The sequence below is a fragment of the Eublepharis macularius genome, chromosome 15 (genome assembly GCF_028583425.1).
Source record: "Eublepharis macularius isolate TG4126 chromosome 15, MPM_Emac_v1.0, whole genome shotgun sequence".
Lineage (NCBI taxonomy): Eukaryota > Metazoa > Chordata > Lepidosauria > Squamata > Eublepharidae > Eublepharis > Eublepharis macularius.
In genome coordinates, this window is record NC_072804.1 from 21,867,688 (window position 1) to 22,156,045 (window position 288,358).

The 288,358-nt window shown below is 44.7% G+C and overlaps 3 protein-coding genes across 4 annotated transcripts; 1 reads left to right on the top strand and 2 right to left on the bottom strand.

Moving 5' to 3' along the window:
- The first annotated feature begins 37,959 nt into the window (after nt 1-37,959).
- Nucleotides 37,960-154,709, top strand: SLC2A9 (solute carrier family 2 member 9). Of its 2 annotated transcripts, XM_054999401.1 has the most exons (13): nt 37,960-38,130; nt 61,564-61,649; nt 85,049-85,147; nt 92,396-92,556; nt 94,842-94,966; nt 96,374-96,519; nt 99,275-99,407; nt 113,106-113,293; nt 120,553-120,663; nt 125,596-125,697; nt 126,899-126,974; nt 142,193-142,320; nt 153,070-154,709. In XM_054999401.1, exons 2-13 carry the CDS (start codon nt 61,572-61,574, stop codon nt 153,322-153,324), a joined length of 1,602 nt encoding a protein of 533 aa, XP_054855376.1. In that variant the 5' UTR covers nt 37,960-38,130; nt 61,564-61,571; the 3' UTR covers nt 153,325-154,709. The 2 variants fall into 2 exon arrangements, with proteins under 2 accessions (XP_054855376.1, XP_054855377.1); XM_054999402.1 differs by lacking the exons at nt 37,960-38,130; nt 61,564-61,649 and adding an exon at nt 74,877-75,111.
- A 45,398-nt stretch (nt 154,710-200,107) lies between these two features.
- DRD5 (dopamine receptor D5) lies at nt 200,108-201,484 on the bottom strand. Its single transcript, XM_054998861.1, has one exon. The coding sequence runs from the start codon at nt 201,482-201,484 to the stop codon at nt 200,108-200,110; it is 1,377 nt and encodes a 458-aa protein (XP_054854836.1).
- Nucleotides 201,485-211,645: 10,161 nt separating this feature from the next.
- Nucleotides 211,646-236,553, bottom strand: OTOP1 (otopetrin 1). The gene is made up of 6 exons (XM_054999637.1): nt 236,070-236,553; nt 232,883-233,019; nt 228,682-228,740; nt 226,932-227,062; nt 216,142-217,085; nt 211,646-212,410 (listed from the first exon to the last, which is right to left on the bottom strand). Exons 1-6 carry the CDS (start codon nt 236,473-236,475, stop codon nt 212,240-212,242), a joined length of 1,848 nt encoding a protein of 615 aa, XP_054855612.1. The 5' UTR covers nt 236,476-236,553; the 3' UTR covers nt 211,646-212,239.
- Between the last annotated feature and the right edge of the window lie 51,805 nt (nt 236,554-288,358).

Here is a 288,358-nt window from a genome sequence, read left to right on the forward strand (position 1 = left end):
TAACTTTTCCGGCTCTCCTCTCCTGCTGCATGGAATACGGCAGGGACGCACAGAAAAAGTATGAGAGAGAAGCTGGAGTTTGCTGCCGATGGGGGAATTTGAACCCCCCCCTTCCACTTGTAGAAAGTCTCCACTAGATCCAACCAATTTTTCAGTGGCAACCCCCTCCTGCATAGGTAGCTGATAGGCTTGCCAACCTCCAGGTGGAAAGACAAAGGAGAGGCTCCCCCAGTAGCCATAGAAGAACGAAGAGTGGATTAACCACTCCCCAAATCCCACTGTCTCCAGGATACACCCCCCAAATCACCAGGAATTTCTAACCCAGAATTGGCAGCTGAGCCCATTCATTCCCTCTGTTCCCAGCTTATTCTACAGGCTGTGCCGATCCATCCTCAGTTCCCATGAGACAATGGTGAGGCCTAAAAGATCAGATTAGCCTCCCTCAACCCCATCTCCGCGCCCTAAAATGCTCCCACTCCATAGAATATTCTGTATGCGCTGAGTTTTATAGGACTTCTAAATGAGATTCTAAATTTGCTGTGGTTCCTCGGCAGACATTTTAATATGAAAAAGGTTTCCTAAAGGGAGTCTGAAAAAACTCACAGATACAGAATTTAATCTGTTGCTAAAACCTTAGTAGGACAGGCAGCTTAGGGAGAGGAAACCGGAGAATAAATTCTGGCTGCCATCCTGGAGAAAGAAAGAAAATAATTACCCCAAAGCCTTTTGAATGCCAGAAAGAAAAAAAAAAGAGAGGATCAATTAGGATATGACTATTTCCATCATTGCCTTAAATTCTATTAGCAAGACTCATGTGATCAAGTACTATAAGAGACTCAGCTTCCCAGGCAGTAGCAAGCAACTACTCCCCAAGACTCACTTGACTTGCCTTTTCATCTCCTGGCCTTGTAAGGTAGGAAGGATTCATTTTTCAAAAGATCTATGAATGCAGTAATAAAACAGACCTTATACTGCTAGGAAAAGTAAGACTCAGACTGAATAAGAAGCAACTCCTGTAAGACTGACTTGGAATCAAATCCCTTTGAACTCCGGTAGGCTTACTTCAAAGTAGTGTGGATAGAGCTGGGCTTCCTGTGAGTTTCAGGAGCTATACCGGAAAAAAGAGTTTTGTGATGGGGAATTTATAAAAAAATTACTTTATAAATGTGTTCCCTTAAATTTCTAAATTAATGGAATAACAAGCGTAATTTACCTTTGTACTCTTTCAGTTATAATGTTTTTAAATATAATTTGCAACGCCCAGGGAATAACGGCAAATAAATTAAGTCAGTAAACGGTTTAATGTCTCAATAGCCAGTCCATTTTAGTTACAGTTTCTGTCACTATTACAGACAGCGAAGGAGTCTCCATGGCTGTTCTGGTTGGTTTATGTTTTGTAACTGCTCTCTTTGGTGAAAAGCTGCAAACGTAATGAATGGGATCAGATCTTCTTGCTGCATCTATTGAGCCATCTTGTCTATTGAGTATGACCTTGCAGGAGAAATTGACGGTGTGTGTGTGTGTGGGGGGGGGGGGCTAGTTCAAGATTTTGCAATTTAAAGGGCCAGGGAATTAAATCTTTAAGTTAATTGACTAATCATTGCAGCCACATTAGTCCATTTGATTTTTTAAAAAAAGACATTGATAAGATAATCCCTTTTTAGTGACCAAAAAGTTACGAAATAATTAGCAAACGTAGTATTTTCCGGCTTGGTGTTATCATTAAACAAAAGTTGCAAACGCAGGGAGGATATGTTCGACTCTTTACTTATGTATTGCCCTCCCGATGCAACTGCCAAAGTATTTTTATCATTTGGCAGTACCAAAGTTCAGAAGAGCTTTTACTCTGTCAAGAATGAATGCTCTTCCCTCAGCAGTTTTGGAGGGTAGATACAAGAGAGTACCACACGCCAACAGAACATGCAGATGCCAAGATGATAAAACTGAAACCGTTGAACATATGATTATCGAGTGTCCCATATTTAATGAGTTGAGGGCTAGCTGACGACGCATTGAAAGTTTTAACTTTATTGTAGCATAAGCTTTCGAGAACCACAACTCTATGAAGCATCTGACGGAGAGAGCTGTGACTCTCAAAAGCTTATGCTACAATAAAGTTGGTTAGCCTTAAAGGTTCTACTGGACTCTTTGCTATAGTGGAATGAAAGAAATGTCTATCTACAGTACACCATGGCCAACAATAGCAGGAATTTTAAAGACCCAGTGATGAGGCTTTGCAGGCCCGAATTCCTGCTATATTGGGGCCTGAAGTTCAACTGTAATTAGAACTGATTTCTAGACTACAGGCACCAGTTCCTGTGGAGAAACTGGCCACTTCGGAGGGTGGACTGCCTGTTGCGTTGCCATCACTGGGATGGGAAATTCCTGAAGATTTGGGGTGTGTGTGTGTGTGTGAAGAGCCTGGGAAGGATGAGGTTTGGAAAGGGAAGGGACCTCAGAAGGATACAATGCCGTAGAGCCCACCCTTCAAAGCAGCCATTTTCTCCAGGGAACTGACTTTTGTAGTGTGAAGATCCGTTGTAATTTCAGAAGATCTTTAGGCCCCACCTGGAGGTTGGCAACTCTAACTCTAGGCGATCATTTCCTCCCTCCTCTCCCCCCACCCCCGCTGAGCTCTAGGTCCTACTTAGTGGGCTGATTGGGGGGGAGGGGGAGGAGTTCAGGAGCTTAAGGTTGTCAGGTCCACTGGGGGCCAAACTGGGGGATGGGGTTGTGCGGGGGGGGGGGGGATGCTTGTATGAGGTAAGTTCCCCATGCACAAACTTCACGGGCATGCACACCAGAGAACTTCCTTGTCATGCTAAGAATGATGTAATTCCCAGCACGACAAGGAAGTGAAGGCCCCCAAGCAGGTGGTTTTGTTAACTAGTATTGGGGGCCGGTTTTTATCAAATCAACCCCACTCAGGGGCCTTCACTTCCTTGTCATGCCAGGAATGATGTTTGGCCTCCTGCCAAGGGGGAAAGACTTGCCTGCCCTGACTGTCTTCATCTAGTAGCTGGCCACCCTGCCCCACGGATCTGTTTTAATATTTGGTGGATGTGCAATATGGGCATGACTGTCTTATGTAGATTTTATTGAACTGACTGAAATGTTTTAACTTATGCTACCTTGTTTTTACCATCTGTAATCCGCTCTGAGACTAAACCCACTTGCAAGGACAGCAGAATATAAACTGAATAAATTAAAATAAGTTCCCCGTATGACAGGGAAGTCTTCTGGAGTGTGCTGGAGTGCACTCTGGAGCTCCCAGGCCCATTTCTCATGCCTCCCACCCCCGCCAGCCAGGTAAGCAGTGGTAGAGGGCAAAGGCTGGGTACGGGAGATCTCCCACCCCCACTGGGGAAATACGGCCCCTACAGGAGCCATGAGAGCATGCAGTAAAATGGCACATGCATGCTCTGGAGCCCCCATGATGTCATTTCCTGTTGAAATCTGGAAGCGATGGGACCTCAGCAGGGCCAAATAGGCCCCAAACATAGTGAAAATGCTATGCTTGGGGCCAATTTGGGCCTGGCTGAGATCCCATAGCTCCCAGATTTCAACCGGAAATGACATCATTGGGGGCTCCAGAGCATGCACACAAATGAGGAAGAAAAATTGCCCCCCTGCCTGCCTAATGACCCCCCTCCCCACTTTAACAGTAAGAGGGGCTGGGAACCATCCCTTTTCTCTCTGAACTCCCTCCTCTCCCCAGGTTCTGCCTTCATTTCTCCAGGAATTTCCCAACCCAGAGCTCTCTATAACTAGCTCTCTGTGACCTGGTCTCCCATCCCGCCCCACTCCCAACTGCTCCTGAAAGTCAGGGGACCCTCCAGAGCTTTTTTTTTTGCCTAAAAAACGTCTCAGCTGTCTGGAGCAGCCTTCCTGTTGTGCTAGTGTCTGCAGCCAGACGATCCTTGTGCCCAAGCAAACTATCGCCTATTTCTGGGCCAGACTGGGGAAGGGGGCTGGCTGCTTCTTCATCTCCCTCGTACATAGTGCTGTCTTTGTGCCATAAAGCATGTCACATTGTTGTATTACTAACATAAAAGAGGTGTATTATATTTCCTTGCAATTTTTTGTGAATCTGCAATGCTTTGACTTGGATCCTACAGAGGAGTTCCATAGGCAAAGGACGGGGTGGGTAAAATTTTCATTGATTTTTATGCAGACTTCCAATTTCCACTTGGTGATGTTCCTGGGGGTTCCCTATCTCCCTCAGGAGCAGCAAGAGATGGGGTGTGATATACAGTTGCCAGGTCCCTATAACCTCCTAGCAGGTGGGGAGGACCTGGCACTTATCTCCTGCCTTGTGGGTGCTTGTTTTTGGTGCTTGTGTGATGACGTCACTTCCAGGAAGTGATGTCATCGCACCCCATTAGGAGTGCACCTGGTACTGACTTTCCTGGTTTGCCTGCCGGTGATGGGCAATCTCCAAAGGGCTTACCACCTCCTGCTTATCACCAGAGATTGGTGGGCAATGAGGCAAATCCCCAGGAGATTTCCTGCCACTAGCAGGCAACTGGGAAGCCTATTTGCGGAAGTTGTGCTCCATGAATGGAAATCTCTTCTGTCTGCAGAAATTTCCAGTCGACCCAGGTCATACAGGGGAGTTGCAGTGCATTTTTCCTCTGCTAGGGCTTCTTCTTCCCAATCGGCAAGACAAATAATCAACAAATCATGCACCAACCTATTTAATTATCTTTTGCTTTCACCATGTTATAGGTGGGCTTTCTGCCATGTCTGTTTTTTATTCAGTTTTTCAAAATATGACATAACATATTTCATAGTCCTAACTACAGAAAGAAACAAAGAGGCACTAGAGTAACTCCAAATGCATAAGGAAATACTTCCTCTCTTTGTTTTTCCAAAAACATTATAAATGATTCCTAACAGTCAATAAATTTACCTGAATGCTGAACAGGCCTCTGAATAGGAGGCATAGAAATTTCCTAAATAAATAAGCAGAAAATTATTTCTCCAGGTCTTTGGAAATACCTTAATATAGTTAGTAATGCAGCAGTCCTCACAGGGTATAACTATTCAACCTCTAAACTGTATATGACCTGCGGAGTGGGGTGCAGGCACATATGAGTGCTTGATTTATTTGCCGTTAGTTGAATGTGTGTGTATCAAGTTTTCTCTGCCTAATCCAGAATCCAAGTTTCCCAACTGCCTAGAGAATGCCTTTCTGCATACAGTTTCAATGCAAAAGTTCATCCACCGTGTGTAGTCAGAGGATCTTGTTCCTGCCCTTTGCCATCCCAAAGTACTACGTATACAGAGTTTTGACTAATAAACTCTAAATGCAGAACAAGCTTACAGAAAAGCATTTGACTTTTTGGAAAATCAATAGGAAGGGATATTTTTGTCAGCGTTCTTTAAAGCTGTTACAGAATTGTCTGGTCATATCCAATTACAACCTTGCAGTGGATCAAAACACATCTATATCAATCAACAAAGGGATAGAATTAACCACTGATCAAATAAACATACCCATGTAAGTGTATTATGTTCTTTCTTTTGCCAGCTGGGTCAATTTCCAGTACAAAGCAGACCATATTTATAGGCTCTGAGCTTGGTAGGAGACATTTATCATAATTAGTCTCTCTAATTCTTCATATTTCAAGGAAGACTTAAGGTTTCGCCAAAAATAAAATTGTGAACAAGCACTGAAAATATTGTTGTCTGCTGGCTGTCTTCTAAATGACCAGTGATTCAGTTTTAGTGATTTAAAGATATATGGATTTCTTCTCTCTAATAATAACAGCAACAACAATTGTACCTACGTACCACTGTTCTAGACAGGTAAGTGCCCCACTCAGAATAGTAAACACTCAATGTTATTATTATCCCCACAATACAACTGAGGAGCTAGGGCTGAGAGGAATGGCTTACCCAAGGCCACCTACTGAGCTCATGGCAGTAGTACAGAGCCAGATTGAGGGGGGGCAGGGGGGTAGTCTGCCCCCGGTGCCGCCAGGGAGGGGGTGCTGGGAGCAGCTGCCAGAGTGCGCAGACGGCAGCACGGGCAGCCTCGCAGCCCCCTGCGCTGCCTTTCGCCTACCCCGCAGGACAGGGGGCGGTCAGCTTGCCGCCCGCTCCCTGTCCTGCAGGGCAGGCAAAAGGTAGCGTGCCCCCCCACGCCAATCGCCTGTCCTGCAGGACTGGGGGCAGCCGGCTGCCCCCGGTCCTGCAGGGCAGGCGAATGGTGCGGGCGGCCTCGCAGCCCCCCGCGCTGCCTTTCGCCTGTCCTGCGGGACAGGAGGCGGCCGGCTTGCCGCGCACCCCCTGTCATGCTCCGTCCTGCATGATGATGTCATCGAAATGACATCATCACGCAGCACCGGGAGCGTGCACGCGCAAAGGGTCACACTAGCCCCGGGCGCCGGCAACCCTAGATCCAGCCCTGCAGTAGTGAGACTCAATATCTCCCCTTAACAAATATTAAGAAGGATACCTGGTACCACCAACCCATATCCCTTCCTAATAAAGTCTAGGAAAGAAAATGTGTTCCATAACATCCTGAGGTTCAGAGTTTGTCCCTTCACTCCAATTGATTCGTTTCCAGTTAGGGATGTGCTGAAAAACTAGCCCTCACTTGCTTCTCCGTCTAAACCTTACCAGAAAAGGATGGAGACAGGGCAGCTAAGGTCTTGCTGTAGGCAGTCTTTCAGGAGTTCTACTGGGAAAATTAATCTTGTGCTTAAATGTGTAATGTCCCAACTAGGACTAAATACCTATTCTGTGGCAAATTTGTTTTGTGATCCCACCCCCCCTACATTTTGTGAAAAGAACTTTTTACAATTAGTTCAGTTTTTTCATAGCTGAGTATTTTTGTCTAAAGGAAAACTAAGCCACAAAATTAAGAGAGCAATCCTAAATACGTCGACTCAGAATCCAACTTAAGCCTGTCCAATGTGCCTTACTCCCAGGAAAGTGTCCTTAGGATTGCATTGAAAGAAAAGCAGGGGCTCCCACATGGGGGAAGGATACACTTTACAGGGGCCCAGCCCAGACTGCTATTCCTATTACCATGAGGAAAAAATTAAGGATAGACTGTAGAATATTTATAGAAACTCAGGGCTTTTTTTCAGCTGGAACGCAGTGGAACAGAGTTCCGGCACCTCTTGAAAATGTTCACATGGCTGGTGGCCCCACCCCCTGATCTCCAGACAGAGGGGAGTTTAGATTACCCTCCACACCATTCCAGTGGCCCGGAGGGCAATCTCAATTCCCTTCTGTCTGGAGATCAGGGGGCAGGGCCACTGGCCATGTGACCATTTTTGCCAAGGGTGATTTAAACTTTAAAAAACTCCCCCCTTGTTCCAGTGGACCCAAAGTGACATCATTGTGCGGTCCTGGGAGCGTGCACGCACTTTGCATGTGCACATGTGGTATCAGGGGCACCCCCTCCTGCCAGGAGTTGCCCCCTGTGCTGGCAACCCACTGAGTTCCACCACCTCTTTTCCCAGAAAAAAAAGCCCTGTAGAAACTTATTTCCTTGTACCTGAACTTCTATTATACAGATCTTGTGAAATTTGCTAGAGTCGATCAGAAGCAATATTAGAGCAGCAACCATGAGCAAAATTCGGAACTGCTGGGCCCCCTGGGTCTGTCATCTCAAGAACTCCCAGTCCCAGAGTTCATTTTGCACAGGAAGGAGGGAAGGCCACCTGGCAGGAAAGGCAAAGCAGTTCCCCATGAGACAGCGGGAGCAAACGCTGCTGCTGCTTCTGGTAGAATTTGCATACCCAACATATATGTAAATGTCTGATTCACTCAAAGTGACAAACACACACTATGCTGTCATGTCTGGTAGGGGCAATGAATACACATTAGGCAATCATAAATGTAAGGAGGTAAAAGAAAGGGAACAAAGGGAAGCTAAAGGAAACCAATCTGTCACCCAGTTTTTCAAATCAAACAAGTCCTTTCTGCGGTCAGACAACAATAAAGAAGGAAGCAGATTAACAAAATCGAGATGAAAATGATTCCTGCACACTAGGGACTGAGTCTGTGGCAACTAATTTTCAGTGCACTGTGCATCCCTAAAGATACGTCACACACTGCCAGTGACTGCGGAAGAAGCAGAGCAAAGTTTGAGCAAGCTAGAACCGCACGTTCCTTCAATGGGGCAATAACGATTAAGCTACCTCGCCATCTTGTCTATTGAGTGTGACCTTGCAGGAGAAAGTGACTGGGGGGATGTGGGGGGGGGGGGCTAGTTCAAGATTTTGCAATTAAAAGGGCCAGGGAATTAAAGCTTTAAGTTAATTGACTAATCATTGCAGCCACATTAGTCCATTAGATTTTTTTTAAAAGACATTGACAAGATAATCCCTTTTCAGTGACCAAAAAGTTACGAAATAATTAGCAAACTTGTAGGATTCTCAGGCTCAGTGTTATCATTAAACAAAAGTTGCAAACGCAGGGAGGATATGTTCGACTCTTTACTTATGTATTGCCCTCCCGATGCAACTGCCAAAGTATTTTTATCATTTGGCAGCTCCAAAGCTCAGAAGAGCTTTTCCTCTGGCAAGAATGAATGCTCTTCCTTCAGAGGTTTTGAAGGGTAGATACAAGAATTTCCATATGCTAACAGAACATGCAGATGCCCATATGATAAAATTGAAACCGTTGAACATATGATTATCGAGTGTCCCATATTTAATGAGTTGAGGGCTAGCTTAATCATCCCTCTGCTTAAAATATGATACTACCCAGGGCTTTTTTTCTGGGAAAAGAGGTGGTGGAACTCAGTGGGTTGCCCTCAGAGAAAATGGTCACATGGCTGGTGGCCCCGCCCCCTGATCTCCAGACAGAGGGGAGTTGAGATTGCCCTCCGGGATGCTGCAGCCACATGTACAGGGGATGCTTTCTTGTAAACTCCCTGGTAATATTGAGCATTCACTGGAATTGTTTTTGTGGACTGTAACAGAAGGAAAGAGAAGGGAAGAAAAGAGAAATGGCCCCCACCCTTCCCTCCCTCCTGCTCTTGCTAAGCAAAAACAGAATACAAAACACACATGCACACAGCCGGTAGTGCTGGCCACCAGTCAACAGAGGATGAATAGACCCATGTTCTAAATGCACCCCCCCCCCTTATGCACCACTCCTTGAATTACCCGCCTGAGCTACTCAACATGTGGTTATTTATTTATTTCAGATTTCTATTCCGCCCTTAAAAATCCATGTACATTAAAAACAACATATTTAAAACAGGATGGTGAACAGCCTTCACAGGGAGGGTTAAGATTTATACACCCTTTTTTTTTCAGGCCGGTGGAGGCCCAGCCTCAGCCATATGCCTGGTGGAACAACTCTGTCTTGTAGGCCCGGCAAAAGGATAGTAGGTCCTGCTGGGCCCTAATTTCAGCCAACAGAGCGTTCCACCAGGTGGGAGCCAGGACTGAAAAGGCCCTGGCTCTAGTCAAGGCTAGGCGGGCCTCCTTGGGGCCAGGGACCACCAACAGCTGTTTGTCCCCTGATTGGAGTGTCCTCCGGGGAATATATAGGGATAGACTGTCCCATAGATATGCTGGTCCCAGTCCGCACAGGGCTTTAAAGGCTGCTGCATTTTGTACGTGCTGTAATCTCCAGGTCAGGCTCAAGGGCAGCCCTGCGTAGAGCAAGTTACAGTAATCTAGCCTAGAGATAACCATTGCTTGGATCACTGTAGTTAAGTCACGGGTTGACAGGTAAGGGACAAGTTGCCTGGTCTGCCACAAATTACACAAAGATGTGACAGAGTCTAACTCTGGGCAACAAAAATGTTCGGAGGAGGTACTGAGATGTCAGAGACTGTAAGGAAATGAAGGGTGATTTGGATGAGAAGCCCATATGGCTGGGAATGCAAACACTCAAAGAAAAAACAAAACCTAAGCTATTTAAATGGTACCCAGCCTGGCCTCATATCTTCTCAGAGGGTTGGAGCTCTGGTTCCTCACCCGGCCAGACGATCCCTGTGTGGGAAACGCTCACAGGATTTCCTGTCTTCTGGGATTTTAAACAAGGTGGCCAAACTCCCACCCTTCACTTGAGATTGGGGTTGGCATTTTGATAGGCATTTGCCAATTCCCATTTCTGGGGGAGCAGCCAAGTGTCAGTGGGTGATCTGACATCTCACAAACAAAGGACTTCCAGCTCCATTACCTGGATGTTTGTTTCTGGGAGCAAGGAGTCATTGAGAAGGAGTTGGGCATCTCTGAAAAGCTGACTAATGAAAGAAAAAACTCCACACAGAATGAGGCACATCTGCAAAAAGTAAACAAAACCACTTGGAGCAAAATGGGAGCATCCTGAAACTCCTCTGTTAATCCAAGACCATAGGGAACTGGTCCAGGACCGACCCACAGTGGCGAAGGTCTACACAGCAGGAAAGTTCACTAGCTAACTCACACAAGCTCTATACGCATACTAAACATGTAGTCATATATGAACCATCCAAAAAATTCAAAACGTATAAATGTAATCATGCAGCCAGTAGTCTTAAGGGTCAGCAGGTCATAAATCTTCACATGTTCCATAAAACAAAGCATCCACTTGAACTAGATACTCTAAAATCTAAAATTTCTTTTGGCCCTCCATGCATCTGACGAAGAGAACTGTGATTCTCGAAAGCTTATGCTACAATAAAATTGGTTAGTCTTAAAGGTGCTACTGGACTCTTTTTGATTTTGCTACTACAGACTAACACGGCTAACTCCTCTGGATCTAAAATCACAAGGGATGCACAAATCCAGTGGCAAGGAGTTCTGTAGACGTCAAAGATCACATCCACCTCCTGGAATGTTTAGTGACAAAACCATAAAGGCCGCCTGTGATTACAAACTAAATATGCAAATCATGTTATCGAGGTATATCACAGATATAAACAAGCATTTTTATAGGCATAAAGGTTAGCAATACAAAGAATATAGGCAGTAAAAAGGACCTTCCTGAGCAGAAATACCATACGCAGTCACTTGACCCACCGTGTAATCTTTAGACAATTCTTTTGCCAGTCTTTTCTTACCTAAAAGAAAAGGAAAATAAAGACCAAATTAACCTCTTGTAAAACACAAATGTGCAGAATGTAGATAACAGCAAGGACAGCCTAGCTAGAACTAACATTTTAAAAGTTCATCATATCAGGTGTACCTGGGAAAGAAGCAGGAAGTGAACGTTTCAGAAGTATTTAATGGGGAGGGGAGTTCGAGGTCTGCCGTGGGAAGTTGGGTGGTGGGACTCCATCAGTGAGTGGAAAATTCCATTCGTAGATCCAACTCTTCATACTGTACTTCTTCATACCTGGACGCTTGCTGCTATTGTCAAACCCTGCGTATTGTGACAAGCTCCTGCTTGATGTATTTTCTCCATTGAAACATCACAAACAGTGTAATCCCAAGTACACTTTCCTGGGAGTAAGACCCATTGAACAGATATGAGTAGGATTCCAAGTAGACTTGCTTAGGATGGCACGGTTTATGTTTAAAAAAGATTCCGTTCTGATTCTTACACAATACTTGCATATAATACACCAGGAACAGGGCAGTTCTGGAGAACTTGGAACCACCAGCTTCCACCAAAAGCAAAACTGAGCTCACGTTGGAGCAAAACAATCGGAGAAATTCCATGAAAAGCTAAAAGAACTGACTTAGTAGCGTAGCATCTGATTGTAATTAGTGTATATTTTATGAGTGAATTCTCTTTTAAATCTATTTATGGCTTTAATTGTATAAATTAATTCTAATATGTTTTTAAACTGTTGTAATCTGCCCTGAGCCCTTCGTAGGAAGGGCAGAATAAAAATCCTAAGTAAGTGAATGAATGAATGAATGAAATTATTGAGGAGAGTTCACAAATGGTTACATTGGTGCAGAATTCCAACTCAAGCTGAATTCAAGGCAAATTTAGCACTTCCTGATTAAGCAAAACATCAAGAATTTTGAGTTCAAGGCACGTTGATAAGACTGGTAACATTTCTTAAGGTAGGGTAGAGCCAGTTTGGTGTAGTGGTTAAGAGCACGGGACTCTAATCTGGAGAGCCGGGTTTGATTCCCCACTCAACCACGAAGCCAGCTGGGTGACCTTGGGCGAGTCACAGTTCTCTGGAGCTCTCTCAGCCCCACCCACCTCACAGGGTGTTTTGCTGTGGGGATAATAACAACACTTTGTAAACCGCTCTGAGTGGGCATTAAGTTGTCCTGAAGGGCGGTATATAAATCGAATGTTATTATTAATGTTATTATTATTATATTTGAACACTCTAAACTAGTTTCAGCACAGTATTTACCAATGTGCTTCCCATCCCCTGTACAAATACTGGCTTTGCCATGATAAATAGTACTACCTGAAAATAGGGTTGCCAGCTGCCTGGGGAAAAAATGACCTGTCTCTTTAATAGAGATTTACTGGGATGTAGTTTATCTGGTAGTGCTGTTGACTTCCACACCATGAAAAGCTTCACCTGTCCCATTTCCACGCATGAAACCTCTTTTAAAGGGACAGGCCATTTTCCTCTAGGCCACTTGACAAGCCTATCTGGAAATGAACAATCAGACATAGGATGAACCCCTCAAGTGCTGACCTGTGTTGTGCTATGCCTGGCTCAGAACCCACACAGTACTCTACGCTTAAGTCAGCATTCAGTAAAAAAACCCCAGTAATTTACTGTTTGCTATTCAAATACTAGGGACACAAATATTCCCAAAAGCAAACAGTTTCCTGTCCTTTCCTGTGAACTAGCAACAGAATGAAATGTAATAATAATATTATTTTATATCATCATCATCATCAATAACAACAACAACAACAACAACAACAACAATACGGCAAAGCCTTCCAATATGTTGTGTGGGGAAAATGACATTAGCTACACAATTAAATATAATAAAATTACAGTCGTGTGCTGCCTTTAATGCATCTTCTAAGGAGATCAAGTCACTTATAATTAGGGCTGGCTTCTTCCACAACACAAAACTTGTCAAAGCACATAAAGCATGTTCTAAACCCTGAACTCCGTTGCTTTAGGTCCTTTATTAATGATCTTGCTGCTTTTAATGGCTTGTTTGCCTTTGATATGCAATCATCATGTTTCTACATGGAAAACCTTTTAATATACGAGATAGTTTGGCATCTGCTCCATGCTTCTTTATGCTACAGACTTGCATTAACTGGAGTTCCATGGTGCATGCTCCGTGTGTGTGTTTCTTTCTCTCTTTCTCCCCAAGATCCTCATGAATCTTTATGTTTCCAATGGAGACAGTTTTAGCTGTGTTTCTTGAACTTTGATCTTGGGGCAAGACTCAACCAGATTGCATATAATGGGGCTGTTCCATTTATCTTCCTTCTAACATTTTTGAGGGAAACCTACTGTGCAAAACTGAGACTGTAAGAGCTTCTCTAAATGAGATGAATTACGCGAGGACGCTCAAGTGAAGTGAGGCGCAATGTTAGCCGGGAAGCTGAGTTCTAAAAAGTCAGATTGGAAGGCTTTGTCAATCTCCCTCTCTACAGAGCCTGCAAAGATTGCTCCTCAGGGGGGTTTGTTTTCTCTTTGGCTCCCAGAAGGGGAGGTGAAACTGACGGAGCCTTGGGGGAGGCAAAGAGGAAATAAACACCCTGAGCAGTGATATTTGCAGGCTCTATAGAGAGGGAAACTGACAGCGCCTTCCAATATGTCTTTTTAGAACTCGGTTTCCTGGCTAACATTGAGCCTCCCTTCACTTGAGCATCCTCGGGTAATTCATCTCATTTAGAGAGACTCTAAGTTGTGCGTGTGTGAGGAAGAAAGAGTGAAAATCTATAAATTGCTCTCTCTCTTCCAGTGGTTTCTCCACTCAAAATCCCCCTTCCTAAACTGCTTATCTGTGTTTCATAAATAAGTTGCCTGCATTTGTAAGAATCTGGCCTGAGGAGGAGAAATATAATAATAATAATAATAATAATAATAATAATAATAATAATAATAATAATAATCGATTTATATACCGCCATTCAGGACAACTTAATGCCCACTCAGAGCAGTTTACAAAGTATGTCATTATTATCCCCACAACAAAACACCCTGCAAGGTGGGTGGGGCTGAGAGAGCTCCAGAATGCTGTGACTAGCCCAAGGTCACCCAGCTGGCTTCAGGCGGAGGAGTGGGGAATCAAACCTGGCTCTCCAGATTAGAGTCCTGTGCTCTTAATCACTACACCAAACTGGTCCACATATGTTCCCCACATCTATTTTCCCCATAGATAAGAAATAGGATTGCTAAGAGGCCTATAGAAAACATCCTGCTTCTTGAATAAAGGCTTAATGTGTGAGAATGGAGCAAGTGAAGCTTTACAGGGTATGGAGAAAAATAACACCATTTTCAGCCTCTATTCAATTGAGAGGCAGTTGAGGATTCCAGTGAGAAAACTGCTCCAGAAGTATAATTTTGAGCTGCAAATATGACCATATGGGGAAGCAGCCTGTCTCTACCGCCTCTTTCTCCAGTCAAATGCACAGCCTGCCCGAGCTGCATTTAAAAAACACAAAGGAGAGAATTGCACATCTCTGTGTTATGTTTTGCCCCCTGCTCGTAGCTTAAATCTCAGACTAATTGAGATGAAGTGTTTTATTCTAAACTGAAGGTCCCCTGATCCATGGAGTTCTGCTGCCAAAGCTGTAGGACCTGAGACTTGTGATGAGCATCCCTGTACTGACCTGAGAAGTCCACCCATGGCATGGCTGATCATCTCTGCATTTGGCAGTAAGGGTGTGCAAAATGAAACCAACGAGCCAGAAATACACCCAGAATTGGCGGTTTTATTTCATCAAAGTGGCCTCTAGAACAGTGAACCAAATCTGGGAAACCAAGTTATAATGGTACTCTCCCACCGAAAAGTTCATGTGTTTCATTTTGGTTCTTATCCTGTACAGCAGCAGCACAGGCAGGCAGACTGGCTGGCAGTAGTGGGCCAGCAACATCCTGTTTTCCTTAATGGCAAGTCTACTAACCAATCAGATTCCAAGGGAAGAGACCGAGCCTCCTGCGTTATGCCAATTAACTCTGTTGGCAAGAAGGGGAATGGACACGGTGTGCATGAGTGCATTTTTTGTTCCACACTTCCTAGGAAATGGCATTGTGTCCCTGGGACTTAGGAGACCACTGCCTCTCCTTCTTGCTCATCAGCTTTGGAAACATTTGTTCAACTCGGTTGGAGAAGAGGGGAGAAGGTGCTCGCCCCTGCCCAACCACACAGCAAAACAAATGGTTATTGAAAAACAGAGGTTTGTTTGCAGGGTAGGGGTGATGCCACCTGCCTGCTTGCCTGCACTTGGGCAACCGAGGAGATTGGTGGTGATTAAGGCGTGACCCATTTCCAATGAAACAGAAGAATTTATCATCAGCCACACCTCATAGTGGGTCCGAGAACAAAACTGGAAAGAAGTACAAGGAAACCTGGCAGCAAGCAACATGCAAGGACCCGAAGGTAAGAATAATTTACTGGCACTATCATCATTGGCTTCTGACATGCACTTTCTTCAGGGATCCGTGGTTGTGTATGTCTGTAGTCTACTTGAGGAAAAACATGGTGGCTTGACGGTTTAGAGGAAAGACTGTCTTCTGTGCAATTTTGGTGCTATTAAGTGCAGAAACAGCTGCCCCAGGGCCTCATTTCCCCAAGAATAGCGTGGATGTGTTCATGCACAGCCAACACTCGCCTTGCATGCTTACAATGGGCTGAAACTCATGAAAACAGGAAAAAATGGGTTAAATCTGCACTGGCAATGGCCCACCTGGAACAAACCAATAATGGAATGGTGTTCATTCGGAAGCCCCAAGTTCAAAACTGAAACAAATTTTCTCAGTGTATACCTCTATTTGAATGGAGCATACTTGTAAAGAACAAAGGATTTTCACAATTTTACTCAATGCAGTACCAAGCAGAGTCACAGTCTTCTAGGCCAATTGAAATAACTAGGCTTAGAAAGGCATAACTCTTCTTAGGATTGCACCACGGGTGGTTGAGTAGTGGCTGCATCCTATGGGCTGTTAGTTTTCCTAGGAGCCTGGAAACATCAAGCCAATCTATAGCCATAAAGTTTGGACTGGGATCATGAGACCTTGAGCCAGATATCTCGGTCTGCTTTGTCCATCACAAGACGTTGCATCAGGCCTAGGTAGCCATGTTGGTCCACAGCAAAATCCAAAAACCAAAGCAATGGAATGTTTAAAGGATGCATCCAGTTGTGCAGCTGCAAAGAGACAATGAACAGAAAGTGATTTTACACTTTACAATATAAGTTAGAGCCAAAACACACGAGAAGAAATACCTAGGTTCAGCACGTGTTCTCTTACCTCAAGGTTTGCCAGGATCTGTAGGCGTCCTGGAAGCTTAAAGTTTAGCATTTACAGAGCAGCAGGAAGGGAAATACAGGCGCCTGAATTTCCCTTCCCCTTCCTGCTGCTCTGTAAATGCTAAACTTGTTCTCTTACCTCAAGGTTTGTTGGGAAGTGTAGGTGTCTTGGCAGCTTAAAGTTTAGCAGCAGGAAGGGGAAGGGAAATACAGGCGCCTGTATTTCCCTTCCTGCTGCTCTGTAAATGCTAAACTTTAAGCTTCCAGGACGCCTACAGATCCCGGCAAACCTTGAGGTAAGAGAACACGTGCTGAACCTGGGTATTTCTTCTCGCGTGTTTTGGCTCTTAGTGTGTGTGTGCCTCAACTCAATAGAGAAAATTTAGATCTAAGGCCAGAGGTGGAATGACCTGGCTGTACAGAACAAGCAGCTTATATACTTTGATGAACGTTAACAACAGCTGTCAGTCAAGGTGACCTGATCCAGAGCTTGCCTTGCACGTAAGCAAGTGAATTGAGCAAGGTAAATTAGCCTGGCCCTCACATTCACGTCCAAGTTTGCAGCATGCCTGTATTCTGCCCCTGTTAATGGCATACTGAACAGGATCAGAATTTCTGCCACATCGACTTCAAGTGCTCTCTCTTATCTGGGAAGTCAATATTTGAGTGATACAACTGACAATTTAGAAATACTTATCATTACTCTTTCAACAGTGTTCATGGCTAAGTTTTCAGTCTGTGCTAAATCTTAAGTCTGTGCACTCTACGACGATGTTTCACATATAGGGAAAAGGAAAACATTTATTTAAAATTACTTTTAAAATGTTGCATAAAAATCATTGCTTACACATGCTAAGTTAACAACTTAGGAGGTTAAAGTCCTTTTTTTAATCTACTCTTCCCTAGATAACTTTCTCCTCTCTCTTACGAACAGATCTAGAACCGGCTGCCATAAAGATTCACACCTTGTATTCTTGGTGCATCAGCCAGTGGGCGTTCCCCACATTATGGTTTAACGGCACAGGAGTAATGGTATAAGCCAGTCCCATCTCTGAAAACACAATAGAATGGAAAGAATGAAATAGCACAAGTGCATTAGAGAAAAATGCAGGCATCGCTAAGCCATCACATGCTGCCCCCTACTTCCCTGCTTCTGCAATCCACATCATATTCCTTGTCCTGTTTTGCTTATGTGTTAATATTGCACGAGAGTTGGTGCCTAATAAAGTAGGCACTAACCTTTTTGCAATGTCCTTTTGTACTATCAATCACTGTTAGCACAAACAATACATTGTTCTTTTACTCCAGGTGTCTCCTTCAATAAGCTGATTAGAACTGGGGCAGAGGGCATAGCCCATTGCGCCCCTTTGCACACAGAAGCCCTAGAATTAGTCCCTGACATCACCAGTCAAAACAATCTCTGGTATTCTGGCTGGGAATGACGTCTACTTGAGACCTTGGAGGGTCACTGCCGCTCTAAGTGTTGCACTCATCATATCAAACAAGTCATGTGAAAGCCAGGCTCTGAGATGGGATTGAAATGAGAGGCCAGAGTAGATGTTGTGCTGGTGCACTAATGTCACATGCATTGTGGGATTTTGCGTGTTACAGACCTATTTTAGTGAAATACTGAGTATGCACAATATTCTTCAGGTGAGCTTTTCTTGTGCATCAGGATCACAATAATAATAATAGTAACAATAATAACAACAACATTCAATTTATATACTGTCCTTCAGGACAACTTAATGTCCACTCAGAGCCGTTTACAAAGTATGTCATTATTATCCTCACAACAATCACCCTGCGAGGTGGGTGGGGCTGAGAGAGCTCTGAAAGAGCTGTGACTGACCGAAGGTCGCCCAGCTGGCTTCAAGCAGAGGAGTGGGGAATCAAACCCGGTTCTCCAGATTAGAGTCCTGCTGCTCTTAACCACTACACCAATGAAATTGGACTTGACTGCTAGGGATTCTTTCTGATGCTTTCCCCGAGGGCAGAGAAAGCTCTGAGCTATTCAAATCTCTGGTGTCAGTTTTTATTATTGCTTATTTTGACTTTCCTTTAGCACTTTAGAATCATAGAATTATCGGGTTGGAAGGCACCTCCAGGGACATCTAGTTCAGGCCCCTGCACAATGTAGGAAATTCACAACTACCTCCCCTCCTACTACTTAACTGCCCCTGCTTCTCCATCTTTCGCTTGTGACAATTAGCTGCAAAGAAAACAGAAGAAGACAGAAGAAGCCCTCTTGGCAGAGATTTGCCCCCAGATATCTTGCCTGCCTGGGAAATTCTTTAGAATTCCTAGCTCGTAGAAAAGGTGGTGGTGGTTACAGCTAACTTATGGCTTTTTAAGGAAAGAGACATTCATTAGAGGTTTGCCATTACCTGTCTCTGTGTAGTGACTTCCTTGGAGGTCTCCCATCCAAGTACTAACTGTAGCTGATCCTGCTTAGTTTCCAAAATATGATGAGATTGGGCTAGCCTGGGCCATCCAAGTCAAAAGAGATGGTAGGAGGAACAAATCCAGTTGAGGCTGTTGTGGCATTGGGGGTGTTTGTTTTTTACCCTCCCCTTCCCATGCTGTTTTCCCTATATAAATCCCTTCTCCAAACTTATAGTAATAACAACATTTGATTTATATACTGCCCTTCAGGACAACTTAACGCCCACTCAGAACAGTTTACAAAGTGTGTTATTATTATTATTATTATCACCCTGTGAGGTGGGTGGGGCTAAGAGAGTTCTGAAAGAGCCATGACTATCCCAAGGTCACTCAGCTGGCTTCAAGCAGAGGAGTAGGGAATCAGACCTGCCTCTCCAGACTACAGTCCTGCCGCTCTTAACCACTACACCAAACTGACTCCATATAAAAGCTATGGAGGGGGCTTTCCAGACACCACTTTACCTGTTCCCTGGGAACAAGAGCATAGATAACAGGGCATTACAGATGACAGCCAAAACCTTTAATTAAGTCCAAAAGCTTACTGGCAGTCAGTGTAATTGATGTGTTAGTGGCATTATACACTCCACCATGCTCTGAGCATGAAGCAGGCTGCTGTGTTGCATCTGCTGCAGTTTCTGAACTATCTTCGAGGGCATACACATCTCTTAACCGCTACATCAAACTGGCTCTCCTTGCAAAAAAGTATACAGATACTAGATAGAAAGAAGCAGCACCAGTATGTGTGTGTGTGTGTGTGTGTGTGTGTGTGTGCTGTGATATAGATCAGGAAAAGGTGCAGGAGCAAAGGGTTAATACTTCCCTTCCCAGAACAGATTAGTGTTTCCCCATGGCTTCTTTTATTTAAGAAATGTATCTTGTCGTCCTCTCTAGTTTGGCCCTCAGAGAGGGGCTTACTTGGGGTTACCTCTGATGAGATGAATGTACCTTGTAATTGTTTCTGTGATTCATCCGTGCAAGTCACTATGCAGAATGCTTCCTTCGTGATTTAATAAACCTTAAAAAGAGTTATGTGCCCCCCATCAACATCTTTTTAAAATGTCTGCATGCTCAGCCATGTAGGTGTGTGGCTCTGAATGTATTTGTGCCTATATGTGGGCTTCTAAGTACCTACTTCTGTCCATTAAAAATAGTTGGAAAGGCTACCAGACACTTACTGGACAATAATTAATCAAAGCATCTAACAGGGGGCAAATTAAGAAATGCTTACATTCCAGAGATGCTGTGAAATGTTTCTGAAATCACCGTGGAGTTGCTTCACATTTCCTGTTGACTATATGCCATCCTTAAACCGGGCACGATGCATGCTTTAATCTTTAAATAATGTTGTGTGACTAATTAGATACAAGGAAAGAGGTAGTAATTATTTTAAGTTTCATCACCAAACCAAAATGGTCAGTGTAAACCTGATTTCACCTTGTTTAAAGACTGAGTATTAGAAGAGGGAAAACCAGTTGGGATAGGCTTGGTAGAATCCTGTGGCGTCTGACTTAACTGTACCACAGTGGGAAATGCCAATTATGAATGATTTCTTTGTATTAAAAATACTTTGTCAGTACAAAACTGGCACCCCAGGGAACAAGTTCCAGGCTGGATTGCTTCTCACATATTCTACCAGCAAGGAGCTTTTCATAGAAGGAACATTTTAAAAAATTGCCACCTCACCTGGTCTGAAGTCGTACAATTCATCCTACCACCTCACGATGTCTAATGTCTCATTCTACTGTAAATGTAGGCCAGCGCATATCAGTTTATTAAATTTAAAAATCTCTCTGAGAGCTAAGCTACAAGGGACGAATTACACGAGGAGGAGCACGTGAAGGGAGTCGCAATGTTAGCCGGGAAGCTGAGTTTTAAAAGAGTTCAGAAGGCTTTGTCAATTTCCCCTCTCTACAGAGCCAGGGAGATCCCTGCTCAGAGGGTTTGTTAATTTCCTCTTTGCCTCCAGAAGTCTCTGTCAGTTTCACCTCCCCTTCTAAGAGGTGAAAAGGAAATTAACAACCCCTCTGAGGAGTGCTCTTTGCTGGCTCTGTACAGAGGGGAAATTGACAAAGCCTTCCGATCTCTTTTAAAACTCAGCTTCCCAGCTAGCATTGCGATTCCCTTCATGTGCTCCTCCTTGTGTAATTCGTCTCTTGTAGCTTAGCTCTGAGACACATCTCTTTATTTTCAATAGGTTTGAGCACAGAGCTACCAGAAACATGAGGAAGCATGTTATTTGCACTTGATCAGTGTGTATGTAGTATTTGCATTGCTCATTCTTCCACAGTGGCACAGGCTTAGCCAACGTTAAGAAATTGAAGGATGCCAGAAGAACCAGTGTGGTAGGAATGGTGGTCAGTTTCAGGCCTCAGCCTATCATTAGCTATTCTCTATCTGAAGTGTTGATAGCCCTTTGGTCAGAAGACCTCAGAATTTTGGTAGGTGATTGTTCAAGAGCAGCATCAACTTTGCGAGATGTTTGTATTCTGATAAGCTGTTCCGTGCAAAGAGGTCCTTCAGTAGAAAAAAAAAGTTGTACGCATTTTTCACTTTATTTATTGAAGTACACTCTTTTCCTTTTAAAATTCTCTTCAATAAATGTTACATTTTGAAATTCACTTAATCAGTTTTAGGCATCAATATGCTCCATTTTTTTCAAACACCTTTGTGAAGTTCGGGTACTATGCTATTATACTACAAAACCAACTCAAAAAAACTCCACAAGCCAAAAAATGTTACGTACCCATAAGTATTATAATGGGATTTAAACTAGTGAAATATGGGCATCGAGCTTGTGTGTGTGTGTGTGTGTGTGAGAGAGAGAGAGAGAGAGAGAGAGAGAGAGAGAGAGAGAGAGAGAGAGAAGTGGTGCTACTGAATGAACTGTGTTTTCTGCATTCAGACCACAAAGAACAGTTGAATCAAACCACAGTTAACATGTTAGGTCCAAACCATAGTTTTGAGCCTGTGCTTAGCACCCAGGTTTATAGAGCCTGCATTCAGACATTATACTAAGCCAGTGTTTAATCATATCATTTCTTATAAATGGTGGTTTATTATGGTGACTGAAAGTTGCGCTGGCACCTCATCGGTCGCTTTGTTTGCAAAATGGCAGCCAACAAAAACCATAGTGTGCCACCTGTGACTGACATTTCAGTTATAAACAGTTAATTAATATACATATGCAGGGCTGGCGCCTCCATTGAGGCAGGTCCGGCAACTGCCTCCAGTGCTGAGGTGCTGGAGGGGGCGCCAGGGGCGAGGGCGCATGCCGCAGAGCTGGCGGCAGCAGTGCGCGGGCGGCTGAGCAGGAGAGATGGGAAACCACCCGCACTCTGCCCCAGCCGCCTTCCACGCCTGGCCCACAGCTACTGCAGTCTCCCAGCCCTCCCACGCTGCTGACGATGATGACACGTGCCCCAGGCCAGAAGCAGCAGCCACAGGCCAGTCGCAGCAGGTGTCCGGGGTGGCACATGGAGCAATGGAGCAAGAGGGCTGGGGAGATGCATGCGCACCTCCCCAGCCACCCGCTGTGTCTGGCTGGGAGCACAAGCCAGCGGCGGCAGCACGGGGTAGTCTGAGTGGGCAGCCCTCCCACCCAGCCACCCGCTGCCCTGCAGTCCAGGTTCACATGCTCACAAAGCGCACGTGAGGGGGGCAGGAGCAGACCTGAAGCTGCCCCTGGTCTCAGGGCCAGAAACCCTGGCACTGGCCCTGTACATATGAATAACAAAAAAAGAGATAAGTAGAAGGAAAGAGGCCCATTAATCTGGTTAATGCAATTAATCAAGTACAGTAATATTGTTCCAGGAATATTTTATACACTGGACTGGGAGGTGGGAAAACCAGTTTTTACAAAAAATATTTTCCAGGAAGATCAGGTTTTCTACTTTGCCAAATGTGAACAAATTTGAAGTGAAACCTGCAACATGAGACCCACTTTTGAATCATTTTTTTTCTTTATATGCTTTCCTTTTTCCTTTTTCTTGGGTAACCAGATTAAAGGCTGGGAACTTGGGCAGATGCAACTTGTCATATGAGGCTGTCCTGGTTGAAATTCCTTTCCCAGTTATGCAGTCATTAGAAGAAAAGTTGCTCCATCATGCTTTGCCTGAGATCACCCTTCTCTGTCTCTCAAGCTGTTTTTTTAATCTGTTTCTTTGAAGAAAAATGTGGATTTAATCTACTTTTGATCTGCTCCAAGCCAGCGGATACCTTTTGAAGGCAGGGGGAGTACAACCAAGATGGCTACAGAATTTCTACAGGCATCGTTTCATTGATCTTCCTCACAGTAGCTAAATTGCTCAATAGCACTTGTCCAATCTTATTGAGGCAAATGTTTCAGCCAAATCTGTTTTTTCCCCATGACCCTTTATGGGGGCCCATTATGTCCATACCCTTAGCAGGCCAAGAGAGAGAACATTTGGTATTGTGCTGAAGAACAGGAGGCAAGATACTAAATCCTCATCTCCCTCAATGTTTAATTTCAGGTATAGTGGGAACGCCAGTCACACTCAAGGTTAAGCATCTAGTTCAGGCAGTATTTAGAGATCAATTTGCACTGCTTCAAAGTTTCTGTGTTACTTCTGCATTACTCAGGAGGTGGTAATTAAATCAGCAACAACAGTCATGGGAGACGTGTAATAAGTAACTAATTTGGACCACGCAATTTTGGGGAAAAGCAAAAGACATTGCTAGACATTGCTGCTTTTAGTTTATATTTCTTTGGGAATGTATTTCCTGGTGCCATTTTTGCTGGAAAATCTATTGGAACAGTTAGTTACAATTGGTCTTGAGAAAATATTTGAGATGGAGGCTGCTTCCAGAAGCTTGCAAGAATGTGCCCCTGCAACGGTGGCAGCAGCAGCAGCTGGTGGTGTAGGAACGAGTACAGATAGTGGCCGTTTCCACACTACTCACCTACATTCGGAACGCCATGAAAAAATGTGGAAGATAGCATTTTTTCGCTCGCGTTTTGCACCATGTCGCACAAAACTCGCGCGAGAAAATGCTGTCCTCCATGGCTTTTTTGCAACATTCCGCAGCGTTCTGAATGAAGGTGAGTAGTGTGGAAACGGCCAGTGTCTACGCACACCCACACAATTTGCGGCTGCTGCCCTGCCCTCTCCTCCTCCCTGTTTGGATGGTTTTTGCATCAGGACCCCTATCCAGAAACACAGAAGGATCTTTGGCCAGTTGTGTGCTCTCTCTGTTTCTGTCTCTCTCTCTCACACACACTTTCTCTGTGCATCACAGGGCTATTAAAAGAATAAAGGCATGTTATGCTGTGGCTTCTTTAAGGGAGTGGTGGACAAAAATGTGCAGGGTTGCTCCTTGCTTACGGGAGCTTCCATGCACACAGCCAGTGCAGGTGTGTCTCTAAATGAGCAACCCCTCGCTCACATTGCACAGCTTATCTGTTGTGTAAACAGTACCTACTTCTGTCTGCCTTGAACTTATTGCCTATCAGTTAAATAGAGTAGCCCTGACTCCTAGTATTATGGAAAAGGGAGAAAAGTCCTCCCCTCTCCCCATGCCTAATTTTGTAGACATCTGTCATGTTTTTGGGACATGCTCTTTTTTCTTTACAGTATGCAGGGCTTTTTTTCTGGGGAAAGAGGTGGCGGAACTCAGTGGGTTACCCTCGGAGAAAATGGTCACATGGCTGGTGGCCCCGCCCCCTGATCTCCAGACAGAGGGGAGTTCAGATTGCCCTCGCAATCTAAACTCCCCTCTGTCTGGAGATCAGGGGGCGGGGCCACCAGCCATGTGACCATTTTCAAGAGGTTCCGGAACTCCGTTCCCCTGCGTTCCCCCTGAAAAAAAGCCCTGACAGTATGAATGTTGACATTACCGATTTATGATCTGATCTTTTAAAATGGTTCAATAGCTATGTGATATTTTCCCCTTTTCTGAAACATGCACTATTAAAAGAGTCAAGTGTAATAATCGCTCAGAGGAATTTACCTCGGGTGCTTTGACCTGTTTAAGTGAGGCAGGTCTAATGGTATGCAAAATGAGCTGGTCATAGACCCAAACCAAGAAGTTCTTCCCACCCACCCCAACCCCCGTGCACACATTAGTTTGTGGCTAATTTGGGGTCTAAACCCACATTTCTAATTAATTAATCCACTATTGCACAATTCTGCTCTACATTATGCTTGTATTTGGCATTTGGGAATATTACAAATCTGACTCTACAAATCCATTCTATTTTATTTCATTAAAAAAAAATTCCTAGCATGTATTTTGACATTAGGCACAAACGAAACCTTTATCAGGGAGTTTAATGCTATTTAAGTGATTGGCCGTACAATGCAAACAGAGTCATGCCCTTCTAAGTCCATTGCTTAGGATAGTAAAGAATCCAATAGCACCTTTTAGACTAACCAACTTTATTATAGCATAAGCTGTTGAGAACCACAGCTCTCTTCGTCAGATGCATCTGACGAAGAGAGCTGTGGTTCTCGAAAGCTTATGCTACAATAAAGTTGGTTAATCTAAAAGGTGCTACTGCACTCTTTACTATTTTGCGACACATGGCCAACTCCTCTGATTGCTTAGGATGGCACTATGAATGACACTTTTGCTGTTCCTAATTTTCTGAAAGTTGTGGTGTTTGTTTTGCGTCATTGCTATAAATGCCCATTGTGAGAAGCGGTACCTCCTTTTGTCTGCTTCAAGACAAACAGCTGGGAGGCACGGTCTCATATTTTAAACAAAATAACAAATGTGTCAATAAAATAGAAGAGCTGGCTTATGCCCAAGGTTATTATACCAGGAATTATTATTTGGCTCAGTGCACAGGCTTAAGTCCAGCTTCCTTTCTTCCTTCTATATCTTTAACCAAAGCAAGGGAACAGAAAGGATGAAGTTAAAATGCATAGGTAGTCGCACGTTTTAAAAGAGCTGACAAAGAAGTTTGCAATAAGGAAAACACGCATTTTGCAATGCAATAGAATGCAAAGTCATAACCTATTTTAGGATACAGTAACAGATTAATCAGGGGTGCAGGTGACGGGAAGTTATTTTTTTTGTAGAAAAGAATGAAGTTCCTTGTTTCATTTCTTGGTATTTATGGTTCCACCTAGGTATGCTTGGATGATGAAAGTATATGAGTCATACATTGCTAGGAAATTATTTTGCTTTGAAAAGTACGGCAAACTGTATGTGCTGACCACAGGAACTTCATAGGTTAGTTTCGGGGAGGGGGTTGATGTGAAATTACATATTCGGCTTGTTGAAGAGTGGAAAGAGTTTTCTCTCCTCATTTGCTGTTTGTGCGGTTGCCCACTGTGGGTTGTGAAATTCTGGGGACGGATCCTGAGGTTGATGGGGTCTGAGGAAGGAAGGGATCTCAGTGGGATAGAGTGCCGCAGAGCCCTTCCTTGGAAGCTGCCATTTTCTCCAGAGGAATGGATCTCTGTAACTTGGAGACTGGTTGTAAGATCTCCAGGCCCCATCTGGAGGTTGGCTACCCTAACTGCTTGTGAGAATGAGTGTCTGATGGTTCTGGCCCAGACAGAATAAATATAGACTGTATCCATCCAAGACCAGTTTGCAGCCTGAACTTGTATCCTGTTAGGGAGTAAAGAAAATGTGACTCCTTGTCAGAATTATGAACACAACGTAACAAGATGTCCTACCATGTAACATTTGTCCTCAAATTTACGCACTGATTGATGGACTGAGAAGGATCAGAATAACTTTCCTTATCTCCATTCGATGCAGTGATATTTTTTTAAAAATCTCTCTGGAATTGAGATGATTTGCCTTCCCTCGAGGTCAGCCATTGCCGGAAGAATCTTTCTGGAATTTCTAGTTGACATCAGCTGTGTGACTGCACGGAGGATTTGACGAAGAAATTGTTGCTCCTATCTTAGTTTACAACTTTGGTTTAAAGTAAATTCTGCTGCTAGTTCCTTCCACTATCATATGCAATGTTATAATAACAAATAATAGTATTTATAATGGAATGTTGAGCCTAGGGTTGCCAGCTCCAGCTTGGGAAATTCCTGGAGAATTTGGAGGTGGAGCCTAAAGAGGACAGAGTTTGGGGAGGGGAATGACCTCAGCATAGATTTGCCAGGTCCAGGTTGGGAAATTCCTGGTGATTTTGGAGGGTGAGCCTGGGTGGTATTGGGGAGGGGAATAATTCCAGTGGGGTATCATTCTATAGAGTTCATCCTTCAAAGCAGACATTTTCTCCAGGGGAACTGATCTCTGTTGCCTGGAGATCAGTTGTAATTCTGGCCTTCACTTTAGCCAGGTGTTCCATTCTTCCTTCTGCCATACTTGAAGGCAAGTATAAGAATATCCCCTATATTAAAAGACTTCGTACTTGCCAGTCAAGGGAAGTAGAGACTGTGGAACACATCTTTGTTCATGCTTACATTATAAGGTGGCAAGCAGCAAGTTAATCACCTTCTTGTTTGGAATAAACCTGCATCTCAGGAACTGAGGCACCGCATATGCAGAAACGGAGAGCCATTGGGGTTTGATGGTATCTTCCTGTAAGTAAAGCTGTCGGCATTGTTTGAAAGCGCAGGGGGGTAAATGATTTTCTGAGATTTTGGGATGTGATATTCGCTAAATAAGGAGATCTAACATGATCTCTTTTGATCAGTTTAAATCAAGGGGAAGATCTGGACTGGGAAATTGTAAGACTGTCCAAAAGAGCGTCACATCTGTAGACCCAATTTCGTAAGTTGGAGCCATTATTTAAGACCCCCAACAAATCATCTGGAATGGTATAACGAACAAGAATGTTATTGGTTGTTGTGGGTTTTCCGGGCTGTATTGCCGTGGTCTTGGCATTGTAGTTCCTGACGTTTCGCCAGCAGCTGTGGCTGGCATCTTCAGAGGTGTAGCACCAAAAGACAGAGATCTCTCTTTTGGTGCTACACCTCTGAAGATGCCAGCCACAGCTGCTGGCGAAACGTCAGGAACTACAATGCCAAGACCACGGCAATACAGCCCGGAAAACCCACAACAACCAACGTTCTCCGGCCGTGAAAGCCTTCGACAATACAAGAATGTTATTGTAGCAAGCTGCCCAGGGTGAGTCACTGTGTGTCATCAGCTGAAAGCATTGCTTGCTGAAAGTGTTGGTAATAACAGTATTGCCCTTGCTCCAGAATTTAAGTATGGCCAAATGAACCCTAGCTGTAACTGAAGGCAGACCGAGTTCCGCCCTCATTAGGGCTGCAGGGGTCCCCCTGGGTAGTGCAAGCAATCGCCTAATGAAAAGATTTTGAATCGATTCCAGACGGGTTATGATATGTTCTTTCCAACCCCAGACCTCTATACCATAAAGGAGGTGGGGGATTGCCTTACATACATACAGTTTTATTGCAGGGTCTACAAGAGATCCACCCTTGGTATAATAAAATCTCAGAACTGCCCCTGTTATTTTTAAAGTGGAGGATTTGGCAATATCCAGATGTATATTCCAACTTAGGGTCTCGCTAAAGGTCACTCCCAAATACTTAAAGGAGCTGCACTGTTCAATGGGAATTCCATGAATACTCAAGGTGGTCCTTCTGGGCCGCCTTCTAAACACCGTGACCTTGGTCTTGTCATAATTTATTTTGAGGGCCTCCTCTTTGCAGTATTCACCTAGTTGGTGCAGTAACCTTTTTAGTCCAGTTTGGGTAAGGGAGAGCAGGACCATGTCATCAGCATATAAAAGAATCGAAATTTTCTGATGGCCAAATGAGGGGGCAACAAACTCGGGATTCTATCTATAGAATCAAATGCAGCAGCAAGATCTACAAATGCTACAAAAAGGGCTTTAGTGGGGCCTTTTATGCCTGATAGGGCTAATTGATAAAGATTTTGACAGTGCTCAACTGTACTTTGGCCCTTTCTAAAGCCAGCCTGATTGGGGTGGATTACATGATTAGAAATTTCCCAGTCCTCCAATTTATGCAGAAGATATTTACTATAAAGTTTTGCTGTAATATTCAACAAGCTTATGGGACGGTAGCTTTTTGGATCTGCTTTATCACCTTTCTTATGAATAGGAGCTACAATACTCAGTTTCCATCTTGATGGGAAAACGCCAGTTTCATTAATCTGCATAAAGACTCTGGCAAGTATTGGCGACCACCAGTCAGGAAAGGACTTTAGTAGTTCCGGAGGAATAAAATCCTCTCCTGGAGCTTTTCCTGAGGCTAAAGAGTTGATAAGATCTCTAATCTCAGGTTCAGTAACTGGGAGCCAATTAGGAGATACAGAGAATTCGGAGTGGGAAATTTGCCTCTGTATGCCATCAATCAAGGATGGGAACGAAGGCGCTCCAAAAATTTTGCTGAAATGTGTATGCCAGTCTTTCCCTGAGATTTGAGCTTCAAGCTGAAAAGGAGGCTTGCCAAGCCCAAAAGAAACAAGTTCCCCAAAACGCGACTCTTTTCTTTGTGACTTCCAAACCTAATTTGTGCCATAGGTGTTTTGCATGATCAAGTTTTTTTCTTTTAAGCAGATTTTTATAATTGGATCTAAGGAGTAAGAGTTGGGTTACAGATGCTTCATCTTTGCGGTAACGAATCAAACATGTACAGTTACTTAACTCTTTCTTAGCCATTTTACACTCCCAGTCAAACCATCCACTGCCATGAGGTTTTTTTAGATTTTAATGGTCTCTTGTTAGAAATCATGGGTTTTAAGGAGCTAACAATCTCATCAAAAAGTTTGATGGTGTTACTACCAGGTTGCAATAAAGTCTGACGCTGGGACAATAGTGCATCATTTGTCAATACCTGCACCAGGTCTGTGAGCAACTGGCCAGACCACTTAATTCTTCTAGCCCCGGGAAGAATCTCATCTGGAGGATCTAAAGTAGGGCTTAGATAAATACCCTGCTTAAAGTTAAGAAGTCTCAAAGGGCAAAGGGCAGTGATCACTCTCAACTCTATTATCTATCTGAAAGCAATCCACATGGTATAATAAGGAGGGAGAGATGGCCAGGTAATCAATTATACTGGCCCAATGTGAGGACAGGTAAGTAAATGTACCACCAGAGATTTCACATTTGGAACCATTCAGAATACACAGATTGTGAATAGAGAGCAACTCCAGTAGGTGTAAGCCAGGCTTGTTAATGACCAGATCTTGAGAGGATCGGTCGAGCAAGGTGGCTTGTTCAGCAATCAAGGTTTTGGCGCCGGCCACCACTGAGGATCTTCTACATTACACCTTATTTTGTCCCACGTATGCAGAGGTTAGAGCTAAATTTCTTGCCAATTTATTAGTGGGGCGTAACTTTACTTCTGATATTGACAAATTAGTTTTTTTGTTATCTGATACTGATTCTTTTGTCACTAGCAGAGTATCCCTGTTTGCCTTAGCTGCAAAAAAAGATTAGGGCCAAGACTGTCTCCTTAGAAACCTAATTTTCCCATAACTGTCTGGTATTTATTAAGGTCCCATTTTAATCGTGTTCTATTTTTATTATTTTAATAACTGTATTTTATGCTTGTAAGATAGATTTCTATTTTTACTGTTTTTAACTTTGTATGTGACGGCCTTTGGCCATATACAATTAAACCTTCACCAACCTGCATCTCTCCGAAAAACTTAAACTTGAGTTTCTTTTAGCAGACAAAGATCACTTATCAAGTAGCCAATTTCTGTATGGTGATTCTCGGGTTAAATTTTCTTTATGATACTTAAATGTTATATCAATTTTTTAAAAAATCCAAATTGTGAAATTTCTTAAATTTTATTTCTCCTATATGTCTGGTCTAAGGACCGCAATAATAAAATCTAATCTAATTCCAGGAGATCTCCAGCTATCACCTGGAGGCTGGCAACCCTACCTCAGCAGGGTATAATGCCAATGGAGTCCATCCTCCAAAGCAGCTGTTTTCTCCAGAGGAACTGATCTCTATGGCCTGGAGATAATTCTGGGAGATCTCCAGCCACCCCCTGGAGGCTGGCAACCCTAGCTGGACCAAAAAACCAAAAACTGCATCAGGAATAATCCAATGATCCTAAAACACAAAGATCCTATAACCTTTCATTGCAATGGGTTGATTTTCAGAGAAGATGGGAATATGACCTTCTGGCTCTATACATATTCCATTAAATCTGTTTGATTTGTTTCCATGTAATATGTTTGGGATGGGAGTGCAAGGATGCTAATGAAAAAGATTCTTCATTGTAACAATGGACCAGGGAAAGAGAGGAAGAATCAGTCATGTGCTGTTATATGTTTATTTGATTTTTAAGAATAGACTCATGGTTTTGCTGGATTAGACCAACAGTGTGAAAAGGAGGTCCTTTTATAACCTCACTAGGCAATTGCTGGCCTAGTAAAGAAGACACAGGCTTCACACTTAAGTGAAATAGAAGAAGCAGTTTATTGGGAGAAAGAATAAAAGACTACATGCAAGCAGGGCTTAGTTCGAGGAAGAACGCGCAGGAACACAGTTCCAGCAGTTCACATGTCAGGTGGCCCCGCCCACCTGACTCTCGGCCATTTTGGGCCCGTTTCAGCCTGGATTGGGGCCGAAATGGCCTGGATCTGGCCTCTGACAGGTGGTGGATCACTCTCCCACTCAGCAGCAGCCCAATCCTGACCATTTTGGGCCCCTTTTCAGCCATTATCAGCCCCCTTTTGCCATTTTGGGCCCAATTTCGGCCCTGAATGGCCAGGATTGGATCCAAAACAGCCAGGATAGGTGATGTCAGGGGGTGTGGCATATGCAAAACAGTTATGCTAATGACACACTTCCGGTGATTTCAAGGGGCACGGCATATGCTAATGAATTACGCTAATGAGTTCCTCCAGCTCTTTTTCTACAAAATGACTCCTGCATGGAAGCATAAAAAGAAGTTAGGGAAGGAATAAAAGTACACATTTATGTGGAAATACAGCTGCACTAGGTTGGCATAGTGCTAAACTGACAGATTGATAGCATCTTCCTGCTGCGATTTCTAACATCATCACGCCACAAGAGCGGAATCATGGCACAATGGCATCAGAAATCGTGCCAGGAATCGGGCAAAATTCCCAGATAACAGTGTCTTCCTGGTGCGATCTCGTACGAGAAGATGGTGTCTTCTGGGTCTTTTGTGCAATGTTCCTCAGGCAGGTAAGACGTGTGGAAACGGCCAGAGTTGGGTGTCATCTGCATATTGATGGCATCCAGTTCCATATCTATGTTGTTCAAAGCCTTCTACAACAGCAGTTATCCTGACATCGCGTGGCAGTGAATGTCTCCATTTTATTACCTGTTGAATGAAATACTTCCTTTTGTTCCATTCTGAATCTGTTGCCCTTCAACTTCCTTGAGGGTCTGCAAGGTCTAGCATTATGGATGAGGAAGGGAAGGAAAAGTCTCTTTCCAGTTTTGCCGCCTCGTGCATTATTTTATAAACTTCTATTGTACCCCTCCAGGTATCTCTTTTGTAAATGAAAAATCCCCAAGCTCCTTAGCTTTTCCTCACAGGGAAATCGCTAAAACCCCTTGACCAGTTTAGCTGTTATTTTCTATGCCCTTTCCAGCACTACAATATCCTTTTTGTGATATGAAGTCTAACGCTATACACAGTATTCCAAATGGGGCGGCTTCACAAAGTTACACACATTCATTGCCATACTGGGCCATTGTCCTTAATCGTTCACTTTTGAATAAGTTTTCTACCAAGTTACCCACAACAGTCATTAAACTAACTGACCAGAAATTTCCTGACTCTCCAATGAATCCCATTTTTAAAACTGGCATAACGTTTGTTACTCTCCAGGCCTCAAGAAGAAAGGCCAGTTTTAGCAACAAGTTTTCATCTCTTTGTTAGGAGATTACAACAATGTTTGCATTTTCCAGTTCTTTCATTAATTTAATTTAATTCATTTTAATTTATTAGATTTATATTCTGCCCTCCCCTCACCAGCAGACTCAGGGCGGATTACATTACATTTTAAATACATCTAACAATTCAACAGTTTAAAATTATAAATATATAAACATCCTAACATTTAAAATACATACATACATACATATATATGTATACACATATATACACATACACGTATACTCAGCAGCATTATAAAATGCACCATATGCATACACAAGGCACCTCCCTTTCACCTTCACCAGAGCATTTACAGTGGAGCTCAACAGACAGGGCCGGCGCACCCATTGAGGCCAGGTAGGCAGTGGCCTCAGGGTGCAAGGGCACCGGAGAGGCGCTGGAGGGGGCATCGGGGGTGGAGGGGCACACTGTGGAGGTGGCGTGGCTGGGACGCAGCTGCTGCAGCCAGCGAGCCCCGTGCTGCCGCCACCACCACCACATGCCCCCAGCCAAGCGCAGCAGCCACGAGCCGCTGCCGGGGCGGTGTGTGGAGCGTGGAGCAGCCTCCGCCCACCACCCCAGCCATCTGCTGGCCAACGCCCCGGCTTGCACTGTGTGATGACATCATCGCATGTCGATGTCATCACGCTGTCTGTGGCATACACCTGGGGGAGTTGCCGCAAGCACCAGAAACCGTGGCGCCAGCAGTGTCAACAGATGGAGCATGTCGCTAGTGGGGAGGGCACAGACCATGCTCAACTGAATGGGGGGACTCTGCCTGGCATCAACCATACGCCTGGTGGAACAGCTTTGTCTTACAGGCCTGGTAAAAAAACAATAAATCCTGCCAGGCCCTGGTCTCATTAGACAGAGCATTCCACAAGGCTGGGGCCAGGACCGAAAAGGTCCTGGCCCTGGTCGACTTTCAGCAAGTGTTTGCCGTTAGAGCGAAGAGTCCTCTGAGGCTCATATGGGGAGAACCATCTAGTGTAGAACCATCTAGTGTAGGCAATACCTGGGCTGCTGCCACATACGTTGGATGTGGCACTTTCAATGCTGTTTAGTGATCATTTGGAACTGGGTTTTCATGTGTGAAACAAAAAATCCACTTCCAAAGGATTGCTAAAGTGCATTGAACGTGCGTTATTCAACATGTGCGGAAACGGCCCTCGTAACCGTTCATCAGAACTTTCGCTCCCATCATGCCATTTTAACGCGGTTCGTCAAAAACTCTTTCCTGAAAATGGCTTTCCTGGCCCAATAACTGCTCCATTTACTTATGGAAAGACCACGGACGCGTAATATCCCCAGCCATTGATGTTGCCACGAGTGACTGTTAGATTGCTGGCAGTTGTCAGGTGTTGGTACACAACTCTTGCAGGAAATTCAGAGGAGTAGTTACATGAATTCGTTGCAGCAAAAAAAGAGTACCACGACTCCTTTAAAGAGTAACAGATGTACTGTGGCACAAGCTTTCGTGAACCAGAGTCCACTTCATTGGATGTATGAAGCAATACTTTCAGTTGGTAGTTAGGTATATCCAACAGAAGACGTGCGGGAAGGAAGAGGGAAGCTGTAATTATGACATGAGATGGTCAAGCAGTCCCACACATGGGAATGTGTCATTACATATGAAAATAAGATTCAGTCCAAAGAGTAAACAAACCCATCACAAGTGGGCGTGGGACACTCCTACCTGGTGGTAAATGAAGTTGACAAGTGCACAGAAACCGCTAACACGAGACAAGTTTCCTTCTGTAATAATCACTTCCAGTATCTACCGTAGCTAGTGTCAAATCTGCATATGAATACTAACTCTGCGGCTTCCTGTCAGCACCTTGGAGGGAGCTTTAATTCATGTGTAATAATGTCTCACCTATATTCAGACTTGTAGTGTTGCCGTAAATGTTTCTTGATCGCTTTTTCCAAATTCAGTGTCCTTTGTGTATAAACAAACTTTGGATGCAGCCGTTGAATGAAACTTTGATTTAATAGCTTAAGAATGTACTTAGTCGTGTGTCGTAACTATTGGTACATTCTGTTTTAAGGATCCAATGCATGATATGCTTTTGGGACTGATTTATGTGGAGTTACACCCTTCTGCAAGAACCACAGAGAGAGTGACTGGGAAGAATCATAGAATCATAGGGTTGGAAGGGACCTCTAGGGTCATCTAGTCCAACCCCCTGCACAACGCAGGAAATTCACAACTGTCCCAGTGACCCCTGCTCCATGCCCAGAAGACAGGAAGGTTCTACTTTACCATAAAGATCATAGAGTATAGCTAAATGGCCAGCAGTTATGAATAGAGTTGCCAGGTATCTGGTTTCGCCTAGACACCCCAGCATTTAGGGTGTTTGGAGGAAATGTTCCCCAAATACCAGATACCTGGCTCCTCCCCTCCCCCTGCTTCCAGAGGCAGCTCCATTGCTCAGCCCGGGCACCTGGCCTTATGCATGGCACCGGCGGGTATAGGCTGCCCAGCCGGCCTCCTATGGCTGCACGACTCTAGTGGGAGTGGCCAGCCAGCCCAGGCACCTGGCCAGCTCCTGTGGCTGTGCAGCACCACCCAGGGTTGGCCAGCCAGACCAGGTGCCCAGAAGTGGGGTTGGGGCAACAACATCACTTCCAGTAGTGATGTCATTGCACTGGGACAGGAGGGTCTGCATGTGCTTTACACAGGCGAATATTTTAAAAAAGTGAGTGCCGCCATACTTTCCTCTCCCTGTGGTCTGGTATTATTCCAGACCCCATCTGGCAACCCTAGTTATGAAGATAAGGGGAGGGGGCAGGGATTGTATGTTCTGACCCAAAGCAAAACTACGTCCTATATTTCCTATATATATAAAACTTGTGCACACACACACAAATATGGTAAAAATAGGGCTTTTATCGAACTATTCACTGTTACTGAGTACTGGTACCTTTTGAGGGGGGGCTTTCTCAAGTCCAGAGGGGGGAATTGGTGGAAATTACTGCAACTTTATACATGAGTACTGGCCTTTCTTTCTTTCCCTTTCCCTTTCCCCTTCCCCTAAAAAAGTACTTGGTAAAAAGTGTTTTGCCTGTTACACTTTGAGATTGAAGGTGGACCTCAATTCACAATTAATTGGAGATTAGTAATCCAATCCGCTTGTGATGTGATCTTGACAGCCCTCTAGTGGAGAGAGTGGTCCACAATTCTTTCATGGTTGCCTATTTGTGCCAAGAATGCTACAATCACTGGGGATGAAGGGAAGGTTTATTAAAAATGACCACCTTCTCTTCCTTTATAACTGTGTTCTGAAAAGACCTCATAGACAGGACTTTTTTTCTAGGAAAAGAGGTGGTGGAACTCAGTGGGTTGCCAGCACAGGGGGCTACTCTCGGCGGGAGGTGGTGCCCCTGGTACCACATGTACACATTCAAAGTGTGTGCATGCTCCCAGGACCAATGACATCACTTTGGGTCAGCTGGAACAAGGGGGGAATTTTTAAAAATTTAAATCACCCTCAACGAAAATGGTCACATGGCTGGTGGCCCCGCCCCTTGATCTCCAGAAAGAGGGGAGTTTAGATTGCCCACCACGCCAGTGCAGAGGGCAGTCTAAGCTCCCCTCTGTCTGGAGATCAGGGGGCGGGGCCACCAGCCATGTGAACATTTTCAAAAGGTTCTGGAACTCCGTTCCACCGTGTTCCAGCTGAAAAAAAGCCCTGCTCATAGAGCTTGATGTGCCCCGGAATATACAGGAATGATATTGAGACTGGACTAGCTAAAGGTTTGAAGGCTGCAGAAATGGAACTTCTTTCAGTCGCACTTTAGATAAGAGATCTGATAAAGCACGCCAGAATCTGGCATAGATTGCACATAGTCCAAGGCCAGGAGTGCAGAGTTGTAATATAATATAAAACTTCAATATTGTCTTGCCTGCTTGTCATTTTAATACGCAGATGCTTCTAGGATTTTACTGACACATCGATCCTGTCAACAGTTGAACGTGTTTGTATATACTGGGCTTACAGTGAGGCTCCTTCTCATCCAGAAGTCCTGATAACATACACATTACACTCCTAAGCACACACACCAGACCTACTGTGATAGAAAGCTAGTGATTATTTATTTATTTATTTATTTATTTATTTATTTATTTACTTATTGTCCACCTTTCTCACTGAGATCCAAGGCAGATTACACAGTGCAAGTGAAAATACAATCTAAGCAAGGCAGATTACACATTGCATGTGAAAATACAATATAAGCAACTGCTAGGACATTCATTGAGCAAAGTACAATTATGAGCAGCAGTTTCAACATCCAGAGAAAGAGATACAATAGGGAATGGAAGCAGAAAAGTTTGGAGAGGGGAGCATGAAGCTGTGCATAGAGATGAAATCTTCCTAAAACAAAGCATAACTAGTTTATGTGGCATGATTAGCAATGTGGAAACTGCCTAGTAGAAGCATGTCTACACCAGTAGATAGTGCCCAGCAGAGTAGCGTATAGTTCCCGTCCCTACCAATACATCTCTCTGAGCTACTTTTTACGACTCAGCCCTATAATCTGGGTAGAAGGTCCTTCTGGATAATTCAGTTTTGCATAGATTGTGGGAAACCAGGAGAGCAGAAGCTTTCCTGAACTCCTCAGGCAGGCCATTGCATAAGGTGGGGGCTAACGCAGAGAAAGCAAATCTGCAGGCAGCTGTTGATTTTGCCCATCTGCAGGGTGGTATCTGCAGAAGGCTCTATCCAGACAAGTGAAGCGACCATGCGGAACATAGGGAGAGAGGTGGCCCCACAGAGCTATAATAGGAGAGCTATATTGTAGGGATAGGGTCTCAGATGCTTTGCTGATGAGTTAGGGACCATAGACTTCATCATTATATTGCCTTACGTATTATCTGTCAGGGTTTGCTGCAGCCACCGCTGGGCGGGGCGCCGGCATGCCTGGCCCTGATGTCAAAGGGGTGTCAGGGATACTGCAGGACCCTGCTCTGTGGAAGGAGGAGCAGTATACATCACCCAGGCTCCCTCTCAGTCCACTCGCTGGCCTGCTCAACCTGCCCCAGCCCTTCCCCCGTGATCCTCTCCTTCCTCCACCTTTCTCACTCTATCACTCCTACTCAACCCACCACACCCTGTTGGAGGGCTTCCCTTTTATCCCCTCAGCCTTGCCATGCTCCACCTGCCAACCACGCCCTCCTGCTGCCTTCTAACCATGGCCCTAGCTGGCTTAGGCAGCTGCACCTGTGCTCATTTGGCTGGAAGCACTGGGCTGGGCCACCTGTGCCTCATTGGCTGGCTATCCAGCCTCTCTGGCTGGGTTGACGGCTGAAGGCAGGTCCAGCTGAGCCTCCTTGACTGGCTGCCCATCTTCTCCCCCAGATTGCCTCAGGCAGCTCTACCTGGTGTTGCTTTGCTCCTGGCATCCCTTGGGCTAGGTTATTGCTTTCAAGCTGGGCTGCAGGCTGGGGCATGGCTCTGGGTTGCTGAGGCTGCTTCTCCTCCCTGGCTGGTAAGACTTCAGTTTGCCCAGCTGCTGGTTGTCTGTCCCCACTGAGTTGCTGAGGTTGCTTCTCCTCCCTGGCTGGTAAGACTTCAGTTTGCCCGGTTGTTGGTTTCCTGTCCCCACTGCCTTTGCCCTCCCCCTCCCTGCCTGGCACCCTGGACTCCCACTAGAGGGTGGACTAGCTGGCCTCCACCTGCCCCTTCTAATCCTCTGAGGCTTGGGTGTTATTTTCTGTCCCTCCTGTGCAGGTAGGTTCTGGCCGAGGGTGCCTGCTGGGGTGACTGGGCAGCTGTCTCCCGGCCGGCTCCCGGCCTCTCCTCCCAGTAAGTCTAGGGGATCTGCTGCTTTAAATATGTACTCCTGTGTACCACCTGTGCTCCATGTTGTCTAATGTCAGCCCTAGAATTATGTTCTGCTTCAGTATTTTTTCTGCTCTGTATTGGATTCTTGCTAATACTCTGTCTTTTAAACTTGTATCTATTTACCCTATGGCATTGTTTATGGAAATGTCCTTGATACTATATTGAAATGTACTTGATACTGATTGTACTAATCTCATACTGTGTAACACACCTTGAGTCTCAGTGAGAAAGGTGGAATATAAATGATGTAAACAAACAAACAAACAAACAAATATGAGGAGTTTAGGCTATGAAGGGCTTTGAATGTGATAATCCCAAGGAGTGTGCACTAAGGAAACTTCCATTTCCGTTTCGGTTCTAGGGCATGGTGTTCCAGAACTATTCCATTCCACTACAATTTGTTCTGGTTGGGGCAGTGCTGGGTCAAAACTGGTGCATTTTCTTTTTTCATTGTCATGCGTTTCAGTCTGTTGTGTGCGCGTTGGCTGCGAATACATGAATACACACAGTTTTTTCCAAGGGGGGAGGTGGGGAAATGAGGCTCTGGAGCAGCTGCTTTCGGACACAACAGCACCAAAATCGCACAGAACACAGTCTTCCCTTGAAACCATCAACCCACCAGTTTGAGCACATGTAACAATGGGACTCTGTCTTTATGGACCCTGCGGAATGCTTGAGGAAGGTGCCCATCAAGGCAAGTGTTGTGCAACCTGCGAAGTGCACAACTATGCACACACTGTTCTTTTCAGGGCTTTTTTTCTGGGAAAAGAGGTGGTGGAACTCAGTGGGTTGCCAGCACAGGGGGCAACTCTTGGCGGGAGGTGGTGCCCCTGGTACTACATGTGTGCGCGCAAAGTGCACGCATGCTCCCAGGGCCAATGACCGCTCCAGTGACGCAGAGGGCAATCTCAACTCCCCTCTGTCTGGAGATCAGGGGGTGGGGCCACCAGCCATGTGACCATTTCCAAGAGGTTCCGGAACTCCATTCCACCGCATTCCAGCTGAAAAAAAAGCCCTGGTTCTTTTCAAAGGGGAGAGTTGGCGGAATGAAGCTGTATTTCAGTCTAGCAAAAACCCACATCATGCCCAAACCCATCAATCCAATGAGTTTCGCCTCAAGCACGTGAAAACTCACCCAACCATGGACTCCCCCAAAGGCAAGTGTTGACAGCTGGACACATACAGTGGTGAGAAACGTACTGGCAAAGTGGTGCCAGCTGGACACATCAGCACAACGTGCAGGCAGGAAAGTTCTCCACTGACAACCAGTACAGTGCAGTGAATTTTTTTTTGAAAAATTGCTTCTTTATAATAGTGACAACACCAATTAATCATTGCATTTGAGTCCTGATGTTTTCCCCTGTGCCTTGTAGTTTAATTTCCGTGATAGGGGTGTGTGAATCCTCCTCATATGAATCAGCTTTGCAGCATTCTGGGACTCCTTTTGAAACTGCTGTCTGCCAACCTGTCCTTGCGCTATGCGCAGAGCACACAGAAAGGGAGGGCTAGATGTTGGTTTTTCCTTCACGGAAAGGGAAGTAGAGGGAGGACTTCTTCTTTTCCTCCTATTTTTTTTTTACTAATAGAAGAGGGAGACTGGGCAGGTTGCTGGCCACCTGTCTCCCTTTTGGTTTAAAACCATTAACCCAGAGTTGCATGAAAAGGAAGAAGAAACAATGGCGAGAACAGCTGAAAATGAAAAATCTGGCCAGACCAGTCTTGGGCAGGCATGTGCGAGCGTCCAAAGCCCACACCTGCTACCTCACTTGTCATTTCACGCTGGATTAACAGTTTTGATCCGAAAAGCACCAAAGGCTAGAAAGCTTTCTGAGCAAGATGAAGTTTCTCCTGGTGCTGCTCAGCCCATTATATTTGGAGGACTTCTTAAGTCACAGGGGTGGCTCTGGCACCGTGGCACCTAAGCGAAAGGCAGCAGCAGCAGAAGGCCACTCAGTGGGCACCAACCAGCTCCAGATGTCTGGGTCTTCTTCAGTGTGGCTCTCCTTTAATAATTGCCCTTTTTCTTTTCAATTGTCACCCTAATCTGCGTAACATGAACTTTTCCAGCAGCCGGGGGCTCAGAGGCTGAAGGAGACCCCTCCCTCCTCAACCCCACATACACACGCCCACGTTGGTGTTGCTAGCCTTTCCTTGCATTGTGCATAAAAGCACACAGAAAGAGATGGCCATGGTGTCGTTGGCACGAATGGCACCATGCCATCTGCTGCTCCTCTCCCCAGGGCAAAGCAAACCTTTTGTGACTTGATCCCGATGAGCCACTCAATGCCCATGCCATTGCCAAGGAAGTGCTGAAGAAAAAATGCACGCACACACGCTGCGCACATCCCCATTCCACCAATGGAGTTAACTCTAAGGGCTCGTGATGGATCCAGCTGGTCGCATGAGGCATGCAGACAGTCTTGCCATTAAGGAAAACAAGATGCTGCCGAATGGCGCGCCCCACTGCCTGGCCTGACTGCACAGCCTTCGCACAGTAAGAACCAAAACAACACACAAACCTTTTTCAGTCGGGGTAGGGGCTGGAGAGTGGGGAGCTCATTGCAGCCTCTTTTCTTGACTTTGTTCCGCCATTCCGGAAGTCACTTTAATGAGCCAAATCAGGGATTCCTTTGTGTATTTTTGGCTTTCTTTCATTATGCACACCCTTAGTCATGATGTTGAAATGAGCCTGGTATCTGATGGGAAGCCAGTTGAGTCACTGCAGAATGGGAGTGATATGCATGCTCCGTCTACTTCCTGAGAGTAAGCAAGCTGTGTTCTGCACCAGTTGGGGTCTCCTAGTCAACTCTGAGGGAAGACCGTTGTAGAGTGTATTGCAGTAGTCTATAGGGTTGCCAGGCCCCTCAAGCGCCCAGCAGGGGATCGGGGCCTGGCTCTTACCTCTGTCCTGCCTGGGGGGTGCACTTCCAGGAAGTGATGTAATTACGCTGCGTACACCCCCCCCAGCGCGCCCACGCTCCACAGGGGCTTGTGTTGGGGGCTGCTGTGGAGTGCAGGAATGCTCCTGCACTCCATAGCGGCCCAAAACGCACCTGCAGATCGGGCCTGTTTTGAGGCACTGCAGAGCGCAGGAACGCTCCTGCGCTCCACAGCGCCTCAAAACGGCCCTGTTTTGGCCTGGATTGGGCCCATTTTGAGCCGCTGTGGAGCACCTGTGCGCCGCAGCATCTCAAAGTGGGCCCGATCAATGCCAAAATGGGCCCAATCTGTGGGAGCGCGCAGCTCCGCAGAGGAGCGCACATGGAGGGTGTGCACCCCCCACTGGCCAGGTAAGTGGGGCAGGGTGTGGAGGGCGAGGGCGGGGGATCCCCCGCCCCCACCAGGGGTCTGGCACCCCTAGTAGTCTATGTCTTGATTGTACCGTGCTGTGAATCCAGGTGGCCAGATCAGCCATGTCAAGGTAGGGGGCCGTCTTCCAGGCTAGTCTGAGTTGTGAGAAGGCCTTTCTTGAAGCTTCATTTATTTGCTTCTCTAGCAGCAGTGCTGGAAGAAGTATAACCCCTACGCTCTTAACTGAGTCAGCCAGGGCCAACTGAATCCCATTAAGGACCAGAAGCACAATGTCCTTCAAGTTCTCTGCTTTTCCAACCAGCATCACTTCTGTCATTGTCTGGGTTTCATTTCAATTTGTTTGCTTTCAGCCAGTTGAGAACAGCTGTCAAGCAGTGATGACTAAGTAAATGTGTATGTTCTGAGTATATTTTACATTAAAAAAAAACTATAAGGGCATTTTGGATGCTGACTCTAAAATCATTTAAGAATAATGATTAACTGAACATAAAATTCCACAGTGAGACAGGCAACTTATATATTTCATTAGCTCATCTTACAGAGGGATAAATAGATATAAATATGTACCTAGTACAATTGTGAGTCACTTTGCAAAAAATGGTATGCAAAAAAAAATGTAAATCGCAATTAAACAAATAGAATAAACAGATCCTTTTTTAAGATGAAGTTTCCCCAGTCCAATTATGTCTCATCTATTGCTTCATAAAGTTTAGGTTAGGCAGCCATGTTAATCTGTAGTAGTAGAAGAAACGCTCTCAAAAAGTGAGTTTTGTGCAAATCCGTATCTCCACTTATAGTAAGTTCTGATTTAAATTGTTAGATGTTAGTTGGCATATTCTGGCCTTTTAGTAGCATTGCATTAGTATGTTTTAGTCTTTGATTGGTCCTGATGGATTTCTTTTAATTTTGCAAGTTAGTGTTTGTTATGAAATTATGTATCCACATATAGTCTTGTTACACTCTTGCTGTATTTTTTATATGCTATATTCTGGTCATTTTTATCTCATTCCTTTCTGGTCGCTGACTGTAACAAAGAATAAAGAAAGAAAGACTCTCAAAAAGCTTATACCCTGGAAAATATTGTTGGTTTTTAAGTTGCTACTGGACTTTATTTTTGTTCCATTGCTTCACAGATACCTTTGCTTAGATGATTTTTTTTAAAGAAACACATTTGAATAGAAATAACTCCTTTCTCTCTTATAAAAATACCAACATTCCAGTACCAATGGAAGCAGTGTGATTTTTTTTTAAAAAAACGGATCCTGTATCACTTTAAATGTTTTATTCACATTTGAGGGGGGTATTCCATCATAGTTGTCTAATGAGTTTATCTGTACGATGCATATCTCCAAATCTGTGCTTGTTGTAGTCATTACAGGTTAAAACTCTTCTTAAAAAATCTTAGGTGCAAACCTGATAAAAGTAATGTCTGACCTGTTCCTTAGATACACCCATATTCACAATTGAATTTACTTTCCCTTCACTTCCCCTAAATTACTCTATTATTTATTATTTATACATTACAGAATAAATATTTTAACCCTTAATGATTACAATAACTATTTCAGTACATAATGACTTGATTTGGTTTTTCCTCATTGTGTTGTACTGAACAATCCATCTCTGACAATCTTGATTAGTTAATGAGTCCATATCAGAGGCTTTAATTAATTTCTCCACAGTTGTCGGGTTGGAGCTGCTTTCTGTTTTGACCCCAATTCACAATATCACAACAGCTTAGCCATTGGTAAGGTAGAGTTGGCAGGCAACCAAAAAAAGCCATTTTAAACTAAGTATAGATCTAATGCAGCTAAAGTTGAATATCTAATTTTGATTTGCTCCAGTAAAGCAAAACCCTCCCTGAAAATTTGAAAATTCAATATTCATTAGATTAGGAATTTCAGACTCTGTGGAATTTTGAGAAAGAGTTTTGGATTTTTTTTTCTATGCTGGCAGAAGGAATCTGTTAGAATTTAGATTTGTGAGATGGGTTTTGGATTTTTAAAGGCCCCCTCCTTCTTGCATATTTTAAAATAGGATTCCAAAAAAATGAAATGTTTGGAAAAGGGTATGGAAGATTTCACTTTTTGTAGAGGATACAGAAAGGAAAAAAACCCTTTCTCATAATAGTGTAATTTCCCAAGCTTACTAACATTTATCTCGTCATAATGCGTTGTGCTGGGTTCCGGGAAGTGGTGTCACTTCCGGAAGTGACATCATCACGCATTTCCAGGAGCGCGGGCGCACTTCGGGTGCACACATGTGATAATAGAGAGTTCCACCTCTTCTTTTCCCAGAAAAAAAAGCCCTGGTTACCTTGTTAGGGCCGCGTATTGCTGAAAGGTTAAGGTTAGTTTTGAGTTTATCTTAAAAGTCAGGACGACAAAAATATGGAATTGAATTATGAATTTCTCCCTGGGAACTGCCTCCTATATTCTTCCACCAATAGTTGGAGGAGGGTGGTCAGAAAGGGCAATATTGCTATTGAGAAATATGAGTCTATTCTATTTTTATTGCTTTGTCCCTCAAAGGTGTAGCAAATATAGGCATCAGTCCCATTTTAGCCTTATTTATTTTAAACTTTTATATGCCTCCTTTCCACCCAAACAGGATTTCCAAGGCAGTGTACATCAAGGCTTTAAAACCTTAAAATATCCTTTAAAATGTATAAATGTTTAACTATGCATTACAAACCTACAGACATACACACAAACACAATCGGAGAAAAGGGCCAGTACGAGTTCCACAAAGGGAAAACAGAAAGCTTGAGAGGAGTGGAGGAATTTTGGTATGACCACTTTTTTACCCCAGGCTTCCTCAATGAACTCAGGCCAAAGGTAAATTGTTTTCACCTCTTCCAGTTTCTCATCACAATGATCCTCTGAGATAGTTTAGGATGAAGGAGAATGACCATCCAGAGGTCACCTAATTTGTTTCATGGCTAAATTGGGACTTGAACTTGCATCTCAGTTTGGCACCTAATGACTATATCACACTGGTTCTGTGGTGTAGTGGTTATGAAAATAGCCAGCAGAGAAAGGGTTAAGAAGAACACCCTTCCTACTCGCTCTTCTGCTTCCAATTGCAGCTATGGGCCCTGTTACCCAGTGGGTCTCCTTGCAAGTTTTGTGGGGTAATTAGTAGCAAGGAGAGGCTAAGCAAGAGGAGGGCTGACTGCAGGATCTTTTGACCGATGTATACGAGGATTGCTTCCTCTGGAGAACACTTTAGTAAACAAACAGATGGCCAACAGGTGTGGTTTTTATTAAAGAAGCATTAAAAGAGCAATGGCACAGAACGTCCATAGCACTCACACACAGATCTAGCTAGAAAACAGTAAGAAAAGTGGGAAATCAGTGCCAAAGAAGACTCATAGGGCCAAGCTACACATGATGAATGACACTTGAACGGCAAGTGGATTGAGTGGAGGGCAAGTGAACAGGGAGAAATACACTTGCTGTTCAAGTGTCATTCGTCATGTGTAGCTTGGCCCATAGTTACCAATCTAGAAGAGGAGAAGGCAGGACATCCTATGGAGCAGCAACCTTGAACAACCAGCAGTTCATGGCAGGGAGAAGGAGGGGACTCAGACAGAAGTCTGAAGGGGCAGGGGAAAAGATCCTAGAACACACCAGGCTGCTAGAAAGCTGCCCTTTTTATAGGAAAATTCACCCTTTGGGGCAGGATGGAGCCTTTTGCCCATCACAATAATTCAACAAGCTGTCTCTGGAATTGTAAGGCAATAAAACCAGAGGCGGTTTGATCAGGCACATCTTTTGATACCAAAAGGTTGATTTAAGGCTCGCTGAGGGTGGGACAGGAAAAGCCCTCAGATTCCTGAGTGCCTGCAATTAGGGAGGAGGTGAGGGGGAAGATCAGAGGGGTTGGAATCAGGAACTCTGGCATGGTCACTTCTTTGATCTGCAGATTGTGCACACCTCCGGGGGGGTTGTGGGGCTGTTAGCTCACCTTTCCCATGATCCCCACAATTCAGTACTTTTCCAATCTTCTGGTCAGGAGATGGCAACTGTATTCCTGCATTGCCAGGCAGCATGTGTTGAAGTGTAGGCCTGTTAGGGTGGCTTACAACCCAGTGCTTCAACTCACATTGTGCTCAACAGTTACAAGCAGGGAGATTATTTTTTTTCTTAAGCCTTTTGTGAGCAGCTCCTGCCTGTTCAGCGGGTTACTGCCTGTGTATTCTATCTATATTGTTCTATAATCTATATTGTTCTGACTTTGTTATATTAAGTTTAATCATTCATGTTTCTGTTTATACACTCTGCTATTTGTGATTTGTAATGGCCTATGGCTAAATACAATAAATTTACTTACTACTACTGCCTGTGTATTCAAACAGTACAGTATGAAGGGCTTTTTTTCAGGGGGAACGTGGGGGAACGGAGTTCCGGAACCTCTTGCAAATGGTCACATGGCAGGTGGCCCCGCCCCCTGATCTCCAGACAGAGGGGAGTTGAGATTGCCCAGAGGCAATCTAAACTCCCCTCTGTCTGAAGATCAGGGGGTGGGGCCACCAGCCATGTGACCATTTTCTCCGAGGGCAACCCACTGAGTTTCACCACCTCTTTTCCCAGGAAAAAAGCCCTGACAGTATGGTTCAATATTTCCCATGCCTGATGACAGTCCTTGTCTGCCCCTTCCCACACCTATAATTGCTACATAACCTCTGCAGCCAATCATTATAATAAAAAATGAGCAAACTAACCAGTCAGCCAATGATTATAAACTTTCTCCCTTTCTTTTTATATAGATAGGAATTGTGGTCTGTTTATGTGATCTTTTTCTTGCTGGTCATTTGACTGTACTAAATTTGAATTTGAAAATTTGATTATAAACTTTTAAAAATAAAAATACCTTTGATGTTCATTTAAGTATCTGTTATCAAGCTCTCTTGTGCATATGCATTTTTTGCACAATCTTATACTGCCCCTACCCCCAAATCATTAATTGTCTGACTTTCAGCTAAACATTAGGAAGAACTTCCTGACAGTCAGAGCAGTCCCTTAGTGGAACGGGCTTCCTCAGGAGATGGTGGGCTGTCCTTCTTTGGAGGTTTTTAAGCAGAGGCTAGATGGCCATCTGACAGCAATGCTGATTCTGTGAACCTGGGCAGAGCATGAGAGAGAGGGCAGGAAGGCTTACATCAGTGCTTAGTTGTCATGGCCCTTCTTACATGCCCAGGGTAAGGCCAATTACAACCTTGGGGTCAGGTAGCAAATTTCCCCAGGCCAGTTTGCCTAGGGACCCTGATTGAGTATTGCCATCTTCTGGGCATAGAATAAGAGTCACTGTGTGTGAGGTGGAGGAAGGGCTTTTTTTCAGCTGGAACGCAGTGGAACAGAGTTCCGGCACCTCTTGAAAATGGTCACATGGCTGGTGTCCCCGCCCCCTGATCTCCAGACAGAGGGGAGTTTAGATTGCCCTCTGTGCCAGCACGGAGAGCAATCTAAACTCCTCTCTGTCTGGAGATCAGGGGGTGGGGCCACCAGCCATGTGACCATTTTTGCTGAGGGTGATTTAAACTTTAAAAAACTGCTCCCTTGTTCCAGCTGACCCAAAGTGACATCATTGTGCGATCCTGAGTTCCACCACTGGGTTCCACCACCTCTTTTCCCAGAAAAAAAGCCCTGGGGGGAGGTATTTGGGAAATTCCTGCATTTTGCAGGGGGTGCACTAGATGACCCTAAAGGTTCCTTCCAATCCTGTGATTCTATGCTTCTATGACCCAACCATTCATCATGATCCTGGGGGAGAGCCAATTTCATGTCCCATACAGATGTGAAAGCATCTGCAAGGCAGAAGGAAACAAAACTGAAAAGCCATGGCTACTTCACAGCTGCAAAACTGTTCGGCAGTTGTTCAGGTCTGCTGGCAATGAGGGGAGCAGAGTCGAGGCTTAGTTTACGAGTGAGCACTGCTGTCAAAACTAGAATATTTACCTGCTGTACATGTTCACCAGAGTGTTTGTGGCATCCCTTATTGCAACACTGTATGGGTGCAGGTCTTTTTTTTAAAAAATAGAAACTGGGGAAAGTACAAATGCAAAGAACTCCGTTCCATGCACAGCTGAAGTCTGACATTGCAATTCTCATTGTAAATAAACCTCAGCAACAGTTTTGAAAATGTATTTGTATTCTTGACCGCATCTCAAGACCAAACATTTGCTAGTCTGTTTGAATGATGATGATTTGCTTTTTTAAAAACTTTGTTTCACTTTATTCTACTACATTTTTTAAAAAAAAATTCTCAGTGCCGTTTCAAACTCCGTAGCCTTCATATTCCTGTCTAATCCTTGAGATTAGCATCTTGTCTAATGTAGCCAAATTTGTCATTTTACTGAATGCAGGAAGTAAAGACTTTATGAGAAAGGTAAAGTCAAAGAGAAGACTGGGGCCAAAGCAAACAACTGGGGTTGTGAATAGCCTTGTTGCAAGATTTATGGAATGGACAGTCGAAATTTTTTTCTTGTGTTTTGTTTCCTCATATATTGATGAAGCAGATTTACGCCCCCCCCCCCCAAAACCTTGGCTGATCTTTCAGGAGATAAAGCTGAGGTTAATGATTCACCATTTGGGAGAGGTTATAAAAGAGAAAAGTTCCAGGTGGGTACAGGTGGGTTTAATGATTGATTAGTCATTTTTAAATCATCCTTCTCTAGGTGGCTTATATCAGTGCTCTTTAGACTGTGACTTGATTTCAAGTTGTTGCAAACGGCATAAAGACCTTTTGAGAAATGTGAGTATCCAGGAGGGTTCAATCGTGTGTTCTTTGTTCATAGGTTTTTAATTCTGAGCAAAGCACGGATGGGTCTTGATTAGGAATGTCATTAATGTGCAAATGCTACTTCTGTTTCTTCTACTAACATCTTTTTGAGAATCTTTAAGTGTATTGATATGTATCTTGTCTTATGATTGTCCCTCTTCAAGATGGTTAAACTTAACACTATATATTATGGGTTTTAGAGAATATGTAGAGAATCTGTAGTACGCTGGTAGAAAATAATCTTACTTTCTGGAAGCTAAGTGTATGGTTCTAGAGTGCTGTAACTATATCTTTCAAGTGTTAAGAGCACAACTTCTGCTGCCAAAACTACTGAAACACGTTTTCTCCGGTATAAAAGCAGCAAACTTGTTCCTATTAATTTCTTTCTTTTCCTTTCCTTTTTGGTCTAATAGGCACCTGATCATTATTAACATCTGTGCTACAACTGGAACAGTGCTGTCTATAGTAACTATTTCTAGAGCATCTGATTTTCTGAATTTCTACATTTACCTTATGCAGTTGCACAATTTTGATGGTGTAGAACTATCAATACAAAACAACTAACAACACAAAACAAAAACCACTTCCCCCAATGCATAAAGCAATAAATATGTATTACTCTCTTTCAATAAAATTACTTAAAAAAAAAGGATACTCTCATTTGAAATCAAGGCATCTGGACAATATTAGTAATTGCAAATGGGTTACATGAACAAATGCAATTTAGCCAAAGTTCATTCCTTGTCAGTCTTATTGATTTCCGTGACACAGAACCAACTTCTTGCTTTCAAGGTAAAACCAGATGTAATGGGAGTAATGAGAACAGCTCACCTTTTTTGGAGGTATTTCTTTTCACCCAGGACAGCAAACTACCATGCAGTGAGCTCGCATTGCTTTGGAAAGTGTTTTGTCTGTCTTCATCCTTATTTGCTTAACCCCTCCTTTGAAATCAATGGGACTTAATAGTATTTAAATATGGCTTCACTGAATTCAATGGGTTTTTTTGTTTGTGTGTAACACATTTGTAGTTATGTAACATTTCAGAACTTCCTCCAGTATTGACTGTGATAATACAATTTGACAATTATCAGACAAAAGTGGAGCCAAAATAATATACAAGAAAAGAAAGAGCCACAGGGAAGCATTTTCCAATTTTTATGCCTCAGTTTTGCGATTTAACTAGCAGCCTAAATAGCCCAGTTTAGCCCAAGCGTCAGGCTCTGGATGACAGGATATGGCAGACAGATCCCTGGATCATTATAGCAAGACACACGTCCTTGGTTAAATGACTTTTATTCAGAAATCAGATCTTTTCCATATTTAGGTCCAAAGGTCTACTTAGGAGTAAGGCAAGCATCTAAGTAGCTCGAGTAGAAGTTTGACAAGAATGGGAACATGGGAAAAATACATCTTTTTTCTACCCTGCTTTTCTTCCCCCTCCCAATTCCCAAACAATACCGGCTTTTTTGGTGTGAGAACATTTTTCATATTTGTGCTATCATGTTGTGCTACTAAGAAGACAGACATATCATAGTCGGGGGGTGGGGGGAGTCCAAGGTCGTAAATAGTCGAGCTCAACAGATAACCACTTGTGAAAGCCTGAGAAACTGTTAGTATACTAGGTAACAGGAAATTGAGTTACTCCAGGATCATGGTTACAATAACTGGCATTAGAACATAAGCATTAGAACTAACATTGGCATGGATGAATGGGCACAGTCATACATGACACCAAGCTTGTCAGAACGTGGGAGCTAAGCAGGATGGGCCTTTTCTGCCCTGGCCCTGGCCTGGTGGAATGCTCTCCCAAAGGAGATCTGGGCCCTACAGGACCTTTTACAGTTCCGCAGGGCCTACAAGATGGAGATGTTCTGCCATAAAAATGGGATCACTGCTCACTCTGCAGAAGAAGGCAATGGCAAACCACTTCTGCTCTTCTCTTGTCTGAAATGCCCCACGGTGGGGGTCGCCATGAGTCAGTTGTCTCAACAGCACCTCCACCACCACCGCCTTTTCCATCTCCTTGCAATTAACCAGGCAGTCTAAATCTGTAGAAAACTGCAATGGAAGAAAACTGTTTGTAATCAGGAGTTACAAAGTGAGCATTGCCTTTCTGAAACCAAACAAACGAGTAATTGGGATTAGAGATGGGCACGAACCAAAAAAAAACCTGAACCATGTGGTTCGTGGTTCGTCAAATTTCACAAACCACGGACCATGAACTTTCACGAACCTGCCCCTAGTTCGCGAATGGGTTCATTTGTTTCATGAAAATGGCACATCCAGGTCAGAAAATAATCACTTCCGGGCCAGCAGAAGGTCACTTCCAGGCCAGCAGAAGGTCACTTCCAGGCCAGCAGAAGGTCACTTCTGGGTTAGCAGAAGGTCTGCAGGAAGTCCATCCCCTGTTGCCTAGGAAACTGATTGATTGGCACCAGGCTTTCTGCAGTGACGAACCAAAAAACAAACCAAATGAACCAGCCTAAAAGTTCGTGGTCGTTCGTCAGAAATGGGATCTGACGAACCACGGTTCACAAACCACGAACTGGCCTGGTTCGTACTTAATTTTCGTTCGTATTTCGGTTCGTGCCCATCTCTAGTTGGGATCCATGTTTGCATCACATTCATACAAACATGACTGAATGAATGAGAATTTGTTGTCAATCTTAGCTATGTTGGAGGGTGGTGCAGTGGTAGAACATCTGCTTTTTATACAGAAGGTCACACATTCTATCCCTCGTGTCTCCAGTTAAAAAGCTCAGGTGATGTGGAAAACTTCTATTCCAAGATGTGGAGCAGAAGAGTTTTTAGATTTAGATTTGTTTTTTAAAAAAGAATTATGTGCTGGAATGGTTTCCATTTCTAAAGATTCATTGCTTCATAAAATAACAAGGATGTCATTGTCAATAACATATTAGGCAAGGCAGGGCAATTTCAAGGTTATAAATATTGTTATTGAGGTGATTAGCTGTAGGAATCATGTGAGAGAATATGTATGTGTTATTGATTTGTCAGTGGGGGAATAAAACCACAAATACAAGTAATAATCCAAATAAAAATCAAGTTATGAATTTATTTATTTATTTCATTTATAATCTGCCTTACTCACTGAGACTCAAGGCAGATTACAGTGTGAGATTAGAACAATCAGTATCAAGGATATTTCCATACAGTCTCAAGGACATTTCCATAAACAATGCCATAAGGTAAATAAATACAAGTTTACAAAGCTATCGCATTAGCAAGGATCCAACACAGAGTGGAAGAATTGCTGAAACAGAACATAATCAGTTCTAGGACTGATATTAGACAACATAAAGCAACAGGTAGTATATAGGAGTACATATTTAAAGCAACAGATAATATGTAAGGCAACATGGTAGTGAAGTCTATGGTCCCTAACTCATTAGCGAAGCATCTGAGACCCCCTCCCTACAGTACCACCCTCCTATCTGAGTAAAAAGCCTTTTTGAATAATTCAGTTTTGCATTCACCTGAGTGTCCCTGCAGGTCACATCAAAACCAAAGCAAAAATTCTTATTTACATCTCTCCTTCGTACATAGTAGAAGGGATGTTGTAGTTCACCAGTATGATATGAAATTAATACAAGTGATATTATGGAGAGCCAGAGAAGTTAGCTATGTTAGTCTGTAGCTGCAAAATAGTAAAGAGTCCAGTAGCATCTTTAAGACTAACCAACTTTGTTGTAGCATAAGCTTTCAAGAACCACTGCTCTCTTCATCAGATGCCTCTGACGAAGAGAGCAGTGGTTCTTGAAAGCTTATGCTACAACAAAGTTGGTTAGTCTTAAAGATGCTACTGGACTCTTTACTATGGAGAGTGACAGTGAAATGGAGGTGCCTCACAATGTCACCTTAAGCAGAGTTACACCCGTCTAAGACCATTGACATCAATGAATAGCGCTGAAAATTGTGGACAACCACAACCATGCCATATCATACACAGTTGTGCTAAAATTAAAGTGTGGTTGTGTTTTTATCATCAATTGAACCAATAGAAGTGTATTATCTTTAATTTTTTTGCAAATATTATTTCAATAAAAATAAATTCCACATAAAGCTTGGAATTTAATATAATGTTTAAATCTCGCTAGATTATTTTTTTCCCTAAACAGGTATCTCAGTTCATGTATTTCTTGCAATGGGGACATAAAATTAACACGAGGAATTTTTTAACATCTTGTTACTAAATAGAAGTTGAAATAAATACAGTCGATTAGACCATGTTTTGTATAGGGCATTGGAAAATGTTCTGATTCAATATTTTTGTGTCATTAATTTTAGTAACCTATACAAACTGTGATAAGGGATTTAATTGTTTATTGGTCGATGCTTGGCGAATTGTGATGCCCTATGGCTATAGACAATAAACTCTTTTTTTAAAAAAAAAATTATTTCAATTATTAACAAAACTGTTTACAATATGAAATACAACATGGATAAATCGTTGAAAACTACATAACAGGGAAAGGTAAAACATGGAAAGACAAATTCAAGTGGAATGATCTGATATATTTTGGATTATAGATTCAGGATTGTTTGGACAATAAACTCTTTTGATTTGATTTGATTAATATTCTTTGTTCAAAACCCACATCAGTGCCTCTGCCAGTCAGAGCAGACAATCTTGACCATGCTAGACTAACCATCTAACTCAGAGCCAAGCTACAACCTTACACAGGTTGGACACTTGTCAGCTTCCCTCAAGTTTTGATGGGAAATGTAGGCGTCCTGGTTTTACAGCTTGGCTCTCCATTACAGCTGCAAGACCAGGATGCCTACATTTCCCATTAAAACTTGAGGGAAGCTGACAAGTGTCCAACCTGTGTCAGGCATCACTTGTAGCTTGGCTCTCAGTAGACAGAAGCTGCATGTGTCCTCTGTTACCCTCTAAGCCCATCAAATAGCTTTGTAAACCACGATCTCCACCAGCATGCGTCTCACTGAAATGATAGCACCTGCTTTATGAGGTATTTTAAAACAAAACCTCCAATTTTTATGGATTGTTTATATTATTCTGGTAATTAAACATTAACCAGCCATTCAAACGCAGCACCTGAAAATTGGATTAGGTGCCAGTGAGAAGACTGCAAATTCATGGAGCCATTTGGTGTCAGCTCGTCAGTAACAAAGTTACGCCCCCCCCCCCGAAGGCGTAACCAAATATCTCAATGGTACATAAATACTCTTACATATAAATATTATTATATATATTTTTTAAAAAATTAAATATATTTATTTTAGAAGAAAGTGCAATGTGCTAAAAGTGCGCAGGATAATAAATGCAATAATCCATAAGTAATCAATATCATAACACCGGTTTGGTATAATCCTGACAGTGATGGATTGCCTGTCGTATTGATTTATGAGCCTTTGATAAAGTGGAGTATGAAACGGGAATTTATATGCTGGCTGCACCTGTCAGGCTGCTTCCAGCAATGCTCTGATTTCAGCATGAGCTTCTGAAGTGACTTCAAAGAATCTTCTTCTTTCAACACAAGAAAGAGAACAAGAATAGAGTATTTAATTACTTATCTTGCGGATTCTTGTTATTTCTCTTCAGCGGCTGGATTTGTGGCCATTGTGCCTGTAAGGAATTGTTTGCTGTATATGTCTGAATATTTATTGATGGTTAGGATTTAAAATATTTAGCTTTGTATATAGTTATTGTATTTATTATCTTGAGCACTTTTAGCACATTGCACTTCCTTCTAAGACAAATATATTTTAAAAATTTTCTTAAAAAATATAATATTTGTATGTAAGAGTATTTATGTACCATTGAGATATTTGGTTACACCTCCGGGGGGAGGGGGGGGTCCCATCTTTGTTAGTGCCGTTTCAGATTCCGGAAGAGCCCTTCTTTGTTATTCTATATTTGGCTTTCTTCAGCTCAGCAGAACCATGTTGACTGCTTGAAAAAAAGGCTGTGGTGTCATGATAGGAACCTAAGCCAGTCCAAGTTCTTCATTTGAAGAAATCATGAAAATCTAAAAGATGACCCACTTCCAAGTACCATTGTAATTTCAGTGGAAGACTTAAAAAAACAGTTTATTGAAATTACCAATATAATTGTAATGATTTCAAGTAAATGGGTGCATGTGTCTTTAAATGCTTGGTGTGAGCTAGGTGAAGAGTGGGGGTGAAAGAGAGGGATGCGTGAGCGATATGATTGGTTGGTGACTGAGAGGCCGTTTCCACATGCTGTTAAAGAGACGGTCTACTTACTGAAGGGTGGCGTTTTTTCCCACAGATTCCAGATGCCTCCGATTTCAGAGCGGAAGCAGGCCGTTTGTCTTGCGTCTGATCAGCGTCCTTGACCCGGCACAGGAAAGAGCGGGAAATCCTGGTCTCAGAAAAGACGCTGATCAGACGCAAGACAAACGGCCTGCTTCTGCTTTGAAATCGGAGGCATCTGGAATCTGTGGGAAAAAACGCCACCCTTCAGTAAGTAGCCCGTCTCTTTAACAGCATGTGGAAACGGCCAGAGTGTGGGCGGAGTGAATGCAGTTTAGACTGAGGGAGAGAGAGAAAGGTTTCAGTCAGAGGAAAGCAGGCTAGCTGTGTGCTGCCTGAGTATATGTGGAAGTGTTCATGAGAGAAATATAACCTGTGTGGAACCTGAACTGAGCATGTTTGTGAAAGGACACTCAGTCAGGGAAAGGGAGGCCGGCTGTGGGCTGCCTGAGCAGGTTTCATATTTCTGTGAATAGGAGTCAGAGGAAAGCAGGCTAGCTGTGTGCTGCCTGAGGAGTTTAAGCATTTCTGTGAGAGAACTACTGAGTTAGAGAAAGAGGCTAACTGAGTGTGAAGCCTTAGAAGACATCGGTATGATTGAGTTTAAATGAAGTAACTTTAAGAACCGAGAACTATGTTTATGAAACCGATATGCTTCTTGACTAAATAAAAGTCTATTTTGTTATATCCCAGAGTGGCTGTCATTGCTATATCCCATTCCTATCCTCAGGGCCACATAGAACCACGAAGGAGCCTGACACTTAGGAACGTTGCCAAAGGCAAAACTTAATTAAAACATATTGGAATATAATATTCTTGGTGGCAGCTAACTACCCAGAGGGTGTAAGGGGAAGATTAAAAGAAAAATATACCCCAAAGAAAGTAAAGGTCATAACAATAATGATCTGCTGTAGGGCCATATTATTCATAAGGCTGACTAGGCCGAAGCCTAGGGGCCCCACATGGACTAGGAATCCATCAAATTTTTTTGCTGAGGCATACCCCCACATAAATTACAATTGATTCTCTTATATAACCTCTATTAATAAGATAATTAACTGCTTCCTTATTGAAGTGAAATAAATTATCTCTTATATTAAAACAATTATCCATAAATTATATATTTTTAATAAATAATAAAAATTGTATTCACTTCAAAATATTATAGTATTGAACAATTATACCCCCAAAATGTGCTTTCCTGAGGAGTTTTACTAGCACAATAAAAATATTTTTAAAATTGTGGATAGGATTCTTCAGAAGACCCTCAAAACGGATATAGGGCTACATACTGCAGTCTAGTACCTACCGTGCCGGGCTCAGGCTGTCAGCAGTAGTGGGGTGAAAGACTGAAGTTCCAGACGGGGCCCCAAATACCTGAAAGCCTAGGGGCCCGGCCAGGGGATTAATACAGCCCTGATCTGCTGCAACTTAGAGCCAAAACACACGAGAAGAAATACCCAGGTTCAGCACGTGTTCTCTTACCTCAAGGTTTGTTGCGAAGTGTAGGCGTCCTGGAAGCTTAAAGTTTAGCATTTACAGAGCAGCAGGAAGGGGAAGGGAAATACAGGCGCCTGTATTTCCCTCCCGGCTGCTCTGTAAATGCTAAACTTTAAGCTTCCAGGACGCCTACAGATCCTGGCAAACCTTGAGGTAAGAGAACATGTGCTGAACCTAGGTATTTCTTAACGTGTGTTTTGGCTCTTAGATGCCAAGGTTGGTTTGATTCAGTCAATGGATGCTATTGGAGGGCGGCCTTTTCCTGGCCGTGGGAGCAACTTTCAGTTGGTAAGGACTTAAAATGAACAAGACAAGTGTGATTTATCATGTCTTGATTCTTACTCTTTGTGGTTGATAGCATTGTGCCAAGTTGGGGTAGTCGATTGGGTAATTGTCCAGGACAATATGTGACATCAGGCCTTGTCCACACTGCCCAGGTCATCACTGCAGCCACATCACTATGGCACAAGTTAGTGGCAGGCAGGACTTCCAGCCAGACTTCTGCTATCCAGGAGCCAGTTGGGATATAACTCTGAAGCATGATGGTGTCCTGGTGGAGGCTTCATCTGAGAATCTCCCCAACCTGGAGAGGGAGGGAAAACTCTTGTGAGACAAGCCTATATTATGGGACCAGAAGGTGAAGGAGAGAGACTTGCAAGGTTGTGAGGAGTTAAGCTAAGCTCCCACAACTGGGGTCTGAGGAATCGGACATTGAGGCTGCTCTTCTCCCGAGGGCAGCAGCCAGAAAGAGAGAACGAACCCACCTCCACACAGTAATAAAGCATCTCTGGGAGAGGGTATAGTTCTGACTGCTTTGAAAGAGACAGTAATGAGTAGACATGGGCACAAACATGAAAAAAAACCAAACAACGAACGCTGACGAACATGATGCTGTCATGAACACGTTTGTTGTTCATGGGGGCCTGCAGCTCCCCCCCCCACGTAGCCTTCCCTCCCTTCTAATCCACTTACCTGGCCCTTTAAAGATCCCTTTAAACTAACAGCTGGCAGGCAGCAGGGAGGATTCCTGCTGGACGTCTTGCTCCCAGGGAGCTGCTCTGGAGAAAGCCGACATGTCAGTGAAGCTGAGCAGGACGCCCAGGGAGAAAGTTGCAGCTGCCCGCCCCCAAAGATCGTTGAGAGCAGGCTTGTGACTGGAGGAACGATTTGCAAAAGCTGCTGCTGCTGCCGGCTTTCTCTGGCTCTTCAGGCAGCGATTCTAACAGAGAGGGGAAGGACATTGGGACTTCAGTTCCCAGAAAAACTTGCGAAAACGATCAAGTATTCTCCACATGAAAAAAGTCACGTAGTTTGGCTCTCACGTGTATTCCTCCCTGTTCACTTGCCATCCACTTGCTCTCCACTTGATCAAGTGGAGCACAAGTGAATGGCAAGTGAACAGGGAGGAATACACGTATGGGCCAAGCTACAAGTGACGAATGACACTTGAACGGCAAGTGTATTTCTCCCTGTTCACTTGCCCTCCTCTCAATCCACTTGCCGTTCAAGTGTCATTTGTCACTTGTAGCTTGGCCCTGAGTCTGTTCACTTGCCAGGCAAGTGTCATTCACCACTTGTAGCTTGGCTCTGAGAGATGTGGTTTGATAAGTGTGAGGATGCGAAGCATTTTAAAGGAATGAACCAGCACTTAAACTGGGCCTGGTAGCCAGTGCAGTTGCCACAGCACTAGAGTTCCAAGCAGCTGAACCCCAGAAAGAAATCTTGCTGCTGTACCAAGTGGAGCTTCCAGGATGCCTTAAAGGCAGCCCTACATAAAGCATCTTACAGTGGTACATCCACACTGGAGGTTACGGTAGTACAAATCAATGTAGCCGGGTTAGCAGAGTTTAGATAAGGGGCCAGCTTATGAGCTAGATGTAACTGAAAGAAAGTGCTCTTAGAAACATCACCGACCTGCTTATCCATTAGCAAGACTGGGTTCAGGAGCGCCCTCAAGCTCTGAACTTCAATCTTGATGGACAAGTTAACCCTATCTAGTTTGGTAGATCAGCTCTGGCCAAACATTCTGCCTTTCAAATCAGCATCTTCTCTGGGATAACGCTTCAGCCACTTGACCCCAGCCTCAAAACTCTGAGGGTCAAGCTACAAGTGACGAATGACACAGGTTGGACACTTGTCAGCTTCCCTCAAGTTTTGATGGGAAATATAGGCGACCTGGTCTTGCAGCTTGTCTCTCCGTCTGCTGTCCAATGAACTTTTCAACTGCCACTTGTCCAACATTCCACCAAGCTGCCTACATTTCCCATCAAAACTTGAGGGAAGCTGACAAGTGTCCAACCTGTGTCATTCGTCACTTGTAATTTGGCCCTCAGTGTCATCATCATATTGGTGTGAATGGAACCCAATTCAAAGCTCCTGATGATCTTGGCCAATAGTCTTACATAGAGGTTAAAGAGCTTTGGGGTTTAAATGGACCCTTTGGGCACTCCACACATCAGGTGCCCTCTAGCCAAATCTCCCTCTCCTAGGGTAACTTTCTTAGCAACAAGAAAAGAACAGAACCTTGGTCACAAGGCTGTACAAGTTATGAGGAAGTGACAGAGTCTTCATTCCTTTGAAGTTTCACCTGGAAAGGTGACAGCTCCACCTAGTGAGGAAGGCTGGCTACAACCTTGGGCCTCTATGAGACTGTGCCGAAGTTTGGAGGTAGGTTGTAGAAGGAAAAATGGAAATACATTTAGCCAAAGTAAGAACCATTCATTTCAATAGGACAAATTTCAGTACACACGTAATTGTGATCATACGCTTTTTTTTGCTGGAGCGTTGCCTTGTAGAATTTTGTGAACTACAAGTGGGGACCCATGAGAATCACGTGGGGATGGGGTGTGGATTCCGTACCCCCACATACACACTGTGGCAGGGACCAGCAAAACGCCCCGCAACTTCTCCAGAAGCGTCTCACCTGTTGATTTAGGGATGAATTTCAGTTATGACTGCTTGAAGATGCTGGCAGGGGGACTGGAGGGCTGTGACCCATCTTCACATCTAGCCAAAGGGGAGTGGCTGGTATGGGCTGAGTGAGAAGAGTAAACGTGTTGCCGAAGTAAAAGGTGGTTCTGGTGACCTTGAAGATGTGGCTGTACGGCCATTTCCGTAGAAATGCTCTGTTAGATCCTGAAGATTTTAACCATTATTGGTCGGTCGCAATCTACCCTTTGGGAGGCAAAATGCTTGAGAGGGTGGCAAATGCTCAACTCCAGATATTCCTTGGCAAAAGGTCCATTTCCATCTGGCTTCTGACCCAGTTATGCTTTGCTTGTCCTATTGGACAGGGACCGGAGCATCCAGTCCTCTTTATTCTCCTGCATTTCTCAGTTACTTTTGATAAAACGAATCATGTCTTCCTTTTGAATCAGCTGTCTGAGATAAGAAGTGTGAGTGTAGGGAGGGGGAATACTACATTGCAGCGTGTTCAGCAGGCTGGTTCCACATTGCGGTGCTCGGGAACCTGTGGTGTTTATGCAAGTTTCACAAGATGGCTTCCCGGAGGTTGCACAAGTTGGCTTCCCAGAGGTTGCAGAAGTTGGCTTCCTGTCTTCTCTCCCATACTGTTAAACTTCTGCATGAAGCTGCTAGTGGTGGTGATGGTGGGGGGGTGTATGAGCAAAGCGCTATCATGATGACTGTCAGTTTTGTTTCTCCTTTTCGTGAATTCACAAGACTGTAGATATTATGAACAGGTGGGCTGGTGATGGCCAGTGGAACAGTCCAGATAAGATCAAGAGTATTGTTGGTTGGTGAGAGAGCTTACCAGGGAGTGAGAATTTTCCCTCTTCTGAATGGGTTTGCACTCCTTCTCGCAGATTGGGGCTCAGAGCTTCAGGATGCTGGAAATACCAGCCCTGCAGATAGATGCTCACCCTCTTTCACATGCCATGATGACTCTTTCAGCAAGTTCTGCTGCTGTCCCACCTCTGGCCGTTGCGGAAACCTGTGGTCTGGCCACTGCTAACCAAGCCCTGCTAACATCCAGGGTAGATTAGGTCTAAGAAATAACACGGATGACTCTGTTTTTGATGATGCTGTATACAAAGATATTGCTATTTATTCTGAGTAATAAATTCTGAGTGCTGATTATTAGTACAGGAGTGAATGGCGAGTGTTGTTTGCACACCCATAATTGGTGTGCCCTGATTGAACTGGGCAGGGAAATCCAGTTGCAAATAATTGCTAAAGTGTGTTGAAAGTGGTGGGCAAATTGCGGCCCGAGGGCCACATACGGCCCGCTACAGAGTTTTTTGTGGCCCACCAAGACAGTCAGAAAAAATTAAATGTGCTTGCAGCTATAGATGATATGAAATTAGCACAATAAATAAATTGAATAAAACTACCACTATTTAATTTATATTTATTGATTTTTATGATACAATTTATACCTTTTCTGAAATGCAAAGTTAACTAATGAATGCAATCATTTTAAAAGGTGTGGCCCTCCGCTAACCTCCGCTCCCACAAAGTGGCCCCCGAGCCAAAACAATTGCCCACCCCTGATCTAACGGGTGTGAAAACATCCAACGTATCACAGAAGCAATTCTCCTTTTAGGACTTCAGTCAAGCCTATGTACCTTCTGAAACATAGCATTATACGTTCTCTGATTTTTTTCCCCTGTTGCTTTACAGAATGCAGCCCCCAACACTGCAGTTCCCGGGTAGAATGTGGCATGGAGTGGCTGTGAAATTAAAATGTTTCACTCCTTGCTCCATTTTCTCGCTGCCAATACCCTCCCCCCTCCAAAAAGCTGTCTTCACACCCACTGGGTGAATCTGTGCATTTTCCCAAGTAGAAGTGAAAACAGTTTGAGAGTTATGTATTTCAGTGAGAAACTGTCAAACCACTCAGAGGCCCCCGCCTCTCCCATGCCAGATCCCCCCTCCACAGCCTGAAGTCGGTGGAAGACGTGGTTTTGCAAATGGTTTTATATGTACTGGTTGCAGATTGTAACAATAAACTTGAACTTGAACCTCCCTGTCCACTTGCCCTCCACTTGCTCTCCACTTGATCAAGGCTGTGCAATCCAGTGGTTAGACATCACTCTGGTTTATATGGCTTTGCCTTTAAAATGTTATCAATAAACTTTCAGAAATATTTTTTTTCTAAAATAAGATCCCAGTGTTGCTGTGTTCTGATTGTATGATGCCACACAGACCTCACTGCAGAGGCGTGTGACGTTTTGCTTGCTTCTGTAAGTGCTCTTCAGTGGGTTTGCAGAAGTAAAATTCTGCCAGACAGTTAGTTATCAGAGGATTCACTGCAAACATCTTTCTGTATCCCCAACAGATCTCAAAATGAAAAACAACTGCACAGAGACTAAAGAGAAAAGCAACGGCGAAGTTCAAGATAATTCTGTAGTGAAAAAAAAAGTTGTAAGTGGTACTTTATTTTTTTTCCATTTTAAAAATAATTTAACACGCAAACAAGAGTTTTGATTTGGCAGTCCAGTGATGCTCTGATTGTTAATGATCAATCTATGTGAAGTCACAGACCTCAACTACTTAGCAATGGAATCAAGGGGCTATCGTTTTCAGGGTGTGTGGATCCAAGTTATTGTTTTTGCTTCTATTATTTTAATTACATGTTGCAGATTCACTTTTAAAGGGTTTTCACATTTTATGGTTTGATGTTATGGTATTTATGCAGTGCTCGTAAACTGCTTTGGGTATTTTTGCGACAGAAGGGGAAATGAGTGTATATGTCAAAAAACAATGGCAATAAACAGAACTTCCAAAATTCTTTCTGGTATTAGACAAGAAACTTGCAACCTTGGAAAACAGTATGAGATTACTTTGCAAGTGGGTCCCACTTTAGACCTGATTTGTTCCTAGGTGGTTCACCGACACCTTGGGGCATAACTTCAGAGGGCTCTGCAAGGGGGACAGAGAAATCAGAAAGCTTTCGTCTTGCGTTTAAACTAAGTAGCATCCCATCCACCATGACCATTGCCAAGGCTGTTTCAGGGCTTTCCCACACACTCAGCTTATTCCTGACTTTCTTAGCAGTCAATCCCCAAGCATTAGAATGGGTTTGGGTACTGTTCTTCTCCACACCTACCCTCCCTTCACACGTGTACAGTTTTGGAGTCAGCTTATTTTGGCTATTTCTCGCACGGGCGATTTTTGCCACTTTCAGCCTCATACCTCTTCAGGTTTTCTTCCAAATTCCAGATGCTTAGCTTCCCCTTCAAACTTCAATGTGGCATTTCAAGGGTACTCTTCCAAATTTTCTGTCTGTGCAGCATTGCCTTAAATCATCAGGATTTTCAAGTGAGAGTGCTATGGGGGCATCATCAATGACGTCGGAGTGCACATACCCCTTTTAAAGTTTTTGAAGATGCTTATTTTGCTATATCCATATAAGGGCTGCATTTTTTTAAAAAAAGATTGAAAATGAACAGATGGGGAAGTCTTTGTATGGGGAAGCCTAAAAGGTGACCAGCTCCAACACACGTACCTAAGCTCTCCCCCTGCAGTCCAAACTGGAGAGCCTGCCTAGACTGACCCACAGCCAGAAGGTTGAGGCCAGCACCAGCAGGGCAAACCAACCTGTGATGGGACAGATCCTGGAGCAGCAGTGGCTATGCACTTTTCAAACAGTGCTGCTTTTTCTGGTGCCACCCTCTTTCCCTAGGCCACCAGGGCTTTTGCAATTTTTAAGTCATTTTCATATTGCTGTATCAACCTACCACTGTAATAACAGATGCAGCAGATTCTCTGAATTCCCAGCTTTCACTTTTAAAATAAGTACATCTCTAGTCCCTTCCCTTGCAGAGATATAAGGGGAAAGGTGTATCTCTGCAAGGGAAAGGACTAGAGACATGTTTTTAAAAATAATAGATGAAGAATCTGCTGCATCTATTATTACAACAGTAATATGAAAATGATGATTTAAAAAAGATAGAAAATGAAACCAGGAGGGGGAAGGAAAGGGGGGGGGAGTGTTTCAATAATGGTGAACGTCCAGTCATCAAAAAGTAGGTAGGAGGAGGGTGGGAGTGGGCAGGATAAACGAAACTGAGAGAAACATTATGTACAAGGGAAAAATCAACTCAAAATTGGCTTCCAGGAAAAGATAGGGGAAATAGTAGTCTCGAACTGGGAAAAAGTGAGGAAAAACCGAAAAACCTGCAGTGAAAACTAAAGGCAAAAAAAAAATGTGTGTGGAAATCAGGGGATAAATTGAAGCAATATGTGGCCAGAACTGATGGGGAAAAAATCATGTGGAAAGCCCCATCGTTCTCCAGAATCTATAAAACGTCTGGGCCCCATGCACCCTACAACTGGTTTTACCAGAGCATTTTTGCGAGTACTCATTTCTTTGTGCTGACACCGGGAAGTGGGGAAGACATCTCAGTGCAGCATGGAGTTGAGATATAACTACTCGACGTTCAGTGTCCTTTGGTAGACTCTTGATCTTGGCCAATATGACCCTACTTAATGAATAGCAGTCATGGTAATGACTGTTTCCTATTTTTGAGGCCTTGCACAGTGGTAGGGGTACTAGGCTATGCCTGGCATCTGGCAGGAGCTTGGGGGCACAGGGACATGGGGGGGGGGGACACCTGTGGCATTGTTCATGCCATGACATCTCTTCCAGGGAAAACCTGGAAATGAAAGCTGCTCACTCTGGCCAGGGTCTTCCATCTGAGCAGTTCATCTCTCTGGCGTAGATGGAGCTTGCTTCAGCAGGCGCAGCCTTTCTTGGTAGTGTTGCCAATTGGGTTGCTATCCCCCAGCCCGGGGCGGGGGATGCCCTGATCCCACCCTTCCCACCCCGCTCCCATTTACCCACCTGGCAGGGGGTGCGCTCCTTGGGGCGCTCCCTTCCTGGGGGGTGCATCACACCCTTGGGTGGGGGGGCGCGTTCCCGCACCATGAGAGCAGGCGACAGCAGTGGTGAAAGCAGGCCATTCTCAATGTTGCCACTGCTGCCAGCGACGCCTGCTTATGCTACCGCCGCTTGCTCTCGTGGTGCGGGAGCCACAGCGCTGACAAAAGCGGCTTACAGTGGTAAGAGCTAGTGGTGGCAGTGGCAGCAAGAGCAGCTCGCTGTCACCAGTGCCTCCCGCTGCCACCGCTGCTTGCTTTTGCCACTGCAGGCCGCTTTCACCAGCGCAGCGGCAGTGGCAGTGGCAGTGGGTGGTGCTGGCAACAGTGAGCCACTCTTGCTGCCGCCGCTGCTGCTTCTGCCACCGTGAGCAAGCTCCAGCGGTGGTGGCCAGGAGAAAGGAGACACAAGCACCCTTTCTCCTGCATGCGCGGCGATGCCAGTCCCAGAAGTGTCATCATCACGCATGCCGAGAAGTTGAAAAAGGAAAAGAAAAGGTAGGGTGGGTGCCAGGAACCCAATCCCCTGCCGGGGGACATGAGAGACCTGGCAACCCTAGTTGCCAACCTCAGGTGGGGCCTGGAGATCTCCCAGAATTCCAACTGCTCTCCATGCTACAGAGATCAGTTCCCCTGGAGAGGAAATGGCATCTCTACTGCATGACACCCCTGCTGTGCTCCCTCCACTCACCGAGCCCCACTCTCCCAGGCTCCACCCCCAAATCTCCAGGCATTTCCCAAGCTGGAACTGGCAACCCAATTTCTTGGCCTGTTTGTTGCAAAAGGCTGCAAATCGTTTTATTTACATAAATCCTTTGTGGAAACCATTGAAGTCCTTTCCCAAAGGCAAAATCTCCAACAAATCAGACCTAAAAAGTGGGAAAAAATACAACAGACTCTAGAAAGGGGGGGGGCAGGCGGGCATTCCCTTCTTCTCCGTCACTGATCCCGGCTGGATGAAGAGCGGGGGGCAGGCATGACCACGGCCTCTGTACCTGATCCTGGCTGGGTGAAGGGGAGACGGGCATTGAACAGGGGACGGGCATTGCCTCCTACTCTGTGCCTGACCTAGGCTGGGTGAAGGGGAGATGGGCATTGCCTCATGCTCCGCTCCTGATCCCGGCCAGGTGAATGGGGTGGGCATTGTCACCTTCTCCTTGTCTGATCCCAGCTGGATGAAGGGATGGGCACTCCCTCCTGATCCCAGCCGGGTGAAGGCGGAGGGTGGATATTGCCACTGCTCCAATACTGATCCCAGCTGGGTGAGGCAGGGGGCAGGCATTGCCACCTGCTTCGCCACTGATACCAGCTGGGTGAAGGCAGAGGGCGGGCATTGCCTCCTCTCTGCTCCTGATCCCAGCTGGGTGAAGATGGGCATTGCCACCTATTCCCTTACTAATCCCACCTGGGTGAAGGGCAGGCGGGCATTGCCACCTGATCCCCTCCTGATCCCAGCTGGATGAAGGCAGGGGATGGGCATTGCCTCCTCTCTGCTCCTGATCCCAGCTGGGTGAAGACGAGGAGCACCTGCTTCGCTCCTGATCCCAGCTGGGTGAAGGCAGGGGGCAGGCATTGCTCCCTGCTCTGTACCTGATCCCGGCTGGGTGAAAGTGGAGGGCGAGCCTTGCCACCTTCTCCACTCCTGATCCCAGCTGGGTGGAGGCAAGGGCAGGCATTGCTGCCTTCTCTGTACCTGATTTTGTCCTGGGCTTCCCACCACAGCATGCTCTCTTGAGGTCTGGCTGCCTCATCTGGGCTTCTCTCCACAGCTGCGCCCTCTGGTGGCGCACCAGGGTAGGAAGTGAGGTGTCTTGAATACACTTAGCCTTTTATATAGTGGGATACCTCTCTGTAACCAAAATCTTCCATAGCATTTCTCAAATAAAATAGTCATATGAAGGCACACGTTGTGTATGAATGAAAAACAGTGTGTTGCAAAATCAAATTATATGGTATTGTTATAAGTAATTTTCTCATGAATATTAAACCTCCATAAACCAGAAAATGAATTAAAGTGATGGACATAAAATATTTTAAAGCACAGACGGTGGCTCTCAAGTGTTGTCCAAGCAACTAAATCACACTTCTGCAACAGACTTTAGTATGATAGGTTTAAAAATTCAGGAGATGGCGTATCTTTCCCTATTGCACCCATATATTGGTAGTGGTACTAAAGTTTCAGATTCCTAAAACAAAGACTGCTAGATATTGATAGGCAGACCCTCAGCTCTCTGGCACAGCAGACCTGCTCCCCACTGGAGTTTGGAATCATCCCTGCCCCTTATTTCTCGTTGCTGTCTTTCCCTCACCTACGCCGAGCTTTTATGCTTGCATGTTTTAACATTTTACCCTCTGAAATTCTGTTTGGGAGATTTACAAGCACACCCTACCCCAATAGATTATGTCCTTGTGAAAGGATGCAACCCGAATCCATACTTCATGTTTTATTTTATTGTGACTTTTATGTTCCCGTGTGGGACTCCTTGGGCCAAGCTACAAGTGACGAATGACACTTGAACGGCAAGTGTATTTCTCCCTGTTCACTTGCCCTCCACTCAATCCACTTGCCGTTCAAGTGTCATTCGTCACTTGTAGCTTGGCCCCTTGATTAGCCCCCTGCTGATCAATCGTCAGGGTCAATCTGACAGAGGATTCACTTCTTTCCGACTATCAGATCATTCAGCCCACACTACACATACGGTTGCTTTGTATTTCTCAATTGCCATGTGGATTAGGGAGTATATGGTAAATTCTATCGATTGATTTTGCTGTTCTTTTGGTTCCTGCCCTGCTCGTCGTAAATTGTTTTATTGTTTTATTGAATGCCAATAAAAGGTTGCTGATCTAGTAGTGCCTCATTTGAGGATGCTGCAAACTCTGCTAAAATAAAATTCTGTGACAAGGTAATACGAATTCCGTGAGAAGAAAAACAGTGCTAAGCAATTTGTATGAATGATGAAAACCTGGCTAAAACCTATCATGCTGCACAATTCATTCTGGCCCTGAGGGCTGTATAGAGCATCCCCTAGCCTTATTCAGATCTGCCTCGGCTTCTAAGATCTCAGCAGGAATTAACTCTAGAACTTCCACATTTATCTTGCAAACCAACATACCAGAAACTGCTTTTTTAGGTGGGGAAGGAGATAAAGGAAGTTGAGTTTCAGTGCCTTATACCACATTCTGTACTTTTTCTGTATTTCCATTGTGGCGTAATAATAATTAGCATGTTATTTCAGAACTCCTATTAATTCTCACAACTCACAGACGCTAGACTAGTATTATTATCATTCCTGTACTGAGGATGGAAAGTCTAGTTGAGAGGCTGTGGTTCATCTAAGGCGGCAGAAGAAGGATTTGAACCAGAGATCTCCCAGGTCACAGCTCACTTTTTTGGGATACACCCCCACACTGACAGTTCTTTACGTTGCTTTCATTGCCACTGCCAACTGTCTTGCTGCTTCTCCTCCTCATTCCTTTCTGACAAAATTCCCTGCACTTTTTCACTTATAGCTCTACAACAAAAAGAGCTAGCAATTTACCTTTAAAAAAAAGGTAGCTGGCAATTCAGAGGAACTATGAGACTATGGTAATAAATCATTATAATATTAATGCACTGTAGCACAATAGCATTTGCTATTTTTTTAAAGCTCCCATAAAGCTCTCTTGTGTTGGGATGTTTGAAAATGCACACCTTCCCATCCAGGTGGTGTGAAAACATGCTTGGACTGCATCCTTTCCTTAAAGATTGTGGCAAAGCAGGTTTGGGAAATATTGGAGCCAAGCAGGGGGAAACCTGGAAAGTGGCTAGTTAGGAGATGGTAATCATGTGGCTGCTGCAAAAAAGTGCTCCGTGTTGTTGTTGTTGTTGTTGTTAAATCATCATCATCATCATATGTTGCCCTTTGGGACAACTTAACACCCACTCAGAGCAGTTTACAAAGTGTGTTGTTATCCCCACAACAATCACCCTGTGAGGTGGGTGGGGCTGAGAGAGCTCTGGAAGAGCTGTGATGGACCCAATACCACCCAGCTGGCTTCAAGTGGAGGAGTGGGGAATCAAACCCGGCTCTCCAGATTAGAGTCCTGCGCTCTTAACCACTACACCAAACTGGCTCCATGTGGAAGCAGCCTTAGGTCCCCTCCTACACTAGGTCCCTATGTGCAACAGGCCTCTAAGTCTCCTCTGAAGAATCTACCCAGATGTGCCCTAACCTGGCATCATCTGCCGAAAGCGAGCTGGAGACCCACACCATCTAGTAGATTCATCTTGGAAATGCCATCTAGTACTCTGAGGTTTTGATAGCTATTGTGTTTGTGGCAAAGGGCAGTCTGCTTATCTTTCTCTGTGGCTGTGACTAACTGGAAGAACAGCCCCCCAAAGTCCAGTCTGTTTGCATAAATAGTTCAAATTCAGAGAAAATGAGAGGAAGACAGAGTTGATTCAGAAGGCGGGTTGAATCTGTGGTTTAATTTCCAAATAGAATCCATGCAGCAGGATAGCCCTGGGGAAACCATGATAAATGCTGGCATTGTCTCCATAGGAAGACACAATCCTTCTGATGAAGTTGAAGCTTATGCCATGCGAAACGTGCTGGCATTTGAGGGTGCCACAAGGCTCCTCGTCATTTTGCTACAACAGACTTAACATGGCTCGCCCTCTGGAGTTTGACTTGATCTGCTTTCCCCCTCAGCTAGTAAGGAATAATGTAACTTAGACGCCAAATCCTTCAATGGCTTTCTACCTGCATAATATGCAAGGAGAGGAGAATGGGAGGGGGCTGCAGGGAGGCATGTTGTTTTGTCACTCAAGAATGCTGCCGTTGTTGCTGCTGAGTGTATTTTGTTCTTGGAAATGGAGATGAGAGAACTTAACACAGTGCGTAAAGGGGACTAAGAGAAGGTCTAAAATGGAAATTCCTGCCGATTTTATATCTTTGTGGCACATCACTAATTTTTCTTATGTAAACTCGTCATGGTTTTATAATTGGCCTATTAAGGTTAGGAAACTTAAAAGGCAGGGATTACCTTTTGCACACAACATGCCTCAGTATCATCAGTTATAAAACTCTCCAGGGGTGTGTCAAGCTACTTTGCCCCCGGGACTGGGATAGTGCTTAATTGTAGCTTCTTTAACTGCTTCCGCACCTTTTAAAAATGTTTATTGCATTTACAATGAAATGGAAAAGAGGAACTTCGGTGTGGCTGGGTGAAAAAAAAAGGCTCATCTTCGCTGAGATAAAATGCACATTGGTGTATAGATCTTGCAAAATGGTAAGAGTTGGGTGTGTCCGGGCCTTCCTTCACATGGTAGTGGACGCAACCCGGTTCCTTGGAAAATGTTGGCAACGGCAGAAAAGCACCTTGTTTGCTCTGCCAAACCTCTAGGGAAAACTACGGAATTGGGAATGACTCTAGAGTCTACTCCAGGCATGCGACAACATGACTAGGCCTCTCTGCACATGCTCGGAGGTCTCTGGCGTGATATGATGGTGAATGCTGAGAATGCCTAAATGGTCAGCATTCACTCATATGTGTTTTAATGCTGGGGCTATCGATGCCTGGTGAGAGCTGCTGTGGTCTTCCTCATGAGGAGGTGGGCTGCCACACCTGCTGAAGCTTCTGGCCAGCCAGGAAGGGCAAGCCCCAAGCAGTGTGTTGCATTAGTCCAACCTTGAGTTTGTAGAAGGATTTAGACTGCAGTCCTAAGCAAAGTTCATCTCTTCTAAATCCACAGAAGCCCATGGGGTTAGCGTGCATAGATCTGCACTGCTAGAAAGCAACCCTATCCTGATCATATGTGAGACTTCTCATGAGATGGGATTTGAGTAAGGTACATTGAACCACAGGTTCACCAAAGGCATCCCATTCCCAGTGTGGACTGAGAGCTAAACTACAAGAGACAAATGACACGAGGAGGCGCATGTAAAGGGAGTTGTGATGTTAGCCAGGAAGCTGAGTTTTAAACGAGATCAGAAGGCTTTGTCAATTTCTCCTCTCTACAGAGCCAGCAAAGATCCCTCCTCAGAGTGTTAATTTCCTTTTTGCCTCCTAGAAGGGGAGGTGAAACTGACAGAGCCTTTGGGAGGCGAAGAGGAAATTAACAAACCCTCTGAGCAGAGAACTTTTCTGGCTCTGTAGAGAGGGGAAATTGACAAAGCCTTCCGATCTCTTTTAAAACTCAGCTTCCCGGCTAACATTGCGCGACTCCTATCACATGTGCGTCCTCGTGTCATACGTCTCTTGTAGCTTAGCTCTGACTAGGCAGCTAGAAAGGCCTGACCCCCTTGATGTTTATGCATGTGCAGCTTCCAAAAAGGACCCCCAAAATAAAAGCAGCTATATTAGCTGCGGGGCTTTTTCACCCACAAGGCCTACAGTCCATGGGCCCTAGAAGATCTGGGTGCTGCTGGCTGTTCTCAAATGCGGCCCTTTTTCTTAAGCTGATCTCTCCCTTAGCACCATGTGCTGTGTTGCTTTAAGGCTCCGTTGTGCTTTCAAGAAGCTGTAAACCTGCAAAATAAATGGGGCCTAAACCAGCTATTGTGAGTATCCCAAACCCCATCAAAATGCCAGACCTGCCAACCCTCATTACCTAGCAAAGCTTGTGGTGTCTGGGATCTCCAGACGAATCTTACCAGGAGTGCCAGTTGGGTAGCTGTCAAACATAAACGCATTTGCATAGAGGAGGTGCCTTTTGAATTGATAGACTCTGCCTGACCTGGGTTTGTTTTAACTTGCCTTGAGTGTTCTGCCAATGCACAAGCCATGCTTTGCCCTGCCACTCTGCTATTACCTGGCATGCCAGGACAATGCCAGCATTAAGGAGAGGGCTCCTGGGAATTATCACATCCATTATCCAAGTCTGTCCTCTCTCCCAAACTTTGACTAGAGCCCCTTCTGCACCGGGGACATAACTGCTCACTATCCCTGAAGTCAAGCCGAAAGGCATAGAATCGGCTTGTAGGTGGCCATTCCCACTTCTCATGTTTGATCTGTGCGGCCCCGTTTTTTGGGTGATGGGTTGCCATATGTGGGCAGCTCTGTTCTGGCTGGTTCTCAGGATGAGAACTGGGGGAGGGGCACAGATGATGACAAACTGCCCGCCCTCAAAAAGGTGGCAGCATTTTAAAAAATGTTCTAATCGCAACACCTGTGGGTGGAAATGGGATGAAATTGACTAACCTCCTCTACTTAGGGAGGAGGTGAAATTGACAGAGGTCGGTCAATTTCAGCTGTAAGGTCTCTCTGCAAAAAGAATGAAAGGAGAACTTCCCCCTCTCTGCTTCCAAACCAGTGATTCATCAATCCTGTGTTGGGCTTAACATTAAAAAAAAAAAGAGGTGAGGATGGGAGATGGAAAGGAGAGTGGCTGGATAGATGAGTAGTGTCATGTCTGAGCCACGTCCATGCCATTATTGATGCTGTTGTCAGCAATGCTAATGCTAATGCAGACCTGTTGTCCTGAACCAATGCTTCATGCTGTTACTTGCTGTAACTCGCTATCATATTGCCAAGGCCTCTCACAGGCTTAGTACAGGTGCTTATCTAATGGACTGCAGAATCTTTCAGTGTTCATGACCTTGTATAATACTCACTCCCATGTATTGCTATGTATTGCTATCTCTGTGACTCAGTTTGGTAGTACAAAGATGTGAGACGTTCTCACGCCAAGTTCGCGCCAAAAGCCCTGTTTATTGTTGGGAGGGGGGAAGGAGCAAACATGTGTGTTAAGAGGAAGGATTTTTCCACATATCACTATTCCTGTCAATCTTGCTCTTACTGCTTAGACACTTACCTTGCTTCTGAGTAATCCTATGGACATCTATAAGGAAATGATTTGATTTCTGAATAAAACCATTTAACCAAGAGCCTGGACTTCTTGTTGCAACGGTACAGGGGTCTGTCTACCATATCCTGTCATCCATAGCCTGATAAGTAGTTAATCACAATGAAGTGGGCTGGCATGGGAACTGGAGAGAGGGGAAGAGGGGGGAACACCCCAAAACAGGATGAAGTGTGTGTACAGAGAAACAGCAGACCACAAAGTGGATTTAAAAAAAAAAGTCATGATATAAGCACTCCTAGGAAAGCCGGGGAAAAGCTGCATAAGGACTGAAGTGACTACTAATGGCAGCAAATCTGGTGCAAATGGTCAGGAAAAAAGCACAATATGGGAACTGAACCAGCGAAATAGACTCGTGCAGAAGGGGTTGAGGTCTCAGGCAGACGTGCCAGTGGTGCTGGCTGAGAGCAGTGCAAAGACTGGAAAACCATCCACATGGATATGATCATCAACAGCCATCGTACCGCTTGGCTATGGAGACTGCCACACGGTTGGCACAACAGCCCAGAAGTCCTGAGTCCCACGGATCAAGACTGTGGAAGCTGAAGTCCTCCAGCACCAAAGGACGAGAACATTTCGATACCCGTGTCTGCTCCGTCAAGGAATCTGTGGGGAAGGAAGCAGGGTGCCCGCGCCCTCTTTTTCTCCGCAGCCCAGCACTAACTACAAGCATTGGTGACAGGGAGTCACTGTGCTGCGGGATGCAGGGATGGGTATTGACCCTGCATGTCACTGCACACCTGGCCATTCAGGCTACAGCACAGGTAGATGGAGCCTGGGATCAGGAAGGGCCAGGAGGCTACAAACTGTATTTCCCAATGCTCTTTAAAGGTTGCATTGTGGTATCCTAAATTAGAAGTTAGCAAGGCATGAATAATTTTATTATTTACGTATTATTTTTATTATTATTCAAATTTCACACAACACGACCAATAATACATAAAGATCGTCTGTTATCATTGATTGGTCTTGCTGAGCGGTTACGAGTTTCCGCCGGAGACCTAAGTATCAGCCAGGTATCGGTGCAATAAGTATGCCGTTCCAAGTAACGTCGTCCTTTGCAGTTCTGTAGGTGTTCTGTCAGAAAACTGCAGTTTTTCCATATAAATTGCAAAGCTTTTCAAAGCAGTTCCCAGTGCCCTGATGACAATGGGGAGTACTCTTGTGTTCTTCATCCATAGTCGGGTGGTTTCTATTGCCAGATCTCTATATGTAATCATTTTTTCTTGTTCTTTTTCTTTGACTCTGACATCCCCCAGAATTGCAGTGTCTATCATCATCATCATCTATAGCTTGCGTTTCTCCCCAGTGGGGAACCAAAGCAGGTGGCATCATTCTTCTCACCTCTATTTTATCCTCACAACAACCCTGTGAGGTAGTTTCAGGAGGGTATCCATGTTGGTCTGCAGTAGAAGTGTGTGTGTACATGCCTTCAAGTGGCCATCGACTTCTGGCAACCCCTGCAAGGGGCTCTCAAAGCAAGTAAGGTGGCTTGCCATTGCCCTCCTCTGCAGTCTTCCACGGTGGTCACTCATCCAAGTACTGGCCCTGCTTAGCTTCCGAGATCTGGTGAAATCAGGCTATTTCACCTCCACTTTCCCTGCTGCAGTAGAAGAGAGAGATTCAAATCTAGTAATATCTTAAAGGCCTTGATCTGGATAGCCCTGGTGAGTCTGGTCTCGTCAGATCTCAAAAGCTAAGCAGGGTTGGCCTTGGTTAGTAGTTGGATGGGAGACCTCCAATGAACACCAGGGTTGCAGAGGAAGGCAATGACAAGCCACCTCTCTATTAGTCTCTTGCCATGAAAACCTCACCAGGGGGCGCCATAAATCAGCTATGACTTGAGGGCACTCTCCACCACCAACACCTTAAAGACCCACCAGACGTCCAGGAGCGCTTGGGAGCTCGACTCTTCAGCGTTTAGACCCTGAAGACGTTGTGAGTCTTTAAGGTGTTACTGGACTCAAATCATGTTTAGGTAAGTTAGGCCAAGAGTGTGACTGGCCTAAAGCCGCCCAGTGCGTTTCCGGGGCAGAGTGGGGATTTGAACCTGAACCCAGATCCTAGCCTGGTCACTACACCCCATTGAGTCTCATTAATAGAACAACAGAAGCACGGTCTTGAGCCCGGAGATGGATCATAGGGTTGCCAAACTCCAGGTGGGACCTGGAAACCTCCTGCGATCTCCAAACTAGAGATCAGTAGAAAAGAGCAAGAGTCCAGTAGCACCTATAAGACTAACACGTTTGGGGGGGGGGGGTAGGGTATGAGCTTACCTGAGTCACAGCTTAACAAAAGCTCACACCCTATCACAAATTTTGTTAGTCTTACAGGCGCTACTGGACTCTTGCTCTTTTCTACTGCTACAGGCAAACTAACACGAGTAAACCCCTCTTGAGACTAGAGATCAGTTTTCCTGGGGGAAATGCCGGCTTTATGACTTTTTACGACATTATGACTTTCTACTCCCCTCCCCCACAGAGTTTCCCCCTCCCCTCCTCCCCCCAAATCTTCAGGAATTCCCCGACCCAGAGTTGGCAACCCTTCAATCGGGCCGATCCGCGCGTGTGAATCTGGCCCTCGAGCAGATCCTTCGCTCCTCCAAACCTCCTGCCCCGAGCAGGACTCCCCAAAGCGAAGCCTCCCGCCGCCCGGCGGCTCGCGTTGCATAAGGCGCTGCCTTCCGCCATGTGCTGGCGAACAAGCGGCGCCGCCTTGGTGCGGCGGCAGGCAGGCAGGGAAGGCGGCCAAGAGCGAGAGCGGAGCCGACCGCGCCGGGCGGCGGGAGGGAGGCAGGGGGAGGGGGATCCCCACCAGCCAAACCGGCTTTCCGCCCCAGCCGGAGCGGGAGCGGGCCGTGGGGGGCGTGCCGGGCCCGCTCGCTCCGCCTCGGCGCAAAGCGCAGCAGCCGCCGCAGCAGCCGCCGCCGGGCCCCCCCTGGCCGCGCGTCCTTGGCGACACCCGGCCCGGCTCCGCCTCGGGGCTGCCTCCGGGCTCGGCCTCTGCACCTGGGACGCCCCGCCCGGGGGAGCGGCCGGCAGGGCAGAGCGCACTGGCTGCGCCGCCGCCCCGGGCGCCGCGGTGTGCGGGAGGCGGAGGCGGCCGCCCGGCATGGCCAACCTGGTCCCGCTGCTGCAGAGCGGCCGCAAGGCAGGGAAGCCCGTAAGTGGCTCGCCGGGGGGCGGGCGGCAGGGAGGGGGAGCGCCGGGAGGAGCAGGACGCGGCTGCAGGGAGCGAAGCGGGGGCTCCGCGGCGGGCAGCGCCGCTCGCCGGGCTGCGGGCGCTGGAGGCTGCCCGGGGCTGCGCTTTGCACCTGCTCAGGAGCCCCGGGCTCGCTTCGGCCCTTGCTCCGGAGCCGCGCCGGTTGCGCTGCCCTTTCCTGGCCCCGAGGCTGAAATGCGCGTGGAGCGCACAAATGCAATGGGGCGGGGGCGGGGGGCGCTGGCGATGCAGCCTGCGGCGGAGGCGAACTCGGGAGCGGCGGTTCCTGTCCGCCGGCGCGGGCCACGTTCCCGCTGGGCTGGGCACAGGAAACCTTCCGGCTGTTCTTTGGCAACTGCAACGCCTGAGCTTGCCTTATCTCTTTCCGTCGTCCTTGCTCCCGTGCCAACCTCGAGCCCTTGGGAGGTGCGGGTGCCTTTGCCTTTCCAAGACCTTTGGCGCGGCAGCTGCTCAGTTGGAGGGCTAAAAATACGGGTTGCTAAAGGGAGAGAGAGGAGCCCGGTTATTATTAGCCCAGGGGCACCGAAAAGTTTGCTGTTTGCCTCCCGTTTCTGGATTTTCACTCTCGGTAGCTTCCCTGTGGGCTCAAGTCAAACCGCACAATACACGGATGGTGCGTGACCGGAGCTCTGGAAGTCCGACCAGATCCAGTGGGGCTCTGGATCCGCCTTCCTTCTGCCTGCAGTTCTGGCTGCCCTGTCTCAAAAATAGATCACTATGCGTAGCCGTGTTAGGCTGTCTGTAGCAGTAGAAAAGAGTAAGAGTCCAGTTGTCCCTATAAGACTAACAGAATTTGTGGTAGAGGGTATGAGCTTCCGTGAGCCGCAGCTCACAAGTATCTAAAGAAGTGAACTGTGGCTCATGAAAGCTCCGACCCTGCCACAAATTCTGTTACTCTTACTCTTTTCTACTGTCTCAAAAATGAAAATGCAGAGCTGGGGAAAGCGCAGGAGAGGGCAGGTGAAATTATTAAAGGGCCAGAGTGCTTTTCCTGTGCCCCATTTTACCAAGGGGCAACACGACCAAAATTTATCAAAATTATGCATGGGGAAGTGAAAAGCGGGTAGAGAGAGTTTTTTTCCTTCTTTCCCACAATCCTAGTACTCCTGGGCCACCCAGTTATGTTAATTGGCAAATGGCACCAGGATGGGCGAAAGGAACTCCTTCTTTACTCTAGGAGTGATTGAATTCTGCAGTGGTAGCGATGGCCACGAGGATTAGACAGAGGTGTGGAGTTTAGGTCTGTCCGTGGCTATTAGCCACGGTGACTAAAAAAAATGCTCAGCGTCAGAGACAATGCAGTGGAAGTCAGTGGCCGCTATGCCGTGTTTTTTGGCTCTCAGAACTTTTGTTGCTTGGGAGCAGAGAGAGGCACAAAACAGAACACGAACCAAAAAGAACCACGAACCAGCCCAGTTCATGGTTCCCGAACCAGCGGTTTGTGGAAGCTCATTTCCACGAACTGCCAAAGTGGTCTGCTGGTTTGTTTGGTTTGTTTTAAATGCCCCTTTCCCTGTGCTGCTGCAAAGTGGCATGGAAAGGGGCATTTAAACCTGCCAATCAGCTGCTTTTCGGGGAGATCCCTGACAAGCAGCTGATCATTTAAACAGTGGGGCTTGGCTGCCCGGCCGGGAGTTCCCGTCCGGCCAGCCAAGCCCCACCTACAGTTTAAATGGCCATTTCCCCACCACTCCAAGCCATTTAAACTTCAGGTGGGACTTGGCTGGCTGGCTGAGAACTCCCGGCTGGCCAGCCAAGCCCTGCTGTTTAAATGATCAGCTGCTTGTCGGGGATCTCCCTGACAAGCAGCTAATCTGCGAGTTTAAATGCCCCTTTCTGTGCTGCTGCCCACCTCTACTTGGGAGCAGTTTAGATCAGGAAAACTAAATGGGGGAAATTGTTAACATTATCCCCCCCCCCCGTTCCTTTGACAAAATTCAGTGTCTTCCCCTTTTGAATTGGGGAAAAAAGGAAAACCAGATATGTTGTGTCATTTGTGGCTGTGCCCTTGCCTGTTCTATTGTAGCTGGGGTGAAGGCCAACGGAACTTACAATTTACCCTGAGCGCCCGGAAGGGAGTCCCACCAAGTTCAGCGAGGCTTCTTTCCAAGTGTCTGTGGGTAGGGCTGCTGCTTTGATCATACGAATCCTTTGCTTATGTTTGCTCCTCTCCGTTTTTGCATCTCCTCAGGTTAAAATTCTACATTTTTCTTTGCAGAGATCTTTTCTTGGGGCGGGGGGGGGGGTGCAGTAGTAATTCTAAAGTCCTGCATACATCAAAAGTATTGCACAAGTTGGCAATAATGAAATCATCACCATGAACAAGAACGGTGTCAGAAGTCTTCCCCCCAAAGTCTTTCATTGAATAGAAAGAGAGCATAAAGGCTGAAAATGTGAACAAGGCATCCTCCATTGTTTAAATCTGACCAGGGCTTTGGAATAACTAACAGCGAGTCCTAAACAGAGTTAAGATCCTTCGAAGCCCATTGCTGGCAACTGACTTACAAGGATGTAGCTTTGCTTAGGATTACACTGTGTATAACTTTAGACTTCTACACCCCCAGATCTACAATTAGGGCCATAGCTGTGGGGCAGAGGGGGAGGACTGGCTATTTGAGGGACATTCACGGTTACCAATCTGGACCTGGATTTCTCCCAGAGTTGCAATTGATCTTTGGACTCCAGAAATCTTTCCCGCTGGAAGAAATCTAAACCTAATTGAGAGACAACCTCATTAACAGAACAGCCTATGCCAAGAAGGGGAACTATCCCACCAAGTCACAGTACAATACTCATATATATAAATATTTGGTCATTTGTGTTGGATTTTGAATAAATAAGTTATCAAGTGCTCTCGTGCTATAATCTTCCCCTGGAAGAAATGGCAGCTTTGGAGGTCAAACTCTGTGGCCTCACATCCCTGCAGAGTCTCTTCCAAGACTTTCTCAAGCCAGGGCTGGCGATCCTCTTCAGACCCCTTCCCAGACCCCTTCTAGCCTTTTCATTTGTGGAGATGCAAGTGGAAATATGCCCACAATATTGTGTTGAATTGTTCAGTGATTAACAAGAGCCCTTTCCAATCCTTTTGTTTGGTGCTCTTACCACATGCGCTAGGAAGAGAGCATTTTGATATGCACGATTGTGACTTTGTGGGAATAGCACAATGCACATATTTTTAAGCTTTGGTACCTGTGAACATATACAACAAACAGATTTCTGATCATGTACCAAAGGAAGAAAACTGGCGTGTTGCCTTAATGGCAATTGTACATGGTGAGAAGATTGAACACAATGTGCTCTCTTGGTATGGGTGGTATGAGCATCAAAAAAACTAGGAAGGGTGTAGGCTCTTCCGTCTTCCAGTGTTCTGTTCAATGAATGCAAAAGCACTGGGCACATTTTAAATTAAACTAGATTTTATTAACATTTATAACTAAGCTATTAAAACACATTGAACTGTCTGTATTTAGATACGGAATGTTCTGTGCAGCTTTGCCCCACTGGCTGCAGTTATTTCCTCCGGTCGCCTTACTACAACATTTCTAGATATGGGCCGTCCATATATGCAAGTAGTAATCCAGACCTACCTTACAGAAACGTTGTGATGGTGATTCAAAAAGTGTATGTGAAAAGCTTTGTATACTGTTGAAATCAATGTGTCAAATTTTCAATATGGCAGGATCTAGGGATACTTAAATTCAGAGACTGGAGCCATGAGCAGACAAGACAGATCTTTCTACAAAATTGAATTTTTTTTTAAACACCCTGAAATCTAATATAAACACATACAATATGGGGTGAAACCCCTTAAATGATAGAAGCCGTACCTGCAGCTTTAAGAAATGAATGCCCTCAGTGGCTGTTGCTGGGCAACCAGAACCATATTGTCAGCATTCAAGCCCTGGCTTCAGTCAATAAAAGGCAAGGAGAGGAGGCAGGGCTGCTTTGGCCTGTGAGGGAAAACTCATTGGAGCCAAGTCCAGCAGCGTTCATTGGGCAACTTGATACCATGTTACTTACGTGGGTCACCCAGCCCCAGCGGCTCACTACTGTTCAATAGCAGTCACCTCAAAAAGCCAGTATGGTGTAGTGCTCTAGGATCAGGAATATTCAGGTTTGAATCCCCACTCTGCCATGGAAGCTCACTAGGTGGCTTTGGGCCAATTACACGTTCTCAGCCTAACCTCCCTCACCGTGGAGGGAGAGCAGGGCCGGCGTGCCCATGGAGGCCAGGTAGGCAGTGGCCTCAGGCGCGAGGGAGCTGGAGGTGCGCCGGAGAGGGTGTCGGGGGCTGAGGCGCGCGCAGCAAAGCTGGCATGACTGGGCTGCAGCTACTGCTGTAGCCAGCCAGCCAGCCCCGTGCTTCCGCCACCACCACTGCCGCACGCCCCAGCTGGGCGCAGCCTCCGTGCACCGCCCCAGCAGCAGCTCGCGGCTTCTGCGCCCAGCTGGGGTGCATGGCAGCAGCGGCATGGGGCTGGCTTGCGTGCTCCTCCGCTCCCACACGCCCCGGCTGGGCGCAGAAGCCGTGAGCTGCTGCTGGGCGGCGTGCGGAGCAGCCTCCATGCGCCGCCCCAGCAGCGGCTCGGGGCTTCTGCGTCCAGATGGGGCACATGGCAACGGCAGCGGCATGGGGCTGGCTGGCTGCAGCTAGTGCTGCAGCCAGCCATGCCAGCTCTGCTGTGCGCTCCTCCACCCCCACATGCCCCAGCTGGGTGCAGAAGCTGCGAGCAGCTGCTGGGGCGGCGTGCGGAGCACAGAGAAGCTTCCATGCACTGCCCCATCCATCTCACACAGTCAGAGGTGTGCGTGCGCGCTCGTGGCCGCAGGCGCCAGAAACTCTGGCGCTGGCCCTGAGGGAGAGAGTGATGTAAGCTACTTTGGGCTCACATTGTGGAGAAAGGTGGGGTGTAAATGAACTAAAATAGTACATCTAGCTGAAAATGGGGGGGGGGTGCAGTTAAAAGGTGGGTGGGTGGGAAAGAGAAAAGGAAGCAGGGAAAAGTGAGGATATGGGGGTTGCCAGGTGTAGGACAAAAGGGAATAGTGTGGGGAAGACGATTCAGGAAAAAGTCTTCCCCTAAGTCCTTGTCGGTGCTCTACCATGCAACTGGGCTTAGTCCAGCAGCCACTACTGGACCAAGTTTTCCCAGGATGAGTCTGCCAGGTGTGTGTATGGGGGGGCAGAAATCTGAACAGACGAAGGCAGACGAAGGCAGGCAGGCCAGTGCGTGGAAAGGGAAGAAGGAAACAGGAAAAGGGGAGAGTCCATGGGGGCTCGCAGGGAATGGAAAGAGTGCAAGAGGAATGAATGAAATGCCCCCCCCCCCACAACAGGTCCTTGCAGGTCCCCTGCTTGTGCTGTCGAAATTGTAAGCAGCACAAAGCAAGGTGTAATCCAAGTATTGCAGATATTCCGAAAAGGAACATCTTTGCCTTTTTCAGTGGCAGAGCTCTCCTCTGATGAAAACAAAAGCTTAGTCATCCAAGCATTGTGGGGCAGTGCTGTAAGGTGCTCTTACATGGGGGCACAAACAGGTGCCCCCATGGCAGAAACAGCAGCAGTGGGCAGGGATGGTTGTCCTTGCTCCCACCGCCCCTGCATCTCTGTGGCATCTCCCCGCACCTCATTCCCCACAGACTGGCAAGCCTCCTTCTCAGCTGACCTCCAGTTAAAGCTTCACTGCAGGTCAGCTGGGAACAGAAGAAAAATGCCTCCAGGGCTAATGGTGGCGGTGGAGACGCTGCTTTGCTCTGTCCCCTGTCCAGTTTGGCTGTGGGTGGAGCATCCACATGTGAATGAAGTTCCGAGCATGAAACTCCCCTCGTGCATGCATCTGGTCAACAGGGACAGGTTAGACGTGGGAGAGACACGAGAGTAAGGTACGGTTAGATCCTCAGTCTCTGCAAGAGGATGGTAAAAATGCTCATCTGCCTTCTAGGTGGTTGCTAAGGATGATTCAGAAGATATATATTTATCACCTAATATATGGAAGGAGCTTTGAACCTGATAAAATACCATAATGTTATTATCATGGTCAATGTACGGACTTTATGCTCAGATAATGTTTGATTGAGTTCATGTTTACCTGCCATCAGATAAGCTCAGGGCTTTTTTTCTAGGAAAAGAGGTGGTGGAACTCAATGGTGGAACTCGGGCCACACAATGACGTCACCTTGGGTCAGCTGGAACAAGGGGGGAGTTTTTAAAAGTTTAAATCGCCCTTGGCGAAAATGGTCGCATGGCTGGTGGCCCTGCCCCCTGATCTCCAGACAGAGGGGAGTTTAGAAGGCAATCTAAACTCCCTTCTGTCTGGAGATCAGGGGGCAGGGCCACCGGCCATGTGACCTTTTTCAAGAGGTGCCAGAACTCCGTTACACCGCAGTTCCGCTGAAAAAAAGCCCTGCTGTCTATGCACTTTTTAGAACTCTTTGTCCTGTTCTGACTGTTACCATTTCAAAGAGGTTCGTTATCATAATGGCAGGCATAAATCAACCACAATGTTCTGGTACGGGAACCCGGGAAGGGGGCTAATGTTAAGTTGTTATGTGACCAAAATGAAAGCAACGCCCATGAGGGTCAGAGAAAAAATGGTCCCAGCTTGGGTCGCTTGCCAAGAGTTGCTCATATCTTTACTTAAACCTTTTAAAGGAATTCCCTCTTGGGAAATTCAGATGTTGCAATTATTATCACAGGGACTTGGTGTGTGATGACTCAATGGTAGAACAACCACCTTGCACGCAAAAAAAGTCCCAGGTTCAGTGCAAGGTTTAAAGGATTGGGTTAAAGTTGATGGGAAATACCTGAAACCCGGGAAAGCAACTATCAGGGTGGCCAGTATTAGCCTTGATGGAGCCATTGGTTTGATTCAGTAGAAGTCAGCTTCTACTGAGCATTAATGGGTGGAAAGTTGTACTTGAAAAAGTCAAAATCTTATGACACAACCCATCTGAAACTCTACAGCACAGTCACCTGAAATTCTGCACAACTGATTAGAGTAAGCAGATGAGGGCAGATAGATTTCTAGGCGCCTTTGGCTGGCTGGTAGACTGGCTTGCTATCCAAAGAAAGTTCTGCATGCAATATGTTAAGTGTGGTGACTATTGTTTCAGCAGAAGCAGCCTGGGAGCTTTTGAGCAATTTCTGGCAAACAGAAATTTCCCGTTTGGCATTCCAAGCCTTTTATGGCTTTAGAAAAATTCCAAGCACATTGCAACAACAACAAAAATCCCCAATACGTGCTTGGGCAAATAGTATCAGTACTGTCTGTAAGTATTTATTGGTAGATTAATTTACTAGAGTTTTACCATTAAATAAGGATGCAATTTCTCTGAAAGCGAAGAGTGCACTTGTTTAATTTCGAAGCTGTTTTGGACCTGGGGTGTTTCAGCCCACGATTAGGTTTGATGCAAGCCATCTCTAGAACCATAAAGTTGGAAATGGCCATACAGCGATCTGCTCCAGGGTAGAATCACAGAATCATAAGGTTGGAAGGAATCTCTAGGGTCATCTAGTCCAACCCCCTGCAGGAAATTCACAAATACTCCCCCCCCCCCCACACACACACAAAGTGACCCTTACTCCGTGCCCAGAAGATGGCAAAACACTGCCAGGATCCCTAGCCAAACTGGCCTGGGGAAAATTGGTACCTGACCCCAAGCTGGCGATCGGCCTCACCCTGGGCAAGTAAGAAGGAGCAAGGGTAAAGCTAGGACATCCCGGACTAGATGCTTGAAAACCTCCAGTGAGGCAGAGCTCGCCCCTGTGCCTGGAAATTGGTCCCAGTGTCAAACTGCTCCCACTGTAAGGAGATTTCTGCGAATAGTTGACCGAAGTCTCCCCTCCTGTACATTAAGCACCTTAGCCCCAGAGTTGCCCTCTGGAATGCAGAGAATGGTGCTTTGCCTATATCACATCTTCTGGTGATTTTAAAGTTTAAGGAAAGCTGAGGGGGAGAGGTAGTTTCCTTCTCTACTAATCCCAGGATCAAAAATGCCCCCTTCCTCCAAGCCACTGTACATGTTTTCACCTACTAGGCAAATAGCAGCTTAGAGGGGATGTGCGGTTTTGGAGACATTACAGACCTTAATGGTCCTTAATGGGAAGTGAAAAATAAAATACTGAATGATGGCTCTTCTTTTTAGCAAGGTTTGGAACTTCGGTCAATTAAGTTGTTATGCCCTGTGTGTATTTCCTTACACGTTAGAAAACTGTTGGATGTCACATGCAAATTAAACATTCAATTAGTTGATTACTCAATTAAAGGACTGATCATTAGTCAACCGTTTTCATAATTAGTTACCAGCTGTAAATAATATGCCTGTGCAAACATCTCCTAAGAAAACTCTTTAGCTCCACAAGACAAGGAACCCCGCTGAGGGCTTGGAACTGCAGCCTAGTGGACTTGCATAGGTTCAAGCCAAGGACCCTGAAGAGTTTCTGCTAATGGAAAGATGCTACAGTTTCAGATGGCTTTAGGCTTTGTGTGTGTGTTATAAACAAGTCACCTCCAACCTATGGCGACCCTATGAAGGAAAGACCTCCAAAACATCCTATCATTAACCGACTTGCTCAGATCCTGCAAACTGGAGGATGTGGCTTCTTTTATGGAGTCCAGCCATCTCGTTTTAGGTCGTCGTCCTTTCCTACTGCCTTCCACTTTTCTCAGCATTATTGAATTTTCCAGAGAATCTTGTCTTCTCATGATGTGACCAAAGTACGATAGCCTCAGTTTTGTCATTTTTGCTTCTAGGGAGAATTCAGGCTTGATTTGATCGAATACCCACTTATTTAATTTTTTGGCCGCCCATGGCACCCACAAAACTCTCCTCCACATTTCAAATAAATCAATTTTCTTCCTGTCAGCTTTCTTCACTGCCCAACTTTCACATCCGGCGAGATGTCCTCTCGCTGGCCATACCACCGAAGACCGTCCATCACCCATGCAGGAGCTCATAAGTGTGGCGCAGGGCATGATGTAAGAGCCAAGCCCTGTGCCTAAAATGCTGTATTTTAATATTTATTCTGCCAATCGAGAAATGCTATTGTATATGGAATAGTGTTTTAATGTTTATTTATAATATTTTTATTGTTTTTAAACTATGTTGCAAATTGTATGCTGTTATACCGCCCTGAGCCTGTCTGATGGGGAGGGCGGTCTCGAAATGCAATAAAATAAATAAATAAATCAAAAATCCATTCATAGTAATGGGGAATACTGTAGTTTGGTTATCTTGATCTTGGTTCCCAGAGAGACATCTTTCTCTTTAGATTACCAAACGTGTAAAGTGCCAGTTTCCTGTTTTAATACAATCACGTTATGTTGGTGTATTGTAGTAATTTTTACCTCTCTATTATGCGACTTTTTCAGAATTTTATTTACTTACTTATTTACTTCATTTAGACCCCGCCTTTCCCCCAATGCCCTCTAAAGCAGCTTAACTCGTCCTCCCCTTCTCCATTTTATCCTTACAACAACCCTGTGATGTGGGTTAGCAGAGAGATTGTGATGGGCTCAAGGACACCCAACAAGCTTCCATGGCAGAAGGAATCTGAACGTGGGCCTCTGGTTTTCCAGTCTGCCTTTCTGCAGTCAGCATTCAAGATGTGCCAGGGAGCATGATGTTGATACCAAAGCAGGCTTTTTTTTCTTTTTAAAAGGTCTCTTGCTGTAATAACTAGCAATATTTTGATTTTTTCATTCAAGGCAGACCGTTGTGATCGGGTATTTGATTTTGTTGTTGTTAAATTATTTGTTAAAATAAAAAAAAAGTCAAAATAAAAAGTTTTTACAAAACGTGTGGTTTATGATTTCTTCAAATCTGGTCTGTTTTTCCCCCTTTGATTAATAATGTTTCTATATCAATTCCATTTCAGGAGTGGTCTGCTAAACTCATTGTTGCTGCGTTGGCTGGAGCATTTGGATCCTCCTTTCTGTATGGCTACAATCTGTCCGTGGTGAATGCGCCAACAGTGGTGAGTGAATAAATGTTTTAACATCTAAGCTCAGCAGAGGGCACTGTTGCCACAGAGTTGCGCACAGTTCAAAAGCAATTTCCACTGCAAATAAATCAATGTATGGGTATGTTCCAGACAGCCTTAATGTGTTGGTTTCGTTACCCTTCAGTGCCCACTTTTTCATTGTTGTGTACAACTTCCTTAACATTCCCTTGCTGTCCCAACTTTTCTGTTTTTCCTCCCTGCTCGTTCTCAAACCTGTTTTCCCTTGATCTTTTCCTCCCAGAAACGGCTTGATATTGTTTTTTCCCCTGTCTGTAATAGCTGTGGTTTCTCTTTGTTCTACCCACTTTGCCATTTTTGCCAGATCTGTACCTTGAAATATATAAAGGTAGAAATAACTGCAGAAATCAAGGGACAGGTTTTGCACATCTCTAAGTGGTGAAAAAAATCATGGTCTTTGGAAACAAGCAGATAGCGGAGATTCCTTTTCCCTAGGAAGACACAGGGACAAGCTACAAGTGACGAATGACACTTGAACGGCAAGTGAACAGACTCACGTGTAGTCCTCCCTGTTCACTTGTGCTCCACTCGATCACATAGGGCCAAACTACAAGCGACGAATGGCACTTGAACAGCAAGTGTATTCCTCCCTGTTCACTTGCCCTCCGCTGGTTCTCCACTCAATCCACTTGCCGTTCAAGTGTCATTCGTAGTGTGGCTGTTAGTCTGTTCACTTGCCGTTCAAGTGTCATTCATCACTTGTATCTTGGCTCTCAGTTGCTGTAACATGGCAATTAAAGTGAAGAAACTCTTCTCGAAAGGGAAGCTGCAAAAGAGACCTACAAGGCTCTGGTTGATGGTCACCCATAATGAGGTTGTGAAATGCTAGAATTAGTCACGGTCAAGTGGAATTTATTGTGCAACTTTGATCTTTACTATTTGCTCTTTGCTCCTTGGTTAAATCCATTACAGGCTTGAACAATTTATCCAGCGAGAGAGTTGACAGTGCCTACGGGTGAAGTCTCCTCCTTCAAAGCGAAGGCCTATGCAGTCCTTTCATTTTGCCCCTTGAGGGCATAAAACCAGGAAACAGTATTATCGTAGGTTTTGAGCACTTTTTGAATGGGTAGCAAAGATTTAATGTTAGAGCCTCATTGTCCACAGAATTGTTGTGGGGTGAAAGCGAGGAGAGGAGGAAGATGTAAGCCACACGGAGCCCCCAACTGGGGAGGAAGGGGAGGTATAAAGTAAATAAATTTAGGTGAACAACCTGTTGCTGGTGGGTGGGGCAAAGAGTGTGTTTATAGGGAGCAGGGGGGAGGGAGGCATTGCTTAATCCTGTTCCTTTGGGAAGAGGGACTGTGGCCTGAGGAGAGAATTTCAGCTAAACACAAATTTAAAAGCCTCTTTTAAACAGCAACAACTAATACCTTCTAGGAAGGACTCTTTGTTTCCTTTCTTATTTAAAATCTTTCTTGGCTGCCTTTCCACCTAGCTTAGGGTCTGCAAAGTGGCAAGCAATCGAAAGCATTAAAACAAGGCTTCAAAAATATGCATTGTAAAGCAAATGAAAAACGACAAATAAAACCACATAAACAGAAAGGAGGGTCCTTTAGGCAATGCCATATGAAACAGATAAGTCATCTTCAGCTTTTGGCAGAAGGGAATGATAGAAGGGGGATAGAAAAATGTCTTTGGGGATGGAATGGCGTTTTAAGTTCTTCTTGATGAGAGAGAAAGATATGCCAGTATTTTAGAGTCTCTCCACAGGAGACACCTTACACGAGAATGCTCAAGTGTAGGGAGATGCAATGTTAGCCAGGAAACGTAGTTTAAAAAGACAGACCTTGCAGAAATTGCTTCTCAGAGGGTTTGTTAATTTCATCTTCTCTTCCTCAAGGCTCTGCCAATTTCACTTCCCCTCAGGGGAGGCAAAGGTGAAATTAACAAACCCGCTTTGGAGCATTCTCTGTCTGCTCTGACTTTTTAAACTAGCCTGGTGTAGAGAGGTGAAATTGACAGAGCCTTCATTGCCATGTTGACAATTAAATATATTGATAAGCATTTCCTTATTTTCATCTTTGAAAGGTTGGAAGGTGTGGGGTGGATCTTACCCCTATCCTACCTTTCCACTGAGCAACATTTTTGTCGGTTTATTAAAATAGTCCTTTTGACTCAAATTTGAAGTCTTCTTCAAAATCTGAGGAAATTTCTGCCAAAATAGTGTAGGAAGAGCCTCTTTAAGTTGGAGGAAGGCTCCTTCGACTGGTGGATAGCTGAATCGACCCCAGGGACTCCAGTATGTAGGTTAACGTAAGAACACAGGAGCAGCCATGTTGGCTCAGACCAAAGGCACATCTTCTCCAGCGTCATGTTTCCTGTGGCTGGTTGGGTAGGAAGACCAAGAGTAGACCCAGCTGACAGCAGCCCTTCCCTGCTGCCTTCTCCCCAGCAGCTGACAAGCTGAGTCATTCTGCCTCTGAATCTGAAGGTCCTATTTGACTATCACGGCTCATAACCAGTGATAGACCTGTCCTCCATAAATTTGTTCACCCCCTTTTTAGATGCATCTGAGCCATTGGCCACCAACACCTCTCATGGCAAGGAACTCCACAAGTCCAGTACATGTTCTATGAAGCAGTACTTCCTTTTTTCTGAATATGGTACCAATCAGTTTCATAGGGCTCTGACATGGATAGCCCGGGTGAGCCCGATCTTGTGAGATCTCAGAAGCTAAGCAGGGTCAGCCTTGGTTAGTAACTGAATGGGAGACCTCCAGGGCTCATTTTGAGGGGGAACGCACAGGGACACAGTTCCAGCAGTACCCAAAAGAGGTCACATGACAGGTGGCCCTGCCCATCTGACTCTTGGCCATTTTGGGACCGTTTCAGCCTGGATTGGGGCTGAAACGACCCGGATTGGGCCTCTGACAGGTGGTGGATCACTCTCCCACTCAGCAGCAGCCCAATCCTGACTATTTTGGGCCACTTTTCGGCCATTTTCAGCCCCTTTTTGCCATTTTGGGCCCAATTTCGGCCCTGAATGTCCAGGATTGGGTCCAAAACAGCCAGGATAGGTGATGTCAGGGGGTGTGACATATGCAAATCAGTTATGCTAATGAGTTATGTTATTGAGTTCCTCCAGCTCTTTTTCTACGAAATGACCTCTGGAGACCTCCAATGGAGACCTCCAATGGAGACCAGGGTTGTAGAGGCAAGCAATGGCAAACCATCTCTGTTAGTCTATTGCCATGAAAACCCCACCAGGGGTGGTCAGCTATGGCTTGAGAGCACTCTCCACCTTCTGTTTCATAGAGTGACCCCATAGTTCAAGTTTTATGGATGAGGGAGAAAAGTTTCTCTCTGTCCACTTACGGTCCGCCGTGCATCACTTGTAAACCTCTAACATGTCATCCTCCGGTCACCATTTTTCTAAACTAAACAGAATCATTTACTGTGCCTCAGGCATTCCGGAGGGCAGGCATTCCAGCCTCACAGTCGTGGTTACACTTTTCTGCACTTTTCTTCACTATTCTTTTTGAGACGCAGCAGCCAGAGATGATGCAACCGGGTTGCACTCAGCGTTGTAACTGAGGCTGTGTTTGTGAAATGCTCGTCGATCTCAATCCAGTCCTGACAGTTCTACAGTCATAACTGTACTGTTGTGAGCCTCTTCTTTTTTCTGCAATATGAGTTTCTTATTTTTATTGTTTTTTAAAATCATTGAAAGGCCCTTTGGAATCCATCTGGAATTCTGAATGTTAGAAATGCCAGGGTTTTGTTGTTGTTGTTGTTGTTGTTGCTTATATTAACTTGTAGTCAGGGCTTTTTTCTGGGAAAAGAGGTGGTGGAACTCAGTGGTGGAACTCAAGACTGCACACTTTGGGTCAGCTGGAACAAGCGAGTTTTTTAAAGTTTAAATTGCCCTTGATGAATGGGGGGAAATAATAAGAGTAATAAGTGAGATTTTACAATTTCAAGTTAATAAGAACCCAGAACTCCTGCTACTGAACTTGGGAATGGAAGACATCCCAGCACAACACAGGACATTGCTATTTTATATGACAGCAGTGGCCAGACTTTTGTACGCGCAAAAGTGGAAAGTACAAGAAGTGCCAACTATTGAGGACTGGATTTACAAATTGCTGTACATGGCGGAGATGGACAAAATGACAAGAAAATTGAGAGACCTTGATCCAGGGCAGTTTAACATGGATTGGGAGAAGCTGAAACAGTACTTGGTGAAAAAATGGGAGGTGGGAGGAGAACTGTGGCAGTTTGAAAATTACTGAAACACAACAAAAGAAGAGAGAAGTGACTATACCGGGGGGGGGGGAGAGAGTTAACTGAAAATTTCTAAGCAATTATTTTATTCGACTACTATGCATAGTATTAAGTAATAGTGGTGTTATTATAAGATTTATAAGGACAGAAACTAATTAATCTCATTGCTGGCTGATAATGGTATAATGGTATAATAGAGAATCTATATAATTAAAATGAATGAATATAAGAAAGGAGGGGAAAACATACAGTAGCATACAGAATAGGGGTCAAATTGATTGACTCATGCCGAATGTGTATATATGGGTCAAAGTGACTGACTATCTATGATAGAGTTGCATAATGGAGATATTAGATAATTAAAACAGTATGAAAATAAGATATATAGAAGGAAGCAAAGAGTAATACATGGTGTAGAGGTTAAATTGATTTATATTGAAGGTATGAAATGTTAATAATGTACTTAACGCTATGTATAACAAGGGACAAATTGTTTGTCCCATATAGATGAGACCAGAATGAGTAAGATAGAGTATAGGCTACTAAAATGATTATTGAAGAATATATGCCAGAAATGTATTATTTAGTTGTTAAGTCAAATGGGAAGGGAAACAGAGATAGCACTGTGATATAATAGATAAGCTTAGAAGAGAGTGAAAGTATATGTTTAATAGGTAAAATAAGTTTGGAACAGGTAGGGGAAAATAGACAAGGGGTTGGAAAATTGTTGGAAGTCATCAAAAGGGGGGGAAAGGGAGGGGGTTAGAATTGGAATATTTAAAAGGAATTGATTGTAATGGACATAAAATATTTCTAATCCAATAAAATTTTTTTTAAAATAAATAAATAAATTGCCCTTGATGAAAATGGTCACATGGCTGGTGGCCCCGCCCCCTGATCTCCAGACAGAGGGGAGTTTAGATTGCCCTCTGCGCCGCTCAGCAATCTAAACTCCCCTCTGTCTGGAGATCAGGGGGCGGGGCCACCAGCCATGTGACCATTTTAAAGAGGAGGCAGAACTCCATTCCACCGCGTTCCCGCTGAAAAAAAGCCCTGCTTGTAGTAAACATTTTAAAATACAGCTTTTTAGCTGTGAAAATGGCACCATTGAAGGAGCTGTAAACGCTGTCTGCTCTTGGCATTTGATTATTTTTTAGTGACAAGCTCAGAGGATGACATAAAACGTCTCCGATAATAAATTGCTTCTGGTTTTACGATCTTCCAAATGTTGCCAGTAGGGTTCGCTGTTGGCTTTTGAATATCCTGTTCCTGGCTATGATAGAACTTACAACTCCAAAAGGAGCTCCTTGAATGTAACAAAGATGAGCCTTCAAAAACTTGGGAGTGTCAGGCCTGAACCCCACATGAGGGAGACTGAGGCGATGAGATGGTCCCGTGAGGGGTCCTGCTTCCGAAGTCAAGTACAGGACCCCCGCTTTGGATGCTTTTTGCATAAACTCTCTGCCAGGTAGAAGACACTACAGCAGGGAGAAAGGCCCTGCCTTTGCTCTTTGCTGGCTGTGTTGGTTTTCTAGTTGCAGGGATTTTTTTTAAACATAGGAAGCAATCAACAATATGATCCTCTATGCTCTTAAAACCTGCAGCCTGAATTGGTACAGTCCATTTTGCCACTGCATGGCTCTGCTACTTCACATGCCCCTCAGTCTTTCTGCACATGTGAATCAGGCCTCCACCTTGTATGAGGAAGTGGCAGGAGGGAGTCTGGCTCCATTCCCTTCAGTGGGTGGCTGTCCTAACTTTGAATGAGTCAGGAATATAAGGAAGTTCTTTCCCCTTGCTGAATAGAGATCCTAGAATGAAAAGCAGCCCAAGTTGTCGGTTCAGGGCTGTTCTTGCACAGGGAAGGAGGCAGTTCCAAGTAGGCACACGACACACAAGGCAGGGTCTGGGGCTCTGGGGTACAGCACTGTAATAAAACAGCAATTAAAAGAGGAACAGGCAGGAGGGTCAGTAAAGAACACCAAACAAAACAAAAGAGGCATCACCAGAGGGCAGAAGACCATAAGAGATGTGGACAGATGAATTTCCCTCAGGAACGTTTGATTCCCTGCTCCTCTGCTTGAAGCCAGCTGGTGACCTTGTGCTAGCTCTCTCAGAGCTCTCTCAGCCCCACCCACCTCGCATGGTGATTGTTGTGGGGATAATAATGACATACTTTGTAAACCGCTCTGAGTGGGTGTTATGTTGTCCTGAAGGGCAGTATCAAAATTGAATGTTGTTGTTGTTGTTATAGGAGCATTAAGACAGCCAGGAGCAAGCTGAGCCAAGGAAATATGGGCCATAGCCACAAATATGTATGCAAGTTAAGAGCGCACTGGTGGGCACTGTACCGCCAGGTTCCCCTCTCTGATCCAGTAGTTCATAAAAAGCAAACATCTGGATGATTGTCTGTTTGGGAAGGAGAAAGGGGCTGGATTCAGTAATCCACTGTCCCCGTTCCTTGTCAAATACTTCATTGTTGACAGTTGTATTTCCATGGCTAGTAGACATTAATGGACGTGTTCAACATCCTGGCTTTAAAAGACAGATTCATGGAGGAGAGGCCCGCTGATGACTGCTAGCTATGGTGACTAAAGGGAACTTCCACAGCCAGAGGCAGTAAACCTCTGAATATCAGTGCCAGGAGGCTTCTGTGTCCTGTTTGTTGGTCCTCTGGGGTAGGGTGAGGGTTGAGATGGACACCGCATGAGACAAGATGCTAGAATAGATGGTCTACTTCAACCATCTATTCAGCTTCTTAAGTCCTAGCTTTTAAATCAAGGAATCTGCTTGTTGTCCGCCACTCAGCACGAACTTTATCGGGTTGGGGAGTTTTAATATGCTTGTTTTGTTATAAATGCATTATCCATTGAAAACCAGAATAATTATTAAAAATGAAAAGCTTTCAATTAAAAAAGTGGTTTGAATGGTTTTAAAATTTAATTTTTACCCCGTATTTGTTGTTGTGCTTTTCTCATAGTTTATCAAGACATTTTATAATGAAACTTGGGAAAGAAGATATAACGAAACCATCACCGAGGATACAGTGACCCTGCTATGGACTGTATCTGTTTCTATTTTTGCCATTGGTGGACTTGTGGGTGCTTTGATTGTGACACCAGCTGTCAAATATTTTGGGCGGTAAGCAAAACACAAACATTTCTATGTTGCATAGGTTTGTTCGCTTGCTGCTCGTGCACTGTATGACTATATTATATAACAACATGCCTTCCTTCATAGGCTAAGTATTGCTCAAAACACAGTTATGGTTATAATAAGCATCAAGATGGGAGACTGCCAAGGAAGATCAGGGTCACTGTTAGGCTTGCCATTCCCCCTCTGGGGGCGGGAGATCCCCTGCTCCCACCGCCCACCCCCCTCCCCCACTTACTGGGCCAGCAAGGGGGCATGCCCCCCAGGGCACCCCCCCAACAGCACAGCACACCCCCGGGGCACGCGGCGTACTCCTGTGCCCTGCAGTGAGCCCTTTTTGGGCTGAATCAGGCCCCGTGAGAGGGCAATTCAGCCCTTTGTGACCGCAGGAGCACTTCCAGGTCACCCTTTGACTCACATGATGACGTCACTTCCCAGAAGTGACATCATCACACCAGCTGGGATCACGCACAAAATGCATACAAGGAGAAGGAGGGGAGGTAAGAGCCAGTGTCCCAATCTCCCGCCAGGGGAGTGAAGGGACCTGGCAACCCTCGTCACTATGCACAGACAGGCAATGGCAAACCGCCTCTGTTAATCTCTTGCCTTGAAAACCACAGCACTGGTTGCCATAACTCAGCTGTGAGTTAATGGCACTTTTTGCACAGAGATGCAGGCATCACTTGCGCGCGCACATATGGAAATGGCCAGTGTCAATCCCACCTGTGCAATTAGTTCTGTATATCCAAGGATGCTTCGAATCTGGTGCGTGTTTCTCATTCCAAATGTCTGTGAACAACAGAGAATGTCGGATGTTATTATATGACATTGCCGGGGGAATCAGCTGTTCAGAATAATAGAAATCAGAATTTCCCTTGGAAATCCTTAAAGTAAATACTTCACATTCCAGCTAGTATGTGAGGGAGATCAGTGGAAGTGAGGATTTCTACAGCTGTGGCTAAGCTTTTCACCTGGTTGGTATACCTGGTTCACCTGCTAGGTTTTTCAGCTCCTTCAGTGTGGAAGAGTTCCAGAATTGACCTTTCCCAGGTGTAACTGTCTTGCTTTTATGTTTCAGAGCTGTATGCCTGTAGGCAGAACTACATGCAACCAAAAACATGGGGGCTCAATGAAATGCTGAGTCCTCCTGCCCTACTGTGCTGTGTAATACAGCTTCTGCTGTGTTTTGGTCTCAGCATGCTGTGTTTTTCTCAGTACCAGCAGCCAGTGGACCAATGTAATGCACTTAAATAAGAAAAGAAAAATGAGTTTCACTGTAACATTGAAACTATTCTGTCTCATCATATGTAATAATAATAATAATAATAACAACAACAACAACAACATTTGATTTATATACTGCCCTTCAGGACAACTTAATGCCACACTCAGAGTGGTTTACAAAGTGTGTTGTTATTATTATCCTCATGACAATCACCCTGTGAGGTGGGTGGGGCTGAGAGAGCTCTGAGAGAGCTGCAACTGACCCAAGATCACCCAGCTGGCTTCAAGCGGAGGCGTGGGGAATCAAACCTGGTTCTCCATATTAAGAGTCCCACCGCTCTTAACCGCTACACCAAACTGGCTCTGAGTTTTTGTGATAACTGTCAAATGCTGTCATTTACTCACCTGTATTTATGTTTTATATGTATTATTTATATAACAACTGCTTAAGCTGCCTCTCCAGAGACCTGCTTTGAGGTGGTTTCCAACTTAAACAATTAAGAACAAGCCATTAAAAACAAGTCACAGCCATTAAAAGCAAACCATAAAACCAGCTTAAAAAGCAAGTGATGTATATGAATTCTGAACAATGCATTTTATCTTGCTTTGTGCTCTGATTTTATTATGTATAGCTGGTCTAATGACCGTTACAATAAAATACATACAAGTTAAAAACCTGTTATTAAAACGAAGCCTGGGCATAATAATAACACAGAGGAGCCTAGAAAGATATGGCTAGAACAGTTCTCAGGCCAGACAGAGACCATAAAACAGCTTAAAAAGGTAGAATCCTCTTAGCTGAAACCCGGGGGGGGGGGGGACAGGTTTTGGTCTGGTGCCTAAAGGAAAGCAAGCTTCAAGTGGGGAGGGCATTCCAAAGCTGAGGAGCCACCACAGAACAAGCCCTGCCCCTGGTTACCACCGACCTCTGCACACGGAGACACAGTGAGCAGGGCTTGAGAAGAAACTCTTTAATGGTAGGCTGGATCAAATGGAGGTAATCCTTGTATATAATGTAAATGTAGACATATATATTTATTTCCTTTCAGAAAACGTACACTTCTGCTAAATAATGTATTTGCCATTGTGGCTGCCTTGTTAATGGCATTTTCTCGACTGGCAGGATCCCTCGAAATGATTATTCTGGGACGATTCATAATGGGTATTGACGGAGGTAGGATTTAACCTGTGCTGTGAATGCTTGAGAAATTTATGCTTGGTAGGCTTGCCATCTACCTGACCGCACCTGCCACCCGCCCTGGCCCATTCACCTGGCTGGCGAGGGGAAGCACAGGGGTGGGGAGAAGTGTGTATATGCACTCCCACGGTTGCCTGTTATAGAGGAAACTGAAACAGAGCTGAGTGGAAACCGCCCCTTTGGAAGCAGTTTTCATTTGCTGCATGCACGCACCTCGGCTCCTTCGTCCTGCTGGAAAATGCGTGCAGCAGAGGAAGGCAGAGTTCTCCCTCCTCCCTCATGCTCATTTTCCAACGTGACGGAGGAAGGTGTCCCAGTATGTGCATGCAGAAAACAAAAACTGCTTCCCAAGGGGTGGTTTTCACTCAGCTCCATTTCAGTGCGCAACCGAACTCCTCTGCAAAGAGGGAGTGTGAGAGCATGCATGTGCTATGCACGCACGTGGAAGGTTAACACCCTGCTGTCCTCTACCCCTCGGCCCCCTGCACCTCTGCTTGGGCCCCTGGGACCCCTGGCAGTCCTTATGGCCAGGCAATTGTTATTTATCCAAAGTCCTGATATTTCAGTTGATCTGGGAGAGGGTGAAGAGGAACAGTAGAGCCTAAATGCTTAGAAATGGAATCTGTCAGTGCCACTAAAAGTCAGGATTCTGAATGAATTTTCTGAGCACAGGGTCTCTCTCTCTCTCTCTCTCTCTCATTACAAGACTGAAATCTCTTTTAAAACACAAAAAAGCATCTATCTCATTTGCATTTGGGGTGAATCCCAGCTGCGGGTACAAAAAACCCCTAAGTAAGTGATTTGGGAAGATATCGCAAAGACATTCAGTACACTGGTGAAAGTCAGAGATAAGTAAATGTTACTTAAAATCATGACCTGAATCCAGGGTAATGTGCAAGACACTGCTGGGATCACACATGGGTGGGCCTTTTACAATGCTGAAGTTCCACCAACCAGCTGTTTATAGGAGGAGTGGGGGCAGAATGGCCGAATCCAGTCTCTTCTTGAACTAGTGGGATTTTATCCTTGTAAAAAAAAAGTCCGTAGTGTCCTTATAGTGATCCGTTCTTCGCTTGATAGATAAAATGTATTCTGAACTTTAATTTATGCGCATGACTATGTGCTCCCCAGACATCAGGGATCAAATAATTTTCAGAAGCTTTGACAACAGCTTCATTCTGTATCTCGTTAAATCTATCTTGTAGATATTGCTTGAGCTTTGGGTCTAGCCGGGATGGGAGAACCGTGCAGTAGACTGGGCCTCACTTCTCATTGAGCCCATAGTCCAGATATACTTGTTCGATCTCTGTAATGCTTGCCAATGATTATACTTGAAGATCGCTTTTGCTGCAAAGTTGCCTTTTCCTGTCTCCCCCTTCCCAGGCATATCTCTAAGTGCTCTCCCCATGTATTTGAGCGAAATTTCACCCAAGCAGATCCGCGGATCCTTAGGGCAAATTACCGCTATTCTCATCTGTGTTGGTGTTTTCACTGGACAAGTTTTGGGGCTACCGGAAATATTTGGGAAGGTTAGTAAGATGCTGAATATGACTTTTATGTTTAAAGAACGCCGAACTATTGCGCAAAGCCCATGCTAGGTTTGCACATGTACTTCTTTCCAAGCTGTTCAGTAGCGTCTAACATTATATATAGCTCTTCATGCTTTTCAAAGAAGTAAAATCACACTAATGGTAGAAAGCAGGGCTCATTTTGAGGGGGAACGCGCAGGAACGCAGTTCCAGCAGTTTCCCAAAGAGGTCACGTCAGGTGGTCCCGCCCACCTGACTCTTGGCCATTTTGGGCCCGTTTCAGCCTGGATTGGAGCTGAAACAGCCCGGATTGGGCCTCTGATGGGTGGTGGATCACTCTCCCACTCAGCAGCAGCCCGATCCTGACCATTTTGGGCCCATTTTCGGCCCCTTTTTGCCATTTTGGGCCCAATTTCAGCCCTGAATGGCCAGGATTGGGTCCAAAACAGCCAGGATAGGTGATGTCAGGGGGTGTGGCATATGCAAATCAGTTATGCTAATGAGTTATACTAATGAGTTCCTCCAGCTCTTTTTCTATGAAATGACCCCTGGTAGAAAGTGTTTAAAATTCTTGACTTTGTCACACATGACTAATACTGCATGAATATATTGCAATTATAGCTTGAGTGTATTAAATTAAGGAATGTATTTTAGATATTAAATAAAGCTTTGATCCATCTTGGAATAGGAGAAAAGGGTGGGGAAGGGGGAAAGACATTCATAAAGCATTTGAATAATGAGTAAAATCAAAATAGAGTACAGAATATTTAAACATTTATTAGGAAAATATCCAATCCACAAAAATGCATACAATAAAATGAGCCCTTATGTACTGTCAGAAATGGGAGTTTACAGCTTTTCGATTCCATTTACGGCTTTTCTGTAGTAAAAAAAAGATAGCATTTTAGCATCCGAAAAAGTTTCCATGTATTAGACTATAGCTGTAAACTATATAGCTATAGATGACTGGGGAAGGCAACGGCAAACCACCCCGTAACAAAAAGTCTGCCAAGAAAATGTCATAATGAGACATCCCCCATGGGTCAGTAATGACTCGGTGCTTGCGTAGGAGATATAGCTGACAATTGATATAATTAATATATAAAGGTTAAAAACATCTTCTGTAATAAATCATAAAGGTCTTTGCAGGGAAGGATACAATATCAAATGGAAAGAACTTTTATACTTAGGAAAAAATGGTTTATTGCCATTATCCATGGTGACTAATTGCAGAGCAGAACCAGATTCTTGTTCCTTAATAGTCTGGTAGACCCAGGACTTGGCGAAGGTGCCGTGCAACTTGCAGAGACGAGAAAAGATGTACCATTTTAAAAAATCTCCCTTTTGCAAAGATGTTAAAGTTTGGAGGCCTGTTCTCCTTTGCAAAGATCACATTTCCTAATCTCCAGGGCTGTCAATAACCTTCCGAGGGTTCTTTATTTCAGAGGAATATTTAGGCTGAAGTGTGTGCGTGGATTGTCCCATCAGTTTTAATGGTGTTTATGAGTGCATCTGACTATACCTATTTAGAAATGATTTGAATACTTTGGAGTTCCAAATGCTGCCATCCCATCAGCTTGTGTTGATGATGACAGATGCTCTTTGATTCCGTGATTAGATCATCCGTGCTGCTTCCTTTCCTTGGGCAGGGTCGAGGATTAGGGCTTTTTTTCTGGGAAAAGAGGTGGTGGAACTCAGGACCGCACAATGACGTCACTTTGGGTCAGCTGGAACAAGAGGGGAGTTTTTTAAAGTTTAAATCACCCTTGGCGAAAATGGTCACATGGCCGGTGGCCCCGCCCCCTGATCTCCAGACAGAGGGGAGTTTAGATTGCTCTCCGCACCACTCGATCTAAACTCTCCTCTGTCTGGAGATCAGGGGGTGGGGCCACCGGCCATGCGACCATTTGCCGGAACTCCGTTCCACTGTGTTCCACCTGAAAAAAAGCCCTGTGGAGGATACTGATTGCTACGTAGGTTTTACATCATGGCTCCAGCAAGAGATTTCTCTTTGCACTGGTGATTCTTTGTGGAGGCTGGTCTGGTTATATGCCACCATATGTGTCCTGTTATCCAATATGTACCCCGACCTGGATAGCCCGGGAAAGCCTGATCTTGTCAGATCTTAGAAGCTAAGCAGGGTCATAGATTAGGGTTGCTGTAGCAGACAATGGCAAGTCACTTCAGTTAACTCTCTCGCCCTGTAAACGTCACCAGGGGTCAGCATAACTCAATTATAGCCCTCTAACCCCTATACCCCTTGGTTATGACCGGAGTTGCACTCATTCCCTCAGTTTGGCTCTAAAGAAAACTTTTCAAAACTAAACCCTTGTGTGCTGAAAAACATTAACTGTGATACTATCCTTTTTGGCACATAGAGGACTTTGGAGAGGATTTCGCTTCTTTTTAAATACTGCTTTTTATTTATCACGCAACTCCAGAAGAGACCTCATACTTTGACATTATTTGTTCCATTCCAAATGTTCCTGACAATGTAGAACTCCAAAGTCCTGAGCCAACTAACTGGCCCTTGTAGCCTGCACTTGTCTATTCTGGCTGGCAGTGGCTGTCTAAGGCCTTGGAAGTTTTTACTTGCCTCAGTTCTGCGAGCTGATTTTTCTTTCTAGCTGGATACGTGGGGGGATAGAATCCAGAACTGTGTGCAGGCTGTACCCATGCCCTGCCGCTGAGCTATGCCCCCTCTTTATTTCCTGTGAATCAAGACCTGTCAGAGTAATCTTTTCTTTGTTTCCAGGAATCGCTGTGGCCTTACTTGTTTGGGGTGATCGTTGTTCCATCAGTCATTCAAGTTGTGATCTTGCCTTTTCTTCCAGAAAGTCCTCGCTACCTGCTGCTTGAAAAGCAAGACACAAAAGCAGCAGAGAAAGGTAATCGCTGAATGGTCATTTGCTACGCTTATAAGTTTGATTCCGGTAACCGAACAATCTTCTAGCACTCCTTGATCTGCAGCGTCTTCCTGACTTTTAGACCTGGGTTTCATGAGAGGAAAAAACACCTGAGAATGAAAACATGATGGGCAACAATAAACCAGCATCCGTTCCCAGGCGCAATGGTGGACTTAGCCCTTGCCCAGTAATTAATAGCTAAAGCAAACAAATTATTTATGTGAAAAATCCGTACACCTCTTCTGCTTACAAAGCAGCTCACAGGAAAGTACAAAACATGCATGCAATCAAGCACAGCAAACAACAGTCATAATAAAATCTTCAGCCCCGAACCAATACAGAAACAGCCACCATCAAATACACAATAAGGTTAGCCCTTAAAACAATCCAAAATACGCACTTTGCTATGTGTGAAGCTCAGTGAACGTGGATAGCATGCAGAGGCCAGTTTGGTGTAATGATTAAGAGCAGCAGGACTCTAATCTGGAGAGCCGGGTTTGATTCCCCACTCCTCCGCTTGAAGCCAGCTGGGTGACCTTGGGTCTGTCACAGCTCTCTCAGAGCTCTCTCAGCCCCACCCACCTCACAGGGTGATTGTCGTGAGGATAATAATAACACACTTTGTAAACCACTCGGAGTGAGTGTTAAGGTATCCTGAAGGGCAATATATAAATAGAATGTTGTTGTTATTAAAATGTGATGGTCTTGCACAATTTCCTGAACCAAGAAAAGGAGCAGGGCACCCTACATAGGCAGGCCAGTCCTAAGGTTGCTATCTCTGAGAAGGCTGTTGATTTGTCAGAGAGCAGCTATACCTCCCCAAGGAGGGCACCAGCAGGAGAAGGGGCCGATCATAGCTACACAGGCCTATTGAGGCAGGGAGAGTTCTTCAAATTGCACTGCAGTTTCCATCTAGGCTACACATGCGTTGTTGTGGATCGGTTATGTGGGCAAGTCAGTGCAGTAAGACAGGTGCTGCTGTTCCTTCCATGAGAGCCAAGGGTGTAGGCATAGTCACATCACATATATTCCAAGCATCTGTTGTGCATGTGCTGGGGTGGGTGGGGGATGGGTTTCTGATGCTATCACCAGTGCAGCACCAAGCTCTTCCCAGTAGGCATGCTGAGGAGGCACTTCTGAGAATGCAGATTTTGGAACAGCATTAAAGGGCAGCAAATTGCCAGTCATTTGGTTGCCTCCCATGAGGTAGTGCCATTTGGCTTTTCTTCTCAGGGCCAAGCTACAAGCGACGAATGACACTTGAATGGCAAGTGAACAGACTCACGTGAAGTGAACAGGGAGGAATACACGTGAGTCTGTTCACTTGCCGTTCAAGTGTCATTTGTCACCTGTAGCTTGGCCCAGAGACACCAGATGCTTTGGGACATCTGTTCTCAGGCCGCTGGGCTCACATATGTCTTTCTCCTCATAGTGCTGCCTTTATTATCGTTATTGTTGTTGTTGTTACTATTACTACTACTACTATTATTACTATTATTACCATTGTTGTTTATTCAATTTGTAGTCCGCTGTCCACGCAAGCAGGCTCAGAGAGGATCACATCCAATTAAAACACAGTGCAATATACAATATAAACAATATGGACAGTTAAAACTGCGGGGGGGGCGGGGGGTAGTCTGCCCCCGGCGCTGCCAGGGAGGGGGCACTGGGAGCAGCCGCCAGCGGCTGGGAGCGCATGGGCAGCAGTGTGTGCAGCCTCCCAGCCCCTCGCCCTGCCGTTCACCTGCCACGCAGGACAGGGGGCAGCCAGCTTGCCGCGTGCCCCCTGTCCTGTGGGGCAGGCAAAAGGTGGCACGGGGGGCTGCGAGGCCGCCCATGCCATTTGCCTGCCCCACAGGACAGGGGGCGGCCGGCCACCTCCTGTCCTGTGGGGAGGTGAATGGCATGGGCGGCCTCGCAGCCCTGCACGCTGCCTCTGTTGGTGCACCGTCTGGGTGGCATGCTCTGCCCTGCATGATGACGTCACAGAAGGCATCACGCAGTGCCGAGAGCATACGCGTGCTGTGCGAGGGGTCAGACTAGGGTTGCCCTGGGCGCCAGCAACCCTGGATCCAGCCCTGCCCTCAGCAGCGCATATTGGACAACTTCGCATGTAATCATTTGGGTCCTTGATGGCTGATGGCAAAGAACAAATAAAAGCAGAAGCTGGGAGGGGGTACTCCTCCCCCTCCCCGCACAGTGAGAGGCTGGAGAGGAGGCCCACTCGCCTCCGCCACCAAAGGCCTGGCAGAACACACACTTTAGCTGTGAGTCCACATGGTTCAGACAAGCTGATGCACTAGTCCTCAAGAGAATCGCTGGGTGAGCCTGCAGGGAATAATGCCATGGGATGAAGCCATGGTTGAAGCCACATCCGTGCTGCTTGGGGAATGTATAAATCGGCTGCGACTAGCCAACGCCTCCCTGGCAATGATTTCATAACTCGAAATGATTTACTACTGCTAATGGGTTTTGAGCTATTAAGTTACAGAAAATTACTTTTGAGTCACCATCTATAATAACGGACTGCTTTGAAAGCTGCTCTTTTGAAGAAAATGAAATGGGGGGAAATGCACATAAAAGCCATTAAATAAATCTTTTCAACGACTTGTTACTAGACAAAACAAGCAGTGACATTTTTTAATCAACTTTTGGAACTTCACTGGAACAAGTCTGTCAAACTCTATTTCTAGCACAAACTCTTTAAAACAAAACTCGGTCGGTTGCAAGCAAAAGAGAGAAGGAATTGCTGCCCCGAAGGCCTTTTATCACATGCACCAGCTCCTCTCAGCATACTTTCCCACACTGAAGTCAACTCTCAGGGGATCTGCTAGTAGAAAGAAAGGAGGGCTTGAGTTTAAGTAAAATAACATTAGATTTTCTTGTCTTAAGTGGTTTAAAAACAGGCTGGTGAGAGCAGGCACCAGAACACTAGAAACCACTCAGGGGGCTCCTCGGGAGTCAATATGCAGGCTTGTCCTGTACCAGATCTGCAAGAAATGGATCTTGTATAATCCCCAGTTTTGCATAATGTGGATTGTGTTGTCCAAGTACAACTGAGCCAAGATACTCTTATTCTCTTATCTGCTCGTCCTAAAGGCATATATTTGATCCAAAACATGTTTACTCAAAAGGAAGCTTAATGTTTTAAATTGGATGTACTTCTTTATAGCTTTGTTAATGATGCAGCCAGAGGGCAGAGGCAGTGGAAGGAAGGCAGAACTGAACCTGCTGGTCTTCGAGCGAGGGAGAAGTTTTCTGGCTAAAACAATGACAAGGATTTTGTAATCCTATAAAGACGCGGCATAGTTCTTGAGGCATTTGTTTTCTTGTGAGTTCTCTTCATCAGCTGTACCAAGTGTCAGTTTAAATTGGCGGGAGTCTTTAGTGTGATGACAGAATGATGCCAGAAGTCCGAAGTGTTGGAAAGATAATCAAGCTGCATTATCACTAGGGTTGCCAACTCCAGGTTGAGACATTCCTGCAGGTTTAGAGGTGGAGCCTGGGGAGGGTGTGGTTAGGAAGGGGAGTGAGCTCAGTGGGGTCTATTGTCATAGACTCCAGTCTCCAAAGTAGCCATTTTCGCCAGAGGAACTGATCTCTGTCATCTGGACATCTGTTGTAATTCAGGGAGATCGCCAGGTCCCACCTGGGGGTTGGGAAGCCTAGTTAACACACACATCCCTCTGGCTCATGTGAATCTGGTTGCAGGCCTTGTTCGCCCTGAGGCAGCCAAGCTCCTTCGGGGCTGCCGCACTTCACAAGGGGTCTCACTTGACATAAATCACTTTCATAGGAAGACGTTACACTGTTTTGAATCAGGTCCAGCCCCGAGTGTTGTAAAAGCAAAGTGGGTTCATTTCAAAGGGGGCACTTTCAGATGTGCGTTATAAATTATATGCACAAAGCATTTGGACCAGATTTAGAATTTCAGGTGGTATCACATTTTCCCATGGGGCCTGCCATTTTTAAAATCTTCCCTGATGGTTTTTTACTGTATGGCTTATATTTTGAGAACTGTTTCCCACCCCCTCTAAAAAAAACTATTGAAGTGGGCGGGAAATAAAAAGTGGCTCATTATGAAGTGCTATAAACACTTCAGGTAGTCATCATTGGATGCAATTCAGAAATGCAATCAGATCTTTTTAATAAACTCAAGAAAAGTGTTTTTTTTTAAAAATGAATGAAACCTTCCTAACAAATGAGACAACAGAGCTTGCCTTTTAAGATTTCTGAAATGAAAAAAATAAATCATTTGCCATCAGAACAGGTGGCAGTTTAAAGAGCCCACCTGTCTGAAACACAACCCGCCACCCCCGTACTCCATCAGATACCAAAGTGGATTAAAGAGCCCACCTGGAAGTGCCCCCTCCATCCCTAAAAATTCTCTCCACATAGAGGCATCTTGAGCCACAAGGGAACGATAGGGTACCCATATTTTAATAAAATAAAAATTTATTTATTTATTTATGTCATTTATAGTCCACCTTTCTTGCTGAGACTCAAGGCGGATTACACAGTATGAGATTAGTACAATCAGTATCAAGTAGATTTTAATACAGTATCAAGGACATTTCCATAAACAACGCCATAGAGTAAATAGATACAAATTTAAAAGACATAGTATTAGCAAGAATCCAGTACAGAGTAGAAAAAAATACTGAAGCAGAACGTAATCAATATTAGATAACATGGAGCATTGGTGGTACATAGGAGTACATATTGAAAGCAGCAGATAATATGTAAGGCAATATAGTGATGAAGTCTATAGTCTATAGACCCTACCATACAGCCCTCCCATTTGAGTAAAAAGCCTTTTTGAATAGTTTGGTTTTGCATCGTTTATGAAAAGCCAGGAGAGTATACTGGTCTAGCTTCTCACTGATACACTACTTTTCTTCATTAAATAACCCTCCCCTCTTTTATGGAAAGTCCTGTAAGCCCCCCACCACTGCAGTCTGACACGCTACAGTCCTGACATAGACTTACCACCTCTCTGAGCATGAGCATGTAGTGACCAGCTTGTTTCATTAATTTCAATGGATCTTAGCTGTGATTCCTTTTAGCAGATGGTATTGATTATCTTGTACAAATGGTAATAGGGATACCATACCCCCGGTGGGGGGTATGGTGCGCCCCCCCCGCCCCCACTTACTGGGGGGGCACACCTTCTGTGCATGCTCCCTTGCGGTGCTGCACGCTCCCCTGCGCAGCAGCCGCCTGGATCGCCCCAGTTTGGCCCGGATCAGGGCCGCTGCGGAGCACGGGAGCGCTTCTGCGCTCCACAGCGGCTCAAAATGGGCCCAATCTGAACCCAAATTGGCCCGTTTTCGGCGCTGTGGAGGGTAGGAGTGCTCCTATGCTCCGCAGTGGCTCAAAACAGGCCTGATCTGCGCCAAAACGGGCCCATTTGGGGCCATTGCAGAGGGCAGGAGTGCTCCTGCCCTCCGCAACGGCCCCTATCCAAGCCCCGGCGCACCCCCCAGAAAGGTGAGTGCCAGGCCCCAATCCCCCCACCGGGAGGTTGAGGGGGCCTGGCAACCCTAAATGCACATTTATAAAGGTGGCAAATTTCTTTCTCTAATGATCTCTCATACAACCAAGGACTGGCCACTTTGGCTGCCACCGGCAGTTGAGTGATGTGAATGGCTGCTGAAGATATGGAAGCAGCACCTGTCCTGGGCCCCTTCAATGAGCCTGAACACCCTGAAGGTGCTGCAGTGCTGATAATAACAAAGGTTATAGTGTGATAGCAAGGAAAATAATATGTAGCTATTTGAAACAATGCTACATTTTAAAAGTCATGTTTCTGTCAAAGTATGAGGTCCAGTCCTCCAGCTGAGTTCCCAAACAGCTATTTGGGACAGTCAGGAGCCACAAGCTATGGGGGAAGGGGACTGACGCACCCCCTCCCAACCTGCAGGGCCAGTGCGCAGAAGCATAATCCCAGAAAGGGGTGGGTGCATCTTGCTTGGGGCAACAAAATACCTCAATTGTGCCCTGCTAACCATCTTAGAGTCTTGTAGCAGTGAAGTAGGGTTGCCAGGTCCAGGTTGTGAATTTCCTGGAGATTTTGGGGTGGAGCCTGGAGAGGGCGGGGTTTGGGGAGGGGAGGGGAGGGGCCTCAGTGGGGTATAATTCCATAGAGTACACCCTTCAAAGCAGCCATTTTCTCCAGGGGAACTGATCTCCGTTGCCTGGAGATCAGTTGTAATTGCAGGAGATCTCCAGCTATCACCTGGAGGCTGGCACGCCTACAGTGAAACCTTGGCCATTTCCAGATGGCTTACCTGCACCCGGAACGTCACGCCATGTTGTGGGGAAAACGCGAAAAATCGCGTTTTCTCGCACCAGTTTTGCGCGACGTTGTCTCTGTGTGTGTGTGTCGGCCACACATTGTTCCCAATCCAGCTCCTGTGAAAAGAGGTAATGTTCAGATCAGGATAAAAGTCCTGTGTGGGGAACACTATTTACTGGGACAGAAGTCACAGAAGATGCTACCAAATGGAAGGTCAGAGAGGTCTGAGACAGGCTGACTGAAGGAAAGGGGCCAAATAAGCAGTGGGTAGAGGAAGCTGTGGAAAGGGAGGTGAAATAGAAAGAGTTTGAGGCTTGGAGATTGTGTGTTACTCCTTTGTTAAGCTTCTGACTAGCCCAGAAAGACGGACCATGGAGTGTGTTGTCATCTTAAAATATGTAGGCCTAAGGAATAAATAGGGTTTCCTTGCCTTTGTAATAGTAGGAGGGTTTTTTCCCAGCAGGAACGCAGTGGAACGGAGTTCCGGCACCTCTTAAAAATGGTCAGATGGCTGGTGGCCCCACCCCCTGATCTCCAGACAGAGGGGAGTTTAGATTGCCCTCCATGCAGCTCAATCTAAACTCCGCTTTGTCTGGAGATCAGGGGGTGGGGCCACTGGCCATGTGACCATTTTCGCCGAGGGCAATTTAAACTTTAAAAAACTACCCCCTTGTTCCAGCTGACCCAAAGTGACATCATTGTGCGGTCTTGAGTTCCACCACTGAGTTCCATCACCTCTTTGCCCAGAAAAAAAAGCCCTGAATTGTAGGCTTTGATTACTACTAAAGTAGGGTCAGTATGGATGATCTTTACTAATAGCTGCTTCTTCACCCACCTTCAGCAAGGGAAAGAGTGACCCTGAAACATCCGGGAAGTGAAAGGGCATGGAAATCTCAGGGGACAAATGGAAGCCTCCTGGCTATCTATCGGCACATTGTGAAAAAAAATTGTGCCAAGAAAAGCTGAATTCTACAGCCTGGGTACATAATATGAATGGAGAGAATCTGCAGTGTTTCTCATGTTTTGTACAACATGTTCTGCCACTGTTGTGTTATTTACTCTGTTTCTGCTGGTCTTAAGGAAGGGGCAAGGGACTCTGCCGCAAGCATTGAAAATTTTATTCCACAAGAGCTCTGGCATCTGAACTCTCAACACGCCTCCGTCATGTATTTCTAACCATAATTAACATTCATAATGTCTAGAAACATGCTCTTTTTAAAAGAAAAAGAAAACGATGGGAACTGAATTCTGTATCATTACAGAATTGAGAATGGCTGCAAACACCCCTTCCTTTGTATGCAGCATTAACTGATTATATGCTGGAGATGTGTAAAGTATTTTGTGAAAATCAGTGCCAATGAATGTTTTTTCCCTAAAGGTTGCCCTTTTTTTTTTTTTAAAAAAAAGAACATTTAATATGAGCTGCAAACTCATTTCGAGCCATACTTTCGAATCCTGGTTTAGGAGGTGTATTTGAATATCACAGCAAATAGTAGCTGGAATAAACCAGGGTGGCTTGGCCACAAGTGGAGGAGGGGGTGCCATCCTGTGGCACAGTCCGATGCAGATGTATTCATGATGGGAAGGAGATGGGATGGGACGGAGTCAGGTTTTGGCTTCCAAATTCTGAAGCAGCCCGTGTCAGTCCTTGCTTGTGAAATATTCCAGCTAACATTTTCCTGAACTTTATACCAACATCTCTGGGGGAGGCGTAATGTCCTTTTGTGCTGAATGTAGTCCAGCTCTTACTTTGATTTGTTTTGGATGGAGAGAAGTTATGTAGATTATTCTGCCTGTGCGCCGCAGCATGCACATCCGCTCGTAAGTGGATTTTGGACACTTTCTGTTCCCAGCTGAAGCCAGCAAGGTCTTTCCAATTATAAAAATACTGGGATTGTGCTCTGGATACATTTTTAAAAGAAAGAAAAAACTATGGTTGTTGTGGGTTTTCCGGGCTGTATTGCCGTGGTCTTGGCATTGTAGTTCCTGACGTTTCGCCAGCAGCTGTGGCTGGCACCTTTAGAGGTGTAGCACCAAAAGACAGAGATCTCTCAGTGTCACAGTGTGGAAAAGATGTTGGCAGGTCATTTGTATCTACTCAGGAGGGGTGGGGTTGAGCTGAGTCATCCTGTGAGAGTTTCCCAGGGTGTGGAATGCTAATGGCGGGAGGCTTCACTGTATCCTGAGGAGGTTCTTTTGCATATGGATTGGTGCTTGATGTGCTAATCTTCTCTGCAGGGCTATTGTCGGGGATAGAATGTTTTGTTAGCCTGGTGTTCTCCAGCCGTGAAAGCCTTCGACAATACAAAGAAAAAACTACCTCTGATGTCTTTCTGTTTGAATAATTCAATGCATTTTAATGCTTCTGTTCCAAATAAGATAACAAGCACTGTGATTTCTATTACGGAAGTGGTTTAAATTGAGCATGCAGAGGTAAGAATGGTTTTTGAAGTAAGCGGTCTTCAGTCTTGAGAACAGCCCTGGCATAGAAATTTCTGCTATAATTAAATCTTTTTTCCTCTCTACATTAGAAAACATTCCTAACTGCAGAATATTTAAATATCTGTTATTAAATCAACTTCTGATGTACATGTTTGAAAATCAAAATGTTTGTGGTGCCCTTGGCCCAATGAGAAATGCTTCCTCAGTCTGTGGCCCAGCTACTAGCATGTTCACCCGCCCATTCGTTTATAATGGGATAACTCTGGGCCAAGATACAAGTGACGAATAACACAGGTTGGACACTTGTCAGCTTCCCTCATGTTTTGATGGGAAATGTAGGTAGGTGTCCTGGTCTTGCAGCTTGGCTCTCTGACTGCTGTCTAATAGGCTTTTCAACTGTCACTTGTCCAACATTCCGCCAAGCTGCCTACATTTCCCATCAAAACTTGAGGGAAGCTGACAAGTGTCCAACCTGTGTCAATCGTCACTTGTAGTTTGGCCCTCTGTTGAATACTGAAATATTCGAATGAACTTTAGAATGGTTGTTCAGGGCATACTTGAATATTTCAAGTTCAGATAATAGCTCGGGTTTCATACCAGCTGTCAAAACAGCACCGAATGTAATGCAAAATTTCCCTTAAAGATGGCACCCGCAGAATGAGTTGGTAAGCACATTCAGGACAACATTCTGCATCTTCAGTACAATTCCAAGCACAATCCCCACATCTGTTTTCCAGGGTATTAGGAAAGATAGGGCCAAGCTACAAGTGACAAATGACACTTGAACGGCAAGTGGATTGAGTGGAGGGCAAGTGAACAGGGAGAAATACACTTGCCGTTCAAGTGTCATTCGTCACTTGTAGCTTGGCCCATAGAGAATATACACAAGGCTGGAACACTGAGGCATTGGGGTGAAAGATAGAGTACAGGTTCAGAACATTTTGAGCATGGCCTTCTGAATCTTGTTATGTCTTGAATTTTGTTATATCTGAATGGGCTTAGATGTGCATAATTGTGCATGAGAAGTTGGTCTGTTTATGTGTCTTATACAAATACTAATAATGTAGGAAAAAACTCAGACGGGGAAAAAATCAAATATGTATTCTAGCCAATGCAGGTCTTACATATGTGCAAGTGATTAGTTTAGAAGAAATTGTTTCTAGTCAGATCAGGGAACACAACTTCAGAATAATGGATTTGGTGAATATACATTTGTAATGTACAGAGAAATTGAAATCTTGACTGTTTCCTGGCAGCCTGAAACATCCTTTGGTGCCATCTTCTCTAACACTTTGTCCCTTTAATAGGTAAAGGTAAAGGTAGTCCCCTGTGCAAGCACCATTGCACCACGACGTTTTCTTGGCAGACTTTTTACGGGGTGGTTTGCCATTGCCTTCCCCAGTCATCTACACTTTACCCCCAGGAAACGGGGTACTCATTTTACTGACCTCGGAAGGATGGAAGGCTGAGTCTACCTTGGGCCTGCCATCTGAACCCAGCTTTCGCAAGGATCGAACTCAGGTCATGAGCAGAGCTTGGGCTACAGGACTGCAGCTTACCACTCTGCACCACGGGGCATCTTTAATACATGCTAGAATGAAATCTCTTTGTTTGAAGACTGAAGTTCTTAGAAGTTCTTAGTTTGGGAGCCAGTTTGGTGTAGTGGTTAAGAGCAGTGGAACTCTAATCTGGAGAACAAGGTTTGATTCCCCACTCCTCCGCTTGAAGCCAGCTGGGTGACTTTGGGTCAGTCACAGCTTCTCAGAGCTCTCTCAGCCCCAGCCACCTCACGGGGTGATTGTTGTTGTGGGGATAATAATAACATACTTTGTAAATCGATCTGGGTGGGTGTGGTCTTGAAGGGTGGTATATAAATTGAATGTTGTTGTTGTTGTTGTTGTTATTAGTAATAGTAGTAGTAGTAGTAGATTTTGCCATTTTATGGAGTGTCATCATTAATCCCTCTGATTGGTGACATTACTGTCCCTGTGTTACCAGAACTGCTTTTTGAATGGGGAATTAGCTCGCAGTCTGGAACTAAATTTAATGCAGATCTTAACCACTGTATACCGGCGTCCCTCTCCAGACGCTCATGCAATAAAGAGGCAGACTAAATAACCTTGGGCAACTCACAGTTCTCTTGAGCTCTCTTAGCCCCACCCACCTCACAGGGTGATTGTTGTGGGGTAATAATAACACTTTGTAAACCGCTCTGAGTGGGCATTATGTTGTCCTGAAGGGCGGTATATAAATCGAATGTTATTATGTTATTATTTACTAAATAATGTGACGTATGCCTGAACTTTCACACGCATACAAGATTACACACAAGAGCTAGGAAAAACAGAGTAAGAAAATAGAGACGGTTGCATTAGCGGGATAGCCCACTTGAGAGCGATGAAGTTGGGTATACTCACAATCCCGACGTGGAGCAAAGACGTAGCAGCGAGGTGGTCTAATGCCAGCACTAGATCCACAGGTAGAGAGACGGCAAGGAGTCTGGATAGGAATGGCATGCGCACCATGTGGCCTGGGAGGCCAGCTTAAATACCCCAAAACGTATCCTGGGGCTGGTGCGGCTCCCAGTGGTTCTCACGGGTGAAACAAAGGTTTTAATGGCTCTACAACTACCCTGGATGGGCCATCTTTAGAGTCTGTATTATTGTGACACCTTGGGAAGAGGGGACAAAGGAAGGAGGGGGAGATCCGGGCGTGTTGAATGGATGTTCCAGCAAACAGGGCTTGTCCCGATGTCATCATCTCTGGAATGTGGAGGCTGCTTTGAGATGCATTCTCTAAGTGCTTGGGATGGTCGGCACTTAGCTTCCTCTCCTGGGCGGTTATTAAGATATGCAGAGCGAGGCGAGGTTCGCCTCTGCGGACGTGATCTGCTCGCTTCTCCGAAATGGCTCCTCTCAGCAGGCTGCTCAGGCTGGTCTTCAGGCTGCCTGGGAACATGGCTGCCGGCTGGGCATGGCTGGGGCTTGCTAGCAGGCTGCCCGGTAGCGAGGGCAAGCTGGGTGACTGGCCCGCGGGAGGCTCCAGGTGGGGACTGGCCAGGGGGTGCCTGGTCAGGCTCACTGATGGTCTCCCCGGCAGGCACCTTGCTGCTAACAGCGTGGCTTGGGCCCAGGTGAAGCGAGCTTCCATGGAGGCAGGAAACAGCAGGTACAACACAGTCCATAACAGAGATAGGAGACAGGCATAGTCCATGGTAGATCAGCAACAGACAGGAAACAGACATGTGTATTAAAGTGCACACGTGCCAGGCAGTCTCTGGTGTAGTTATAAAGCAGCAACACAGGAAACTGCTACAGTCCATTGCAGGCCTTAGAGCAGGAGAGGGGGGGCCCCTTGGCAACACCTGGCCCAGAGGGCAGAGGGGCAGCATGTGCTAGAATCACTTTCTTATTTAGCTTTTGGGGCTGGGCTCAGTCTTACATGTGCAGATTAAGATCAGGGGCCATTGTGCCAGTCCAGTAAGAGAGAAGTAGCTTCCCCAGGCAAGACTGTGAATGCAGATTTCAGATGCACATTGCCACTCCCACCTGCTTTTGGTGGGCATTCAGAAATGGGGAGATAAGCAAGGGAAGTGCTTGCTGTCGCTGGAGAATGCACAAGCTTATGAGCAAGTGTACACCCCAGACGGCTGTCTCGGGCTTCACATATGTATGACTATATTGGATCAGGTTTTGCAGTTTCTTTGAAATGAGGACCTGTTGAATGTATTTTCTTCTCATGCAGGTTGAATTTTTCTCCCTTCAGGCTTCAGGTGGCATTTAAAACCTTGTCTGCATTTTACAATAAGCACCTTTTAATTAATTAAAGCAGGGGCAGGAATAGCAGAGTTTTTCTTACCATCTAGGAAAGCAAATAAGCTACTCAGAAAAAAAAATAAGTTGCAATAATAAAGTTCTTTCTCCCATGTGTTAGGTTTCTTTTAAAAAAATGTGCCACAGTGATTGCATCAGACATTTACATATGTTCTGGATTGAATTGAGTTAGATGAAATTGTCCTTCGTTTGTACTTATTATCTCAATTTCACAGATGCCATTATCCAGTACTCTACAGCCTACTGCTCTGACTTTATTGAAGACAGTCATCCCATGATCATGCTCCTTATCAGGGCTTCTAGCTGCAGGATTGTGGACAATGGAACAAAGAAATTTACAAGAATCAGAATTACAAACAAATTAATTTGTGTTTGTGTGTTTCAGAATGGCATGAGCCATTTAAAAATTATGTAGCGTTGTAATAATACTACTCATTAGGTTTAAGTACCTGTATTCTAATACCAGCCCAGGTGAGCCTGATCTCGTCAGATCTCAGAAGCTAAGCAGGGTCAGCCTTGGTTAGTAATTGGATGGGAGACTTCCGACAAAGACCAGGGTTGCAGAGGCAAGCAAGGGCAAACCACCTCTGATAGTCGCTTGCCATGAAAACCCGGCCAAGGGTCGCCATAACTGACTTGAGGGCATCACATACATACATTCTAATACCATGGTTGCTTTCCCACATCCTTAAAATAGCATGACCCTCACCAAATGCTAGCGTTTCCTCATCCTATTTCTGACGTCACTCGGAGGCAGGCAGTGATTATTTCGTTTTCGTAGCGCCTGCCTATGGGTGACGTCAGAAATAGCACGAGGAAGCTGCTAATGTCCGGTGAGCGAGCTGTTTTAAGGACGTGAGGAAACGCCCCATGTTCCTATTTCCCCCCCATTTCCACAGAACTGAGGCTTTTGTGAAGCCTCATCTATGAGCCAGGTCTAGCTATAAACTAACACTTAAGGAAAACTCTGCAATAGTTTGGATTACTCTTAGAGGGATTAAAACTCGGTAAAACTGAAGTATTTAATGGTTGTGAATATTGTCCATTGATTTATGCATATAGCTACTGTTTGCATTCTAAACAGATGTGTGGATTGTGGGTTCACAGCCTTTCAGGCCTTCCGTGGGAAATCTGACGTGTCGTGTGAAGTTGAAGAAGTTTTGGAAGAGAGTCGGTTGCAGAGGAACGTCCAGGCGGCCTCGATCCTTCAGCTCCTGTGTGACAGCAGTAAACGCTGGCAGGTCCTCACCGTGATCGTCACCATGGCCTGCTACCAGCTCTGTGGCCTGAACGCTGTGAGTAATCTTATTCAGTGAGCCATTGGTCCAGTTCAGGGCTTTTTTTCAGCTGGAACGCGGTGGAACGGAGTTCCGGAACCTCTTGAAAATGGTCACATGGTTGGTGGCCCCGCCCCCTGATCTCCAGACAGAGGGGAGTTGAGATTGACCTCCGCGCCACTCAGCGGCACGGAGGTCAATCTAAACTCCCCTCTGTCTGGAGATCAGGGGGCGGGGCCACCAGCCATGTGACCATTTTCTCCAAGGGCAACCCACTGAGTTCCACCACCTCTTTTCCCAGAAAAAAAGCCCTGGTTCTCCTCCTGAGCTCTTTCTGAACCAAGTCCAGGAGCCTTATTTGAAAAGTGCTTGATTTAGAGACATTCTCTCCAAATTCCGAACCTAGACTTCGCTTTCTCAAATTTAGGCTGCCGAAGGGAGCCCTGCATAGAGGAAACCTCTTCACATGTCCTGGATGCTCCTGTGGGCATGCTTAGGAGCATCCATCGGCAACAGAATCATGGGATATGTAGTCCTCAGTGGACATCCAGAATGCTTCTTGGTTGCAGCGGATTGCCCTCCAGTCATTCATAGATAAACTTAGGAACGTGCTTGTCCTCTACTTTCATACCGTGGATCACTTTAAAGGCTCTTTAGCACCTGCTAAATGCTTTAATAGCCACAGGTTTGAAAGCCAGGGAGGCAATCATTCTTTCTTTTTTTGAGTGTTGAAATGTTCATTTTATTAATAAGATTAAAAGCCCAGTAAAAAGGGCAAAGAATCGCCCTGAGGAGAGAATTTCATAGTTTTGATGCCGTGACCAAGAAGGCAGTTTCTCGAGTTATTACCCATCTAGTGCAGGTGACAGATAGATAGCAAAGATACCAGAAATTTTCAGGGTCCCTGAGAATTAGGGCCACTTGAGAGTATATGCAGTGGATACTCTCTTGAATGTTCACCTGTACATCCAGTGCAACCAGCCCTCTCTGCTGCTTCCTGATTCCCCCCTCCAAGTTTGGGAGTCAGTTTGGTGTTGTCATGGCCCAGTCTGAGGGTGGGGTCTCCTCGGGAGGAGAGGAACCTCGTGTAGCCAGCCAGGACTCCTCAGGAGAAGAGGAGCCCTGTGTAGCCAGCCCTAGCCCTGATTCAGCAGAAGCCAGCAATCAGGAGCAACAGCTGCTGGCCGATCAGAGCTTACAGCCAGCAGCTGAGACACCAGCACCCTCTGGCCCCAATACCACAGGGGAAGCTCAGCCAAGGACATTCCAGGCTACAGGTGCAGCACAGCCAGGGGCCTCCACCCCCCCAGGTTCGCCCACGCCCAAAGAACGCCGCAGACAACGCCAGAGACTGGAACTGCAGGAGAGACAGTGCAGTGCTCGTCTCCTGAGCCGACGCCAGCTGCTGGAGAGCGACGATGAGTAGCATCAGGATGGAGCCCCAGCAGCTGGCTGAAAACCATGCCTGGCATAAAAGCCAGTCTGGAGGAACTGCCAGGTGTGGAAGCAATGTGTCAATTATCTGCAACCACTTCCTGGTACCTTGCATCTTGCTCTTGCCTGCACCTTCCCTTGATACCCTCGTGCTCTGACCTACGGACTGGACTTGGCTTGGCTTTTTGGATCCTGGACACACCCCTCGCGTTTACCTTGGGCTCTGACTACGGACTGGACCTGGCTTGTGACTCTTGAACACTCCTTGGCTTTGTGTTAGTACCTGGGCTACCAGCTTGGGCGGGCCCAGCCCATGACAGGTGTAGTGGTTAAGAGCGGAGGGACTCGAATCTGGAGAACCAGGTTTGATTCTCCACTCCTCCACTTGAAGCCAGCTGGGTGACTTTGGGTCAGTCACAGCTCTCTCAGACCCACCCACCTCAAAGGGTGATTCTGAGGATAATAATAACACACTTTGTAAACCGCTCTGAGTGGACATTAAGTTGGCCTAAAGAGCAGTATAAACATTGAATGTTTAGTAGTAGTAGTATTGGTATTGGTGTTGTTGTTGTTGTTGTTGGAAAAGGGAACAGTGGAGAACTTCAGGTAGCAGGTGAAGCTTCTTCAGTTTCAGTCCACATTATACATGTCTTGATCCAAATCAAGCCAACTTGTTTGAGTTGGACTTATTATGAATTAGGCCTGAGGAACTTACTCATCGAATTAGGCCTGAGGAACTTACTCATCGAATTAGGCCTGAGGAACTTACTCATCGAATTAGGCCTGAGGAACTTACTCATCGAATTAGGCCTGAGGAACTTACTCATCATTGGAAGCATGAAATAAACACACAATCTGTTTTCTGAAACCTTCAAACTAATAATTTGGAGGCTGGCTGATAAGCTAAAAGAAGAGAAGCTTAATTGGGTCGGCCGCAACAAATGTCACAGTTAGTTTAGTGTCCCGTAGCTTGACAGAATGAGATGGGGAAGTTTGCGTTCCCTTGAGGGGTGTGTGTATGTGCTTTGCAAGCAGCAAACAAGTGACCCATCCTAGGCAGTAAAACAACTACAGCATGAAAAGTGGCTTTAATAATCCACAAAGCCAAACTTAACCTTGAAAGCCACAAAAGAAGGTGCAATTAAAGATACAATCAAGGAGGGATGATTCCAACATGTGTCAGGGTTTTGGGGACAAAATCTAAAAACAGAAGGGTGGAAGAAGCGAGAGGCGCCTGTGAAGTTTCTAAACAGAATTGTACCAAAGTATTATTTTATCCTGAATGCTATTGGGTTTTTAAATCCTTTTTAACTTTAATTTTCATTTCAAAAGCTTTGTTTGTTTTGCTGCATTTATTATTATATTTCCTCTTATTAATGTGTTCATTTTTGTTATATTTGGGTTTTGCTTCCATTGGTTAAAGTAGGAGACCGAAAGGGTCTTTTACATGGTGATTCGTTGAACAACTGCCAGCTAACTCTACGCTACTTTACTTTAATGATATTGCTTTGACAGCCAATTCGACTCTGAACAGTGTCACTCTAGAATTAAAATAAGAGAAAGTTTATTGATACTGGGACCCAGTTTGGTGTAGTGGTTAAGAGCACAGGACTCTAATCTGGAGAACTGGGTTTAAAATAGAAAAGGAATCATTAAAAAGAAAAGTCCATACATATACTCTGCACAGCAACAGATACAGCAAGGAATACAAAGAAAAGGTGCAAACATGCAGTACTCTGTCCATCATGCTGTAGCTGGTCTTGTTCTAAGGCAAGTTCTTTAAACTTAAAAGTTGCAGCATTCTAAAAGATTCCATTCCATTGGAGTCTTTGGCCATTTCCACACACGTTGAATAATGCACTTTCAATGCACTTCAGCAATCCTTTGGAAGTGGATTTTTTGTTCCACACATGGAAAAGCAGTTCCAAATGTTCACTAAAGAGTATTAAAAGTGGATTATCCTACATGTGTGGAAACAGCCTTTGTCTAGGTGAATGTTTTTTTGTCTCCTTCATGTGGTAGTGGCCAAATAGACCCTGTTCCCTCCATTCCAAGGGAATTTATCTTCTCTGTCTGCCTACACCCTGTGGGTCCTATGTTCCCTTCCTAAGAGCCAAGCTACAAGTGATGCCTTACACAGGTTGGACGCTTGTCAGCTTCCCTCAAGTTTTGATGGGAAATGTAGGCATCTTGGTCTTGCAGCTGTAATGGAGAACCAAGCTGTAAAACCAGGATGCCTACATTTCCCATCAAAACTTGAGGGAAGCTGACAAGTGTCCAACCTGTGTAAGGCGTCACAGTCACCTTCCCAGTGTCAGATTCCAGCAGAGGTGTGAGCTGGTCATTTCATTTTCTCCCACTGAAAGAACCAACTGCATTTATAAAGATTTCATGGCTGGGTACACCTCAGAGCTGTTGACAGCATGAGGAGCAATTAACTTCCCTCTTCCTGCCCCATCTTCTGCCAACAGGAAAAAAACTTTTAAAACCAGGTGTGGGGGTTTGCAGTGCAAGCCCCAAACCTTGAAATATTATGAAGTAGCCCTAAAGAAAAAGTCATTTCTCCACAACCCATGTCAAATTAAAATATCCAAAAGGTAGCATTTGTGATGCTTTTGTGAAAATGTAATTGGTATTCAATTGAAGATCATGAATTCACTAATTCAAATTTAAAGAAAAATATTGCCCAACAAAATATTTTACAAGATGTTTTCTGGAACTCTGTGATGCTAAAATATCAGAAGATGACCTTCATTAACAGTCTTTCTATTGACGTCTGTCACTATCCTTTTTCTCCCAGTTTCTATGTTGTTGTTGTAAGTAGGTTGTTGGATTAGACTGAGTTGGTTAGAGGAGATTTGCAGAGGGTCATTGAAGTATCATTTACCTCTTCAGATAATGCAGAAAACAGAATAAGAAAAGATATTCTACAAGTTCCCAAACGCTTACTGAGCACAGGAGCCCAGCTAAAAACTGAGAAGGTGCCAAGATGCCTCTTAAGCCCTGCCACCTCCTGGTCTCAGGTCGAACTTTGCTTGTAAGGACACCTGGCCAGCAATGTAGTACCTATCCTTTAGGAGCCAGCCATAATCTGATCCTTTACTGCCTCCAGCACTGCCATCGCTGATCAGCCATTCATCAAATGCCGTGGCACTCTGTTCTCAAGAAAAGCAGATCTCTGGGAGCAGAAATCTCTCACTGAATGTGAAGGCAAACGCCCCTTGGGCCATCAAGGAGTTGGGTGGGAGGGAGACATGAGAAACTATAACAGGTGGAGAGATGGGAGCTGAGCGGAAAACAGGATGTGGGCATTCTTTGAGCCATAAATAACCAGGCAAGTCATCCACTATGAGCTGCACCTGCTCAGTCCAAGTAGACAGTGCAAAACAGGGAACTGTAATGGAAACAACCTTTATGTAAAATGGAATCCAGTTGCCTTCTCAGCAAGCTGTCAAGGCTGCTGTTGTGACCACAGCTAATTAAGACATAACGCGGAAATTGCTTGGTATGTGTCAGATGACAGATAAGACTCTTTTTTAAAAAACCCAGAAACCTGCCCTCTCCAAATCTGTTTGTTATTACTTGTCAGGAATGACTGGTTTATACCCTGAACTTCTTGCAGTATCACTGGTAAGAGTTAATTATGTGTTCCTGACAAACTCTTCGCTGCCTGCTGAGAATCAGATGAAAAATACGTTTTATCACATCTTCAGTAAGCCTATCAAAAACACCCCGCCACAAGTATAGCTTTCTGCTAACTGCTGGATTTCAGGGCTAATGATGGGCTTGTTCTGTTCCCTGTTGTGGATACTTTGCGGAGACAAGATGTGGAATTATCTTGTCACCTTCCCTCTTTACAGCTCTGCATATAATTACACTCACAAGTGACAGGAAAAATGACATCCAGAATGAAATAATGCAGCTTAGTCGTGTTCTGTAGTTGAAGAACTGCAAAATAGCAGAGGAGGAAAGATATCTCTTGCTTCGTAGTGAGAAATGGGTGCTGTGCTTTCAAGAATGACTGGAACTGGATAGGGTTTGATCCCTATAGGAGCTACTCATGGGTATTAAATAAAAGACTAAGATTGCATCCTCGAGGTGATGTTTCTCTTGTTTCTCTGTCATCGCCATCACTAACAACAACAACAACAACAACCGATTTATATACCACCCTTCAAGATGACTTAACACCCACTCAGAGCGGTTTACAAATTATGATATTATTATCCCCACAACAAAACACCCTGTGAGGCGGGTGGGGCTGAGAGAGCTCTAAGAGAGCTGTGACTGACCCAAGGTCACCCAGCTGGCTTCAAGTGGAGGAGTGGGGAATCAAATCTGGCTCTCCAGATTAGAGTCCTGCGCTCTTAACCACTACACCAAACTGGATGTCCAGTTCAGAGACATTTGTAATAGCAAGGGAGATTTGTGCGCACTTTCTTCCATCAGGTGCCATTTCCCCTGCAGCACTGTATCACCAGAGTGTTTTTAGAATAGTCCATCAGAGAGTTTTTTAAATAGTAATTGATATTATGATATAGTGCAGTCAGATTAAAATGGTTTGGTGCCATGATCTCCTATGTCCCCTGCATTTCCAGTGTTCATTTTTTTAAAAAAGCAGGTCTCTAGACCTCTGGCAAAAAAGTTCTCCATTGGGTTGTGGGGAAAATGGCAGCCATGAGGGGCTGACAAGAGGAAAATGGTGACATTGTGGGCAGGGTGATACACATCGTCCCATCCAGACAGCTTTGCTTACATGCTCAGATAATGTTCTTTCCCAAAAGATCGTACCAAACCAAGTTTCAGAGACAACATGTCTTCAGAGTAGCAGTTCTCAAGCAGAGAAACTTCAAAGGAAAATTACAACACGAGATTGCTGAAATTGAGTTTATTTGCAAATTTTGAACAACGGATGCCCCAGAGTTGAATCGGAACATATGATTTTTCTCACATTACAGATGCTAATTTTACACACTTCACACCTATGTTCTATCAACCTAATTACAACATGTATTATAGCTAGCTTCCTGAAAATCTAATTTGCAATATCCCTCCCCATTTCTACCTGGATTTTAAAGACTCCTGCCTTTTCCATTTCATGTGTCCGATGAAGGGAGCTTTGTCTCTCAAAAGTTCACACCATGGGAATCTAGTTGCTCTCTAAGGTGCTACTGGACCCGAATCTGGCTTGTCGACTAAAGACCAACATGGCTACCCCCCTGAAAATGTCTTCTGTCACTCTTCTTTTAATTCTTACAAATCCCCTGAGAATAGGCTATACAGAGAGATTGTGGTCAGTTTAAGGTCACCTGGTGGTCTTTTACAGCTGAGCAAAGATTTGAACCTAGGTTATTGCAGTTAACATCTGTCATTCTGTCAATTACACCAAGCTGGCTTTCACTAGAAGAGGGAAATCATTTATTTCTTTCACAAGTATGTCCTTTGCTGGCACAATTCCAAAGGTGCTATAAGTCAGATTTTGCAACCATCTGTAGAGATATATTACAGCAAATATCTGGTTGTAAGGGTTCCTACTTGATCGTTCCTTGGGCTAGTCACAGCTCTCTCAGAGCTCTCTCAGCCCCACCCACCTCACAGGGTGATTGTTGTGGTGATAATAATAACATACTCTGTAAACCGCTCTGAGTGGGTGTTAAATTGTCCTGAAGGGTGGTATATAAATCGAATGTTGTTGTTGTTGTAGCTGCTGTTAGCCTGGAAAAGTTAAATAACAGATCAAATAAGTACAGAGGTGTTGAAATGTATATAACTTTTCCATTTGAACTAGATGCTGAAGGCTCCTCTTGGAAATGTGACTGTTGAATGCTGTCTTCTTGTTACAGATTTGGTTCTACACAAACGACATTTTCAAGGGAGCAGGGCTCAGTCCAGAGATGATCCCGTATATCACATTAAGTACGGGAGGGGTTGAGATTTTGGCTGCTGTTTTCTCTGTAAGTATTGTGAGAATTGCAATCTCTGTAAGTATTGTGAGAATTAAGGCATCCAAAATTTGGGATTTTCAGATTGTGGATTCTGTTTTTTTTTAGGTTTGATTTGATATTCTCAGGTTATAAGCAAACACAAACATTCTGCCTTGATGCCAGATATAATGCATTTTATGGCCTAGCATAGAATGTCAAAAGTGTGTGTTGCATGCGTTAGATGGCGGCTGAAAAGGAATGAATGAAGGTGGGGAAGGGGCTGATTTAGGGCCTGCAGCTTCTAAACATATTAATAAATGGCAGGGTTGATGAAACCAAGACAGGCTAGACAAGGCAGCAAGAATGTTTCGTTGGTTGTGTTAATTTGTTAGACCTTTCCACCCAGAAAATTCTCCTGCTTTGCTGCCATATGTGGTTCTGGCAGAAGGCAAGTTCCCATAGCAGCAAAGCTGAAAATGGAATTGGAGGTCAGGAACATAATAGCAAGAAGAAATCCAAATCCATTGCTGATGAAGACAGTTGGACTTGAACACATGCTTGAACAGACACATTTTGTAGGCGAGAACTGTTATAGTACGGCTAAGACGGAGGGTGTGGAAGACCCATGCTTCAAGCTCACCTCAGTGGCAAACCTACTTGGGCGTAGGCGAGCTCTGGTTCTGGTCCTCTTTCTCCCACCTGCGATGTCGAGATGGCAGTAATTCTAGCCTTCTGTTGGAGTGATTGAGATAGCATCTACGACATATTTTTGAGCATTTGAAAAACACTGGAGGGTGGTGGTTTGTTTCTCTTGAAATCAAGATAATCAGTATTCAGAGATGAAAGAGAATATTGATGAATCATTACACTGCTGGCCACATTATCAAGATGGCATGCAAGTTGGTATGTGCTTCCCTCTTTATTTCCCCAGAAAAGCCAAGCATAGGCTTATTTTTTTCCATTTCCTAACAAAATCAATGAAACGTAAACATTCCCAATTCTGTGGAATTGCACTAAATATCCTAAGACTATTTCAGCTTCCCTATATCCATTGAGGGGGGAAAAAATCCTATCCTTTTAATAGAAGCTTCACACATCTACTAGCTGAAGCTTTTCATGACATGGAGGTTAATAACATCCCTTGCAAATAACAGCCCGTTAAATCTCTATTAAAGCGAAAGGACATTTTTCTCCTAGCTTGTTGACAACCCAGCTTATAAGGCATAGATTGTTGAGCTAAACAGCATGAAGATTTGCATGAGAGCACACGTTAAAAGTGCCAACAATGGGTGAACACAAAACAACACCAGCAGAAAATGATTAAGAGCTTTTGTCTTGGAACCTCGCTTCAGATACTGCCCCCCACCAGCACTGGGTTTCACAAACTGGAAGGAAGGGTGTGCCTCTCTCTTCTCCGTCAGGCACTTTTGAGCCAACAGCTCCCCAACCCACCCATTTTGGCACTTGGTAAATGTGTGTCCCCCCTGGTCTGAAAAAGAGGGAGAGATGGTGTACAATAGACAGAGAGGTGTATATATCATACAAGGAAACAAGGAAAGCATCAGGGCTTTTTTTCAGTGGGAACATGGTGGAACGGAGTTCCAGCACCTCTTAAAAATGGTCACATGGCCAGTGGCCCCGCCTCCTGATCTCCAGACAGAGGGGAGTTGAGATTGCCCTCTGCTCTGCGGAGGGCAATCTAAACTCCCTTCTGTCTGGAGATCAGGGGGCAGAGCCACTGGCCATGTGACCATTTTTGCCAAGGGCAATTTAAACTTATAAAAACTACCCCCCTCATTCCAGCTGAAGGAAAGTGACATCATTGTGCAGTCCTGAGTTCCGCCACTGAGTTCCGCCACCTCTTTTCCCTGAAAAAAAGCCCTGGAAAGCATAGTAGTCCCTCCCTACAGTTTACTGAGTGCCAAGTGCTGCTGTAAGGATCACCAGGACGCTGGCCCTTCCCATGTGTCCTCAAAAGCATTTGAGGTATCTGGGAAGGAGAGCTGCTTGCCTGCCTGGAGCCGCCCTCAGCCTGGCCTGGCCCTGGCCCAAGACTCAGAGCTCCTCAGAGAGTTTGTTAGTTTCACCTCTGTCTACACAGGCCACAAAGACTGCTCTTCAGAGGGTTTGTTATTTTCCTCTTTGCCTCCCCAAAGGCTCTGTCAATTATTAACAAACCCTCTGAGGAGCAATCTTTGCCGGCTCTATAGAGAGGAGAAATTCAAACTACACTTCCCAGCTAATATTGCATCTCCCTTCACTTGAGCATCCTCATGTAATTCGTCTCGTGTGCTCCTTTTTTTGTAAGGGTCCTTACAAAAGCAAGCAGGTGGGTCCTTTTTTTCGGGCGCCTTCTTCTCACATGGCACCCACTCCCTTGTTCTGCTTCACGGGTGGGGCTTCAGGGTACAAAGGATGGCGTATAAATGCCCATACAAGCAGAAGACTGTTTTGTGAAGCCTTTGGTTTCTTTCAACACAGCATGAATCTCTACTAATTTTGCCGCCTTTAGAGATATCTGATCGTTTGTATTGACATTCACTTTTCGTTAGCCGTCTTTGACATCAGTTTGATTTCACTGGGCGAAATTAATTTTCAAAAGAATTAATCAAGCAGAAATTACAACGCAGCAGCCCTCACCACCCTCTGCATTTCCTTGGTTACGACAATACCCTCGGAGCTATTCAGAACCTGCTAGTAGCAACATTCTCCGAGTCATTAGAACAAATCTCCCCCTGGCATGTTCTCTTTTGCCGCAGGAATTCCAGAGAGTCACAGCGCCAGGAGTAACACGTCCCCCACCCCCAGGCCATATTAGCCAGAATATGGGGACATAACAGGATACCAAAGGAAGGTCAAAACTCTGCTTGAGAGCCTGTGGGAACTTGTGGGATATTGAGAAAGGGTAGCAGCTACCACTTCCCGATTGCAGCCCAGAAAATCCCCTCTCCGAAACTCTGCAACTCACCACAAATACATCTACAGAGCAATTAACCTCCACAGAAGACTCCAGGGATAGACTCATTTTTGTCACTAAACCCCCGTGCCTCCCTCCTGTTAATTTTTATATGGAGTATTAAGTCGAGGAAATGATTTTGGAGCATGAGGAATGGAAAATTTCAGTTTTTTAGGGGACCAAGAAAATTTCAGGTTGTAATCAGGTTGCCTAAATGTAATAATATTTATCTGATTGGTGAGCAGCCTTAGCAAACATTTGTGTGGGTTTGTGGAATCGGGAGATCTGTTAGGGCAATCCAGCTAGAACCACTTCTGGGGAGTCCACCAGCCTCTGTGCACACTGGATTTTATTTGGAGTGTGTGCGCGTGTGTAAAGGTACGCTGGATGTGTCAGGTGCTGAGGAGAGGTGGGCATCCCTAGCCAGTTTGGTATAGTGGTTAAGAGCAGCAGGACTCTAATCTGGAGAACCAGGTTTGATTCCTCCGCTTGAAGTCAGCTGGATGACCTTGAGTCAGTCACAGCTCTCAGCTCTCTCAGCCCCACCCACCTCACAGGATGATTGTTGTGGGGATAATAATAATAGACTGTAAACTGCTCTGAGTGGGCGTTAAGTTGTCCTGAAGGGCAGTATTTAAATCCAATGTTGTTGTTATTATAGCTCAGACTGGGGGAAATCTAAGGGCCAAGCTACAAGTGACGGATGACACTTGAATGCCAAGTGAACAGACTCACATACATTCCTCCCTGTTCACTTGTGCTCCATTTGATCACATGTGTGATCGAGTGGAGCACAAGTGGAGCGCAAGTGAACAGGGAGGAATATATGTGAGTCTGTTCACTTGCCGTTCAAATGTCATTAGTCACTTGGCCCATAGTTCTTGGGCTAGTCACAGCTCTCCTGAGCTCTCTCAGCCCCACCCACCTCACAGGGTGATTGTTGTGGGGATAATATCACACTTTCGAAACCGCCCTGAGTGGGCATTAAGTTGTCCTGAAGGGTGGTATATAAATCAAATGTTGTTGTTATTAAGAAAGAAACAGACGCAGGGAAAGGGGGAGGAAGGATTGTGACAAAGAAAAGAGCAAGAGAGGAAAAAGAACAGCACAAAGGAGGAGAGCAAAGAGTGTTTCATTTAGAATTTTGGTATTGTTAGTATGACTTTGAAATGTTTTATTTTCCTTAATGTCACAGAATGCTGCTATTAATACTGATTGTACTAATCTCACACTGTGTAATCCACCTTGAGTCTCAATGAGAAAGGCAGACAATAAATGACGTACATAAAATAAAATAATCAGGTTACAAATCATAAGTATGGCCCAATGAGGCACTCTCCTGCACGAGCTCGTTGAATGTTCTGCGCATTGGAATGTGCCCTAAATGATCGTGTTGTAATGATGTGTTATATATGTAGAACGTTGTAAAGCTACGAGGTGAAGATGTTTCTGATGTGTATTCTTCTTGGGGGAGTTTTCTTTTGTTTGCTTTATAAAAAGCGTTGCCCTGTGATCTGTGTGTCTAATCTGGAGGCTTTACTAACCCCTGGGAATAACGGGTTCCTATTGCCTTTGGATTAATCCTTTAAGAATGATCAGGCAGAACATTTCCCGAACACAACGAACTTTACTGAGAAATGGTATCCGGTCTTTGATTATTTAGAAAATAATAGTTCTCTACCTGGATTAAAAATCTTTAATATATACATAAATGTGTAAAATACCTATATGTTGTGGCACCACGTTTGATATTGTTAACATATTCTCCCTGAAAATGTACTTATATAATCAGATATGTCTTCTTGTATTTTAGAGAGTTATACATTGTTTATTTTAATGATTGTTATTATTAATATTATTATTGCTCTATATTGTTATCTTATTGTAGTTATAGACTTTACAGTTTCAATAAAATTTCCAAAAAAAAAAAGAATTACCAGAGTCAACTACGGTCATTCAGAACTCCTCCAGTTTTACAGAATACCTGTCCTTTCCCCCTGCTTCAGGGCTTAGTGATAGAACGGCTTGGGCGCAGACTTCTTCTCATCGGGGGATTCGGCTTGATGATCCTCTTCTTCGTAATACTCACCATCTGCATGACTTTGCAGGTATGTGGTCGTTCTTAATGGCGCTGCTTTTTTCTTTTAGCTCATTCTAATACTCAAGTAAGGAAAAGGATAGAAAACCTAAGTGACTTGGAAACTGAAGCAGTATCCGCTTTGAGCCCGCTTGCGGGGCAAGCGGAATATAAAACAAATAAAATAAATAAATATGTCCGGCTGAACTGTGGATTTATAAGAGTCAGCCCTTCGTCCTTTCCCTTAATGCTTATACAAAAAGAAGCCAGCAGCACCTTAACACTGTTCTTGCCAGATCTGAGACGTTTAGCAGAGGGGCCGTAGTTCAGTGGCAGAGCATCTGCTTTGGTATGAAGAAGGTTCTAAGTTCAATCCCCGGCATCTCCAGCTGAAAGGATCAGGTGATGGGAAAGGATCAGGTGATGGGAAAGACGTCGACCTGAGACCATGGAGACCTGCTGTCAGTCTGAGGGCCAAGCTACACGTGACGAATGACACTTGAACGGCAAGTGTATTTCTCCCTGTTCACTTGCCCTCCACTCAATCCACTTGCCGTTCAAGTGTCATTCGTCATGTGTAGCTTGGCCCTCAGTAGACAAGATTGACCTTGATGGGCTGATTCAGTACAAAGCAGCTCACTTGTTCATGTGCTTAAAGGATAAAGTGCCTTGGCAATGAAGCATAGTTTGAGAAGTGTCTTATTCATTATCTTGTACGAATAAGAGACAGTAGGATCCAGCCAGCTTTCTTGTTCAATCTTAGCCAATCCCTCTCCTTAGCCCCATCCTATTTGGCTTTTGTCCATAATCACCAGCATCGCCTTTTTGATGGCGGTCAAAAGCAATCTCTCTACTTGCAGTCCAAATGTAACACTCCACTTGCCTATTCTTTTTGGCTAAATAAGTAATTCTTGGGTTCAAGCTGCAGCAATTTTTAAAGTTTAATTATATAGGCAGCATATTGGTAAATGCTGACACAGACTGGCACAGGAACTCTTGGGCAAAACCATAAACCTTAAAGGCCTTTTACTGAACAAGTGGTTATGTAAACCAGGTAGTACCTATTGCATTGTTTTAAATGTTGTAATCTGCCTTGAGTGTCAGCGAGAGAGACAGACTATAAATGAAGTAAATAAATCACTGTCTAGCATTTGTGTAGATGTGTAGAAGTGTAATTCATTGTAATCCTAAAATACTAATTAGTGACCCACACACCCTGATGTGTTTTTCAGGATCGAGGAGAATGGCTCAGCCACCTCAGTATATTCTGCATTCTTGCTATAATTGCATCATTTTGCATTGGACCAGGTAACAAACATGTTAAAGCACATATGCTCTTCCATTCTGCAGTAATACCCAGTATGTCTTCTACAAGTCATAGACTTAATTTTGTACTAGACAAGATAACACGGCCCAAAAGACAAGTGGGTTCTAGATCAAATCAAGGCTGAATTCTCCTTAGAAGCGAAAATAACAAAACTGAGTCTATCATACTTTGACAAGACTCACTGGAAAAGACAAAAATGCTAGAAAAGGTGGAAGGCAGTAGGAAAAGAGGACGATCCAGAACAAGATGGCTGAACTCAATAAAGTAAGTCACATCTACCAGTTCACAAGATCTGAGCAAGGCTGTTAATGATAGAACATTTTAGAGGTTTTTCATTTATAGGGTTGCCATAAATTGGAAGCGACTTGATGGCACATAGCATACACACACAAGATAACACACACACACACACACAAATTAAAACACAAGTGCTTTTGTATATAATGGATATAGATATAATAGTGAAGAAAAAAACTGGGTGGTGTGGCTGGGGTAGGGGAGGTTCCAGGGCTCAAAAGAAATTTCTACAAACCCCAGGGAATTCTCAGACCTACAGAAAAATCTTAAGTTACTTTAAGTCACACTCATGCCTTCTAAAAGTAATGTGAGAATTAACTCTCGGAGAACAGGCTGTCATGGAATGCTTATCTGCATCTCATTAAGGCTTTCCAACTGTCCAACGTCCATATTTGTATTTCAACTCGGAGCACCTCCAAGGCCGTAGTGGCTTAGACCTAAAAATCGAAATCTCTCCTTTGGAGAGCATGTCAATTAGTACAAATAACTGATATGGGTTCTCCTTGCTGTACTCTTTCCATCAAGGCACACAGAGACTTCTCTTAGAGTTTAATGTTCGTTCTTTGCTGAAATAAACTCTAATCTTAATAAAGCAAGATTACCAAATATAAAGGATTAGTAATTCATTACTTTTAGAAGTCTTCAAGCGGCCCCACGTACTTCCCTTTGGGGGGGCACTTCAGCCTGAACCTGCTGGTGATGTTTATCCTTAAAATGTGCAGGTACAACCGAGCATCTGGGAAAGGAATCCCCAAGGGACAGAGGAATCAAAACTGTGTGGTAGGCTTGCTGTCCCAGCGCTCTGGCGATTGGTTCTCTGTACGTGCTTGACATTCTCCTAAGAGGTCTTTGTGCTTCATCCCAAGATATTTGCATTGCAAGTAGCTTGAGATCACAGGCAAGGCCACCCAGTGTCCACCATGCCCAGCTGACCAGACACTTTACTTGGGGCTGGGGCTGGATACATCATGGGATTGGCATCTGCAACCCACTAGGCTTTTGGGCCCCCAGTAATAACAACAACAATAACAACCATAACAATAACCACAACAACCATAACAACAACAATAACAATATACCGCCCTTCAGGACAACTTAATGCCACACTCAGAGCGGTTTACAAAGTATGTCATTATTATCCGCACAACAAAACACCCTGTGAGGTGGGTGGGGCTGAGAGAGCTCTGAAAGAGCTGTGACTGACCCAAAGTCACCAGCTGGCTTCAAGTGGAGGAGTGGGGAATCAAAAACCCAGCTCTCCAGATTAGAGTCCTGCCGCTCTTAACCACTACACCAAACCATGATAACGCCCAGGTTTGGGTTTTTTTTGAAAGATTGAATTAACACTGGGTACAGGATCAAATTGCACTTCAGCAAGCAGATTTGGGAACAAAGGCGTTTGATCTCCACCCAGCTTTGCTTGAGGGCTAATTCTTTAGCTCTAATCTCACTCTGTTTTCGACAAATTATCTGTGCATAGTAGGAGGGTTGTAGGCATAATTACCATTGCAAAGAAATATCTGCACCAAGGAGACTGGGGGAGATGAAGGTAATATTTGATTAGAATAATACATGGGTAAAATTCTGACTCACTGAACGAAAGGACTAAAAGCCTTTTAAGTTAGTATATTAGAAAGAACACTGTGCCTCTCATGGTATCTGTTTCTGAATAAATAATTGTTTTTCATCTCCATTTATTCATTTCTGCTTCATCCTGGGCACACATCGTGAGGCCGATTTTTTGAAAAAAGGCTGTGCCTGGAGGCTTCAGCCATACTTCTTAGCAGCCCCTGAGGTATTTGATACTTCCTCTGCCCAGTGAAGAGTTGTGTTTCCTTCTATAACTTAATATTTAAAAAACAAATTAGTTTAGGGAACTGAATGTTCTTTTCATCTCACAGCACTGATTGATAGTCTGCGATACACTCTGTACGGCAGTAAGGGAGATCTAGCCGAGGCACTGCTTGTTGTTATGGCCAAGAACTTATAAGAGATCCAGTTTGGTGTAGATCCAGAGGAGTTAGCCGGGTTAGTCTGTAGTAGCAAAATAGTAAAGAGTCCAGGAGCACCTTTAAGACGAACCAACTTTATTGTAGCATAAGCTTTTGAGAGCCACAGCTCTCTTCGTCAGATGCATGACGAAGAGAACTGTGGTTCTCGAAAGCTTATGCTACAGTAAAGTTGGTTAGTCATAAAGGTGCTACTGGACTCTTGATCAGTTTGGTGTAGTGGTTGAGAGCAGCAGGACTCTAATCTGGAGAACCAGGTTTGATTCCCCACTCCTCTGCCTGAAGCCAGCTGAGTGACCTTGGGTCAGTCGCAGCTCTGTCAGAGCTCTCTCAGCCCCACCCACCTCACAGGGTGATTGATGTGGGAATAATAATAACATACTTTGGAAACTGCTCTGAGTGGGCATGAAGATGTCCTGAAGGGGTGGTATATAAATCAATGTTATGGTAATTATCACAAACTGGTTCATACATTGCAATATTTGGTAGCAAGGAAGCTATTGTTTAATTCTTTCCACCTGTTAAAGTAGAGCAAAACCTGTGATCCCTGCTCCTTTTGCTAATGCACTTGAAGCTGATATGTATGTGTTATGTGCCATCAAGTCGCCTCTGACCTATGGCGACCCTATGAAGGAAAGACCCCCAAAACGACCTATCATTAACAGACTTGCTCAGATCCTGCAAACTAGAGGATGTGGCTTCTTTGGTTGAGTGCAGCCATCTCGTTTTGGGTCTTCCTTTTCCTACTGCCTTCCACTTTTCTTAGCATTATTGACTTTTCCACAGAATCTTGTCATCTCATGATGTGACCAAAGATAGCCTCAATTTTGTTATTTTAGCTTCTAGGTAGAATTCAGGCTTGATTTTATCTAGTGCCCACTTACTTGGTGTATGTTTTATTCTTGGGAGTAGAAACAGCAGAATGCTGGCACAGCAATTCAGAAAGGGCTTCTTGGTTACGGCATGAATAGTACTTTGTACTAGTCCTTGATTTCATAAAGTCATTGAGCTGATTCAATCTGTCAAGGATCTGATATACATGGCAGAGAGAGATCTCGTCTCACCATACATGTAACACCTATATGCATATATCTCTGAATTGTGCAATCCTTCTGTCCCTTCCTTTAGAAAGCAGGGCAGATGGATCACACGTGACCTCGTATGCCTTATATGTGCCTCTCCACCAGATCTCTGCCAGAGGAGTGTACAGGCCAGGACAGTGTCTCCTGAAGAGGCCCAGGAGCACCATCCATGTGTGGAGTTGACTTTTTCAGTTCCTTGGGTATACGTTTCAACCTCTGTCCAGATCTGTTGTGCCTAGAAAATGTTTTTCCTTTCAGCAATGATTTGAAACAATCTAACCCTAATTTAATTTCTGTGAATTTGAGAGCCATTGTAAGGCTTCAGAGGTATGGCTGCGATCTTTCCCAAAATGTCACAGCAAAACAGGTTGCTGTTGAGAAAGATCAGAGAAAGCTGGAGAAACCTTGGGAGGTACATGAATATACCACAATGTGGAGGAGAATTGGAGAAACAGCTTGCTTCAATCCCAGGACTAATAACTCGTATGGAAAAGCTCATGGTTAACACTAAATATGGTTTGTTTCCTTAACTCCGGTTAAGTTCCCAAATGCATAATAAAACCATGGTTTTGGTTGCTGAACTAAGCCCTGCCCCCAAGAAGATGCATAGGGAGACACCAACATGACTTGCTTGTCACTATGCAAACAGAGAAAGTATGCTTTAATTATTGTTTACTCATTCCAGATCTATTGCTTACAGGGGTCATTTTGTAGAAAAAGAGCTGGAGGAACTCATTAGCATAACTCATTAGCATATGCCACACCTCTTGCCATCACCAGAAGTGTGTCATTAGTATAGCTGCTTTACATATGCCACACCCCCTGACATCACCTAGTCTGGCTGTTTTGGACCCAATCCTGGACATTCAGGGCTGAAATTGGGCCCAAAATGGCAAAAAGGGGCTGAAAATGGCTGAAAAGGGGCCCAAAATGGTCAGGATCAGGCTACTGATGAGCGGGAGAGTGATCCACCACCCGTCAGAGGCCCGATCCAGGCCGTTTTGGCCCCAATCCAGGCCGAAACGGGCTCAAAATGGCCGAGTCAAGTGGGCAGGGCCACCTGACCTGTGAACTCTGGGGAACTGCCGGAACTGCATTCCTGTGCGTTCCCTCTCGAAATGAACTCTGATTGCTTAACTATGGTTAATGTAAACCAATCCTTCACTATGGTTTAGGTGTTCAGACATAACAATGTGTTTTAAGAAAACAAACCATAGTTAGTCATTATAGGTTGGATTCTGCAAATCCCTGTTGCCAAGGGAGTTTGTAAGAGCCAATGGAGGAAGTCTTGCTCCATCAGAGAAAGGGAGAGACTCATAGGATCCAGCGTTAACAGCTGTAGGATCCAACCCTACACCTGCATGTAGCGTCAAATGTGTCTTGTTTTTGCAGCTTCACAAATATTTCTTCAGCCAAAATGTAAGTGTGGGAGTTTTTTTAAAAGGTAGCTACAGAATTCTATTAATTTATTCTTTTATTCTTTATTCTATTGTTCTAGTACTTTAGTCTATTTCTTTAGGTAGAAAAGGCCTTCAAAATTACATGGGAATTTTTAAAAAATGACAAGAGTAGAAGTCTTCTCACTTCTTTTCCACTGATCTGAGAAGAGACGCCACCTTCTTAATCCAACATTGTTTCATATTCCACACACGTTGGATAATGCACTTTCAATGCACTTTAGCTATCGTTTGGAAGTGGGGTTTTTGTTTCAAACTCGATAAATTCAGTTCCGAATGATCTCTAAAGAGGACTGGAAGTGCATTATCCAACGTGTGTGGAATCATTATAATGCATAGCCAGATCTTTTAAAGAGCATTGTGCGGAGTGCTTGTACTGGGATTTCCATTAAGGAAATAGTTTGTTCATAATTAAATTTTTCTTGTCCCTAATCTCTTCTGTGTATGACTTTATAGAAATGTTTTGCTTATTTAGGACTCTTCTTTCCAGTACATTGAATATGACATGCATTAATATTTTGCACAATAAAACCTATGGACACAAACAGATTGTGATTTGCATCAGAGCAATTAATACATTTTCTCTGGAGCTGTCAGCTTGTAAATCGCTTTGTGTTTGTTTCTAAATTAAACAGATAATGAATGCAGCTTTAGTGTCTCTGAAAATATAAATCTGTAATACATGAGAGAGAAATCAGGTGGTGTTTCCTGTACTGTGAAATTCTCCAGTTATCGAGACGGGAACTTTCCAGGGTTATTATTTCAGTGCCTCTTCACAGACTTTAATGAAGGGACATAACTTTGCCTGCATAAAGTCTCTTGTTACAATCCTCCACTTAAAGATCTGCTGGAGACCTTGGAAAGACACTAATAGACCAGGCAGAAAATACTGGGACAAGGAGACTAAAGGTCTGACAAAACTGCTTCTTTTGTGCCAAATCAGACAGTAGTCCAGTGACACCTTAAAGATGAGCAGCATTCTTTCCAGCCAAAGCTTTCTTGAGTCAGAGCTCCTCTGAAGCAATGAAGTGAGTTCTGATTCATGAAAGCTTCTGCTACAATAAACGTTGCTTGCCTTTAAGGTACCACTGCATTCCTTTTTTACTTTGCTTCTACACACTAACATGGCTGCTAGAGATGGGCACAAACCGAAATACGAACCAAAGTTCATCACAAACCGGGCTGGTTTTTGGTTCATGAACCAGTGGTTCATTGGAGCTCATTTCTGACGAACCATGACAAACCACTATGATTTTTAGAGTGGTTCATATGGTTTGTCTCTGCAAATCAATCCGTTACCTAGGCAATGGGGGATGGGCTTTCTGCAGACCTCCTGCAGCCCCAGAAGTGACGAACCAATGAACCAAATGAACCGGTTCATGAACTGGGCAAGTTCATGGTGGTTCATGGTTTGTGAAACGTGGCAAACCATGAACTGCAACAAACCGCCATTTTCCTGGTTCGTGCCCGCTTCTAAATCCATGAATTCCATTTGGAATTCATGTATTTTCAGTGCATTTTCATTAGACGATCATTTCCTTTCACTACTATGTATGTGTTCTGTGCTGTCAAATTGCTTCTGACTTACGGCGGTCCTACGGATTAATGACCTTCAGAATGTCTTATCATTAACAGCCTTGCTCAACTCTTGCAAACTGGAAGATGTGACTTCCTTTGCTGAGTCAAGCCATCTCATTTTGGGTCTTTCTCTTTAATTACTGCCTCCAGCTTTCCTAGCATCGTCTGTTCCAGTGAGTCTTGTCTTCTCATAATATGACCAAAGCATGATAGCCTCAGTTTTGTCATTTTGACTTATAGGGAGTTCGGGCTTGATTTGATCTAGAACTTATTTGTCTTTTTGGCCATCCACTGTGTCTGCAAAACTCTCTTCTAGCACCGCATTTCAAATGAGTCAACTTTTTTCTTGTCAGTTTTTTTCACTGTCCTGCTTTCATATCCATACATAGTAATGGGCAGGGCTTTTTTTCAGCTGGAACACGGTGGAACAGAGTTCCGGAACCTCTTGAAAATGGTCACATGTCTGGTGGCCCCGCCCCCTGCTCTCCAGACAGAGGGGAGTTTAGATTGCCCTCTGTACCGCAGCGTGGAGGGCAATCTAAACTCCCCTCTGTCTGGAGAGCAGGGGGCGGGGCCACCAGACATGTGACCATTTTCTCCGAGGGCAACCCACTGAGTTCCCCCCTCTCTTCCCAGAAAAAAAGCCCTGGTAATGGGTAATATAGTAGTGTGAATTATCTTGATCTTGGTCCCCAGAAACACATGCTTATCCTTAAAAATATTTTCTAGTTCCTTCATGGCTCTCCTTCCAAGTCTCAACCTTCTTCTGATTTTTTGGTTGCAGTCTCCCTTTTGGTTGACAATTGAGCCAAAGACTAGAAAATCTTTTAACTTCAATTTCTTCCTTGTCAACCTTAGAATCGGTTAATTCCTCCGTAGTCATTACTTTGGCCTTTTTTGAAGTTCAGCTGCGATCCTGCTTTGACACTTTCTCCTTTAACCTTCAGTAGTCATTTCAAGTCTTCACTATTTTCTGCCCGTAATGTCGTATCATCTGCATATTTCAAATTGTAAATGTTCCTTCCACCCACTTTCACTCCACTCTCACCTAAATCTAATCCATTTTATTTTATGATATGTTCTGCATATATGTTGAACAGATAGGAAAATAATACACATCCTTGTTGGACATCTTTGCCACTTGGAAACCATTCTGTTTCCCCATATTCTGTCCTAACAGTTTCCTCTTGTCCAGAGTACAGGTTGTACATCGTCCATAGCTTTTCATGATCCACACAGTCAAAAGCTTTGCTGTAATCTAGAAAACATAGGCTGATCTTCTTCTTAAATTCCTTGGTGTGCTCCATTAACCATCATAAATTTGCCTTACGATCTCTAGTGCCACTTCCTTTTCTGAATCCAGCTTAAACATTTAGCATTTCTCATTCCATATATGAACAGTGTCTTTGTTGTAGAATCTTGAACATCACCTAACTTGTGAGGAAACTGCTACCACATATGAATTGAACTTTGTATGTACTTGTATTCATCCTGATTCAGAGATCAGGACTTCTTACATTCTTCAGTGTTCTCTTTCTTCTTCTATGAGTCGAACCATACAATATGAATTACACGAGACCGAGCGAGTGTCAGGAGTCCTGTCTTACCCCAAATGCCCGTGTCCAGAATTCTATCGATGAGCATGTGTCCTGGTCCAGGCATGCATTCAAAATTTTCTGCTCCAGTGTAGCCGCAATGGCGCGTGTACATGGTCACAATCAGTAAGTCGGCAATGCAGAGCATCCTTATTTCCTATATCTTCCGCTTCCTATCTGTGCAAAGTGGAGATGCATGATGGGATATCTTGGAGGCATGCAGAGAAAACCCATGCCACCACGAACATGGGTTCGATGAAGGTCCTGCAGTCCTGGCACGTGTAATTGAAAACAACGTTGGAACACGTGTAAGTAAGTTTTCGTGTAATTTGTATCGTGTGGTCCGGCTCTCTGTCTGGCAGATGAGAACAATAACATTATTTGGGAGCCCAGTGGACTGCCCCAGGTGGCCTAGCTGTGGTTTTCAGTTTCCATGATGAGCTAAAACTCTTCCTCGTTCTTTCAGTGCAGTAACTTTATTGCGTATATTGCATAGATAACTTCCATGTCCTGTCAACCCACAGATACTTTCTGACACTCTAAATACACTTCTCACTTGTGAACCTGAAGGATAAAAAGCCCACACTAGTTGTTTATTGGAAGACAGCAACATGTTGTAAATGCTTCTGATCAGCATCATCTTGCAGAAAATAGTGTATGTGGAGATTTTTTTTTCTAGGTTCACAAAATCTTTCAAATGACAGAAGAGTTGTCATGTTAGGTCCATTTTGTGATCTCTGAAAGTATCTGTTTGGATGTGTAAGAAATCTTTTACCTCACACATTAAACACAGATGTTTTGGAAGGCAGAAAACACTTTCACTTCCATAAACAATCCATAGGAAATTATATTAGACCAGCTCTGTGTTTGCTAGTTTGTTATACCTGAAAACATTCAAGACATCACTTGTTAACTATTAAACATATACAATTCAGGCTGAATTGAAACCAGCCAAGCAGTTTCAATTTCCTGAGCTATTACTGGAGAAAAAGAACATTGTGAAGATCCCTAGGAAGAAAGAGCTGTACATTCCCTGAGCTAACTAAAAATGCTTTTTGAGTCTTAGTAAGTCCTAAAATATAAGAGCCCCATGGCACAGAGTGGTAAGCTGCAGTACTGCAGCCCAAGGTCTACTCACGACCTGAGTTCGATCCTGGCGGAAGCTGGGTTCAGGTAACCAGCTCAAGGTTGACTCAGCCTTCCATCCTTCCGAGGTTGGTAAAATGAGTACCCAGTTTCCTGGGAGTAAAGTGTAGATGACTGGAGAAGCCAATGGCAAACCACCCCGTAACAAAAAGTCTGCCAAGAAAATGTCATGATGTGACGTCCCCCCCATTGGTCAGTAATGACTCGATGCTTGCACAGGAGACCACCTTTACCTTTACCTCCTAAAATGCATGTGACTGTGAGCAGTCCCACCTGTGTCCCACCTGGCCCTACCCACAATCACAGGGACAAATTTACACAGTGAGTAAAGAGCAGATGGCTTAGCTGGTGGTCAATTTGGATGAGAAATGCAGCTGTTCAGGACCAGCCCTGGGACTGCACTGAGGAATTTCCTTGTGCCGGATTCTTCTGAGAAGCTTCTTTGGACTTCTTAAAAACACAGGTTTTTTTCTCCTGGTTTTTAAATGGAAAAAAAAACATCTACCTTTTGGAAAAGATAACTTTGAGCAAATAGTGAAACCCATAAAATGCATTCAGTGCTGTGTAAATTGTATGTGAGGGACAATGTTGAAATGATGATGGGGGAGAGGTCCACAGGAGATGGCGATAAAAGAGCTTCAGGTGTTATAGATGTGACTAAAGCTTCCTTCTCATTTCTGGATTCAAGAAATAGTTTTGCAAGAAAAGAACGAGAGACCCGCTAAATTGCTAGATTAAAAATGCTGCCTGGAGAGCGCAGTCTTTCAAAATTGGACATATATTAAAACACATTCATTAGTATTCAAGAAAACATCCATACTTCTGCAGAGAACGAGTCATCGGATGATTCAGACCAAAGGTTTTCTACATCTTTTCCAAACAAAAAGTTCGTATGCATAACGTGGACTTAATTACCCTAATGTACAAACCAAAAGTATCCAGTTTTTCTTGGATAATAGATCTATTGTTATATGTATAAGACAACAATTTATCAGAAGTAAAATACAGGAAGAACTGTCTATATATTCCTATTTCCTCTTTCTAGTTACTTTAAGCCACAGTCTGTACAACATTGTTATCACTGAACCACTAGCGCACATGTTGTATGGCTGACATGAGTGTCCGACTTCCAAATTGTGAAGAATAGAAGTCCAAAACATATGAACCATTCATCTACATTCACATGTGTAAATTTCAGATTTTAATATTTGCAGTGCCTGAAATACAGAGTCTTTGTTGTTTTAAAGTTACTTAATGCAGCAATCATGGCTAGGGTTGCCAGCCCCCCACTGAGGATGGGGGATTCCCACCCTCTACCCCCCGCTCCCACTTACCTGGCTGTTGAGAGAGGCATGGGCCTCCCAGGGGCGCAATCCCAGGTGGTGCAGTGTGCTCCCACAGGCCCAATCCGGGTCAATATAGGCCCGAATTGGCCCAGATCAGGCTGCTGTGGAGCGCGAGAGCGCTCCCACACTCCACAGCAGCCCAATCTGGGATGAATCAGCCTGAATCCAGCCCGATCAGGCCCAATTTGGCCCGTCCCATGGAGTGTGGGAGCACTGTTGGGGACAGGTGTGGCCCACGCAATGACATCACTTCCTGGAAGTGATGTCATCACACAGGCCTGGGAGTATGCATGCCTCAGACTACAGGACAGGTAGACGCATAATAAAATAAAATAAAACTAATCATAGCAGATGAAATGATAAGCATTTTTGTCTTCCAGCTGTATTTTTCTTTTTTGAAGGTTGAAATATGAACTTTAAGTCAGAGCTGTGCAGATTCTTCAAGTTGTTTCAGGCTGGTGGAGGGCACAAGCCTCTCCCTAAAAAGCATGAGTGTACGCCCCACTTTCCATTTATGCTCAGTTTGGTACCGAAAGAGGCCGTGCAAAAGTGGAGTGAATCACTGCAATAATTACATTCACCGCATTAACTTTGTAAATTCCTCTAGAAGCTGCTTTGCAGTAAAACTCCTACAGAAGCACTTCCCAGGGCCCTTCTCAGTGATCAGTGCCAAAAAAAATTAGTTGTTTTCACTTAAAAATGTGTCCACAGGCTTCCAGAGGTGGTGATCATATGTGGCTCATTTTGAGTGGGCAACGACATCGTGGTGATGCGTGGTGAATCAACACCAGCCGCATTTATAATCTACCCCATGGAGACTGCCAGAGATCACAATAGGGCTTCATTAGCTGTGCCGACTCTTACTGCGTGCTTTTCTAACAAAAATATCTCCCCGAGAACAGATTGCAATTGCTTGTGTTTTTTCACACTGTCGATGCAGTGGGTGTAGGAGTGAAATAAGGGAGGACAAATCAGAGGGAGGCCACTGATCAGGGCGAGCTGTCAGTGGGTACGTGGCTGCCGGTTTCTACCCTCCAATCACAGCAATATTACATACAGAAACAGCATCTTGGAATGAGATCCTCAAAGAGGTCTCTTTGGACTGTCTAGAAGCATCTTTTGATACAGTCAAGGGTGTTCATTCCACCCAGGACCCTTGGCTAGTTTTCCAGGGCTGTAAACAATGACATTTCACTGTGTTGTTGAGCCTGCAGTTGCGCCCTGTGTATTTGGGGAGGGAGAACAATCCCTCCCCCAAACAGTTTTCTGCATACAGAGAAAATTGTCCACGCAAAGTGTGTCTGTCCTTTTGCATATAAATGCTCTGTTTATTGTGAATCTGGTTTATGAGTGTGGACTGGAAGACAGGAATCAAGAAGTGGTTACGGGCAGGGCTTTTTTTCAGCTGGAACGCGGGGGAACAGAGTTCCAGAACCTCTTGAAAATAGTCACATGGTTGGTGGCCCCGCCCCCTGATCTCCAGATAGAGGGGAGTTTAGATTGCCCTCCACGCTGCCAAGCAGCACAGAGGGCAATCTAAACTCCCCTCTGTCTGGAGATCAGGGGGCGGGGCCACCAGCCATGTGACCATGTTCTCCGAGGTCAACCCACCAAGTTCCACCACCTCTTTTCCCAGAAAAAAAGCCCTGGTTACGGAGAAGAAAACAGGAGCTCCTTGTCAAGATTTCTTACCAGATTCTGCATGCAGAATCACTAGATGACTAGAAACTCAGATTTATAGCTGATATAAGCTGTGGGGGTTTGGTGTTGGTTATATGAATACCTGAAATGGATGAAATTTCACAACCCACTTAATGTCCCAGATCTCACCATTACTTTTACAACCATCATAGTACCATAGTTGTTGGCAAGTTGGTAAAAGCAGTTCCCTGGCCAGAATCATAACACAGCATGGAGTAGAGAAGGAAATGCCTTAATTACCAATGACCATTGGCCAGTGACTCAGCCAGCCCTGTGGAAATGTGACTGTTCCGGTCACATGTAACACCGGTTTTGCGCTAGCTACACTGGCTCCCAGTGGAAATCCGGATCAGGTTCAAGGTTCGGATCAAGTTCAAGAACTTAACCTTTAAAGCCCTTGTGGACTGGCACCAGCATACCTGTGGGACCATTTCTCAACATATGTTCCCCAGAGGCTGTTCTGTATGGCAGACAAACATCTACTGATGGCTCCTTGCTCTAGGGAGGTTTGCCAGGGCTTTTTCGGCCCTGGCACCAACCTGGTGGAACTCTGTGGAAACCCGGGCACAATTGGATTTATTATCTTTCTGCCGGGCCTGCAAGACAGAGATGTTCTGCCAGCCATATGGTGGTTGAGACAGGCAGGTCACCAAACCGTCTTCTTGCCGGGGTGAGGGTGTTGTCCCTCCCAGACGGTTTTCATCTGGTAGCTGGCCACCCTGCCCCACAGACCTGTTTGGTGTAGTGCTTAAGAGCAATGAGATGCTAATCTGGAGAACCGGGTTTGATTCCCCGCTCTTCCGCTTGAAGCCAGCTGGGTGACAGCTCCCTCAGAGCTCTCTCAGCCCCACTCACCTCACAGGGTGATTGTTGTGGAGATAATAATAACATTCTTGTAAACCACTCTGAGTGGGTGTTAAGTTGTCCTGAAGAGCGGTCTACACATCAAATATTACTATTTTTATTAATGTCTGGTGGATTGTGTAATATACGTACGACTGTTTAAATAGATTTTCTTGATTGTTTTAATTTATGCTACCATATTTTTAATGTATTTATTGTATTTTGTGATCCGCTCTGAGCCTGCTTGCAGGGAGAGTGGAATATAAATTTAATAAAATAAAAATAAAAATAAACTGTGGACTGGCTAGCTGCTCTTGCTGACCTCAGTGGCCTATGTCTGTTCTGGGGACTGCTAGCCAGTAATCAGCACTGACTCTGCACAGTGCTAAGATGTCCCCTTTCTAATCAGATAGTCATTACATTCCCAGACAGGGGCCGTGCCAGGGTTTCTGGTGCCCATGGCTGCCCCTACGTGCATGTGCACGGAGTGCGCACGCACATCCCCTGGACTGCATGATGATGTCACTGTGTGTGATGTCATCATGCAGCAAGCTGACCCTATTGGCCAGTGGGGGGCTGGGGGTCGGTGTGCAGAGGCTGCCTGTGCTCCCAGTCGGGCACGGAGGGTGGCTGGGGAGATTCCGCACACTGCCCTGGACGCCTGCCGTGCCTGGCCCATGGCTGCTGCACCCAGCTGGGGGCACGTGTTGGCGGCTGTGGTGGCATGGGGCTGGCCGGCTGCAGCAGTTGCAGGCCAGGCACGCCAGCTCTGTGGCACGTGTCCCCACCCACGGCACCCCCTCCAGCGCCCCCTTCAATGCCTCAGCACTCGAGGCGGGGGCTGGACCTGCCTCAATGGGCGCACCAGCCCTGTTCCCAGATAGTCATTATATTCCTCTCAGTAAATAGCCTGACTGTTAAATCTCTTTCTGCTTAAAATGAAGACCAGTAGAAGCCATTACCCAAGAACAGCATGCCTGTGTCAAGCTTTCTTGTTTAGCAGAGGTGTTAAGGAGTCAAGAAGAGAGGGGATGTGGAGGAATGCTCTAGATGATGGAAATAGTTAAATAGTTCTCCGAATGACCTTTATTGGCACAGAGAGATACTGTGGCCATTTCCACATGTCTTTAAAGGGATGGCCCACTCAACAAACAGTGGCAGCTTTTCCCTTTCACTCCGCACAACTCTGATTTCAAAGCAGTAGCAGGCTGTTTGGCTTCCATTTTTTCAGTGCCTTTTATGAGAACGCAATTTCCTGCACTTCCCTGTGTTCCTGAAAAGACGGTGAAAAAAATGGAATCCAAACAGCCTGCTACCGCTTTGAAATCGGAGACGTGTGGCGTGAAAGAGAAAAGCCACCAGCATGTGGTGAGTGGGCCACCACTTTAAGGATGTGTGGAAACGGCCACTGCCTCTTCTGTGTAGCACTCTGTCATACTCACTCTCAGTACTTGGAAAAGTTTGAGTGAAGCCGGAGGTTGAACTGCAGGATGAACAAACGGTTTCTGATGTATAAATCATGTTAAAATCAGCTGATATCTAGAAATTATTCTTAGAAACATGCCCGGATTGCCTTTGAGTGGCACTAAGGTTAACAATGGTGAAGTTACGTAGACTCCAGAGATGCATGTATAATTACATTAGAATAGTGCTAAATGAAAGTATTTGTGAGCATTTATGGGGCTTCTCTAATGAAAGGGAAGAGAAGGATGTTAACAATACTAAATCAGAGAAATGCGCAGGCTAATGAAGGTTGCAAGTTTGCTTTCTCAACTTTTTTCAGCTTCGGTATCATTTAAAGAGAATAATTTCTAAGTTTTTAGTTTAACTGGGCCATTTTTAATTTTTCTGGATCCATAGTCCTGTATGTTATCTTGGCAGTAAAAATATCACAGCTACAATTTGCCATCTTTTCTCCATTAAATCTGTAAACATGACTTGTAGATATTAGACCATTGTATTCCTCTGGTGCTTTATCTGTTTAAATCTAAAGGAAAGAAAATGACAAATAAGTCCCTTCAGAGCAAAAACCCCCACTAGTGAATTTTAATGCCAGAAATTAGAGGAGGTATGCTACAACAATAAAACTTCTCTGTGATTAGCAGCATCATTTAGTAAAACTCCTTCTTCCTTCTTCTCATGCAGGCGGGATCCCATTTGTCCTAACGGGTGAGTTCTTTCCCCAGGCGCAAAGGCCCGCTGCCTTTATGATCGCTGGGATAGTCAACTGGCTCTCCAATTTTGCAGTTGGACTTCTGTTCCCTTTCATTCAGGTATGAGTGCTGAATTATATTCCCTAAATAATCACTGTTGGAGTGGAATAATCATAAAACAGCAAAGTAGAGTTTATGAGTGCCACTGGTGCTAAATTGTTGAATACTGCAACATGTTGAATACTGCAACATGATGCTAAATTGTGGACTTCTATGAAGTTTTTACCAAGAGAGAATCACAGAGTTGAAGATATTGGTTCTGTTTTAAAGAGTCAGCACATAAAACATCTCCTCTCTTTTCTCTCCCTCCCCCAAGTTTTTTCTTTGCTTAAATAATGGGAAACTGTGCATGTAGCTGTACAAAAATCATACACTGCTGGGACTCTGCCTACTTTATGGACCACTGTATGTCATCAGAGCATACCACATAAAAACATCTATGGGATATGCAACCATGCTTTCTGTGTTGTAGTGTTTATCCTTACAGGATGGTCTTAGACATCTGTGTGCTTTCTTTTATTATTTATTGATTTAAAGCTACCTTTCCACCCAACCTAAGGCCACCCAAAGCAGCAAACAATAAAAGCATTAAAACAAGATCAAAAACATACAAAAGTATATAAAACAACACAGAACTCATAAACAAATTAATACATGGACAGAAGAAAAGATCAATGAGAATCAGTGAGGAAACACCAGAAAAAACTGGAAGTCGACAGCTGCTGATGGAAGACAGTGAAGAAGGGGATAGATCAGGGGTGGGCAAATTGCAGCCCGCGGGCCACATGCGGCCTGCTACAGAGTTTTTTGTGGCCCACGAAGACAGTCAGAAAAATCCGCCTTGAACCGAGATTTCCTTCCCATGCGTGACCGAAGATTCGTCTCATATTTTCCACTAGGACGGCTACGTCAATACACATGCGCATTGTAGATACACGCTTTTCCGGTTGATCTGGTTAAGTTCAATTTTGTCTTTGCAACAGTAAATCTATAAATTTCCAACTTTAGTGAAACCACTATTTTATGTATTGTCGAAGGCTTTCACGGCCGGAGAACGATGGTTGTTGTGGGTTTTCCGGGCTGTATTGCCGTGGTCTTGGCATTGCAGTTCCTGACGTTTCGCCAGCATTCACAAGCCATTGAAATTCACAAGCATAAGCAAAACTTCAACAGGAAAGAAGAAACCTTAAGAATGAACCGAGCATGGTTTCCAGTTCTGAAAAACACCAGGCTAACAAAACACGCCACACCCGACAATAGCCCTGCAGAGAAGATTAGCACATCAAGTACCAATCCATATGCAAAAGAACCTCCTCAGGATACAGTGAAGCCTCCCGCCATTAGCATTCCACACCCTGGGAAACTCTTACAGGATGACTCAGCTCAACCCCACCCCTCCTGAGTAGATACAAATGACCTACATCTTTTCCACACTGTGACACTGAGAGATCTCTGTCTTTTGGTGCTACACCTCTGAAGATGCCAGCCACAGCTGCTGGCGAAACGTCAGGAACTACAATGCCAAGACCACGGCAATACAGCCCGGAAAACCCACAACAACCAAACCACTATTTTATTTAATTTATATTTATTGATTTTTATGATACAATTTATACCTTTTCTGAAATGCAAAGTTAACTAATGAATGCAATCATTTTAAAAGGTGCAGCCCTCTGCTAACCTCCGCTCCCACAAAGTGGCCCCTGAGCCAAAACAATTGCCCACCCCTGGGATAGATGAATATCCCTAGGCAGGGAATTCATAATTTTGATGCCACTACCAAAAAGGCCCAGCATTGCTAGGGTTTCCTGGGCGGCTGCTCCTCTAGCCTTGATGGCAGGGGCACCCAAACAGGGCCTCTAAAGATGACTGTAGTGGCTGAGTAGCTTCATATGGGAGCAGGCAGTCCTTAAGACATACTTGCCTCAAGCTATATGGGATTTTAAAGGTCAATAGCAGCACCTCAAATTGAGCCCAGAAGCAAACTGGGAGCCAGTGTAGGTAGAAGTGGAGTGATAGGGTCTCTGTGACCCGCTCCAGACAGAGATAGGTCATGCCTCATTCCACAGGAGAACATTCGTGTATAGACTTGATGTGCCAGAAAGCCAGGCGTTTGGGAGATGCAGAATGCTAGTTGCTGCTTTCCCAGGCAGCCCATCCCAACTGGGCTCTAGTGACGATCCAGCGCCTTTCAAAAAGTTGCCATCACCTCAGTATTTCAGTAGGAGACAGAGGATCCAACTACATATGATGCTTGGAGTGCTGTGAAGAGAATTCCCAGCATTTTAAAGTTTTTAATTCTCAGCTGCGTGGGAGCCTTAATTTGCGTCAGCAGGACCTTAGAGACCAACAAGTTTTTCAGAGTGTAAGTTTCCGAGAGTCAGAGCGCCCTTCTTCAGACACCTGTTGAGTCAGGACAATGACATGAGGAGAGAGGGAGTTAAAGGTCCTCTGAACACCATTTTCCCAATTGGAAACAGCCCCAGAGAGCTGCTATTTGCCCCACTGGGGAAACAAAGAGGTAATCAGAGCCAAGCTACAAGTGGCGAATTATACTTGCCCGGCAAGTGAACAGACTCACGTGTATTCCTCCCTGTTCACTTGCCATTCACTTGCTCTCCACTTGATCAAGTGGAGAGCAAGTGAATGGCAAGTGAACAGGGAGGAATACACGTGAGTCTGTTCACTTGCCGGGCAAGTATAGTTCGTCACTTGTAGCTTGGCTCTCAGTTGTTTATTCCAACAGGGCACCTTAGGGCCATTTCAGATTGGGAAAATACTTGTTCACAGCCCTCATCTATGGGCAGCCTTGGAATTGTTTTTAGGGGTTCCTTTTTCTTCACTATGTGTGATCCTAGCCAATCAGTGAAGGTATTAAAGCACCAAATCATGTTTAACAAAATGATAATATCACTGAAGGAGAAAAGGTGCTACTGGACTCTTTTTGATTTTGCTACCACTGAAGGAGAAGACATTCTTCCCATTCTCTCACTTTGAATCAGGGACAGTGAAAGTGTCCCCCTTTCAAGACTAGACCAGATCGATGCTTCTGAAGTGGTCACACTGTGCTTGTCAATTGTGTTGCTAGCCAACAATGTTTTCACTTAAGTCCACGTCTAACTCATGCATATAACTAGTCGGGGCAGACAATGGATACAAATGCATCCCACTGAAAACCAGAGAGTAGTTTGTAGCCGTTAAAAGCATAATAAATGTGATGCAATTACTGAGAGAATTGCTTTGTATAAGGCACTTGGCACTCAACTGAAAGGGTTCCCCCCCCCCCCCATAAAGTGCTGCTTGTTGGATGTGATGGGTTTTGCTTTAACCATTTCAGAAAACCAGTGCACTACCATAAAATAAAAATGTATTTATTTTTTAAAAATCTTTGAAATATTAAAGCATAAAAACTTCTAGAAAATGAACGTCCATCCTGCCTTTCTGTTTAAAAATAGCTATCAAGAAATAGCTAGCAAGGTGACACACAAAAAATAAATAAGGCATTAGAAATAACCAACAACAGCATAAAATTATAGCATATCCCATATTAAAGTACAGAGAAGAGAGTACAAATTGGACAAACAAGGAATACTAAAATTAAATCAAGCATCAGATGCCCTGGGAGAACAAAAGCAGTTTAAGACAATGCGTAAAATCTCCACATTACACCATTGTGAGACACCACCACAGAGAAGACCCTGTCCCCCATCACCACTCACCAAATTTCACAAGACAAGAGAACCCAGAACGGCTTCAGAAGATGATTTCGGTGAGGATAAAATGGAGGTGTGGAGAATGTTGTAAGTCACTTTGGGTCCCCATGGAGGAGAAAGGCAAGGTATAAATGAATTCAATAAATAAATAACTGGCTTTACCGTCACACAGTTAAAATATACAGCATAATCTTATATTCCAGGAGAACGTCCATCTCCTTTTCAAATGCAATCAAAATGTCAGTAATCACGGCAGGCAAAGAGAGCTAGCCAGACTGGGCTATCCAGAAAAAGAATTGCCCTGCTGGACCATTCAGTGCACTAAACACAGGAAAGAGGGACGAGAGGAAAACCACATGTAGGTGACACAAAGCTTCCCAGCGGCTTACTGGCTAGCAATTAGGGGTGTGCAAGCCAAAAATTTTCGGCTATAGCCAAAAGTAGAAAGCCGAAAGAAGATTCTCTATCGTTAAAGCCGAAAGCCGAAACAAGAAAGCCGAAAAAAGCACAATTCCTGTCAAAAACACTTTATTTCTTGAACAGCTTTAGGCTACACAGCAGGGGGGGAACACCAAAGGGCATGGAAGCAGTCTCTTACACAAAAATAACACAACTCACTTCACATTAAAGAATCACCCCAAAAAATTGCTGTCAAAAGCACTTTCTGTAACTGCTTTAGGTTACACAGTAGGAAGGCACCACAGAGCAGGAAAGCAGTGTACTACACAAAAATAACACAACTCACTTCACATCAGAGAATCACACAAACACAATTGCTGTCAAAAACGGTGAAGTGGGTTGCCCTTTGGTGTGCCCCCCTGCTGTGTAACCTAAAGCTGTTCAAGAAATAAAGTGTTTTTGACAGGAATCGTGTTTTGTGATTCTCTGATGTTAAGTGAGTTTTGTTTTAATTTTTCTGTGTGGGGGACTGCTGGTGTAATGTGTCATAATGCTTTGCCTACTTGTACTTTGGAAGGGAGAAAAAAAAATTTAAAACTTTATTTTGTGTTGTTCTTGTTTTATTCTTTGTTGTGCAGTTGGTTCCCATCATAGGGAACAATGGGGCTGGCTGGCCAGCCATCTCTGTAGGTGGTGGGGGAATTTGAGGGAGGGTGTCTGTGGTTCAGGTGCTCTTTCACAGGGACCAGCTGGCACTCAGAAGTGTGCCCACCATTGTGGCACCCCTGGGCTGTGCAGAATTGCCCAGGGAAAGAGAGTTTAGAAGTTCCCAGCATAGGGAACAAAGGGAGAGGGCTTGCCTTTGCCAGCCTGTTCCTGGGGTTATGGGTGTGGGGCAGGTGGGGGTGGATTTAGGTCTGTGAGGGGCTAATGTGGGGATTTGGGTCTGTGTGTGGCAGCTGGGGGGGAATTGGGTTTGTGTGGGGCTGTAAGGGGTGGACTTTAGGGGCTGAGAGGACCTACTTGGGGAGGCCATGAAATGCCCCCCCCAAGTGGGAGCAGTCTGAGCCTTGGTGGGGGGTGGGAGGAAGGGTGGGAGAAGGGCCCCAGAGGGCTGGGGGGCATTTTGCATGCAAAATGCCACCCCTGGCAACACAAGCCTCCCCCAGCTGTCAGTGGTAGAGATTAGAGCACCTACTTGGGGAGGCCATGAAATGCCCCCCCCAAGTGGGAGCAGGCTGAGCCTTGGTGGGGGGTGGGAGGAGGGGTGGGAGAAGGGCCCCTGAGGGTGAGGGGGCATTTTGCATGCAAAATGCCACCCCTGGCAAAGGAAGCCTGCTTCTTCATTTTTTCCCCATAGGAAATAATGAAGAAGATGAGTAGCAGCATGCTAACAATATGCTGCTCCTTCGCTTTCTTATGGGAGGATGGGGGGACCTGCTTTGGGGGGCCATAACATGGCCCCCCAAAGTCCAATCTGTCTGAAACTTGGGTGGTTGTTAGAGAAGGGTTAGAGGAAGGTCCCCACCAATTTTGGGCTTATTCGGTGGGAAAATGCCTCCCCCAGATGTCCGGGAAGACGGAGGCATTTTCCCATTGAAAAGCCGAAAGAAATCCGAAAGAATCCCGAAACGTTTCGGCTTTTTTCTTTCGGCTACCCGAAACGTTTCGGCATTCCCCGAAACGTTTCGGCATTCCCCGAAAGAAGCCGAAACACTTTTGTTTCGGCATTCTTTCAGCATTCTGAATGCCGAAACGCACATCCCTACTAGCAATACTACGCAGGTCTGAAGCAGTAGAGACCACACCGAGTAAGGTGAACTATATACAGATTTTATTTACAGAGATATATATACACAGTCCAATAGCCTTTACAAATCAGAGCAACAAAGTGCTTCGCCAAGCTCTGAAACCTTTGCAGGCTTCCAATACACTGTACATAGAATACATTTATACAGCTTACATCCAATCAGCTTTTACCTTTGCACTCAGCACATCTGGCTGATGCAACCTTGTAACCTTGGATGATCATATGACTTAGCTGTCACTTAGCTGTCACTTAGATTAGAATGATCTGGCAATGCCTGAATCTTGCCAGAGTTATTTTCACACTCTGACAGTAGGGCCTGATGCCAGTAGAGGCTGGAAGGCATTGGACAGGCAAGGAGGGCTGAGTGGGGCTGAGCCGGAGAGACTGAAGTGACAATGAGAGAACACGTTTGAACTCTCCTGCCACTTCTGTGGAGACCGATCCCCTGTCAGTTTCCATGACACACCTTATAGTATCCTTTTTCCAATCAGCATGCCACACTCCAGGTACTGCCCTCTTAATAAAATTGACTTTCAAGATTTTTGATGTTTGGGCATTTCCCCCAAACTACTAGTTTTAAATTGTTCCTGGGGTTCAGGGGTCATTTTGTACAAAAAGAGCTGGAGGAACTTATTAGCATAGCTCATTAGCATATGCCACACCCCTTGACACCACCCGAAGTGTGTCATTAGCATAACTGATTTGCGTATGCCACACCCCCTGACGTCACCTATCCTGGCTGTTTTGGACCCAATCCTGGCCATTCAGGGCTGAAATTGGGACCAAAGTGGCAAAAAGGGGCTGAAAATGGCTGAAAAGGAGCCCAACATGGTCAGGATTGGGCTGCTGCTGAGCAGGAGAGTGATCCACCACCCATCAGAGGCCTGATCCAGGTCATTTTGGCCACAATACAGGCCAAAATGGGCCCAAAATGTCTGAGAGTCAGGTGGGCGGGGCCACCTGTCATGTGACCTCTTTGGGGAACTGCCGGAACTGCGCTACTGTGCGTTCCCCCTCAAAATGAGCCCTGCTGGGGGGCGGTTTCCCCAGCTTTAAAAAAAACTTTATTAAAACAGAAACATTGTACAATGACAGCTTAAAAACAACTTACATCAGAAATTAGAAATCAAAACGTTGAAAGACGCTTAATATTCAAGTATCCACAAGAATGACTAAGTAATTAAAGAACAGTGGGTCAACTAAATTTACAATCATGGATAGAACTACAGCTAATGATATATCTACATCACAAAAGTAGGAACTGTTTGCAGTGGTGAAGTGGAATGTTGCCTCATTTCTTGCTATAAAGTCAATTATAGGTTGCCATGTTTCAGCAAAATCAGAGATATATTGGTTTGACTTGATCTGCTTTTGTTGATCTAGAATTTTCTCCATTACAAATATGTCCCGTATCTTCTTGTACCAATCAGATAACAAAGGGAGTTTACTGCTCTTCCAAGCTGCCACAAAGACTAAGCGGGCTGTGGCACATAAAAACGCTATTAGGTTAAGTCTTAACCGAGGTATACCTGTATTTTGAAAGAAATTCAACAACATTATTTCCGGCTTAAAAGGAATTAGACATATTGTAATAGTAAATATTTGAGTTCAAATTAAACACCAGGATGATTGGATGTTTACGAGACTAAAATTGTCCCTGGTTGAGGAGAATGTATATTTGATGCCCTTTCTTTATTCTGTCCCCAATCAAGAACGTTTCCATGGGGCACTCTGGGCCAAACTACAAGTGACGAATGACACTTGAACGGCAAGTGTATTTCTCCCTGTTCACTTGCCCTCCACTTGCCGTTCAGGTGTCATTCATCACTTGTAGTTTGGCCCTCAGAGTCCATGCAATGTTCTCATATACTTTTCATTCTGGCCACTGAACGGCCAGGCTCTTTTCCATGAGGGTTTTAATAAGGCACCATCAATAGGAGGGGTGAAACAGAAGACTTAATTGTGGATCTTTAGCATCTATAGTGAAGAATTTAAGTAAGATTCTGTTGGAATTATGATCTGCTAATGTGAGTTCCGTAGTACATTTTTATGCCCTGCCCTCCAGGATGGTTAGAGTAGCATATGTGGAGTTTTCTCTTTTAGCTTCACAACAACTTCGTGAGGTAGGTTGGGCTGAAAGGTGGTGACTGGCAATTGATCAGCCAGTGAGCTTGATAGCTGCATGAGAATTCGAATCCAGATCCCCCTGGTGGTGCTATCCTAAGCAGAATCACTCCCATCCACTGAGGTCAATGGGCTTAGACTGGAGTAACTCAACATAGGATTGCTTTTGTGTCAGAGCCATCCCAAGCAGAGTGCCATTAAATCAGTGGGTTTAGAAGGGTATAACTGCTTAAAATGGCACTGTGGATCTCTTAAATAACAACTTTTGATAGCAGCAGCTAGAGAGAAGAGTGAGTGTGTGAGTGTCTTTGTGTGTGTGTGGTTTGAACGCAAATAAGAAAGCCATAACTCATTTTGTGCTCCGTTTGAATTTCTCAAAGGAAACTTTATTCCCCAGGAAATCCAAATTCTCTTTAAACTCTTTGATAAAATTTTCATTGCTTTAGCTTAAAAGGATCAGAGCCTCATCTTTTTTTGACAATCATTTACTTGATTACAAGTTGTTTTCTTCAAAGTGATAGATTTTCCTTTCTTCTTCAAAATAACAACATAGAAAGGAAATGCTGAATTGGTCTGACCCCTTTCGCTTCCTGTCTGGGAAATTCTCTGCACATATATTGCTCAAATTCTCTGAGCTCTATATGGCTTTGAGCTGTAATATAAAATTTAAAATATAAAGGGATGTATGCATGGCTTTTTTTCTGGGAAAAGAGTGGTGGAACTCAGTGGTGGAACTCAGGACCGCACAATGACATCACTTTGGGTCAGCTGGAACAAGGGGGTTGTTTTTAAAAGTTTATATCGCCCTTGGTGAAAATGGTCACATGGCCGGTGGCCCCGCCCCTGATCCCCAGACAGAGGGGAGTTTAGATTGCCCTCTGCGCCACTCCAGCGGCACGGAGGGCAATCTAAACTCCCCTCTGTCTGGAGATCAGGGGGCGGGGCCACTGGCCATGTGACCATTTTCAAGAGGTGCCAGAACTCCGTTCCACCATGTTCTTGTTGAAAAAAGCCCTGGCTGTATGTAAAGTATCTTAAGTATATATGGGGAAGGAGAGGGGAAATATTATGTAGTTTCACTGTTCTGATATATTTTGCTTGTGAGTATTCTATTTGTTATATGTTTCTTTCATTGTTTATTGTTTAAATTTTAAAAAACCCTGGAAAACAATTTTTAAAAACCCACTGGGCCAGCCTTATGTACATTCTGATGAGGCAAGCCCTACATAAAATAAAGCCATGAACCAAGATAAAGACATAGCACGCATCCTTGGCGTGATCTGTGGTGCGTTCTCCTAGGGCAGCTGATGGCATGCTCATTTCACCATCATGAGCCTGCCAAATGTAGCACTAGCAGAAGGCGACACAGTTCACGCCAGAGACAGCAGCACAGTGCTTTGCACACCAACACTATCATTCTCACAGCGCAATCCTACGCAATGTTACTCCAGTCTAAGTCCATTGAAATCAACTCTGTTTAGGACTGAAGTGTAAAAAGATGGTTGGGTCTAGTCAAATGATTTTAGAGCCACTTCACACAGTACATTTATTTAGATAAAAAGGTAACGGTAGCCCCCCGTGCAAGCACCGAGTCATTACTGACCCATGGGGAACATGGCATCACGATGTTTTCTTGGCAGACTTTTTAATGGGGTGGTTTGCCATTGCCTTCCCCAGCCATTTACATTTTACCCCCAGGAAACTGGGTTCTCATTTTACCGACCTCAGAAGGATGGAAGGCTGAGTCATCCTTGAGCCAGCTACCTGAACCCGGCTTCCGCCAGGATTGAACTCAGGTTGCGAGCAGAGCTTGGGCTGCAGTACTGCAGCTTACCACTCTGCGCCATGGGGGCTCTTTTATTTAGATATGTTTTTAAAAATGTCTAAAAATAAAATATTTCAGACTATTCCTTTTTTTTTGCATAAAAGTCTCGTTTTGCTTACTGCATAATTGAACAACAAAGGATTTTAAAAAATTATTTATGCCAGTGGCAAGCTATTAATGCAACTATTTAAAAATAACTAGTTCATAAATTAAAATTCACTCTTGAATACTCTTCTATAGGTTTGGTTCCCTGTGACACAATCAGCATTGACGCTGTTACAGAAATGCACACATGTGGATATGCATTCAGATTCTAAAATAAGAGAGTGTTGGTGCACAATCTTTTCATCTTTCTATGCTAGAAACCCTAATCTCAGATTAAGGGGGCAGGGAGAAGGCTGTGGTTACTGGTTGGGAATAAAAACATATTCTGTACATGCCGAAAGAGCTTTCTGTTTAGAGGTGGGCATGAACTGAAATATGAACCAAAGTTCGTGATGAACCAGGCTGGTTCGTGGTTGGCAAACCAGCGGTTCGTTGGAGCCCATTTTGGATGAACTGCCATGAACTTTAGGCTGGTTCATTTGGTTTATTTTTTGGCTCATCAATGCAGACAGCTGGTGCTGATCAATCAGTTTCTTAGTCAACAGGGGATGGACTTCCTGCAGACCTTCTGCTGGCCCAGAAGTGGCCTTCTGCTGACCTGGAAGTGACTATTTGCTGACCTGGATGTGACATTTTCACGAACCAAACGAACCGGTTCATGAACCGGGGCAGGTTCATGAAAGTTCGTGGTTCATGAAATGTAATGAACCACAAACCGCATGGTTCATTTTTTCTGGTTCGTGCCCATCTCTATTTCTGTTGCAGTTTTGTATTTTCCAACTGGTGTCCTGACTTCAGTAGCCATATTAATACTGTTCCATTTCCTTTTGCAGAGAGGCTTGCAGACATATTGTTTCCTGGTGTTTGCAGCCGTCTGTCTGGCTGGAGCCACGTACCTCTTTTTCGTCCTTCCTGAAACAAAAAACAAAACACTTCTTGAAATCAACCAGGCATTTGCCAAAAAGAAAGGACATTCAGAAGTGCGTGAGATGGACCAGTTTGCAGAAACGAGAAAATCAAGTGGAGAACAAGAGCGACACTTCACTTCTACACTGGAAAATGGGGAAATCAAAGCCAGAATATGTTAAACCCTGTTTCTTCCTGAGAATATGTTTGTAATATATGTATCAATACCATAGCTGTTCCGTCTGCCCAGATCTCACTTTAAAAAAAAAAACCCGCAAAATGATTGTAGGGGAAATTATTGTAACTGGGGCTGACCTACAGTAAGAGAGGTGGGAGGAAATAATATCTTGTTAACAGGGAAAGTCAGGTTATTGGAAGAAGTGAAAGTGGTAGTTGATTCACGTTAAATGTATTTCAATTCAAAACGGATCAAATTAGCTGGTTGTCATTTCACAGGAGACATAACCAGGATCTTCCATTGTGTGGGAAGATGGTGCCACGTATTTTTCTCCTGGTCCCACACTCTGAATTTTGTGGATCTTCATAGAAATAAGACCTTCCCTCTGTGGGTTCGTCTGCTGGGTTTTGATCCTGCTCAATTTGCCCTGTAATTTTGGGGACAAGAAGCTCTTGAATGCTGCCTGGCAGTTTCCCCAAGGTGCTTTCCAAAGTAAGAAAATGCCTCTACGGATAGCAGGAAAGGGAAACAATAGGGAAGAATATTGCCTGTGAGTTATGCCTTCGCTGTCTGGCCTGGACTGCTTCTTCTCTTCCTCCCAAAGACCTGCAGAAGAGATGCAAGCTGTACCCAGCAGAATGCAGGGCTGATTCAAGGTCGTTTATTGTGGTAAGCATGGGAGCCCATTCTCTCCTGGTCTGGATCCAAGCCCTGCAAGCAACACCAGAGGGTCTTGGCTCAGACCCAACCGGTAGCAGTGCCATATCCAGGTGGGGATGCCAGCCTCCGTCCATGCGGCTCATGGCTGGGAGCAAGTCTCCCCTGCTATGGATCTCTCCCTTCTTGTCTCAAGCGGTTGCCTGGATGACTTGCCCAGAGAACAGGCCCCGTGGCAAGGAACACTCTCCGGACAGGCCAACAAAGGAGACGGGTTGCTCCAATGGAAGCAGCTTCTGTACAAGCTGTCGTCTGCTCACAAAATATCAACGGATGTTTGCGTGCCCTACTAGAAAGACGTTTTTCCACATTTGTGTTGTGCAATCTGATCAACAGCTCATCATTCTCTTGAATTTGAAACAGTTTTCCAGGAACTACCTGGGCTCAGGGAAGAAGCATTGGCTGTTATCCAGGTATTACTGATTTCTTGGACTCAAATCAGGATATAAGCCATTGTTTAAATCTCAGGCCACACCATCTTTTTTCTTTGTCTTTTTTGCCTATATTTCAATGAAATTAAGGAAATGAATGAAATCAAACTCTCCAAGGTAAGGACTCTGCTGTGCTTTGAAGTGGAGCATCTTTATGATAGTCAAATTGCAACTTTTTAGTAACTTCAGAATAATTTTTTATGGCAGAACAACTACTTTGTAAATAAAATAATTTAATATCTGTATTTGGATATTATTTGGGGGCATATCAGTTCCTGGGAATATTTCTGGCATCCTGTATTAATTTTTAATTTAATACATTTTAATCAAACTATCTGTTGATTGTGAGAATTAAAAAGGAAAGAAAGTACTACATATCGGGGAAAGGGTACATTTGGTAAGAAAATAAAGAATATCTAACTAACTAGCTACATCTTGATGGTTAGAAAGAAAAACTGAGATAGACTTAGAACTGAGAGTGAACAAAGAGCAATAAAACCTTAGTATATGTTGCTAGCTAATGGCCTCCAATCAACTGACTCATCCAATAGACAATCCTAGATTCCTTCCTTAGGACTAAAGACTCCCCTTTCTAATGGTGGGAACATTGAGCAAAGCTACAAGTGACTTTCTTCACGTGGAGAACACTAGATTTTTCTTGCAAGTTTACCTGGGAAGTGAAGTCTGAGTGGTCCTTCCCCTCTCTGTTAGAATCGCTGCCTGAAGAGCCTCAAGAGGGCTTCGTTTGGGAGCGGGCAGCTGCTACTTTCTCCCAGGGCGTCCTACAGGCTGCCTGCTCCCAGGGAGCTGCTCTGGAAGTGGCCGCATCAGTGAAGCTTCAGCTGCAGCGACAGCGGAAGAATCTGATCCACTGTCGCTGCGGCTGAAGCTTCACTGACGCGGCCGCGTTCTCTAGAGCAGCTCCCCGGGAACAGGCAGCCCGCAGGACGCCCTGGGAGAAAGTAGCAGCTGCCCGCCCCCAAACAAAGCCCTCTTGTGGCTCTTCAGGCAGCGATTCTAACAGAGAGGGGAAGGACCACTCAGACTTCACTTCCCAGGTAACCTTGCAAGAAAAATCTAGTGTTCTCCACGTGAAGAAAGTCACTTCTAGTCACACTCATTTACTCAAGGCCTAAGTGGTCCTATGCTAACTAGCTATCTGACTAAAGAAACAGAATATCAATTTAATTCTCTCATGACTGAACGTAGCAGACTTGCAAAACTCCCAGCACTGTCTTAGTGTAACAATCACTTTGGCGACAAGGGCTTGTTACATTTTACAGAGGCCATGTTGTATCGCCAGCTTGCATCCCATGTGCACATCCCGTCCTAAATAACGTTGTCCAAGGAAATGCAGGTGCATTTTTAGTCAATATGTAAGAGGAAAACTGTCAGTTTTAACTTTGTATTGTTGAATCCTACTGATGGAAAACTTGAGTACAGAAAGCTAACTTATACTGAATCTGACCCACCCACCATCCAGGTCAGATTCTGGGAGATCTTCCAGATGGTGGCTGGAGATCTCCCGGAATTACAGTTGATCTCCAGGCCATAGTTGGAGAAAATGACTGCTTTCAAGGATGGACTCTGTGGGATTATACCCTGCTGAGGTCACTCCCCTCCCCAAGTCCTGCCCTTTCCAGGGGTCACCCATCAAATTTCCAGGAATTTCCCAACCTGGAGCTGGCAAGCCTAGTTGTCTACTCAGACGGACAGTGGCATTCTGGGGTCTCCGGTCTTGGCACATCAGCTCCTATCTGATCCTTTTATGTGGGAGGTTGGACATGGGCCCTTCTGCTTGCCAAGCAGATGCTCCGCCACTAGGGCACAGCCCCTCACAAATTCTTAAGGTAAGGCAGCAGATTAATCCTGTTTGGGAACCATTGACAGCTAGACTTTGTAGTTTTTTACATTCTAGTACTTTTATTTTTTTAAAAAAAAATTGTTGTGTGCTTGACCATGTTTTTGAGTTTGGTGTTTCTTGAGTACTGGGGGTTAAAAATTGCCCAAGTAAGACCTGAGTTCAGGCCTTGATCAGGAATTGGAGTCTAATATGTCAAACTCTCTGGTTCCTTGTAAATCCACTGAAGCCACCACATTTCTTCATCCAGGGGCCGCAATGTTATTCAGGGCTCTTTGAAATGAGACCACTCTCCACTCCTTAACTGTGGAATATATAAGCCAAAGTTCAAACTTACATGTACCATCACCCTGGGCGACTTCCTAGAGCCTTGGAGGTAGGGTTGCCAGATCCAGGTTGGGAAATTCCTGGAGATTTTGAACTGTGGAGCTTGGAGAGGGGGGGGGGTTGGTGAGGGGGGGGGCTCAGTGGGGTATAATACTGTCCAAAGCAGCCATTTTCTCCAAGGGGACTGATCTTTGTCACCTGATAATCAGTTGTAATTCCAGGAGATCTCCAGCCACCACCTGGAGGCTAGCAATCATACTTGCAGGTATTGGTGATGAAACCCTGTACTATAGCAGGGGTCCCCAACCTTTTTGAGCCTGTGGGCACATTTGGAATTCTGACACAGTGTGGGAACAGCTGCAAAATGGCTGCTGCAGGAGGCAGAGCCAGCCACAAAATGGCTGCCACAGCTTACCTTCAGTCGCATAGTGAAGATCCTTGTGCAGTGGAAGCAGCTTCTGCTAAAGCAAAACTTTTAAAAATCTGCACAGCCAATCACATATTCAATGACTAATCAGAAGCCATGCTTGGCAAAAGTCCCACCTGGTATTGGTGGGCGCAGTGGTGCCCATGGGCACCACGTAGGGGACCCCTACTCTATAGTATAAAGTTTAACAAACAAAAGCTGCTTACATGGATTCATACCAGCAAATGAACTCTAGTTAAACCTTGATTATATAGATTTTAATAATTGACAACAAAATGAGTATAAGATGAATGACAGCCCCTCATTCTGGAACATAACAGCCCCTTTGCTTTGGATCCCCATAACTGAAGGCACAAATATTTGATGTCTCATTTGACTGTGGATTATGGGGGCTTCAACAAATGGTTCCCTTGCCTCTTGCCTCTTTTCTTTTTCAATAAACAAATCAGGGTTGGATGTGATGTGACAGATTGTTTGAGAGAGAGAGACATTTTTCCTTAGCCTGGTGTTTGTACATTTGTATCCTGCCTTCCTCCTAGGGGCTTCAGGCCATGTTTGTGGTTTTTTCACCCCCATTTTATCCCCACAACAACCCTGTGAAGTAGGTCAAGCTGAGAGAGGGGGAGAAAGTGACTAGTCCAAGATCACCCAGCAATGGCTGTTGTGGGTTTTCCGGGCTGTATTGCCGTGGTCTTAGCATTGTAGTTCCTGACGTTTCGCCAGCAGCTGTGGCTGGCATCTTCAGAGGTGTAGCACCAAAAGACAGAGATCTCTCACTGAGAGATCTCTGTCTTTTGGTGCTACACCTCTGAAGATGCCAGCCACAGCTGCTGGCGAAACGTCAGGAACTACAATGCTAAGACCACGGCAATACAGCCCGGAAAACCCACAACAGCCATCGTTCTCTGGCCGTGAAAGCCTTCGACAATACATCACCCAGCAAGCTTCATAGCAGCATGAGTATTTGAGCTCTTGTCTCCTAGATCTTAGCTTATCACTGTAACCACTCTCTGAGGCGTTTTTTAATATATGGAGCAATATCTTGCCATTCCCATTTGTACCCTTACAGAAGAATATGGAAGTCTCTGTGAAATTTTGAGCTGAACAATTTCTGTGGCTGTCTCTTATCTACCTCAGGCTTGAATGGCGTCATTTCAACAGTAAACAAAACACTGAGTCTGGAGTTAAACAAAACTGAGAGACTGAAAAGGGCACACTCCTTGTTAATAGTCGGGTGGTTTTCACAGATTCACACATGAGAGAATATACTTCATCTATCAACTTCAGCAGGGAATTCGGCATATTCCATTTTAAAACATGCCAAGAATATCAAAGATCTCGCTGTCCAGCGGTTCTTTACAATTTCCATTGTACGCTACTGTAACTTCAGGGAGAATAGAAACTCGAAAATATGCCATCGATACTTAGGCGTGGCTAATGGTTTTCAGTTGAAACAAATGCATTTCTGTTTCTGTTACATAATGTTTCACCAAATTCTGAACTTTGAAGGGGATGCAGCTGGCCCTGCCAGCGTTTGTTTAGTCTTACGGACTGTCTGTTCCCTGACTTCCAAGCGCCTTATGAGCCACCTGAGACTTCTGCGCTTGAACTCAGCCATGATGGGGTCAGTATATAACAGGTATTTGGAATGCAATCAGGAAATGAATAAAGTACAGCCAAAAATTCTCACAATTTGTGTTTCTTTGATTCACCTACAAATTAATGTATGTGTATCCATCTACTGAAGGTAAACGTAAATATGGCCCCAACACCCCGCAAAATGGCAGGTCCAGTTAAAATGATTCACCCACAAAGGCTCATGGACCCTTCTAGATTCCAAAATGCCTTGGGGGGGGATCTTAGAATTCCAGTCATATGCTCCATAGAAGTTGCTGTAGGAATGTGGAACGCAAAGCTCCTTGAAGCTATAGACATCGTTGCTCCTTGTTGACCCCTCAAGCCCCTGCAATGGAAGTAGGGTTGCCAGGCCCCCTCAGCCTCCGGGTGGGGATTAGGGGCCTGGCACTTACCTTGGGGGAGAGGGGGTGTGCACACGTGCAAAGCGTGCGCCTGCCCAAAAGGCGCAATGATGTCACTTCAGAAGTGATGTCATCGCGCATCCCCTGGGAGCACGTCCAGGCTCTGCAGGGGCTCAAAACAGGCCCAATCTGCACTGAAACGGGCCTGTTTTGGGGGCGCTGCGGAGTGCAGGAGCGCTTCTGTGCTCTGCTGCACCTGAAAACGGGCCCGTTCTGCCACAGATCAGGCCTGTTTTGAGGTGCTGCAGAGCGCTCCTGCACTCCACAGTGCCTGAAAACGGGCCTGATTTGTGCTGAAACAGGCCCGTTTGGGGGTCTGCGGAGTGCAGGAGCTCTCCTGTGCTCTGCAGCACCTTCAGTTTGTAGATTCTCATTCAGATCACAAAAGCAAAACATGAAGTAAATGAAAAAAGAGACAGAGTTATGTATCATCAGCATATTGATGACATTTGGCTCCAAAATCAAGAAGAGTCCAGTAGCACCTTTAAGACTAACCAACTTTATTGTAGCATAAGCTTTCGACGAAGAGAACTGTGATTCTCAAAAGCTTATGCTACTACAGACTAACACGGCTAACTCCTCTGGATCATTTGGCTTCAAAACTCTGGGTTACTTCTTCCAGCAGTTTCATGTACCTGTTATACATCCTGGGGGAGAAAACAAAACTTTGTGACAGACCCGGCCATCACTGTCATGTCATTGAACAGTGAACACACTGTTCAAGCAACTTGCCCCCAAAGGGGATATTTGCAACCAGTTTATAATTGTTAAGATCTTCTGCATTCAAAGAGTTTTCAGTAGAGGTTGGACCACTACTTCTTTCAAAGCAGATGAGGCTGCTCCCTCCTTCAAGGAAGCATTCACCATCACTGGATCCATCTGGCTACTACTCGGCAAGCTTTTAAGGAGGATCAAGCAAAGAAGCAGTCGGTCAAACGTCTCCAAGCAGCTTCAGCCGAAATCACCCATCGTCATCGAACAAACTGTCCAGCTGACATGCTATTTTAAGATCTTTGCTGTTTCAAAGCGATTCGGTTATTCTTTCCTAATTTGATATTTTCATAATGAAGAAAGTTAGTATTATTACATTTTAGATATAGTCCTTGTTCATCTCTCTGCAAACTCGCAGTGCCTCACCCACCCACCCCCATCACACTAAAATAGAATTCAAGTATCCTCAGCATGTTCCACTCATTTCAGTGAAACTTGCACTGAAGATTTTCTAATTGCAGCAATTTCTGTAGTTTCTGGAAATTGCTGTAATTAGCACCAATGCATGTAATGAATTGACTATGATCGGATATGCAGTTTAAAATGTTGGTTTATGAAGAAGCGTTATGAAACGGGATGTTTTAAGGGCTGGTGCACCTGTTGCCAACTCTCCTGGAATATTGCTCCATTGTTGGTAACTTCGTTTTTTCACGACGGGCATCTGCCTACAAAAAAGGAAAGAAAAGGGACGTATATGAAATATAGATTTATACTGTGAACTATGATACCTTCTCCATGAACATTAGTTTGGACTGGATTTAGATAAACTGTGATACTGACCTTATTTAGAAATATTAGCAATTTGGGGTATTATTATCCTATAAGGATTAGATATATGGGATATTTTGGTTTATAGTGTATGTTTATATAATATGTTTACATTATTTGCACTTGCACTTTAAAAATTAAAAAAATTATTAAAAGTAAAATTCAGGTCTCTTAGGACTTTGTGTCCCCTTGGGTTTATGTGGTTGTGTGAGTCCTGCCCCTCTTTTTCTGTTTTGGGCTTGCATTTCCAATTTAAACCAGGTACTGGTGCAAATATATTATATGGCTCTTTAAAGCAAAATAAAACAAGAAAAGAGGGACATAAAATGTGTGCAGTGATAAGCAGAGCCATTTAAATGTGTTGCAGTTTCCAAGAAAACAATACTCACAAGAGATCACTAGTAGTAACAGATGCAGAAAATAACCTTTAGCTGTCACTTATCAAAAAAAAAAATCAACACAATGACAGCAAAGGAATTCGGTGTCTCTAATTATCCAGAAACAATGGTATATTGTAAGGAAGGTAGAATCAAACCAAAATATCAAATGAAAATCAAATGCTATTTTAATTGCCAATTGTACGAGGAGAATGTGGAACATTCAGTCAATAAAGTCATGCAAATAATTTAATACAGGAAAAGGACAAGACAAGGGGAATGTCTTCGAGAAGAAAAAAAGATTCGGTTTTTAATGTCTGGAACAAAGGATGCGTCAGGAAATAAATTCAATTTATTACTTTACTTTACTAAGAACCTTGTAACGGTTTATTTATTTATTTATTTTTAACCTGCTCTCCCCGCAAGCGGGCTCAGGGCAAGGTACAACATTGATTAAAATACAACATAAAAACAATAATCACAGTATAAAAACAGCAATTAATAAAACCATTCCAAGATGGGCAGTCCTGCACTCCTGCCCGTCAGCATACAAAAAGGGGAGGTAGTAGTGGATAGATAGAATACTGTACCCCTTTTCGGGGCAGCCAGCAGTGGACTCTCCATAACCCCTCATAGAGGGAGACCAGTGGAAGGCTTGGCACTGATGGACTAAAAGATGGACTAAAATTAGCCTCAACCATACGCCTGGCGGAACATCTCCATCTTACAGGCCCGCTGAAATGATAGAAGATCTTGATGGGCCTGGGTGTCTTCAGACAGAGAGTTCCACCAGGTTGGGGCCAGGACCGAAAAGGCCCTGGCCCTGGTAGAGGCCAGCTGAGCCTCCCTAGGGCCAGGGACCACCAGTACGGGAAGATACAAGCATCTTATAATTCCCCCCCCACACACACCCAGCCAGCCACAGATGTATTTAAAATGGGCACAGGGCCGGCATTTTAAGTCCCATTGATTTAATAGGGAAATGTTTCTGCCTGTGCTTAGAAATGTTTAACCTTGACTGGACAATGTCCATTGTATTAATCTCTGTGTTTTCAGAATTAAGGGGAGGATCAGATTAAATATGCACTGCCAGTCCATGGTTGGTTTCCTCCTAATAGAAGCAGTCATCTCATCAACCACACACCCAGACGAATGCAGATTTGGCTAGGCATCGGAGATAATTTGTGCATGTGAGTATATATGCATTTAAGAACAAAGCAGACAAATCGCTGTTCATGTTGCCCGGTAGCGCTGAGGGTGATGGTGCTCGCTGTGTTGGCTTAAAGACAGTCCCAAGTGGGAAAGGAATGGGAGCCACAGAATGACTGGAACAGCTGCTGGATCATGTTCTTAACAATGCAATTGAAAGCAGAGTTAAACGCTTCTAGAAGAGTGTTGCAGCATGGCCTTGCCAACCGCTGAAGGCCATTCCACTTTGAGTAGAGAATGAGGTCAAGATACTCAGTGGCTGTCCCAGCGCACCACTCCCCCAAGCCCACCCAGATTCCAAAGGAGTTCTTTGCTTCTCTTTGGGTACCTGTGTTGCCACCAGCCAGACATTTAGACTATCTCCTGGTAAGAGAGCCAGCACTCCTAACACTCGGTCTGTATTGTTTACAGGCTCCGCCCAGTGCCCACAACTCTTAATCACTCTGATGAGCTACTGCAGGAGTAACTGAGAGCCAAACTACAAGTGACGCCTTACACAGGTTGGACACTTGTCAGCTTCCCTCAAGTTTTGATGGGAAATGTAGGCGTCCTGGTTTTACAGCTTGGCTCTCCATTACAGCTGCAAGACCAGGATGCCTACATTTCCCACCAAAACTTGAGGGAAGCCGACTAGTGTCCAACCTGTGTAAGACGTCACTTGTAGTTTGGCTCTGACTACACTTGTGCATTCCAGGGCTGTAGTGATCTATTCAACAAACGCCTCTTTTCCCCAGTGGCTTTTTAGTAATGTGTTTGAGTAGAGCTAACCATGGTTATGGAGAACAAACTTCCAATATTCAAAGTAACATTTATTTTTTAAAAATGTCCACAGACATACTCTACACAGCAACAGATTGAGCAAGAATACCAAGTAAAGGTGCATACGTGCAGTCCTCTGTCCCTCCTCTAGACACACCCTCACTATTGTTACACTAGGGTAGGCTGTTTACTTTTACGGAATTCTCTCAGTCATCCAATACCTTCAGTCTGTCTAGGCAACCTGCTCTTTGTGAGCTCCATGTGGCAATGACAGACACCAGGTGGAGCCCACGAGCGAGAGCTTCTCCCAGCAAGTTATCCCCAAATAGAAAAATCCAAAATGGACTTCATTCTCCTTGTGTCAAGGGGATGTTTGGCCACCCTTCCTTGGGTCAGTCTTTCTCTTCCTGTTATTCCCAGGAGGAAACAATCTAGCAGTTGGCATCTCCACATCACCGTCCCCTCCTAATTGTAACATTTCTGCCAGGGTGTGAAGTGGCCCTTCTATTGTTCTCTTTGGGCTAAAAATATTTGTGCAGCCAAATTTAGGTGCTGGGTGCTTTTGAGAGCCACTGCAGGCATGAGGGAGGTTTGAAAATCATTAGCCTCTCGCCAGTGTCCAGTCCTCTTACTGACAGTGAAACTTGTTGGAATGATTGTGTGGGTTTTGCATCCACAAAACTCCCCATGGGGTGATGTAGTCCGAAGTGGAGGGTATTTCCCCACAAAAGGTCTAATTCTGCTATGTCAGTCTTCTGACAAAGCTCTTAAAATGCCATATACATACCAGTTGGGTGTTGATCAAGTTCATTATTCAATTGAACATCCCTTTTTCTTCAGTCAAGCTCCATTAAGGATGAATATCTCTTTGTGACATGTGCAGTAAGAACATTAATCTGCATTGTGAAAAAAAACCCTGAGTTAGAAACAGGGGTCATTTCGTAGAAAAAGAGCTGCAGGAACTCATTAGCATAACTCATTAGCATATGCCACACCCCTTGACATCACTGGAAGTGTGTCATTAGCATAATTGATTTGCATATGCCACACCCCTGAAATCACCTATCCTGGCTGTTTTGGACCCAATCCTGGCCATTCAGGGCCGAAATTGGGCCCAAAATGACAAAAAGGGGCTGGAAATGGCTGAAAAGGGGCCCAAAATGGTCAGAATTGGGCTGCTGCTGAGCAGGAGAGTGATCCACCACCCGTAAGAGGCCCAATCCTGGCCGTTTTGGGACCAATCCTGGCTGTTTTAGGCCCAATCCAGGCCAAAACAGGCCCAAAATGGCCAAAAATCAGGTGGGCAGGGCCACCTGACACGTGACCTCTTTGGAGAACTACCAGAACCGCGTTCCTGCGCGTTCCCCTTCAAAATGAGCCCTGGGTATAAAGCAACTGGGGCAAGTAGAATTGTTCTGGGGCTATCTCAATGGATGTGGCATTCTGTCATATTATGCTACACAGGCATTTTTCTTTTTTTTGCTGAGCTAAAGATCTTGCTGCTCTGACCTGGATAGTGCAGGTGAGCCTGATCTTGTCAGATCTCAGAAGCTAAGCAGGATTGGCCTTGGTTAATAATTGGATGGGTGACATCAATGAAGACCAGGGCTGCAGAGGCAGGCAATGGCAAATCACCTCTGTTAGTCTCTTGCCATGAAAACCCCACCAGGGGTCGCCGTTAATCAACTATGACTTGAGGGCATTCTCCACTCCAAAGATCTTGTTATTTTAATGTTATTTGAGTAGCATAACATGGAACTGCATGTTCTCCTTATGTAAGGCCAGCTCAGTCAGATAAATGGTAACCTTCACAAAAGGCTCTGTAGTTCACATTACTACCTCAGAGAAGGCCACATAATATGAATTAAGAGTTATTAAGATAAGGTGGGTTCTGCACATTATTGCATATTCTCCTGGAAAATCTGTGAAGATAGTTTCAGGTGGGTAGCCCTGTTGGTCTGCAGTAGAAGAACAATATCTGTGTCCAGATTTCTGATGAAGTGATCTTTGACTCCTGAAAGCTTATACCCTGGAAATGTTGCTGGTTTTTAAGGTACTATTTGACTCAAATCTTGCTCTTCTGGAAAATCCAGTAAGTGAACAATTTTTATAGCACAATATCAAATGATGTGTGGATCCAGTCTAAAACTTTTGTGACACATGTAGGTAAGAGAGCCACTGTGGTGTAGTGGCTAGAGTGACAAACTAGGATCTGGGAGACCCAGGTTCAATCCCCGCTCTGCCATGGAAGCTTGCTGGGTGACTTTGAGTCAGTCACACCCTCTCTGCCTAATTTACCTCACAGAGCCTTAGTGAGGATAAAATGGAGGAGAGGAAAACAATATAAACTGCTTTGGTCCCCCACTGGGGAGAAAGGCAGGGAATAAATGAAGAAAATTTTTTAAAATTGAGGGAAGGATTGTTCTGTTGAGGAGGCCCACCACTGTAGCTCCAACTGTACCGTTATGTGGTACTTTGAAAACCAGCCATCTGCCTGGCCCCTAGAGATTGACTGAGCTGCTCTGTGTTTCATGGTTGCTTGCAAAACACCCTCCTCATCCATCACGACCCAATATCTTAATTCATACCATTTGCAGGAAGAATTTACATAAATGTAAGGCCAGATAAACCTCAAACTGTCCAGAATGGAAGAATGGCTCTTACAAACCCACACAATTTAGGGTGCTATAAAAAGCCTGTGGGGAAAAACAAAGCCTAAATTATTTGATATGTGTTCCTGCTTACTTTAGGCTGCTGTATATAAAATATATTTAAATATTCTCACAGAGCTTTGCAGAAAAGTTCTCTAATGAATTTTTATTACCTCTTCAATATTTAAACAGTAAACTCTCAACTCTCGCAATATATTCAGGCAGTAGAAAAGGAAAGAATTTTGAACCATTGAACTCTAATCTTTTTTTTAAATCGCCATTTCCCACCAAAATTTATAATTTTAGAGGGGAACATTCAGATTATGATTGGATAACAACTCAAATCTACCAGTGAGATTCTGACTAAACAGTTCATAATGGACAAGGATGTTTATATGTGACTAGCGAAAATGACCATTGTGTGGAAAAATATAATGGGCTCTAGCAAACTGATTTGGCAGGCCCCTCGTGGCAGAAAGCAGGCACTTCGCAGCAGCCTAGAGGCCAAAGAGGTAGGGTGCTGAGGGGAGGTGCGTGGAAGAGGGCTTAGGCTGTCACTTCAGCAAGCCCCCTCCTGGCAGCAAGCAGGCACTTCGCAGCGGCCTCAAGGCCAGAGTCGTCAGCAATGCACTTGTGTGAGGATAAAAAGGGAGTCGTCGCCAATACGGCTTGCCTTTTATATAGTAGAATTTGTGGTATTCTGGAAGGGAATGCCTCTCCTAATAGTAGTGGCTCCTATTGTTGGAATTTTGGCTTAAACAGTACATTCTCCTACTAGATGCAGAATGGAAAGAATCAGTGTAGGATCTGAACTGGTATGCTATTTTGAGGTGAAACAGGAGACATATTCCATGAACAGGAGCATAGGAAAGGAATTGTTAGGGGACATATAACCAGCAGCTACGTTCCTGTTGGGGGAAACTATAAAATTTGGCGGTGGCCAGAAATGTAAATCCTTCATCTTCAAGACAATGTCTTTGGATGAACCAGCTATTAAATCCCAGACAAGCCCCAGACATAGTTTGTTGTTTCTGTTGGTTTAATATTATTAAATTATAATTTGTAATGTATTATATTGCTGTTCGGGGTGGGGTTTGCTGCTGTGAGCAACTTCGGGTCCCTTCAGGGAGAAAAATGGTGTACAGGCATTTAAATAAATAAATAAATAAATTTTTGTTATTTATGACTTCCACAGCACCTCATGAGAGATTCACACACACAATGGGGCAGCACCTTTTGAGAGTCCAACCTATGCGTTACCCAAGGTAGATGAATGAATGAATGAATGAATGAATGAATTTATGTCATTTATAGTCCGCCTTTCTCACTGGAACTCAAGGCGGATTACAGAGTGCAAGATTAGTACAGTCAATATCAAGGACATTTCCATAAACAATGCCATAGGGTAGACAAACACAAGTTTACAAAGTCATAGCATTAGCAGGAATCCAATACAGAGTTGAAGAAATGTTGAAATATTTATTGGCTCTCATCGCTGGTTGTGTTGTTATATGTGTTTATATGTGCCATGCACAGATGTCATATAGACCCTCTGTCTATCACCTAGTTGTCCTGGAAAAAACAGCCATGAAAACCGCAATCCTAAGCAGAGTTACTCCAGTCTTTGCTTAGGACTGCACTGTGAACTTCCATTCTCCTGGTCCAATAGAAAGGCAGATCAAAGACATGGAGATGTTTTCAAGCACAGCTGTAAAGAATTGCCATCCAGAGTTGCAGGTTCCCAGCCTGTGTACAGACTGAAATGCTCAATTGCCACCCTCAAACTGACAGCTGTATTTCTTCCCAATAGACCCCCAGTTGTTCTTGCTCATTTATTTATTTATTTATTTATTTATTTATTTATTCATTCATTTATTTATTTATTTATTTATTTATTTATTTATTTATTTCTATTCCTCCCTCCCTGCGAGCGGGCTCAGGGTGGATAACAACATATTAAAATACAAAATACTATAAAAACAACATATTAAAATACAATTAAATCCATACACATTTAAAACAGGATGGTGGACAGCCTTCACAGGGAGGGTTAAGATTTTATACACCCCTTTTTTCAGGCTGGCAGAGGCCCAGCCTCAGCCATATGCCTGGCGGAACAACTCTGTCTTGCAGGCCTGGCAGAAGGATAGTAAGTCCTGCCGGGCCCTGACTTCAACAGACAGAGCATTCCACCAGGTGGGAGCCAGGACCAAAAAGGCCCCGGCTCTAGTCGAGGCTAGACGGGCCTCCTTGGGGCCAGGGAACACCAACAGCTGTTTGTCCCCTGATCGGCGTGTCCCCTGGGGAACATATGGGGAGAGATGGTCCCGTAGATATGCTGGTCCCAGTCCACACAGGGCCTTATAGGTCAATACCAGAACCTTGAATCTAATCCAGTACTCCACATTATAACATTATGCTATTTATTTCCAATATAATGTCTCAAATATTTTAATGTTGAAATATTGAATGTGTTTGCCACCTTGGGGACCCCACATGACATAGAAATGTTCTAAATAAGCAAATTAAACAAATAAATCAACACCAAATATTTCGGTGTCTGCTTTAGAATCTAGATTGGCCTGCACGATGAATAATAATAAAGAAAATAATAAACAAAGTTGACATCAGAATTATAATTCCTGAACAATTATTGTTCAAACATCTTCTCTAAACGAGACATCTTACACAGGGACACTCAAGTGTAGGAAGACACAATGTTAGCAGAGAAGCGTAGTTTAAAAAGACAGAGCTCTGTTAATTTCATGTCTCTACACGAGGGTAGTATAAAAAGACGGAGCCCGCAGAGACGGCTCCTCAGAGGGTTTGTTAATTTCATCTTCGCCTCCGAACGGCTCTGTCAATTTCACCTCCCCAAAAGGATAAATTTTGTACAAGCACAGATCAGGACACCCGATTACTGCAAAGGGCCAAAAGTGGATGTGTGTCTGCAATGTTTATATCTAGCAATCAAATCATAGGCTCTGGAGTTTTTCACATGGTGTCGGGTGGTCTCTCAACATAAAGTAAGTGCAAGCCTTGCTTGAGAGCCAAACTACAGGTGACACCTTACACAGGTTGGACACTTGTCAGCTTCCCTCAAGTTTTGATGGGAAATGTAGGTGTCCTGGTTTTACAGCTTGGCTCTCCATTACAGCTGCAAGACCAGGATGCCTACATTTCCCATCAAAACTTGAGGGAAGCCGACTAGTGCCCAACCTGTGTAAGACGTCACTTGTAGTGAGGCACTGTGCATTTGGTGCCTTCTCATGCCTGCAATGGGTCTGGGATTAGAGGTGCTGCGTATGTCACTGTGAGCTTGGCAGGTGAAGTCTCTTGTGAGCTGAGCTTCGGATTGCCTTGCCTCCATTTGACATAGGAAGCTGCTGAAACAGTTTGTGGCTGTGCAGCGGCTCCGATGATGAAGTTTCATTTCCATTTGCCTGTTGGCCACTTTCACACCTACACAGTAGGTGAAACAAACTCTCCCCCGGGATCGTGGATGGTCAGATCAGGTAGTTAGGAGACATTGAGGGGAAGGAATGACTTTGAATCCTCTAAGACACGCCGTTTTCATCCCGAGAGCTTCAGGCCACTCCTGGAGTTTGGCAACACTAATCCAGGACCATGTTTCTGTACTCAAAGCATGCACATTGTATTTAGTAGCACATTATATATTAACACCTCCCTCTTGCATATGAAAACTATGTACTGTTATTCACCCTTAAGCTTCAGGGACAGAGAAAGAGAAGGCTTTTGGAGGGTCGGTCATTAGGCTGTATGCAACTGTGCATTGCGTACATAACTTCTTTCTGATGTTAGAGGATTCTTAGCATGGCTTTGTAGTAGCATGCTTTAGCATGTTGTAATCACTGGTCTGTGGGTACTGAATCTCTGCAACTTATTTGCCAGATGTAACTCCTGAGGAACTTGGAAACTTATTACGAATAACATTTCCAAACCTATTCTCTTCAGTAGTTAGGGTGAATGATAGCACATTAGGCAGAGCTCCACAGTAACAGGCTAGCATCTACACAACAACGCAAAGTCTTTAAAACAGAATATAAATAGTTCTTGCTCTGGCCCTGCTGTTATGAAAATCTTCTACTGCAGTAAATAAGGGTATTCTGGCCATAGAAAGCCTCAAATTATGTTGCAGATCGAAGCACCATCTGACGTGTTAGCTCCCCCCGCCCCCATGGTTATATATCCTCAAATATTTTGCACACCATACATATTTATGTTAAAAGCCTTCCTGAAGTTATCATCTAAGCCTTTTCTATCTGTTAACTGCTTTGAAAAATCTGCCAAGAGTGTTAATTTTTAATATATCTAGAAATACAAGACAAAATAGTGTTAAAATAAGATCTAGGGGATTCACAGTGCAAAGCTACTCCACTTTTAATCCACAATGGGTCTAGACTGGAGTAACCCTACATAGGTTTACACTTATTAATATGCCATTTAGAGGCAGGGGGCTTCCTAGCCTCAAAAAGGGATTCGAGAAGGAAGTTAATAGAGGGAAGCAAGGCAGGGGGTTATGAATGCCTGGACTCCTGCTATAGCAGGAAGCCTCCTGGCAGGAGGAAATGAGAAGGGGAAATGAACATGCAACAATGTTGCAGTGACATGTTTAAAACTGGAATTAACATATCAGACAATCTAGCGGTTCACAAAAACTCTATGGTAACCATAGAGTTTTTGCAAAATGCTAGAGCATCTGCTGTGTCACTTCCTGTTTTTGCTTAAAGTGATGTAATCATGTTGGTGTTACACTGGCACATTAGGCCCCACCCCCAGTTCCTCTCAGGGGTTTGGCCTTGTGGCCTGGCAACCCTAGAGGGGACTCTTAGGCTAAGTGAATCCCAGTTTCCAGTTGCACAAAGAGGTAATATATAAGTACATTGGGCAGCATTTTCTGCTATTGTGGCAAAGGCCGAATCCACACTTCCTTTTTGTTTCCGTGCCTTTTCGCAAGCGGTGCGCTTTACATGCAGATACTCACACGCTTTCCCATTCCGCATGTTCCCCGCCATCACTGCACCTTCCTTCCAAACCACGTGATAGTGGCAGAAATCTGTTTTCTCCCCGCCTTTTTTTTTTTTTTTTGCACAGTGCTGAAAGGTCAGTATACCAGTAATCCAACTGTAGTGAGCAGCAGTTTGCGCAGGAAAAGAAACGGTCACCGGAGCATGCACATGTCACACGGGGACTGTTTCCCTACTGTATGCCGCCATTTTTAAGAGCACGAGGAGCCAAGCCAAGCAATCCTGTATTTCCCACAATGATCATCTCCAGTAAACAGCAGGCGCGGAAAACAAATATATTCCTGAAAGCTTAGGACGCAGGTGGGAGATTCTACCATGTGCGAAAGACAGAATGCATCATCTCGTGGTGTTGCATGGCTGTGCTGCAAAGCATGCCAAACACAATCAGAGCCATCATCACAAATATCACACACTGAGCATCCATGTTGTTAACTACTAAAAGCAGAAAACCACTCTGAGCAGCAGAATTTCCGGACAATGCCTTTAATGTGACCATCTAATTTCAAATTTGCCCTCCATACCAACCAGCCAAACGAGCAAAAAATGAGCCATTCAAAGATGAGGGGGAGGGTACATTGCTGTTTCTTAAAAGTCGGAATATCGGTATACCGGAAAATTGAACTTTTTTTTTTAAAAAAAAGGGAAGTGTTGTGCGCCGTCAATTCTGACGGTGGAGGATGGAACCACCCACTATAACGCTTTACTCAGTGGCGTGTGGAGAAATGATTGCGCCATGAAGACGCACTGGAAGGGTGAATGTGAGGATGCACAGCCTGGTAGCGGAATGGACCCGATTGCCACGACTGCGCAAGATAAGCGGATGGCGAGTGAGTGTGGATTCGGCCAAAGTGAGAGAATACAGTTGTGATTTGCTGAAATCACTGCAAAATGTAGTCACATGCTCCGGTCATGTAGTCACATGCACATCATAGTCATATGACAGGAAGAGGGAGACAAAGTTATAACCTTCACTTGTTTCTAGGCCAAGACCATGGTTAGCAGAGCTGGGGAGGGGAAATGCAAGCCAAGCACCAGTAAGTGTATGACAGAGTGAGTTCTACTGTGAGCCAAAGGACAAAGCCATGGAATAATCCTCTTCACTTCTGAGAGTGCCATCATCACCCCACTGACCACTGCTTATCACAGTGGGTGTGCAAAAAAAGCAGCAAGGCACCCTGGCCCTTTACAGGATAAATCCTCCTGACAAAAAGCAGCTAAGGGCGGGGGGGGGGTAGTTCCACAGGGGCTTTGCTACCTACTTGAGAGTTGCAACCAGCCCATGGATTGAAGACCACAGCTCCTGCTAGGATTACCAACACTTGGTTGGGAAATTCCTGGAGATTTAGGGGTGGGATCTGGAGAGGGCGGAGTTTGGGAAAGGGAAGAATTTCAACAAGACAGAATGGCATAGAGTCTATCCTCCAAAACAGCCATTTTCTCCAGGGAAAGTGATCTCTGTAGTCTGAAGATTGGTTGTAATTCTGGGAAATCTTCAGGCCCTACCTGGAGGTTGGCAACCATGAGTACACCTTACTCATAATCCTGCCAGGGGGCCTGACATATGGCATCCAAAGATGGTGAGAGCTCCACGAAAATCAAGAGGGATACAGTCTGCCTCCCAAAAATAAGTATGACCAAAACAGTTTCCATTCCAAAATCGAGCCTGAAACCCGACTGTAATAGATTTTGAACATTTAGCTCTTATTTATATTTTGACTCCAGCATATTTCTAAAGTTGAAGATAATTATTTGGGAAGGAGGGGAGGGGCGCAGGCAAAAGGCAAAACCAGAATAGGCCATTTATAGTTTGAGCCACCTTGGGTTTAAATAATAATCAGGCCCAATTGTCAGAAAGAACAAAAGGAGTTAATTGTAACGTTTTTCCGAAATCAATAGACGTTGATTAATTATGCCAAAAGCACTGGAGAAAATATCTTTTGTGGGAGTCACCATAGATCTTTGCTGACCTTCAGGAAAGCATCTGCATGAGACAGTTCAACATCACATCAAATGAATGAGATGCCTAAAGACCATCTGCTTAGAAATGTTAGCGAAATGTTATTGATGCCTTTGAGGCTATACTAATTGATGACAATTGGGCTTAACTGCATAGTTTCCCTCACTTCCAGAATCTGGTGAATATTCTAAGCAGGGCTTTTTTTCTGGGAAAAGAGGTGGTGGAACTCAGTGGGTTGCCTTCGGAGAAAATGGTCACATGACTGGTGGCCCCGCCCCCTGATCTCCAGACAGAGGGGGGTTTAGATTGCCCTCGGAGGGCAATCTAAGCCCCCCTCTGTCTGGAGATCAGGGGGCGGGGCCACCAGCCATGTGACCATTTTCAAGAGGTTCTGGAACTCCGTTCCACCACGTTCCAGCTGAAAAAAAGCCCTGATTCTAAGTATTGTGAGTACATTCTGATTCCAAGAGATCGTCTCTGCTCTGAGTTACCGGCTGTAAGCTGAGCTTTGTTTTAACCACTGTAGGCCTGCTCCAGAGAATGATACGGATTGCTGAAACTGCTAGATAGGTCGACAAAATGAGCTAAGATGGTTCACGTCATTACATGAATCTTCCCAGTTGTTCATTTCTAGGTGGTATAGACGTGAAAGGAGAATGTATGCCCCATGCTTGTGCTTTTGCATTCTCCATTTTCAAGCATTTACCTCTTTTTTTTTTCTTTCACAAAATTTATACCCCACCTTTTTGCCCTCTTAAGGGTTACCAAGGCAGATAACAAAATATATATGGTAAAATTACATCTTAAAAACCATCAAAAAATAACATCATTAAAAAAATTAAAACCAGAGTCTAAAATCTCTTTGGCGTAGTGGTTAAAAGTAGCAGGACTCTAATTTGCAGAACTAGGTTTGATTCCTCACTCCTCCAACTGAAGCCAGCTGGGTGGCCTTGGGTCAGTCACTGCTTCTCGGAGCTCTCTCAGCCCCACCCACCTCACTGAGTGAGTGTTGTGAGGAAAATAATATAATACACTTTGTAAACTGCTGTGTGTGTGGCATAAGGGTGGTATATATATCGGTTGTTATTCTTGTTGTTGTTATAAAATACATACAAAACCATAAAAACAAAAATTAAAACATTGGGCAGGAAGGAGGGATCCCTGAGGGAACACCAAAAGAAAAAAAGTCTTCACCTGCTGCCAAAGGGGAAAACAATTTAGGGATCTGATAGGGAAGGTGAACTATCCAGGTTATGGAACTAGGCAAGTCATGTGATTTGATTTCAAATGATGTCTAAGAGCCTTGCTACAAGTGACATTTTACACGTGAAGGATAAAGGATCATTTTCGCAAGTCTTTCTGAAACTGAAGTTCCTCTCCCCCACCCCTTTTCCTTCTGTTCCTTCCCCTCGCTGCCTGAAGAGACAGAGAGAGCCTACGGCAACATCAGCTTTTGCAAATCGTCTTGCTGGGGGTGGAGGGGGGGAATGCTCCGGAGAAAGCTGAGAAAGTTGCAGCTGCCTGCCCCAAAGATCATTGAGAGCAGGCTTGTGACTGGAGGAACGATTTGCAAAAGTTGCTGTTGCCGCAGGCTTTCTCTGGGCCAAGCTACACATGACGAATGACACTTGAATGGCAAGTGTATTTCTCTCTGTTCACTTGCCCTCCACTCAATCCACTTGCCGTTCAAGTGTCATTCGTCATGTGTAGCTTGGCCCTCAGTCTCTTCAGGCAGCGAGGGGAAGGAACAAAAGGGAAAGGGGTGGGGGAGAGGAACTTCAGTTCCCAGAAAGACTTGCGAAAATGATCCTTTATCCTTCACGTGCAAAATGTCACTTGTAGCAAGGCTCTGAGTTGTGTCTGTGAGCTATGGGTAAACTGTGTCTGGTGGCCTTAGGGGTCTCTCAGCAGCCCAGACTCTGCGGCATCCACAGGTTGGACCTGTGGATGTCGTAAAAACAAGTTTGATCCTAACAGAGACATGGGAAGGGCTTATTACCTTCAAAAAGGATTTGAGAAGAGAATCAGCAGTGGCAATGCAGGCTGAGGGAAGGGGAGGGCGGCCCCCATTTCTGTTCTTGTGTAACTTCTACCCAACTGAGGGTCTCATAATTTTTCATAGTATCTTGGAATTGTATGAATGGAAACTGCCTACAGTGGGCTCTTCAGAGCATCCACAGCCACACGTTGCTCGCTTTTAGTGCTTCAAAGTATCACATCAGTTATATAGCCGAGCCCCTCAATAAGACAAAGATTCATGTGAACCAAACTGAGATCGTTGTTGTGGGTTTTCCAGGCTGTATTGCCGTGGTCTTGGCATTGTAGTTCCTGACGTTTCGCCAGCAGCTGTGGCTGGCCTCTTCAGAGGTGTAGCACCAAAAGACAGAGATCTCTCAGTGTCACGACCAAAAGATCTCTGTCTTTTGGTGCTACACCTCTGAAGAGGCCAGCCACAGCTGCTGGCGAAAGGTCAGGAACTACAATGCCAAGACCACGGCAATACAGCCTGGAAAACCCACAACAACCATCGTTCTCCGGCCGTGAAAGCCTTCAACAATACATCAAACTGAGATCCTTGTAATAATCTGATGGTGCTAGAAGGCTGGTTCTAACCAAAGTTATGAAATCAAATTGTCAGGGCTTGCCGCCGCTGCCACTGGGCGTGGCACTGGGTGGTCTGCTCCTGACATCATAGGGGGCCAGGGATGCTGCAGGACCCTGCTCTGTGGAAGGAGGGGCAGTATACCTCACCCAGACTCCCTCTCAGTCCACTCGCTGGCCTGCTCAACCTGGCCTGCTTGCCCCCTGTGTCCTTCTTCATCCCCTCCTTCCAGAACTCTCCTCCAAACCTCCACTCTTGCATTGCACCGCTCTCACTCCACATCATCGCTCCTTACTCACATCCACCACCCCAGGGCTCTTCCCAGCCAGCTTTTATAGGGCTTCCTTCTACTGTCCCACCCCTCTTCCAGCCTGGTCTTGGGCTGCACCAAGCAGTTGCAGCTGGGGTAGCTGATCTGGCCCCACTAACCAGCGCCAGCTGTGCCTTGTTCCCTGGCTGCCCAGCCTCCCTGCCTTGGCTGATTGCTGAAGGCCTGTCCAGCTGCAGTTCCCTGGCTAGCAGCCCGGCCTCCCTGGCTGCGCGATGGCTGAAGGTGGGTCCAGCTGCGGCTCCTTGGCTGGTTGCTCAGGGCTTCATGCAGAGTGCCTCCACTAGCCCCACCTGGAGTGGCTTGGCTTTTGGCAACTCCTGGGCCAGGCTACTATTTTCTAGTTGGGGCGTGGCTTTGGGTTGTTGGGGCTGTTGCTGCTTTTCCTCCTCAGGTAAGGCCTCTGGGTGGGTGACTGCTGGGCCCCCAATCCCTCTGCCCTTGCCCCCTTCTGCCTTGCTTAGTCCCCTTTCCTTCCCTAGAGGAGTGGGACTCGCTGGCCTCTCTCTGTCTCCTCCTGCCTCCTGAGGCCCTGGGCCTTTGCCCCTTGCCCCTGGCACCGGCAGGTTCTGGCCCCATTTGCCCATGGGAGGGGTTGGCCTACTGTCCCCCGGCTGCCCCCTCTGCCTGCCAGTCAGACCGGTTGACCTGCTGTCAGCTGGCCGACCAGTTGACCTGCTGTCTGCTGGCGGACCAGTTGACCTGCTGGCTGCTGGCTGCCCCCTCTGTATGCCCATCAGCCCGGTTGACCTGCTGTTCCCTTCTACCAAGTCTGGGGGCTGGGACCCAGGCCCCGGACACAAATATTCATAAAATACAGTAATACATATCAAATTGTATGTGTAAATCACTGTTGTTACACCGCCCTGAGCCCGTCTGATGGGGAAGGCGGTTTAGAAATGTAATATAATAAATAATAAATAAATATATTTAATGTGAATATTGTAACAAAAGCAGAATACAACCTAATCAACAGCAATTTCCTTTAAAAGCAGTTAGCAGATTTCCCACAAAATAAGTTGAGAAGCAAATAGCAGCACAAGCCATTAAAAGACTTAACCAAAGTTGGGGACTTCCGGTTTGGGATTCATGGAGGTCTAACGCAGCTCCACTTGCGGAGCTGACCGGACTGCCGTTTTAACCGGCCGGTGGGGTGAAAATAGCCCGCGGCCGACTGCTCTCAGGCGGGGAGCAGGCAAAGAACGCTCAAGACCCTAGGGTGAGTTAGATCTCGGACGAGGGGGGGCTCTATACAACGGGTCCCCTCCCGATCCTTGAGGTCCCACCTTGCGACGGGTCGGCTATAATCTCTGCGGCAGTTTTGGGGCCAATTCGGCTGGCATAAGACCTACATACCCAAGCTTCGATTGGGGGAAGAAGCTGAGAGGAGAACTTAAAATCGAAACAGCGATTACAACCCGAGAAAAGTGAAGAGAAGGTAAAGATCATTATCTTCCGATACGGGACAGATTGATAAAAACAGAGAAGGAAAAAAGTAGATTTTTAAACTGCAACAGACTAGTGAAAAGGAGGGGAAGACTCGGCAGGAATTGTATTTGAAAAGAGACTAAGCTTAAAGAAGTTATTAAAGAAATCGGACTATTGTTTTGAATACCTGTGGCTTTGGAGCTGTGAGAAAAAGACACCATCGCGAGATCTGCTGTGGGAAGACGGGAGACAGGAAGTGCGTAATAACAATAGAGTGGCTGGAGAGAAGCGGCCCTTGCTGGAGGGCAGGAAGTAGGGAATCGCCATTTTTGAAAGGGGAAGGGTCGCGGCTTCAGCGGAAGAGGAAGTAGGCCATCTTGGATTACAAAATCATAGAGAAACCATAGAGAAAAGACGCCCGACATTTTGGACTCTTTAAAATAATTTTTAAAAGAAGATTGGGACATTTAAAACAGAAAAATGTTAAATTTTACGCCACGGAGTTAAGGAAGAGAGCGGATTCGTGGGAGCGAGCTAAAGCAAGCCCCACGATGTCAAAAAAAGAGTGGCAATCGGCAATAGAAAACCTGGATAAAAACTTGGATAAAAAACTTTTAGATATGATTAAAGAACTTAAGGACACGAAATTGGAGCTGATAAAAGAGGTTAAAGAGGTTACACAGACAGTAAAATCGGAGCTGTCAGAAGTGAAAAAAGGCATGGAAACAATACGAAGTGAATTACAAGGAACGCAGCAGAGAGTTAAAACAGTAGAAGAAGCGATGGAGAATTTAGCAGACACGCAACAAACAGAGATGAGATTGGTGAAGGGGAGAATGTCAGTTGCAGAAACTAAACATATGGAGAAGCAGCTACGTTTTCGCGGCTTGCCAGAAGTGGAAGGGAAGTCAGCGCAAGAACAGATGACTGAGGTGTTGGCTGAATACCTGGGGAAGGAGGAGGAGGAAGTTGTGGCTATCCTAGACGTGGCATACCGTGTGAATTCGAGAATTGCAACCCAGAGGAAATTACCAAGAGATGTGATTGTGCAGTTTACAACACGAAATATGAAAGAGAGGATTGTGACAAAACAGTTTCAAGATCCATTGGAGATTGATGGCAAGACGATTATTATAATGAAGGAACTGCCCAGATCAGTGTTATTGGACCGGAAAAAATATAAAGTGCTAATTCAGATTTTGAAGGACATGAAAATCAGGTACAGATGGGAATTACCGGAAGGTGTGTCCTTTGAGTTTGGAGGGGCAAAAAAACGCATTAGATCTGAGCGAGAGATGGAGCGATTTATTAAGGACAATGAAAAAGACTTACCATCAAGACTATGAATATGGAGTGTAAAGTATTATCTTGGAATGTAAATGGACTAAACTCACCGAATAAGAGGAAAAATATTTTACACTGGCTACTAAAACAAAAATGTGATATTGTTTGTTTGCAAGAGACCCATATTAGAAAACAGGATGTAAAATATTTAAAATCTGGAAAATTGGGCAAAGAATTTGTAGCGGCCTCCAACAAGAAAAAAAGAGGAGTGGTGTTGTATATAAAAGAGGAGCTACAGCCAAAACTTGTCATGAGAGATGTGGAAGCTAGATTTGTAGCAGTGGAATGCATTTGGAATTTAAAGAGAGTGTTGGTAGTCGGACTTTACGCACCTAACGGTGCAAAAGAAAGCTTCTTTGAGGATTTAAGGAAGCATTTAGACGATCTTGCATATGACCAGATAATTCTTGCTGGAGACTTCAATGGAGTGACAGACTTGGAACTAGACAAAAAGACTACAACGGCACAAAAGAAAAGAGGACTATTGCCAAAGCTTTTTTTTGAGTTGATTCAACAAGAGACTCTCGAAGATGTATGGAGGAGAGAATATCCTAAAAGTAGACAGTTTACTTTCTATTCTGCAAGGCATTCTACATTATCAAGAATCGATATGATCTGGGCCTCAAAAGACTTAGCGTTATGGACTAAGGAGGTAGAAATAATGCCGATGGTAGGCTCAGATCACAACCCAATTATGTGGAAATTTGGAAAAAGGAGAAAAAGGAAAGCATGGAGAATAAATGAGGACTTGTTACAGGAAAGAGAGAATATGGAAATATTGAGAAGAGAGACAAAGTTTTTTATACAATACAACGTGAATAAAGAAGTACCAACCAATAAAGTTTGGGATGCTTACAAGGCGGTTGTAAGGGGCATACTAATGGACTTAAATGGTAGAGCAAGAAAGAAGAAAGAGGAGAAAAGACAAGAGATTGAGGAGAAAATAAAAGCCAAAGAAACACAGCTAAAAAAGAGACCAGGGAAAAAGAAGGTATATCAGGAAATTAAAATACTTCAAGAACAGCTAACAGCAATGAGCAATAAAGAATTGGAGTGGAATCTTAAAAGACTGAATCAAAAAGCGTTTGAGGGTGCTAATAAACCTGGAAAGTACCTGGCATGGCAATTGAAGAAGAAAAGGGAAAAGAAAATAATAAATAAAATTTGTGAAGACAACAAAACGTATTTGGAGCAGACTACCATTAGTAGAGCCTTTTATAAATTCTACGCTAAGCTGTATAATAAAAAAGAAGTAAACAAAGAATCAATAGCGTCATATTTGGAGAAAACCAAACTTCCAGAAATCTCGGAAGCTTGGAGAAATAAGTTGAACAGTGAAGTAACTGACGAGGAAATAAGTAAGGCAATACAATCTGCAAATCTAGGAAAGGCGCCAGGGCCAGATGGACTTACGGCTAAATTTTATAAGACAATGGCTAATGAACTGGCACCATTCCTAAAAGAGGTGATGAATGGGGTTTTAAGGGATCAAAGGATTCCAGACACTTGGAGTGAAGCGAACATATCATTGATCCCAAAAGAGGGCCAAGACCTGACTAATGTGAAAAATTATAGACCTATATCGCTACTCAATAATGACTATAAAATTTTTGCGAAGATATTGGCGGAGAGATTGAAGGGGTGGCTCTCGGAAGTCATAGAGGAGGAACAAGCAGGCTTTTTGCCAGACAGACAAATAAGAGACAATTTAAGGACAGTGATCAATGCTATTGAATATTATGACAAGCGTTGTGACAAAGAGGTTGGTTTCTTCTTTGTAGACGCTGAAAAAGCGTTTGACAATTTAAACTGGGACTTTATGTTTGCCACTATGGAAAAGCTACAATTGGGAGAAAGATTCATCAGAGCAATTAAGGAAATTTACAGAGACCAGACTGCAGCAATCGTGGTGAATGATGAATTGACCAAGAAATTGACGATAAGTAAAGGAACAAGACAAGGTTGCCCGTTATCTCCATTGTTGTTCATTCTAGTATTGGAGATTCTGATGATACAAATACGTCAAGATGAGGAAATTCGTGGAATAAAAATAAAGGATTATTCATATAAGGTCAGAGCATTTGCGGATGACATAATGTTAATTGTAGAGGACCCATTGGAGAACATGCCAAGAGTGATAGATAAGATCAAGGAGTTTGGAGACTTGGCAGGTTTCTTCATTAATAAAAAGAAGTCAAAGATACTATGCAAAAATATGACTAAGCAGAAACAACAATTGTTAATGGAAAAAACGGATTGTGAAGTAACAAGTAAAGTGAAATATTTGGGAGTTGAATTAACTGCAAAGAACATAGATCTATTCAAAAACAATTATGAAAAACTATGGACTCAGATAGAGAGAGACTTGATTAAATGGAATAGATTGAATTTGTCATGGTTGGGCAGGATTGCAGCAGTTAAGATGAATGTGTTACCAAGAGTAATGTTTTTGCTACAGACAATACCAATCATCAGAGACTCTAAACAATTTGAAAAATGGCAGAGGAAAATATCAGATTTTGTTTGGGCAGGCAAGAAGCCTCGAGTGAAAGTGAAAGTTTTACAAGATGCAAAAGAAAGAGGCGGAATGCAACTGCCCAATCTGAGACTTTATCATGATGCAATCTGCCTAGTTTGGTTGAAAGAATGGATGACATTAAAGAACAAGAAACTACTAGCCCTAGAGGGATATAAAAAAATATATGGATGGCACGCATATTTATGGCATGACAAAGTAAAGGTCAACTCGATGTTCCTGCATCACTTTGTTCGGAGAAGTCTATACATAATCTGGAAGAAGTACAGAATTTATTTACAAGAAGGAACTCCTTTGTGGGTGGTTCCGTATGAGGTGATAGACCCGAGAGCTGTTGATAATGAACAACAATGTTTAACGTACAAAGAAATAACTAAAATCGAAGCATCCAAACTCAGAATAAAGACACAAGAGGAACTATCACCTAACTACGACTGGTTCCAGTATAGACAGATCAGAGACTTATATAATTCGGACTCTGTAAAGGGAGGTATACGAATAGAGAATTCGGAACTAGAGCAGACCCTTCTTAAAGAAGATAAGAAAAGAATATCCAAGGTATACCAAGTACTGTTGAAGTGGTATACCGAGGATGAGATAGTTAAAACACAAATGGTGAAATGGGCTATAAACTTTAATAAAGAAATAACAATGGAGGCATGGGAATACTTGTGGAAAACTACAATGAAGACAACGACATGTACTAATATCAAAGAGAACATCTACAAAATGATCTATCGTTGGTACATGACACCAAAGAAGATTGCGCTAGGGAATTCGAATACTTCCAATAAATGCTGGAAATGTAAGAAGCATGAGGGCTCCCTCTATCATATGTGGTGGTCGTGTGAGGTAGCTAGGCAGTACTGGGGGGAAATAATAAGAGAAATGAGTGAAATTTTACAATTTCAAATTAATAAGAACCCAGAACTCCTGCTACTGAACTTGGGAATGGAGGGAATTCCAGCCCAACACAGGACGTTGATATTTTATATGACAGCAGCAGCTAGACTTCTGTATGCGCAAAAATGGAAAGTACAAGAAGTGCCAACTATTGAAGATTGGATTTACAAATTGCTGTATATGGCTGAAATGGATAAGATGACAAGAAAACTGAGAGATCTGGACTCAGGGCAGTTCAACACAGATTGGGAGAAGCTGAAACAATACCTGGAGAAGAAATGGGAGGTGGGAGGAAAACTGCGGCAGTTTGAGAACTACTGAAGTACTGAAGTAGAGGGGGGAGACTTTACCGGGGGGAGAAGAGATAAATGTGAATTAATAAGCAGTTAGACTAATAGATTGACATATATATAGATATATATAGGTTAACAAACAGAATATAGATAGAAAATAATTAACTATAAGGATTAAATATAAGGATTGATTAACTAACAATATTTTCTTTCTTTTTGGTAAGTTTTGTACCAAACTGAATGTCTGAAGATATAGATGGGTCAAATTGATTGACTATGTGATGAGAGATATATAGAATTATTATACAGAGATAGAATGAGCAATATATAGAGAATAAGTCAAATTGTTTGATATAAATGAATGTATGATTTATATGGTTTATGATATATAGAAATATTTGAAATTGAAAAATGGGATAAATTGTTTATCTAAGATGGAAACAAAGACTTACAGTTTGGGCATACAATGTTAAAAATAGTCAAGGATGTACTGCTTAGAATAATGGAGAATATATATTTGTTTTAGATAGAGGAAGTTAATAAAAATAAGGGAAAGGGGACAAAGGGTGGGAAAGCTGTTGGAAGTCAACAAAAAGGGGGGGAAAGGGAGGGGGTTAGAGATGAAAAAATTGGGGAAAATTGAATGTAAATGTTAAAATAATGTTCTAACCCAATAAAATTTAAAAAAAAAAAAAAAGACTTAACCAAAGTTATCTGAGCAACAGAATGTGAGTCTAGTGGCACCTTAGAGACCAACAAGATTTTCAGCGTTAAGCTTTCAAGAGCCAGAGCTCCCTTCTTCAGGCACAAGTTATCTGAATTAGCAATCGACTAACTTATCATCATAAGGTTAGTGGCCAGGAATTCCAAACTCTTGATATAGTGCTACAATAATCTTAATTATGCTTCCTTACCCTTCTTTCTCTCCCCTTCTCTAATCGGACTACTCTAGGGGCCTTTCATCATGAGTTCAGCTCTTTCATTCTTACTTCTTCAGAATGAGGGATTTTCCGTTTAGTGGTTTGCATTAGGTCTGTTGCCTCAAGCACCGCAGAGTTTCTGCAATTTAATAATATCAGAGCCGCAGCTGCCTCTAGCAAAAAAGAGAGTTGGAAGCTGTCAGTTTCTCACATCAACAAGAAACAGGGGAACAAGTGCAGGTTTAAGGCAGATTTGTCATTTTTGACCCTGCCATTTTGTGACTTGTTACTTCAAATGTCACAAGACAGCACACTTGCTACTGTCTATAGATGTAACTTGATTCTGATATTATGACAGGACGAGTGAGGGACCTCAAAGACATGTGGGGTGGGGGGCATCTCATTTCCCTTTCTCTCTCTATTTCCTTTTTCCCTTCCCTGAAGGCCTCCAAAGCCCCCTTTCCCGGCTTCCTGCTCTCCTTGTAACCTTCCCGCCCATCTCCCTTTTATCTACCTCACATTTTCAGCCTTATTTATCTACCTAACTTTGACCCCCACCTTTCTCCACAATAGAGACTCAAAGCCGCTTACATCATTCTCTTCTACCCCATTTTATCCTCAGAACAACCCTGGGAGCAGAGACAGAGTGGGTGTGAAAAACCCTGGAAAAGGGTCCCTCCCCCAGCCCACCCTGTCCATGCCCCCCCCTAAAGGAAGGAGGTACAAAGGAAGAGGCAGCAGCTATGTTAATATAACCTGTCCCTTAACAAAGGGCAGTACTAATGCACAAGAACCCCTCCTTTTCCACAGCACACCTCATCAATGTATTGGTCGTGCACGTATGATCCCCTCCCAATTCCAGCTCAGAGAGCCAAAGGGGACATGAAATTGGACGGCTGCTCGAGTTCATGTGCCAGATAAAATGTCACCAGCCGAAATGCCAGATCTTGATTCGAAAACAAAAGAAAAAACCCCCAAGGAACACAGGAACCCTCTGGGCTTGCGAGACGGAAGAAGTGCCAGCTTTTCCTCTCAGAGAAGGAAATGTACTGAAGAAAAGGGCACATCTTCACAGCAGGTTCAGTCTCTTGGAACTGGTATGCTCATCAGCTCCCTTGGGGGAAAATTTGCCCTTGATTCTTCATGTAATTTTAAATGATCTGTTTATTAGCATCATTCATGACTGAGAGGAAAAAAACAAGAATAATAATACTGAATAAATCCTAGGCAGCTTAACAATAAGACCCTTGAAAGAAGGGTCTTTTGTATCCTGTAGGGTTCTGCCCCCCTTTTTTCCTCCCTAACAATAAGACCCACCTACTAATCATATACCCTCCTATGTACTAGAGAAGCCTCTCATATTGGAAATTTAAAGAAAAACAGGTTTTCAATGGGGTAGGCCACCAAGGAAGACCAGGTTGCTATGCAGAGCCAGGCAATGGCAAACCAGCTCTGTTAGTCTCTTTCCTTGAAAACTCCAGCAGGGATCGCCGTAAGACAGCTATAACCAGGGCTTTTTTTCTGGGAAAAGAGGTGGTGGAACTCAGTGGGTTGCCCTCGAAGGAAATGGTCACATGGCTGGTGGCCCCGCCCCTGATCTCCAGACAGAGGGGAGTTTAGATGGCCCTCCGCGCCACTCGGCGGCACAGAGGGTAATCTAGACTCCCCTCTGTCTGGAGATCAGGGGGCGGGGCCACCAGCCATGTGACCATTTTCAAGAGGTTCCAGAACTCTGTTCCACCGCGTTGCAGCTGAAAAAAAGCCCTGGCTATAACTTGCTGACACTTTCTACCACCAGTGATTCCTGAGGTTGGAAAGGAGGGTGTGGGATGTGAAAAGTATTTGTCCTGAGCCCTGAACTTGGGCCCTGCTTCCAGACCTTTCCTAGCTCAATACCCCATGCTGATTTTTTAACCTATAGGAACAATATAGGGAATACTTGTCTCTTTCCCCGGGTGTGTGTCTCTGTGTGTGATTTTGAGCTGAGAAACCGTAGGAGGAGAGTCAGTTGTGCAGCATCTTGTCTCAGCCTTTCATCTGCTCCAAGGATCTTTAAATTTAAAAAGAAAGAATCACAAAACACTACATCATATGAGCTTAATAAGAAACTGTAAAATACTGCATGTGTTGGAGAGGGTGCAGGAAAAGTCCCTGAAGAGTGGGCATGGAATCGAAGGTGATCTTCTCATTGTTTGCATCATGTTCATGATTTTGTATATTTTATCACAAGGAAAAGACACAAATGCAGATTCTTCCCAAGGGGAGCTCATAGACTTGTTGTTGGGTTAGGATTATGTTTAGCAGAGTAGAGTATTGCATAGCAGATAAAGAATCACAGAGACGCGTGTGTTCAGCTTCTAAAATAATGTTTACTACATATAGGGTAAAATAATAAAGGTTACATTGGTGAGAAAATAAAGAAGAGTTAACTTAGTTCCTACATCCTTACATGCTGGAGATAACGGTCTAACTGGCTGATTCCGCACACGTTGGATAATGCACTTTCAATGCACTTTATCAATCGTTTGAGGTGGATTATTCGTTCCGCACACAAAAAAACCCGTTCCAAATGATCTACAAAGAGGATTGGAAGTGCATTATCCAACGTGTGGGGAATCACTCACTGTCTAGGGAGCAATGGCCGTCCTGTGTAAAGGAAAGAATGTTAATTGCCCCCAATAAATCTGGTCAGCCAATAATCAATCCTAGATCTGTTCATTAAGCATGCAACTCCCCTTTTCCTTGGCGGGAAGATCAACTCGACATCTAACTGGCCTTCATGCTAAACTAGCTGTGCCTAACTAAACACAAACAGATTAACTCTTTCATGACAGAAGAGAATGACACTTGTAAAATCCCAGCACTAGTGCTGTAAAAAAAGGAAAATTATGAAGTGGGGGCTGTTTTCACACTGCTTACCGGCCACAGAATATCACGCCAAGCTCCCGGAATGACAGCGTCTTCCTGGCGAAATTTCGCGCCAGAGTTGCTGTTCTCATGTGAAATCATTCCAGGAAGACGCAGTCGTTCCAGGAGCTTGGTGTGATGTCCCGTGGCCGGTATTCAGTATCATACACTGTGTCCGCATACACATGCACACCCCCAAGATTGAAAATGTACACCTCTCCTTGGGTTGGCAGAGTAAGATCTTGTATGACCCCTTTTTAAGTATACCATGTGTACAAGGAGCTCCTCTGTGGGGGGAAACAGAATATTGTAAACATTATCGATGGATTTTCACTGAAAATTAAGCAATTCAAAAATCATTTAATGATTTCTGTAGAGAGGGGAAGATGCCTGCCTCTGAGAGTGTCTATGGCGTGTGGATCAAATACTGGAGAGACGCGTGAATGAATGAATGAATTTATTTGACGTCGGAGACCATAACAATGACAATACATCCTTATCCTTATCAATCAATAAAATAATTAAATCCAGCGTAAAAATGTAAAGGACATAAAAAATACATCTAGCATTTAAAATCTTATCTTAAAATGTATATAGTTCTCTGGGAATTGCAGGAATTCTAATATTTAAAACATTGACATTAAAATAGTTAAAATCGTAAAAAGAGCAGGAGACTATGTATGGCTATTCTTTTTATTATGGAATTTAACCAAATAGAGACCGAATTTGGCTCTTTGCCTGGAGATAGTTGGATTTTCATCAATTATGAGTTTGTCCAGGCAGGCCTTATTTGCCTCTGCAATTGATGTGTCGCTCAGCCAAGCTACAAGTGACACCTGACACAGGTTGGACACTTGCCAGCTTCCCTCAAGTTTTGATGGGAAATGTAGGCATCCTGGTCTTGCAGCTGTAATGGAGAGCCAAGCTGTGGGGAAATAAACTTGTCCCTATAGACTTGATGGAAAGGACAACGAAAGAACTTATGAATAAGTGATTCCACTTCAGCAATGGAGCAACAGCAGCATCTGTCCTCATATGGGATCTTTCTATATTTCCCTGCAATGACCATTGAAGGGATAACTTCACAAGAGAGATGTGTGGAATATTGGCAAGCAAAGACCTATAATATACCTGCTTGTTGCTATTCTGTATCACGAACACTCAATATTAGCCTCCTGTGATGTATCTAATGACCGCCTGAACTGAGTAAAAGTGTCCAGAGAAAAGTACACACAAACACAACCCTTCTCAGATGGCTGTAGGCTCCAAAGTCAATGGGGGAATTATCTCCTCATTAAACTTAATCAGCAGTCACTGCTGGAACCATTACAAATGTGTTTGTAATTAGCATAGAAGATGTTACTTTTTATTTTACTTTTAAAAATAGGTGGCTATCAAATGAATTTCCACAGAGATAAATGCAAAATTCTGCATTTAGGCAGGAAAAATCAAATGCAAAATTATAGGATGAGGGAGACTTGTCTTGACAGTAGTATGTGCAAAATGGATCTAGGGGTCTTAGTAGACCATACACTGAGCATGAGTCAGCAATGCGATGTAGTAGCTAAAAAGGCAAATGTGATTTGGAGCTGTATCAACAGAAGCATAGTGTCCAGATCACGAGAAGTGATGGTATCACTCTACTCTGGTCTGGATAGACCTCACCTAGAGTATTGTGTTCAGTTTGGAGCACCACACGTTCAGAAGGATATAGACAAGCTGGAACGTGCCCAGAGGAAGGCAACGAAGATGGTGAGGGGTCTGGAAACAAAGTCCTATGAGGAAAGGTTGAAGGAGTTCGGTATGTTTAACCTGGAGTGGAGGCAACTGAGAGGTGATATGATAACCATCTTCAAATACTTGAAGGGCTGTCATATAGAAGATGACACCGAGTTGTTTTCTGCTGCCCCAGAAGGTCGGACCAGAACCAATGGGTTGAAATTAAATCAAAAGAGTTTTTGGCTAAACATTAGGAAGAACTTTCTGACAGTTAGGGCAGCCCCTCAATGGAACAGGCTTCCCCGGGAGGTGGTGGGCTCTCCTTCTTTGGAGGTTTTTAAGCAAAGGCTAGATGACCATCTAACAGCAATGCTGATTCTGTGAATCTAGGCAGTTCATGAGAGGGAGGGCAGGAAGGGTTACATCAGAGCTTAGTTCTCGTGCCCCCTTCTTACAAGATGGCGATTGGTAAGGCCAATCGCCATCTTGGGGCCAGGTATCAATTTTCCCCAGGCCAGTTTGCCTAAGGGTCACTGTGTGTGTGTGTGGGGGGGAGGTAACTGAATTTCCTGTATTGGGCAGAGGGTTGGACTAGATGATCCTAGAGGTCCCTTCCAACCCTAGCATAATTCTATGAGATCATTTAAAAACATAGAAAAATTATCTGTTTAAAGAACTGAAGCACCAACAGTCATCTCAACACACACACAGACACCCGCCTCCGAACAGCATCTCTCAGTCACACCAACTGCAATAGACTTTGTGCCTTACTTTGCTTCTTCAGGTGAATCCAAGGCAGCCATAGTAAATGTAGAGATAAATAAGATCTTTTTGGAATATGAATCATGTGTTTTGTGCATCCCAACAGGCAACGGCTAGAAACACTGAAATGTTTGATTGTGGGATTGACTTCCTTACTTAAATTGTCTTTCAAAGTTACAAGACGGGCAGGCAGAAGCTATTGCTTTGGTTAAGGTTGCCAGCTCCAAGTTGGGAAATTCCTGGAGATCTGGGGGGTGAACCTGGAGAAACCTGGATAAAGTGGGTTTGGGGGAGGGAAGGGACCTTGGCATGGCATAATTCCATAGAGTCCACCCCCCAAAGTAGCCATTTTCTCGAGGTGAACTGATGTCTGTGGCCCGGAGACCAGTTGTAATTCCGGGAGATCTCCAACCACTACCTGGAGGCTGGCAACTCTAGCTTTGATTCAAGCTTCCAAGACACATCTCACCTCAAAATTCTTTCAATTAAAAAATAATTGGGCAGAATTCTTCTGCATACTCTTCTCCATTCATGTGGAATAATCTACCTTTCGTCGTTCTGAAATTTGTAATGCTTAACAAGCCCAGGGCCTTGAAAAGAGCTAGAACAACTGTGCTGATTTGTGAGCTCTTGGGGCACAGCAAAAGCTGCAATTTTAACATTGTGATTTCTTTAATAAAGGCACGACTACTTTCCTGCGGGGGGGGGGGGCACAGACTTTGCAGTCCAAATTATGCCATTGGTGTCTGTGCTTCCCACAGAGGAATTGGTGGTTATCGTGCTGATCAATCCCGAAGAATGTATTCTTCCTTTGTTGTGACTCATCCTTTACACAATGGAAACACATCTGTGCATCCATTCATTATGGAAGACAAATAACTGAAAAACAGCAATTTCATTGGGGAAATGTTGAGCTCTGTCCTCCGCTGCACTTTAACTCCCTCCCGCAACTGCTGCTTTGTACGGACTCAGCAGTGATGCGGAACCAGCTCATGGGACCTCTGCTACCACTCCCACTTTGAGGTTCAGCAAGATATACAAACTATAAATAAAACAAACATTTTGTTTGCCCCCTTCAAATGCCACAGAATATGTGTGATGCTGGACTAAAGAGACTCTGCCATAGCTCTTCATTCCATGCACACCAGTACTCCAAATGATTCAGTAGAGTTAGCAAGCTAGATATCCTTCCTCTAGTGTGCTAGGCTCCTGTCCCTTTGTTTACCCAGGTTGCTATTCTCAGGGACTTCCTATCAGCGAAATCCTCTTCCTGCTTCTTGTCTAGACTCCACAAGGCAAGATGTGCTCTCAGCATCTCTCTCCATTGCCAGGCACTCCCAGGAGTTTTGGAGATGATGCAAGGGATGGAAATGACATTGTGTGGCGTATAGATATCATTTCCTGGTGAAAACCTTGATATGACCTCAGCATGTTATACGATGTTCTGGAATTCCCTCTAAATGCTACGGTAATACCACAGAGTCTGGGAGAAATTCCAGAGTAGAGATGGGCACGAACCAAAATATGGACCAAAATTTGTGATGAACCAGGCCAGTTCGTGGTTCATGAACCAGCAGTTCGTCAGATCCCATTTCTGACAAACCACCATGAACTTGAGGCTGGTTCGTTTGGTTCATTTTTCAGTTCATCATTGCAACAGGGAATGGACTTCCTGCAGATCTTCTGCTGACCCGGAAGTGACCTTCTGCTGACCCAGAAGTGGTGATTTACTGGCCCAGAAGTGACATTTTCACAAACCAAAACAAACCGATTCATGAACCGAGGCAGGTTCATGAAAGTTCGTGGTTCGTGAAATGTGACGAACCACGAACTGCATGGTTCATTTTTTTCTGGTTCGTGCCCATCTCTATTCCAGAGTGTCACCTGCTTCGTTGATGTCACTTCTGGTTTTTCACCCAGAACTGATGATGTCGATATGTTATGTGATGTCATTTCTGCCCCTGCATTACTCCTGCCAGCCCAGGAACAAGAGTGGGTGGACCAAACTGCTGGGAAGTTGCTCACCTAAAGCAGGCAGGTAAACTTTCTCTCCATAAAACTAAAATTCCAGTACTTCCTTTCCTGTCATAGTATGGTGTTTCTTAACAATAAAGGACAACCATCTTCTTTCTAAAGCAAGAAGCCTTTTTTATGTATAGAAATTTTATTTAAAAAGAAGAGATGTAACAATAGAAAGTGCATAAAAAGAAATTCATACAAGCAGTACATTTGAAATTAAATTGAGATTTATACAAACTTATACAAACACTCCATTTGAGATTTGTTTGCAACTTATACTAGCGCTACATTTGAGACTGGATTAAACTAAGAGAAAGATACAATCAGAATTTTTAATAACACAACTTAATTGTGTAATAGCTCTCCTTCCCTCTCCTTGGTTGCTTATACTTATGCGAACTTTAATATCAATTATTTTGATTAATAATTTTTCATTAATAATTTTTATCTTATCTTTATACAGAGTTACCTAAATTAATCTTAGTTTTGACCTAAGTAGTCAAAGAAATCCTTCCATTTTTCCCGAAATTCAGCTATTGTTCTATTATGTACAAGTAGTTAATTTGGCCATTGATGCGTATTCATAGATCTTATCTATCCACTCTGACACATCAGGGCACATGTCTGCTTTCTATTTCGCTGCATATAGCACTCTTGCTGCTGTCACCGTGTAACGGAAAAGGTCTCCCTGTTCTTTTCTGACCTTATTTGGTAGGATGTTTAATAGCATGTTTTTTGGATCCAGCTCACATGTATTCCTCCCTGTTCACTTGCGCTCCACTTGTGCTCCACTCAATCACTATGTAATCAAGTGGAGTGCAAGTGGAGCGCAAGTGAACAGGGAGGAGTACATGTGAGTCTGTTCACTTGCCGTTCAAGTGTAATTTGTCACTTCTAGCTTGGCACTAAGTTTGAAAATCTTCCGCATCTCTTCATGTATCTTTATCCAGTATTTTCATGGAAAGGAAGAAACCTTGTGTGGACCTAGAGCAAACTAGTTCTAGGCTATCATGTGACATGGCAGTTCTGTTGCTGGTACTCTCAACATGTAACTTGGCCCTGAAAACGAGGGGACCTGATGCCAACTTTGGCCATGATGTTGGGAAATGGGTTAGTTCTTTGCCATTTTGCTAATTAAAATGGCTCCTTGCCTGCTTGTAGCCCAATGGGGGGAAAGGAAGGCACAGTATCGGCACCTGGTATTTTCCCCTACCAGAGCTAAACGCAGCATTTCAAATCAGGGAAACACCATAAAAAGAGGAAGGCTACCCCATCCCTGTTCTTGGTACTGTGCCCTGATCTACATTCTTGGTGCCCCGCTCCCAGTTGGTCTTTAGGGCCAAATTATATGTGAGCAGCTCAAACTATGGAACAATACTGTCATGTCCTTTTGGATCCCCGTTGCTGAATTTCACTGGGAAAAAAAATCAAGATACTGGTAAAAGCTTTTGCACTCACTTGAGAGCAGGATTGCTTTAAATCCATATTTCTGTATTTCATTCATGACTGAAAATTTTCCTGTTCTTCCTGGGACATTTTTCTGCCCAGGAGTTATATAATGCTCTCTAACAGTTTTCATATAGGATGACAGTCAAAATTAATGCAGCACAAGAGATCCCTATTGGAGTTTTCTTAAAAACAACCACCACCACGTTTAACCAGCCCTGTGGCCTCTGATTTCAACCAGAGCCGAGGTGCTGATGGAATGGGGTGTTTGCACCCATCCCTCCTGCAATTTTCCCAACCACAGTGCAGTCCTATGCATATTTGCAAAAAGTACATCCTACTTTATTCGGGGGGGGGGGTGGCTTTCTTCCATAGGATTGCAGTGACTGAAGTCAATGGCCTACTAGGCGGTAACTCTCCTTAGGACTGAATTGTAAATCACACATTCTTGAAGCTGCTGTTTGGCCCTCGATGGAATAAAATATAAATTCCGAGACCTCCCCACCCCCATTTCAGGTCTAAGAGTGGCTATGGTGGGATGATTTAATCAGGAAAACGGGGCAGAGGAAAGTGGTGACCCAGTTTGGCCAGATTCTCCCCTGCAGCCAGTTTATTTAGTTTCCATTTATTATGATGAAAAATAAGCACAGTTTACACACATGCTATATATACATACACACACACACAGAGTAAAATGAAGTCTCATTTACTCTAATTTTTGTTATTGATTGATTGATTAAAAAGAGATCTCCGTTATGACATCTATTTCAACCTTCAATTGCTTTTCTGCAGCAGTTTCTGGAAATTGAACCTTCTGACAGGTATGATTGATGAGCTTATTAACAAGTTGGCACTTTTGTAAACTTTGTAACCCATGACACTATACTGTAGTTTTATTAATCATTTAGCAGGCCGTTACTTTTTTTTAAGGATGTGGATAGATGCCACAGAACATAATCAAAGGCAGAGAAAGCAACTCAAACTACACCTAGCAGGAGCCTGGAAGGAATGAGGGTCTCTACTGGCTCTTGAAGCACCAGGGACCGTGTTCCAAGAATGTGGCATGATTGACAACCAAGGTGGCCAATCTGGAATGAGGAGCAGTAGGGGTCTGACTGTTCAGACTTCTGTAGAGCAGTTAATGCAGTGGTCCTGTCTCGTGTCCCCCCATGTAGGTCTACACAAGAGATTCAAGCCTTGATGTCCTTTTCCACGACTGTCTGTGCCTCTGTCACTTCATAACTGCCTCAAAGCGGTTGCTTCCTTTAATAGTAACAAAAACAACAACATTTGAGTTGTATACTGCCTTTCTGGACAACTTAACACCCACCCAGAGCGGTTTACAAAGTATGTTATTATTATCCCCACAACAATCACCCTGTGAGGTGGGCGGGGCTGAGAGAGCTCTGAGAGAGCTGTGACTGCCCCAAGGTCACCCAGCTGGCTTCAAGTGGAGGAGTGGGGAATCAAACTTGGTTTTCCAGATTGGAGTCCCACTGCTCTTAACTACTACATCAAACTGGCTTAAGAGTTTCAGAGGGATTCAACTCACTCCTTCTAGGCCAGCCGAGAGAGTCTGATTTGTGCTCAAAAACAGTGGCTCACTCACATCGCTTCTCAACTGCAACATTCCTGAGAAAGCTCTGGAGCCAGCAATTTTGAATGAATTGAAAACCACAAATGAAAATGTAGACAAAAACTTAGAAATATTGTTATTAAATCATTTAGGGTGCTGCCTTTAGCTCTTCATTTTCCTTCTGCATCATTCTGGCTTCTCAATCTCTACCATCGCCGATCCAAAGGTTCACTCACAGCAAAGAAAAGGTTCATAGTGTCCTTCACACCAAGCCTTGATTCCTTCTCCCCTCCACCTGCCCCATAAGGTTTCTCTGTATGGTTTTCCTTCATGTATCTATCTGATGAAGTGGACTGAGACTCACAAAAGCTCTTACTTTGAGCCAGTGTGGTGTAGTTGCTCGAGTGACAGACTAGATTCTGAGTGACCCAAGTTTGATTCCTTGCTCTGCCATGGAAGCTCGCTGGTTGACCTTTGGCCAGTCACACCCCCTTAGCCTAACCTACCTTGCAGGTTTTGTTGTGAGAAAAACTGGAGAATGATGCAAGCCACTTTGGGTCCTCATTGGAAAGGTGGACCATAAATGCAGTAAAATGTTCCACTAGGTATACGGTGTTCCGCCAGGCATATGGTGGAGGCTAATTTTAGTCCATCAGTGCCGAGCCTTCCACCAGTCTCCTTCTATGAGAGGTTATAGAGGGTCCACTGCTGGCTGACCCAAAAAGGGGTACAGCAATCTCTGTCCGCTACTACCTCCCCTTTTGTATGCTGACAGGCAGGAGTGCAGGACTGCCCGTCTTGGAAAGGTTTTATTGATTGCTCTTTTTATGCTGTTTATTGTTTTTATGTTGTATTTTAATCAATGTTGTACCTCACCCTGAGCCTGCTTGCAGGGAGGGTGGGTTAAAAATATAACCAATCAATCAATCAAATAAAAATATTGCAATAAATGTTGTTAGTCTTTAAGGTGTTACTGGATTCCTATATTTACTTACCTGCCTTAAAGCTGCAAAAAAAAAAGCCTAGGCTCAGCAAAACAAGGATCAGGGAAGACAGAGAATGCTTTAGTGTTACAAATGAAGTTAAAGACAGTGGCATGGCTGTTCCACATTGTGCCGGTGAAGGTGTTCCATTTCATGAGTGATGCTTCTTTTTTAGAGTTGTGGATTGCAGCAATTTGGGGGGATTCTATTGCAGTTGTACAGCAGCCCTTGCAATGTGAAACAGGGCATTGTCTCGCCTACTCTGGAGGTGTGTCTTGTGATAGTGCACTTGTGGAAGATGCACAGCCCCACTTCTCTCAATGTTCTGGCCACTCCTCCACTTATCTCAACTGCCTGCTGTGGAGTTCCTAGAGCTGAAATTGCTGAGTAGTTTGTTCCTGTACCGTTTCAAGGCAAAAAGTAGGGAAACTGAAACTAGTCTTGTCGAATTTTACCTTGACACTTTGGTGGGGATTGTAGAAACGAAGGTGGAAAACTTTTAAATTTTGGTCCCATCCCCGCCCCGTGCCAGCACAGGTAGGGACGGCTGTGCATAACAGAAAAAACTAGCAGAAATTACATACAGAAATTGCTGATTCAGCTTGTTAAAGCAGCTTCCGGAACACTGAACCAAATCTGGGAAACTGAGTTGTAACGAGTCCATCTCACCCAAAAGTTTGTGTGTTTCGATTCGCTTTGTATCTTCCAGCAGCAGGTAAACACTGGGCTCGTCTGGCAGGGCAGCACCTTGTTTTCCTGAACAGCATTCACCAATCAGATCCCGGGGGGAGAGAGACCGTACGTTATTAATTAACCCTGTTGGAAGGAAGGGGGAATGAGACTAATGCAGGGTAAGTGGATCTCCCTCCACCCCATAGTTCCCTGGGAAATGGCATTCTCTGCTTCCCTGCCAATCTGGTCCTCGCACGAAGAGACCCTGCCTCCTATCGGCTTTGGAAACATTTAGAAAGGAGACTTCAATCATAGGCTACAATTCAAAAGACATTTCCTGGGAGTAAGCACTATTGAATAACATGGGGCTTCCATCTGGGTAGACCTGTTTCGGATTGCTTCCGTAGTCTTTCAGGGCTCTCTCTTTTTCTGAGTCAAATGGCAAATGTGTGCCTACTCTGCCCTTTCAAAAACAATCCTGCGTGTCCCATAGCAAAAAGAAAACTTATGGGGAAAACATAGGTCTGTTGGGGGAGGGGGGAGAATTCAGACAATCATTCTGCCTGCCTGCCTGCACCTGGGCAATGGAGAAGATTGACAATGAGAGGAATGAGGAGCATCGTAAGGAAGAATTTGGATTTGCTTCATTGAGGGAACAAAACTACAAAGCACAAGGAAACACAGCAACAACAACAGAATGCAAAGCTATTGGCACTATAGAAAAAGGGAAAAAAACGAACACGATGCAAGATTGTTTTTGATGTTGCTGCACTGCACTCGTCAAAGCACTCTCCTACTTGGGAGAATTGGTCTAAATTCTTGTAAATTAGAATTTTTCTAAATGTCTTGAAAGGTTCTGATAATAAAAATTGCCATCAAGTCACAACCAACTCATGGGGTCTTCAAGGCGAGAGATGGGCAGAGGTGGTTCGCCGTCGCCTTTTTCTGCAGTCATCCTTGAGGGGTCTCTCATCAAAGTACCAACCTTGCTAAGTTTCCAAGCTCTGACACGATCAGGCTACTCTTGGCCATTCGGATTCTACAAGCAACTGACATTAAATTGGAAATATACTGCAAGCACAAACAACCTTCTATGGAAAATATTTCCTAGCCGTTTGTTATTGCTTGAAAGAGGTCATAGGAGGTTGTCAAAGGCTTTCACAGCCGGAGAATGATGGTTGTTGTGGGTTGTCCGGGCTGTATTGCCGTGGTCTTGGCATTGTAGTTCCTGACGTTTCGCCAGCAGCTGTGGCTGGCATCTTCAGAGGTGTAGCACCAAAGGATAGAGATCTCTCAGTGTCACAGTGTCATCTCTGTCTTTTGGTGCTACACCTCTGAACATGCCAGTCACAACTGCTGGCGAAACATCAGGAACTACAATGCCAAGACCACGGCAATACAACCTGGAAAATCCACAACAATCAACAAGCATCATAGGAGGTTATTAAGGGTTTTTGTGGGGGGGGGGGACCTTCTTCTAAAACTCACGTGTGAGCATTCATTCAAGCAAGACATGCACACAGAAGGCAAACTTGCCTCTGGCAAATTCTTTCTCCTTCGTTGTTGAGATTTAGCTGCAGGTCAGTGTAAACTCGTAACAAGGAAGAAAGTTTCTGACAACTGTAAACATCCTTTTTTTCATTCCATAACTAAAATTTCAGCCTTGGAAGTGTTACTTCCCAGAAATGTTTTGAACTCATATCAAAAGTATGACTCCAGCATATTATAGTGAGGCCTGACTGACCTGTCACTCAAGCTTATATGGTGCCATGTATTCTGGGAAATGTAATCCGGAAGAGATGTTTGCACCAGCGTTCTTGATCTTTTCTTTTGTAAACAAGGAGTGCTAAGGTATAAAAGATTCTCTGATGTGATTGTTCTTTATGCATATGAGCTAGAGAGACGATATGCATCTGAGCTTTATTTGGAAATAATAAAACTCGCATTTCTTTATAGATCACTGTTTAGTGGAGTCTTAATTGAGTGTGGGTATTGGCCGAAAGGGAAAATAAATTGGCAAGCAGAGCACTTTGAAATAAATTCCCTTTCAGAGGTTTGGTATAATTTTTAAAACTCCCTGGGCAAAAGAACACCAGCCTTATGCTTTCATATTTTTAAAAGCTCCTGTGTTTCATTCATAGCCCAATCTTATAAAGGGGAGGCGGCTGTGGAAGAACATCGGCTTGGCATGAAGAAGGTCCAAGGTTCAACCTCTGGCATCTCCACTTAAAAGGATCAGGTAGCGGGTGATGGAAAGAGATCCAGGAAAGCCACTGCCACTCAGAGTACATAATACTGATCTTGATGGACCAATTCAGTATAAAGCAGTTTTGTGTGTTTGTGTGGTGAACAATATTACTTAAGCCCTAATAATTTCAGTGTGATATGCTTCTCAGTGCCTAAAATAATAATGGATGACATGCATGTTTACTTGGAAGTAAGAGTCTCTCTACACAAGACATCTTACACGGGGATGCTCAAGTGACTTACTTTCTGTGTGGTCTTATATTCCAGTGTACTCTTGTCTCCCTAGTAGTGCATGTGTATCCACAATGGGAGAACAAGTGCAAGATCTTTCACTTGAGCGCCCCTGTGTAAGAGTCTCTCTACACATTATGAAGTACCTAGAAATGCTCAAGTGAACCTCATTTCACATGCCCCCCCTCCTACTTTCCATGCGCTCGCTCGCACAGTCACACTTCAATTTGCTCCCCGTGAGTATATTCACACGTTTGATATCAACTGCTAAAAGTATCCCAGTTTCCCCACCTCCATTCATGGAAATGCAGATCTAGACTCTCACCCCTTAAAGAAATGAAAATTGGCAATTCAAAGGTGCCTGCAGTACTTGTTCTCCCAGTGAAAGCAGAGCTGAATTGACGTTTTGCTCTTTGGGATCGCTCATAGATGCAGTCACACAAAGGGCGCTCCCGTGAAAGTGGCATTCACGTGCACCGAGCAAGAACAGCCTGCACATGAATTGAGGGCTAGACATACAATCCTGCACTTGAGTGTCCCTAGGTACTTAGTAACGTGTAAAGAGACTCTAAGATGTCTTATATAGAGAGACTGAGCCCCAGTAAGTTCAGGCTTACTTGCATGTAAGTGGGATGAGAGAGCACAATCGTAGCCATTATTTTCCATGTGACAGCTTATTTTTATAACTGTGACCTATCCAAATGTAAAAACTGCTCATTCCCACTGATATAATAAGAGAATTAACCACATGCATTGATCCCTTCAGTTCAAATCAATGACCTTTTAGACTGGATTTAACTTTTTGTCTGATCAGTAAAATGCATTCCTATTAACAAAAACTACGTTAGTGGTACCATTCCTTGAAATGTTCATTTAAGGAGCTGCTTGAGCCAGAAGTTCAACTTAAAAGAGTTATTCTTTTGGTTATAGGAAACTGAAAAGGCAGTCAAGATTGTTTTTTTAATAAAAAAATGTAATTAGAAATTACTTGTCTCCTTTGAAAGTATAATGCAGCAGAGATATTTACAAGCAATTATTGAAATGATTGTACATTGCTATCATATTTGAAAATGAGTAGCATTATAAATACATAACCTACAGTTTCATGAACAATGTCAAGAGAATAATCCATTATTACGAACAAGCATTTCATGAGCAGAAGGGAGAACTGGATAAAAATGGTTTTTTTCTTTCTGGGATGCAAAGGAGTAGTTTGGCGACACATAATATTGTGGTTATATCTATCAAAAGAAGACCCAATCCTTCCGAGGGAAGCAAAAGCAGGAAGGCTAAGTGCGGCCTGATCATGTTTACTCAGAAGTAAGTCCCACTGTTCTCAATGGGGTTTACTCCAAAGTAAGAGTGCATATGATTGCAGTCTTATACCTGCACAGGGAAGTGGTCCTCCACAGGGCATGATCCTGTAGGAATCTCTCCTGCAGAAGAACTGGTGTTCGCCCCCTCACCCACTTCTTTCCACAGGCTTAGACAGGAGTTTCCCCCAGAATCGGACTCCAGCCCTTCTCCCTGCCTTGCTCAGTTCAGATGGGGTGAGATTCGAATCCACAACTCCTCCAATAAACTCGTTTTCACAACTCTCGTTTGGTCAGGGTGGTGCCATTCTTTTTAGTCTGCACCATGTCAAAATGCGTTGCAATTGATGAGCGCTGGCACTTTTGTCACTGATGCCGTCATCGGTGATGTCACAGCACCAGCCCTTTCCTTTGAATCGATACTATGAATTGATGTATCGCTGGAATGTTGGATCAATCTATTTCCTGGATTTCTCTCTCTCAACCCATCAGTGCATCCATCTTATGCTGGATTAAAAAAAAAATTTAGAAGAGTGGAAAGGAAAATAAAGAGGAAAGGGGGGGATGGAAAGGAGGGGGAGGGAGTGGCTGGATAGACAACAGTGGCCAATCACATTGCAGTGGGCTGGCAGAGGGTTGGAGGGGGGCAGATGAGGGCGAAATGCTAAAAGACAAGATAAAAAGTGTGCACAGGGAAACAGACTGGAAAATGGATTTTTTAAAAAAGTTGGCGTATAAGTGCTCCCAGGAAAGCCACAGAAAAGCTGCATAGTAGCCGGAATGACTACTCATGACAGCAAATCTGGTGCAGAGGGTCACCAAAAACCGCCCGCTGCAGTATGGGAACTGAACCAGCAAAACTGGCCCATGCAGAAGGCGGGTTTGTTGTCAGGAACACATGAAAAAGGAGCCACAGGGTGATGCCATTGGGAATCACAGACAAGTTGGGCAGGAAGAGAAATGGAGGGGGACTGGCTGGGCGAGGGGAGCCCTTTGGTGTCAGGGCAAAACCCAAACCCCACAGAGGACTGGCCAGTCCAGAGGGAAGTGGAATTCTCTCGGGGATGCCACCCTAGTTCTGTTCCCTTTTCATCAGTTTGGTTCCTGCTAATGCACCACAATTGCCATTGGGGCGGAGGCTGCCAGAAATGTGACCTCGACCCCTGGTCCAGAGCCCTTTCTGTGGCTTCTGTAAAGCCCAAACCTACCCGCCCTGTCAGAGCAGCCCGCGGGGGGTGAAAGGAGGTGCTGCGTCAAGCGAGAGGTCCAGCTCGCAGTCGGTGGGCTCCAGCGAGGCAGGGCTTATCCTGCGGCTGGGCTGGATGGGTTCGGCAGTGGGCAGGTGGTGGGGCCTCGTGAGGGCATCCTGGTGGTAGGAGAGGAGCTCGTGGCTGAGGTTGGCTGTTTCCACGGGTGTTGGGGAGCAGCGGCGGCCGCAGCCCAGGACACTAAAGAAGACTTTGCGGAAGTCGGCATTGAAGGCGTAGATGATGGGGTTGAGCGAGGAGTTCGCCCAACCGAACCAGACGAAGATGTCGAAGGTGGCGTCGCTGACACAGGGCAGGCGGGCTGGCGGTGGGGCACCATCGGGCGCGCGTGGGCAGAAGGGCATCAGGCAGTTGAGGACGAAGAAGGGCAGCCAGCAGCAAACAAAGACACCCATGATGATGGCCAGCGTCTTGAGGACGCGCGCCTCCTTGCGCAGCGAGGCCTTCAGGACTGGCGGTGGCAAGGGCAGGGCTGGCGGAGCACAGGGCCGGCGGGGGCTGCTCCGGCAGCTCTGGGCGTGCTCGGCCGCCCGCTCCAGTGATGAGATGCGGCGGATCTGGCCCTGGGCGATGCGGTAGATGCGGCTGTAGGTGACGAGCATGATGGCTACCGGGATGTAGAAGCTGATCAGCGAGGAGGAGATGGCATAGGTGCGGTTGAGGCTGGAGTCGCAGTGCCAGGCCGCTGCGCCGCTGCCGTTCAGGCTGGCAGGTGTGGCGTCGGGGCCCTTATGCCAGTTGAGCTGGACGGGGAGGAAGGAGACTAGGAGGGCCAGCGCCCAGGCCAGGCCCACCATGGCCAGCGCCACGCGCGGGGTCATCTTGCGCTCGTACCTGAAGGGGCTGGAGATGGCCCAGTAGCGGTCCAGCGAGATGACGCACAGGTTGAGGATGGAGGCAGTGGAGCACATGATGTCGAAAGCCACCCAGACGCTGCAGAAGGCGCCGAAGGGCCAGTAGCCCGCCACCTCGGCCGCCGCCTTCCAGGGCATGACCAGCAGCGCCACCAGCAGGTCCGAGACGGCCAACGAGGCCAAGAAGATGTTGGTCACCTTGGCGCGCAGGTGGCGGCAGCCCAGGATGGCCGCGCACACCAGCGCGTTGCCCAGCAGGGTCCACACCACCAGCAGCGACAGCAGGCTGCCCGCCGCCACCGCCCGCGCCGCCCCGGAGCCCGATGCCGCCGCCGCCGCCTCGCCGCCGCCGCCCGCGGCCCCCGGAGCCGCCTCCGCCGCCTCCCAGCGCCACGAAGGGGGAGCCGCCGTCGGGGCGCCGTCGGGCTGCCACAGCGCCGTCGCGTTCTTGCCGCCGGGCGACGGGAGCATGGCCCTCCGCAGTGCCAGGGGCTTCCTCCCCCATCGGCGCCCGCCCGCCTTCCCTCCGGCCGGCCGGCTCAGGACGGCGCGCCGCTCCCCGCTCTCCGGCCGCCGCTCCGCTCCTCCGGCCCGGCTCTCATCGCCCCGTCCAGGAGGCGGCTGCCGCCTTCAGAAGCGGGCGGGCAGTTCCCAGGCGCGGCCGGGCGTCCCGGCGCCTGCCATGCTGCCTCCCGAGGGCTCCGCCGCCGCCGCGCGTCTGCCGGCTGTCGAGGCGCCGCCTCCCCTGCTCTGCTCAGCGCAGCGCGCTCCTCTGACGGGGCGGCGCGGGCGGCTCGGGCAGGCCTGCTCAGCGCTGCGGCCGGAGCGGGGCAGAGGGGCGCGCTGGGAGCGGAGCGGAGCGGAGCTTCTTCCAGACGCGCGCTGCGGCCCCGGGGGTTGCAGAGCCGAGTCCCCCGCCGCCGGCCCCTCGCTTGCCTGCACGCTGCCTGCTCCCAACCCGACACGGAACTTCCAACGCACGTCTGCCCCGGCGATCCGGAAAGGAGCCGCTTTCCCGCAGGCCTGCGCGTCGCCTTCCGTCCAGGGCAAAGGCGCGCTCTGATTGCCGCCGCGCCCCAGGCTCAAGCGCGACAGAAAGGCTGGCCAGGGGAAGGCCCGCCACCTCCCCGTGCCTGGAGTCGCCCGCTTCAGAAGGCTCGGGAGGAGCCGGCGGGGAGGTCAGGCCCGAGAGGCCCGGCTGCGGCGCGAAGGAAGGGCTCTCCGACTGGGCCGGGCGTCTGTCAGCAGCCCCGCTGTCCTCCCCTTCAAGTGCCAACCCCCAGCCTCTTGCTGGGCAGTGATCTTCAACCCCCGAGTCCAGATTCTTGGGTGGGTAGTGGAAGGGGGTTGCCAGCTCCTGGTTGGGAAATTCCTGGAGATTTGGGGGTGGGGCCTGGAGAGGGTGGGGTTTAGGGAGAGGAGGGGCTTCAGTTGTAGAGTCCACCCTCCAAAGCAGTCATTCGTGGGAACTGATCTTTGTTGACTGGGGATCAGTTGTAATTCCGGAAGATCTCCAGATCCTACCTGGAGGCTGGCAAACTGACTCCCACCTCCTAAGTCAGGAGCTGCCAAATTTGGCTGCTTTTTGGAAAGACTCATTAGGGTTACCAACCTCCAGCTGGGGCCTGGAATTCCCTTGGAATTAAAACCAGCCTCAAGACTAAAGAAATGGTTTTCCCTAGAGGACATGGCAGCTTTGGAGGGTGGACTTCATGGCCGCTGAGCTCATTCCTGTCCCCAAAGTCCTCCTTTCTAAGGCAGCATCCCTGAGTCTCCAGGAATTTCCCAAGCCAGAGTTGGCATCCCAGAACGTATTGATACTGCACTTGGACAAGGAGATGGCGTGGTTCCTGTTTCTCTGTGCATACTTTTGGTGGTGGGAAGCACGCCTCCAGGATCCCGAATGTGGTGTTCTCCCTCTGCTAGGCTTGCATTTCATGCACCTGCTTCTCTTGATCCGCTGCCCACGATCCTAACCTTGATGCTGGTGGGGTCATAACTCTGCCCCCCCCATCTTCCTGTCATGTGGCTGTGATGTCACCTGCTCGCTGCTCAGGGGGTCCATTATGCAGCCTGGCGGGTAAAAAGTTGGGTCCACATGCCGGAAAGGTCCAAGATCACTGCTCTAAGTGGCTCATTTACCCTAGGCAGACCACCCGAATACACCTTGATGCCCCACTTGGGGAAGGAGGGCCCGCATGAACATGATGGCCCTACGTGCACCCCTTGCAGTTTCAAGCTGTGCGGGGCGAGAGTTAGAGAAACAGGAGTCCCCAAGGTGTGCCAGGCCAAGCACACAGTTGCGAATGCACAACACAAGCTGAGCATAAGAGCCTATGGGCCTGACCGCTAATGGGCCTGGACACAGCCTACACCGGAGCCTACCCTTCTGTCTCAACAACAGAGGTGGAAGTTGCCACACCTGACAGAAGCGAGTCCCTCCGTGGTGTGGGAGGAGTCAAGGGACAAGCAACAACTTGTCCATTGACAAGAGGAAGGTGGCTGGTTAGAACTAGACAGCAATGTGAAGAGAGACTGGGCAATCTGGTGACCCATTTGGCCCCCATGCGCTCCTGTCATGGTTCTTATCCACCGACATCTTTGCGTCTGTGTGTGCCATCAAATCGCAGCTGACTTATGGTGCCACCATACAATTCAAGGCAACAGGAAGAGGGGAGGTCTGCAATTGTCTGCATAGTAACCCTTGCCTGCCTTGGTAGTCTCCCATGCTAATACTGACCAGGCCAACCCTGCTTAACTTCTGAGACCTGACAAGATAAGACTAGTCTGGGCCATCCAGGTCAGGGACCAGTGACTGTATCACAACTGATTTGTGCTAGCCATTCATTGTGATTCTGGGAGTTCTTCCTTAAAACTTGGTTGGAAGGGGCTGGAAATAGTTAGACATTGCTGTGAAATTTAAACTGTCCATGCACACCCTTGGCTGCTATTATGTGAGCATTAACCTCTCTCTTTTTATTTGCGCATGACTTTCCCCTGAAGAGGTAAAATCCATGGGCAAAAAAGGTAACATGGTACACAATCCAGAGAGGTAGAACAACAGTTTTGTTCATTTCCTCCTTGATTTGGCTGCATGTGTCCTTCACACATCAGTAGCACACTACTAGCTAAAGTGAAGCCTTAGGTGTGTGTATTATGTGCCTTCAGGTCGCCTCTGACCTATGGCAACCCTATGAAGGAAAGATCTCCAAAACATCCTATCATTAACAGATTTCCTCAGATCCTGCAAACTGGAGGACATGCATTCTTTTACTGAGTCCAGCCATCTCATTTTAGGTCTTCCTCATTTCCTACTGCTTTCCACTTTTCCTAGCATTATTGACTTTTCCAGAGAATCTTGTCTTCTCATGATGTGACCAAAGTATGATAGCCTGAGGGCCAAGCTACAAGTGACGAATGACACTTGAACAGCAAGTGGATTGAGTGGAGGGCAAGTGAACAGGGAGAAATACACTTGCCGTTCTAGTGTCATTCGTCACTTGTAGCTTCACCCTCAGTTTTGTCATTTTAGCTTCTAGGGAGAATTCAGGCTTGATTTGATCTAGTAGCCACTTATTTGTCTTTTTGGCTGTCCATGGTATCTGCAAAATTCTCTTCCAGCACCACATTTCAAATGAATCGATTTTCTTTCCGTTGGCTTTCTTCACTGTCCAACTTTCACATCCATACATAGCAATGGGAAATACCATAGTTTGGATTATCTTGACATCTTTAAGGATCTTTTCTAGCTCCTTCAACAGCTACTGTTCCAAATCTCAATTTTCTTCTGATTTCTTCATTGCAGTCTCCCTTTTGGTTGATGATTGAGCCAAGGAATAGAAAATGTTGGAACAATTTCAATTTTCTCATTGTCAGCTTTAAAATTGTGTAACTCCTCAGTAGTCATTACTTTTGTCTTCTTGATGTTCAGCTGTAATCCTGCTTTGGTACTTTCTCTTTTAACCTCCAACAGTAGTCATTTCAAGTCTTCGCTATTTTTGGCCAGTAACGTGGTGCCACCTGCATGTCTCAGATTGTTGATATTCCTTCCACCAATTTTCACTCCACCTTCTTCTAGATCTAATCCAGCTTTCCTAATAATACACTCTGTATAGAGTTACAGTGATGTAAATAGGAGAAGAGAGAGACAGTGTTGTTTAGTGGTTAGAATGTTGCACTAGCATCTGAGAGACCCAGGTTCAAATCCGCACTCTGCCATGGAATCTTGCTGGGTGTCTGGGCCAGCAACACACTCTCAGCCTAACCTACCTCACAAGGTTGTTGTACAGATAAAATGGAGGAGAGGAGAATGATGGAAGCTGCTTTGGGTCCTCACTAGGGGAAAAGGCAGAGTATAAATAAAAATAAATAAGGGAGTATGTTCTTTTGTATGATCCATTGATTTCAAGGTTTGACCCAATGATTTCAAAGGATTTCATTTTGGCTAGACTGTGCCCCATGGAATGTAATTAACAACATAACAGTAAAGTGTTTGGTTGCACTTTAAATACTAACCTATTTATTGTGGCAGAAGCTTTTGAGAGCCAAAAGCTCACTGTGTCAGATGCACAAAGTTCAAGTTATTTTGCCTGCAGTAGGCTCATGGCTACGTTGCTGGAATGTACAACTTAACGCCGTGCTTGTGCGTGCACAGACACAGAGAGAAATCAAATCATGACTTCAGCAGTTTCAGTGCTGGCCAATGAAGGAAATTATCCAGATGAACTCTTTTTAAAACGTTGCCTTTGCAGACTGACATCGGCGGATGCAATGGCGTCAATTTGCCATGCTTGAAGTGCAGCCTCCAAGGTGTTTTTTTAAAAATTGGCAGTCTTTACTCAATCTATTGATGCAGCAGGATACTAGAGTAGTTCTGAAGAGTCTCATCGCACAGCTAAATGAAATGATTTTCTGATAAAAGTATGCCTTCCATAGGTGATCATCTCCCGCAGGCTCTAGAGCAGGACTGTGACGTTCCACTACAGTACAGCTAGAATCTTTTAACAGGCTTTTAAAGAAAGGCTAACCCTGGAGTAGGAACTGTGAATTTTTAGAAGGTTGTATCAAATTGCCAGGGAGGGACAAGGAGTTCTAGGGGGCAGAACCATGTTTACAGAGCATGTTTTTTTCAAATAAAATTTGGAGCGGGGGAGATCGTCTTGAGGGGCAGCTTATTATTTGAGGAGGGGGTGTGGAGCCATGCTGTGAATGAACCCTATCCCTGCCGGTGAGCATGATGCTGGCGAGAGAGCAAGCGACATTGCAGACAATGGAGCGGTCTTTGTAGCACCAGAGATGCCTTGCTGAGCTCGTTAGAACTGAGCGTTACATTTCAGGTCGGCAGAATTATTCTTTTTCAGAAAGGCTTTTTAGGGTTTTTCTGAGTCATCTAGTGATCGTCGAGAGCAATTCATGCACCTCGGTCCTATTTCTGAGGATGGATAATGAGGTCTGGCAACAGCAAGCATAACCGTTAGTATTGCAAATGAAATTCTCATTCCGATGATCAGAGCTTGTTTTTATTTTCTTGTAATCCTAACAACAAGATGTATTAGTATGGATTACTCCCGCAGAGCAGTGGAGGACCAGAGATGAACAGGGCCATCCTTAGCAAAGTTACACCCTTCTAAGGCCATAGACTTCAATGCTCATAAGGACGTAACTCCACTTAGGATTGTGTATAGGCACTGGGAGTGGGCACACATGGCAGAGGGGCATCCTGGTTTGGAGCCTGGGCATGGGACGTCTGCATTGCGTGAGCTCTCATGAAGCTCATGAGGCAGCCGTGGGCGAGTTACTATTTTCCACCCTCAATCTCTTAGAGTCGCTCAACATGTTACTTCTTTTATGAGTTCTACACAGAGCCGACGTTTGCTCTTCACAGACACACATCAGATTGGGGACTGGTTTTATTAAAAAACGAGAGTGCAAATGGGCTTGGAAAGCTGTTGCCAGGGGAAGAAGAACTGCCTTTCTTTCAAGTTTTTTTTCCACTGTGCAAAAACAGTACAGGGTGGGAGAATTTCCCCCTTTCTGCTGCCACACAATTCTTCCACATGGAGCAGCAGAAATGAGGGAATGTCTCCCCTCCACACTGTGTTTGCACAAGGAAAAAAGCTTGAGAGAAAAGCAGGAGTTTTTCCTCCAACAGCAGCAGCTTTCTGAGCCCATTTGCATGCTTTAAAAAAAAATAGAAGTCAATCCGCAAGGTGATGTGTAACTGCACAGTGCACAGGATGGCTTCATGAGGAACTCGTAAAAGAAGTAACTGAGCAGAGAGACCCTTAGGATCAAGCCACTGGTGAGGCAAAGCGAAACCAGTTTTGAAACCAAAATGATCTGGAGCAAGGGTCGCCAGCGTGGTACCATGGACACCACCTTTCCCGGCTCCCACCAAGGTTTTTTTTTTTAAGTGGTTGAGTGTCCTGTTGAAGTATTTTGTTCAGGAAGCCAAGGTTTGTTAAGACTGGAAGAACATGGAGCACATATTCTAAATATTCTTTTCTGTTGTAGCTTAAATTTAGTATTCTGTATTTTGTACCAGGTTGTATGCACTTTCTATTGTTATATCTATTTTTCCTTTCAAATAAAATTCTAAAAATAAAAAAGACTGGAGCAACATGCAAAAATCCAATTGTCCCTCCATCACTTTAGCTGCTAAACCGCCATTAATACCGCAAGCGCTCCCCTTTTGGTAGTTTCAAGAGAATACCGATTTAATCAGATTGAAGGGACAATTTACTGATGAGAGGGCAAATTCATTGGCTTTAATGAAGTGCTAGGAAAGCTATTTCAATAGCACAAGTCCTGGTTTTCTCCCCCACCACCCTCAACAATATGGAGACTTCAAAAGTCATTTAGTTGAGCTACTGGAATATTGCTGAAAACTGGAATGATTCTCAGTAGAATACTGCAGTTGAGCTATACCTTTCTGATGCAAATTGACTAACACTTGTGAGTTACATATACTTGCAAACTCCTAGGAGGGGCGGAGGAAGCTTGTCAGAAGTGGAGGGGAGTGGCATTTAGTAGAAGAGTCAAGCAAGCACCCCTTTCTCCATGACATTTCAATTCCAAACTGTATCCTCATAATGTTCCTGAACCGCAAAACAGTGAGCCAAGCTACAAGTGACACCTGACACAGGTTGGACACTTGTCAGCTTCCCTCAAGTTTTGATGGGAAATGCAGGCGTCCTGGTCTTACAGCTTGGCGCTCCATTTAATTGAAGTTTACAGAACCCCCTCCCCCACATACACACACCCTGCACTCCCCTCCCAACCGCATGTTCTCCCTCCCATAAACTTCAATTAAATGGAGAGCCAAGCTGCAAGACCAGGACGCCTACATTTCCCATCACAACTTGAAGGAAGCTGACAAGTGTTCAACCTGTGTCAGGCATCACTTGTAGCTTGGCTGAGTGACATCTGGGTTGTAATGTGCAATTTATTCACATGGAACACACAGAGTCTCTCTACACAAGACATCTTGCACAGGGAAGCTTAAGTCGCAATGTTAGCCGGGAAGCGTAGTTTAAAAAGACAGAGCTGGTGGAGATCACTCCTCAGAGGGTTTGTTAATTTCATTTTCATCTCCCTAAGGGGAGGTGAAATTGACAGAGCCTTCAGACATATTGCTGTAGCATCCTAACACTATATCAGTTTCCAAAAAAAAAAAAACCTAGCAAAAAGGCTGCCAGTGGCATGGGGGGTGGGAATGATGGGTGCAAGGGGAGAACACAGATGAAATCCCAGTGTGGAGGCTTTGATGCAGCTATGAATGCCTTTGCATTTGAAGCAGTCCTGAGAGCAAAATTAGAACTCGGCACCTTGGACTTGCTTGGTTTCATCAGGAGGAGGATTATAGTGCAGTGACCAGCATGGGAGGTCACCAGAGCACTTTCTGAATTGTGAGATGTTTATCCTGTGACTGTTTCCAACAATCAAACAAAAAAAGAAAGTCGGTACTAGCAACACAAAGTATTCCTCTCTATTTAAAACCCTGAGAAAATCGTCAGCTCTATTTGTTTAAGTTTGTGCCGTTGTCCTTGAAAGATTATCTCAAATATTTGTTAAATATATACGAAAGTTTTGGGGCCAGAGGTGAGCCGGCAGAGATCTTTTTTCTGAACAGGGTTTGCAGGAATTTGAGAGAAGGCATTGCGGCTTGATCTGCTTTGGCAGCAGCGGCACACACACTGAAGCAAACGTCTTGGGGCATAGTTTATTCCAAGGGGTCATGCACATCTAATTAATTTAAAGGTTCTTACATACATATTCTGAGGGATGTGACTGTGTGTGTGCACTTAACACCCCCCTGCAGCCCATTAACCTGTTACCATCCACATGTATAAATAAGGTACTAGTGAGTTAGTGAGTTTGTAGCTGCATGAGAGCAAGACTGAATCCCAGTGAAGCAACTGTGTTGAAAATGTAATGACATACTTTGTAAACCACTCTGAATGAGTGTTAAGTCATCCTGAAGGGCGGTATATAAATCAAATGTTGTTGCGGTTATTAACCTGTTCTCAAGTCCTCTGTTGTGCAGCCCCCCTGGAGCACACTCAGGCGTTTACTGGGCTGTTTCTTGGGGCAGGGGAGCCGTGTCTTTTTCTTCTTCCTAATTTACAATGTTAGGTTTTTGTGCATGCCTGGACAGTCCCCTGAGTATACTCACACACTTAACTTGTCTATAGATGGACCAATTATGTGGCATTATCCACACAGGAACCAGCTGATTTTCTATCAGGTCTACTAGTGTGATGATAATCACAAAGTTGTTAAGTATTGCCATCTAGAGGATAAGAAGATAATTTATAAAAGCTAGCAAAGCCCTGCCTCTATCCCATGATGCTAATGGGGAGGGAAGGTGCAAGTGGGGCTCAGTCCTGGGCTGCTAGTCCTCAAGGTTTTCATGCAAACTGGCACATAGGATTTTTTAACCCTTTCCCTTCCTGCCATGAAAATCCACCCCCACCCTCCAGTACTTTTTGTTCCACATGGGGGAAATGATGCCCTGGCCCACATTGCTCGGTCATGACCCAACATGTGCCGTCACTGTTTGCATTCCATTTGTATTTCAGATGGCCAGGATACACTCCAAAGTATTCTCAGTGGTCGTCTCAGTTATTGCAATTCTTTCCCAAGGACACTCTCCAATGTTCTTTGGTTATTAAATTCAGAACAAGAAAAAGTGGTAGGCCTACTATGGGGAAAGTGAAATTTTAACAGGTGATAGAGAGCAGAACTGTTCAGTTTTGTTTCGGCCTTCTCTTCCAAGGGGAACTGTGCTCCGTCTGGCAAAAATGGAACCCATGATGAAGGAAGAGAGTTGCAGCCTAAGATAGGGGTAGGGGTAGTATGGAAACACTTAGCAGCTTTAAATGAAATCAAGTCCTCTGGACCAGATGAATTGCAACCTAGTGTATTAAAGGAACTTGCTGATATGATATAGATATAGCCTCTGTCTATAATACCCAAGAATTCTTGGAGAACAGTTAAGGTACCAGAAGACCAGAGGCAGGCAAATGTTGTCCCCATCTTCCAGGAAGAAAAGGAGGATCCTAGCCTGTCAGGTTGACATCCCTACCTGGTAGAGTTGCCAGGTCCCCTTACCCTCCAGGCAGGCGACCTGGTACTTACCATCGGGTTGTCCTCTGGGAAGTGATGTCATTGCACAGGCCACATGATGCCCCAGGGAGCGCTCAGCCCCGAACGGGCTAAAATCAGCCTGCTGCTGAGCGCAGGAGCGCTCCCAGAGGCGGCATGAAGCCCTGCGTGATGACGTCACTTCCTGTAAGTGACATCATCGCACAGCCCAGGAGCACAGGCATGAAGATGCCTAAAAAGGTCTCTTGCGTCACGCCCAGAGGATAAGGGGACCTGGCAACCTTAATCAGTTGCTACTAATCACAGTAACCACATTCTGAGGCAGTAAGCCTCTGAGTATCTGTGCCAGGACAGGAGGCATCATAAGGGCCTCTGTACTATTGGCCCTCCAGAGTAACTGGCAGACATTTATTCCGCACACGTTGGATAATGCACTTTCAATGCACTTTATCAATTGCTTGAGGTGGATTTTTTGTTCCACACACGAAAAAATCAGTTCCAAATGATCTATAAAGAGGCTTGGAAGTGCATTATCCAACGTGTGCGGAACCAGCCAGTGTATCCTTCCACACACATTAGATAATGCACTTTCAATGCTCTTTAGTGATCATTTGGAACTGGGTTCGTGTGTGAAACACAAAATCCACTTCTAAGGAGAACTAAAGTGTATTGAAAGTGCATTATTCAACGTGTGTGGAAACGGCCACTGTGTGAGACAAGATGCTGGACTAAATGACCCACTGGTCTGATCCAGCCGGGCTCTTCTTAGCCATCACTATCCCACCTACGACTCCCATCTCTTAGCTTGCCTGTGAGAAGCCTGCACACCGCCGCAATGAAAAACACCACTCAAGCCCACATAGAACAGTTTCTCTAAGGTGCCACCAGCCTCCTCCTTCATGTTCCTCCAGACTTAAATACTGGGAAATTAATTTTTTGGGAAAGAACAAGTCTTGCTTATTAAAGAAATTAACTTTATTACTTAGTCTTTTCATAAACAAATACAAAAATACATATACAGTAAATACAAAAACACAATGGTGTCATGAACGTGTGTGTGTCGGTCATAGCAAACAGGCTGTGACATTTAAGATTCAGCTGTCAAATTACACCTGCCTTGTGAAATGTTAGCGTAACACTGATTTTCTACATATCAAATATTAAATAAAATGTTTGTTCAACAGTTTTATGGATCATGGCTATGGCGTGGCTGCTTTTAAGGCCCACTGATGTATGTAATTTAACTTTCTCACGCAGTAATCTTTGACAGTGAATGGTGCTTAGATGTGACTGGGTTGTGCAATATCCACCCCCCCCCTTGTTTTAACATACAAAACTTTGGGAACTTGGAGAAAAAAATTAGACTGAGAACACAGGTTGTCTTCCAGTAGTGAAATGGTTCCTAGAGGAAAGTCCAGATGTATCCCAAGTCATCCATCCCTAGGAACTATGTATTAAAAGCTTCCCTAGAATATGAGTGTGTGTATGAAGTCCTCTACTCTATGAAATTCTGTTTTTTCTTAATCATTCATTCCAATAACTGCACACATTGCTTTGGTCAAACAGCTGACTGAGAATTCGTTCTGTCACCCCATCGGTCCTGTTCCATGGCTGTGAAGTTCATGTTATGCAACTGACCTCAAAGAGTGAGGCAGCAGAATGCATCCGATAGAAAATGGAAAAGGGCATCGCAAGGTTAACAATGATGATCCACGGCTCAAATCCAAAAACCATTTCTTCCAATCCGTTGTCATATTCGGGACGGCAGCCAAAAGCTGGTGGAATCCAAAGCTGGGAAAAAGCAAAGGAATACATTTTAAGAAATGGAAAATTTATTTATTTTAGGCTCCGCCTTTCTCCCCAATAGGGACCCAGGGCAGCAGACATCATACACCTCTCCTTCATTTTATCTTTACAACAAGCCTATGGGAATGAGCGTAAGTGAATGGTCCAAGGTCATCCAGCAAGCTTATATAGCAGAATGGGCATTTAAACCTAGGTTGTCAGCTCTCAGAAGCTAAGTAGGGTTTGGCTTTGGTTAGTAATTGGATGGGAGATGAAGACCAGGGTTGCAGAGGCAGGCAATGGCAAACCACCTCTGTCAGTCTCTTGCCATGAAAACCCTACTGGGGGGGGGGGTCACCATAAATCAGCTGTGACTTGAGGGCGCTCTCCACCACCACTTCTGGATTCTAATCTGATTACATTATTGTCCATTATATAGTGTACTCAGAGCTAAATTTTTGGCTAGAATCCTGTCAGTGACAAACACATACTCTGAAATCAAGAAGACTGTGTTTTTGTTATCTGACACTGACAATCATGTGTCCTATAGAGTCAGTTTGCACTTGCAGCCAAAAAATAAGATCTAAGGTGGTTCTGAATGAGGCTGTTTCATGACTCCGGGGGTAGTTTGGCATACTGTATTATTTTTAATTAATTTTAGTAACCTATACAAACTGTGATAAGGGATTTAATTGTTTATTAATCAATGTTTGGTATACAGTAACCCATACTTGGTATACAGTATACAGTTTGGTATACAGTAACCCAATACAGTAACCCATACTGTCTTGTTTTTAATTAATTTTAGTAACCTATACAAACTGTGATAAGGGATTTAATTGTTTATTAATCAATGTTTGGTGAATTGTGACAGCCTATGGCTACAGACAATAAACTCTTTTGACTTGACACTATTCCACAATGGCTTGCAACCTCTGTCGCTCTGTTATATACCCCACATTTCCTCTTCCCTCAAAGTAGTCCCAGGCACTTCTACTAAAGTTTGCTAGCTCGTTTGGTTTGAATGGCACGTCTGTTAAGTGACTCTACAGAAAAACAGCATTACGGCTAACCTTTGTGTAACTTCTTATCTATTCCGTGTAAGCAAGACTTCACCCAGACAAAGCCCCAGACCATATTTTGAAAGTCAGTGGAACATGTCATACAGCTGAAGGTAGGAAGAAGCCAGGGCGCCCAGGTCCAAAGGTGTGGCTTCTTAGCAGAAGTGCCCAGCACATTTTTACAGGGTAATTCCACACCAGTTATTTTTTTCAGGAACATACAGCAACACCATATCTTATCTAACCTGTGCCAAATGACCACTCTTTTTGTGATATTCTCCAGCTAACACATTTGTGGTGTCAGATTTGGGGGGGGGGTGGAGGAGAGAGATAATTCCCAGGATTCCCTCTTTCAAATGTTTATTTCCTTTGCATCTCTGTGTTATTTCCAGCTGCTTCCAGAATAACAATAACAGAGTGATAGAGTTGCTCTTTTGGGATGCTACTCCGATGCCATTTTCCTCTTAATTAGCAGTTCCTATTCCTGAGACTGAGATCTTAGGCTGGTTTGATTAAAGCAAAGCACTGTGTCACAAAAGGCTCATCTGAAGAAAGACCGCTCACGTTACAGAGGCATCTTTTAGGTAGCAATGCTTTGAGCAATGCTCAAAGATGCTGCAGATCTGATTAGGAATCTAGCACTGGCTCAAGAAAATAAGCAGCACCAACTACCATCCCACCACAGTGGGTCAGAGGCACTTGCTTCCAGACTCCCTACAGATGAGGCAAATCTTTTGACTCTCTTCTTTGACCTTGTGTATTTAAAGAAAATGGACATTCCATGCAAGAAGTTGAATCAAGCACAAAATTTCCATTTGTGTGAAGTCAAATTTATTGTTCCCCGATTTGCATTTCTACTTGCTCACGATTTCATGCAACCAGCTCCTGAGCACCACAATATATAGAGAAGAAAGTGCTAGGCGCTGCACACAATCTTGCTCAAGTGGACCTGTGTTACATCCATTTGTGCTTGCGCATCGTTCGGTCCCAGCCATTACTCAAAAATCTGCCTTAAGTCAGCTATATTTTCTTCTACATTATGAGCACACTGAAGAAAAGACCAAGTGTTTAGTCCGTAGACTTCATCATTATATTGCCTTATATATTATCTGTATCAATTAATTATATTATATTCATAATCAATGTAATTATATTATATTGATTATGTTCTGTTTCAGTATTTTTTCTACTCTGTACTGGATTCTTGCTAATACTCTCGTCTTTGAAACTTGTATCTATTTACCCTATGGCATTGTTTATGGAGATGTCCTTGATACTGTATTGAAATGTACTTGATACTGATTGTACTAATCTAATACTGTGTAATCCACCTTGAGTCTAAGTGATAAAGGCAGACTATGAATAAATAAATAAATAAATCTCAAAGAAATCAGTGATGCCTGAATAGCTAACAGTCTGCTTAATCTCCATTAATTTCAGTGTCATTTAAGAACACTTAATTTCCATTATGTGATTAAGACAGAGCTCCCAAATGAAAAAAAGCGCAGGGCTTTTTTTCAGCAGGAACACGGTGGAACGGAGTTCCGGAACCCCTTGAAAATGGTCACATGTCTGGTGGCCCCGCCCCCTGATCCCCAGACAGAGGGGAGTTTAGATTGCCCTCCGTGCCACTGGAATGGCGCGGAGGGCAATCTAAACTCCCCTCGGTCTGGAGATCAGGGGGCGGGGCCACCAGCCATGTGACCATTTTCTCCAAGGGCAACCCACTGAGTTCCACCACTTCTTTTCCTAGAAAAAAAGCTCTGCTTAAGCATATCCCTCAGTTTTCATATGATTGACTACTCTGAAATCAACTGAAAGTGAAGACTTTTAACCAATCCCTCAGTTCCAACAGACAGTAAAACTTCAACTAAATAATTTGTTCAATCTTGTTTGATTGGCGTTTTGTGGGAAACAGACAGACTAATTTTTTCCCCTTTAGGGCACTTCACCCTAAAGAGGAGACTTTTGTAAGTAATGTTTACTTTTGGTGCTGGAAAAAGTTTCGCCTGCTGATTTCTGCAGGCCAAGCTGCTGATTTTTCTTGATCAGATGGCACCTTTGTGAAAGAACTATCCTTGGTTGTTGTGGGTTTTCCGGGCTGTATTGCCGTGGTCTTGGCATTGTGGTTCCTGACGTTTCGCCAGCAGCTGTGGCCGGCATCTTCAGAGGTGTAGCACCAAAAGACAGAGATCTCTCAGTGTCACAGTGTGGAAAAGAAGTTGCCAGGTCATTTATATCTACTCAGGAGAACAGTTCTGAAAAACACCAGGCTAACAAAACACTCTATACTCGACAATAGCCCTGCAGAGAAGATTAGCACATCAAGCACCAATCCATATGCAAAAGAACCTCCTCAGGATACAGTGAAGCCTCCCTCCATTAGCATTCCACACCCTGGGAAACTCTGACAGGATGACTCAGCTCAACCCCACCCCTCCTGAGTAGATACAAATGACCTGCCAACATCTTTTCCACACTGTGACACTGGGAGATCTCTGTCTTTCGGTGCTACACCTCTGGAGATGCCAGCCACAGCTGCTGGCGAAACGTCAGAAACTACAATGCCAAGACCATGGCAATACAGCCCGGAAAACCCACAACAACCATCGTTCTCCGGCCGTGAAAGCCTTCGACAATACATAGAACTATCCTTATTTCTGTAAAGCAACTTACCGACAGATTACACAGGAACAGAAATGCAGCCACATTCTTCAGGATTCGTCTCTTGTTGACCGTGAAGTTTCTTCTGTACCGTGAGGAACCAGAAGCGGAAGGGGCATCCGCTTTGCAGGGTTCACTTTTTTCTTCATCCGGCGAGCCAGTTCCGTTGCTCTCGGGGAGACAAACACTGCCATTGAACTTGTATGATAAATCTCCATTGTGAATGCCGTTGATCCCGTTGTAGATCTCTTTGTAAGAAGGCGCTGGGGAAAGAGTGCTCCCATTGGACACAGTTAGTATTCGAAGCGTTTTGATGTCGTCGTGACTTTTTTCATGCTCACGATGTATGGATTCAATTATAAAAAGATTCTGGACATATTTCTCAATGATAACGAGTATGGAATAAGGCAGGTTGTACCATGTGTATGAAGGGTGGGTTTCAGCACAGATAATTGCCAGGATGGAGCCCCAAGAAAGGAGCCAGGATCCTGAAGCCGTTCCAACCAGAAGGTCCCCGTCAAGTTTTCGGGCTGGGTTTTTGGAAACGTCCAGTGATCGATCTTCAAGCCTGTAAATCACCAGAGCGACAATTCCAGCGGCGCACATGAGGGTCAGGACGATGATCGCATACAAATAAAACATCATAAGTGCAATTTCACTCTTTAGCTTTGTACGCCCAATCTGAATCAAATACACGACCACGATGGCTATTGTGGTGGCAAACACCATCATTCCCAAAATGGTGCCAAGGGTTTTGCCTTGAAATCTGAATGGTATCTTGTGATGCTGCAGGTGTTCGACGTTGCGCCCGATATTCTTCCAGAGCACATACAGCACTGTGGATGCTAAGATGTGATACTCTATGTTGAAGGGGTATAAGTAGTATATTCCTTGTGAAAATATAGAGCAGAGAGACGCAGTGGTGCAATTACACTGTGGCGCATGGTCATCTAGTTCTGAGGAAAGAGAACGAGAGCAGCAGGTGAGACATGTCTTTAGACGTGCAGAGGATCAGACTGCAAAAACGATATAAATGGAAACGAAAGCTTAAGGCACTGGACCATCAGCCTCTGCGTAGAGGCACCTGGATCTGAACAGGGGCCGTCGTCACACGGCCATAAATTTAGCACCAAACTAGTGCCATCTCCTGCTGAATGCTCACCTTATTCCGGTTCTGTTGCGATTTTGCCATTTTCCCCAAATCACGCTTTGTGACTCTTTATGTCATCCACATCTGCTTCCATGTGAATGCCCTGGATCGACTGTGAATGCTTTGCAATGCCAAAGCGCTCACTTCCCCGATCATCTGTCCCACCTAATGCTGATTCTCCCGCCCTACACTCCCACAAGCCCCAGCATGACCCACAATTAAGCCTCAAAGTAATTTTTTTTAAAAGGTAAGCCTTATAGCGCTTTTGTGATATTCTGCCATGCAAGAACAACTGAAGCAGTTTACACCGATTGAGTACACTGACATTTCCTCTAAAATTTTAGTGCCAATTAGCCGTGGATTCTCTGCTTCGCTGCTCATCTTGCCCCCCCCCCCCACTTTTTATATATATCAATGTTGGCCCAGCACAACATTGGCATAACGGAAGTGCGATATAGCGCAAATATGCGGAATTTTTTTTTTTTTTTTTTTTTGAAAAAATTTTTATTGGGTTAGAACATTTTTATTTTTACATTACAGTCAATTTTCCCCTAATTTTTCGTTTCTAACCCCCTCCCTTTCCCCCCCTTTTGTTGACTTCCAACAGCTTTCCCACCCTCTGTCCCTTTTCCCTTACTTCTATTAAATTCCTCTGTCTAAAACAGATATACATTCTCCATTATATTAAGCAGTGCATCATTAACTCCTTTAATTATTATACACCCAAACTATACGTCTTTAGATAAACAATTTATCCCATTTTCCAGTTTTGAATAGTTCTATATAAACCTATATATCATAAACCATAAAAATTTCCCACATTTAAATCAAACAATTTGATTTGTTCTCTATATATTACTCATTTCAACTTTTTATGGTAATTCTATATAGCTCCTCAGATACTCAATCAATTTAACTCTTCTATACATTCAGTTTGGTGCATATAAATCTTGTCAAAAAAAAAAAAAAATATTGTTAGTTAGTCAATCCTCATGTTTAAACCTTATCATTAATTATTCTCTATCAGTTGACCTATACATATCTATATATATCTCAATCAATTAATCTAACTGCTTATAAATTCACATTTCTCTTCCTCCCCCGGTAAAGTCACCCCTCTCTTTTATACTTTTATTATGCTTCAGTAATTCTCAAACTGCCACAGTTTTCCTCCCACCTCCCATTTCTTCTCCAGATATTGTTTCAGCTTCTCCCAATCTGTGTTAAACTGCCCTGAGTCCAGATCTCTCAGTTTTCTTGTCATCTTGTCCATTTCAGCCATATACAGCAATTTGTAGATCCAATCTTCAATAGTTGGCACTTCTTGTACTTTCCATTTCTGCGCATACAAAAGTCTAGCTGCTGCAGTCATATAAAAAATCAACGTCCTATGATGGGCTGGAATTCCCTCCATTCCCAAGTTTAGCAGCAGGAGTTCTGGGTTCTTATTTATTTGAAACTGTAAAATTTCACTCATTTCTCTTATTATTTCCCCCCAGAACTGCCTAGCTACCTCACACGACCACCACATATGATAGAGGGAGCCCTCATGTTTCTTACATTTCCAGCATTTATTAGAAGTATTCAAGTTCCCTAGCGCAATCTTCTTTGGTGTCATGTACCAACGATAGATCATTTTGAAAATGTTCTCTTTAATATTAATGCATGTCGTTGTCTTCATTGTAGTTTTCCACAAGTATTCCCATGCCTCCATTGTTATTTCTTTATTGAAATTTATAGCCCATTTCACCATCTGTGTTTTAACTATCTCATCCTCAGTATACCATTTCAACAGTACTTGGTATACCTTGGATATTCTTTTCTTGTCTTCTTTAAGAAGGGTCTGCTCTAGTTCCGAGTTCTCTGTTCGTATGCCCCCTTTTGCAAAGTCCGAGTTGTATAAGTCTCTAATCTGTCTATACTGGAACCAATCATAGTTAGGTGATAGTTCCTCTTGCGTCTTTATTCTAAGTTTAGATACTTCAGTTTTAGTTATTTCTTTATACGTTAAACATTGTTGTTCATTATCCACAGCTCTCGGATCTATCACCTCATATGGAACCACCCACAAGGGGGTTCCTTCTTGTAGGTAAGTTCTGTACTTCTTCCAGATTGTATATAGACTTCTCCTTACAAAATGATGCAGGAACATCGAGTTGACCTTTACTTTGTCATGCCATAGGTATGCGTGCCATCCAAAAATTTTTTTATATCCCTCTAAGGCTAATAGTTTCTTATTCTTTAATGTCATCCACTCTTTTAGCCAAACTAGGCAGATTGCATCATGGTAAAGTCTCAGATTGGGCAGTTGCATTCCGCCTCTCTCCTTTGCATCTTGTAAAACTTTTACTTTCACTCGAGGCTTCTTGCCTGCCCAAACAAAATCTGATATTTTCCTCTGCCATTTTTCAAATTGTTTAGAGTCTCTGATGATTGGTATTGTCTGTAACAAAAACATTACTCTTGGTAACACATTCATCTTAACTGCTGCAATCCTGCCCAACCATGACAGGTTCAATCTATTCCATTTGATCAAGTCTCTCTCTATCTGAGTCCATAATTTTTCATAATTATTCTTGAACAAATCTATATTTTTTGCAGTCAGCTCAACTCCCAAGTATTTCACCTTACTAGTTACTTCACAATCCGTTGTTTCCATTAACAATTGTTGTTTCTGCTTAGTCATGTTTTTGCATAATATCTTTGACTTCTTTTTGTTAATGAAGAAACCTGCCAAATCTCCAAACTCCTTGATCTTGCCTATCACTTTTGGCATGTTCTCCAGTGGGTCTTCTACAATTAACATTATGTCGTCTGCAAATGCTCTGACCTTATATGAGTAGTCCTTTATTTTTATTCCTCGTATTTCCTCATCTTGTCGAATTTGTATCATCAGAATCTCCAATACTAAAATGAACAACAATGGAGATAACGGGCAACCTTGTCTTGTTCCTTTACTAATCGTCAATTTCTTGGTCAATTCATCATTCACTACAATTGCTGCAGTCTGGTCTCTATAGATTTCCTTGATTGCTCTGACGAATCTTTCTCCCAGTTGTAGCTTTTCCATAGTGGCAAACATAAAATCCCAGTTTAAATTGTCAAACGCTTTTTCAGCGTCTACAAAGAAGAAACCAACCTCTTTGTCACAACGCTTATCGTAGTATTCAATAGCATTGATCACTGTCCTTAAGTTGTCTCTTATTTGTCTGTCTGGCAAAAAGCCTGCTTGTTCCTCCTCTATGACTTCCGAGAGCCACCCCTTCAATCTCTCCGCCAATATCTTCGCAAAAATTTTATAGTCATTATTGAGTAGTGATATAGGCCTATAATTTTTCACGCTAGTCAGATCTTGGCCCTCTTTTGGGATCAATGATATATTCGCTTCGCTCCAAGTGTCTGGAATTCTTTGATCCCTAAAAACTCCATTCATCACCTCTTTTAGGAATGGTGCCAGTTCATTGGCCATTGTCTTATAAAATTTAGCCGTAAGTCCATCTGGCCCTGGCGCCTTTCCTAGATTTGCAGATTGTATTGCCATATTTATTTCCTCATCAGTTACTTCACTGTTCAACTTATTTCTCCAAGCTTCCGAGATCTCTGGAAGTTTGGTTTTCTCCAAATATGATGCTATTGATTCTTTGTTTACTTCTTTTTTATTATACAGCTTAGCGTAAAATTTATAAAAGGCTCTGCTAATGGTAGTCTGCTCCAAATACGTTTTGTTTTCTTCACAAATTTTATTTATTATTTTCTTTTCCCTTTTCTTCTTTAATTGCCATGCCAAATATTTCCCAGGTTTATTAGCACCCTCAAAAGCTTTTTGATTCAGTCTTTTAAGGTTCCACTCCAATTCTTTGTTACTCATTGCTGTTAACTGTTCTTGAAGAATTTTGATTTCCTGATGTATTTTCTTTTTCCCTGGTCTCTTTTTTAACTGTACTTCTTTGGCCTTTATTTTCTCCTCAATCTCTTGTCTTTTCTCCTCTTTCTTTTTCCTTGCTCTACCATTTAAGTCCATTAGTATGCCCCTTACAACCGCCTTGTACGCGTCCCAAACTTTACTGGTTGGTACTTCTTTATTCACGTTGTATTGTATAAAAAACTTAGTCTCTCTTCTCAGTGTTTCCATATTCTCACTTTCCTGTAACAGGTCCTCATTTATTCTCCAGGCATTCCTTTTTCTCCTTTTTCCAAATTTCCACATAATTGGGTTGTGATCTGAGCCTACCATCGGCATTATTTCTACCTCCTTAGTCCATAGCGCTAAGTCCTTTGAGGCCCAGATCATATCAATTCTTGATAATGTAAGATGCCTTGCAGAATAAAAAGTAAACTGTTTGGTTTTAGGATATTCTCTCCTCCATACGTCTTCGAGAGTCTCTTGTTGAATCAACTCAAAAAAAAACTTTGGCAATAGTCCTCTTTTCTTTTGTGCTTTTGTAGTCTTTTTGTCTAATTCCAAATCTGTCACTCCATTGAAATCTCCAGCAAGAATTATCTGGTCATATACAAGATCGTCTAGGTGCTTCCTTAAGTCCTCAAAGAAGCTTTCCTTTGCACCGTTAGGTGCATAAAGTCCGACTACCAACACTCTCTTTAAGTTCCAATTACATTCCACTGCTACAAATCTAGCTTCCACATCTCTCATAACAAATTTTGGCTGCAGCTCCTCTTTTATATACAACACCACTCCTCTTTTTTTCTTGTTGGAAGCCGCTACAAATTCTTTGCCCAATTTTCCAGATTTTAAATATTTTACATCCTGTTTTCTAATGTGGGTCTCCTGCAAACAAACAATATCACATTTTTGTTTTAGTAGCCAATGAAAAATATTTTTTCTCTTATTCGGTGAGTTTAGTCCATTTATATTCCAAGATAATACTTTACACTCCATATTCATGGTTTTGTTGGTAAGTCTTTTTCATTGTCCTTGATAAATCTCTCCATCTCCCGCTCAGATCTGATACGTTTTTTTGCCCCTCCAAACTCAAAGGACACTCCTTCCGGTAACTCCCATCTGTATCTGATATTCATGTCCTTCAAAGTCTGAATTAGCACTCTATATTTTTTCCTGTCCAATAACACTGATCTGGGCAGTTCCTTCATTATAATAATCGTCTTGCCATCAATCTCCAATGGATCTTGAAATTGCTTGGTCACAATCCTCTCTTTCATATTTCTAGTTGTAAACTGCACAATCACATCCCTTGGTAGTTTCCTCTGGGTTGCAATTCTCGAGTTCACACGATACGCCACATCTAGGATAGCCACAATTTCCTCCTCCTCCTTCCCCAGGTAATCAGCCAACACCTCCGTCATCTGTTCTTGCGCTGACTTCCCTTCCACTTCTGGCAGACCACGAAAACGAAGCTGCTTCTCCATGTGTTTAGTTTCTGCAACTGACATCCTCCCCTTCACCAGCCTCATCTCTGTTTGTTGCGTGTCTATTAAATTCTCCATCGCGTCTTCTACTGTTTTAACTCTCTGCTGCGTTCCTTGTAATTCACTGCTAATCGTTTCCACACCTTTTTTCACTTCTGACAGCTCCGACTTTACTGTCTGTGTAACTTCCTTGACCTCTTTAATAAGCTCCAATTTCGTGTCCTTAAGTTCTTTCATCATGTCTATAAGTTTTTTGTCCAAGTTTTCTATTGCCGATTGCCACTCTTTTTTCGACATCGTGGGGCTTGCTTTAGCTCGCTCCCACGAATCTGCTCTCTTCCTCAGCTCCGTGGCGTATAATTAAACGTTTTCCTTTTTTTTTTTTTTTTTTTTTTTTATTTAAATGTCCCAATCTTTGCCAAAATTAATTTTTTATATCCAAAATGTCGGGCGTCTTTTCTCTATGGTTTCTCTATGTTATTATAATCCAAGATGGCCTACTTCCTCTTCCGCTGAAGCCACGACCCTTCCACTTTCAAAGATGGCGATTCCCCACTTCCTGTCCTTTGGCAAGGGCCGCTTCCCTCCAGCCACTCTATTGTTGTTACGCACTTCCTGTCTCCCGTCTTCCCACAGCAGGTCTCGCGATGGTGTCTTTTTCCCACAGCTCCAAAACCACAGGTATTCAAAACAATAGTCCGATTTTTGTAATAACTTCTTTAAACTTAGTCTCTTTTAAAATACAACTCCTGCCGAGTCTTCACCTCCTTTTCGCTAGTCTGTTGCAGTTTAAAAGTCTACTTTCTTTCCTCTCTGTTTTTGTCAATCTGTCCCGTTTCAAGAGATAGCGATCTTTACCTTCTCTCCAGCTTTCTCGGGTTGTAATCGCTGTTTCGATCTTAAATTCTCCTCTCGACTTCCCTCCCCGATCGAAGCTTGGGTATGTAGGTCTTATGCCAGCCGAATTGGCCCCAAAATTGCCGCAGAGATTATAGCCGACCCGTCGCAAGGTGGGACCTCAAGGATCGGGTGGGAGACTCCTTGTGTAGAGCCCCCCCTCGTCCGAGATCTAACTCACCCTAGGGTCTTGAGCGTTCTTTGCCTGCTCCCCGCCTGAGAGCAGTCGGCCGCGGGTTATTTTCACCCCTCCGGCCGGTTAAAACGGCAATCCGGTCAGCTCCACAAATGGAGCTGCGTTAGACCTCCATGAATCCCAAACCGGAAGTCCGGAATTTTTTTTTTTAAGGGGGGGCAGCGGGATTTTTTGGCCCCGTTTCCGGAGGCACTTTGACTGCCCGTCAAATTGCACTTTTTCCTGTTAATGTGACCGACTGGAAGAACAAGCAGTTGTCAAAAAATGGGAGAATCCATTCTGATAACGATAACAGAGGAAACAATTTCTAGTGCAAAACTGACGAATAAGGGGCCGTGTGACGACAGCCACTATTAACAAGAAATAGAGTAATGCATGCATTTGCACTATTGCATTTATTTATTTATATCCTGCTTTTCTCTCCAGTTGGCCTACAAAGCAGTTTAGAATATTGATCTCCCCTTCCATAGTAGAGCCCTGACCAGGAGAGCCTGACCTCATCAGATCTCAGAAACTCAGTATGGCATTGGTTAGTAATTGGATGGGAGACCTCCAACAAAGACTAGGGTTGTAGAAGCAGGCAATAGCAAACCATTTCCTTTTTTCTATAGACGTTTTATTTAAAAAGAAAAGATATAGCAATAGAAAGTGTGCATAAAAATAAACTTATACAAACACTACATTTGAGATTAAATTGAGACTTATACTAACTTACATATTTACTACATTTAAAATTAAATTAAACTAATAAAAATACATACAGAATTTGTCATAACTGAACTTAATTGTGTAATAATGACTCTCCACTCTCCTTGGTTACTTATACTTACACAAACTATAATATCAACTTTTTTGGTTGATAAAACACATTTCCCTGTGTTTTATCTTCTTATCTTTATACTAAGTTACTTAATTAATGTCTATTTTGTTTAAGTAGTCAAAGAAATCCATTTCCCCCAAAATTCAGCTATTGGTCTATTATACACATAAGTAGTTAATTTGGCCGTTGATGCATATTCATAGATCTTATCTATCCACTCTGACACCTCAGGGCAGGTACCTGTTTTCCATTTTGCTGCATATAACACTCTTGCTGCTGTCACCATGTATTGGAAAAGGTCTCCTTATTCTTTTCTAACATTAGTTGGTAGGATGTTTAACAACATGTTTTGGGGATTTAGCTCAGCATACCACTTCTGTTAGCCTCTTGCCATGAAAACCCCACCAGGGGTTGCCATAAATCAACTATGACTTGAGAGCACAATTTCATTTTTTCCCATGGTAAAAGCAGGGATTTGAACCCAGGTGTCTAACCCTAGTCCGATGCTATGTCCACTATGCCACATGTAGTGAATGAGGTATCTACCACCACAGATCTGGTATAAACTCTCAAACATACGAAGTCTCTAGACCATATGGAAGAACCTTGTCCAGTAAAAGGGCTCATGGAAACATTTCTTCTTCTGAACTTTGCTGTCTTTAATGTTTTATAAAACACAAAGCACATGAAAAAAGAAAAAGTAGATACGCATGCTCAGTCAAATGCCAGAGCAAGAGATGAGCTTTTATAAGGTACTTATTGACCAGATGAAAATAAAGAGGCCCAATAACAGAGAATGGCCAGGGAGAAAGGGCCAAGTTGGGGAATGGAAGAATTAATCTTTGGATTCAGGTCATAAAGACACCAGAGGAAAAAAGAGTGCAAGGAGGAAAATTAAGAGAGAAAGTTAAGAAAATGAGGGTGTTTGATAGTCGATACAAGGAATACAAGAAGGGGGGAAAAGGAACCAGCGTAAATGTAGACAAGAGGAATCTCATGGGCATAGCAGCAAATAACATATATTATACATGTCAGGGCTTGCAGTGGCCACCGCTGGGCGGGGCACTGCATGGTCTGCCCCTGATGTCAAAGGGGGGCCAGGTATTCTACAAGACCCTGCTCTGTGGAAGGAGGAGCAGTATACCTCACCCAGACTCCCTCTCAATCCACTCGCTGGCCTGCTCAACCTGTGCCACTCACCCTCTTTGGTCTCTGCCATCTCCTCCTCCTTCATCCACTCTCCTCCTAGCCTTTGCTCTCGCACTGCTCCACTTCCACACCATCACTCCTTACTCACACTCAACCACCCCAGCACTCTTCCCAGCCAGCTTTTATAGGGCCTTCTCTCAGCACCCCACCCTCCTTGCAGGTCCTGCCTGCCAGGCCACACCCCTCCTTGGCCTCCCAGCATTGGCCTGGGCTGTCTCAAGCTGCTGCAGCTGGGGCAGCTGGCTGGGCTGCCTGGATCAGCAACAGCTGTGTTATGTTGGCTGGCTGCCAGGCCTCTCTGGCTGAGCTGATTACTGAAGGTAGGCCCAGCTGTGGCCCCTTGGCTGGCTGCCCAGCTCTTCCCACAGAATACCTTCAGCAGCTCCACCTGGAGGGGCTTGGTTGTGAGCATCTCCTGAGCCAGGCTGCTATCTTCAAGCTGAGGTGGAGGCTGGGGTGTGGCTCTGAGCTGCTGTGGCTGCTTCTCCTCCCTGCCAGGTAAGAGCTCTGTTTGGGCTGCTGCTGGGCCCCTATTCCCTCTGCCTTGGCCCTTTTCCTCTGGCCTGCTTAGCTCCCTCTTCTCCCCCTGAAGGGTGGGCCTAGCTGGCCTCTCCCTGCCCCCTCCAGCCCTCTGAGGCTTTGGCCTTTTGCCCCTTCCCCCTGGAGTAGGCAGGTCCTGGACCTGGGCCGATTCCAGACGGCCCTCTGCAATCCAAAACGTTGAGCGTTGTCGTGCGTCATTGTGCGGAAAACGTGAAATATCGCGTTTTCTCACACGAGTTTTGCGCGAGGTCACACAAAACTCACGTGAGAAAATGCGATATTTTGTGTTTTCCGCACGACGACGTGCAATGTTTCGGATTGCAGAGGGCCGTCTGGAATCGGCCCTGGTTGCTGGCTGGGGCAGCAGGGCCGCTGCCTCCCGGTTGCCTCCCATTGTTCCCTCCTGGCAAGTCTGGGGGCTGGGACTCAGACCCCGGACAATACATATTTACGAGTTCAAGAGAGAAGATAATAGTTTTCAGAGATGAGAGAGCAGCCCAGCAAAAGACAGTTGCAATAGGCAACTTTTTGCCCCTTTCTAGTTACAGACCCTTTATAGAAACCAGTCCAACTTTTAGAAATCAGCAGTACTTTGCTCTTACCTATTGATATGTTTCCAAACCCGAGAGTAATTAGCCTTTCTTTGTGCTCGTTAAGTTGATGCTTGGATTCTGCTAAGACTGCATTTGTCCACAGAAGCAAATTCGTAAACACTGAATGGATCACTCCAAACCTAGAAGTTAATGTAAACGTATAATCAGGGCTTTTTTTCTGGGAAAAGAGGTGGTGGAACTCAGGACCGCACAATGATGTCACTTTGGGTCAGCTGGAACAAGGGGGGAGTTTTTTAAAGTTTAAATCGCCCTTGGCGAAAACGGTCACATGGCCAGTGGCCCCACCCCCTGATCTCCAGACAGAGGGGAGTTTAGATTGTCCTCTTCGCCACTCCAGCGGCCTGTAGGGCAATCTAAACTCCCCTCTGTCTGGAGATCAGGGGGGCAGGGCCACCGGTCATGTGACCATTTTCAAGAGGTGCTGGAACTCTGTTCCACTGCGTTCCCGGTGAAAAAAAGCCCTGTGACAAACGTCTATAAAGCAAGAACATAAATATTTTACTTTCCGATCTTTAAACTGGCACATAAGTTACTGAATCTCAAGCATTAAAATACTGGATGTAAATTGTATCTCCAGTGGAGAAATCCTTGGCTTTCGACTCACTCATTGCCTTACCCTGGGAACGGTATTAGAATTGAAGGAGAACAGGAATATCTGTTTTTGTCATATGAAATTGCATGTGCATTCTACAGCACAGGAAGACTGAATTGTGATTTTAGTCAGCCTTCTCCTTCTTGACCATCCATCGACTCAAAAACATCATAAAAGCGCACCCCAAACTGCTTTTATGTTTATAACATGTCAAAAACCACGTTCACAACAGACAAGCCAGGTGATCGGTATGCCACAAGGTGGTGCCTGCCCCTGCACCGAGAGAAAAGGTGGAGGGAATCTAGTTCATAAGAAGTTTTCAGGGACAGTCTGTGCGCCGTCAATCTAAAGCAGAGATTCCCCAACTCAGCATAGCCTCTTCAAGCCCTCCAGCATAATGGAACAACCAATACCAAATCTCTCAAGTGCAAAGATGTATCTTTCAAACATTCTCTCTTGACTTCAGATGGTAAAAAAAATAGGAAGGATCACAGACAACAATATATACAACACACAAGGCAAAAAACAGAAAAGGCTTGGAGAAAATATGAGACTTCTCCCACTGATGCCACAAGAGCTGCCTCTCTGAGTCTCACGCCAGTAGAGTTAGGGGGGGCAGAAGGAGCTCTAGCACCTTTCTATGGCTCATGACAAAGGACTCAGTGCATGGAATGAGAACTGCTAGTCTACAATGAATAAGTGAATGAATAAGTGCCCTTCAAATCCCAGGATGCCCTGCCCTGGATAGCCCAGGTGAGCCTGATCTCATCAGATCTCAGAAGCTAAGTAGGGTTGGTCTTAGTTAATAATTGGATGGGAGATCTTCAACAAAGGCCAGGGTTGCAGACCCAGGCAGTGGCGACCCACCTCTGTTAGTCTCTTGTAGTGAAAGCCCCACCAGGGGTCGCCATAAGTCAGTTATGACCTGAAGGCACTCTCTACAACAAATCCCAGGATACTATGGTTTCATAAAAACACGTACTCGCTAAAATGTGTACAGTTACTTCTTTAAAAAAATACTGTTTGACATCAGTGAACAGTTCTTTTTGCATGATCTTCATGTTTTCCATATCATCAGTTTTTAGGTATGCCATTCAAAAACGAAAACAAACATTATTATAAATGCAAACAATTCTATTATTTTACCTCTCCAGCGTTTTGAAAGATTGGATAATGTCCTTTGCGTAGCACCATAAGAAATACACCTGAAAGCAAATATAGATAAAGTTCATTCTGGGAAAAGGCGGCTGTATTTGTTTTGTAAATAAACAAACCGAAATAACTCAGACAAATGCATAAGAGATCATGAAAGACCCAAATCTATTCAGATGTAAACAAGCCCTGACGTACTGGTGGACATTTTATTAGTAACATTGTCTAATCTGAAAATACTAATGAACTCCTGTGGGAAAGAAACTGAATTGTGCAATGTATCGAGGACAACAAAAGGTGCAGAAAAGGAAAGGTATAAAACATTCTGTGCATTGCAGTACATTGCGGTATAATCAGAAATGGTACACAAACACTTTGCACTCCCAAATTCCCCTCTCCTTTAAGAGCATTTTTATGTGTGAGAGGTTGGTATCTTCATGCTCTGACCTTTTATGAAGAATGCCTGTAAATATCTTAGCTGCCTCGTAGTTTCAAATCTGGCATTGATTTGTCAGTTAAGGAATAATTTGTGTTTTCCTCTTCCTTCTTGTCCCACAAATGCATCCACCAAAGGAACAACTTTCCTTTATTTGCCTTCTGTATTTTATGTATTAGAAGTTTTATATGGAAATATATTATGAGAAAAATAATTTTCAAGGCAAATCATGTCCCTTATTAGGCAAAGACTAATTCTTCAGTAAGTTATTCCCATTTTACAGATGGGAAAGTGAGGCTAAATTATTTTGATCTGACAAAGCACCGGCAGTGAAATTGTGGTTGAAAACAGATTTCCAAATCTAGGCCAAATAGCCTATCCACTGAATCATACAGGACCTCCTTACACTGAGAGACATACTGTGTGTTTGAGTCATATAATGACTTCTCTTGAAAGGCTTCATCTTTCACATATCTGATCCTAAATAGTGACATGATTATGATAAGAAGCGATTCATAATTTTTTGCGGAAAATTATTAGTTTCACTAACACTCTCAGAACTTGCCCCAACCTCATAAACACATACAGTTTACACCCACATAAGTGCAACAATGCACAGATACAATACACTCAGGGCCAAACTACAAGTGACGAATGACACAGGTTGGACACTCATCAGCTTCCCTCAAGTTTTGGCGGGAAATGTAGGCAGCTTGGCGGAATGTTGGACAAGTGACAGCTGAAAAGTCCATTGGACAGCAGACAGAGAGCCAAGCTGCAAGACCAGGACGCCTACATTTCCCATCAAAACTTGAGGGAAGCTGACAAGTGTCCAAGCTGTGTCAGGCGTCACATGTAGCTTGGCCCTCAGAAGCATTCTCATCTTCCACTGGAAGGAGAGCCATAAGCCTGTCATGAGGAGAAGCCCCAGGCCCTGTGGGAATCTGTTTAGAAAGAGGTTTCTAAGGCCATTGCCAGGCCGTGCAGCTTCCTTGTGGGTAGAGGTTTATAACAACAACAACAACATTCGATTCATATAGCACCCTTCAGGACAACTTAACACCCACTCAGAGCAGTTTACAAAGTATGTTATTATTATCCCCACAACAATCACCCTGTGAGGTGGGCGGGGCTGAGAGAGCTCTGGAAGAGCTGTGACTGACCCAAGATCACCCAGCTAGCTTCAAGTGGAGGAGAGGGGAATCAAACCTGGCTTTCCAGATTAGAGTCCTGCCGCTCTTAACCACTACACCAAATTGGATCCCAGGAAGGCTCAGCTCATTTCTTCCAAGAGCATATCACACCTGAAAGCAACACACCCCGACACGAAAAAAATCCTGATATATGCACAGAATACCAATCACACTTGAGTTTATCGGCAAGTAAGCCTCTTCACGGGCTGCTCTTTGTGGGACTTTCAGGGACTTTCTCACAAGTAGATGTGCTTGCACTCTGCACTTTACAGGGGGCTAGACAACTTTCCCACCACTCAGTCTGCACACAGGAAGAATTGATCTGTTTGCCTTGAAGAAAAAAATAAACAGCGCACAACTAGATCTGCTCCTGGAAAAGTAATTGTCTGGCTTGGGGGAGCAAGTCTTAGCCGAACCACCCCTTTGTTGCTGATACTACATCAATGCTGCAGACTCCTGGCAGCCACCATTTTGTACTGCCTTGAAGGCACTCAGTTGGAAAAAGTATATACTCATCCTACCTACCATAGGCTGATTTAGTGGCTTATAGTATTCAGCTACACAAGGCTAGTTCACAATGTGCAGGCAAGCTTGCTTACTTAGTAGTAATTTCATCTAGTCCTTCGGATACACAGTCACCAAATTGCAAGGTCAAAATACGCCAAGGGATTTTGTCCCTTGCAGGTGACTTCCCTCAGAGCATTTCGGCTAAGTTTAACAGAGATTCGGGTGCGCATAGGCATACCCTGCAGTTTATTTTCTTTGATCTTTTTAAAGCTCAGAAAAAAGGGGCAACAAAAGGTTGAGATTAGAGGGGCATGAGAAGCAACAGAGTTACAGGAGAAGTTTTCGGAAAGACTGAAAAGCCTTTGTTTAAAGCCCAGTTTTGCTGTTTCAGACCCAGGCCAATAATGAGAGTGTTATTCTCTTTTGCTTCAGGTTCTTAGATCATGCCCTTCACTGTAATGCTGAAGTATTTACAAGAGGCGTATTATGTGGTAGTTATGTATGGCTGTATCTCTCGCCGGTCCTCTGTATAGCTCTACAGTATATACGGAGGGGCTAATGTTACCTCTCCGCTTCAAGGTTGACTGCATAAGGAACGGGATTTGTGTTGTTTTCGCCATACTTGGTATTTACAGGGCTAGGAACAAGCCGACTCTGTTTGAATATGAGGCTATTATTTCCGTCAGCACTGGAAAATCTATCCAGTTGCTACTTTCTGCTTCACCAGTAAAATTAAAGGATGCTGCAAACATCCTTTAAACAGAGCAGAAGTTACGCTGTGCCGATTAAAGAGGCAAAAAAATTATTTAAGAAATATATACTTGAGAGTGAAGGAGATAGCAAGGATAGAGGCCTTGCTATCTGACTGCATCTTGTAGAGAGAATGAATGAATAAGGCAGGAGAGGGAAGAAGCAGGATATTGCCCTGTTTAGCCCAATAGGAGACAAGACAAGGAAATGACCCCCAGGAAACAAGAGAGATGCTGCTCTCACTGTCCTAACTAAGTGATCCTTGCTGCCCCCTGCATAGAAGGCTCTTCTTCCCTTCATGCTGCTGCAGTACACCCGACATTGCAATTTTCAACAGCAAGTACGCAACATAGAATCCAAACGTAAATGTCAAACCAGTACATTTCTGGATCTGGAAAAAAATTACTTAATATTTTGGCAGTTCTCTCACCACAGTCTCCAGTGGTATGCCTTGAAACACAAGTAACATGTTTGCAACTGGCGCTTATTTATTCTAACAGAGATGGTGCTAGACTGGCTTCCTAGGCAGGCCGCTGTGCCTTCCGTCTGCTGACAGTACGTAGGGTTAAAACTTATTCTGCATCCCTGATGTTAGAAAGCATTTCCTCGGCAGTCCAAAACTTGGGATGCTGTTTGGAAGGGTCTGGTGTAACTTGAAACAAATAATGACATGCCAATAAACTGATCCTACATGGCAACAGGAAGTGAAATATAACTCAATGGTTTGCCATGAAGAAAGAAGATTAAGGCAGCTTAGCCCATCTTTGTAGTAAAGGGAATTTACAACAACTTTCATGAATTTATGTCACCTTTCTCTTCAACACATGGCTAATATTTCCGATGGGAGTGCAAGCTGTAACTGTATGATCTGTAAACCACATGGGCATCTTCCTGTCTAACTGGCCTATCTACAGTGCATAACATGAGTTAGTCCATACACAGAACAGTACGGGCACTGCATGAACAGTTGTCAAAATAGCAGTCCTCTAAAATTTAAAACCTCAACACCTGTATGTAGGTAGAGAAAGCTGGAAGCAGCCCTTGTTCATGCCTGCTTACCTGCCTCACTTTAGCGGAGAGAGGGCGGGCAAAGAAGGAGCAGGTACAATTAGGTGCTAAAGGGGAGATGAGTTAAGGATCAATCTAGATTTCTCTCCAGCTTTCTCTGCCAGTTTCTGGAGTAGATTCAGAATTCTCTACAGACAAAAGATAGCTTACACTCAGCTAAATGTGATACCTGTAACATGCAACCAGGTACAATATATGCAAGAATTGGGTACATATAGGAGTAACGCCCAAAGTATGTTACCTGTACGAGCGTATGCACGGCGTGTGTTACTGGGAAAATGCCTTCTGTGATCGATAAGCAGTCTGAATATCCAACAAAGTATCCAATTTTGAAAGAGTCCATAATTAAAGTAATCATTGCAAACAAAGTAATCCCACCTAAGAAAAATTTTAAAAGAAAGGAAAATGTTAGTATGGAGGTAGTAACTTTAGAGGCTGTGTAAAGCAATGGGGGGAAAACATTAGGCCAAAATTTCATCTTACAGGCACTGGAAATGCAAACTGGCAATGATGCTTTACACCTGTGCAACATCCTTCCTCTTCTTGGTAATTGACCAAGATACCAGCTTGGACAGTTGATGAAAATATTGCAAGATTTTTCTGTTTGGGCTGAGTTCTAATGGATGGAGAGGGAAATTTCAGTGCTGTCCACGAGTTTTAAAGGATGTTAATGTCACATTTTGAAGTTACTTAATCCAAACAAATCCAGGGCACCTTCTTGCTGAAGGAGTCTATCCCTCAGATTAACAATCCCATTCTTTATGCTTCGAGTAATTTCAGTGGCCTCTGTCCCTTTAAGCTTTCGTGAGCTTTTGGTAGAGCTTGGGTCTTGAACAGGCCTGCTCGATCTATTCAGGTGCTCAAGAGAGCTCAGCTCAGCCCACCCCTGTAGCAATTTTGTATTGTAAGGAAGTTGCCACTAGGAACTCTTCCAGGTCCTGTAGAACAGTTTTGCCCACCTTCTCTCTGAGATCGGTTATCTGACATCTGCTTACCCGTGCCAGATGCCTCCTGTTTCATGCAAGTCAGCATCAAACCTTGCACAGTTGCCACCAGACTTTCAACCTCAGCCCCCTCTTTACTCCCTAAATAACTTATGCATGGATACCCTACTTTGCTCCCAGATGGGGACCCAAAATAGCTTATATCACCCCCCTCCACCTTATCCTCACAACCACCCTGCGAGGTAGGGTAGGCTTAGTGAGTATGACTGGTCCAAGGTCATCCCATGAACTTTCAGAGGCCAGGACCAGGAGGCAAAGCCCTCTTTCCCTATCCCTCTACCTGCTCGTAGGTGCCTCATTTAGCAAAGTCCACTGCTCTTTATTCTGACCAGTCCCCAAAACACAAATTTTGCAGGAGATTCCAATGGAAGTCTGCAATACTATATCAATTATTTGTATATACATTTGTATGGTTTATTGTTATCCCAATATCAATTCAATTCAAATACCTTTAATGGCATACATGTTATCCCAATATTTGACTGATTACATATTTTGCAAGCACAAACTTAGAAAATACTGTGGTTGTACTCCGCCCAGACTTACTCAGGAACAAATCACATTGAACTCAATGGGGACTTACTCCCAAGGAAGCATACATGAAATTGGACTTCATGTGTGACCATTTAGGTTAGCAATAATGCATTCTCACATCCTCCCCCCCACCCCCAAAAACATTTTTCATCTCACTGAACACACATTCTACTAGGAATGGGAATATTGAGGCCAAAATTTTAGGAATATTTACTTGAGAGCTCAGTTGATGATAATAGGGCTGACTTTTGATTACTTATTAGGAAGCAAGGCTATACGATGGGTCACAAAAACATAACCAGGCAACTTTGCACAGACTCTGCATCTCATTAAAACTTGGTTGTCAGCCACTGTGTCCATCTTTAGCATGTCAAAGACCTGCATGTATTTATTGCACTATGTCTATATTCTTGACATTACTTGTTATGAAAATGTGGGGGCTCTACCAGTAAATTTACAGAGCAATCCTAAGCAGCCCCACAATCCTAAACCCACTGATTGCAGTGGATTCAGAAAGATTGAACTCTGCTTAGGATTATACTGTGCCTTCCGAACATTCATGAAAATATGTATGAGACAAGGCTGTGCTGGGAAGAACTTGTGCAGTCTGATCCTATGCATGTTTGCTCAATCCCATAGAATGTAGTGAGATTTAATTCCCAGAGCACATCCCCTGGGGGTCACAATGCATCATGGGCTGGGAGGGACGCACTGCTCTTCCTCTTCTATAGAGGAAGGCAGTCCTGCTGGTTGAGGCAGCAGGTTGGGAACAAGACTCCTAAATACGTCTTGCCAGGAAGTCCCCTTAAACTTTTGCCTGCCCACCCACCCGACCACAACAATCACCCATTCTCTTATGCACCACGGCGCAGCCACTCTCACAGTTTCTCTACACATTACTAAGTCCCTACGGACACTCAAGTGCAGGATTGCATGTCTAGTCCTTAATTCACATGCAGGCTGTTTTTGCTCTGTGCATGTAAACGCCGCTTTCAGGGGAGCGCCCCTTCTGTGACTGCATCTGCCAGTGATTCCGGAGGGCAAAGCTCCAATTCTGCTCTGTTTTTGCTGCAAGAACAAGTACTGCAGGCTCCTCTGAATTGCCAATTTGCATTTTTCTAAGGTGTGAGAAAGTGTCAAGATCTGCATTTCAATGAATGGATTGGGGGGGGGGGGAGGGACTGGGATTTTTTTAGCAGTTGAGGAGGAACTGATATGAAATGTGTGAATGTACTCACAGGAAGCAAACTGAAGTGTGACTGTGCAAGCAAGTGCATGGGAAATTGGACGGGGCACGTGAAATCAGGTTCACTTGAGCATCCCGAGGTACTTAGAGCCAAGCTACAAGTGCCAGGCAAATGAACAGACTCATGTGTATTCTTCCCTGCTCACTTGCCATTCATAGAATCATACTTGCACTCCACGTGATCAAGTGGAGCACAAGTGAATGGCAAGTGAACAGGGAGGAATACTCGGGAGTCTGTTCACTTGCTGGACAAGTGTCATTCCTCACTAGTAGCTTGGCTCTTAGTAAGGTGTAGAGAGGCTCATAGCCAAGCAGCAGGGAAGCCGCTATGTTTCAGTGCTCCACCTGCCCTTGAGTTGCAGGCGACACACACGGCTACCCCGATGGGGTTTTCGAGGCAAGCGAGGGGCAGAAGCGACTTGCTATCGCCTGCCTCTGCGCAGCAGCCCCAGGCTTCTTGCCGGGTGGACTCCCGTCCAAGTCCTGGCCGGGCCGAACCTGCTTAGTTCCGGAGCTCGGGCTAAGCCGGGGTAGCTGCTCTAGCGCCGCCTCTGCTTGCTCGGGGGCTTACGGGGGCGCTCTCCCCCCCCCAGTCTACCCCGCGGGGTGGTTGTGAGGCCCGAAGGGGGCGGGCAGCCACTCACACTTGAGCCAGCGGGCGCCGGCGTGGGTGTCCTTGTCCTGGATGAGCCTCTTCTGCGTGTAGCGGCGGCACACGTACCAGGCCATCCAGACGAGCTGCAGGAGCATGAGGGTGACGAGGTAGGCGAGGACGGCGCTCTTGGCCAGGCCGGCGGCGTGCACCGCCCAGGCGAACATCAGCACCAGGCCGGCCAGGAAGAGGTTCAGGCCGTACTGGCTGCTCAGGATCTCGGCGTTCTTCTGCGGGTAGTCCCGAGAGGCCCGCGCAGCCGGCCGGCCGCCACCGCCGCTTGGGGGCTGCGACGCGCCCTCGGGCGCCGCCTTCTCCAGCTCCCACTCGTCGGGCGCCTTGGCGCGGCTCTTCGGGCCCTTGGGCGCCGCCTCGCCCCCGGGCCGCTCGGCCACCATCTCTGCCCGGGCGGAGAGGCTCTTCCAGCAGGGCGTGAAGTTCGCCTCGGCCGCGGCCGCTCCCACCTGCCCCGTCCCCAGGCGCAGCGGCCACCGCTTGGCCCCCGAGCCCGTCCCGTCGTTTCCACCCGGCCCGGCGGACTGCTCTCCTCCCCGGGTATATATGGGCCCGGAGCGGCTGCGGGGCGGGCGGGCGCCCTCTCGCCATTGGGCTGCGGGCGGAGTCGGGTTGCCGCCTGCGGGGCGAGGCAGGCGGAGTGGGGGCTCGCTTTCCCCCCAAGCGCCCGCGGCTCGGGCTGGGCGCTCGGCTGCGGGAGCCGTCGGGGCGCTGGGGCGACCTGCTCCTTGGCGCCCCTCGCCCCGTCGGCGAAGCCCAGGCGGCCAATGAGGCACCGGGGCGGGAAGGGCGCCGCCCGCCTCGTGGAGCTCCGGCCATGCGCAGGGCTCGCCGCGGCGGCCCAAGGGGAGGAAGCCGGTCGACGGGCTCTTCCCGGGGGCAGCTTGGGGGAGAAGTGCGCGCGGCGAGAGGCAAAGTGGAGGCGCGGGGGGGGGGGGGGGTTGGAGGTTTTTACACCCGAGGAGCACCCCCTGGCCATTTCTCGCTGGGTCAGCCGTTTCTCCAAACTGACCTCCAGTAAGCTGTTGTTCCCAACCATTTGGTATGGTGTCATGGTCTCTCTCTACACCAGACAGCTTACACAAGAACGCTCAAGTGTAGAGGGATTTAGAGCCAAGCTACAAGTGATGAATGACACTTGCCTGGCAAGTCAACAGACTCACCTGTATTCATCCCTGTTCACTTGTGCTCAACCACAAGTGGAGCTCCACAAGTGGAGCGCAAGTGAACAGGGAGGAATACACCTGCGTCTGTTCACTTGCCATGCAAGTGTAGTTCCTTACTTGTAGCTTGGCTCTTAGTGGGGAAGCTTAGTTCAATTTCACCTTTCTACAGAGCTGCAAAGATCGCTCCCCAGAGGTTTTGTTAATTTCTTCTTCCCCTCTGGAAGGGCAGGTGAGATTGACAGAGCCTTCCAGGGAGGCTAAGAGGAAATTAACAAACCCTCTAAGGAGCGATCTTTGCCAGCTCTCATATTCCACCCCCCAAAAATGATGTGTGAATGAGGGAAACTCCTTAGCATAGTATGATAGGGGAACACTTTTTTAAAGGGGGCACATCTGGGTTTCTTGCAGTGTAATGCGTGAAATGGCCCTGGTTATAAAAATTGCAGGAATTAACCTGTGTTCTTCACTGCATGATAGAGTGAGACCTTGGTGAGGGGTCTGGAGCAGTCTGATGATAAACGTCCCCTCTGCCTCACCTGGTCTTGCTCTCAATAAACAGAAATAGCTTCATGTCTGTCCCATGCGTGCGCATTGGTGATCATTCTGTTCCATTTTCGTGATCCTAAATGAACGTGAGTAGAGGATTCCTCGACCTGACATAATGACATAAACTTCACTTTGGGCTAGATCGCACAACCCATGAGGATGAGGACTGGGGAATCTTTCCTGAGTTCCCCTTTCTCCAGTAGTCCCATCTGATAAAGGTAAAGGTAGTCCCCTGTGCAAGCAACAAGTCATTACTGACCCACGGGGGCGGGGGGGGGGGGAACGTCACATCACGACGTTTTCTTGGCAGACTTTTTGTTACAAGATAGTTTGCCATTGCCTTCCCCAGTCATCTACACTTTGCCCCCAGGGAACGGAAGGATGGAAGGCTGAGTCAACCTTGAGCCAGCTACCTGAACCAGGCTGCACACAGCTGAAGTCAGCAGCAGCCCATACATGGGCTTTCTCTGTGGTGGCCCCTATTCTGTGGAACGACCTGCCTGAGGAATTCAGAAGAGCCCCCACTCTCCTGGCTTTCCGTAAACGATGCAAAACCGAACTATTCAAAAAGGCTTTTTACTCAAATGGGAGGGCTGTATGGTAGGGATGGGGTCTCAGATGCTTCACTAACAAGTTGGGGATCATAGACTTCATCCCCATTTTTGCCTCATATATTCTCTGCTGCTTTAAATATGTACTCCTATGTACAACCGTCGCTCCATGCTGTCTAATGTTAGTCCTAGAATTGATCATATTTTGCTTATGTCTTGGATCCTTGCTAATGCCATGTCTTTAAACTTGTATATGTTTACCATATGGTATTGTATTGAAATGTACTTTCTTGATACTGATTGTATTAACCTCATACTGTGTAATCCGCCTCAGTGAGAAAGGTGGACTATAAATGATGTAAATTTGTTATATTTAAAAAATGGAAAATTAATAAAAATATTTTTTAAAAAATAAATGATGTAAATAAATAAATAAAATAAAATAAAAAACCCAGCTTCCGTCAGGATCAAACTCAGGTCGTGAGCAGAGCTTGGGCTGCAGTACTGCATCTTACCACTCTGTGCCACAGGGCTGTTCCATAGTCCCATCTGACCCCAGGGAAATTTATTCCCAGGGTCACTGGATCCAAAGGGGCACACAGTTCCAGGGGAGGGACTGCACTGAGGAAAAGGAAGGTGGCAAAGTTGCCATTTCTGCAACCACCAGCTCTGCCGTTGCAAGAAGCAAGGTGGCAGTTTTCCCCCTATCCCTCTGCCCATTGCATCTCCCTGACCCACATGTGGGACCCACATCTCTAAGAGCCAAGCTACAAGTGACGCCTGACACAGGTTGGACACTTGTCAGCTTCCCTCAAGTTTTGATGGGAAATGTAGGCATCCTGGTTTTACAGCTTGGCTCTCCATTACAGCTGCAAGACCAGGATGCCTACATTTCCCATCAAAACGTGAGGGAAGCTGACAAGTGTCCAACCTGTGTCAGGCGTCACTTGTAGCTTGGCTCTGAGAATAAGCTTTCCTGGGGCAAATGTGACTGTTGGGGAGAGGGGAGGGCGGGAAAGATCCATGGCTGTCAGTGACTTTCGATCCAACTCCTTGTCTGTCCAAAGTCCCAAATGAAATTATTTGCAGTGCCATCCTAGGCACAGTTACACACTTCTCAGCCCAGTCAAGTCAAAGGACTTCTAAGCCCAGCGCCTTCAGAGGAATTAGATAAAGGATCTTTATCTGCATTGCCTCCAGGTCTTCTTTGAGAAGGGATTACCGGAACATATCACATTCCTGGCCACCAAGGTTCAAGATCAAGGCTGTCTTCCCTCTGTTCAATTCCAGGACTAGTTTTACAGGAGGACGGGCATTTATTATGGTATTTAAACATTTTACTGTATCTCTTTGTCAGGTCCTGGACATCAATTTCCCAATTATTTCCATACTTCCTGATTCCGCTCTGTATGTCCATTTTTTCCTGAGGCCCTTTGTTCTCTTAAATGGCTGTTATTTACAGTGAAGTCCCCTCACTGTTAATTCTGTATGCTGACTGATATATTCTACTCTGTTCCCATTTAAATGGTGTAAAATGTTTATAGTATTTACTCTTAACAACAACAACTGCACTTATATGCCGTTCTTCTAGACAGATGAGTGCCTCACCCAGAGCAAACCTTTCAAAAGAAACCTTTCAAAAACAAAATCCAATGGGAAGCTGCTGAATTGGAATTCATATGTAAATTTGATTCTATCAAGCTGGGACTGAATAGAGACTATGAATGGTTATCTCATTATCACATGTAACTGATTTCATTTACATAGGTGGGGTCAGGTAGAGTCCAGTGGCACCTGACGTGGGCTTTCGAGGACCACGGTTCTCTTTGTCAGATGCATCTGGCGGGGAGGGCTGTGGTTATCGAAGGCTTGTGCTGCAGTGGAATTGGTTGGTCTTGGTGGTGCTGCTGGACTCTTTTTGATTTTGCTACTACAGACTAACACGGCAAACTCCTTTAAACCTTTACACAAACAAACTGATCCCCACATCAAAAGGAGCTGTTTGCAGCTCCATATCAAAGGAGTTGTTTACATCCCTCCTCTCCTCCTCCCCTCCTCTCTCCTCCTCTATATTTGACCAGTTTTTCTGCCCTCCATGCATCCGACGAAGAGAACTGTGATTCTCGAAAGCTTATGCTACAATAAAATTGGTTAGTCTTAAAGGTGCTACTGGACTCTTTTTGATTTTGCAACTACAGACTAACACGGCTAACTCCTCTGGATCTATCACCCAGAGCAGTGAACAAGTTAGTGTTATTATTATCCCCACAATGCAGCTGGGGGGCTGACAGGTGTGGCTTGCCCAAGGCCACCTACTGAGCTCATGACCGTAGTGGGCTTCAAACCAGCAGAGTGCTGATTAGCAGCCAAACCACTTAACCACTGTGTTACAGCAGTTCTCTTAGGTAAGAGTTATTCCAAACCAGATATTGCCCCTCTTCCATTGTTTTTTTCCAGATTAGTTTGAAAGCTCTTCTGCGACTGTAGAGCAGCAACCATGTTCCGTTGCAGTTAAAGTGAATCCTGGTTATTTTGTTCAAGCTTGGCCTACTATTTTTTTCTTTTTTCTCTCTTTTTTTTCTTCCTGAGATTACTGCTTTATTTTCCAATATAATTAATGCCAAAGTACTCTATGAGTGCCAACTTTTCCTATCTACTTCATGTGGTATCCACAGTTTTAGCACCAGCCACGCAAGTCACTCATCACAAACCCATGTCTCAATAATCCTAATGACTGAATTTCCCAGTGGGAAGGAACATAGTAAAGAGTCCAGTAGCACCTTTAAGACTAACCAACTTTATTGTAGCATAAGCTTTTGAGAGCCACAGCTCTCTTCATCAGATACATCTGACGAAGAAAGATGTGGCTCTCAAAAGCTTATGCTTAAAGGTGCTCCTGGACTCTTTACTATTTTGCTACTGCAGACTAACACGGCTAACTCCACTGGATCTATGACCAGTGGGAAGAGTGTCCTTCCCCTACAGGGGTATTCTTCACCTGTGGGATGGATCCCTTCTAAAGACATGTTTCCCCTTCTCCAGGATAATACCCTCCTGCCCTGAGACTGTAATTGTCTGACAAGAAAGAGCTGTCAACCAGAGAGTGGAATGCCCCCAACATATCCCTGAAGGTCTCATCGGTGTATCTCCAAGTCAACCACCTGGCCTCAGGGGAACATTCCCTAAGAGTCAGGAAATACTTGCACCCAAAAACAAACAAGCATCCACAACTTCTGCCCAGCAGGCAGGCAATTAATACATATTGACAGGCTGTGCAATATACTTCAAGGCTTTCTATTCAGAAGCTGAAAAACAAAAGCGATGCTGGTGCCCTAGAGGGGGCTGATCTTCCCATTTTAGATGGCCTCAAGATAACATGGTCAGAACAGGTGAAAGATCTGATTCTTTTGACCCTTCTCTGATTTTTGATTTTAAAAACACAGGCTGTAGTATGGACCTTCCCTATACCAGAACAAGTAAGGGGAGTCCTTACACTATGTACTTTTTTAGAAGAAGTGTGAGGCTGTTCTTTTCCAGTAGGTATTTGGCAGCCAGGTTTGATATTGGCTGATTCCTCACACGTTGGATAATGCACTTTCAATGCACTTTATCAATCGTTTGATGTGGATTTTTTGTTCTGCCCATGACAAAATCCATTCCAAATGATCTATAAAGAGGATTGAAAGTGGATTATCCAATGTGTGCGGAATCAGCCATTGTGTGTGTTATGTGTCATCAAGTCGCCTCTGACTTATGGCGACCCTATGAAAGACCTCCAAAACGTCCGATCTATTAACAGACTTAGATCCTGAAAACTGGAGGATGTGGCTTCTTTGATTGAGTCCAGCCATCTCATTTTAGGTCTTTTTTCCCTACTGCCTTCCACTTTTCCTAGCATTATTGACTTTTCCAGAGAATCTTGTCTTCTCATGATGTGACCAAAGTACGATAGCCTCAGTTTTGTCATTTTAGCTTCCAGGGAGAATTCAGGCTTGACTTGACCTAGTGTTCACTTATTTGTCTTTTAGGCCGTTCATGGTACCCGCAAAACTCTCCTCCAGCACCACATTTCACATGAATCCATTTTCTTCCTATCAGCTTTCTTATCTGGAGGAAAAGTTGGGCAGTGGTTCTTTCTTCCTTTATATTTGTAAACCACTCGTTGCTGCTGTGGCTGGTGGGAACTATGGCATATATTTAAATAAATAAAAGAAGCGTTGTCAGTAGCTGGTGCGAGACCATAATAGGTTTGCAGGAAGCTGTTAAGTCTGTTCATCTCCCAGGAGTGGGGAGGGACCTCTCTCGAAATATCGTTGGAGCTGAGCAGTCTTAAAGAGCGATCCTAAGGGACGAGGGCTGAAAGTCCTCAGGGAGCAGTCTAGTGCCACTGAAGTTACCCAGGCAGCTTACATCTCCACTGCCGCGCTGTTTAGTATTGCTCACCCAGCATGCATCTCCAAATAGACTCATAAGATGAAGCACGGCTGCCTATGTGAAATCTACCCTTATCCCGTCACAGTGCTTTTAGAATCATATAGTTCCTTGGTATAACAAATGGATTCAAATAATACCTTGTTTCTTCAAATAATTGTTTTCTCTCTTTGGGTTTCTGACCATGCAGGGGTCATTTCATAGAAAAAGAGCTGCAGGAACTCATTAGCACAACTCATTAGCATATGCCACACCCCTTGACATCATTGGAAGTGTGTCATTAGCATAACTGATTTGCATATGCCACACCCCCTGACATCACCTATCCTGGCTGTTTTGGACCCAATCCTGGCCATTCAGGGCCAAAATTGGGCCCAAAATGGCAAAAAGGGGCCAAAAATGGTCAGAATTGGACCTGCTGCTTAGCAGGAGTGATCTACCACCCATCAGAGGCCTGATCCTGGCCATTTTGGGACCAATCTTGGCTGTTTTAGGCCCAATCCTAGACATTCGGCATCAAATCCAGGCTGAAACGGGCCCAAAACGGCCAAAAATCAGGTGGGCGGAAGCACCTGACGTGACCTCTTTGGAGAACTACTGGAACTGCATTCCTGTACGCTCCTTCTCAAAATGAGCCCTGTGACCATGTATAGTGAAATTGCATGCTAGCAGCACTATTCTACAAAGAACTGTTTTCAAGTTCCCCTGTCTTAATTTTTAACATCACCACAGGGCAAAGGGAGGTAGAGAATAAAAGACAGGACATGGCAGATCTGGACTATGGTTGCCAATATGGTGGTTGTCTTTATTACCATAAAAGGTGACAGAGACAGTATTGTCTACTCATAAGAGGGTCAGACTAGGATCTTCAAGACTCAAGTTTGAATTCCTACTCTGCCATGGAAGTTTGCTGGGTAACCTTCGGCCTGCAGCACACGCTCAGCTTAACTCACCTCAGTCAGTCAGTACCTTTATTGTCATAAAACAAAGTCAAACAAAACCAGTATTTGAATACACAAAATACAATCCAGAATCAGTCATCTGTCCAGAGCTTAAATCTTGTAGTCCCTAATTCTCATAACAATCCAAAGAAATCTCGCTACTGAGATGGTAATAGGGGAGCACTGATCCAACAAAAGAAGGGAAACAGGCCTCACTTCTGAGTGGATATATCTGTTATGCAAAACTAGCAACAGAGCCCATTTTTTTTAAAAACGGGCTACCTCACCTGGCCTTCCCACCATGGCGGCACCCTCCAGATGCCATATTGGTGATGGTTCAGTTTTTATCTTGGCGCTCCTGTACAGGCACACCAGGATAAAAAGTGACTCGTCACCAATACAGCTTCCCTTTAATATAGAAAGAGAAGGTTAGTTACAGCTTCCCGCATTTGGATGTAAAACTTACTTCACAGGGTTGCGGTGAGGATAAAATAGAGGTGAGAACAGTGTCAGCCCCTTTGGGTCCCCTTGGGAGAGAATAGCAGGGTACAAATGAAGGGAATAAATAACCACTAGAGATGAGTTACAGTCTTAACAGAGTCGTGGAATGAAAATCAGTTAGGGGTGGCTCCCACCAGCTTTTCTAGTGGTGAAAGAGGGAGGAGGCAGGGCCGGCTCTTCCGTAGAGGCAAGGCCGGCGGCTGCCTCAGGCGCTTCTTTCTGAAGGAGACGCTGTGTGCCGGCCCTGGCCCCGCCCCCGACAACACCTCAGCCCAACCCAGCACCAGTGCAGCAGTGAACGACGAGCCCACGGGCCACGTGGCGCAGAAGCAACCAGGCTGTGCCTGTTGCTTCGTGCCGTGCTTTTGCACACACCCCCAGCCCTCCCCGGCCGGCACCAGCACGGCAGTGCTGTGACCACCAGTCCCCTCCCTGGCCCTCCACGTGGTGTCTGTGTACACACCGGATCCCCACCCCGCTGCACTCTCATAGGCGCATGGGAGGCCATGTGTCCTGCTGCGTGCAAGACGGAGGCTCTGGGGCGCAGCCACAGCCCCACTCCAAGCAGAAGCGCATGCTGGCCTCTTGTGCTGAGCAGCAGCACGAGGCCCCGAAGTTGGGCAGGGAAAGGCTGCAGGTGAATTGGAGCTGCAAGAGACGTGACCTGCCCGCATTGTGGGGCCTGGCGTGGGGATCAGGTACAGCACAGCGTGCACATATCTGGAAAGCTTATTATCTGTCTGTTTTGCAGCCCAGGGTTGAACTAGCAGGATGATTCTGCTCCTGCTGTAATAAACAGCTTGTAAAGCATTTCTGGAGACTCCCATTCACATTCAGTGTACAGGTGGAACAATGCAAGATGTATGGGATTTCCATCGTTCCTTCATATTTTCCTTTGCATTCCCGCTGTACAAAAGGATGAATGTGCTAAAAAACAAATTTCAGCCATGTAGAATGACACCTTAAAGTCAACCCGGATAGAAGCTCTCTTGGTGACTCACAGCAAAAGAAGAATCCAGGCAAAGTAAATTTCCAAGAATAGTTTTATGAAAACACACACATTGCTGACATCCTCCTCCTCCAATTCTAATCTCCTGACATCTCCATTTTCATCCTGCCAGGAAAAAAAGGCATGCAATTGGAAGGGGTGTGTGTGTTTAATGCAGGGTTTCCATGTCTATGTTGTGTTTGGGCAACCTTCTCTATTTATAGTGTTTAAGACATGGCGGGTGACAAGATGCTGCTCCCCCAGTTTGCTCAAAGGAGAGACAGGCAGACCTTTTAAAACTTGGACTTTCCTAAAGCTTTGGTTGCCAACAGCCAGGAGGCAGTAACAGAGTATAAATTAGTGCTGTCCCTGCCAAACCATTCTGTTCCTTGTGCCATTTATGCTTCTGCAAATTCCTGCCACCGTCCAAGAGATCAAAGTGCTTGGACAGACCACTGTCAGTTCATACTCAACCTTTCTCACTTGGCCTCTCCTTCCTCACAGGGTTGTTGTTGGGAGGATAAAAATGTAAGAAGGGAAGAGAGAACCTTGAGTGCCATTCTGAGCTCCTTGGAGGAAGAACAGGGTGGCATGGCACTAGGAGCTAGGCCTAAGCAATCCAAATGTTTCAGACTGTCCGTCAGCCTTGGGGGCTGTTGCATAGCCCTGCTCCCTTCTGGGCTTGATGAGAGTTCGGAGGCCCCGGCCAGCCTCTGACCCATCCTTGGAGTCCCTGATCAGGGCTGCTGAGAGGAGGAAACTAGAGGGACAAAATTCTGGGGATGCCGATTGCTCTGGGGATCCATGGAGCTAAGCAGGTTATGCAATTTGTTGTCCTATGATCTTTGGTGCATGCTTCTCTGGAAAAGCAGTTTGAAATACAGTGCTTTGAAAAGTATGAGTATATAAAATACTGAGATATATAGTGAGATATTCATTTCTCTAGGGAGCTATGGCTGATAGAAATAATACCAGAATTTGAGACAGAAGTTAAAAAAAAGAGGACGAAACAGCAGTTTGGGTATGAGGCCCTAGACGAGGCACCACAAAATCCAAAGGAGAAATTTAAAGTAGATTTCTATTATACTGTCTTAGACATGGCCATACAGTCTGTTGAAGAGAGATTCCAACAGCTACAAGAATTTAATTCCCTATTTGGCTTCCTGTATGATATATGCAGTAGGTAAAGGTTAAGGTAGTCCCCTGTGCAAGCATCAAGTCATTACTGAGCCATGGGGGGACGTCGCATCATGACGTATTCTTGGCAGACTTTTTTACAGGGTGGTTTGCCATTGCCTTATACAGTATTAACCAAAAAACTACTGAAGATGTACTTAAGGCCTGCAAGAATTTGGAAACACCATTGACGCATAATGGAAACAAAGATATTGATGCTGATGACCTCTGTGATGAACTTGGAGCAGTAGCCCGAAGGCTTCCAGGGTATATGACACCAAAAGAAGTACGCCTCTTCCTACTGAAACAACAAACCCTGAACAGCTTTCCTAATGTTTCTATTGCTCTGAGGATCCTTCTTACACTTCCAGTGTCAGTGGAAAGTGGTGAACGTAGTTTCTCAAAACTCAGACTTATAAAGACATACCTGCGCTCCACAATGCTGCAAGAGAGACTAGTTGGTTTGGCAACTATCTCAACTGAACACACTGAAGCAACAACACTTGACCTGAAGGAATTGGTGAGAACATTTGCAAGAGAAAAGACACGCAAAGTCAGATTTTGACATGCCTGAAATGAAAACATACAAGAGACATAATTTTGACATCACAGTTCACAGGCTAATTCAAAGTTATTTGCGATTTGTTTTCTGTTTCCTGTTTGAGAAAGAAAAACAAAGATTGCTGTTATTTATTCTCACACTTATTTAAAAATTTAAATTTAAATTAAGAAATAAAAATTAAATTAAAAATGTAAAAAGTTTCAAATTTTGTGATTTTCATTTTTCCTACATTTTTTCTGTGTTTTAAAATTGGTTAGCGGGGTGGGGGGGGCGCAAGTAGGTAGGTGCCAAAAACCCTGGCACTGGCCCTGGGAGGAGGGGTCCTTTTTGTGTACTGCAATGACTATGTCATGGTTTGGGGGACCCACATGGACCAACAGTCATGTGAAACAGAGGTTGCAGTGAAGGAGAGATTGGAGAAGGTTGAGCAGAAAACGTGGTAGGATCCAACCCAGGGTCATTATATTTGAACCACTAGGGGCCAAGCTACAAGTGACAAATGACACTTGAACGGCAAGTGAACAGACTCATGTGTATTCCTCCCTGTTCACTTGCGCTCCACTTGCGCTCCACTTGCTCATGTGGAGTGCAAGTGAACAGGGAGGAATACATGTGAGTCTGTTCACTTGCCATTCAAGTGTCATTCGTCACTTGTAGCTTGGCCCTAGGATGTTAGTTCTAGGCACTAATGCTCCTAAATCATGTCCATGTGATTATAGGGCTGGTGCTCAACTGCTTTTCCCACCACCACCCACCTCATATGCTTGTTTAGGGTATGATAGATTAACTAAAATAATCCAGGGAAATTGGCCTCATTCTCAGAATGTTTGTAAGCCGGAATGAAAAATGAGAGTGAATGTGAAATCAGATAGATCATTCCATAGTAATTGCTTTTTTAACATGAAGAACCTAGCAGCTACCATTATTGGGGAATAATAGACGGGGCTTAATGGAACACTGCCCTGACCCAGAACAATCATTGTTACAGCCCAGAACAGAAAGCTCCCTAAATAAAGAAACATTTGCACAAAATGCACAGAATATAACAGAGATGAATAACTAACAAAGCAAGTGAGATTTTGGTTTTAAGTCTCTTCATTGGGATACTCTGTTTTGTAACATTTCTCCCATGAACTGTAGAGATTTCAAAGTGGAAATATGATGCATTGTATTTCAGAACACAATTCTCATTCATCCTTTTTTATTCTATCCTTCCTCGGGGCAGTGTATACGTGGCTCTTCCTCCATTTTATCCTCACAACAACCCCGTAAGAGAGGCCAGGCTGGCAGGCATTGACCAGAATAGGGAGAATCTGAACCCAGAACCTTCACTCCTTCCTGTTCCAGCACTGTCACACCCGCTGGCTCTATACACGTCTACATCTCAAATTTCAAGTCTGAAGGGGAGAGGAGAGGTGTTAAAGAGATTGTCATGCAATATCTCAAGTGAACACTGTTGACCAAGTGAAGACATATAAGTGAATTTGGAGAGAAAAATGTAAAGATTTACCTTGGAAACAGTGGGGAAATAGCAGCTGAGGAACTGATGGATGACATTATGAAACATCACGAAAGACATTCCAATCATTTTTGCAAAATGACTACTGAGTTATAGGAAATGTGCAAAATGACAACTGAGTTACAGGAAATATACCTCTACAATAAACACCTTTTTGTCCTTTAGCTTATTAACTGTATAATTATCACAGTATTTGCAATATATATTTTTTCTGGCAAACATGATGCAATCTTTTACTGAAGAAGTGACATTCTCTTTCCTGTTGGTGCATCTTAATTTTTAGGCAATAGAGAATTTATCCCAAAGGACTCCTGTCTGTTCATTTATTTAAAAGATTACATCTGTTGATCTTATCTGCATATTATTGGTAGTGGACGCTGACACAGCAAGTAAAGAGGACCTTCAGGTACCTGGTTTGGTGAAGAGGTGTGTGTGTTATGTACCGTCAATTCACCTCCAACATATGGCGATCCAATGAATGAAAGACCTCCAAAAAGTCCCGAGCAACAAATTTGCTCATATCTTGCAAACTGGAGGACGTGGCTTCTTTTATTGAGTCCAGCCCTCTTGCTTTGGGTCTTCCTCTTTTCCTACTGCCTTCAGCTTTTCCTAGCGTTATTGACTTTTTTAGAGAGTCTTGTCTTCTCATGATGTGACTAAAGTTTTGTCATTTTAGCTTCTAGGGAGAATTCGAGCTTGATGTGAGCTAGAACCCACTTACTTGTCTTTTTGGCTGTCCATGGTACCCGCAAAACTCTCCTCCAGCACCACATTTCAAATGAATCAATTAATAAGCATTTATTCAAATAACGCTTTCCCCCTTCAATATTTCAGTTGTAAACTGTGTTAACAGAATGACGGATAGAATTCAGCATAATAGCATGATGCACTTCTAAGTTTTAAAAAATCTTCCGTTCATCCATTTGCAGATGTGGTAGAATGGGCTTTAGCTACCCAAGAAAAAGATTTTTGGATTGAAGTGGAAAGCTCATTGAACACATCACCTGAGCAAAGCACAGCGGGGGCAGGGCTCAGGTAACGCCAAGGTTAAGGTTTTTAGGGAAGGAACAGAGGAGGGAGAACCAGCCAAAGTCAAGACCCGCCTACTGTGCATTCAGCTACAAAATCGTGCATGCATCTGGAAAAAAGTATACTGCAGAGTTGGAAAAAGTACAGAAAGGAGCAATTACAGGGAGCAGAGCAGTAGATGGAGCCTTTCTCCCAGTGCCAGTCTGAGGCTTTGGAAAGACGACAAAGGGAAGCCATCCTAGAACTTCATACCAAGATGAAGTGTGGCAAGAGGACCAGGAATAAATTATTTTGTCTCAAGCCACCAGAACGTAGTTTTATTCCATGGCAAGCAAAAATAAGTATCTCTATACAAAACATATTACTACTAGAAGATGTGGTGATAAACACTAGTTTATATGGTTTATAAAGAATTAGATAAATTCATGGATGTTATGTCACAGGGCAGGTAGACCTCAGGGCTTTTTTTCTGGGAAAAGAGGTGGTGGAACTCAGTGGGTTGCCCTCGGAGAAAATGGTCACATGGCTGGTGGTCCCGCCCCCTGATCTCCAGACAGAGGGGAGCTGAGATTGCCCTCCGCGCCGCTCCAGATTAATTCTAATCTGCCTATCTTTTGATAGATTAGAGTGCGTCTCATCCACTCCGAATGGTCTGTTTACTCTTTGGTTGGTTCTCGTTTTACGCTGACCTCTCCTTGCAGCTTCTCACTCTTCCCAGTCTGTTCCTTGAACCCCAACTATAAATGTAGCTGGTTTGGATGGCGACTCCTAAGCATCTGATTAAGTGAGCTCTAATTCATAAATATTTATGCTGGAATAAATCTTGTTAAAATTTAAGGCGCCGCTGGTTATTTGTTTCATATTCAAATATTGTGTGCATGTCTGAAAACAGATGGGGTTATAATTTATAGCCGAAAGGTATTGCTGTATATTGTGTAAGCAGAAAGAAAAGAGGCGAGGGTGCTCTACTTCGCAGGGGGGCATGGCATGTTTTATTTATGCAAGGAGGAAGGAGAGGGACTCCCACAGCCTGGGCTCTCTTGCCGCTTTCTAAAGGCTCTTGAGAGTGAAATTCAAAACCATTCATCTTCCCTCTCAATGACATTCTCTCCACGGCTGCTTTGGGATCAGCCTGGCAACCCACTGTGCAGGGTCTACATGACTAACACAGACCTATGAAAATGATCGCTTCATAAGTAGTGTCAATATTGCTTCAACCTGAGGTACTGCTTGTGAGCGAAAATGCCTGACTTCCCCCCTTTGCACAAGCAATGATCTGAATAAACAAGCAACTGGTTATTGTTTGAGATGAGATCATTCCTCTGGAAACATTTTGGCCTCTGGAGGCGGCAGCAGAATTTGTTTTAGTGAACTCAAAAAAGTTATGGGCAGGGCTTTTTTTCTGGGGAAAGAGGTGGTGGAACTCAGTGGGTTGCCAGCACAGGGGGCAACTCTTGGCGGGAGGTGGTGGCCCTGGTACCACATGTGCGTGCGCAAAGTACTCACACATTCCAAGGACCAATGGCATCACTTTGGGTCAGCTAGAACAAGGAGGGAGTTTTTTAAAGTTTAAATTGCCCGTGGTGAAAACGGCCACATGGCTGGTGGCCCCGCCCCCTGATCTCCAGACAGAGGGGAGTTTAGATTGCCCTCCGTGCCGCTCGGCAGCGTGGAGGGCAATCTAAACTCCCCTCTGTCTGGAGATCAGGGGGCGGGGCTACCAGCCATGTGACCATTTTCAAGAGGTTCCGGAACTCCGTTCCACTGCGTTGCAGCTGAAAAAAAGCCCTGGTTATGGGTATTTTTGCTGATGAAGCGTGTCTTTGTGACTTACCAGCCATCCTAGAATCAGTATCGCTACTAACAGTGACACCGTTTGTTAAATTGTATTTGAGCTGCTCATTTTATTTTTAAGAGCTTTGTTCACAGACCACCCCCCTCCGGCCCTCTTTTCTTCCCTTAGCCGTGCCTAGGGCTGCCGGCCTCCAGGTGGGGACTGAAGTTCTCCCAGAATTACAACTCCAAACTAGTGATACCCCTCACCTGGAGAAAACGGCAGTTTGGGAGGGTGGACTCTGTGGTACCATCTCTACTGAGGGGTCTCGCTTGTGCATCCCCTCTCCAAACTCCACCCTCCCTTGGCTCCACCTCCAAATCGCCAGAATTTCCCCAACCAGGAGTTAGCAATCCTAGCAGTACCTGTCAAGCACTGGGAAATACTGAGCCAACTGAATGGCTTTAGATAAGCCCAGAGGCCTGAGGCTGTCCCTGGGTTTTTCAGGGCTGAACCTGGTAGTGAAAACAATGCCAGGGCTGTGCCCTAGGTGGTTGGCTATCCCAGGGCAGGACAGCTTCTGGTGCAGCAGGCTTTGTGGCAAGGACACTTAGCAACTGCTCCCAGAGCCTTTCCCTCCCGGTTATACTCAATAAAACTCTGGCTCATCATGAGCACTAGACTACTGAGAAAGGCACAGCAATTCTTCCTCCCCAGCTGCCATCATCGTCTTTGGCATCACAGGATACATGCTAGCCGATAAGGGAACTTTTAAGATAGGGACTGATGTAAATTAAAGCAGCCGATACTTTCATGAATGAAAGGAAAAAAATAGTCTCTGTGACCAGGTGAGAAAGTGGTGGCTGTACTTTGGCTGAAATAATTTGGGCATAGAAATCAACCAAGATGATCATAACGCAAGAAAGGAGCCATATAATTTGAGATGGACTCTTGAGAATGTGGTTTAAACGTCAGAATCTACCGAGTCCTCCAAATGTCTTGCTCATGTCCCTGACAGAAGCTTAGTGCGATAAGAATATGAGAAATAAAAGTGGCTTCCTAACATATGGCAATATGGTAAATGCTCAGCAAACTCAAGTCCTGGCAAGATATTACAGATGAAGGAATTAATATTCAGTAGATACCCTGTTACCAATCAGTTTCAAGATTAAAGAAGATTATTGACGCAGAAGGTGGAGCTTTAAGAGAGACGACAGAGTTCGAAAAAGCTCATAATGAAACAAAACCACTTATTACAATGGATATATAAGCTATTACTTCAGTTATTTATGTATTTATTATTTCATTTGACTTTTATTCCGCCCTCCCCGCACAGGCAGGCTCAGGGCAGATTACATTCAGTTAAAAAAAGTTACAATAAAACTTACAGTTATAACAATCTAAAACAGCAATAGCCACCAATACAGTATAAATAATTAAAAAGTACAAGATAGCAGTAAAACAGCCAATCAGAGGCAGTCAATCTACCAGTCAATTTTCTTCAGTTAGAAACAGAAGAAGAACAAATGAAAAAATGTATGATTAAATGGATGCAGAACTTTAAAGGACAAATACTTGAGTTCGATCCTGACAGAAGCTGGGTTCAGGTAGCTAGCTCAAGGATGACTCAGCCTTCCATCCTTCCAAGGTCGGTAAAATGAGTACCCAGTTTCCTGGGGGTAAAGTGTAGGTGACTGGGGAAGGCAATGGCAAACTACCCCGTAACAAAAAGTCTGCCAAGAAAACATGATGTGACATCCCCCCATGGGTCAGTATAATGAACTCAGTGCTTGCACAAGGGACTACCTTTATCTACCTTTAACTATGCAACAATGGGAATGGTTATGGGAAAAAGGAATTAAGTTCACAGTCAGCCAGGCATTAAGAGACAATTGGTACAAAATATTTTTCAGATGATCTATTACTCCAAAGGATATTGAGAAGGTAGATTAAAACTACAAAGGAAAATGTTGGAAATGTCAATATATAGATTGAACTTTTTATCGTATGTCGTGGACTTGAAATAAAGCAAAAAGATACTGGAAGGAAATACATGGAATAATGCTGAATATATCAAAATTTAGATTCCCTTCAGAAGCTAAGAATATGCTATTAAGAATATTGCCAAAAGCCTTAGAAGAAATATTTGAATATATAGTGACAGCAGCTAGAATAATTTATGCAGCAAAATGGAAATCAGACATCTGTTCAAAGTTAGTAGAATGGGAAAACAAACTTGATGAATATACGAATATACAGTTATCAGCTTATTTGAGAAATAGATCCATCACGTATTTTGAGGAGAGATGGAATGTGTATTATACAAAAAGGAGACAAATTTAAGCAATGTAAAAGCAGAATGAAACTTAGTCCTAAATGAATATAAATGTAAAAAGTAGTTCTTTGATCAGAAACATTTTTATTATGATATATATAATAGATCCCTTTTATATATTTTGATAGATTATCTATTTGTTAAAAGTTATATTAGCTATGGAGACGTGGCGAAAGTATGTAATATTAAATATGTAGCAATGATGAAACCATTTATGTAGTTGCAAAACAGATTAGTTATGAAATTTGCAACTTAAAATATTGAATATTTTAAATTACAAATCCTGGCGAAATCGTGCCAGGAAGACGCTGTTATCCGGGAGTTTTGTGTGAAATCACATCTTCCTGGAGCGATTTTGCACGAGAAGACGCTGTCTTACGGGTCTTTCTCATGATGTTCTGCAGGCAGGTAAGACATGTGGAAACGGCCAGTGTCTTAAAGATGTTAATAAAGAGGATGTTCTGGAGAAATATTTTGTGTTTTATATATTTTGTTATATACAGTTATTTCTGATTTACACATTTATGCTATACAATCCCTTTCCCCCCTTTCTGTATACCCTTTTATTATTATTCTGTTTTTAAAAATAAAAATATATTATGACAAAAAAAGAAATAGTTTGTGCATGAAGCAAATTGCCTCAGAGTAAGGTCACTCTTAGTTTGATGGCATGGAGCCAACCATCCGTGGGACTTGATGGAGCAGGGCTTTCCCATGTCACCCCTCCTATTATGACCCACTAAATCCTTTGAAATTTTTGTTTCTGTGAGGGGGGTCAGCAGAGGGGGCAACACAGGTGCCAAAATGGGAGTCTGCCATAGGAAGGGAGAAATGACAGAAATTGCCCCCTCTTCAGCAAACAGAAATGTCGTTCTGTTGGAAGAATTGCATGGCTGGATATACGCTGGTGGCTCTGAGGAATGTAGCCTCAGAGCTAAACCACACGAGACGAATTACATGAGAATGCTCAAGTGAAAGGAGATGCAATGTTAGTCAGGGAGCGTAGTTTGAATTTCACCTCTCTCTCCAGAGCTGGCAAAGATCACTCCTCGGAGGGTTTGTTAATTTCCTCTTTGCCCCCAGGAAGGCTCTGTCAATTATTAACAAATCCCCTACAGAGCACTCTTTGCCAGCTCTGTAGAGAGGTGAAATTAACAAACCCTCTGAGGAGCGATCTTTGCCGGCTCTGTAGTGAAAGGTGAAATTCAAACTATGCTTCCCAGCTAACATTGCATCTCTTCACTTGAGCATCCTTGTGTAATTCATCTTGCGTAGTTTAGCTCTCAGTGATGTCTTACCACTTAGGTTTTGTAAAGACTGCAGTTCCCTTAAAGAGTGCTGAGCTTGCATGACATCCTGGCGTGTGCAGTGCCTTTCTAGGTACTGAGGGTTCTTCTGTGTATGTACAACTGTAATTCCAGAGAGGTAGTTGTGTTAGTCTATTGTAGCAAAACGAAACATACGTGTCATGTCTGTACCCCATCCATGCCATTATTTTCATGATGAACCAGTGATGCTATTCTGAACCAATGTTTCATGCTGTAACTTAATGTCATATTACCAATGCCATAACTGTTTTGCATTCACAGGCTTGTAGAAGCTGCAGGTGTCTTATCTAATGGACTATAGAAACTCGCAGTGCTTCTGACCTTGTACCCCGCTCACTCCCATGTACTGCTATGTTACGATTTTAATCTCCTGCTTTCTCAGTGTCTAGACTTGATAGTACAAATATGTGAGACGTTCTCAGGATGCGTTCGCGCCAAAAGTCCTGTTTGGCTGATGGGAGGGGGAAGGAGTAAATGTGTGAGTTAAGAGGAAGAGTTTTCCCACATGTTGTCATTCCTGTCAAATTGATCCTTACTGCTTAGCAGCTTACCTTGCTTCTGAGTAACCTTACGGACATATCTGTGGAAATGATTTGATTTCTGAATAAAACCATTTAAACAAGAGCCTGGATTCTTGCTGCAATGGTACAGGGATCTATCTGCCATAGCCTGTCATCTATAGCCTGACATTATGCCCTGGGCACCTTAAAGAGTAACAACGCTTATTCCAGCAGGAGCTTTCATGAGTCACTCGTTTTCTATTTTGTACAATTATAACCGATCCTCATCAATCTTCTGTAATGCTCCCTGTGTCCAGCCTTATTCCGTGTTTCAACAACGAGCGTTTTGTGGTATCTTAAAGACGGCCATCTGTTCATTTTTAATAACATCTTTGTTTTTGCTGCCACATCTGAACCCACTCTAGAGCACCTGAGGGTGGCTTTACACAAGGTGGGACAATGGGAAAGACTTATGGAAAGATAAAAATCAGAAAACTATGAACAGACTGCTTTGGGTTGAACTCGGACAAACAAGGGACAAAAATAAACCTTAGCCTTTTTTAAAACAGGATGGGAAGAACAGAACAACCTCAGTAACATCAGGGCAAGGCTACCTTTTCCCTCATGTGATTTCTTCCCACTGTTTGTAACAGCTTTGTAAACCTAATAATGAGAGAAGTGAATAAACTAATCCTGAGAAACACAGGAAACAATCCTAAGCAAATCTACTCAGAGGTAAGTTCCACATTATTCAATAAGACTTACTTCTATGAAAGTGTTCTTAAGACTGTAGCCAAAGATTTGGGAAATGGACACAAATATTTAACAACCTGTTTATTTCTTTCTCAGAGTCTCTCTACACATTTCTAACTACCTAGGGATGCTCAAGTGCAGGATTGTATGTCTAGTCCTCAATTCACGTGCAGGCTGTTCTTGCTTAGCACACGTGAACGTTGCTTTCATGGGAGCTCCCTTTCCGTGATCACATCTGCAAGTGATTCTGGAGGGCAAGTGCTAATCCAGCTCTGTTTTCACTGCGAGAACAATTAATGTAGTCTCCTTTGAATTGCCAATTTGCATTTCTTTAAGGTGTGAGAAAGTGTCAAGATCTGCATTGCAATGAATGAGGGAAACTGGGATACCTTTAGTAGTTTATATCAAACGTGTGACGCAGAGCAAATTGAAGTGTGGCTGCGAATGAGTGCATGGAAAGTTGGAGGAGGGCAGGGGTCATTTCGTAGGAAAAGAGCTGGAGGAACTCATTAGCATAACTGATCTGCATATGCCACACACCCCTGACATCACCTATCCTGGCTGTTGTGGACCCAATCCTGGCCATTCAGGGCCAAAATTGGGCCCAAAATGGCAAAAAGGGGCTGAAAATGGCCAAAAGGGGGCCCAAAATGGTCAGGATCAGGCCACTGCTGAGTGGGAGAGTGATCCACCACCCATCAGAGGCCCGATCCGGGCTGTTTCATAGAATCATAGAATCATAGAATCATAGAGTTGGAAGGGTCCAGACAGACCCATCTAGTCCAACCCCCTGCCCAGTGCAGGATCAGCCTAAAGCATCTCTGACAAGTATTCATCCAGCCTCTTCTTGAAAACTGCCAGTGAGGGGGAGCTCACCACCTCCCTAGGCAGCTGATTCCACTTTTGAACTACTCTGACCGTGAAAAAGTTTTTCCTAATATCCAGCCAGTACCTTTTTGCGTGTAATTTAAGCCCATTGCTTCGCGTCCTACTCTCTGCTGCCAACTGGAACAGCTCCTTGCCCTCCTCCAAATGACAGCCTTTCAAATATTTAAAGAGAGAAATCATGTCCCCCCTCAACCTCCTCTTCTCCAAACTAAACATTCCCAAGGCCCTTAGCCTTTCATCGTAGGGCTCAGTCTTCAGACCCCTGATCATCCTCGTCGCTCTCCTCTGCACCCTCTCGATTTTGGCCACATCCTTTTTGAAGTGAGGTCTCCAGAACTGCACACAATACTCCAGGTGTGGCCTGACCAAGGCAGTATAGAGAGGGGCTATGACCTCCTGCGATTTCGACGCTATGGCCCCTTTGATACAACCCAAGACTGAATTAGCCTCTTTTGCCACCGCATCACACTGACTGCTCATATTTAGTTTACAATCCACTCTTACCCCAAGATCCCTTTCACATATACTACTGCCCAGAAGTGTATCCCCCATCCAGTATTTGTGCTTCCCATTTTTGTGGCCCAGATGTAATACTGTGCACTTGTCTTTGTTGAATTGCATCCTATTCACAGCTGCCCACTTCTCCAGAGTATTCAGGTCTTGTTGAATTTTAATTCTATCTTCTTGGGTGTTTGCTACTCCTCCCAATTTGGTATCATGAGCAAATTTAATGAGCAGCCCTTCCACTCCTTCATCCAGATCATTGATAAAAATATTGAAAAGTACCGGGCCCAAAACCGAGCCCTGCGGCACCCCGCTGGACACCTCCCTCCAATCTGATGAAACGCCGTTGACCACCACTCTTTGAGTGCGGTCCTCTAACCAGTTCCCTATCCACCGAACTGTCCTATAGTTTTGGCCCCAATCCAGGCTGAAACGGGCCCAAATGGCCGAGAGTCCGATGGGCGGGGCCACCTGACATGTGACTTCTTTAGGGAACTGCCAGAACTGTGCTCCGGCATGTTGCCCCTCAAAATGAGCCCTGGAGGAAGGACATGTGAAATGAGGTTCACTTGAGCATCCCTAGGTACTTAGTAATGTGTAGAGAGACTCTTCGTTCCTTTAGTTTTTCTTTCCATTAACCAGCAACAAGGTCATTATATTAAGCCTGCAACTGTTTACAACCTAATTGGTACCTGCCTGAAGCGACTGACCCAGCCATTCCAATCTTATGCCCTCAAACCCACGGACTCTAGTAGGTATGCCTAACTCTGCCTAGGATCGGGTTTCAAGTTGCAGCTAAAGTGGTTTACTTCCAGGGAATACAAAAAAGAGAATGGCGATCACACCTTAAAGTCTAACAGATCGCTTATGGCATAAATGTTCATGGAAGATAGCCAAGATCATCAGATTCATGTCCTCCTTTGGCATACACCTGGGTGTAGAGAATAAAACTCTGTGCCATTTTTATGAAAAACTCAGAAGTATATACAAGATAAGATCAATACTTGTAGCAGCTCTTGGGAATGGTCACTGATCTTATCTTGTATACTCTTGAGCTCTTTTGCGTCACAGACTAAACACTGCACCTTTTCACAGCACTGATTGTGTTTTTTCCTATGTCAGTGTGTGTGCGTGTCTTTTCACTTTGGCATTCAGTGTGGTAGTATAATATGAGATTGTTATGAAAAAAGATACGTTTGTTCAAATATTTATGTATTAAAATATTTATCCTGCTTTCTCTACCAACCATGGACCTTTGGGACTGGCTGCAGGCCAGACTGTTGCACTGAGAGTCATAGATTAAACCTGCAGATGCGGATATAAGAGCACCCTCAAGCTGAGAACCCATTTCTTAAGGGTGACTACAACCCCAGAGTAGGCAGGGTCTTTTTCATCATCCACATTGTTGTTGTCATCATTGTCACCAGGGCTTTTTTTCTGGGAAAAGAGGTGGTGGAACTCAGGACCGCACAATGACGTCACTTTGGGTCAGCTGGAACAAGGGGAGAGTTTTTTAAAGTTTAAATCGCCCTCAGTGAAAATGGTCACCTGGCCGGTGGCCCCGCCCCCTGATCTCCAGACAGAGGAGAGTTTAGATTGCCCTCTGCGCCAGTGGCATGGAGGGCAATCTCAACTCCCCTCTGTCTGGAGATCACGGGGCGGGGCCACTGGCCAGGTGACCATTTTCAAGGTGCCGGAACTCTGTTCTACTGCATTCCAGCTGAAAAAAAGCCCTGATTGTCACCAACAGCAACTTAGTTATATCTTGATTGGGCAGCAGTGTGTTGGCCCTCACCCAGCCTTTCTGATTTAGAAAGTCCACTACCTTGCTAACTTCCAGTATAAAGGGATAGCTGTGTATTACCCACCTATTAGTAGCATTTAACTTCATAACTCTAGCGATTAATTGGCACCAACCTGGTGGAACTCTCTGTCTATTGAGACCTTGCCCCAGTGTGATTTATTATCTTTTCAACGGGCCTGTAAGACAGAGATGTTCCACCAGGCATATGCTAAGGCTGGGGCAGGGTCAAGCCTTCTGGCCAGTCTCCTGTGTGTGTGTGTGTGGGGGGTGTAATTTAACCACCCTGCTCTGGTTTCCATCAGTCTGTCCGCTGATTTCATCTGGTCACCCCTCCACCCCGTAGGACGTGTAGGTAAGGTTAGAAGGATTTCTGCCATTCAGGATGCTATTTCACTGAATTGAATTACTGTATTCATGTTTTTATTGTTGGTTTTAATAATAGTTGTTATCCGCCCTGAGCCCATTTGTGGGGAGGGCAGAATATAAATGGAATCAACCAATCAATCACAGGGGATTGCTGGCCAATCACATAAGATGTCTTGGAGTTCTTCTAGATTTTGAGAAGAAGGTTGGGCTACTAGCCAAGAATGTATTCTTCTGGTCACCTCTGCTTTGGAATCTATTCTCCCTCTCCACTCAGCTGACCTAGTCACACTGATTTGTGTTAACCTAACTATTCAGCCAGATTATGACAACACTTTCTGTATGGGGTTGCCCTTCAAGAAAACTTGGAAGCTTCAGCTAATGCAAAAATGTAGCAGCTCATTTGCTTATATGTATGAAGTATTGTGAACACATTACACATGTGCAGAAGCAGCTGCAAGGACTACGGATCTGTTTTTGGGCCCAACTCAAGGTGCTTGCTCCTACCTTCATCACTTGGCTCCCACATTCCTGAAGAAAGGAATCTCCTAGCTTGAACCCATGCACCAGTTAACATCCTCTGTCCCTTCAATGAGGTTGGCTCACTTGGTCCGTCTTCACATGTCTTACCGGCCGCACAAAATTGCGCAAAACTCCCGGAACAACGGCGTCTTCCTGGCGCGATTTCCCATCATGACTCTGGTTTGTGGCACGAATCGCACCACAAACAGGAGTCATGATGGGAAATCGCGCCAGGAAGACGCTGTCATTCTGGGAGTTTTGCACGATTTTGTGCAGCCAGTAAGACATGTGAAAACAGCCTTGATGTCTACAGGGGATTTGGTGGCCTCTCCTCTTCTTTAGAATAAAGGAGGTCCAGAAGGCCCTTTCCTTAACGGCATTTAGGAGGGTCTACAAAACACTGTTGTTTTTGAGGGCCCTTGCTAATTGTTGGGGATTTTTTCTCTGTCTGCCTGATGAACTGGCTAGCTGTTTATTATGAATAAGACAGACACTATTATATTGTTGTAAACCATTTTGGCAGAAATTGGAAAGGTGGGGTATAATTTTTTTAAAAATAAAATGATGGATAAATAAGATTGAACTCTGTGGAACCCTATAGTGCAAATGTCACTTAGTAAACAGCAATCTCCCAACACAACTTTCTGGAACCAGTCAGCCAGAACCGCTAGAGCATGGTGCCCCTGATACCCATGCTGGCTAACTGGTTGAGAAGGATACGGTGATTGATGCTGTTGAAAGCTGCTGAGCGCTTCAGGAGGATCGACCGGGATGTCCTCCTTCTGTTACAGCTCACTGAAGATCGTCCATCAAAGATCACAAAGACCGTTTCTGTTGCAGAGAATTGGTGTGGTTTTGCCTCAATGAAGAACTAGTTAGAGTGCTGGTCTACAACCTTGTTGGTATTTTTCAGGTATATTCAGGAATCCTGTATAATTTCTGGACTCTTAGATATATCAGTATTGCCATTCCGAGATAAACCCCATTCAGGAATCACAGTGCCAGCCGTTTCAAGGTTGCTGGGTTGTTTTTTCCCCTTTGTAGGTGCCCTGGCAACAGGAGTGAGGGGGGAGTGAGGCCACTCTCACGGGAAAATGGGATCTGGCATTAGAGGGAACTCTAAGTGACTGACCAATCACAGTGACTCTCTCATGTGGTTATGTTTTTCTAGTTCTTTCTGGCCATGGGCAAAGAGCATAAAAGCAGGCATGGGCTACAGTAGGGCTCCTGTCTGAGATGCTGCCTCTGCTGCTCTGGTCTCTCCCCTGCCCGCCCTGGAGGATTCCAGCACTGGACTGCCATGCCATACCTGTTTGTCAGGAAGTATGTTGAATCAGGTTCAAATTTTCTTAGAATTGGAGGGAGGAGTTTAATGGTGGGAGGGATTAGCTTTTGTAAAGGAACTTTTTTTGTGAGGTAGTATGTAGGATTATTTTTAGAACAGCTATTAGTTTTCTTTCTTTTTGTTCCTTTTTTGTTTTTTTTTGCCTTGCTCTGGGGTGAGGAGCTTTCGTTTTATTTATTTCTGATTAACTGTAAACCTTTCCTTTGCATTTTGTACACTGCCTGTTTTTCGTTTTAAAGACTCATTCTTGTGGTTTTCTGTTGGGCTCTTTGGTTTGTTGTTGTACTTGAATTTTTAAGGAGTTATTGTGCGGAGGGGGGGGTGCTCCAGGTTGTTACTTGCTTACTGTGTGTGTTGCTTTGCTTTGGTTGTGGTGGTGGTGGTGGTCTTGGCTTGCTAGAGTGGAGGCTTTCCTGTGCTCTGCAGACAAGACTTGTGCCTAGGGTCATAGTTGACCCAGCAATGCATCTTTCTCAAGCTTCAGCCAAAATAGGCTTGAGTTGATCTGGCTCAGCTGCACTTGCTGCAGGTGCGGAGGCTCCTGAGCAGGGCTCATTTTGAGGGGGAATGCACAGGAACACAGTTCCAGCAGTTCCCCAAAGAGGTCATATATCAGGTGCCCCCACCCACCTGACTCTCGGCCATTTTGGGCCCGTTTCGATCTGGATTGGGGCCGAAATGGCCTGGATCGGGCCTCTTACAGGTGGTGGATCACTCTCCCCCTCAGCAGCGGCCCAATTCTGACTATTTTGGGCCCCTTTTTGGCCATTTTCAGCCCCTTCTTGCCATTTTGGGCCCAAATTTGGCCCTGAATGGCCAGGATTGGGTCCAAAACAGCCAGGATAGGTGATGTCATGGGGTGTGGCAAATCAATTATGCTAATGACACACTTCTGGTGATGGCAAGGGGCGTGGTATATGCTAATGAGTTGTGCTAATCGGTTCCTCCCGCTCTTTTTCTACGAAATGGCCCCTTCTCCTGAGACTGTGCTGTGTCTTGGCCAGGAAGTTTTGGTCTCAGAGCCCTGTTCAGGAATCCAGGTTTGCTTTTCGCCTCCTTTGCACTGCCTTGCCCCGGGTCTTCCACCAATGCTGCTCTTGTGATGTGGGAGCAGGCCCTTGAGGGGCTGTGGGCCTGGGCTTGCATCTTGCCTAGAAGAGGCCTAATGGCTATCTCAGAAGCAGGGGACAAGGGTGGCCTCTGGCACTGCTGAAGGATGGTCAGCAGGTGCCCCTACAGCATCAGGCCCTCCCTGACTCCGCTGGTCCTCCTGGCTCCCTGGCCTTGGCTCCTCAGACTCAGTCACCAAATGAATGCTCTTTCCTGGGCAGTTTTGGAGGGTAAATACAAGAAAGTACCATATGCTAACAGAACATGCAGATGCCCAGCTGATAAAATCGAAACCATTGAACATATGATTATAGAGCGTCCCATATTTAAAGAGTTGAGGGCTAACTTTGTTGGAAGAGGACTCAGTGCTGTCCCTTTCAGAGGAGGATAAACCAAAGAGTTAGAAAGATGGAGAGGTCAGGACACTCTATTTACTGTTTACTTTTCTGGCTATCCTTTGATATGTAGATTGCTGTTCTCAGGATTTCCTCCTCCTGCCGTCCTCCTTCTCACTCTTCTCTTCCTGGATTTGTTCCAGGCACCATCTCTCTCCTTCTCCTCCCTCCATCTTGGAAGCATGGATGCAGGACTTGTCCTAGTATGCCCATCCTTATACAAAATAAGTAGATAGGATCTGTCTCTCCTCCTTTCCTATCAGAGTATGGAGTTCCTACAATAAAGAACTCTTATTTCCTTTCTAAGTATAAGCAAGTGCATGCTTTTTTATTTTCATCTCCTATACACACTAGCCAGCAGAACCAGCTCACAACCACCTATAATCACGCTTCCTCTGCTAAACAATAGACTCTGCTAATGGCCCAAACATGGACTCCTTTAATTAGATTTCTGGGGCTAACATATGATTTATTTATCAAACTTAATCACCCCTCTACCTAAAAATATGGAACTACCTAATATGAAAGCGCAAGTGACATGGTTATTATCAGATACAAATGATTCCATTACACTTTCAGCAAAATATATAGGGGCAATAATTAAGCACCAGAGAAATGACATTAAGGTTCTTCCCACTCTATAATCAGTAACTCATAGAAGCCTATATAATCCACTGTTCACCCAATCAATGCAGCTAGTCATATACAATCCAAAATAAATACCATTTACTAGCAAAATTCACATCAAATATAAATTCTTATATCCAATACAATCCACAATAGCACAAAATCAACGTGCTCCTGGTTATGAATAGAGATGGGCACGAACCACATAAAAACCGAACCATGAGGTTCGTGGTTCATGGGTTTTCATGGACCAGGAACCACGAACTGGCATGAACTGGGGCAAGTTTACGAAGATTCGTGCCCATCTCTAGTTATGAACCACATTTTGATGGAAAATATCTTTTTTAGGTATGGATTGATCAAAATTGTGATGGTTACATGTGTTTCTTCAATTGGTTCATAATCCATACCAGAAGAAGATGTTTCCATCAAAACGTGGTTCGTATCCATACCTGAAGATGTTTCCATCGAAACGTTACTGACAGGATTATTACTAGACACTTATATGATGACTATTTACCCTATGTATTGTTTGTAAATTTTCCTACTACATGATTGTAGTTTTTGTTAGTCTTACATCTTACACTGTGGTCCTTTTTGTTGTAGAATGTAAGGTGGGCAGCAAAGCAAAGAGGGAACCAGAGAGGGGCAATTAGACTGAGTGCAAAACAGGATAGTGTCCTGGAAAGCCCAAAGGAACAGTGTTGACTGTTGGCCAAGAACAGGGAGGTGGGTGGGAATGAAGAAACTGCTCAAGAAACTGGGTGGCCTCAATGGACAGCCTCCTGACTGGACTCACCTGACTCTGAACAGGGGGGAAGCAAAGCCCTCCGTTCCAGCCTGAACTGTCAGGCTGTATTGTGCCTTGCCAGCTTTTATCTCCCTGGGGATCCTTCCGTGTATAAGATGCCTCTGCCGGACAGCCTGTTCTGTACATAACTGCAGTCTTTATCAGTTGTATTGAGGGACCCATTTTGGCTGGTTTGTATATGAGTAGGGCCTTTTTTCAGTGGGAACGCAGTGGAATGGAGTTCCGGAACCTCTTGAAAATGGTCACATGGCTGGTGGCCCCGCCCCCTGATCTTCAGACAGAGGCGAGTTTAGATTGCCTTCCGCGCTGCCAAGCGGCGTGGAGGGCAATCTAAACACCCCTCTGTCTGGAGATCAGGGGGCGGGGCCACCAGCCATGTGACCATTTTCTCCAAGGGCAACCCGCTGAGTTCCACCACCTCTTTTCCCAGAAAAAAAAAGCCCTGTATATGAGTAACAATTGCAGGGAAAGTTTACACCACCTCACCAGTCCTAACTCTTCCGTATAATCAATTAGAACGTAGCTCTCCTTAACGGTCTGAATAAAGCTTGGATCATCCAGTTTAGTAGACATTTGTGCGATATGATCACTTTTATTAGATTCTCGGAACAGTCTTTTGTATATCACTGAAATAAAGTTGTCTTTGTTTTGCTTTCTTTAATTGAAATGATGACCTGCACTTTTTTTGTACATGTGATGAAGGTAAATAAAACACAAACAATACCTTCCTTAGAGAAGCTATTTAATTGACAATGGCTATATCATTAATTATCAATAAAATATATGTATTTGTTTTAATAACAGGTTCAACACTACACTTAAAGATGTTTACCTGCAGAGCAGCTATTGTGTAAGAAACTGTAACAAGATCTTTCTGCTTACCTCCCCATGAGGCTTAAACTTAAACTAATAATGCTTAGCTTTTGTAGAGTCCTGATGTTATTCACTCTTCTAAGAGTCCCTCCACTTAGGAACGGAAACTTGACACCCAACTGTCTTTGATCAGAGACAATCTATGGAGCAACAAAATGGGGACATACCATTGAGTTAGTGGATCGGTCAAATGGATAGGTTGGTGATGGCCAGTCCAAACAATAGAAAGAACTGTGTGGCTAGGAGCGCCATTCACACAAAGATTCTTGGTTTTAATTCCACGTTCAGATCTGCTTAAATAATAATACATGACATTTACGCAGGTGTTTAAATGATTATGTTGTTAGTCATCATAATAGTCCTGAAAAGTAAATCAGTATAACTGTGCCCATCTGGCATATGAGATGGGGATTGGATGAGTGGTGAGAAATGGTGAGTTGCTCAATGGGGGGGGGGGGGTAGTTGTGAATTTCCTGCATTGTCCAGGGGGCTGGACTAGATGACCTTAGAGGTCCCTTCCAACCCTATCATTCTATGAATGATTCACCATTCAAGCTCCTAGTTCCAATGGCAGATCTCTACAGGTCTAAAGCCGAGGTAATCAACAATTTAGAACAATACATAATGTAGTCTTTAGGATATTCTATGTTTATGAAATGAATTCACATAAAATGAATTCGTATTTGTTCTGAGTGTATAGGAGGATCATTATGGCTGAATGGTTTAATTTCAACCATTTTATATACTGAAAAACCCTGTAGGTATTTTTTAATTAATTTACTTCATTTATACTATGCCTTTCTCCCCAATAGGGACCCAAATTACTTTCTTCATTCTCTTTTGCGCCATCTTAACCTCACAACATCTCTGTGAGGTAGGTTAGGCTGAGAGACGGTAACTGGTTCAAGGTCACCCAGCAAGTTTTCACAGCAGAGTAGGGAGTTTAATCTGGGTGTCCAAGATCCTAGTCAAACACTCTAACCATTACAGAACACTGCTACCCCAGTTATCATTGTTCAAGAAATACCTCTGTTGCAGCTACTGGCAGTACAGAAGATCAGAGGCCGAAGATCATATGGGACATTTCTGCAGCTAACAGCATGCACGTTACATAAATATCCCGCTCAAAGACCAATTCCCACACCTTTTTCATCATTAACTTAATCACTGTTAAGTGAGCCATTTCAAGTTAGTCATTCCTATGCCTTAAAGTGAATATGGTGCAGTGGTTACAGTGTTAGACTAGGATCTGGGAGAACTGGGTTTGAATCCCTACCCTGCCATGGAAGGTTATTGGGTGACCTGGACCCAGTAATGCCCTCTAAGACTAATCTAACTCACAGGGTTGTTGGGAGAATAAAATGGAGGAGAGGAGAAAAGTGAAAGCCACTTTGGATCCCCTCTGGGGAGAAAGGAGGGGTAGAAATGAAATAAGTAAGCGAGAGTCGCTCTGCACAAGACCTCTTACAGGAGGACGCTCAACTGAAGGGAGATGCAATGTTAGCCGGGAAGCATAGTTTAAAAAGACAAAGCTGGGAGAGAGATCTCCTCAGAGGGTTTGTTTATTTCACGTTAGCCTCTCTGAAGGCTCTGTCAATTTCACCCTCTGAGGAGTGATCTCTGCTGGCTTTGTCTTTTTAAACTATGCTTCCTGGCTAACATTGCATCTCCCTTCACTTGAGCGTCCTCATGTAAGAAGTATTGTGTAGAGAGAGACTAAGTAAACATCTTACAAATCACCAGAGATCACCTCAACTACAAATTCCAATGGAGACAGTTCCCAGTTTCAGTTGCAAGTTATCATAAATTGACCAAGTACTCAGAAATTAAGGCTGCAATCTTATTTTCATTTAACTGGGAATAAGCCCCAAAGTGAGACTAACTTTTAAGGAAACTTGGACGGGAATTGCACAGAAAGCAATGTAACGGCATAGTAGAACCAGCCCATAGTGATGATAAACAAACAAAATATACGCTCTGAACAAATAAATATCACATTGCTTTTGATTATCAACATTCAAACAAATAATAGAACTATTGTGAAATCTACTCTAACAAGTTTCAGGTCAGGTTGCAAGTGAGTTTTTAAAATATTTTCATTTGCTCAGGGCTTTTTTTCTGGGAAAAGAGGTGGTGGAACTCAGTGGTGGAACTCAAGATCGCACAATAACATCACTTTGGGTCAGCTGGAACAAGGGGGGAGTTTTTTAAAAGTTTAAATTGCCCTCGGGCTATATAAGCTCTGCCTTAGCACCTCAGTCTTTGTAACTTGTAACTTGTCTGTAGTGGAAGGATATAGTTCTACGATTTGTGCTTCTCTAGACCTTTGGACTTGATCTCTAGCCTGCACGGAGGGCAGTGGTGCGGAGGGCAATCTAAACTCCCCTCTGTCTGGAGATCAGGGGGCAGGGCCACCAGCCATGTGACCATTTTTAAGAGGTGCCAGAACTCCGTTCCACTGCATTCCCACTGAAAAAAAGCCCTGCATTTGCCCCCTCAAAATTCCTTGGTGTATTAAAATGAACATATTTAGGTGTTCCTGGTAGACAATTGGGAGACAAAACCTGTATTAATACAACAGCAGCCCCTAACCCTAACTCAAACAATGCAAAGGCAATGGCTGTCTGACCTTCCCTTGACCAAACTCCTTGTTTGTGTGCAACTTGAGCTGAGGTCTTGCCAGATCATCAGAATGCTATTCAATGCTTAATTTGAGTGCTGGGCTGAGCAGCTAAGCATCTGCAAAAGAGCCACTTCTGCTCTGGAGTCTTGACTCGGTTGTGTTTTGGAAAACTGCTTGCGGCTGCTTTTGCACCTAGTTAAATGAAATCTTCTCAGTCACCAGATTAGAAGGTACATATCCTGCAGGTTTGTGGTTCCAGTCATTAAAGTGACTTACTTGTTGAATGGAGAATCACCAAGTCTTTTAAAAAACAAAACAACTGCAGTCCCATGAAATGATACAACAACTCCTATGTATGAATTTATCCCTTTTGAAGACATTTCAGCTTCCTTTCCTGTTGGTTTTCAATGGGGCAGATGCATAGCAGGAAGTGTATCCTGTAATGAAACCTCAAAGACTTTTTTTTTGGAAGTCTGAAAGTTTTAAAACCAAGGGGATTTTTTGTGGATGCTAGGGGAAATATACTACGATTCCCATGAAGCAGTGTGAGAACCTCTGTGAGCAAATTGATACAGATTCAGACAACTCAGCAGCCACTGCTGGATACCAAGATTCTTGGACACAGAAGCCTGGGAAGTAGCTCCCAGCACCTTACTCCCTGGACTACTGAGCGAGCAACCAACCTATGCCCAAAGTAAGCCACAGTGCCATCTTATGAGAAGCCACTCAAGGAACTGCAGCTCAGGTGAGCCCAGGAGAGAGACGTGGTGAGAAGAGCTAGTCAAAGAACAGCTCGGGCTATGTAAGCTCTGCCTTAGCACCTCATTCTTTGTAACTTGTCTGTAGTGGAAGGATACAGTTCTACTATTGGTACTTCTCTAGACCTTTGGACTTGATCTCTAGCCTGATTATATTCTTGCCTACAGCCTTCCTGTTGCTGTGTTCGATTTCACCCTTGGACTACCTTTGACCCATGCCTCTTGCCTCTGGCCCTGCTGTTGTAGCTTCCTGCCTTGTGAGGCTGGTTTAGCCTGACCCAATCCCAGCTGACCCAGGCACCAAGTGACACTGCTGTAAGGCACACAGGGATACTTAAGTAGTAAGTCTCTTCTCAAAAAGTACAGACAAACAATATACCATGTAGAAATTGGAAATGGTGGTGGGAGACCCAATGGCAAAGCAGCTGTATAAGGCAATATGCAATCACTGAGTGATTCCGCACACGATGGATAATGCACTTCCAATCCTCTTTATAGATCATTTGGAACAAATTTTTTTGTGTGAGGAACAAAATATCCACCTCAAATGATTGATAAAGTGCATTGAAAGTGCATTATCCAACGTGTGCGGAATCAGCCAAGCTGTTCAATCATGAGCTGACTGTTGATGGCTTTTAGTGAGTGCTACCTGTGAGTAGAGCACAAGTCAAACCAGCAGGTAATCAACTATCCTCCATAGAGGATCCCTAAGCTAATGCATGGTACATTTTTATAAAGGGAAACCTTGAGTCCCTGTATTAAAGAGGAAGGAAGCCTTACATATATTCTGACAGCAATGCTTATTCTAGGCAGATCGTGAAAGAGAGAGCAAGAAGGGTTACATCAGTGCTTAGTTCTCATGGCCCTTTCTTACATATCCAGGGTAAGGCCAATCGCAACCTTAAGGTCAGATAGCAATTTTCCCTGGGCCAGTTTGGCTAGGGATCCTGACGGTGTTTTGCCATCTTCTGGGCATGCAGTAAGGGTCACTGGGTGTGTGTTGGGGGGAGGTAACTGAGTTTCCTGCATTGTGCCGGGGGTTGGACTAGATGAACCTAGAGGTCCCTGCCAACCCTATGATTCTAAATAAGCAAGAAAGACCACTCTATAGTCTGCTTTCCAATCCTATCCTCCTTTCATGTTTCCCCTCTCATATTAGAGAAGGGATCCAGTGCAACCCAAGCCCACTCCTTCCGGCATCATTCGCAATTTGGGCTCTCCAACACCAGAGGCCTTTCAGATTTCCCTCCTCCATGCTCTTTCTGCTCTTTAACATGTCATCTTGGAGCACCCCTTCCCTCATGCTCCCACTGTGACTAGAGGTTGGGGTCAAAAGAAGCCCTTAGAGCTACTTGGGCAGTTGATATGAATGAGCCGCTCTTGTGAGTCTTTCCCTCTGGGCAAACAGTGAGTCACTTAAGCTCAGGGCCAAGCTACAAGTGAGGAATGACACTTGAACGGCAAGTGAATAGACTCACGTGTATTCCTCCCTGTTCACTTGCACTCCACTTGCGCTCCACTTGATCAAGAGGAGCGCAAGTGGAGCGCAAGTGAACAGGGAGGAATACATGTGAGGGCCAAGCTACAAGTGACAAATGACACTTGAACGGCAAGTGAACAGACTCACGTGTATTCCTCCCTGTTCACTTGCACTCCACTTGCGCTCCACTTGATCAAGAGGAGCGCAAGTGGAACGCAAGTGAACAGGGAGGAATACATGTGAGGGCCAAGCTACAAGTGACAAATGACACTTGAACAGCAAGTGAACAGACTCACATGTATTCCTCCCTGTTCACTTGCACTCCACTTCATCAAGAGGAGTGCAAGTGGCGCGCAAGTGAACAGGGAGGAATACATGTGAGGGCCAAGCTACAATTGACGGATGACACTTGAACGGCAAGTGAACAGACTCACGTGTATTCCTCCCTGTTCACTTGCACTCCACTTGTGGAGGAATATGTGTGAGGGCCAAGCTACAAGTGAGGAATGACACTTGAATGGCAAGTGAACAGACTCACGTGTATTCCTCCCTGTTCACTTGCGCTCCTCTTGATCAAGTGGAGTGCAAGTGAACAGGGAGGAATACACGTGAGTCTGTTCACTTGCCATTCAAGTGTCATTCCTCACTTGTAGCTTGGCCCTCTGTTGCTGCTGGTGGTGGTGGAGAAGGTGGCAGCCATGACTTCCTACTTTATCATACCCTAGAACTGTTCCAGGAAGGCCTGTGACCCTATTCCTTGATGGCATGTTTTTACTGATACTGTAGCTTGTCAAAAGCCACGTACTACCAGCAGTCTTTCTGTAGACTGTGAGCTGCAGGGCAAACATTTGACATCTTTCCTTGTGTTGAAATGGAGTAACGCTGGATCTTATGCAGGGTGCTATTAGCAAACTCTGCATTGAGAAGGAGGCAGCTCACGGCTTCTGGATAATATATCAGAATTCATGTTTCCTTGTTGCTTGATGTGTTTCTCTGTGTATTTTTTTTGTGTGTTTAAAGCATCACCGCACAGTTGAGTGCACACAGAGTCAGTCGCTTATCAGTACACCATCTGTTGAAATGCAACCAGATGCGACAACCCAATCTAAGTTGGACATTAAACAACCTGTGGAGTTCAAGTTTGAATTCTCATGTGTGTATTAAATTACTTTCTAACCCTGAATTGACCCTTTAAGGAGGGGACACTTGACATAATGGCGTGTTTGATGCAAGGAATGTATCCGCTATAAGCATGCATGCATTCGAAGCGGGTAAGAGGAAAGACAGGAAGAGAGAAGCTGAGCGAAAGCACCTAAGGAAGGTGGATAAGGCATCTTTGGTAATCCAATATGGAAAACTGAAAAGGGGGCATTGTTGTAACATTGCAATTGTGTCTTCCTTCCAAAATGGATCGTGTTCTCTGTTTCAAGTAAGATCAATTCAAACGGTCTAGCAAGTAGAATGGCTGTTCAGATGTTTGCATCACCTTCAAGTTATTTCCTTACTAGCTGTTTTGTTTGCAGTCGCCACAATTCCTTCACTTACTGCCTAATCCTAAGGAGAGTTACTCCAGTCTAAGCCCATTCAAGTCAATGAGCTTAGACTGGAGTAACTCTGCTTAGGATTTCACTGTTAGTTTCTGCAGATAATCCAAATGATGTCATAGGCAACTCACTGCATTCCAGTCTTCCCTGTATTGTTTTTCTGGGTTTTTTTCAGCCGAGACTTGTTGAGAGAAAGTGGGCAGATTTGAATAAGAGGCAATTTAACATGGATAAGTGCCGGATTCTCCACCTGAGTAACAAAATGCAAAGCATGCATTTTGAGGGATGAGGGATACCCTTATGGGCAGCAGTGTGTATGAACAAGATCTTGGGATACAAGTGGATGGGAAGCTGAATATGAGCAATCAGTGTGATGCAGCAGCAAAAAAGGTGAATGCAATCTTGGGGTGTATCAATGAAGGTATAACATCCAAATCACAGGATGTCATTGTCCTACTATATACCGTGTTGGTCAGGCCCCACCTGGAGTATTCTGGGCAGTTCTGGAGGCCTTATTTCAAAAACAATTGGAACGCGTGCAGAGGAGAGCAACCAGGATGATCAGGGACCTGGAGACCAAGCCTACAAGGAAAGACTGAGGGACTTGGGAATGTTCAGTTTGGAGAAGAGGAGGTTGAGGGGGGACTTGATTGCTCTCTTTATGTAATTAAAAGGCTGTTCCTGTTGGCAACAGAGGACAGGACTCAAAACAATGGGTTTAACTACAGGAGAGAAGATACTGGCTGGACATTTAGAAAAACTTCATATTAAGAGTAATTCAGCAGTGGAATTGGCTGCCTAGGGATGTGGTGGGTTCCCCTTCATTGGCCGTCTCCAAGGAGCAGCTGGACAAACACTTGTCAGGGATGCTTTAGGCTGTTCCTACAGGGCAGAGGGTTGGACTAGATGGTCTGCAAATGCCCCTTCCAACGCTATGATTCTGTGATTCCTGCTGACTCAGACAAAAGAAGGTAGTCATGCACCATAATCAAGGGTCCTTGCCATGACTCTTTGGATCCCACATACCCAGTCTATGGATGAATGACTACAGTCTTCAGGACTGTAACTCGGCATTCTTTTCCTGAGCATCCTGAGAGCCAGTTTGGTGTAATGGTTAAGAGTAGAGATGGGCACGATCTGAATTACGATTTCAACCCCCACCACCACCCCCCCCCCCCGATTTTGGCGTTTTCGCCATCGTGACTCAGCTAATCAGTTCCGTCCATGGCAACTGATCCAGCAGTCGGGAGCTTGCTTGTTCGGGACTTGATCGGATGGGTCAGTTTCTGTTCGGAATTGCAGACACTCTGGCGCTGGTAATTTATTCCCGGGCCAACGGAGTCAGGGGAATGAGCTGTGTTTGCCCTCCTTCTGTCGCCCTCGAAACACGAATGGAAGCCCAGCTTTCCTTGATTAGCAGGCTTCCTTCCAACCACGGAGCAGCAACCCAGGGGAGGGAGGGGGAAGGGGGTGAGCACAAAGGAAAGGCAAAAGGCAGCGCGGGAGGCTGGGAGGCCACCTGCGCCATTCGCCTTTCCCCAGGACAAGGGGCGCGTGGGAAAGCCGGCCGCCTCTTGTCCTGGGGAAAGGCAAAAGGCAGTGCAGGTGGCTGGGAGGCTGCCTGCTGCGTTCGCCTTTCCCCAGGACAAGGGGTGCGTGGGCAAGCTGGCCGCCCCTTGTCTTGTGGGGCAGGTGAACGGCGCGGGCAGCCTCCGAGCCACTCCTGCTGCCGCCAGCTCCACAGCGCACCAGGACAGCCAGCTTGCTGTATGGGCGGGGGCGACTCAGGAGCACGCACATGCGTGCAAGAGCCTGACTACGGTTGCCCTGGGCACTGGCCTCCCCGATTCCCGATTGCGGACCGGAAATGAGAGTTGATCGTTTAGAATCGGTGGCTTGCGTTCGGCAGCAGCCCAGATCCATGAACGGCTGAATCGGAATTTTTTTTTGGATCGGGCCCATGTCTAGTTAAGAGTGCAGGACTCTAATATGGAGAGCCGGGTTTGATTCTCCACTCCTCCACTTGAAACCAGCTGGGTGATCTTGAGCACAGCTCTCTGGAGCTCTCTCAGCCCCACCCACCTCACAAGATGTTTTGTTGTGGGGATAATAATGGCATACTTTGTAAACCACTCTGAGTGGGCATTAAGTTGTCCTGAAGGGCGGTATACAAATTGAATGTTGTTGTTGTTGTTATCTCTTGCAATGTAGACTTGCCCCATAACCCAATCAAATACATGATCTGGAGAATAACCTCATCTCCTGCTCTGGGAAATCAGTGGCTTGAGTTGCGCAAATGCCCCTTGAGTTTTGTTCCTTCCCTGAACTTTACCTCCATGTCCTTCCTCTTTTCCTTCCCTATTCTTTAGTTCCAACCTCTTGCTGGCATTTGGCTGGCACCTGTGCCCTATAGCAACCCCATGTCACCTTATCTCCCTCCATGCCAGCTAGAATCTCCTTCCCTCCACCATTTCTCTCTTATCCTCCAGTATCCCTTTAGACAGGGCTTTTTTTTCAGCAGGAACACAGTGGAACAGAGTTCCGGAACCTCTTGAAAATGGTCACATGGCTGGTGGCCCCGCCCCCTGGTCTCCAGACAGAGGGGAGTTTAGATTGACCTCCGCGCTGCATGGCGCGGAGGGCAATCTAAGCTCCCCTCTGTCTGGAGATCAGGGGGCAGGGCCACCAGCCATGTGACCATTTTCTCCGAGGGCAACCCACTGAGTTCCACCACCTCTTTTCCCAGAAAAAAAGCCCTGCCTTTAGAAATAAACACACACCCTCTCCCTCCCATGGGTTTTAATTTTCCCTGGACTAGCCAGGGAGGAAAAACCCAGTTTTGAGTAAATGTATATGCAAACTGGATGTGAAGGAATTGTGATTGAGTTATTCTTACTGTATTTTGGAATTGCCTTGAGTCAATTGCCATTGTTGAATGCCTGAGAATTGCCACTTAAAGAATTGCCTCTGTATTGAGAATGGTTTTTCTGAACTTGTATGTAGGATTGCTTACTCTTTTTTACTTCTTTTGAATTGATGCTCTGTGTTTTGAAATACAGTTTGAAGGAGAGTCCCAATACCCGGGCTTTTTTTCTGGGAAAAGAGGTGGTGGAACTCAGTGGTGGAACTCAGGACCGCACAATGACGTCACTTCGGGTCAGCTGGAACAAGGGGGGAGTTTTTTTAAGTTTAAGTTGCCCTTGGTGAAAATGGTCACATGGCCAGTGGCCCCACCCCCTGATCTCCAGACAGAGGGGAGTTTAGATTGCCCTCTGCGCTGAGTGGTGTGGAGGGCAATCTAAACTCCCCTCTGTCTGGCGGTCAGGGGGTGGGGCCACTGACCATGTGACCATTTTCAAGAGGTGCCGGAACTCCATTCCACCACGTTCCAGCTGAAAAAAAGCCCTGTGCAATACTCTGTTTTTCTCTGGCATACCTCTTTGTCGACCTGACTCTGATTAGAGCAGATAGATCACTACATGCCAGTGTGCTAGTACAGACTTACATGTCTCTCGAAGGAAGTTTTTTCCCTCTAATGACTTTATCAGATTGTGGATAAACTGGTTAGTAAAACCAGTATGCCATAGCCCAAGGATACTTTGTGCACTTATGTCATTAGGTCATGCACTTATGTCATTAGGTCATGTTTAGGTCCCAGGAGAGGAAGAAAATAAACAGAGCATTTTGCTGAGTGTTTCATGTACTGGTTTGTAGCATGTGGAAACTGTCCTGACATCTACAAAGCTGGGCATTTGAGTTAAAACTGTTCCAATGAACTTGCAGAATTAGTAACTTTCATTTCATCAAAGCTCTGTTTCCTAGATCACGTCTACAGATGGTCATAATGGGTCAAAATTTATGCTGCTTTTCAACTTTTTAAATCAGAGTCCCTGCTCTGCACAAGCAGTTTGAACAACAAACTGAATTTTGCATATATCTACATAATACACTGTCATCATGACCACAGTATTATTCCCTTTGAGATATACGACTATTGTCTGTGGTCAAAGCTGTACTTTTGCATGTCACTCTAAGGTGTGATGTCCCTTGCCAACCATCATCACTATACCTATCAATAAGGAACTAGTGATCTTGCATCATTAAAAAGCTTTGGATCACTGATAGACAAAGAAGGGAACATAAAAACCTGGCAAGAAATCCAGGCACAAGGCAAAAACATTCCTCGGCTGACTTATCACCAAATCGTGTCAAGATTGAAGGATCAAACTCTCAAAAAAGCCGGCAGGCTGAGAGCAAAAACACAATATGGACTATTAATATCTGGAGACTTGTCGCATCTTTTGGGGAAGATTTACAAAATACTATTGCAATACCATACAGAAAGAGCAAGTCGAAACTTGTATGATAAAATGGATGCAAAATTTTGGGGAAACTATTCTGGGCCGTCATCACACGGGCTTTTATTTAGCGCTAAAATGACGCTATTTCCCGGCAAACACCCACCTTATTCCAACACTGTAGCGATTTTCTCTCTTCTGCTTTGTGCTTGATAGTCACGCTATTTTGTGCCTCAGTGTGAATGCCTCACATCGATGTATTTCGCCTCGCAACGTCCTATGCCCTCCCTTCAATCCCAGAATCCATTTCTTCCTGCGACTCCCCCTTTTTTATTTTATTATGTCCTTATAACGCGATAACGCCATAACACAATGCAAACTTTCTGCTGAAGTAAAAATGACTCAGTCGCCATGGCAGAGTCTTCAGCGATGGGGATCACGTCAGACAGGGAGTTTTCTGCGGGCAAAGGGCTATTTATATAATTTCAAAGTTGGAAAGACAAAAGGGTGGTAATGTTTTGCTCTAACGGAATGTTTATATGCTGTTATTCCATTATAGCAGAATTAAACGCTGGAATAATTTTTAAAAAAGGGGGAGGAGCTGCTTCTGCGCGGTTAGAGAGAACAGAACAGAGTGCTTCGGAGTGGACAGCTGGTGGCGCGAAGAGCCATTAGGTGATCCAAAGAAACGTTACTGTGCCGATAACAGGTAGGACGCTACATGCTGTAAATTTAACGGAAGAGATGCCCGTGTGACGATGGCCCTGATGGATTTATGGGAAAATTTATAGACTAAGCACATAAAATTTACAGGCTGCCAGTTATTGAGAGAAAATTGGTATAAAATGTTCTTTAGATGGTACATTACTCCCAAAGATATTGCGAGGATTAGTAAGGGTTACAGTGGACATTGTTGGAAATGTCAGAATATGGATGCAACATTTTACCATACGTGGTGAACTTGTAAGGAAGCATGAAAATACTAGATAAAAGTACATGAAGAGATGCAAAAGATCCTCAAACTCAGATTTGAATTAAATTTGAAAAACATGCTCTTAAATATTTTACCAACTAATGTGAGAAAAGAACAAGGAGACCTCTTCCATTATATGGTGATGGCAGCGAGAGTACTATTTGCAGGAAAATGGGAAAACTGTGCATGTCTGGGTCTCCCAGAGTGGAGAGATAAGGGCCAATTCCAGACGGCCCTCTGAAATCCAAAACGTTGCACGTTGTTGCGCGTCATCACGCGGAAAACGCAAAACTCGCACTAGAAAATGCGATATTTCGCGTTTTCCGCGCGATGACGCGCGACAACGCGCAACGTTTTGGATTGCAGAGGGCCGTCTGGAATCGGCCAAGATTCACGAATATGCTTCAATGGCCAAATTGACTACCTACTTACAAAATAGACCGATAACTGAGTTTTGGAAAAAAATGGGAGGATTTCTTCGATTACTTAGGCTAAACTAATTGACATAGAAGTTTAGCGGGGGTGGGGGGAGGAGAGAAAAGGAGAAATGTTGTGTGTTTAGGCTTAGAGAAAAAAAAGAAACTTAAATGTATTGTTTGTTTTACTCCCAAAATATTATAACCGTACCGTTTATATACTATTGGTTGTATAAGATTGTATAACTTTTAATTTAATGTCTAATTTAGAATCTGCATAACTTTTATACTATGCACTTAATTTATTTTATTTTATTTTATTTAAATTTTTTAAAAAAGATTTTCTTCTTCCCAGAAAGTGCGAGAAAGGATGTATTCCATTTGGCTCCACCTCCTGAGGCAGCCATTTTGGAGTTTAGCTCCATCTCCTTTGCCAGCCCTTTTGGGATGGGCTTAGTACTCCCTCTCCCAAAATTCCAAAGGTGCCCTCAGGCTCAAAAAGTTTGGTGACCCCGGTTGTATGTCATGCCCACCCTCAGGTCTTAACCAAAGTCCTGTCAGAGATGACACACCACCATGGCAGTCATTTCTAATACACCTATCAGTAAGAAATGGAGGTTGCACCATAATATAAACCTTGGGACAGGTTGGATCAGCACCTGAGGCCCTGGAAGTCTGTCTCCTTCCAGATTCCTAAGTCTAAAATTATAGTTTTGTACAAATTGTGTGTGTGTTATGTGCCGTCAAGTCGCCTCCGACCTATGGCGACCCTATGAATGAAAGTCCTCCAAAATGTCCTATCATTAACAGGCTTGCTCAGATCTTACAAACTGGAGGATGTGGTTTCTTTGATTGAGTCCAGCCATCTCATTTTAAGTCTTCCTCTTTTCCTACTGCCTTCCACTTTTCTTAGCATGATTGGCTTTTCTAGAGAATCTTGTCATCTGCAAATATTCTGCAGTTAATCTACAAATAAGGAAGTGACAGATGCATACCCCCAAATAATATATAGGCCATTCTATATCCTACACCTTACCACCCACCCCCGCCCTCATTATACCTTAGCTTAATCCCCGGACCAAAGCTTAACTGCTCTGCAAGTCACTCTCAAGATTCATGCCCCCAAGCCAATTATATTTTTTCTTTACCTATTAGGAAGGAACTGAAATACATACTGGGCTGTAGATCTGCAGGTCTGTGAAATTATTGCCTTTCAAATGCACTGACATTTCCCCCCAAAAACATGCTCTAACACGATACCCTCAGGCCAACACATAGCAATAAGGAACTAGGGATTTCACAATTTGAGTGCTTGCAAATTATACTCTCTTGCCACTGTTATACAGCTGCCTTCTAGATGCCTAGTGGCTATCCTTTCTGGATCCGGGCTTTGCTTATGTACAAGTGACTCTCATACATGCGAGGCTCACAAACTGGTACATACAAATATGTGGCTTGTGGCCCCTGGAATCCCAGTCATTTGGGTTTGCAAATCTGATATCTATTTACTAATTAAAATTGTTCTACTTTGTTTTTCCAAAACTAATGTTCAAAGAAGCTGTCAAATAAAAATAAAAGTCACAATATAAAATTACAAGTTGAGAATGCACATTCATATAGTAAAAGGTAAAGGTAGTCCCCTGTGCAAGCACCGAGTCATTACTGACCCATGGGGGGACGTCGCACCACGACATTTTCTTGGCAGACTTTTTGTTACGGGGTGGTTTGCCATTGCCTTCCCCAGTCATTTACACTTTACCCCCAGGAAACTGGGTACTCATTTTACCGACATCGGAAGGATGGAAGGCTGAGTCCACCTTGAGCTGGCCATTTGAACCCAGCTTCCACCAGGATCGAACTCAGGTCATGAGCAGAGCTTGGGCTGCAGTACTGCCGCTTACCACTCTGCGCCATGGGGCTCTATACATTCATATAGTTGAACATTAAATGCAGTTGTTTGGATCTGACCCTTATCATATCCACTGAGCAGTTTACTTACTTACTTACTTACTTACTTACTACTTGTTTGTTTGTTTGTTTGTTTGTTTGTTTGTGTGTGTGTGTGTGTGTGTGTGTGTGTGTGTGTGTGTTTGTTTGTTTGTTTGTTTGTTTGTTTGTTTACACCCCACCTTTCATTTTGACTCAAGTTAGAAGCCCTTTTCCAATCTAAGGAACTTTCCTCCAAATTAAGTGGCTCTTCCATTGGAGGAAGAGCCACAAGGTGGAGAAAGCCTCCTTAAGCTGGAAGAAGGCCACTTGGAGGATGGTTGGATCCTCCCTAGTACATCTGAATCTCCCTAAGGTTTCTGCTTGTTATTTTAATATGCATGCCTTTCAGTTGTTGAAACCTGTGGCCAACAAGACATTTGCAGAGGGAAGATCTGTATGTAGCTCAACTTACCCATGTTTGTTTGATTTACTTATTTAGAACGCACGCATCCCACCGTTCCCTTTAACTAAAGCACTCGAGATGACTGTGCCCTGCATGGGTTGTAAAATCTACCCGAGGAAGACAAATCTAGTGGATGTTGCAAATTATAAACATCTCCTTGAGGGAAAGCATGGTATCTCTGACTTTTAAAGAAGTAATAATCAGCCATTTATGAGAGAGGGGGATCCATTCTTGGATGGGCTGGTTTTAAATAGCCCATTTTTGCCAGCCAGTTTTGGGTGAAAGTGCTAGAAAGAATGGTGGCTAAACAACTCAGGTGTTCTTGGATTAAACTGACAATCTTGATCCTTTTCGGTCTGGATTCCACCCTGGTTATGGTACAGAATTGGGCTGGACATAACGGTTCTCCTGGTGGCAGAGCTGTATGATTCAAGGCGGCCAAAACTTCCTTCCCCTGCAGAGCCTAGAGAGGAGAACAAAACTCCAGGACAGATTCTGAAACTGGGCACCTCTACTAGGTGTTTGGAAATACGAAAAATGAACATTTATTGTGCTTAAGTGAAGATTACCAAAAAAGTCCCCATGATAATTAAAAAATATTTTTTGCTGAGTATCAAAGCCTGAGGAATAATTGCGAAATCTGTGAAACAGATGGAAGAAGGGTTCTATTTCACTGTAGCAACCATTCACCTACTTGCCAAGAATGGCTTTGCTGAATGGCCTTTTGAATGCTTTTCTATACAGTAGAAGGCACAGCTGTATAATACTCTTGCATGGAAATATACCACAAAAAACAACAAAGGGAACCCCCTGGGAACACAAACAACTCAAAGGTACAGCAACCAGGGTAACAAGCAATCAAACAATCAATGTTAATATATATATATATATATATATTATTATATTATGCAAAAGTGCAAAAGTGCAGAAGTGCAAATGCATACAAGAACAATTTAAAGTGCATACATCAACATAAATGAGGTAGTCTATCAGATAAACAGTAAATACATAGATTCATATAGTACAAAAATTATATTACGCAATTTTGCATAATATAATAATATATATATATTAACATTGATTGTTTGATTGCTTGTTACCCTGGTTGCTGTACCTTGGAAATATACCACAGCATTCTATACTGAGAAGTCAAATCTCTGTCAAGTAAACTTCATATTGTATTATTTCATGAACGGAGACCCCTTGGTTCTAAATAAAAGGTGAGACAGCCCATCAAAACCCATTACATTGCTCCAGGGAGTTCACGAGCAGCGCACATGTTTCATTCTTAGGAGAAATAATAAAGAGAGGGACAAATTGGCCAGAGAGTGGGATTTCCCACATATGAAATTTTGTGGCTGAACAAGGAGTTGAACCCAAGTCCAAGAAACAAGGAATTGCTGGAGGAGTTGAGAATGCTGTACAGATAGGGTTGCCAACTCTGGGTGGGGAAATTCCTGTAGATTTGGGGTTGGAGCTTAGGGGGAGGTTGCTCAGCTGTGATGTGATGCCTGGAGTCGAACTTTTAAAGCTGCTATTTCTCCAGAACTATTCTCTATAGTCTGGAGATCAGTCATAATTTTGGGAGAAATCCAGGCCCCACCTGGAGGCTGGTAACCATATGATACACACCAACAAACCCTGAAATGTTCTTATATATTTAGGGGCTCTATCAACCTGCTGTGAAGCACACACATTGCTCCCAGGAGCCAGGAAGTGACATCATCATGCAGGCCCTGGGAGCACTCCTGTACTTTTCAGTGGGCCAATTTGGACCCCAAACAGACCGAATTGGACCCATTGGGACCCTGATTGGCCCACTACAAAATAGCTGAAAGGGGCCCAAAATGGCCAGGATCGGGCCTGAAATGGCTGGGATTCAGCTGCTGCCAGATGGGGGAGTGTTCCCCCACCTGGCAGTAGTCTGATTAGGGCTGTTTTTGCCCCAATTCAGGACAAAACTGCCAAATCCAGGCCAAAATGGGCCCAAAATGGACATATTGGGCAGGTTTGGGGCTTGATTGGGCCCAAAATGGCCCAGATCGGGTCAGTGCCAGGCAGGGGATGGGTCCCTCACTAGGCACCAACCCAATCTTAGCTGTTTCGACCCCGATCAGGGCCATTTCAGCCCCAATCCACGCCAAAACGGGCCCAACTTGGCCAAAAATCAGGTGGGCGGGGGACCTCTTAGAAGAACTACTGGAACTGTGTTCCTGCGTGTTCCCCCTCAAAATGAGCCCTGATCATGACCCCCTGTTGTCTTTTTCTATGCTGAAAATCTCTTTTTATTGGGCTTAATAGATATTGTTTATTTATTTCAGTTATACCCTTCCTTTTCCCCCAATGGGGACCCAAATTAGCTTTCATCATCCCCCCCTTCTCCATTTTATCTTCACCACAACCCTGATAGGTAGGTTAGGCTGAGAGTGTATGACACCTAGCAATAGGGCTACCAGACCCCCAGTGGGGGCAGGGGATCCCCCACCCCCACCCTCCCACCCCTGCCCCTACTTACCTGGCCAGCGGGGGGCCTGCACATCTTCCATGCGCACCCCCCTGCAGTAATGCGCACCCCCACGCACAGCAGCTGCCAGGATCAGGCCTGTTTTGGCCTGGATCGGGGCCCCTGTGGAGCGCGGGAACATTCCTGCGCTCCACAGGGGCCCACAACGGACCCGATCCGTGTCAAAACAGGCTCAACCCGTGCCAAAAAGGGTGTGGATCGGGACCGTTTTGGCACGGATTGGGCCCATAGTGGGCCCCTGCGGAGCGCAGGAACGCTCCTGCGCTCCGAAGGAGCCCAAAATGGGTCCAACCCGCGCCAAAACGGGCCCAATCTGCACCCGTTTTGGTGCAGATCGGGCCTGGTTGGGGCTGCTGTGAAGTGCAGGAGCGTTCCTGCACTCCGCAGCAGCCCCCAACGGCGCAATCCAGGGGCTGCGTGATGACATCACTTCACAGAAGTGACATTATCACTCTTGCAGGAGCGCGCGTGCGCATCAAGTGCGCGCGCACCCCCCCCCCCCCAGGTAAGAGCCAGGTCTCAATCTCCAGCTGGGAGATTGAGGTGGCCTGGCAACCCTACCTAGCAAGCTTCCCTGAGAGAGGGAGCATTCGAACCTGGGTCCCCCAGATCTTTGACGGACATCCTAACCACTACATCACACCAACTCATTAGTCAATAACATACCGCTGGAAATAGTTTCAGGTGCGTAGCTATGTTGGTTTGCAGTAGAACTAGGGTTGCCAGCTCCAACTTGGGAAATTCCTGGAGATCTGGGGAGTGAAACCTGGAGAAACCTGGAGAAAGTGGGGTTTGGGGAGGGAAAGGACCTTGGCATGGCATAACTCCATAGACTCCACCCGCCAAAGTAGCCATTTTCTCCAGGTGAACTGATCTCTGCGGCCTAGAGACCCGTTGTAATTCTGGGAGATCTCCAGCCACTACCTGGAGGCTGGCAACCCTAAGTAGAACAGCAAGATTTGAGTCTAGCGGCACATCAAAATCCAGCAAGATTTTCAGAATATAAGCTTTTGAGGGTCAAAGCTCCCTTTATCAGATGACTCTCAAAAGCTTATTCCCTGGACGTCTTGTTCACCTTTCAGGTGCTAGCAGATTAGAATATTTGCTGTTATTCCACTGAAAAGAACAGTGTACATGTACAGTAGGGCAACCCGGCATGTGCCCTTCACTCCAGCATCATATTTAGAGGCCTGGGGAGAGTAAATTAAAACACATTCAAAAACAGCTTATATCACTTTTTACTGGGCTTTTAATCTTACTAATAAAATAAAAATTTCACCCCCCCCCAGTTTATATAATTTAAGTGGGAGGATCTGAGAAGATAGTTTGGATATTCAGTGTTACTTCTGAAAAGTCTACCCTTCTGGATCAGCATTTGCGCTCAAGGCTGAATATTTGAAGAACGGCCTTCCGCCATAAAAACTTGCCTTTTTTCTGCAGTAGACAACCGAGGTATTTCTCTGCGAGATCTCTACCCCTCAGAAACTGGGTGGATGGGACAAAGGACTTTTGCCAGTTCTCACAGAGGAAGCTCGGGGCATCTGTTTTCATGGCAGTCCAGTTTCTCCTCCACTTTTGGCTTGAGATATTCATGTAGAACAAAACAAATAGCTCTATTTTCCAGTTACCAAATGTTGGCTGACTGTCTTTGTTCTTATCAGCTTCATAATCGGTTCACGGCTTGACAATGGGATGCAACTGTCAGAAGGAACGCAATGTGTGTTTTACGGTGGAAGGCAAGGGAACTAAGATAGGGACAGGGTGCCTTAACCTGAGAGGAGTGCACCCATGAAAAGAAAGAGTTTCATGGGTGTACAAAAAGAAACGCATGGGAAAGGAAGCCGAGCTTAAGGAAGTGGCAGTGAAAAGCAAATAGAAGGAGAACTAGGATAACCTGAATTCAAACATATACTTTATGCGTTGTCAAGATTATATAATACGTTTCATTTCAAAGCATTTTGGAATGTTCAAAGAACTTTGAACACTTTCTGTCAATAACTCTTTGTGGAGACAACTTGGGAGAGAGTCAGGAACAAGATTCTTTTGAATCAAAATGATGTTTTTGTTGGCACTGAAAGCGTCCCTGCCCGCATTGGCTGGGATTCAAACAGCTGTGTGGGCAAATGGAAAGCACTTGTACTTGTCATGGGTGGATCCATTGTTTTTTGCGTCTGGTTGCAGCCACTGAGACCAGTTCAGCTCAGGAGGAGCCCCAATGTTCAGGAGTAGTTTTTTAGTGAGCGATGGAGGCTATGGCAAGAAGGGGTCTGGAGAAGCCACAACGTATGAGGAGTGCCACATATTGCCAGTGGGTCCAGACCAGGGTTGCTGGGTGGCAACACTTGGGAAACTGGGAGTGATGGTGGATGTTATGTATTACTTGAGTAGAATGAAGGCTCCTGAGTAGAGGTGGGCACGATCCCCAAAAAATTAATGATCAAGCTGATCGTGGATCGGCGCCGGCGACGATCCCAAATTAATGATCCACACCGATCATCTCCCATTTCCGATCCGTGGATCGTGGAGGCCAAAGTGGGGCGCGCTGCTATTCCCTGCTATGTGGGAAGGTGGGTGGTGGTGGCAGCTGCCGGGCCCGGCGGGCACGGGGAGACGGCAACAAGCTACCTCCCCTCAGGGGGCGGGGGGTCTGGCCGCTCACCAGCGGCACCCCCCATGTGCCTGCCCGCCAGGCCAAAAAAGAGCGAGCTGGTATTACTGGCGCAGGCTGGAAGGTGTGTGCTGGCACCCTTGGGTGTCTTCTCCCAGCTAGTGACTGCTTTGCTGCTCCGTGGTTGGAAGGAAGCCCTGCTGATCAAGGCAAGCTGGGCTTCCATTCGGGTTTCCAGGGCGACAGAAGGAGGGCAAACACAGCTCAGGCATTCCCCTGGCTCCGTTGCCAGGGGAATAGATTGCTGGCGCCTGAGTGTCTGGATCCCCGATCTGAGCCCGATTGTCCCGATCTGGGCCCCTCCCGATCTCTGGATCGTTGGCCGTGGACGATCACGATCTGCTGGGTCACAATTGCGCGATCGCTATTATCGTGGATTTTTTTCTATTGTAATGCAGATCGTGCCCATCTCTACTCCTGAGGCCTACAAGGCTATTGGTGTTTGGGTGCCGGCACAGCCAATCGGAACGGTTGCTTTGTAGTCCAATTGCTGTGGTCAAAAGTAGATACTTGTATATAGTTCATGCAAATGAAGGATCCTAGCTGCTTACATTGTACTGGTTGTTGTAAAAGTGGGTGTGGTTTCTACAAGTATAATTTGGTTACTGTTGGGCCTAAGTCTTCAGTCTGTCTGCTTCCAGTCTCCAATAAAGAGCTGTTAATCTCAATATACAATAGTGGAGACTTACACAAATGGCGACCTCTAGGATTTCCCTTAAAATCTATGGTAAAAACTACAGCCTTTGGGGGGAATCCTAGAACATCTTGTGACATGGTGATGTCACTTTCTCTTATGCAGCCAGATGTGATGTTGTGGTGTTATGGAGCCCTTTCAGCTCCCCATTTGCTCTTTGCCACTTTATTGACCAGTGAGGGGTAGGTGGGAACCAAGGCTACCTCTGATCCAACCCAATATGCCTGTGGCTCACTGACAGCCTGACAGTTGCATTTTCAACAGTTGCCCTTTCAATGTTACCAAACAATTAAAACAGATGCTTTGCTTTTGCCAGTGTTCAATAATGCTTATCATTGTCTATCCCTTTATGATGTTCAAAACACATAGATTGTCAGTAATTCTTCCCACAGTTTTGTATGTAGCCGATATATTGCATTTGGTCACCCTCAAGCCAGATACACCCAACCTTCTACTAGGCCTGCATGTCCCTGGCCAGGCACAAACCAGCAGTGGCACAGGGCCCGGATAGGGTTGCCAGCCTCCAGGTAGTGGCTGGAGATCTCCCGGAATTACAACTGGTCTCCAGGCCACAGAGATCAGTTCCACTGGAGAAAATGGCTACTTTGGTGGGTGGACTCTATGGAATTATGCCATGCCAAGGTCCTTTCCCTCCCCAAACTCCACTTTCTCCAGGTTTCTCTCCCCAAATCTCCAGGAATTTCCCAACTTGGAGTTGGCAACCCTAGGCCCGGAAGAGGCACCAGTTCCCCTCCCATGTTGCTAATGGAATGAGCAGAGATCCTTCAGTGCATCACTGGCCAGCCCCAAGAAGTCAAAGGATAAGCCCATAGTTTCTCATCTTGAAGAAGAGCACTGACGAGAAAGAGTAATGAGGTATCAAAGCACAGTTGCCAGGCCTGCGGAACTGTAGGGTTTTCAGTCTCCCCAGTAATTGGTGGGAGCAGGGGGACTTATCAGATTTCAGAGGCCCTTGCTGGCAATTTCATCCTGTCGCCAGAAGTGACTGCTGAGGTATTTGGGCAAAATTCTATGTTTTTTGCCAAAATAACAGAGCTTTACCCACAATGTTATTATTACATCATTTCCAGGCATACAGGAAGTGAGGCCAGCATATCGCCAGCAACATGATGATGTTGCCAGGAAGGCAACACCGCAGTATGCCAGGGCAGCCGCCAAGCCGCACAGGTGGCATGCTCCTCTCTGCGTGATGATGTCACAGAAGTGATGTCATCACACAGTGTCAGGAGCGTGTGCACACTGCGCATGTGAGGAGCTGGACTTGGGTTGCCCTGGGTGCCGACAACCCTAGATCCGGCCCTGCTAAGCAGCAGGGATTAGAGATCTTTGACTAGAAATACTACTTTACAGAGAGCAAGTGTCCAGTAGCACCTATAACAAAATTTGTGGTAGGCTATGAGCTTTCAGGAGTCACACAGCTCACTTCTTCAGATGTGAAAGAGTTGTGTCTGCAAAGAGTTGTGTCTGCTAAGAGGTTTTCTGGTTTTATATTTGTGGATTTATATTTGGGATTTAAAAACACACACAGCTGAATGTACTGAATTCAGGGGTCCGCTGGTGGTGGAGGGAGGCTGGAGAAGGCAAAACTGCATTCAGTAGCACCAAAAGCCAACATAGGTGAAGGAACGTGCCCTGAGAGAAGCTGTTCATCTCTTTCTGGAATGCAGCTCTGATAACAACTAGTGGAATTCCCACATCTTTACTTGAACTATGTCAGGGAAATTTGTCCTCTTCAAAATCTAAGTGCGGGGACTGAGGGGCTTTCTAGGTTTAGGAAATCCTCCTAACTGGTTCGTGAGAAGCAAAACAGAAGCTGATCGCCTGGAGGCTTTGTTATCTCCAAGCAAACAAATGTGGAGATTTGGAAATGTGGAGGTTCTTGCTGGATTCCTCCTTTTCATCTGAATGGTGCCTGGAGGCCATCAGGGTGGGGGTGGGCAAGAGACAACAACCTGAAGTTGAATCGAGACAAAATCGGGGGCAACTGGCAGTTGGTGATCCAGACCAGAATGGCAACTTCTTGCCTGTTTGGAATGGGGTCGCTCTTTCCCTAATGGGAGCAAGTTTGCAGTTTAAAAGAGCTTCTGGATTCGCTGTACTGGGGGGGGGGGGGGCACAAGCCACATGTGATCTGAAGTGCCTCTGGTCACCTTCAGGTGGGATCCCAGCTGTACTTTATTCGAGGAGAGACATCGTCTATAGCTAGAGGTAGTCATGTTGTGATCACATCAAGGGTTCATTAAGGCAATGTGCTCTATGAAGAGCTCCATGACTCTTTGGCTGGTTCAAACTGCTGCAGAAAGAATGTGGAGCATTTCTCACAATCAGGACACAGGGAGGACGATTATAGGTTTATGGCCCTCTATTCGGGACTATTGGTTCATCCTGGTAATTTACAAAAAACACTCCTGCGGAGGGAATGTTATTGGATCCACCGTTTACGTTCCCTTCAACCGCATGGTTTAAACAACGAACTAAATTTGTCTTGTTTCCTCTAGATTTCCGTTGTTAATTGGTAATCTGGTTTGTAAAG

Excerpts from the sequence above, each read along its gene's own strand:
- DRD5 (XM_054998861.1), bottom strand. The coding sequence starts at position 201,484 with ATGCTCCCGTCGCCCGGCGGCAAGAACGCGACGGCGCTGTGGCAGCCC.
- OTOP1 (XM_054999637.1), bottom strand. The coding sequence starts at position 236,475 with ATGGTGGCCGAGCGGCCCGGGGGCGAGGCGGCGCCCAAGGGCCCGAAG. Across the intron at positions 233,020-236,069 it reads CGGCGCCCGCTGGCTCAAGT|GTGGGATTACTTTGTTTGCA; the intron begins GTGAGTGGCTGC and ends AATTTTTCTTAG. Across the intron at positions 228,741-232,882 it reads CCGTGCATACGCTCGTACAG|GTGTATTTCTTATGGTGCTA; the intron begins GTAACATACTTT and ends ATTTGCTTTCAG.
- SLC2A9 (XM_054999401.1), top strand. The coding sequence starts at position 61,572 with ATGAAAAACAACTGCACAGAGACTAAAGAGAAAAGCAACGGCGAAGTT. Across the intron at positions 99,408-113,105 it reads CACAAAAGCAGCAGAGAAAG|CCTTTCAGGCCTTCCGTGGG; the intron begins GTAATCGCTGAA and ends GTGGGTTCACAG. Across the intron at positions 126,975-142,192 it reads ATCATTTTGCATTGGACCAG|GCGGGATCCCATTTGTCCTA; the intron begins GTAACAAACATG and ends CTTCTCATGCAG.